The following is a 288,358-nucleotide window of genomic DNA, read 5'->3' on the forward strand; positions in this document are numbered from 1 at the left end:
TGAATTTGCAGCACAGCAATGCATTGTGAGAAGGCACTTCTATTTGTCATTGTAGCTTCCCACAAAAAAATTGAGATTGAGCCTCCTCTTTCCATTCAGTCTGCTGGCAGACATGTCAGAACTACCATTAGCAAAAGCGGGTGAAGATACCTTTGCTTTAGGTTGTGGTTTTTTTAACTGTGCTCTCTGCCAGCCCTGTTTGCAGTTTAGCTTGCATATTTTTTGTGGGTTTCAGTTGTTGAGTATTGGAAGCCTGGTTAACAATTTAATATCTTCCACCTAGGGCCATGCAAACCATACTATTACAGTATGTAAATAAAAGTCTTGGAATTTAGTCATAAATACCATAAAAAGAATGGAATTACAGAATCAGAAAATCTGATAGCAAATAAAAAAAGAGCAAGTCCTGATAATTAGCACAACTTTCCCAAAGTAGTAGTATGTGCCTCTCTCCAAGTCTGCCTCACCTGATCAAAAGGACCAGGGTTGTTTCAAATGCAAGCACCTTGATAATAGTTAAATCACTAAATCCAGATGTCACTTGGCAGAGCTGTCTGTAGGTACTGTGTTTTCACTTTGCTGATATTGTAAATCCTCTTTCAGTTAAAAGTAACTAAATGCACGTGGTGCATATTTGCAGAGGAACCTTCTCTGTCCGTGCTCTGGCCTGGCATGTCACTGTTTTCAAACAGCCCCATGATGACTCCAGGAACCGCCTGACCTAATAAATGGAACAGCCATAAACAAAGGCAGCCTAATCTCCTCACTCAGGCATTTTGCCATGGAAAGTCAGTGTTTGCGGGCTCAACACTGTCAAATAGGAGAGGCGTGGAGAGAGAGGTGACTCATCATGGAAACTCATCTTTCTCTGTCATGGTGAGGGAGCTTTCTGCATTCCCCCCTCTCTGGGCTCTGCAGATCAGGACCCACAGCAGCCTGAGCAGTGGGACCCCATGAGCTGTATTTCCATGGGAGCATCTCCCTGGGTGAGCACACGCCTGTCTCTTCCTGCTGCCTTCTTCCAGAGTTCAGGCTCCCTCCTCCACTGGAAAAAAAAAAGCTTCAGTCTTTTGAGGTAGCTACGGTAGTTCTTTGTTTCAAAGCTGACCTTCAAGGGAATAAATACTGTCAGCCAGATCCTACATTGTGCTGTTTGAAGAAAGGCTGAAGTGAGAGAGATATTTGGAGAAGATACCGATATTTTTTTCTTTATTTTCTATTCTGCTTGTTCTTTATGCCTCAATTAAGATCCTGTCTATCCTGGATGACAGAATGGCTGACCTGGAAACGCAGAAGTATGAACTAACAAGAGCAAAACTTGGGTCTGCTTTAGAGGAGGGTTTTGTGGATTCTTTTTTTCTTCCTTTGGTTATTTTAGAATAATTAATTCATTATGAAGCTTGCAGAAAGGAAGGAACTACTGTTACTGATAAATACTAATATGTATGAAATCCTCACTCTCATAGGTATTAACTTTACTTTTTAGGGAATTTTACCTGTTACTGCAGCCTGAATTTCAGGTTTCTAAATTTCTGAATTTCAGAGTTTCCATGTTGAGAGAGTCTGTGTCTGCAAAGGTGTAAAAGCCTGACCTTGATGATATTGCTACAACTGTTCTGTGTAGAACTGTGGATTTTCTTCTGCCAAAGAAGTGTCCTATCAGATTTGATGCATCATGTTGCCTCCTGAAAAATGTAACTCCTTTCTTGACAAATTTAGTTGAAGATAAAAATACTCTTAAAACTAATAGTGCATTACTTGTACACAAGTTTTAGCAGTAAAGGAAGTTTAATGAACATCCCTCATCTTATCTCCATAAAATTAACTTTCATGCATCTCTACTGTAACTTCTTAATAAAAATATTCTTATTTATTAAGCTTAACAACAGTATCAGCCAGTCCACTTAACTTCTTGAAGATACGTTTTCTACAGTCTGAGAGTAAGGGGATACAAATCTTTCAAGAACTGACTGAAGATAAGCTGAAATAATAGAGAATTACAGCTATAACTTACTTTCCTTTGAATAAATGGAGGAGGAGATTGTAAGGTTTATGGCTACATCAAATTTGCATTTTTTTTTTCAGTCCCCAGATGTAATTGAGGTAGCTGTTTGTTATGGACCTTGATGTAATGCACGGGCTGTGTTTGGTGCCTTTATCTTACATTAAGTTTCTGAGGATATCTGTAATGTAGTTGTAACCTCTGCACAAGAGTGAGAAGCTCAGTGTGAACACTGGGTATCGGTGCTGCTGCTGAATCACGCTGACAGCTCAGCCTGGGCAGCTTTAATCGAGGTTCAAAGTGGAACAGGGCATCTCTGAGCCCTGAGGTAAGGCCAAGGAAGTCCTGCAGGCACTCCTGGTGCTCAGTTTGCTTCTTGCTGAACCTGCTGTGCCAGCCTCTGGGCTGACAGTAAGGGAAAGAACGTGGCTGCTGATCCTCAGGTTTCTGTTACTGCAATTAGGACTTTAGCTTTTCGACTCAGTGCAGAACATCTTCTTAAAGCAATTGGAACAGTTCCTTTGCTGTCAGATGTCACCAAGGGTGTAAAGAAATCTTCATTGGCTTCAAGGATGGTGCTCAAAGTGTGACTTTATATTTTACCTTAGATGTGATTAGGCACTCTTGCAGTGGAGGGTGCCACCGTTCCCAAGGGATGATAGGAATATTTATGAAATACTATTTAAATACTATTTACATGTGAGTTAACTGTGAATAGATTAACTTTCTTCTTATAACCAGTCAGGTGAAAACTCAATCATACACATAGAAAGCCAATGGAAAAGAGAATCATATGACGAGAGTGTTTTCTCCTCCAATCAGTCATTTGTGGTATCTGCCCCAGGGTCTTCTTTTGAAAATGTCTATCTGCCATAGAAAATGGCTCCATGGAAAAGTTGCATAATGACAGATATATTTTGTCATCAGGTGGGTTTATGCCAGGGGCAAGGATGTACTTCCTGTTCTCTGGCTTTATGGACATGCATTTGGTTGGGTAAAAGGATGTTATTTGTATGTGATAGTTCATATCCTGTCACGGACTATTTGTCCTTTCAGTATGAGTCACAGTGGTCTAAGCACTGCATCATGCCAATCAGTTGTTTCATTCTGTTAGTTGTTAAAAATAAGGCTGGCTTGCTCCTTCACCTACCTTGCACTAGTTATCTTGCCTTAGATGATATAAATGAAGATCACTCCTTTTCTCACAACCCCACTTTCTCACAAAGCCCACTTTCAAAGTGCATGTGACTCTTCCAGCTCTGGTTTTCAGCTGCTGTCAGTTATTATTTTGTCAAAGTTCAGGTTTCAAACTCACCTGTCTGCCTGACACTGGGAGGCTTCCCTTTGGGTATATTAATTGGATCTGACTTGAGATTTATTTACCACCAGGCTTGTTTTACTGTTCCAAGTAAGGGCCAGCCCCTTCCTAGAGCAGAACGTGTGGTATTTGTCAGAAAGAGACAGCTTTAAGGCTGCCAGATAACCTGACCAGCCTGCTCCTCGTAAACAATTTTGTGGGCTTTACTGATAACGATGAAGCAACTGCACAGGAGATGATTGGAAGATGCTGGTATCTGTAGGGGAGCAGACCAGTACTGCTCCAGCATACTAATGAAGAAAAGCACTTTCAAGCTTGTGAACATTTATAACCTCTTGTTACTGATGTTGGCACCCATCTGCAGTTTTTCTGCTGTCAGTGTGTCATCAAGCCCCAGATGCTCATCAAACTCCCTGCTTTGGTTCACAGGCCCACAAGAAACTCTCTGTGGCTCTTTGCAACAAACCAAACAATTACAAACCCCTTCCAGCCCAGCCTGGGTGATGCTTATCAATGTGTTACTCATATAGGTCTTGCCTGTATTAGACAAGGTATCTGGCCCTAGAACGAGACAGCTGGATTCACCGAACTGTGGTTAACTCTGTTCAGTCTGTACCTGAAATTGATTTTTAAGCCTTGGAGGATTAGAAGATTTTTCCAACTAGGGAGTATAGACCTATGAGGACAGGTGCCATTTTGCTAGTTATAAATTGTATTGTAGATTAAATTCTAAGGGATTTGAGTATTTTAAGAGTGTCGTTCACCCCTGCACAGGTTGGCCAAATTTATCTGATATTCATCTGTGATGAAAACCCTGAGAAAGAAGAGTGGGTTTGCTACAATGACAGCAGTAGAGAAGTGATGGCTTTAGGTCAAACCTGTCAGGTTTCAGCCCTGCAAGGAGGATAAGGAGAGAAACACCTTTATCCTTCCTGCAAACCATACAAATAAAAAAGCAAAAATTACAAAGCAGAAGAGGGTGAAGGGAGAATCCAGGTTTAAACAGGAGATGGCTCAAAAAGAAGCACTGTGTCTGCTACAAATATTTGCTGTGATCAAGCATAGAAAGGCATAAAAGCAGTCTGAAAATTTGAGTATTTTCATCTGCAGAAAGAGAGGAGGGGAATGAGAGTGCAGATCTTGCTCTTTTTTCTCTGTTGCGAGGGGGCCAAGATAGGTAAGGGTTGCAGATAAAGCTGCTACCTTCCCCTCTCCCCAGGGTATGTGGGCCACCCAGCAGCCTTCCTGCATTGCTTTTATTTTGGTGCAAGTCTGCACCTGGCACCAAATTCTGTTTGGAGATCTGTAGACTGTTGTAGCCTGCCCTTGCCTTTCCACGTGTAAATTCTGCAGCAGAAATAGATCCGTTTTGCTTGATGTGACTTTGCTGTCTGCTGCCTTTAAATCAGCTTGAACTGCTGTGAGACTCAGGTGGTGGCAGCTGGGAGACTGCTTAGCTTCAAGCATGGCTGGAGTTACTCTGTGACCTGAAGAAAAAGGTGACTGCATTTTACACTCTGGGTGGCAGAATGCCATGCATTAAGGGTGATGAAAAATAGGTATGTGGGAGGAAGCCCTTGCTCAGTTAATACACCTTAATGTGAAGGAAGAAAGAGGATTTAGTATCAAAGTACATCTTTTGCTCGTGGTTTGATGCAGACAACATGACATGTATTGATAAACCTTTATTCCAGCTGTCACAGGAACCTAAGTTTCCATGATTTTTCATTGGCTGCTGCTTGTGAAATTTACTGCTTCTGACATAGAGGAAAGTGTGAGTGAGCTTGCAGGATGAAGATGTTGATAGCATGGAGCTGACCATGCTCTGCTGAAAGCTTTAGTCCAGCAGAATTTCAGCTCCTGGTTGCAATGGTAGTTAGAAAGAGGATCAAATTGGATAGCTCTCACCAAGTCCTCCGATTTGTAGTTTCTGAAGAGGTTGTCTTAGTCTATTCTTTTTTGCTATATAAAGGAAAACATAGATATTTTTTCCCTTTGTGTTTAGAGAGCAGGCATGGATTAGGCTTGCTAAGCAATGATCAGCTTTCCCTAGTTTAAAATTAACTAAAACAAAACCAGTCTTTTTTCTCTCAGCTGGTGACAGTAGGGGACAGAAGATGTCTGGAGGAGATGACTCAGGCTTTAGTGGCACTGTAAAGACAGGTGTGACCTGCAGCAAGCTCTTTCTATTGCCAGAGGCATGGTGCCACATTCACCTTGGATGAGTTTTCCTGGCCTATCTTCCTACAGCCAGGATGGCTGTATAAGAAAAGTGAAGTCTGTACTGTGTGGGGAGGTGTTATCCTGGTGGTGATAGGAATGCATGTCCTAGGGCTGGTGGAAAGCCAGCAACAGGAGGTGTTACTATCCTACTGTCCACCACCCTCAACCTGTTCCTCTAAAGAGAATGTCCTCCCCTCTCCTATTCTGTTCTGACAGTGAAATGTTAGAGTTATAACTGAAACAGGTATGTGGGGGGATTTAAACCCCTGCCCCTTGCAGTGGGTAAGGATACAAGAGGCCCTTGCTGTCTTCTCTTTCTCTGCTCTCTCACTGTCACACTGAGAGCTTCAGTGTTCATGGTGGAGGATGCTGTACTGCAGCTAGACTGAGTGTTCCTTGGTCTGTGGGCAGGGATGTCACCCACCTCATCATGGTGGTCCCATCCAGCCTGGCCTTGAATAGGGCTTCCCAGAAATAGGGCATCCACAGCTACTCTGGGCAGCCTGTTCCAGTGCCTCACCACCCTCTCAATAAAGAATTTCTTCCTACTGTCTAATTTAGATCTCTCTTAATTTAGTTTAAAACTGTTCCCCATTTCCTATCATTATATGCCCATGTTCTTGTGAATGACCTGACCCTTTGTCAGTGTGTCCTTCTAGCTCTGTGTAGCCATGTTTGTATCCCTGCCAATGAGGTTCGTGTGCTGGCATAAGGAGGCTGGAGCCTCCATGTTCCCCAGCATAGCTGTTTTGTGGGGCTAGGGATGTTTGGGTTTACTTTATCTTCTCTAGTTAAATTGCTTTATTTTGATTTTGTGTTTAGGTGTGGTTAACATGACCACTCATCTGGAACCACACAGTGTATGTAACTTCAGTGTGTATCTTCAGGCTCACATCATGATGGGTTTTGACTTTTTTTTTTTTTTTTTTTTTTTTTTTTTTTTTTTTTGGCAGAACAGCTAAAGTTTTCCCTTTCTCACTATTGAGCAATTGGGCCAACGACCTCCTCCTGAAATCACAACTGTGATCCATTTTCTGTGCTAAAGCAGCAAAAGTGTAATAGTTCACAGCATAGCACAGAGCTGTGCCTAGCAGGCAACACTTCCTATTTTTGGTTCTTCTGTTGGCCAAGTCATGCTGGGAGATGTAACTTAAGGCTGAAAAACGTCCACAGGGTGTGCAAGGCCTGTCTGTTTGTCAAGCATCTTTCCATTCTTCTTAGCACTGAATTGGAGAAGGCTGTTTCCTCTTCTAGCATTAGGGGGACCATGGCTGTTAAGAGAGAGGCTATATGATTGGAAAAAAAAATAAAAACTCACAAACTGAAAAAACAAGTTCTGAATCTTATGTGTCCAGTTTAAACCCTGTCCCTATATAATGGCCTGTTTATAATCCTTGTGCCACCAGTAATAAAGCTTCTGCAGGCACTGTAGATTGAAGGACTTTACTGTAAGACATCAGGCAAAGAGGAAGAGTAGAAATGGACAGCCTGATAATTTTGCAGTCCCCCAGGCAGAAGCAAATGAAACTGGGTGGGATTAGCAATTGTTGAAACCTTGTTTGGCATTCCAGAGGCCTTGTTAACAACAGTCTTACAATAGCTATTCAGGAATGCTATTATAACACCAGGGCTGTCTCTGAGAAGTTGCATTTTTCTAAACGATAATTCCTTGGTTTAGCTTCCACGGCTGTTATTGCTGATTGTACATGGGGCTTTGGATACAGGGGAGAATATTCTTCTCTTGTTCTAAGCCCTTGGCTCTGCAAATTAGTTTAGTTTTGCACTTTGGTAGAAACATTGCCCAATAAGCTGTGTGGTAAAACCTCTCCACCCCCAGCCAAAATCCCCAAACTCTTACTGCTTTTCTCAGAGCTGAGGTTTCACATGTGGGTTCAAAGTTCACAGACTTATGTAATTCCTCTGCTTCTACCTCTTCTGGCTTGTGCTTGCTTCCTCCACTCATGGAAAAGTACCTTATTGATTGGTTCCCTTTAAACCCTAAGGATACTTCCTGCCAACCCAGTGAGCAAGGCTGGCAGCATCAATGCCTGTCTGCATAAAAGGTACCAGACAATGACATTTAGGCCAAATGTTCTATCAAGGGTACTTTACTTCATATGCTTTTCCTCAATTTAGCACCTCCTTTAATTTCAAGCTACTCCATTCTGCATGCATTCCATTTGCTTCTTTAGGAAAAACACCAGTGTTAGTAATACTGAGAGAATCAAGGACAAGTATTTAAGGAGAGTGATTTCTTCCAAGGGAAAAGTTTGGGATGCCCAAAGCAGGTGTGCCTGGGTGCCAAACAATGGTACTGGTAGCTGCAGGAAGACTATGTAAGGAGGACAAAGTGTAACTGGTACTTGTGGATTCTTCCTCAGTAGTATTACCCAAGAGGAACTTTTAATGAGACCTATGGTGTTTGCAGTGCATCCTGAAGTCAGAGAAGGAGAAGAGGGAGAAAGCTGGAAAGGGTCTAAAGAGGGAAGAATCCTTGAAAGGGCAAGGAAGAAGGCCGGAAAGGAAAAACCATTGTAGGTTGCTCTAAGAAGGGCACAGAAGCAACTCATGTGCCCCAGAGCAACAGTGCCATGAAAGTTACAACAGAAATCACCAATGGGAAAGGACATTCTTCTTTATCCCATTTGTTCTCTTTTTAAAATTTAGTTCAAAAGGATGGCAGGAGCATGAGGCAAAGTGTTATCTGTGCAGCAGGGAAGAGACACATATGAGGACATCTGTTTTAAGGAGCTGCTTCAAAAATAACCACAGGAGCGGAGTGTGTTTGCAGAGCACAGCAGGTAACCTGCATAGTGGAAAGTGAGACAGCAGTGGTGCCCCAAGTGCAGACAGCCCCAAATGTCTCCAGGATTGTGTATATTTGTACTCATCGCCAAACCACCCCAACCTGACCCCAGTGGGTGTTTTACAAATTGAAGGAGGTGCTATTTCCATGTTTTCTGCCCCAAAACATTGATCTTTTCTGTTGCTCTCCTTCTTGACCCCTTTTTCTGAAGTCAGCAACTTTTAAATTCCACTTTCAAGTCTTTAAAAAATAAGCCTGTTTCAATTATCTCTAAAACATATGGCGAAGGAATGCAGATTTGGTTACTACTCCATCCCAGAGATGAGGTCTTTTTCATCAGTAGAAGAAAGGAAAAGCTGACTGTCAGATTTTGGAGCAGGGTGCTCATATCCAGCGTTCTGTCCTAGCTTGTTTACTGCTGACTATAGGAACAGGCAGCAAACTTGGCCACTGATTTACTGAAGTGGTTTAAGAAAGTCCATTACACCTTACTTATTGCCTCAGCTTCCTGGTGGGTAAAAGAGAGAAGTGAGAAGTACAATTTTTATCCTCCTTTTCTTTCTAAAGTCTGTGGTTTCAGACAGCTCTGAAAGTGTTGTGGTGTAGGATTCAATGCAAATACCAGGTGTGATCCGTTAGTGAAATGAAAGTGGCAAAGCCAGATGGCGTGAGACATCCCACTGGAGAACACAATATTTCAGGCACCAGGCAGTTAATTTCTCCTGTTAACCAGATAAGAGAGCATGTTTGGAAAGGCTAAATGAAAACTGAGCATAATTGCTCATTGGGAGAGTCACCCTTTCCATGGCCAAATACTCCTTAGACTAGAACTTTGTCAAAACATGCGTGATGAATTTGCATCTCTGTTTTCTAGTGTTACATTTGAAAATCAATGGCAAGTACCACTTAAAAGTAGCAACCAGATGTTTCCTCCCTGCTTTTTTTAGCTATCCACTGTGAGTAACGGAAACATTTCATGAAGAGAAGTTAAGGTTTGAGATATAGTAGCTGATAACACTCTGGGAGGACACTCTGGGAGGACACAGCTGTATTTCTTTTCTACACTAGTGGCTGTCAGCAAATAACACTAAGCTGACTTTGGCTGTCCCCTACCTCAAGGGAAGCATTATCCTCTGTGCTCTCTCCAGTACTGTGTTTTCTGATAAAGAACAAATGTTTCTGCTGAAATCAGTTCATGCTGCGGTAACTACTTGGAACAAAGCTTTGGTTTCAGTTATAAAAATTCTCACTGCACAAAGTTAACTATTTGGAGTTTCACAGATTATTCCAGATTCACCTGGCTATGCCTAGTATAACCATGATTCCACTTTGGCCAGTGTTTGGAAGCAGAGTACAACCTGCAACGCAGCTTCGTATGTCTGTAAATCAGGAAAGGGTTGTGCTTTGGATAAAATTTGGTATTCCAAAAGTGTTGAGTAGCAGTCAAATTAGCTAGTCAAATGAGTTCACCGATGGTCATTTCATATCCAGACTGCTTACACCATTCCACTGGATGCCTTTCAGTGCCTAAGCAAGCTGCAAACTAGGCCCTGTAGGACTTGGATCTGACTGCTTTCAAGGAGACTTGGTCTTCTAAGCACTGATATCAGTTTTGCAATGGGAGCTTTGGCATATTGGGCTGAACTGAGGCATACAGATTGTTTGGTTTTTAAACTTTCCTTGAAATATTTAATGGTTTACTGTTTTGACGTCTCTTCTGGCTTCACCAAGGTTAAGGTTTTTCTATTACTTTGTAACCACACAGAAGATATAGAACAGTTCACTCTCAAAAAATTTATGGGTGTTTCATTCCAGTTTGGACTCAGCATATGGCTTTCTTTGTGTAGTTGTTTGATTGCATCATCCTTGTTTCAAATGTGACAATTTGTGTTAAACCTTTCTTTTCCATGTGTGAAGTGGGACCTGAATACATTGCACCGTTTGGTTGTGCATATCCACTGAACATGCTGTTCTCTGCTATGCGATTATGGAAAACTGCCCAAATTTTTCTCTGACTGCTGCTGTACAGATGCAGGCAGGGTAGCAAGTACAAGCTCGTTAGGACAAAGTTGTATTCTGAAAGAGAATAAGCACTGTAAGCAGGCATCTGTAAACAGATGTTCTTTATGGTGCAGAACTGACTGAGTGCAGGCTCTTCCTTGTCCACCCAGCCAAAGCTGCCTTTCTGTTTGATGTGGTCACTAATCCTGACACCCTTTCTCCCAGTTTTGCTGGTCCTATGCACCTTGGCTTGCTCCCTAAATGTCTCACTGCTGCCGGGTCCTGAACCAATCAAAATCTGCACAATGTCCCTTTGTTCCTGTCCGGAGCACACTGGGGCCCTAGATGCAGCATCCCTTTGGAAGGCAGACACCAGCAGGCTGCACAGCGGGATAATTTACCACTAGATGGCTGGACCTCCTTTTTGTCCAGCTCTCAGTTTTGTTCCCAGCTCAGTGATCGTGCTTAGCCCAGAACAGTGACGGTTGTAAATTCTCTGCCCACTAAATTTTAACATTTTTAAACAGCTGATGCTTTTAGCAGATTTAGCTTCATAATGAATAGTTCAAACTTTTGAAAAGTACTGAAATAGCTGTGGTAATATCTAAGAAAATCAGCTTTCTGCTTTTTTGCAAGACAAAAAGGAAAAGCTCCCTAGTCCTGTTCTTGATTTTTTTTCCTTTCCATGCATAATACAATTTTTACTGAGTCTTATTTCGTAGGTGTATGCATAAGTGGGACACATTTAACAGTTCATCACTCAGACTAGAACACAGCATCATAGTGTCCTGAATAGTCACAGCCACATGCTTTGATCTGGTGAATTTGCTGATATAAAATCTGTAAAACTTTTAGACACTGACATACATGTCACTGTGATTTGGGGCAGTAATGTCTTTCCTTTAAGAAAAATTATTTTGCCCACAGTCAATAGCTTCAAAAAATTAATATCTCTGGATAAAAAAATATCAACTTTCCTGATGATTGCAGACTAATACATTATACAAGAGCAAGAAGGCCCACTTCAAAAGGAAGAATTTTCCTGCCTGAAAGCAGACAAGAGGAAAATAATCTGTTTCTTGAAGATACCACTTTTTCCCCTTTTCACTCTTTTCACATTTTCAGCTCTGTTACTTGTATTTACTAGGTTCACATCGTGTGTCTATAGATGTATTTGCATCCTGAGTTCAAAACAAGAGAGAGGTATGTTTTAAAATTGAAATTATTTTAGCTGTTTTGCTGTCACAGCACTGGCACTTTGCTTGCCACTTGCAAGAACAAGGAGGAGTCCCTGCTTTCAAGGTAATATAATCTAAAATATCAAACCTAGAAATCATAGGGCACATTAACACCTTTGTGGGAGCCTGAATATGTACCTAAAGATGATGATACATGAAATAGTAAGATGGAGATTAATCTACAAATAGTTCTGGGTTGGTTTTTCTTTGCTAAGTAGCAGTCTCTCACTGTTTAATTTTCTTAAAGCATTATGACAGAGAAAAAAAAAAAGTTGATGGTTTAACTAGTGTGGTGGAAGAGCAGGAAATTAAAATAAACTCCACCCATCAAGACTCACAGAGAAACACAGGTAGTGAAGCATATAGCAAATGATGAGCTCCTGAATAAATAGACTTCAAAAGTAATTGTTCAACCCAACAAGAATATTACTGGCTATTCTGTTCTTGTCTGCAGGAAGGTTTCTGGCTTTGTTAATGCAACAGAAGAGAGTAAGAAAGGCTTGGAAATTTCCATTTACTGGACTTGCAAACAAGTAAATTGTAAATTTTTTTAAGTGCTTTCTTTTTGCAGATGCCTGAAGGGAAACATGTGCAGATTATTTATGAAGAACAACCTCATATTTGGAAGTAGTCCAGAAACAAAGTCCTATTTGATCTTGTCACAAGCAGAATGTTGTTACTGAGCACAGAATGTCAGATATAGCATAATCACAGGCATTGTGTATTCCTCCTATGACACTGTGGGAAGCAAAAAGCCACGGTTTGTAATCACTCTAGTAGTGCTATTTTGTGCCTTTTGGGAATGCTTAAATAAACTTATTTTGTCTTATTCCTAAGCAAGTCCACTGATATAAGTTATACAGAATACTACTGTAAAATATCTGTTCACTGCTGCTGTTACAAGTGCTATGTATGCTGTGGCAGCTCTGCATAACATCTGAGAAATCAGAAGTGTCAATACCAAAGGTAAAGGAAACTGTTATCTTTGATCCAGGTAGGTGGTAGCTGTCACTGGATGTGAATAGAGAAGGCAGGTTTGAAGAACCAGACACAAAATTGTGAGGAAATCAGTTTAAACGTATCACCAACCTTCCTCTGGGATTATCAGCTCACTTGCACAGTCCTAATAAACGGCTAGAGGCCCTGGATGCACCTGTCATGTAGTCTGACAGGAGACACCAATGTCACACCAGAGATGGCAGCATTTTTGTCACTTCTTTCTATAGCTCAGATGAGCAAGCCTGTTCCCAACAGAGGGTAGGAGGTAGCTCCCTGCACCCAAGCTGCACTGCATATCTGAGTCCTCTTCTAGTAGGTGCTGACCTCCTTGTGCAGCTCATTGCTCTCTCCAGAGGGTTTTGGAGCAGCTCTCTGCTGTGAAGGCAAAGACATAGAGTCCCTTCAGATCACAGCATCTCTATAACCATTTGAATCAAAAAGCAATGAGAAAAATGTTGCTTGGATTTGAAATCAGAGTTTTTTGTACAAAAAAACTTTGCACAAAAAAGCTTTTTCAGCTTTTTCCACTCTGCTCTCAGTAAGACAATTAAGCTCCTGCCTGCACAGAGATCTGGGGGCTGAACTCCTGACCAAGCTGGCCAAAAAGGTATTCCAATGCCTTTTACCTCAATTATTGGCTAGGCCGTGGTGGAAAACTCCTCTAGAAGCTGGACTCTGAGATTAATTGCTCTGCTAGCCTCCCTTCCTACCACTCTGGAAGCAACTTAAAGCTTACAACAGCCAGACTTGCAGTCGTGCTCTCTCTCATCCCACCACCTGCTTGCACTCCCTGACCTTCTGACAGGTTTGCAGATGTTCCTGGAAAGAGGTGCCAAAATGATTCCTGAGGGATTGTTCTTGCAGTAAACTCTGATCCAGGCTCCCAGGATAAACAAAAGTTTTCAGGGGGAGGATGGGAGAAGCTCAGGTGATTTAGGCCCAAGTAAAAGAAACCCTTGAAGGGAAACATTCTCTTAGATTATTTAAAATAATGGATTTGCAGAAAATCTTATCGCCATTGAAAACATACTCAGAGGAAATTGTCACTCTCCTGAGTGGTATTACAGAGCAAACACTGTACATTAAACCTCTGAGTTGAGTGTGTCCTGTATTGTCTGATGAAGAATAACTGAAAGCAACTCAGAGGGCCTTGAAAAACCTACTGGACCTTAAGAAAATCATATGGTGTTCTCTTATAGGATAAACACCACTTGTCCTGTTGGACAGAGTATCATCAAGAATTATACCTGAACCTATATGCAAGCAATAGTCCACGTTTGGGAAGTGAGAAGCTCCCAGATTTGCAGAGTTTGTCCAGTGCTTTTAGCAATACGAAGTGAAAAAGATAAATTTGGCACTTACTGGAGTCTAAGTTTATATCCATTTTAATGATCATGGTCCAGTAGTACCAGTAACGGCAGAGGAAGTGACTACCCACACTGATTGCAGTTATCCCTAATTTAGGACTGCAAATCTGTGTCTCTTTTTATAGAATAATGCATATGTTCTATCTCATTAAACCCTGACACTGTCGTGTCCATAAAATGGTTGTAAGAACTACTTCATAATTAATGACCTTTGGAGCGAGTTTGGTTGTATGAGTGCTTGGAGCCACACCTGCAGCCACTGTGTGAGAGTGAGCTATGGACCAGGTATGTTATACTACTCCTGCTTCAGTGCTGTACAGACTTGTCAGGGGATAATCCCTGATAAGAAAGAGCTCTGTTAAAAACTCCAGAGCAGGGGCTTGCTGAGGCACAGCATCCACCCCAGAAACAGAGCTGTGCGTCAGGATGTTTGCCCCAGGCGGTGCAGCCACAGCGCCCGCCGCTCCTTCGCCCCTGCCCGCACAGCCGTGGGCAGGAAGCGTGCCACCACTCCCACCCCTTCCTCTCACAGGGAGCAGACACAGCAGCTCGAGGGGTCTGGCGCAAAAAGAAATAAAGGCTCGGATACACGTTGTCTTGAGAAAATAAAATCAGACAGGATGCAACTGGTTATTGGTTGTTATTTGGTATGCCTTAGCTTCAGTTTCTGGCCTCTAACCCTGTAGATGTATAGACATGCTTCATGCTTTGTGAGTCATCCTAATAACAACGTTGTTGTTATCACATTATAATGATGTTGGGTTGGTCCTGCAAGATGATATTATTATCCAGTACTGAGAGCTAAGTTTCATATGAAAAAGCAGCTCAATACTCACCAGTGTTACCCATAACAGTAATTAGTCAGTACTTGCACTTGTTATTCTTGAGGGAGGCTGAAGTCATGTTCACATCTGGGGCAGAGCATATACTTCCACCAAGGCAAATGCAACTTGTATCACTACTTGAGTTTAGTTCTATAAAATTCTTATCTCAGAATTCCTTCTAAACCTAAACAATGTCCCCTCATCAATGCTTACACTTTTGCTAAGCAGAAAACAAAGTGTTTTTATGGTTGCAAAACTAGAAAATGAACCCAAATGGCATTATCAGCTAGTATGTTATTTAATTTAAAAATATTCTGAGGTAGATAATACCCCTGACTCTACAAATCTTGCCTGTGAGAAAGCTCTATGGTTTCCTCATGGAAAAAGATTGCTATCCTATGAATTCCAACTAAAATGGAATGCCTAGGAAATAACTAGGCTTTGGACACGGACCTTTTCTTAGATCACAGCTCTTTATCTCAGTGCATGGGTATGAGGTGAGATTGGCAATGGGATAACTCACAGAACTACAGCCTTCACTGTGCTGCTCTGCCATTTCTCTTCTTGAGCCACTCCCGCTTGCATTTCTTTTTCCCTGGAAAATGTCAAAGAATTCATAGATCAAAAAACAGGAGCTGACACAAAGACAGAGGTACTGGATCTAAGGAATGATTGATTTGAGGAATTGGGTTGAGGACTCTTTACTCGGTGGGCAGTAAGAATTTCAGAGTCCACAACTATATCTCTTTTAAGACACGAACTTCTCAAACTCACCACACTTATTAATACTAGAGCTAGCCAGTCTTTAGTCAGAAGAAGTCCATTTATATCTGCATCTTAGAGATGGGAAGCAGATTTAGTCATTCAGATGGGACTTTTTCTCAATGTCAGTAGCAAATCAAAGCATTCCTGGTGTTATGAAGCACTGTGCTGCTAGAACCAGCTTTGTCATTGAAATACCGCCCATTAGTACTCCTGTGCCTTGTCAGATGAATTATGAACTGATGGAATTTGAATAACTGTCTTGCCCTTCTGCAAGAAAAGGTAATATTGCTCCTGCTTAGTATCGCCTCAGGCTTTTGTGCCAAAACATCACAGTAGAATTCAGTGTTGACTGGTAACTAACAGTGAATTTAAAGTGCTGTCACAGTCATCTTGCTCAGCTTCCAGGCCTAGATGGCCAAAGCATGTAAGAAGCAATCCACAAGAGATGGCACAAAGCCGAAGGACAGGGATTTTTTTTTATCCCTGTTTGTTTGGGACAGAAGGCAAAATGCGTTTGCAAAGCAGAGAGGCTGCTGCAGGTGCAGAACACTCTGCTACAGCTGGCATTCTGAAAGATCAATTACCTACCCCAAAGCTGTTCTGCTGCCTTTGCTATCTGCTTGCTTATTACACACAAAGTGAATTAAAAAGAGCAGGGTTCTGTGTTCAATACCCTCTTCAAGTGAACAATCTAACCCTTAAAACCAGACATCCTTAAGATGATCAGATGATAGGACAATGTGAAATGTTTTTGGCTCTAAGAGGACACTTGGAAATCATAACACTATGCTCAATTGAGAAAGCAAGTGAACTCATAATATGATGCTATAAATGATGTAGGTTGCACTTCTTTTTGAGTCGTTGGGAATTAATGGATTGAAAGGTAAAACATCTGATATTGTTACTGAATTTATCATAATAAATATTACTCTGCAATATTTTGCTCCTGCCTGTGAAGAATTAAAATGATAAAGGGTTCCAAGATGTGATGTTAGGAGCATGTTATGACAGTAATATTATAAATGTTTGTACAGGTTGTCACCAATATTTGAAGCCACTTGTAAAAACAGCACCTTAATACAATACATTATTATCATACCCCACTGTAAGTGGTGATGTGCCTTTATCCACTGTTACAGAACGTGTACATTACTAATTATTCAACCTTTTCTACCCTCTTCCCACGGATGGTCTTGCAAAGACAGCATTAATAACAGACACAGGGATAACACTCGTGATAAACTATACAGTCATGGTTAAAGTGTATGGATGTGTTGCATTAATTTCTCATTTACCAAAAACATTGCTTATTTGCATGGATCCATTTCAGCAGATGCTTTTTTTCCTCATCATCTACCAGATGCAACAGACAAATATTTCTCTTTGCTCTCAAAAAAGACTCACAACAAGGCCCCATAACTGATATGATGTGATCTTGAATCAAGACTGTCTTCCATAGTTCTACTGGTATCATGCTTCTGAAGTGTGTTGCCTTGCAGTCCTGTAGAGATGGGAAATGCATTTTATTATAAAGAAATTTCCATCTATTGAATCAAAAGTTATACTTGCAGAATCACATAAACACAAAATCAGTTAGGTTGGAAAAGACCTCCAAGACTGAGTCCAACTTTAACCAATCCCAACCTTGCCAACCAGATCGTGGCACTAAGTGCCACATCCAGGCTTTCCTTAAACGCCTCCAGGGGCGGCGACTCCGCCACCTCCCTGGGCAGCCCATTCTAACGTTTAACAACCCTTTTTGGAAAGGAATCCCTCCTAATGTCCAACTTAAATCTCCTGTGGCACAGCTTGAGGCCATTTCCTCTCATCCTGCTCCTTTTCAGGGAGCTGTAGAGAGTGATAAGGTCACCCTTGAGCCCCTTCTTCTCCAGCCTCTCTCTTAGAGCTGGACCAGGAAATTTTGAAGGCTTGATCCATTGAAATGACGACATCCTTTGTTGTCAATAAATAAATAAATATTATTTTAAATAAATAAATGATAAATAAATAATAAAGAAAGATTATTCACTAAATAAAACCTATTAATTATGCTGTTAATGCCAGACCATGTGCATTCTGAATCACAAACAACATATGAATACAACTAAGCCACATAACTTTACAGCTGTCAGGTTCAATATAAACTCAGGAGATGTTAAAATATAAACCCTAGCAATCATTGTAAAATGGTTCTTCCTGCGCGTGTGGCGCATACGAGATTATGTGGGAGGCGATCTGACGGCGCCCATTGAGAACAACCTGCACGGTGCGATTACGGTCTTGCTCCTCCTCATTACCGCAGCCAGCCTGGAACCGGCGCTGCCCTCCCGGCAGCTCTCCCGCTGTGGAGCGGTGTCCTCCGTGCCAGGCGGGGCCAGTCCTCGCTGTCTCGGCTTTCCCCGGCCTGCGTCACCCCTGGGCCGCCGGAGGGGAGGGACGGGTGGCTGCAGGCACCGGGAGCTGAAGCCCCTCAGCCCGGCACACCCGGCCCGGGCGGAGCCTCAGGGCCGCTCCCGCCCCGCCCCCTCGCCGGCAGGCCTCGCGCTGTCGGATTGGCGGGGAGCGGTGCCAATCACCTCCCGGGGCGGGGTGGGGCGCGCGGCGGCCCTTGGCGCTGAGGGGGCGCGCGGCTCCGGCCTCTGCCCGGGCCGATCCTGCCCCAGCGGCTCCTTTCCCGGCGGCTGCCCCGCTCCTTGGCTCTCTCTCCTGCCTCCCGCCGCGAGCAGCCGGGGCCTCCTCCATGCGGGAGAAGAGGAGGAGGAGGAGGAGGTGGGAGCTGCTCGCCGGCCATCCCCGGCGCCCGGCAAGTCGGAGCCGAGCCGCCGCCGCGCCGCTCCTGCCGCATCTCCCCGCGGCGCGGAGCCGGCCCTGAGCTCTGCTCGCCGCGCCGCCCCCGGACCCCTCCTCATACTCTTGCACCCACCCTCCTTCTAGTCTTCCCAGACCCCTCCTCCTAGTCTTCCTCCTTTTTGTTTGTTTGTTTGTTTTTAATTTTTCCCCCTCCCCCCTCCCCATTTGGTTCTCACCCTGGCTGCGAGCAAAGTGTCTTCATGAGCGCAGAGGATGTCCGGAAAGCACTACAAGGGGCCTGAAGTCAGTTGTTGCATCAAATATTTCATCTTCGGCTTCAATGTCATTTTCTGGGTAAGTGGGGCCGGTTTCGTGTCTTCCTTTGCTTCCTCCTCCTCCTCCTCCCCGGCCTTCGACGCTGCCGGGCTGGGCACGGCCAGGAGCGACGTCCCAGGCGCGGAGGATTTTAGATGGGACGCGGGTGCGAGGCCAGGGCTGCCTCCGACCCGACCGCCCTGCTCAGCCCTTCCCCGGACAAGTTGTGGTGCTGCATTCCTCCACCTCCCGAGGGTGCCGGTTCTCTTCCCTTCCGGCTCCCCTAATTGCTTTTGTTGTTAGTACGAAGTGGATTTCGTGCCTTCTTTCCTCCTCCCCGTCTTTTCCTTTTTTCCTCTGCTTTATGGTGGGAGAGCAAGGGAGCAACCAGGCACCCAGGCCTGGAGAACGAATTGATCTGCATGTTTTCACACTGCCATCCCTGTTAGGTGGAAATAATAGAATCGCGGCTCAGGTTCTCTGCACAGTGCTGTTTAATGATTTGACAATGATGAAGTTATGTATCGCATAGATTTATTATGATTAGCTGTTAACACATAGTAGTAGTAGCTATAATAGGATGGAGGTGGGGGGAAACGGTATTTCCACCCATCCCTAAAGTGCAAGCCCGTAGGAGGCCTGTTTGGGCATTTGTTGGGATTCCTGGCTGCGCTTGCTTGATCTGCTTGCACAGTATCTTGTTGCACTATTCCCCACCGGCTGTGGAGTAGGCAGAACTGTACAGTGAAATGTAACCTGCCTGTAACAGTACTTCTAGCATCTTCTCAATGTGTTGGGTTTGAAAGAGAAGCAGCTCTTTTTGGATTTTCATACCAGATTTCATAACCACAGAGGGGGAGGTGGGGAAGGTGTTGAGCATTCTCACACACATGTGAGTGATAAGGTGTTCTCACTGCACAGAATGCTAAAGTCAGGTGAAGGCTCTTACGTGTACAGTTCCCCTTTTACGTGAGATACTCCACAGAGCAATGAGAAACATGCACAAACCCAGATTCACAGAATATTCTGATTTGGAAGGACCCACCAGGATCATCGAGTCCAGCTCTGTATCAAACCCAGATAGTGTGGTTGTGTTTTTGAGGGCCTTTGGAAGCAAGTTGAATACATATCTGGTATAGTTGCTTCTTTGGTCTAGAAAGGAGAATTGGGGAAAAAAGCCCCACCACCACCTTGAAGGTTATGGAGGAAGGTAGGGAAGAACAGAGGAAAGAAACCTTTTAAGCAGTACTGAGCTTCTGATTGTTCCCTTGGGGAGAACTGAGGTTGGTGGTTACATACATAGCAGGTATCCACAGCTCACCTCAGGTCTGTGCTCCTGGAAGATAAACATATCTGAAGAAGATGTTTTGAAAGGATGGGAGTTTTGATGAAGTCCACTTTTATACTGTATTACCTTTTCTTTAACAAGAAGATATGTTCCCAGAGTGAACCTGACTGTGGCTTTATGTCACTGTTTACTTGGCCCCAGACCGACCCCTGCAGATGACTGGTAGCAAGCTTTGTAGTATTCTGACCCTACAGAGCTGTTGTGATTGTACTCTTGGCTCAGTTTTCGGTGGTTGAGTTTGCCATGGTTCTTTGCCCTGGTCTGTTTCTTTGTTTTGATTCTGCTGGGCATATGTTGCTGTGAACACAGATATTTTTTCAGCAGGGAGCAAGTAGTGTGAGGAACACTTGTGTGCTGTGCCCTTGGACTGAGAGAGCGAAATCATGGTGGAATATATATATAAGCATGTTAACTTGCTCGTTCAGACACTGTCAGTGTCTCAGAAGCTCTATATCCTGTAATTTCCTTCATTGTATTATCTGAAGGTGAATGTGTGGATGGTGCAAGTGGGGAAGTGATTATGTTTTAGGTTTTCTGTAACTAGTGTTTTTCTTACTCCTGTGTTCCCGAGGCTGATGCAGTGTAGCTTCTGCATGATGGCAGGTGTGCCTGTGTTGTAACTGAACAAACTGAACTGGGCCAAAGGCCCAGGCTTTGTACTGCTGGAATGCTGATCTGAAGGCCTCGAAAAATATAATTGTGTATCACCCATCTGCCACGTGCTTGATGTGAGGCCCTTGCTTGTTGATTTCCTCTTTTGCAAAACTCTAATTGTCTCATTTGTGTTCCTGGCTAAACTTCTTGAAATGCATGAAGACCAGGGACTTTGAGAGTTTAGTAATTTCTTTAGAATATTGTCATCTCTTTATGAGAAAGCCTGCATTTATTACCATGTCTCTCATGATTTGGAGTGAAAACATAGGCAGATACTCCTGCTGAATGCACATTAATGTTGTTTTTACTGAAGTAATAGAAAGCTCTTCAATAACTGGGCCAGAAAAAGTGTGAATGAAAATTGCTAATCTGGTTGGTTGTTTACAGAAAGTGGTAATCAAAAAAGCCACTAATGTAGTCATTGTAAATAGATTGAAATGATGAAGAGGTCATTATATGAACCCCATGACACTTTCCAGGATCTTGCAAACAGGGAGCAGACCTTATTAGGCTTTCTATCTGAGCATTATTATATAGTGGTTTTAACACAATCTTTTAAAATATTAATGTAAACAAAGAAAATATCTGTATTTTGCACCATAAAACAATGGACTAAAAATAAAAAGAACTGAGTTGGAAGAGTAATGATTTTGACAAGAAAATTGTCAGTGCTTTGAATAGAGGAATATTATAGATCTGCTGAAATTATGCAGGGAATGATTGTACTTGCTAGTTAAACTAAAGTTGCTGCAAAAAATCTGAGGCTTTAAATTCCATAGGTTAGGGGCAAAGTAAATAGGCCTTTTTGTCTTTTTTGTTTTGTGCTGGTCAGGCATTTCATGCCTTAAATACCACAACAAAATTATTAGAATAATGAATATGGGGAAGTTGCACTCCAGTGCTGTGTGTGTAGTTGTGACAGATTGCTTTTCAGGAGGTAGTTCTCAGGCTTGCACCACCCCAGGTAATGTATTCTTGCCTAAATATGTGTTTTATACTGTTGTAGAAGACAATATTATCTGCCAAGTCTATGCATAATTAATGATATATTTGCAGGCTTAATTTATTTTGGCAATTCAGTGTTAAAGTTAGTAAATGCTCTGGAAATGCTTGTTCAGAAAAGCTTATTTTATGAGACTGCTCTGCTGTTGTGGAGAAGGAAAGCTCACTGGGCAGTCACTGCAGTAATATTTAGGAACAGAGAACTAATAGACACAAATGAATCTAAATCTAAAGCAGGAATCCGTAGAGTTTCCCTTTGCCGTGCTGCCGGTTGTGCATCGGGGCGCTCACCTGCGCTTCAGCCCCGCTGCCGTTCTGCCCGTGCTGAAACACCACTTGCTCCGTGTGCCGCCTTTCCCGGCTGGCAGCTGCTGCAATAGAAACTGCTCGCTCATGAGCCGTTCTGCTCTTGTCTCGGTAAAGCTGTAATATGAGGTAACAGAGAGCACTTTTCTGTACTCAAAGCGAGCAAACAAACAATGCCTCCTTCCCCCTTTGGCTTCCATATAGAATGATGTCAAGGTGTGGTGCAAAAGGTCAAAGCAGGCCACCCTGCTTCACCAAAGGCATGGACTATTTCGTCCTCTTTCCCCCTTACTGTGGGAAGACAGTTTTAGGCTGACTTTTAGTTCCAAGAGGTGTTTTTAATTGTTCTCTGTGCTTTTTTATGCTTGATGGAAACGGTGAATGTATACTATTGTTAAGGTCTAAATTTCAATCCACACTTGATTCCACTGGTGCTGGTCTAATTGGAAAGAAGTATAAAAAGCACTGACACCTCAGAAACTTTTGCTTTAGCTGGTGATTCGCTCTAAGTTATGGGCTATGCCGCAATTATGATACATCAGCATATTACGAATCATAACTTGTGTTTTAAATTGCTTGGCATCCGCTGTATTTGATGGCGGCCATATGGGGATCTAGGTAGTCTTCTGAATTACAGAAAGACAGCAGAAAGAAAATAAGGTTATGTAAGTGTGTTACAGGAAAAGTGTTGGACAAGTGTACTGACCTTTAAAGGACAACTGATAGATTGCTTATTAAATTTTGTACGTTGTTGGTAGTTTGTTTTTCAAAGGGGAGAGGATAATTCTTTGATGTCAGCTGGTTTTCAGATATCCACAAGGAAGTTTTGATTTTATAATTTTTCGCTTGCCACAGTGTTTAAAAAAAAACCCAAACAAATCAATGTGAAGCTTCTGTAGCATTTGATCTTTAATAATTTGCATTGGGAGGATGTCCTTGCAGTGGAAGTGGAAGCATTCTGTTAATTTCCTTCCTCTCCCCCTTTTATGATCAAATGACTTTTACTTTACATTTCTTAATAGCATAGATGAAGCATAGCTAAGCATTCCACCAGTGGTCTTGCCAGAAACAGAGCAATGCTTGTTTTGGGCAAGTACTCCTCTGGTTTGTAACTATGAAAGGCAGGGCTGTATATATTGATGAAATAGATGCATTATTGTGAGGTCGGCTTTCTTGAATTCCTCAGTATCTCTTTCAGCAGATGTAGCTTCAGTTTTTCAAATGCATATAAAAATTTAGTAACTGCTGGCTTTGGGGGACTTGCTTCAGATCTGTAGAGGTCATTCTTAGAATAAAAATTTTCCTTGCCTTGTGTTCCCTCACAACTTTGTGGTAGGCTGTATCATTGGTAATATAAAAAGAAATAGTAGAGGAGCATGGGAGAAATTATTTCCTTTCTCATCAATATTTGTTTTGCCAAAATTGGGTGTTTATAAATGTGTTACTTTTTGAGTTATTTGATGTTTTTAGTTTCTAAAAGATAAAAGAAACATAAGGGAACTAGAACTAGAGAAAACCCATTGTGATTGTGTGACTTCTCTTGCTTGATGTCAATGTGCATCCAGAGAGCATTATTGGAACTATCATGTGCAGCTTATATACTTCTGTGTTAAAGATGAATTTGGTAAATATATTTCCCAGTCCAGCACCTTGATTAAATTGTCACAGTACGTTTTTTTGCTGGTGGCACATCTGTACCGAAGTATGAAGAATCAATTTTGACTTTTCAGTGTCCCAATCAGAGAAAAGCTGATCCATGTGCATGGCACCCAGAGCACAGGCAGCCCCAGAAGAATACTTCTGTGAATGAAACATCTTATGGATGTTTGTGTGTGTGAAAAGAAGTTAGCACTGGTCCTAATCCCATTGCCCTTGTTCCATGTTGATAATATTTCCATAATAAAGGCAACAAATTCATGTTCTGCAACACTGAATTTGAAGGTGGACATGCTGCCTTAATTCTAAGAAGGCAGCTTTTGCACTGTGAACTTTTTGGTGTAGGTATTAGGAATGCACATACTCAACTGTAATGTATGATGTAATGGGCATGTAAGGAAGGCATGAGCGGTTCCAGGGAACAAAGGCTTTCTTTTTCCAGATGGGAACCCAGAAGACATGTTCTTGTAAACAAAAAAAATTACATACAAGGCATAGTTGATGTAGGATAATATTCAGATGGAAAATGTGGGAGAGAAAGTTTTTTTTGGAGGGGTTGGAGGGCTTCAGGACTTTTTGGTTTTTTTTGTTGTTGTTTTTGTGTGGAGAGTAGTAAGAAGAAAAATGTAAGGAGCTTCTCTATCCTCTGCACTGGACAGGAGTTTGAAAGTATGTGTGTAATCTGTTATTTAAGTACGCTTTCTAAAGCATAAGTCTATAGATTACAGTAATCCTGCTGTACTTCTTAGTAAACTTTAATTTATTCTTTATTCCTTAAACAACTCTGTAAGATGCAAATTAATGATTAGTAGAAGATGAGAAACTTGAGCTTACAGTTAGTGAAATATCACTTCTTTTTTTTTTTTTTTTTTTTTTTTTAGTCCCGTTCCTACAAACAGACATTTTGGAGTCTATGTTGAAAAATAAATATAAACTGGTTTTGGCACCAGGGCCGCAACAAGTTATAAATTTGGAGCAAGAAGCTGATGTGTTAAGCAGTAATCTGTGAAGGTTTGCTGTGGGCATTTAGAATATAATGTTTTGCTTTCAATTAAAACTGGAGGTGAGAGAAAATATTTTTGAACCAAAAAAATCACTTGATCTAATTCTACCAGTTAGGAAATCCTGGTCTTAAACTATAGTTCTGTAGGGGAGCCTTGTTTTGCCCAAAATATGCAACATGCTTCTCAAATGCATGGCTGGTAGCCTGTCAACAGGACTGTAATTGTTTTATTGACATAGACAGGAGAGCAAGGAGCTGAACAGCTCATGAAGTAACCCTGCTCTGTTAGAGATGACCCGGAAATCACTGTCAGCATGAGCCATGAAAGTATCTTCCAGTATGGTAGTATTTTAAACTTTTTCGTATCTGACTTTTCCATTAGCTTCAATTTTATAGTGACTTTACTCATGTACATTTTGTCTGTTTCTCATTAAAAATTAGCAAATATTATTACAATGCAGTAAAGAATTTTAAACAAAAAAGGTAATCAATTTTTAATGAATGTACTGAATTGCACTTCATTACTGTTTTACAGTGCAAAATCCACCAATACATTAGGCTTTAAATCGGTAGAAAATGATTTGTTTCCATTTCATTGTACTGCCATAGGAATTTGGAAAACATCCCTTTTTTTTTTTTATTGTGGTGCTGCTCCTGCCACAGAATATCCTATCTTGTGGTGTAAGGCCCCAAAAAAAAACTTCGTTGGATGAGACTCTTGAAAGGGTTTATGGTTTTTCACATACTCTGAGTTAGATGCACAGGAGAAATACTGACAAGATGTTTTCAATAGGTCAAGACAACAAAAAAACTTCACTGGCAACTTCATAAAATCAGAGTACTTCAGCAAAAGTTTAGAGCAGCATTCACTCAACATAAAACACTTTGCAAAGCATTGACTTAGCCCATTCAACTTAGCAACTCCAAGCCTGTCGTATTTTAAATTACTCAGAACTCTGAGAAGAGAGAGTTAGAAGAAGAAAGAGGAAGAGTGAAAGAAATTATATAGAAAAGAATACATATAGCTACCCCACATGGTTCCAGCAGTGTTCAGCTGAGAGAAATTCCAAGAGGAGGTAGGGTCAAGACCTATGCTTGCCTCATGCTTCAGTTTAGTAGCCTTTGGCTTCCCTGGGCCCTTCCCCCAGGTTGGACTAAAGGTCACCTGGCCTCTGTGGGGCTACACTGGGGCTCCAAGGCTGGGGTGTGGAACACTGCCTGTGCTATGACAGGCACTGTGGCTGCTGTGTGGGTGTGGCTGGGATACAGGCCCAGAGGGGGGTGTGTGTGTGCAGAGTGGGATATTGCCTCTCCAGAGCTAGGCCTGACCTACCTATTCTCCCACACGTGCATCCAAGATACTTTGAGCCAGCAGTCCTTCCAGTCTCTCACATGTGGTTCTCTGTGGATACAGATTTTCCCTGATTTCAGCAGTATTTTGTGCAGGTGTAAGGATTGGTGTGGGTGGATATCACTGCTGGCACAGTGCTCAGTGTAGCTGCTTCTGTAACGTACACAGAGATCTAGAGCAGTTCAGCCTTCTCCGTATGCTGGCATTTAAAAATGTCACTAGCACAATGAGGCTTGCAGTCAGGGGTGCTTGATTTGGTATCAAACTCTGACTCAGTGTGATCTCATATAACCTCCAGATGGCCTGACTTGCAGAGATGCTGAAAGCAGCCAGATCCTACTCCTTTAGCTTTATAAACTGAATGAGGCTGTAGCAGTATTTATTTTAATACACATCAGTCTCTATATCAGATTCTTCAGCTAATGTTTCAGCTTTCCAGTCACTTTCCTCTGGACACCGTTTAGAATAAGTATTTCATCACACACAGAGGATCTTATGAATGAACTATCAATTTTCCACAGAACTGGGAAAAATCAATATGTCTCTTCAAGGCCTTGAAAATCCCTCTGCTTCTAGTGAAGACTCTGTTACATCAAATCATATTGAAAACCATTTCAAGCAACATTCCTGATGTGTGGTGACAGAAGAGCTTTTTTCCTTTTGCAGCAAAGCAAAGAAATATTATGAAAACACTTTGTGTACCTATTCTGTATCTGTTGCCTCCTGGTTTTCGCAGTAGCAGAACTTACAGGGAAAAAATAACCAAAGAATTATAGGAACTTTTGCTTAAATAGGTTTTCTTTCTCCTCAATAAGCAAGTAATATTATTTCTAAAAGTGTTTAGACCTTCTTTGTGGTATTGAATTCAAAAAAGCATTAAAAGAAGACTTGATGTCTTTAGATATGTGCAATATTTTGGATTCATAGAGACTTCTGTTTTGCTCACTTCTTCAACATGATATTGAGGGGTTGTAACCTGAGTATGTCTGCTGCTATTAGAGGGTGCTGAGTATGGAATAAGTGGTACTGCAAGGATGCTTGCAGTAACTCAGCCTGTGGGGTGTTTCCTAGTGTTAGTAGGTTGTTTGATGAGAGGCCAGCTTAATTTTTGTTGGTTTAGGGGCTAATCTTACATGACATGGAACATTATTTTGTGTTAGGTTTTTCTCTGTGTCAAGGGGGCAGGTTCTCTCAATTGAGCTCCGGTGCCCCAAGCAAAGGTGCAGCAGCACTGTGTGTGGGATGTCAAGCAGATCCACCTAGTGCCTGTCGTTTTGGCCGAGCCTGCACCACAGGTTCTCCCTGTTGGATACCTTTGCTTTGCTTACCCACGTAGGGCACATACTTACCCTTGTAAGGCTGAGTTCTCTGTGCTTCTCTCACTGAGATGCATCTCTTCTGCTACATTCTGTTTTCCAGTGGGCTGTGATTTAAAAATCTTGTGATTTAAAGAGCTTGAAGGGAGTTCCCTCTATGTGCTGTGAATGGTTTTTATATAGGAGCAGAGACACTGAGGAAAAAAGTTCTCAGATAATGTATGGCAAGGGTTTTGTTGCTTCGTGCTGTGCTTTAATTAACTATGTCACCTTGTGAAAGATGTCTCTGCAATGCCATGTGATTGGAGTGTTTCAGACTGGAGCATGGGATTTGGAAATGGTGACATGTCAAAGCAGTGGGTCCTCTCTGGTAACAAGAAAGATTGCCAAGTATCCCGGGCACCTCCCAGCTTAGAGTATACTGGGATTTTGTACCGTGCACAGAGCAAGGGTTTCAGATATTTTAATTTTAATTTTTGCTATTTAATTATAAAAACAGAAAGATTCCCTGTTCCATCTGGGTAAAAGATAGCATTTTGTAGAAATTGTCTTCTTGACTGTGAGTTCACGTGGGTATATGTCTGAATTCAGTCAGTCCAATAATAATTAAATATATAATTGAAATAGTTTAAAAAGAGGTAAGACTTGTAAAATTTAAATTGCTCTTTTCCAAGAAGTTATCCAGTTAATTTCTATGTGAAGATTCATCCATCTGGCTTGTGTAGACTATAAAATATATATAAATATAAAATATGTATGATTGCAGTTAAAAAATAACTAAGGTCCAGTTTTTAATGAATTCTGCTTTATATCACAACCATTCTCTTGTTTATTTTTCATTCTGTGGCCATTAAGGGGGGATGTGAACTGCTGCCTAACTCAATTTTTTTTTTTTTAATTTTTAAATGAATGCCTAGGAGGACCTGTTTCTGTTGCAGGGTTACTTGCCACTTTGGTTATGGGAACCTTTCAGGATTGGTTTTCGTGTGTGGCCTTGCAAATTCTGATATCAAAATGAGAGCAGGAGGCTACAAACAGCTGAGGCTGGCACAAGTCTGCAGAGCCAAATGTGTTAATGCAGCTTCAGTGGACTGACAGCAGTCGGGTACCAGATCTGGCTGAGAACTTTCTCATCTGGGTCAATTTCTATTGATTTGCTGTTTGGTTCCAAGAATGAAGTGTGGGAAGATGGTAGGACCGGTTCCTTCTTTCCCTGCACAGATCAACTTAAAGTGATTGCACAAGCATGGCCTGTTTCAGCTGTAAGTAAAGTGGGTTTTGGAGTATGGAGCACGCAGAGGTGTAAGACACGGTGCTGGGTCAATAGTTAGCTTACTCCAGTGAGCACTGTTACGTAAGTGCTACTCCTCCGGTGAACTTTGTTCTTCACTGGTTTTGGAAGAGTTATGGTGGTTATCTGTTTATTTCTGCTTGCTCAATGATGTTAAAGAAACAAAAAGCAGTGGTTGTCTTCCAAGGTTATTGTAATGTGAACTTAATTTGAACTTAAGTGTACAGCTCCATCATTTACTCTCTGGTTTCTTTTCCTTCCCATAAATGTTATTCCAAACATGTGCCACTCTCTCTAATAGTGCTAAACCTTCGTTGGAGCAGCCTGCTACATGGGATGGCAAATGACCTCTCTGAGGTAGTTTGTCATGATTATCCATTCCCAAGTAGTGTCCTTTCTTGTGGCTTGTTACATACAAAAGATTTGTATGCATTTAGTGCTGGAGATAACATTTATACATATATATAACACCATGCATATTCATATACACACACACACATGTAAATACATAATATGAACACAAAATAATGCAGTACTTAAAAAATTAATTCTGATTTGCTAGAGCAGTTTATTACCTTATGTACCTAAAAGCAGGACTTGAAGGGACTGGAAACCCGTCTAACTGCTGTTGCATGCAGAGAAGGACTTTTGTTTCCTCTGACTGTATTCTACTGCTCTGTTCCTGCTGGGAGCTCTGGTGTGATCGCAAGTAGTGTTCCCACTTCAGCTTTGTGGGGCTGTGTGTGGTTTGAAAACATTGCTTTCTTTTTGTATTCTTTGTTTTGAAGACAGGCGAAACCACTGCCTGGGTAATATGAAAGGTCTGTGGTGATATTTGAATCAATGTTTTATTCTACAGAAACTTTTTCATGCAAATAAGTGTGCGTTTGACTCAGGAACATAAGCCAGTTACATTTTTACATGGTTTATATCCTTGTTGGCTTCTGCTTTCCTACATTTTTCTTAAACCACTCTCATACCTGCGAGAGAGGAAGTAGCTCCTGAGCAGATACAGCTAATAACTTTGCATGTTAAAGAAAATCAATCCAAATCCTGATGAGACTGACACTCAAGGGATTGTGCCACTGTAGCAGGTGAATGAATTGTGACTCCCATCTAACCATTTTAGTTGCTTTGAATACTCTTCCCTGCCCCATGGATTCCATGATCCTATCAGCTGTTCTGCAGTGGGGCTGACATCTGACAGAGGGAAAAGGACAGCTATGAGCTACAGTAGCTTTTGTCTTTAACTTCCCCATCCCAGAAATAGAGGTGTGTGTAGTATTTCTAGTGAACTCTCTATCATCCTGTGTTTCATATATTGTTTTAGATGTCATGCCTGTTAAATGACAGTGATGAAGTACTCCACTTACTTGTGGTTTTCATGTCAATAGCAGCTCACTACTGCCTAGAGAAATTACCATGCCTTTTGTAAATATCCTATTCTTGTTAGTTTTGCCCTCCTTTCAGTTTGTGTTTTACTCCAGCATGCAGAGGCTGTTCCCTCTATTCCATTCTCCAAGGAAGCCCTTTCTGTTGCTCTCCATGTCTGTTCTTACACCTGGAGGAGAAAGCTCACAGGAGCCTCTGCATAATCACTATCATGCTGTGAGAGAAGCAGTTTGTGTGCTCTGTTACTGGAGTCCAGCCGCATGACCACAGGAAAGTGGGAAGGAGAAGTAAAACCCCAACACTGGCTGGCTTTTGTACCATTTTATAAGGTACTTGTTCCTATTTGACAAACAGCTTTGTTCATAAACACGTTTACCCCTTTCAGGGTAATGCGCAGGCATCTCCTTGTGAAACAGCAAGCCTTATATTGGTGCAAGACCTCCCAAATAACACCTGTGGAAGATAATCCTTCTTTAGTTATTGTGTCAAACTGTAAGTCTGGTGAATATCAAAGCTGTGCACGCAGCTCTGGCTCTGATGTGAAGATACTCACTTTTCACAACAATTCATTAAAAATTGCTGCAGAACTGAGCCATGTAGAATCAAGTGAGGTAGAATGGATGAGGCTATTTTAGAGACTGGCATGTTCACAGGTATTTGAGGGATGTGCTGTGTCTTCTGTTTCCACCACATGGAAGGCCTGTTGCTGTTGAAGCACAGGATCTTGGTGATGTTTTGAGGCTGGAGTACAGAACTGAAATTTAAATAGGCTGGTGATGATTGCTGCTGTATGAGTTAGAAACATACTGTAAAGTCCTAAGTACTGTATGCTGAGAGTTGGTGGGACTCTTTTTTGTATCTTTTGTGATGTATCAGAGCTCCAATGAGTATTGCTATTTAAATCTTAGTGTACTAGGGTCAGATTTTCATTTTTGCTAAAAGGCTGCCTTGTTCCTATCTGCCACTGTAACATGTCCTTAAAATGACTGCAGATGATATTTATGGAGCAGGGTAGAACACCTTTGGTGTTATCAAAATTGCTCAAGTGAGCAGAATTAGACTCCTAGCTTGAGGAGTTTGAAGGCCTTTATAGGATGGAATGGTGAACTTTGTATTGTGGATGTGATTGGACTTCTGTATAAATGATGGTGAGAAGAGAAACCTCTGATTTTTCACAGAACAAGGAGGAATGGAATACATGCATTTGTTCATAAAGCAGACGGTGTTTAAGAATGTAATCTTATAAAAGTGAGAAGGTAGTCATATTTTGTCTGAAAAAAGACCACCCTTGTTTTTTTTTTCCATCTTTCTTTCTGGGAAGATACTTTTCTGCAGTTATTGTTATCGGAGGGCCACTCTTGTTGTTTCACTCAGTGTTGTTAGTAGAATTTTAGTTCAAAAACTTTCTACCTTGGAAAAGCAAACACAAAGGCAAACCAAACATCCATAAAGTTGTTTCAGAATTCACAGAAAACAAACTGTGGATCAATTATTCAGTGCCTTCCCTCTCCCCCATCCACTTCCTGATGTGTTATTAATTTTGCATGAGCTCCGTGCTTAGCCCTTCATGCACTTAGAGTATAGAGTGCAAAGGCTTTCAGCACTGTAAATGACTGGGCACTTACTACGATCCTCTGCATAAGAGCAGATCCTGTTGACTTCAGTGGGAATCACTTGTTGGCAGATGCATAATTGTTTTTCAAACAATGTAGGTTTAAAAAAAAAAGGAGCATGTGTGAGAAAGCCCAATGAGGTTCCCCAAATGAAACACTGAAAAGTCATTCAAAGGAGCTGGAGCAATTACTTCAGTTGCCTAAGTAGTAAAGACCTGGCAAAAAGGCTTATAGAGTGGTCTAACCAAAAACTCTGGCAGAGAACAGTCGGCGTATCAGGCAGTGTTCCTGCTCATTTGTGTTTCAGAGTAAGCGTCTTGCTGGGCCATCGATTACACGATACCTTCCCTGCAGCAACAGGAGCTCTGTGAGACTCTAATCCTTGGAGAAGTGAGAGAACTTAGCTGATGAAGGACACAGAGTTCATCCTCAGCAGGCAGTTGTGACTGTATTCTCTCTAATTGCAGAGTAGCGGTGTGCTTGTACAAAATAGCTTTACACGTGCTGAAATACGTGCAGAAAACAGTGGTTTCTGCAGGCTGTGTTACTTGCTGCCAGTCTGGGCAACAAGCTGGTCACTGCTGTCATTTTTTTAATAAGCAGTGATTCCCAGCACTTCATTGAGTGCTGAGTCCTGCTTTTGCCAGGCATCTACAGAATGACAGCAACTTTGTGATACATCTGTGTCTGAGGGAGCTGCTAATGCCCAGCTCTAAAGCACCACACTGATGTACACTACCAGCAGCCACATAAGAAATCTCCACATTTTATTAGTGGCATCTGAACTTTGACAACAGCTTAAGCTAAAAGCTTCTGTATGAAATATTTTCTATTATTGGTAATGCTGTCTTACCAAGTAAGCTAGTGTGTCAGATAGAAGAATTTCTGTAAACAAAGCATAAAAGAAGGTGTGTGTATATAAATCATGCCTGAAAATCAATTTATAGCTGAATGGAGATGGAACATCTAGGTCTAGTTTTGTTTATGCTTTGGTGATTGATAGAGAAAAAGTAAAAACAGTCTCTCTAAGTGCAGAACTTGATGAATATTGCATTTATTTCCTACTATTGGATTGTTTCAGCACTTTGTGGCAAAGCAGTATGAGTAGGTAATTTTAGTTTGTGCTAGTACTGATGGTTTCAATACTGTTAGAAGTAAACATCAAGAGCCACCTTTCTTTTTGCTCTTTAAGGAAGGCTTTAAAGAAATGTGAAGCTGATTCTTATTGATGGTTTAGGGAAAAAAAAAAGTCGAGGTTAACGACCTCTGATTTTTAGATTCACCATACCACCAAGTGAGATGATGAACTTTGGGCTATTGCACAGAATCCTTAGTCTGCTACATTGTCACATACCTAAACATGAAATATTAACCTCCAGAGCCGAAAATTGCTCCAGGGTTTTGGAGGAGAGTGGTGAGCCTTGCCTTTTGGCCAAATTCAATGTGAGGGAGTTCCCTAGGGGGAAGAATCTTGCTCCTAGTTATCCCTCTAGTGTGTGAAGAAACAATATAGCAATGCATATACAGTTCTTAATAAACAAGTTGAAGTGTTAATGACAAAGAAGTGAAAAAGATGTTTCTTTAAAGATCCTGTAATTTTAAATCTTTGTGTGGATTAACAATTTAAATACCTAGAACAGGTTTGTTTTACAGTATGTTTGGTGTGAAAGGTGTGATAAAAGGGCATTTTTGAATAAAATCTTCAATTTCTGCCTGGGGGTATCATACAGTCCAAAGGTAGTTTGGAGTTTTGATGGTTTTGTCCCAGAGGGCATTTGAAGATGGTGTCCTTGCCAGCTAAACCAACTTAAAGCCTGTGTAAGGTACGGCTTCAGGGAGAAGCCAAGGAGGCTGGTGAAGAGTGACATGGGAGGAGAACAGCTTCCCTTGGGGAGGATGTGGCTGAGAGAACCATTTTGCTACTGAAACACCCGACTAGTTTACCTGCCTTCACTTAAAGCCATGTAGGGCATTTTTTGTGAGTGGTGCCTGTGTCAAACACCATCCCTGTAATTAATAATTTCTATGGACAGACCCAATCTGAAAAAAATGCCTATTGTACACTGAGCAATGTCCCTTGGGAATATTTAATCTTAATTAGCTCAAGTCTGTGGACACGTTGTCATTTCCATATTGTTTTCAAAATCTTATACCTTTGATCAACCCCAGGCCGAGTTAGGAAAGCCTAAAGTATGAAAGGAATGTTGAAATCTGTAGAGCTACAGTTACTACAGAAGTTATGGAAACCATTAATATTGGTCTGGTGTGACCCAGTAGGAGTTTGCCTGGAATGGTATTTCTACTGTACTTTGCTGAAGGGTAACAAAAGTGAGGTTTTTGTCCTTCTCCCTTGAACTGTTGGGATGAATGTGTATAGTGAAAATTTTTCTTTTTGGCTTAACCTTAGATAATGCCAGCAGTTTGTATTTCGTGGTCTGTAAACTGTTGCAAAATTTCAAAATGGATTCTCAGTGCTCACGATGAGAGTAGGGTGAGGTTTGCGTGTTTGTTATTTGTACAATGTTCCTAACAAATTATAATCATCAGTAAAGTAACTGGAGCAAAAAGAGTAAATCCTCCTAAGTTTCAAAGTTAGTATTGGAAGTAATTTTGTGAGCTTATTAAAGGTAGCCCTGAAATTTTCAAGAAATTATGTTACTTTAATTAAAATATATATCATTAAAACTGTTTTAAATTCCGACACATTCACTATTGATCAGTTCCCTTAATATGTGTATTTTGCGTTTAAAATAAAAGGGAATGTTCTTAGATGTGGATAGGATGCAAGAATGAAAACTTGAACAGGGCTAGACAGAAAATTGTTTTGAAGCTTTTGTGGGTGATGTGCTGTGAAGTGTTCTAGTATTTTCTCCCTAATATTAGGCTTGGATGAAGCATTTCCTCATATAGAAAATAACTAAAGTGCCACTGCCAAGGAGCACCTCAACCTTTTAAAATATGCAACTAAGAGGGCATACCTGTGATCATGCTGGACCTGGCAGCAGATCTGTTTAAGGTAAGTATCCTCAGAAAGTGGCCAGTGGTATAGAGCTGGTGGGAAGTGTAAGAAAGTGTAAGATAGGTACATAGTGATAAATCTTAGGCAATATGCTCTGAATCCCCAGCCTTTCAGATTCAGAATTAGTATCTTTGTACTTGGTATCACTATATGATTTTTTTTCTTTGTGAATTTATCTGACTGATCGTTGAATCTCTAATTTTCTGAAGTGAGTGGCATCCACTTGTTAGCTGTACCTTTTTTCCATTAATATTGGCTTACTTTGGAAGAGGTGGAGTTCCAACAAGCATTTAATAAAGCATTCTGCAGCTTGGTGTCAATTAACTTTCATGTTCATCTGCTTAGCTTCTGTGAAACCACAATGAAAATCCTGCATCTGAAGAATGTAGCTTGAAACACCTTTTATCTGCTCCCTGCTATACCCTGCCCCTGGCTTTTCCACATACTACCCTTAAGAAACAAATTTTGGACACCTTCCTTTTCAGTGGTTCAGGTGGTTGAATTACAAATGTAGAAGGCGTGTAAAGTGAAGTGAGTGTACCAATCCAAGGCAACTACAGCTGGATGTCACAGATGAAAAAGCTTGCTGCTGGGAAGAGGAGCTTTAAGTTTCCAGATGGTGACCTAGTTGGATCTCTACACAGCTCCTCCAGTTACAGTGAAATAACCATTTTCAGCCCAGGCCATGTTGAACAGTAAGACATACAATTGGTAGCTTTTTATGTAGGATTGCAATTCCTTGCAGTTCTGTCCCTTTTCATCCTCTCTTTGCTGTGCTTCATGAAAGGAAGAAACATGCAAGCCTAATCTCCCAGAATCGTTATTTAATTTTGCCATTGATTGCGGTGCATTCTTATTAAGTAACAAAAGAGTGTAAAAAACCGAGTATTCTGTGATGGGCAGGTTAACCTGGAGGGTTTTTTCAGGCAGGCACCAGACTGTGCCTTCCTTTGATTACTGTTTGGAAGATTGCATTTATTGGCTGTAACATAAAAGGTCAAATGTAGCACTTACCTGTTATTTTGGAAGGAAAGGTGTAGAGTTACTTTCTTGTCTGGGCCCCGAGAAAGCTCCTAAGCAAATGTGTGGCTTATAGGCTGTGCTGCCTAGGCTATCTGTGAAGCAGAGATCAGTGTTATGCTGAGAGTAGAACCCTCAGGGGTTGCAAAAGGTAAATGAGTGGCCAGGCAGGAGAGTTGAGTCGTTGGTGCTGTATGACATCTGGAAGGTTGTGTTGTAGCCCAAGAAAATTTGTTGATTTAAGGCAAGTTTATAAAAGTCATCTTACCTTATACCACAGCATTGGACATCTGATAAATGAAATGTGAGACTTTTCTTGTTTATTTGCATAGTAGTCCTGGGAAGGAAGGAAGAATGTGTTGTGGATGACAACTAGTATTGTCTGGCTGACAAAGGAGAGAGGGGCAGGAGAGCAACATAAACCCGATGACATGATCAGATCTTTTAAAGCTATATGGCTATACAGACTGACTTCAGATTTAAGCTAGTTTAATAGGCTTGAGAATAAGAAAAAAAGTAGCTCACAGAGTTCTAAGACTTTTTGTTTTACTTAAAAATAATAAATGAGTGCTTTGAGTGCTTATAAATGCCTTTGTATATTCTTATTCCCAGGGCTCAGGTCCATGATCTGATCCCCTTGGGAACTGGATTTCCAGGTAAAGAATTTAGTCTTGTTGCTGTAGGAAAGCTTAAAAAAAAAAAAAAAAAAAAAAAGCCCTGAGAAAACAGTTTGGTAGCTATTCATCTTGAAATCTGTTTTATTTGCTGCATGGGGATCTATCTTGGAAGTACTTCAATGAAAAGTTGGACAATGGAACAAAACACTTTAAGGCTTAGCATTTAAATGTGTATTACTTTGGTCGGTTGGTTTGATTTTCTGAAGTTTTTAGGTGTGGGGTTTTTAGGGGGGTGGATGGTTTTGGGGTTTTGTTTGGTTATATATATGTGAAATATTTGGATTAATTCCTGTTTTCTTAGCAGCAACAAAGAGCTATTCCCTCTGCCCTATCCTTGTTGCTCGCTGTATAACTGTGTTCTGTATCATGCCTTGATCTTGCATAGGGTATATTCTACTGAATGAGAAATAAACCCATCTTGCAAATTGAATTAATGCTATAGACCAGCTCTACTTCCAAAAGTGTAATTGCTAGAAAACCATGGATTTTTCTAGCATTAATAAAATCGAGCGTGGGCAGTGTATGTTAGCTTGTTTACTGATATATACATATATATATATATACACAGGTATCCTTGTATGCGTGTATATGTATGTATTTAAACGCTTTTTCCTGGTTCTGTTTTTTCACTTCTGCTCCATACCAATACTGCTGAAGCTCGTGTAAGAGGACAGCTTTTGCTCTTGCCAGCCAGAATCTGTTTTTGCAGTGAGGGGTCCCTGCTGGGGAAGCCTTTCTTTTCCTGCTCTTTCTTCTCTCCTCAGGGTAGCAGGCATAAGGACTGCCCTTCCGTCTGCTCTGCTGACAGCCGCGCCTTCTCTGCTCCGACTGCAGCAGCTGCTGCTCCTCAGCCTGACTGAGAGCATAAATTAAAATACAAAGGTCTCCTGTGGCCACTCTTGGCTGGCAGTGCAAAGGCAGATCAGACCTTCCCACATCATCTTCACTTGACTTTCTTTTTCTCAAGAATTTCCTCTGCATTTGTCTCAGTCACAGTCTTTTGCCACTGAGCTGAATAGAAGCAGCAATCCAGTAACTCTAAATGTTTGATGTACTTGTGTCACTGGAGCAGTTTGCAGAGAAAAGAATCAGCGGGGTGGGTTTCACCAAAAGCTCAAGTCTTTCTGCATTTTCATACTGCCTGGAGGAGATGGACTGTTTGTGTGCTTTTCATGGCTGCTGAAGATCCAGGGCTAATTCCTGTTCTCATCTCCCCACTAAGTCCGTGGGAGTGTTAGAAACAGCAGAACCATTGTGCTGCCATTGTGTGTGTGTGACTGAGGGCACAGCACTAAGCGCGAGTGTTTTCTCCAATGGGTTTTTATTGTTTCGTGACCTGGTGTCTTACAATGCTCGTATTGGGGGTCTCAACCCCAGAGGGTGGAGAGGGAGCTTAGTGCTGGGATGGAATGCCATGCCACAAAACTGGCTATGTGGAATTCCTGACCCAGCTGTGTTGTGGGGTTTTTTTTGTTTTGTCTTTTTTTTTTTAATGAGGTAATTGTTTTGTTTTTGCCCTGTGCTTGTCTGATGTAGCAGATGTTTTTTGGCTCAGTGTGTTTAGATATAAGGACTGTTCCTTGTAGGTGGTGAGTGGTGAGGATGATGATTATTTTTAATTGTTTTATTAAAGTAACTTTGTCTGCTTCCCCTGCTTTTTCTTGCCTTAGACCCTGCAGGCTGGTTTGGCTTATTGGGCATTTGGCTTATGCCTATGGCATTGAATATTCTTTTTATAGCGTGCTCACATTTTTGCTAGTCCTCTTATCTGTCTTATCTATTTCAATTGGAGTCTGAATTCTAACACATTTATGAGAAAAAAGTGAAACCGACTAATATTTTGAGTGTTCGTTTTTTATTTTTTTAACCCTTCTTGAAATGTCTTTTCTTTTTCCTTTTCTTCCCCACCATGGAATGCAATGTTAAAATTGTATCCTCTTGTGTTGTAGCTTTTGTTACGTTGGATTTATCTTCAGGCGTTGTCAGGATTGGAAGGCAGCGCTAAGGAAAAGCATTTCAGTAAATGGTTCATTTTTAGTCTCTGAAAATCATGTAAGAAATGAGAGCCTGCTCTTTTTTATTTCCATTTGTATAATTGTCAGCTACTTCTCAGTGCAAGTTTGTTTGGATCCTCTGCTCATTTTATCCACTGCTCTCTGGACTATGGATGGGAGGTTCTCCATGATTTGTGTAATGACTCAATTGTTTCCCTTTAATGTAGATATGTTTTGGCTTTAAATGCAAGGCTCTGCAATAGTGAATGTTATAGGCTGAATACCATTTTGTTACTTAATAATATTCCACGTTGTGAAAGCATAAAAGCAAAAAATGTCTAAGCTTTAGGACCTTTTTATCCACAGTTGTGTTACATTTAAAATGTCTTGATTTCTATAATTGACTTTATGGATTTGGAGGGAGGGAAGTATCAGGACTTGCTCATGCTGTTCCTTTTATCATGCTGATTAGGCAAGTGAAAGTTACCGTGGTGGTGGGGCAAGACGACAACATTGTGCAAGTGAACTGTTAAATGAAAGCAGAATGCGCAGGTGATGAAAAATGTGTAGTGATGAAAAATGTGTATACCCTTTTTCTTCAATAAGTTCCATGCTAGTAGCAAGTGCAGCTGAGGAGCTGGCATCCTGTATTTCTATGTCACATACAGCAGGATGAGTGGGACAGCAAGTGGCTGTGCAGCATGCACACTGAGGTGCAGTGGCAGAGCACTTCTGTAGCTGTTTGTAACTCTGCCCTGTAACTCTATCCTAGCTGGTACACACAGCAGTGGGTCTGGGATGTGAACATGCCAGCCAGGGCTTGCACTGAGTAAACTGGGCTCTGTTAGCTGCTCTTCTGGAGAGCTGTTGTAACAGCTTGACTCTTCCTTTCTTTTTTTCCTGCCTTTTTATCTTAAACAGTGAGCTTTCTTCAGGGGGAGAATGAGAAGTATTCTCTGCATTGATTTGCTGTGTGCCTGCTTAATTCTGATCAGTTCAAGAATATTTTGAACGAAGAGTTCAGGGTGTAGTGAGCTTACCCAAAAAGTTTGCTAAGGACATGTGAAGTTAATTGCAGGAATTTTACTGTTCCTGTCAACTGATGGTGCTCACTTTTTTTTCCCTTTTGGTTCTGAAACAGTATCATCCTTGAATACATTTTTGTGAATCACTGTCAGTTGACTTGTTTGTGGGTTCAGAAGATCGATTGTGTAAAGCTCCTCCCTGTCCTTTCCTGGCTGATTAAATAAATAACATTTTTCTGAACTTTTGGCATATCTTTGTGTTTGTGTAATCCTTTAAAGGGGAGGAAGAGAACTGAGAAGTGTATCTATATCCTCTTCTTATTTAATCCCATAACTAAAAAACGGACATGAAGAGTTCACAAGGGCATTTTTGATGTCTGTGCTGCTCTCTTCTGCAGGCAGAAAAATAAACAAATGAGAGCAGTAGCTGAAGTACTTGGTGGACTGTAATTGTCTACTATTGCACTGTGATTTGCAGAGATTGTAGAAGCAATATAAGTAGCATTGATGGTGATTTTTTTTTTTCAGGCAATGTTCTTTCCACCCTCAGTTATAACCAGTGCCCTTTAATTACAGCTCCCTCTCTAATATGAGCTGAAGAGGCTCAGTGTCAGAGAGGGGAGGGTGGAGCTACAGTGTAGAATTCATTGGCCTGGCACTGGTGTGATTCAGCTGACAGCTTTTATGCTTGCTGGCATGGCCCTTTCACAACATAAGATACTTTGTTCGTTGTTTAGCATTGTTCTGGGCAATTGCGATGCTTTCAAACAGGCTGATCGTGAGATTTTGAGTTTTTTGACACTTGGTTGGGGTTGACTGCCCATGGGTATGTACTGCTGTGGGTACTGTAATAGTGTAGATAACTGCACTTCTCGTTCTAACCAAGTATATTGAAATGTCCTTGCAAGTGTAACAGTGAGAAGAACACATCAGTAAGAAAGAATGAGGCATGCAGCTGTTGGGTTGTTTTCTTTTTTGACACTGACCTGCCTATTCTTCCCAGGATCTTCCATTTTTTTCATGGAAGCTTGGGAAACAACTGCTGATAGATTACCTTGAGGACATTGAAAAGTATTGTTTGAAAGGGTAGTTTGTTCTGTTCTGTTTCCTCTACTTCCTACAACAGTAAGGCTTGGCCCGGTTTCTGTGTTAAGAAGCCAGTTATTCTGACTGGATCCGCCTTATAGGCTATAGACAAACACAGTGAAAACTTGCCCAGGATTTGGTAAGGTTTTGGACTAAAATAATAGGCTTTGGTTTGGTGTGGCTTGCTGTTGGCAGTGCTTTGGTCAGAACTGGGTAGGCTGTGCAGATAGCTGGCTAGTTACAATACTCTTGCATTAAGAATATTTATTTTGGCATTAAAACAACATGTATATTCATGCTATTAGTAAAGCCCTTTCTTGCAGATCTTATGTTTGTTCCTAAAAGGCACTGTACTTTAGAGGTGCCTGTAGAAAAACAGAGATCATTTCGTTTAGAACAGTTACTGAAAAATTACTCTTATACTCCAGAATATAATGAGTTGTGGATTCTTTGCTCCATTGAGCGACGTATGACTGGTGTGACCTACTGTGTTTGCATATTTAACATACTGGATACTTTTTTTTTTTCTTGTTTCCTAGGAAACAGATGCCCTGGTATACTAGAGAACAGCTATTGTATGGAGACTGCTGCCCGTCTGAGCATTGTTCTTTTGTAGGTGGAAGGCTTTAAAGAGGAAAGAACTGGAGTTTTCAAAAAGATCTTTGCTAACTGAAATAGCACAAGGATGTGTTTCAGACTGCTGTGCAACTCCTCAATGTATTTTTTTTTTCTCAGTAGGAGTACCTGTGTTGTAATGGCTTCTCTAGTAAGAGTGCTGTATATGTTCCCATTGAAGGCAAGCCAGAAGAAACAGAATGAGTAACTAATAAATGGTTGTTCTTGTCATCCTTACTGTGGACACTTCTAAAAGTGTTTTATTTTAAATTACCTGGAATGGAAACAATAATGCAGAATTTGGCATTAGAGTAGATTTCAGGAAGTAGATATTTTTATTGGTTGAGTAGGTAAAGAGAGCAGTGGGAAACCTTTTAAATGTAAAAATTGCTTCAAGTTTGTTTTGCTCCTGACTTTGTTTATTTTTTAGCCCAATGTTTATTGTTGCAATGTTAAAAAAAAGTAGATGTGGTTGTTGCAATGTTAAATTTGGAGCTGTGATGGTGAAATAGTGTTAGGATTAGTAATGCTGAATGTTACTAAGTGGTGACCAAAAACTGGCTCACTGCTTGAATTGTTTGGTGAACTAACGAGTGGTTAGGAGAGTGTTTTTGAGTTTTGACAGTGCTGAGCACATTGGAGGCGAAGGGATAAGGGGGCATATGTGAGCTTTTGGTAGTGTGTGACAAATAAAGCTGAGTTCTTAGCTTTGAAAGTGCTGCACAGTTCTCTTTCGGTCTTTCTACTCTGACTTCAAAAACTCAGGTTTGGACCAATGCTCAGTGGTGCAGGTGACTTACAGCTGCATCTCTGGGCATCTGTGACTTACTCTGCTGCTTCCAGACTGCTTGAACTGACTGTGTAGCATTGCAGTGTCAGTCTCAATACACACAGCACTGGTGCCTGAGCTGTGTGCTGCGAGGGCTTGGTGCTTGCTATTCTGATAACTTTCTCTTCTCTTCGTCCACAGCACGTTGAGAAGGGAACAATGGCAGGAGGAGAGAAATCCAGAAATCCATGTAGCTCTGCAATTCCCTGCCAGGGCTTTATTTTGTGCTGCCTTTATCCAGCCCCTTGCTGAGGGAAGGACAGGTAGCTGGCAGTAGCAGTGTATGATCATAAGCTGCCTAGAAAGGGAAGCAAAATAAGGGGATGTGCTGGGGAGTGGAGCTTGTTTGTTTGCAAGTGCTTGAGGGTTTGAGATTCAACAGGTAATTTTGTCCATATTTGCCAGTAGTACGGATATAATGCATACTTCTTGCGTTGTCTAAGGATTAGAACTTTCAAAAAGCTAAGTATCCTTTAATAATAAACTGCATAATAATAAACTGTGAAGGTCCCTGTTTTAGGGTGGTGTTTTTGTTTTGTAATTTAAAAAATGGAAGTTTTCAAAGTAAGGCTTCAATGCAAGAGCTGGGGGTAAAAGGAGAGTGAAGCGTAGTGAAACCATGTCCCTAAGTGCCACATCTACCTTATACTTTGTGGTCGATTCCTGCAATGGAGCATATTTTGTGAAGGGAAAGAAATTAGTATTTTTCTTATGAGAAAGCTCTTTCTGGGGTTAGAGGGAGGTTCAGATTCTATGTGGTGAGTTCTGCAAATAGATCAGATGGTGATCTCCCCAGGTGGTCCTCATGTGGCTTATCCAGTGGTTTTGCATAGTGGAAAGAAGGTAGGTGATTGACACTGCTCTGGATGTTCAATACCAACATCAGCTGCTGTTCATGAGTACCTGTTCCTAATTGTGCTTGGTCAAAAAGATGATTGACTGCTAGAAATAAAAGATTTTACTGAGTTTTTTCAGATATTTTTTCATTACTTTTTAGTGAAGGTTCAAGTCTTTGAACTCTACACGTGCCAGATTTTCTGACTTGGGAGTACATTATGCATCTCTTCACTACTTACCAGAAAATTTGATCAAAGTAAATCCAAATCTGAAGACACAAGCATTATTTAACAATCTCTCCAAGTAATTGATTCATGTTCTTGTGGAAGCAACTGTACGTGATATGATCTGGACCTCCTGCAAGAGCTGTGTGCCAGTGGAACTGCTGATTTTCTTATCTGACTTTGTGTTCATAATATAAGACTTTCTCAACAGATGGACTCAGTAATAGGCAAACAATTTCAGGTTTCAACACAAAAGAATACTAGTTGTCACACAGTTAAGGTCTAGACATCTAAGGTCTAGAGAGAGGGAGAGAAAAGCAGATCTAGGTGTTGTAGATCTCTTGAAGTAGTAACTGAACTGAGCTGTCCCTTTGTGTGATACTTTATACGTGAATGAATAAACAATTTTATGAGAGGTTGCTGGTTAGCTTGCTCTGTTCCCCCAGTGATGGTGGGAGAATCTTAGGGAGAACTCTGTGCCTGACTATTCAGTTATTTACCCTTATGGATGCAGCAACTAAAACTGCACAAAATGGAGAGGCCAAGCATCTAGGAGAGAAGATCTTGTAATTTCAGCTGGGTTTAAAGCCTGTGAGCAGTGACCGTGGCAAATTTTGAAACATGCCATGTTAATTTAACCGTGAGAATCCCTGTTCTCTGAGTACATTAGTGAACACTGTTACAAGCTGTTTTCTTTGAAAATGGTGAATGCCCTCCCCTTCCCAAATCCAGTGCTTACCACTGTTGCCTTTCTCATGGTCACTTTGAGAGAAGGTGGAAGGACGTTCTGGTGAACAGAGTGGCAATTGCAAATAGGGCTGTAACTTCTGTCTCTGCATTAAGCGTTCCCATCTGTTGGATCTTTAATACTTCTCTCATTTCACTTAGTGTAGTTTTTCTGGATAGTACATGTCATGCACATTTATTACTGCTCTTAGAGCATGTATATGCAAGTATAAAAACTCTGAACTGTGGTGTATTTGAGGTACTTGTGTAAAGCAGTATTTGAGTGTACACAAATGTAAAGTTCTGCTGTGGAGCAATTAAATGTGCCACTTAGGGCAAGATCTCAAGTATTGGAGAAAATACATGTGGAAATGTTTTAAGAGTTCATTACATAAGTAGGGCATCTGATTATTGTTATTCAAGTCTCTTCTCACAATAAAAGCCTAAAACTTGTAGGGGAGTTGTCCTTGTATGTTAGCATCAGCCCACTGTTCCGCAATGCAGTGCAAATCTCAAAGCAACACTGAAGCAGCATTAGGGTACTTCACAGGAAAGTTATTATTTCATTCAGTTTCACTATGCTTTTCATTATATTTAATGATATGAGCATAGGAAATTTTCCTTTTTTTTTCCCTTTTAGTAAAGAAATTCAGATTTAAAAATCTGGGGTGGATGTGTATATAAGGAAGCGATTGCTCCAAATACCATTCTACCTTGTTGGTTATATTGCAGGATGATTTCCCTGGGCTTTTCCTTCTCTTTGTTACTTACCGTACCTTGGTAAGGAGAACCAAAATGGACTTCTGTGGGCTCCTTCCTTGAGCTCTGTTTGTAGTCTGCAACCTCAAGGACCATGAAGACACCAACTGGACACTTAGAAATGTAGGAAAGGATATTGGAACATAATCACACTGAAATTCATGAATCTGCCAAGATTACTCACCACTGCTAAAATTAGCTTTTGCCTAAGGTTTTGGAAGCCAGGTGCTCTGAGGAAATGAAACTGGTGACCAGCTAAAAGAGCAGTGCCAAGCAATGGCTACAGCTGTCCCAGATTGATGTCAGCTGGCACTGGTGATGTGGGAATGTATTCTCACAACAGCTGTAGTGTTACTGGGGTCCCTTGGTGTGGAAAGAATTGCATGTGGCAGCGCCTGCTGGGAAAGATCACTTTCCTTACTGGTTCCTTCTATGGTGTTGAAGGACATAGTGGTGATAGGAGAAGCAGAAGATAAGGACTCTGCTCTAGTGTGCTAGTTCTTTTTGTTTTCTTCAGCACTGGTGTCTCATATGTTGATCAAAAATTTAGTTCTGCTAAGTGCTGTGTGTGCAAAATTAATGCTTAAGTTTTGCATCTAGGTCATTTTCAAATATGTTCTAGTGGCTGCAGAACTTGCAGATCAGCAAGAGAGTAGCAACATATCAAGTACTTTGAATTAACAGTAGATTATTAGGACTCTTTAAGTTCCAAATCTTTGAATAGTAATAATACTGCTTTTTCCTGATGTTTCCAGTTACATTCAGTAACTTCTTGCAGAACAAAATAGAAAATCCTGTCCCCTTTGATCGTGCTTAGTTTGTTTTGAGGAGCATCCTTTCAGAAAATTTTTGGTTCATTTTAGCTCTGTTATATGAAGTGACTGTCTTGGTGGCAGAATCTCCATCTGCTGGCAGGTGACACTGTTAACTGTACTGGTGTCACTGTTGGTTTGACAGCTCTCAGCTGAAATGGTGAAATTATATAGGTTGCAAACATAATTTTCTTATGTCTTATTTTGTTTCCTTTGAAAATTACATAATTCATAGTTCCAGTTTAGAGAACAGCTAAAGTAGTGTCTTGAGGAGGAAGCAACATCTGTGCTGGGGTGGAGGAGGAATGAGAATTGGAGGGAAGATCTGGGGCTTAAGAACTGTTGCTGATAAAAGGTTACTTGCAAAGGCGCAGGCCAAACCCTACCAGAAAGCCCATCAGTATGTGCCCGTATATTCCTGGAAAGGAAATCGGGATCAACCATAAGAGAATGTAGTGGAGGTTCTCTGTGGTGTTGTCAGTTTTCTTCTTGCAGGCTAAATGCGGTGGTGCAGTAAATTTGAAATGGTAGGAACTTAAAAGATTTCTTTTGCTTGCGGATGTGAAACATCAAGCAGTTCTCTCAAGTTTATTGAAGATTGTTTTTAATGGGAGTGTTAAATCTGTTATGCTTTGGTTGCTTTTTAATACCTGTAGTTGAGGCTTGTCCTCACTTTTTTTTCCTCTCCATTTAATGCAAATTGCTCACTGCTGGACTACATAATCATTTCTACTCTCAAGTAAATTGCTGTATATTAGAAGTTATACAGTGAGCTTTACTTTATTCCTTGCTTCATTCCAGTATATCATCAGTTCTTATACAATGTAAACCCCTGCATTTCAGCATTCTTTTATAACCTGCTTTCACCTTTTTTTAGGTGCAACTGGCATTTTTACCTAAAACCTTAGAAATAGAGTTGAGTGATTAACCTGCAGAATAGTAAATGTGATTTGGGTTATTTAGACCTAAAATTTTTGGGGTATCTTTTTTAGGATTGCAGTAGTGTGTGATTTTTCTTCTCTTGCTTGCACAGTGGCTAGGGCATTCATACTGCATGGAATAGGACAGGAACCTTTCCTTACTTTTAGACCAGATTCTCCTCAGCAGAACTGCAGGGAAGAGGGAATTGGTGTTTTGAATTTGCTGCGGTGTAGATGACTTTATTGACGTGTAGCCATGATCATGAATTAAGTGCATGAACATTGCCAAGAGCGAGGTCATGTGGCTGCTGTGCTGCCCTTTTCACTTTTATTGGCTCTTGGTGCCACTCCAACCTACTGGGGGGGGCAGACAATCTTTGTGTTCTACCTCCACTTTGGACCTGGAGTGGTTGATGTTCATCTGTGTTCACTCATTCTCTTCTGGTACTTCCTTAATTAGCTGACAACACTGCATTCCTGCCCTTTTCCTAGGGATATGCTTTTCCTGCAAGGAAGTTAAATGAAATGTAACCCTCTGCTCCTGAAGCAGCAGATGGAAAACTTTTTGTTGCAGAGATTCTTTTGCTGTTAGCTGATCCATGAATTTGAGTTTCTCTTCAGATATAGTTAGGTTTACTCCTGTTGCCCTTGCTAGCCACTTCTAGCTGCTCATGCTTTCAGCAGAGCTCAAGGAAAGAAGCAGCACTGCTGGGAAGAGTGATGTGATTGAACTTGTTTTTTCATATTCAAGAGCAGCAGATCTACCTGCATATGAAAAGGCTTTTACAGTGAATGGGTTCTTCTCATCAGCTGGAGTAAGACTTTATCTTAACATTTTCTCCCAGAAGCTGTACTTCTGAGTTTGCAAGAAGTTGCTTTATTGTGTGAGATGTATTGGCACTGATGATATTGAAAGCCTATTTTTCATATCAGTGTAATAGTAAATTTATGTGAATGCTTTAAAAATCTTTCACAAGAGCTGAGATTCAACACTACAATTTTTTCTTGGGTTGTGTTTCAAAGAAATTATTTTCTACCTTCTTTGTATAATCTGTAGGGAAACAAAGCAATTTAAAGATCAACAAACAGGAGCTCTTCAAAATACATCTGTAGTAGTTAGTGATAAATAATCGTTTTAACAATGGATTTTTTGCTGAATCTAAGTATTGTTCCCTGGTATTCAATTATTTGAGCTGATTTTATTAATAAACTGAAAATATTGCTATGCTCCAGTCCTGTGCTTATTGATCAAGTTGGAGTGTCTGTATCAGCCCTGAGCTGGAGCTTTTAATGCAGAAGTCATGCAGCATCCATTTCCTTATTGTCTTGAGTGGAGCTGCCTCAAGCTGGCAGTCCTCAGGCTTGCAGATGCTTTGCTGTATTGTGCCGACACTGGCTGGGGAGAGGAAGCGGGCAGGGAAATAGGCTTTCCCAAAGGGAGGTTAATTTAAAATACCTAAGAAGTTGCGCATTTCCAGAAAGGGATTAACATGGGGAAACTTAGCAAAGGTGTTTGAAAAAAGTGTGCCAGTTTGCAGATGATGTTGTCTCTGGGTTTTTATGTGTGGAGGTTTTTGGCCTTGAAACTGGGCAGAGCATTAGATGAAATTATATTAGCCCTTAAGTTACAGAACTGTAAAATCTTTGAAATATCTGCTTAGTGCAGTTCTTAAGATGTAACACTGTGCAGCAGTGCTGGATGTGCAGTTATTCCCACTGTCCACTCCCCAGCTTCAATACTATTGATGGAATCATAAACACTTAATATATAATCTGTTTGGATGATGAGACCCTGCCTGGTTAATTTGCCATTAGGTATTTTAAAGAGCTCTAACCAGAAAATGCTGAAGGTTGAGGAGGATTTAAAAAATTCTTTCCTCAACTTTTGCCTTTCACTTTTCTCACTGTTTGTGTGAAGTCAAACATTTACAAGCTTATTTAGATCTGGAAGGACAGAAAGAATTGGTGAAGACTTGCCAGAGGCATTTTTTAACAGAGTAGTTTTTCTGATAGGAAACTGATCAGTTGGTCCAGTCCATGCTGCCCAATGCTCAGAAGTAAATGGTCTCTTGGGGCCAAGTGTCCCAGTGCTGCAGCCAGACTGATTAAATTGGGTGGATACTGGGGGATTGCCATAAGGGAACACATCTGCACAGCCTGGAGTAAGGGAAGGGTAAAAGAGCCACTCTGCGGGTCTGTTTGCCCAGCTTGATTTTTGACACAGCAGGACTTGCTGGACTGAGCAGTAAGTGTGGGGTGAGCACTGTGTGGGCCTGTGCCACATAGTGCCCCAGTCACAGAAACTGCAGTGTTTTGAGTCGATCAGGCTTGGATGGAAAGCACTGCAGGTGGCTTGAGGGGGCCTTGCTCACCCACCTGTGACAGGGTCAGGGCCCAGGCAGCTCCTGCTATGGCCTTGAGCTATGCCCTGCTAATTTCCTTTGGTTCCTGCAGAACAAAAATGGCCTGAGTGCTGTTGCCACACTCTATCCTTCCTTCTCAGCTGAGTGGAGTGCTACTTTTAAAAATACATGTCACAGAATTAGTGAGGTGGAAGGGACCTACTAAGAATGATGGAACTCTGCTCTTAAGTGGATGGCCTACATTGGGATGGAACCCACAAGCTTATCCGACCACCTGTGTGGCTACACAAAGTGCTGTGTGCTCTCAGACCTGAAGCTGGTAACTTGTGACAGTAATTCTCCCCAGTAGTGGCTAGCATGTGTGGATCTGTAGAAAATACCTTTTGTAAGTCTTACCTAAAGGCTTCAGTCTTTGTCTGTCATTTCTTCTCATGTAGATAATTTTGGTGCATTACATATATTTTGTTGAAAGCCTTGTAGCCAATTTTCTGTAAGAGGCTTAAATTTGCAGGACTTATCAGTTCTAACATGTTAATGGTTCAAGTATAGTGCCAAATCAACAGTTTGTTCAATTTCTAATTAGGATTATTTTATATCTGACAGTTTTTTGTAATTGCCACTCATTCTACAGTTTTTTAAAAAATGAAATCAAATTACTTTGGTTGCCTGATTCCTGAGGTAATTGCTCCTTCCATGAGCAGTTGGAAAGAGAGGCAGCCCACTTCAGCTAATTGTGTTGTAACTGTCTTTGTGGCTATGACAAATTGTATTAACTCTTCTGTACTTAAGGGAAAAATGAAATGGAAACACAGATTTGATGCAAAGGGCTGGCTTTATTTGGTAAAATGCATTTTAGTTTAAACTTTCACTTGTTTTCAGCAGCACTGTTAGCTTGAGGTTTTGATGCATAGTTGTTTCTGAGAGTTCTTGAGTTGAGAGCCTTTACAGGTATGGGTAAAGGATTCTGTTTCATGTTTTATATTGTATCTGATCTTCTTGAGAGGTCAGCTGGGTCTTCCGTGCAGTTCCTCGATTCAGCAGCTGACTTTGTTTTATCTTATTTTGAGTTTGTTCGATTTTGTTAGGGTTTTTTTGTTATACTGTTTTTTTGATATCTCTAAATAGCAAGGCTTATTTGCAACTCACTAGCATAATTTGTGACTACTTGGAACTAATTTTTGAGAGGGAGGAGGAATGTACTGAATTTTGCAAAGTCTTGGTCCTGTACCATGGCCTGCCAGCTGACTGAAAGATGGCATTGCTATGTGACAATTCTTATACCACCACTCTTCAAACTGTTGCTGACATTTTGTCAAGAACACAAGGAAAATAAGGTACTAAATGTGTTATCCCCTCCTCCTTCTTCTGTAATAACTCTGAAGCCCTTTGGCCCACATCTGCAATATTTATTGGAAGGAAAATTAATATATACCATTGTTCCTATCCAAAAACCTTATCCAAAAGGAACCTGCTGCAGAGGACCCTGTTTTATTGGCAGGAAGTCTTTAAGCAATTAAAGTTCTGAGTTGTCCTCTTCCTGAACTTGAAAGGGGAGGGAAAAATAAAAAAGCTAACAATAACTTAAATATGCCTTAGTATTCATATCCTAGCTCTGTTGCCAAAGGAAAGCTGCAGCAAAGCAAGAGGCTAAGCTATGCATGATGAGTTAGTGCAACCCTTGAATTACCCTCGAGTTATTAGTTGAGCATGGGAGGAGGAGGCCTGGCTTTCCAAAGGAGCTCCTAGCAGAGCACTACTTGATATTTGGCTCTGACATATTCCCAGTGATATGAATAGACTGCTTATGTTGCAGCATGTAAGCAGGATGAGAATGTGAGTCTACTACAGCAGTTGGTGAAAACAACATATGTTTAATTTTATGAAGACTTAAAGACAGATGGTGTCCCATAGAATAATTATATAACAGCCAAAATTCCCTTAACAAATCTTTTTATAATAGCTATGATAATTACTCATAAATAGCCAATCATTTCAGTATTTTTCTGTTACATAAATAGTGCAGGGATCTAGTTTAGCCCCTCTTAAACTCTTGGGTGAATTTCTTCTTTAGTCTGGGTTATTTTTTCACTTGTCATTTCTAGTCTTCCCTTGTTTTTGACAAAAGGCCCAAGTGATGTGTGCTTCTGTCCAATCAAGTGAAATAAATCTGAAAATGTCGCCTCTCCCTTACATCTCTTTTAGGCTTTTTTCTTTGCCTTCATGGGCTCCCTGTGTTTTGATCCTCCCAATCTCTGTCCAAAGAGATTAAAGTTCCTATAAGAAATTGATTACTGCATGGTCCCCTGTAGTCAGCCTTGGAGAAATGGAGTATAGAATTAAGATCTGTTTTCTGGGAGCTGCTAGATGTCATCCAAGATTTTATACCCATTTCTTCAGCTCTTGTCTTGGATGTTTCCTGCATGACTCTTGAGTGGACTGGGAAGTTGTGTAGATTGCTGGAAAAGAGTTGTTAGAAATGGGTATGAGCTGGATAACTATTTCTGAGGCATTGGTGTAACAGCCTTTGAAGCACTGGTGGCCCTGACTGATCTGACATCAAGATGAACTGCCTGCTAGCCAAGGACAGTTGCCTTTGAAGTTTTTAAGGAATGGATTTAGCAAACAATGTCCTTTCTTATCTCTCTACGTCTAAGCCTTTCAGTATCCAGTAGCTCAAAACCCATCTGCTTTCTGTGTCCAAAGAGCAATTTGCCAATTACTTGTAAGCCACAGGTCACTCCTTGACTGGCATAATCTTGGGGATGGAATAGAGAAAAGCTTTTTTCTAGCCCGTTGCCAGTATCATGTTTGTGCTGATTTCTACTTTTTCTGCCAAAGACAGTACACAGGGCAGAGATTCAGGTACAGGTCACACTAAGTAGGCTGGCCAAGGTTAGGGAGACGTTAAACTTTGAGGGACAGAATTCTGCTAACACAACATTTTAAGTAATGCCAACCAAAAGTAGAAGCATATATGTTTGTCTGCAAAATGTGCTTCTTATTTAAAGGCCTCTTTGTGTGAAGCTATATCCCTGCTTTCCCCAAAGGAAGCCTTCCTTTGCTAGCTATGGACCTTTAGCAATCAAAACTGATGAGGGTTTGAAGAAGTAATTATAGGAAATACAGCAGCAGAGGTACTTCAGTAAATGCCGCTACAGTTTCTCAGCGGGAGAAGTACTAATAGTGATTTCCTTTGGGACACCACGCTTTATTCTCAGTGGTAGATGCAGGTCTGGCCCTTGACAATTCTACTTGAGTAAGTTACAAGAAGTTCCTCATAGCAAGAGCATTTCAGGACTGCAAAGCAGTAGAGGCTGCTTGTGTTAGCCAGGTCATTACTGTGGAAATGAGTGTGCCCTATGTGCCCCTATGCACAGCACTACTTACTTTGATGCTGTTTTACAGCAGCGTCAGCCCTAAACAAATATCCTCCAGCAGTAAGCTGGAAGCTGAGCACACGCTTCTGCTTGCTGGGGCTCTATCTGTCTAGGCAAGGATCCTGGAAACTAGACATTCACCTGTTCAGATGGGGACAGCACAGAGGGAGAAAATATTTGGGAGTTTTGGGGTGTGGGAAAAGAGAGTCTTTGCTAACCTTTGTATGTTACCAAATTAAGCCATTTCTAATAATAATAAATTAAGAAAAAAATATCCCTTTCTAAGGTCGACCAACTTCCTGAGAATCTATAAATACAGAAATACAAATCTGTTAAAATATAACCAAGAAAATGTCTTATTTTTAAACTTTATTTTTAGGGGAAGCATTCTCCTAAGTTTCTTGTTTCAATATGGAATTATTTGTTTGGCTGGTAATGTGATTAATTTCATCTCTGTGTCTTCAGAAGATACTCAAATCAGGTTCAGCCCATGGCTCAGACAAATTGTGAAATTAAACAGGACAATGTCTTCAGCATCCTAAACAAGTTTCCAAGCAGCTAGACTCCCGATTACTCTGTGGAGATAACCTTTATGATTACCCATTCAAAAAATCTGGTGATTTTTTGGTCTGGATGTTGTTAAGACCTTTGCAGAATGGTTAAACGTCTTATTTTCCAGTTCTAATATTGTTTTTGCTTCAAAACGTTTAAAATGTTCTTTCATGTTATGTATTTCCATTATATCGAATATGTCATTTGGTGTGGGATGTCCCTTGGGTCAGTCAGGAAATAACTGTCCCAGCTATTTCCTCTCCCAACTCCGTGTGCACCCCCAGCCTCTTTGCTGGTGGGGTGGGATGAGGAGTAGAAGAGGCCTTGACTGTGCAAGTGCTGCTCAGCAGGAATGAAAATATTGCTGTGTTATCAACACTGTTTCCAGCACAAATCCAAAATATAGTCCATACTAACTACTGTGAAGACAATTAACTCCATCCCAGCCAAAACCAGCATGCTGATGGAAATGGGGACTGCATGCAAAAGAAGGGAGTTAAGGGATAAAGCAGTGAAATGTTGCAAATAAAGTTTATTGCTAATATTGATGTTTCCTATGTGGTCCTTAAAAATGACTATATTCAGTTTATTCTTTTGGGGAGAATGGCTGAAGAGAGTTAGAATTTGATGTTGTTATTATGCTGATGAATGTGACAGTTGCCAGCATTTTGCCCTAGAATATTCTCTCAGATTTCTTTAATTGGTGCAGCTTCTTTGCCCCTTTTTAGCAGTAGGAGTCAGATTTAAAAAAAAATAAAAAAATCTGTACTACTACAAGACAAACTGCATTAATATTTTATCTGTTTTAGGCTGTGGTATTGTGTGGAAGGTACAAGGTTCATGAGAAAAAGCTTATAAGTAGCAGTTAGTTGGTATGTGATTTACACACCATGAAAATCCATCTAACTATTTTAGGCCTTAAGCGCCCATGATTCTAAAATGGATCTATTGTCTGTCACAGTCAGAGGACAGAGGCACTTACATCCTCAGCAAAATGCTAGTTTGGAGAAGTGAATTAGCTCCCTTTCCAACCTGAGAATAAAGAAAGTTAGGATTGTCAGATTTGTCCAAGTGATCATTTGCAGCATGTGTGAAGTCTTTTTTAGTGACCTGTAATATACTTTAACACCGAGAGTGCTGAGGTGTAGAGGATTATTATGCTTAGTGTATACTGCCAGATCTGCAGTCTGTTAGTCTCTTTAGTTTGTAATTCTTGTTTTACTCAAAACCTTTCAATACATTCAACTTGTTCTTGTCCTAGAAGAAAAAGCTTTCAGCTCAAAAGCAAAGAATGTATTCATTAAAGGCGTGGGACATGGGGTGAGACAAGGCAACATAATTACAATGACAGCTTGTAAATTAGTCTGTACTAGCTTCAGTTACATCTTGTTTTTACAAGTTTTTCTTGTTCTTGAAGTACTTGCCTTTCTGGAAATTTTAACACCACCTTGTAACCTGTTTCTTGAATCTCAGGTGAAAAAAAGATTTGAAACCAAATCAGCTTCTCTTATTCATAGTTGACAACCAAAACCTGCTAATAGTTTGTTTTGATTGAGGTCTTTAAGGAAAGCTTATAGAGAGGTTGAGAACGAATCATCGCAGTGTGCAGAGTACCAAGAATGTCAAAAGAAGGGATGTTGAGCTAAGCAAGGAATTTTAATGAATTCAAATGTAAAGAAAAGAGCATAGAAGAAACACAAAGGCAGAGGGTGTGTGCAGACATCCTTGGGCACTGGGGGTGCCACCAGCAGGCCAAAGCGTGGTTGCGGTTCAGACTGTCTTGGGACAATAGAAATTGCTAAGAAAGGTCTCTACAAGTATAGCAGTCACAAAAGAAAGTTCTTTGAAAAGACAAGTGTGTTGTTGAATAGGAAGACAGGTTAATAATGGATCATACAGGGAAAGCTCGAGTACTCAATGTTCTTGGCTCAAGAAAGCAACAGAATAGGGACTTAGTAGAGAAGCTGATGTGTTCTACTGTCCTCCTATTAGAGATTTACTTGATATCTCATCTGACTCATCTTTGATTAAATATCAGCCTATTGCTGTTTCTGTTGTGAACAGAGAGTATAGGTTATTCCTTTTTCTTGTGCAGTGGTTAGTCTATTGCCAGTTTGCTGTCCTTTGTGTTGTAAATATAGATTCTAAGCCTGTTGGGGCTTTTTAGGCCAACAGTTGTTGCTTTGCTTTCTTAGGTACTCTAAGCAGTCCATGTCTTTGTATAAGTTAAGTGCCTAAAACGAGATGAAACATCCAGCTAAGCTTTACAGGGACTAAATAGAACATAGGATTACTGTCTGTATTTTGCAGGATGTATAGCTTCAATTTTAAGCTCCTGTATGGAGCAGGGGTTTTCTGTAGTGTCTTTTTCTTAAAAACTTAGACTTTACCTCAACATAGAATTTACCTTAGCTCTTTAAAACACTGTTTTTAATCTTTAATTTTTAACGATGCCCACTCAATAAGGAAGTAGTGTGTGACTGGATTTGCTAGATAAGCGCATAGTTATGGTGGCTGAAATTACAGCAGTGCTTAGGTGTTGCTGTTGGAGAGAGGAAAAGGATGGGAAGTGGGGGATCATCCTGAGAAGTCTACATGCTATATGTGTATATGTATATATAGCTGGGATCTTGAAGTCTGGGCAGAGTTTACTTGCCCTGAGAGTCTTAACAAGCATCAGCCATTTGAATAATCTTGTATTAGATCCTTTTCTATGAGGAGCTGCCACATGCTTCTCTCTGCACTGCACTTTTGCACTTGGTTGTATTAGCTTTTGAGTAGCTCCTTGTATGTTGCCTCTGCTGAATGGATAGTTGCATTCTTCTAGATCTCTGGACTTGGTTAAAATAAACATGATGTCTCATTCTGACTGCTAGAGGAAGACCTATTAAATATGCTGTTTTCTTTTATCCTGTTGGTAAGAAAAACATTGAATGATACAGGACAGGCACCTGGGAATTACTTTTCATGTCCTTCCATTTTGGTGGGGAGATATTAGTAATTATTTGCTTACTTAGCATATTCTCCCCATTCTCTCTGTCATGTCCTAGTAGATTCACTAAGACTACTTACCCAAACTTGATAGTAAGAGCCTCTTCATTCAAATTCCTTCAAAATGCTCTAGACTAGTTAGTCTTGTTGGAGGTAACAGGGCCCAGAACAGACACCAGAGAACTTGTGGGTGGGTATTGCTGTTAAAATAATGTTTTTACTTTGTATGTTGACATTAATCAAAATAATTTTAACAGCACAATGCAGCTGCAGTCTCACTGTCCCCTGGGAAACATTTTTTTGATCTAAATGTGCTGGGTGTCATTAAGAGCAATTGAAGTGCGCAGGGGAAGTGCAGTCTTGTGGTATGAAATAGTTACAGTCTTCCTAACATAGAATCACAGAATGGTTTGTGTTGGAAGGGATCTTAAAGATCATCGAGTTCCCCATGGTGTCCACCATGGGCAAAGATGCCATTTGTCAGGTTGTTATTTTCTAAAGAATACAATTGCCAGCCTATTTTTTTTTTTGGTAGGTGTTTGTCCTTTTCTGAATGGAGGAAAAGCAACTTCCATTCATTATTTGATTTGCTTCAGAGTCATTATTAATTTTGGAAATTGGTGAATATCTGAGTTAATGATTACTCAGTGGCCTTTCCAAGCAGATCTGGGCTTGGCAGAAGTTTGCCTTGGTACATGGCAAACATAACAAAGCTGGTTATCAGGAGCCTGTGTTTTCATTCTGTAAACTGAAAAGCAGCAGCAGCTTGAAATCCTTTTCCCACTGATTCCTAAAAATATTTTAAAGGATGCTCTCATCCCTGGAGTACTCCACCCAGCTCTGGGGTCCTCAGCACAGGAAGGACATAGAGCTGTTGGAACGAGTCCAGAGGAGGCCACGAATATGGATCAGAGGAATGGAGCTCCTGTGCAGACAGTCTGAGAACTGGGGCTGCTCAGCCTGGGGAAGGGGTGGACTCTGGAGGACTTCCAGCACCTTCCAGTACCTAAAGAGGGCCTACAGGAAAACTGGGGACAAACATTTTAGGAGGTCCTGTTGTGATAGAGCAAAGGGTAACATTGTCAAACTGAAGAGGGTAGATTTGAATTAGATCTAAGGAAGAAGGTTTTTGCAAGACTATGGTGAAACACTGGAACTGATTTAAGGAGATGGTACCTTGTGAAACTTTCAATCTGTTAAGGATTCTGTGTTATTTCATGTCTCTGATACGCTGCTGTGGTTTAACCTCAGCCGCCAACTGAGTGCTGCACAGCTGCTCACTCGCTTTGACTACTCTGCCAATTTTGATGTGGAGTTTACTTTGTCTTGTCATTGCTGACAGTCTGTGGGAAGAAATAAAAGTATTTGAAAGAGCAGACTCAGCATTTTGGAGGAAAACATGAATCTCTTGGAAATCCTTCTATTTGTAAGTGTAACTTACACTTTTGCTTATTAAATCAAACAAAAAACCCAATCCCAAAAACAACAACAACAACAACAACAACAAAAAGCTAAAGCAACCCAGCCTTCAACATAAAGAGTCCAAGAACATTCTAATTTGAAATTAGCCTTTAAACACCTTTGGGACTGCACAGCAAGTATTCAGTTGAAGTTACGTTAAATTAGTAGTAGTCACTTAAATTTGATAATTCATATGAAAAACTCTAAATAAATCTGTTTTGCAGTCTTCATTGTTAATAACAGTGTCAGGAACATTAAAGAATGAACATTTTGTCACAGAACAGTAAACTTATGTTTCAGTTCATAGGATGGTTATTACATGTGGTTTAGATTTTTTTGTTTCTCTGGAGGAGCTGATTAAAGCTGGTTGTTGCCTAAAGGCATGTTGGAACAAATTTCTGTTCTTGTTTCTTAGGGTTTCTGTTTGTTTTTAAAATAATCTAATGCAATGAATGCAATCTGCAGTGCAAATGAAATGGAAGAAATCTGCTCTCCCAAAACAAGGGTTATGTTCCAAATCTCTTCTCATAGGGGGAATTTCTCCTTTTCTGAGAACTGGGTGGACATGCAAAACAGATGAGGAATTTTATAACAGACAAAATAGCAGGTAGTTAGTACTGCCCACAGAGAGAAATATTATCACAATTTTGGTTTCCTTTTATTTTCATATTGTTAGTATATTTTCATTGACTTACCTGGGGTCCATCTGTGATTTTGGCCACTATCAGCTTGGTGTTTCCTGAATTGTATTTGTGATGTCCTAGAGAGGCAAAAAATATCACAAGGGGCGGGTTTCAATCTGGTCAGCAATTCATATTATTCTGGCAAGGGCAAGGACATGCAGCTTGTAGCAAACAAGCTTAGTGCCTTTGCTCTCTTAGGATCCTCTGTGGCATTATTAGACTTAATTATGTTGATCCCAAATGCACTTTAATTAGGACAGGCAAGGAGAAAATGAACTAGACAGCACAAGTCACATGAACCCCATCTATCATGCTTTTTATTTTCTTAGCTTTATTTTTCTTCCTTCTTTGACTCTGAGGCTTTTAGTGGGGGGAAAAAAAATTGTTTGGCTTTCTCACACAAGGTAATTGCATCTTTTAAAGTATAGCTGCCTGCTGTGACTGAAAGGTATCAAAACAGCCTTTAATATCCTGGTGCTGATGAAAGTTTGCCAGGTGGGAATGTTTGATAAAGCTACTCATAGATATCTTTTCTATTGCCGTTAAGGACAGACCCCTAGAAAAGATGGGTGTCTGCATTTCTCTTGTGTCTCCTCTGGGATTTTCCTATATAGTTTTCTCAAATGTCCATAGAGCCATTCCTTTATATCTACATTTATCTCGCTTTTCACTCCCTTCCCTTTCTTTAGGCTTTAAATCTATCAAATAGTGGATTTTTAACCCACTGTAGTAGTGTATGGTCAAAGCCAGTGAGTGTTGGCACTATTGCTAAAATGAAACCTTTGCTAAATGCTTTTTCACACGATGTGTTCTTTCTTGTCTGTTCAGTACGTTAAAGTGGAGGTGAACCAGCAATAATCTGTTAAGATCCCCCAAATTAAACTCGTTTAATTAAACAATAAGAAACCAATATTTCATCAACACTTCACCTTTCCTGAGTCTGAGAAACTACTGGGGTTTTTTGCTTATACAACAAGGATAGCATTGTATTCAACCGTCAGCTTTGAGTCAGGCCTTGTCCTGAAGAATTCAGTCTATTTGGACAAGACAAAAGATGATAGGGAAAACTGAGGCACGGAAGGGACGTGACCTGTGTAGGGTCTTGCTGCAGGTCATTGGCAAAACCATGGTGAGAACTCGGGTGCCTTAGCTGCTGTCTCATTGCTGGGTCAGCCCCTGCTCGCTGTGAGCAGCCACTTCCCAGGCACTCCTGATAATCATCTTGTAACATGTGTACTGCAGGTCAAGATGCTCATTAATTCTGGTGGTGGTGCTGTCGTCTGTTCTTTCAGTTCATAGTCTGATTTATAGCTTCAGGTCTCTCCATCTTGTTTCTAAACTTCTTCATTAATTCCAAGACTAGTTTGGAATGAGAAAATGTTAATTTCTAGAAGTATCTTAGACCAGATTATAATAAGCAGGTCATTAAGCTGTCATGGTCTATCGTGTTTGTGGGACTTGAGAGACCTTTAATCAGCAGATTATTGACACTAAATAGCAAACAGTCTGGTATGTAAATAAAAGTTCATGACCTTAAGAATTGCTAATAAAAGATCTCCATTCAGGTTACTGCTGCTAAAAAAGAAGAAAAGTCTATATATATTTTTGAAGTTGTTTTTATTGTAAGGTTAGTGAAAGGTAAAGAGTTTAGTGCCTTGTAGTTCAGGCCCAAGGCTTTTTATCGGTAACTATAATATTGCACTGCTGCTAATGTTCAATTTTGCTAGGCATGTAACGGTTTCCATGTGTTGTGTTGTAATCCTCTCTTTGGTGATTTTTGTCTTCTGAAGTTATTTCAAATTCCTTTGGCATAATAAGGATTAAAGCAGCATGAGTGTAGTTTTAGGCATTTGTTTATGGCAGTAAGCTCTTGTGCTTTCTTTATGTACAGTATAAACACTGTACAGAAGTTGCTGTTTAACTCCATGTGCCTTTGCACGTGTAAAACTGATTAGCTCTCAGTTTGTAATATCTTGTAATGTCTTTAGATGTCTCAAACAGAAAACAGAGAATCTTCCTCTACACATCAAGACAAAATGGATTTTGCTTGTCAGCCCTCTCCCAATTAAGAGTGTAAGAGCATCTAAACTAGAGACATTTCAGAGCCCTTCTCTAAAAACAGCTGTGTGTTAGATTTCTCAGAAGTTCTACACTCATTAGGTGTTTTTCTATGACTTCTAAAATACAGTAAAAGAGCTCATTGCCCTAACTTTGGGCTGGTTTCTTTTTTCTTTATCTCTGCTGCAATGGTATCAATCTCAGTCTATTGCTCCCAATCACTCTTTTATTTAAAAAAAAACCCCATACTATATAATTTCACTGGTATGTCCTATTTTTTTATAATTTGTTGTAAGAATATACAATATTCACTCAGTAATAATTCAGTGGGGGATTCTCCTTGCTAGTTGAATAAACACTTCTTGATCCTTCTTATTCTCCAAGTTGCAGCTTTGCTTTTGTGGAATGGAATTGAACAATTGGTAGGAAAAGTCAATGGAAATGCATTTATCTGTGATGCAGGACATATGGCTTGTTCAAAGAGGACTCATTGAAAAGTAGATCGGATGTCTTGTGTAAAAACTGCTGCCTTTGAGTTCATACACATGCTTCTAGCAAAGCTCTTACTCTTGTGTAAATGGGGAGGTGATGGGGGCATGGGGTTGTTTCTGTATTAACATTTTTTGGGCAGCTCTTTCGCAGTGGAAGAATACAGGTGATGATGACAGCTCTTGAGGTGAAAAAAATTTTACTTTCACAGAGAGTTTTTTTTACTATGCAAAATCAGTAGTGATGACCTTATGCAAAAGTATTAAAAATAGGTGTCTGCCTACAATTTGACTGATAAAAATGATACAGTTTAGTTAGAAGGTGTTCCTCAGTGCCTTTTCCTGAACGTGTAACAGGGATAGATGAGCGACTACTGGTTAGACTATATCACCTGATAAGGTGCTAATGTTACTGGATTGTTACCTTTTTACAGTGAATCAAATAAGTTTCTGAGGTGCACATTCAGGTTAAGAAATCTAGAGTGAAAATTTTCATGAAAGGATGCATTTAAAACAAAAATATTCTAAATCGGGAGGTGGACTGTTCTGCATTAATTACTTACTCAGACTACTGAAGTGCACAGTCTCTGAAAATGGAGCACAGCTTAGGGAATGGCAGATGTCATGCAGGACTCAGGGCAGATCATTGAGCACAGCTCACCTCCTCAGCTTTTACAAACAGACATTGTATTTTTCTTTATTCACTTTTCAGTTTTATTTTGCAAGTTATGGCAGGGTGGTATGTTAATTTTCATTATGAAATGAGGTTTTTGCAAATGAAGACTTACCTGGATGATTACCACACAGCTCACCATACTGTGCATTGTACGTGCTGAAAATAGCAGAAGTTTTGGTGTAATTCCAAGGGGATTTCTTCACACAGGCAATTTTCAGCATAATTGAACACAGGAATAAAAATCTCAGTTTGTAAGATTAACTGCAGAACAACTATTAGGAGGGACTCAGAACTACACACTCTAAAGAAAAGAATGGAAAAACGGGAAGGGTAGGAGAGTCTGAGGTCCAGGTAGTATTTTAGTTACTGTCTGATCATGTTTTGTCTTTTAATGCTAAAAAATATTCTGATCAATATGAAAAAAATTATTATTATAAAAATGTATCAAAGTTCTGATTTTGCATTTACTAGTATCTCTCATTACCCTAGAAGATCATGCATTGTGGCAGAGATATTTTGTCCAAAATTCTAAATGCTTGCTTGTAGCCAGTGTACACATACGTGTACTTGGGGTGATTTTTATCAGCTGCTTACGCCTGTCTTGTGTGCACCTGGAATACTGGGGTGGCTGCATTACTCGGGAAGCCCTCGGTGACGGGATTTGGAAGAGTGAATTAAGTAGAAAGTATAAGTCAGAGATTAAGCTGAGCTCTTAATTGCACTGCTTCTGTCAGTGGAGATTGACCCACAGAGTAGTTGTCTCCTTACTTTGGTGCAAACCTCCAGTCTTTTCACTCTTGGCTTATGGGAAGGCTGCATAGAAATATAGCGAAGTAGCCAAAAAAGACTCCTGTGCATAGGACACAGTATCAGGCAGCTTAAGGTCTTTGGTTTTGCTCCCAGTTTGCTGATTCATATAGCAGAAATAGGAAGGATCTGTTTGTGTTACACTGATTAGTGAGATTTGCTGAGAAAGAAATTGATGTATTTTGTAAGCATGTATGAATACCTTAGGATTCAAACTGGATGAAGTTATTTAATACTTACTGGGAGCCAAGAATTGAGGGAATACTCCAATTTAAAAGAATGGAATCTGTATTCGTGGAACCTCTCTTTTTTCCTTCTTCTTGTCCAGGGAATCTGTGATTTGTAAATGCCTTAATTTTGCAAGTGGATAACCATTTAAAAAAATAAACTGTGGGAGAATACAAAAATACAGGCAGCTATTCTCAAATGAAGAGGTAAAATAATTTCATTTGTAAAAGTGATTGCATATAATTTTAAGGAACAAAAAATCTGGTAAAGCTCGTGGACACTCATTAAATTTTTTCTTTCTGAAATAAAAATACATTTTAAGAGGAGATGAAGCAGGTGGCTTCAAAGACAGTGGTACTGTTTTTAGCCTTCTAAATCTGTGATGTGAATTAATGACAATAGAATTAAGGGGAGTTCCCATTATGCTTTTTTGGTCCATGCCTCAGTTGTAGCTACAAGTGTGATAATAAATTGTTTCTCTTAAGTCAGGCACTGTAATTATTATGGAGAGAATTTTCAAAAGCTTTCCAGTAGTTCTTAGCTGCTGTTAAAGTCAAAAGGGACACTAGAGGGAATTGTGCACAATTTATGATTATATATCCTGATTGTTGTGCATCTTTTGCCTGGAGAACTTAAAACAGTGCAATTTTTTCAAACGTTAAAAAAAATCAGTTGTATTTCATGCCTTTAGATAGATAATAGATGCAGTGTCTTATGGGGACAGACAGCTCAGCCAGCAGCCAAAATCTAATCTCTCTTAGTCACTGGAACGCTGTGGAGTGTGGGCTTTCTCCTGCTGCCTCTTTCACAGCTCTAGCATCCACATGGTCTCATGGCTGATCAGAAGCTCTTTCTTTGTGCAGAAATGTGATTATGTTGGTTGAGAGTGCAGGGGCTTGTACATTTTACAAATTGGGGCTGGTAAGTTCCTGTAGCAGAGCTTCAAACATCCGTATCTTGTAGGAATTGTGTAGGAGAGGCAGGAGTAGGAGCTCCAAGCAAGTTGGTGATAGACCACGCTAACAGTGTAGAAAACTACGGATGGATTTGTTGTCCTGCATTGTTACATAAAAATCACATATATTGACTATAATGGCAGGCAGGGCAGCAACTCCACTGCTTAATTTGGGATATGTAATTTCAACTCATACAAGGTTTTTCCTTCTGCTCCGCCTGAGGCAAGAGCTGGTAGTGCTAATTACCGGATTAAGTGAAGGAGAGACGAAAAGCAATCGGTGCTGTCTCTGTCTTCACACACTGTTCCCCTTGCTCTCTCTTTTTCATGCCCTAAGGGTGCCTGCTGTAGAATCTAATTGCTTGATTTGGTGCATCGAGAGAGAGGATGTGACATGCCACCCTGCACTTGTTTGTGCTCTGCCCATTTGGCAGTGACAGAAACCAAGCAGAGGTCATGTGAGGGCAGCCAGAGGAGCGCGGCCGTGCCGGGAACTCAGTTCCACTACACTTGGCTCCTTTCATGCCTTCTGTGTGAACAGGGGTCATGCTAAACCAAATGTCATGGAATTAAGTGGTTATTTTATGCAGACACATCTAAATGGGATGGACTGAGGAACCCCACCCCACACTGGAAAGAAACAGTGTGTTGTGCTTTCAGAGTAGGTGGGAAGGGCTGGCCACGGCTGGTTGAATGAATTGAGAGGGTCTTTGGAACAAAGCAATTACCGGCGTGATCCTAGAAAACCCTCTTGCTGTTTGTGTGATACAAGCCTGATGATTTACTAGGGAGACCAGGAGTTTAGCAGTCACAGAAGGAGCTGTTGACGACATGTTCCTTAGTAAAAAAAACCTTCTCACTCTACGGAGTTAGGGAGTGTAATCTTGTATGCTTCTGTTTATGCGTTTACATTCAAGTCTGCACTCTCTGGGCTGCCTTGTCTCCCTAGCATTGTTTAGGTTGAAGTGTAGTTAATGAAGGTGCAGTTTTATACTGACATGCCTAGCGACTTACGAAGTGTTACAGATCCACTTACAAAAATTCTGAGAACCCAGTTTCATTGGTGAATATTGATGGGGTGCAGTGGGGTCTCCTATGGGAGTTGTAATCCATATGCTTTTACTCCTACAGTTGGGCACTGCTAGAAGCAATGTGACACTTGAAAGAAGAGCCCACGAGCATTTAGCAGGCTACAGCTGTACCGATGGTGCTGGCCGTTTTACATCTTTGCAGAGGGAGTCGAAGTGAGGGAAACTTATAGAAAGCAGTTACATTCTTTCTGAGAATGTTGTATTAAATGTCAAGTATTTTCTCTTTCTGTATCCCGTCAACTTGCAAGCTCACAGATTGATGTATGTAATTTCAAAGCTGTCTTCTGTTTTGTTTCCAGGGAATAAATTTTCAGATTATATCAGATATTTTCTTAGTCTTTAAGTATATGATACTGTGTTTGGATTGTTAGATTTTATTCCATCTGTATGTCCCATATGTTCAGCCTTCCAACTGTTCCAACTTGTTTGTAGTCACCTTTCTTCACTATGTGAGGGAAAGGACATGAGTAGCTGGAAAGGATTCTTGCTGACAGCTCCACAATCGTGGTAACAGCTGGTAAAGCTGTGTGTTGTTGAAGACCTCTTATGCTGTCTCTGGGCAGCCCAGTGCAGGGTTAATTACAGTGTTTGTGCAGCAGGGAGGGACCAGATTAACAGGTCTCTTTCTGTTTCCTGATGTTTCAACTCAAATGAAGAAATATTTAAAAGTATGCAAATACAGTTAAAGGAAAACAATTCATGCTTTGAAAGGTTTCTAACGTCCTTGTAGTGGATGAACAACAGCACAGGTTAATGGGAAAATTTTCTAGGCTGAAGTGTTTTGAAATGGAAGAGAAGGCAGGCAGAGCATTCTGAATTTTTCTGAGCATGTTTGTCAGTATACAAATAGTTTCAGTTGCTTCAAAGAGGATCAGTAAATGGAATTATTGAGAAACAGGAAAAATGTGTTTGATTTTGCTTTTCCTTGCTCAGTTAAACTTTATTTTGTTCTGTTTGCATTTACTTCTCAAACTTAGAATCAGCTTCCAAATATACTTGCTCTTAAACAAAAGCAAGGCTGAAAAGCAGGAGAAGCTATCTTAAGAGTGGTTTCCTTTCCAAAAGCTTCTCTGGGAAAACATGCCTTTCAAGTTGAATCCTTTCCTGTTGCTTGTGTTTGTCAGTTAGTGTCTGAAAAGTGAAATTCTGACACTATTAACTTTGGGCGAAACTTAAGCATTATTTTTCACATAAGAGAAAAAAACAAATAAATTGTTTTCTGTGTAGTGTTGTTCTTGCATTTCTGTGTTGCAAAATGTTTATTTTCTCTTCTAGCATGGTATGAAGTTGCTGCGTAGGCAGAGAGAGGTGTCAAGATTGATTTAGCAGTTTGATGCTGTGCATATTCTCCTTTATGCTCAAGTTTTTACCCTTCCTCTGCCAGGGTACCCTCTTGACATTGGTGTTTTTAGCAGGAATTATTTGTCTCCAGTTAGCAGCTGAGATAGACCTTCTTTGGTGCATAAATGCATTGTTAGAATTATCTGTTAGCTAATGTATGGGATTATCTGTAGTGTGGAGTTGTACTTCTTTAGAACATGAAGCCTTTTAAGCAAAGTTGCAGAAATGTCTTGGCTGGTGCTTTTGCCCTTGTTTCTGTCACATGTTTGTTAGAACACACATTTCTTGATCTCTTTATATCCTTGACTGCATTATTGGTGCTGAGAAATCTTCTATTGGGATGGTCAGAAGGCTTTCTGAGCTCCTCAGTCTGATGGAGATCTGCTTGCCCTAACACATTGCTATTGTGTAATGTGTCCAAAGTGCCCAAAGCATCACTATTCCAATAAGATTCCGTGGGATTCTTAAAGGGAGTGTTCTAGAAAATCGTGTTATCTTCCTATTGATCAAGCCAAATCTAGTTGGTTTTGCCTGGAAGGCTGGAGTTGAGAGTCTGTGGATTGCAGATGTCCCTTTTGAGATTGTGTGCAGAGTGACTGTTCCATGGGAAACAGCTGAATTTTTTAAATGAGTTTTACTGCTGGCACTCAATAGTAAAAAATAAATGCTTTCTTTTATTCACTTCTATAACAATGTCCAGCTGGGCATGGAAACTCTCCCAGTATTCATATTTTTATAATTAAATGGCTACTTTGTGCTGCTCATATACCTGGTGCCCAGAAACCCTTCTGGGGCTGAGCAGAAAGAAAGAAACTTTTCCTATGAGGAGTAGCAGTTACTGGACTAAGTTGAAGTGGTGGGTGAGTGCATGAAGTCAAACCAAATCCAGTCCTCTGTGCAGAGTTGTTGGGGATTTTTTTGTTGGGATGTTGTTTTGAAAAAGTGGTAGGCAAAGACTGAGTGAAAGAGCACAGCTTTGCAGCACAAGGGTCTTAGTCACTTGCTTTTTATAGATTTTCTCTTAGGGAGCCATCTGCATGTACTACAATTGCATTTCCAGATCCATCAAAGCCTTTTTCTAGTCCTTGTTTCACTGCTAGGTCTTGGTAGAGGAATTAGCTATTGGGGTTTGTGCAAACAGTAAGTAGGCTGGTGGATTTGTCAGGAACTATAGTTTATGGAAATAATGTAGTTCAAAGTGGGAATGAAATTGAGAATAAAAATTGAACTTGCAAGCAAATGAGCATTTTATATGATGTAGGTGATACTGCTCATACTGTTGGCTAAGCAGAAATTATGTGAGAAGAGTAGGCTCTGTCATAGTGAACTGGAAATCTTCCAGTGTAGTTCTGTTTTTTCAATGCATTTATTCTTAAAGCAAGTTTAACCTTCAAATTAAATTGCAGTGATAGTGTTGTATTTGTATCTTCAGCAGGAGTCCAGCAAAGGTGTTGGCAGCAAAGCCATCCCAGGCTGTTGTGTCAAGTTAAATAGTTGGGATCTGAAGGGGCATCTTAACAGAACTAAAAAGGATTTTGTCTGCATGTTTAGTAAAGCCTCTAACGCCTCAGAATTGAGAATGACAAATAGTAGAGGTGCTTTTGGTGCTGTCTGCAAACCAGACAAAGGGTCAGCAATCTGCTTCATTTAGACAAGCACCTGTTTTATAGCTGCCTTTTTTTTTTGTCCCTACTGCCAAACTGTGGAACTTTTGCCTAGGAACAAACCTCTCAGGTAAACATCACTGTGACCATTTGTTGCCAGTTTATTCCATGTTGCTTGTGTTTGAAAAGAAAAAAGACAAATTGTTGTCAATCCCTGTATATTTTACTTTTATTGGAAAATAGAAAGATATAGTATAAATATAGATACTAAAGCATGGGTTAATGTCGACATAATAAAAAATATAGCTTAATTTGGTAAATAGTCTTGTTTCATCTATGTAACCTTTAGAATAAGTAAGAAGCAAGATGCTGCAAGACAAAATGTGGAGTTGAATTACCTTCTGGAAAAGAATTTTTCAAAGTTCTGGTTACCAGATCTCTTGTGTCTCTGGAAGCTGCATTCAGAAGTCCATAGACCCATTCCTAATACATAATCTGAATTTTTTACTTCTGGGCAGTTAGTGTAACACACGGGAAATGTTGATATTGCTAAAAATACTCCTCTGTTCAAAACACTTCCCTCTCTTGCAAAGACTGTAAAGTGCAAAGTGATGAAGAATTTTGGTCAGTATTTATGCAACTTCTTTTGTTTATGTTGACAGACAGCTGCTGGCCTCTGTACATCTTGGTCTACCTTTGTAAAGTGAAGTGTTGCTAGGCTGTCAACTCTTGATAAACCTACCACAGCACTTCTGGTGTCTTCTTCTCTCCTGCATCACCCCACACTCGGTGTTGTGGCTATTGGAAGTTGATTTGTTTCATATACTAACATATGGCAAATGCCCAAATGTATGGCATAAGAGAATTCATAACTCTGAGTCAGATTTGATCAAGGGAGAAGTGTGATAAGCTGTACAAGCACGTCATATCAGGGCCAGGATTTTGGACACCTGAACTTCGTTTCTGGCATGTTATTAAATTGCATTGACTCACTTCCTACCTTTTCAAGCTGTGATTTCTTCCTATGTGTGGTACCAGTTTCTCTGCAAGTGGTTTTGAACATCTTACTGTGGAGGACTCCAGAAAGAGAATCAAGAATGAGCATTTGGTGGAGGAAAGAACTGTTGAGGAAGTTGCTAGGAAAAGTTCTTTGTGCGTTTGCATTTTTGGGGTGTGTTGACGGTTTGTGTGATGCTCACTCTTTTCTTTGCTGGTTCTTTTTTTTCACTTTTTTTTTCACTTTTTTTTTTTAAGTAGAAGGAGAGCAAAGTTAAATTGTTTGGTTCAAGTTTTTCTGTAAAGCTGGTGATGTTGACTTCCCTCTCTGTCCAGACTACTTCAGTTTTCTCATTCCTCCCTTATCCTCTGCATGTGTTTTGCTTCTCTGCAAAATGAAGAGAACGAATCTCTGACGTTTGAAGCTCCTATGAACCTGGGATGTGGCAGCCTGTGTAGCTGGAATAGAAGATTTTGGGACTCCTCTCTGTAGCATACAAGCACAGCTGGGAGCTGAGACTGCTTTCCCGAAAGAAAATGCTGAGCATTCAGAGTATCCTGCTGCATTGACTGCATTGAAGCCAACTGTTGGTGTTTCCTGACTCTGCACTCTTGATGCTCTCAGCTGTTCAATCAATTGTGTAAGCAATGTAATTGCCCATTTGTTACTAGAGGAAAAGACTAGCTCAGATTGTTTCTGTTTGCCGTATCAAATGCCTGAATTGGATGTTACAGCTTTACTGCTTGCAACTGAAATAAGTGAGCATTTGTGTATCAGTTTCCTAATGAGACTTTAATGTATTCTCTGTTTTTTTGGTGGGTGTGGTGTTATTTTTTGAAATTTTAGTGAAACAGCGGCTTCAGCAAGAAACATGAAGACTCATAGTGGGGATGGACCTAAATAGTCTGAAGCTCAGGTAGAGGGGTTTGGGATGAATAAGACTGTCACAGCAGCAGGAAGAAGACAGAAGAGGTCTAGCTGCCCTCAGGGGTTGGAAGCTGCTAACCCTAAAACAGACCTGGAAAATGACCTGTTTGCAGTTCTGCTTCCAAACCTTTTACCTTCACCCTGACTTGAAGCAAAACTTGTTTTCTTTGCCCTTATACCTCTTCTTATACCTGGCTTTTTTGTCTTTCCATTGTCAAACTGCCTAAGAGAAATGATGAGTGTAATGATAGAGGATGTCAAATTCAGGTTTACGGTTTTTTTCTGAATGATCTTATTTTATTTTACGCTTTTCTTCTGCGTGTGTTTGTATTTTAAGCCCATACTGTTTATATATGCTGCTACAGCACCACTTACATAAGTTTTGGAAAGTTTTGCAAGTAGAAACTGACTTCAGTTGTGGATGCTGCAGTGAAGAGAACTGAGCTAGAGATGGGATGGTATTGATGAAAACAAGTGTAGCACTTACTGTAGTTCAGAAGTGAAGGTAGGGAAGAGGTCCTTGGAAAGGTGTATATACAGCAGAATTTCTCAGTCTTTCTGTAATGTCTTTTGAGCACAGGGAGAGCAGAGAAAGAGTGTGGTGAAACAAATTCCAGTAGAGAGTAGAAAGAAGAGAAAGGATGGGATCTTTGTGAGATGAATATACCAAAGTGACTGTGAATGGAGATGTCTTGTTATTTCAGCTCTGGGCTATTTGAATGTTTGAGTGGTAGTGGTGGGGTATTTACTTTAATGGAAATAAGGAAATAAGCTAGATCTCACAGAAACAAAAATGTTTTAAAAAAAAGCTTTTATTGAAGAATTTTACAAAGTCACTGATATGTTAGTTTTTTATCCTTTAAAATAAATCTGTTCCAAATGAAGTATTTTCTTTAGGCATCAGGATCTGAATTTGAAGAGCCTCAGTGTGTATTTGACAAGAGTTAAATTTATTTTATCTAGTCTTGAGAGGAGTTGTTTAAAAGTTGGAGCAGGGGAAATAGGACATAATTAATTCTTTTTGTGTTTTCCAGAATATCAGTTTCTGTGGACAAGAGGAGAGGGGCTTCAGTCTTAAGGGACTCTTGCTCCAAGCTGATTGGCAGTGCATACAATTGCACCATCAGAAAGCAATAAAATAAATATGTAGAGCAACAGTAACAGAAAGCAGATGTTTTGCTTTTACAATTAAAGAACTGGAAAAGACAGTAAGAAACTGATGGCATTGACTCTGCATTGGGGCAGTATATATATATATATATATATATATATATATATCTTGCTTTCTTGTTACACAAAATGGAAAACCCTGTACTGCTGAAAACAAAACATACATTAACAGCCATAGTGTCTTGCTCTGAAAATTGGGGTCATGTGTGCTTAATTTTTCATTAGAAAACACTATGCAAAGGATCCTGCAGGGTGGAGCAGGCAGCTTTTCAAATTGTGTTCTCAGGTCTGTTTTTCTCCTTTGGGTTATTCTATAAAAATCAATCAAGTCTCTGATTTAGCTGAGAAAAATAATGTGGAAACTGGGAATTATTTTTTTTTAATTCCACATGTGTGGGTTTTGTGTTGGGAGGGAAAAGATTTTACCAAGACATTTATCTGAAATATAGTTTAATGTTTTTTAGAGACTGAACACAAAGTGGAAATAGGTTTGACATCTTGTATTCTATGTCTGAATGTTGCCATGAACTAAAATGGTAATTGTCACCTATGCAGCATCTTCATCATTGGCTTCATCACATCTGCACCTTCATTCACTGGCTGTAGTACCTGGAGTTTTCTTGCTGCTGATCTCAAGGCAAACAAGAAATGGGCTTTAGAAGAAAACACTCTTTGTAAGCATTAGCATAGATGTGTAAATGTATAGGTGTGCTTTGAGCAGTTTGCCTCTCCTTTCATCAGCACACTTTTTCAGCCAAATGAAAATGAAATGCTTTAACAATTTATGTTGAGAATGGAAATATCATTGAAACTGGGGCGTATGGAAAGAGAAATAAGAGCAGACTTCTGGTACTTCCCTTGCATGTGATACTGGTCTAGATGAAAGCTATAGAGTTGAGAGAATGTCCTATCTGTTCTGCTTGAGAGAGTGCTAAGTGACATATTTTAAGCAGAATACACATCAGTGGCATGAAGGAGAGAAGACAACTGTGTGAAACTTCATTTTGATTTCTACTTTGGTACTCTTTCTCTGTCAGAGCTACTTAAAAACAAACAAGTGACAAAACCCACAACTAAGTCATTTTTTGAAACAAACAAAAACTGGCACACACATTAAGCTCATTTTTTGCCCTGGTTTAAAAAGGAAAATAACTTATTTAGCATAAAATACTTTAAAAAAGCAGTGAGTATTGCAGCTAAAATAATTTTGAGTGAGTCTGAGCACAGACTGCTGTAGAGGAAGTTCTTTGGGAAAAATTGTCCATTTTGGGTTTTGGAGTTCAGTTAGGAACTTGTCAGTGCTGCTTTATATATGTGCCAAGCTCAGGAGCCATGTGTTTTCCTGACTGTATTTCAGGATGTGAAATGCTGTATTTCATGTCGTCCTGATCACCACTGTGCTGTTGGTAAAATACTGTACCTTGTGTTCTCTCCTGTGCTGCTTGAATCACAGCAGGAAATCTTGCTCCATGAATAACCTACAGCATACTGGTGTGGAGGAAACACCGAAGTGCCCCTAGGAATCCTGATAATCTCCATGCTAACACCAAGCACAAAATTATTGTGGCACTTCAAGGGAAGGGCAGGGGGGAGTTTTTCACATTTCCAAAATACAGGACTTAAATACACTCACCCCAGCCTCCCCCACCCCAACAAACCAAAAGAGCTCTAGCCAGAAAGCTCTGGTTCTGAACTCTGACAGTTTTGCCAGGCTTTGGCTGTTGTGTTTGTGTTGTCACAAGGAAGGTGAAATTAGGTGCCTGCACAAGACCTCTCACAAGCATTTCATGTAACCACACTTGAAAGTACACTGATTTATGCATGTGGCACATTAACCAACCTCCTACTGCTTGGCCTGCTGCTGTTGTCCTTTGGTTGAAAACTGGTGCCAAGTTATTTAAGAATGTCCACTGAGATTAACAATTCCCTATGTTTAGTAATCTCTGGTCACTCTAAGATTAAGTGCCTCTCAAAGGTTTTCTGGTCTTTTTGTTAGTGTTTGCCCCAATAGCCTTTCAATGCAATGCTGTGTGCTGCTGCATCCCTACCAAAAAAGAATAATTTTCCTCCATGCAGGCAAGACTGAGAATAAAATATGTACAGCTTGAAATACTGGTCAATTCACTTTGGAAAACAGCATGTGAATTTCACAAGCAGAGTAACAGTATAAGTACTGCTACACTTTCTACTTTTAAATACATTTAATTTTTATAGAAGAGGAATGTGAAAACTTTTGGGTTTTGGGTTTGTGTATAGAAAACTTATGGCTGGGAAAATACTGCTGTGCAAGTTTGTTTGGTTTTTTTTGTTTTTTTTTGTAAGGCTAATGCTCCAGAGAATTGTTTTAATATTCTCCGGCAAATTATTGCATAAAAAAGGAAATAAAGATTTTACATGCTCTGCAGCAGTGACTATTTATAGTTAGGCCAGATGGTCTTATTAGATTTCTGTGGAGAATTGAAACTTTTTCTCTGTGAAGTGTTTTGTTGATAATGAGGTAAACTTCCACCTTTTTATTGCTCATTGGAATTGCTTCCAAATAATTTTAGGCTATGCAGGAGTTTCTTTCATAATTGTCAAGAAAATCCAAAGTTAATCCTGATGAGAAGTACAAGTCTCCTCATGAACATCTGTTTTCTGCCAGTGGGGGTTACAGAGAGCGTTCCTGTGTGCTTTATCCCCATAGCAGGCTGTGTTTGTGCAAAGGTGGGCCTTTCCTAGGGCCCTAGGAAAGACTGTAGGGGTTTAGGTCTGCCTACCTCTGTATTTTATCTCAAGTAGAGCAAGTAGTTCCTCTAAGGCAAGACGCATTTAACCAACAAAACGTGCATGAAGCAATCTTCTGATTTCAATCTCCCAATGAGTGTCAGTGTAAACTTCCTGAGCCAGAAGCTGCATCAGAATCACATTTTAATAGCTATGGGCCATCTGTTAATTATCTAATTTTTTTTTCAGAATGCCATTAAGCTTTTGATTTCCACAGCACCATGTGATAGAGTTCATGATTCCATTCCAAATCTTTTTTCTCCTAATGGATCTTGCTCGTTGTTCCTCATCTGCTCTTCTTCATCTGCTCAAAAAAGCATTTCTGGTTTAGGATATGGAGAGGACTGAGCAGCATGTAATTCCCTTTTCCTTTTGAAAACTCTGAGAACTGAGTTTTCTTTTTTTTCCTTGACATGAGCTAGACAACCTTACTTCTGAGATGCTTCAGTTTAGCACAGTGCAGATCACCCAGCCTGTAAATGGGGATGAGCTCGGCCTGGCTTGAGACCTGTGTAGTTTACTCTAAGTCACCTTTTGCAAGTTATGAGGTAATTTTATGCTTAAGTCTCAAGTTCTGGTGAAGGATCAGGACATTTGACTGGATTAAATTCATATAAAGTCAGTAAAGCCGGGCTACACCTGCAGCTGATATGTATGAATGCAAAGTTACATTCATAAAGCACTGATCAAATAGTTCCATTCTAGTTTTCCATGCTTGTTCTGTTCAAAACCATATTAATCTGTTCACAAAACATAATGTTTTGTGCTCCTTTATGAATAGCAATTTCCACTTCCAAATGTAACTTATGAATTTTTATAATATATAGCTTCCCCCCCACACTCCTGTTCTTTCAACTGTAGTGCCTTTGGCTGTGTAAGAAAGAAGGAAAGGAGCCTGTTACTGCAAAAAAAGAGCTCCGTGTGTCTGAGAGAGATTTGGAAACTTGAACAACTTTATCTCAAGTTTCAAATAATCACTGGTGTCAGGAAGAGTACACTCAATCTTTTGGCAGGCTTTATAACTACAAAAAAAGCAGTCAGTCTCGATACAGGTAAGGTGACCTTTTTTGGCTTTTTTGTGATGTATCACAAGAAGCTGTACTGACTTTCTCAAATCCATGTCTTGTACTTTATAAATAATTAAGACTGTTGAGATAAGACTTTCTTGACTGGCAGTCATGCTTTCCATCTAAGAAAAATTTCAATATATCTTCTGTTAAAATACAGCCAAGCTTGCAACAGTTTCCTTTGAAGAATGGTGTCTTCTAGTATTGTTTAAATTTACAGTCATGACTCTTCAAGTCAAAAAGGAAAAGTTTCATTCCCAGTATGCATGGTTCTTTGGCAGTTGGCGCAGCACACTTGGAGGAGAAAGTTACAGAAATGCAAGGAGTGTTTGGGAACTTCAGGTTATTGTAGCAAGCATATTCTGCTTGATAATGGGTAATGCTTTGCAGATACCCTTGTAATACAAAGCTAAAATTGCCCCTTCAAAGAAAGTGCGTGTAAGGAAGGAGAAGTGCTTTATTTAACAGTGTTGAAATAACTTCTGGGAAAGGTTTTAAAGTTTATATTCCTGCCTCCTCCCACTTTTCAACAGAAGAACACTTTGGTTCTGTTTGCAAAAGAGAAATCATTAGAATTCTTCACTGTTTGCACAGATCTTAGGAGAAAGGGTATTTATGTGCCAAAATAAGTCTGTACACTGCAGTGTGGAGAAATGACGAAGAAAACCAGTTTTATGTTTGGGCAGCGTTCTGTTACGTGCCCTGAAACTAACTACAGTGAAAATAATTTTCCTTTTATTTGGCACTTTTAAAATCAGATATGCAAGTTGGACAGATGGACATGTAGAGATGTGCTCATACATCTACTATATGTTTTTTAAACATTTTATCTGATTGATACTGTATCATGCCAAATACGCACTAATGATGCTGGGATATGGAGTGCTTATTCTGCCTGTTTTGCTTGTTGCACTGATCATTAGTGTAACTTTTGTATGGAATCCCTATAGATTTGGAGGGAAATGATGCATTTTAAATTATTAAGTAGAATGGAGAGCACAGGGATATAACAAAAGCAAAAATGGTGCTCCCTTTTCATCATGGGGAGCCTGTCTCTTGTGTTTGGTGCTGTTGAGTCCCTTGGAGGAGAAAGGGAATAGAACTTCCCTTATGAAACAATCAGTATCAGAAAATTTATCAAATGTTAACTGCAGGGCTTTTAAAAATTCATAGTCTTCAGACCAGTATTATTTTTGTTATTTTTTCCTCTCAGAAATTATGGGTTATTTTATGTGGATAACATTGCTAAAACTGATAATAATTGTGTATTTAGGATTTTTTAAAATCATTTTCTCACTGGGGGAGCACTGGGAGGGCAATTGCTTTGTGCAGGCAGTGGTGATGCAATAGTAAAACAGCAAACAAAAATGTTGACTGTGGAGTTTGCTTTGAGTCCTACAAACTCAAAAAGAACCTTGCTTGCTCGGTACTGATAAGGTGGCACCTATTGCACTTACTGTTGCTGTGTGGGACAGCCCTGAATTGTGCAAGTTGTAAATTCTTCAACTTAAAGTAGTTGAATTGTAAAATAAACCAGATATATACTGTATAACTCTCACTGAGCGCCCCTCAGTCCTGATAAAATTATTATCCAACAGAGAGGATGAGTCAATATGTAGCTTTAAAAAACAGACAAAAAACACCGCACATTTCTAATTCTTGCTCTTTTTTTTCCCATTTTCCTTTAGTTCCTTGGCATAGCATTTCTTGGGATTGGATTGTGGGCATGGAATGAAAAGGTAAGTTGAATATAGCACCAAACTTTGTTTTTCCTCTTTATCTCTTTTTCTGGTAAAATGTTGAAACAGTAATATGCTGTATATTTTGTGTTCACACACAGTTTCTACTAAAATAAAATCAGGCCTCTCTGTCAAAGAAAACCTTAGCTTGGGTCATTTAGAGGAACATCGTTGGAATCTTTCCCAAGAATACCTGGGCAAGAAATGGTAGCTGACACTTGCCCATAAAATAACCATTTCAATTCTTTGACCCTCAGTCTGCAACTCAGATAGCAGAACACCCTGCTGGGGCACTATGGGCAGTGTGTCCCCAGGAACAGAGGGGGAGCCTACATGCCCTGGAAGGCAGCTTCCTGAAAAACACCCAACTAGGCTTTGCCTTAACATAGCATGTTAATTGCTGTTGCTCTTAAAAAAACAAATCCGAAAAACTGAAAATCAAAATGAACCCTGAAAACCAATGCAAGCCTGAGGCAGAATAACTGTTGTTTTTTCCTGTGCAAATGAAACTGGCCACTAGAACACCCTTTGTTGCAAGACTCTAAAATCAGCTTTGAAATGGAAAGTATGTGTATGTGGGGTGAGCGGGCAGGGAAAGAGAAAACATTTCTGAACTGGAGCCTAATTTATAGTTTGCTTGCTACAAAATTGGGAGGAAGATAAAATGTCAAGGCATAATTTACAAACAAGTCAGTATGTCTTGGTTTACTAGATGAAGAGTTTGGCTTGCTAGGAGACAACAGCTGAAATTAAAGCCAGTATTTCCTTTTCTTTTTTGTTTAGCAGATTGAAAATAATAAAACTTGGCTGGTAACAATGGTGCTGTGTTGTTCAGTTACATAATTGTTTTTTCTTCTTTTAATGGAAAACACTGAGTAAGTTATAAATTGATCTTCTCTTAAGGTATAATAACTGGTGCTTGCAGCGGAACAATAATACATTTGGAAGCTCTGGAGTTGTGCCTCTAAAAAATTCAGGGCAAATTTTGAGTTCTTGACTTACATTATAATTGCTCTGTGTGTGTGCCTTGGATGTAGATCTTAACAAACAGTAATGGGATGTTAATTACCACACACTGTGTACACCTATATAGATGTATATGTGTATTTACATGCCATATGGTACTGATGTTGGATAGCTCAGATAGGCTTAGAAAGAGGTGTTGTGACTTTTTATTCAGCAAAGATGAAGAAAACATGTTTTATTTAATAGGTCGTATGAGCATGCTCTCAGAGCTTGTAGCTGTGTCTTAGCCTGAGAGAACTGCATTTTTGGGACTGGCTTTGTAGAAGACATTTGAAAATTTTTGTATCATTAGAGTAGATAACACAAATGATTCCTCCTAATTGTGAATGAGCAGGTAAAGGGAAAACACAGTGTTTGAAGTCTGAAGTACTCCAGTCTTAACAGCTAGAAGGTGTTCTGGTGGAATCCTGGTTTGTTAGGGTTTATGTATTTTCTGTATGGGAAAGCATGTACCCTTTCCTAGGGAAAATGCATTCAATTCATAATTGCTAGTAGCCAGAAATCAAAGCTCTTATTTTTACTTAAGATTTGGACATCTGTTATCAAGTCATCTTAAACCATTTTTAATCAGATTCTGAAACTGGGAGAAAATGCCATGTTGTTTTAAGACAAGCAAAAAAAAAGCCACCACAGGTTAATATACATTAACTCAGGCTCCACACAGTAAGTTTTTTAGAATTTTTTTTAAAATTAATGAGTAAAATAAAATACTGTTTATTGCTTGAAAAATGGTCATGTTTCCCAAGTTTTTTGAACTGTTTTATTCTGCAGTGCTCAGTATGGAGTGTTTTAGTTCACGGTTGTAACAATCAAGATGCTGTATAGCTATGGCTGAACTGCAGAGCTCTTGAGCACAGACAAGTTTGAGTTTTGTAGAAGACCTATGAAAAAAATTACTTGTGTCAAACTAATTTGAGTCCTTTATTTCACTTAACTCTTTAGAGGACAGGCAGTGGCCAAAAGTGCTGTCAGCAGGATCAAGTTCTATAGGCCTGTGTTATTTAGTGGGGGACAGATCAGTTAGATCCCAGACAGAGTTGTTCTTACAGCTGATGAGAAGTTGAAGATGAAAGCCAAGGAGGTGAAGCCCAGAGCTTGAGAGATCTAATATAAGTGAAAAGCACTTCTCTAGCTAGGCTGCTGCTTGCCTAAGGCTAGGATGGATATCCCTTAGGCATTATGGGCTGTTGTAATGGTACACTGTATGACAACAAAGAAACTTATCAGAGAAGGACCTGGGGGTCCTGGTGTACATAAAGTCATACCATGAGCCAGCACTGTGTCCTTGTGACAAAGAAGGTGAATGTGTCCTTGGCTGTACTAGGAGTGTTGCCAACAAGTTGAGGAAGGGAATTCTTCCCCTCTGTTGAGCACTGGTGAGGCCACACCTAGCCCGGTTCTGGGCTCCCCAGTCCAAGAGGGATGCTGACATACTGGAGAATTCAGCAAAGAACTGAATAGATCATTAAGGTACTGGAGCTTCTCTCCTACAAGGAAAGGCTGAGAGAGCTAAGACTGTTTAGTCCAGAGAAGAGTAGGCTCAGGGAATCTTAATATATGGAAGTACCTGAAGGAATAATGCAAAGACAATGGAGCCAGGCTGTTTTCAGTGGTGCCCAGTAACAAAGGCAGTGGGCACAAAATGAAACACAGGTGGTGTTTCCCTTGAAAATCAGGGAAACACCTTTTTTTTATAATGTGAGGATGACCAAGTACTGGCACAGTTGGCCAGAGGTGATTTGAATAAAGTCTCTGTCTGTGGAGATTTTTCCAAAGCAATCAGGACATGGTTCTATGCAGCCAGAGCTAGGTGGCCAGGTGACCTCAGCCATTCTGTGAAGACTTGCTGCTGTCCCGATTAACTTGACTTTATCAAACTTGAACTTGACACTGCTGTTGTGTAATGTGTACATTTGTAAGGGGTTTTTAGAGGAGTGGGTCTTCAGGACTCCTACTGTAAACTTCATTTGGTGATGGGCAGAATTTTTATTAACTTCTGTTTTGAATTGTGTGGCTTTATATTAAGCTGTGTGGTTTTATAGCCTGGCCATCAACTTGTATATCCTTTTGTTGCTTCACAGAATCTTTTCAATGTGAAAAGATAGTGTTCCAGCCACATTAAAACTGCAGGATGTAAAAAAATAATCCAGGCTTCACAGGAGTCCTATTGGCTGCTGGTTAAAACCAGTTTGGGACAGATTTGTGGATTTGGTGCCTAGTTTCTCCTTTTTTGCTAAGTTGGCTTGAATTCTCCCCTTTAAACTTTCTTGAGAAGAAGAAAGCACAATATCCAGTCTTGTGGTCTTCCTTATGGCCTTTGCAGGGAGGCTAAAGAGCTCATTTGTCAAGTAGGCAATAGAATTGGCCTGACATTGAGTCAGCCAGCCCTAAACAAAAGCTGGGCAATTAGCATTCTGAGCCATGAACCTGAAAGAGAGCTGGGGGTGGGGGCAATAAGCTCTGGGGATGAATAAAGCTGTCTATACATAGTGGTACTGTATAGCTCACAGTGTTTTCAAGCATGACAGGCTTGAGTTTGTACCATTAAATAGTTCATCCATGGCAGCTGATTTCCACCCTCCTCTTGCAACAGCAACATGAACATTGTTAACAAAGAGTCTGTGCAAAATCTCAGCAATTTACAGCATTTTGCTCAGCAGCAGGAGAAAAATGTTTATATTTCACTGTTTTTCTTAACCACTTCAAGTTATGTCTTCTGTTGACTACAAAATGTCTATTTCCCTCCTTGGTTGTATATATTAGATATTGTGGTCTTAAGGCTGTTTGTGGTGTGATACCAGTAGGTGCTTGGGAAAATAAGCTTCCTGGCTACCTGCAGGAGATTTATGTTCAAGAGTAGTGAGCCTAAGTGATGAATTACTGTTCTGTCTTCTGAGACTCTGTAAGATTGTCCATGGAGAGGGACTTGGAAAGCACTGTGGTTTTGGGGTAAACTCTTGAGTAGGAGGTAGCAAAAGTAAGAGATACTAAAGTAGAGAAGAAATACTTAAAATTTTGTTGGTTACATTTAGTTTGTATATAAAGTTGACTGAAGCGAAGAGGGAGAAGTGGAAGAAGCTGACAATGTGCATGAGTTTGGCTTCTCAGATTTTCCAGTTAAATCAGCATAGCAGTAAGTTACTTCAGCTCAGAAGTCGTATGCAGTTTGGAGTACCGGTGTGGTACCTCATAGTATTCTTAGTGAGCAGGATCTCTAAATCTGGATCTGAAGTTTTATGGTAGACTTTTACTTGTCTAAGGTGATTTAAGTCTGTTTTGGTGTTCTTGGTCAAGCTAAACTCTGTAGATTGAAATAATCACAATTTGTCAGATCGTATCTGTCTCTCCTTGCCCTGAAGTGAAAATTAAAGTTGTTTTCAAGGAAAAAATCTCACTTCTTATTGTCCCAGTGAGTGGCAGACGTCAGGAAGGAGTGATAGACTGGTCACTCCATAATTATTGTGCATACATGGCTATCACACATTTCTTCTAAAAATTATTGCCAACAAGGAAACTGCATATATCCTGTGTTCCTTAGAGGCTGAAGGATACCCAAAGCCTCTATCTTGCCTCTAAGACAGGGCTGTGCGTGGGTTTTATAGGACTGGAGAAGAGAGGATGAGATGCACTATTACACTTGATTTAAATTTCAGTACATAAGGATGCACGGTCTAAACATATAGGCTCTTAAATTATTTACTAGTGTTCCAACACTTTATAGTAATTAATCCTGAAAAGTCTAAAAATCTGTTTCTTGTATGTATTTATGCCAGTTATTTACCTATTGAACTCTGCTTTGTTAGGACAAGAAAGCTAGACTAGTAGTTCTCCTCCATTAGACACTTGAAAAATAAAGTTCTGCTGCTATTACTGTTTGCTGTGGGAAATGCAAACCAACAAAAATCAAAGAAATAAGATTCGTAAACATCCCCCACCTAGCTTCTTGCTTGCTGAGACAAAATTCTGGAGTAGAATTAATTTGGCATGTTTCAATGAGTATTGTTCTGTTCCTTTTGTTCATTCAGATGCGCAGCATGGAGGAATTGCATGGAGTTTATGACTAACAGAGCAGAGAGACATTTTTCTGTTTTAAAATAAATCATTTGAAAATACTTTTATTTATCGCCACCTCACAGATGTTACTGTTTGCCAGTGATACAAAGTCCTACAGATAAGCCTGTGAAAAGGCTAAACCTCTGTTTGCAAAAATAGATGTTTCAGAAGATCTTGTATTGATATATCTTTTTCTGATCTTCTGTGTTTCTTGGGTGTATGGTGGAGGGTTTTTTTGGTTTGTTTATTTGTAGTTTGGTTGGTTTTGTTTGTTTTGCTTTTGTTTTGTCCTTCCAGTAATGAGATATTGAAGCAGAGAAGGTTTATTTTTTTTCCCATCTTGGTGGAAATGGAAAACAAAAAATGGCGGATTAGTCTCATCCTCCTGCATGTTGAGAACTCCCCTTCTTTTATATGCATCCTGTGAGCCAAATTCCATATACACTCATTGTGTCACCTCTTTGTTTCTTAGGCTGATGATTCTTCTAAGTTGTCTCTGGCTCATTATGCCTTGAATTTTCATTACTGGGTCAGCTTTTCAAAATTGCTGCTGCCTGGAGTGGAGCCATTCTATCTTGTCCTGCAGTTTACTACTGTGCCTGTTACAGCAGCAGTTGTTCAGCAACAGCTGATCTGGAAGTGTCACTGGTTTGTTAGTGCACTTGTGACTCCCTTAGGAACCCCGGAATGCGTCAGATTGTGTAGGTGTGACAACACTGGGTCACTGCTCCAGCTGTGTGTCTGGTTTTTGGCTGTGAGGGCTATTACTGCTAAATGCAGGCAGTGGGACCAACAGGAGAGGAAGTAGTGCTGAAGATCCAGCCTACACACTGCAGGTTCTGAAAGGTATGAGTTCTTTTCTACCTTGTTCTAGTATGATCTTGTGGACTGAATGCCTGCTAGTGACTGGAGCTTGAGCTGTGTTCCAGGGGCACATCTCCATTTATAAGTAACCCAGTCGGTGTGCTCTGAGACTGTTCTGGTGTGAACTGAAGCACAGCTTGTGTGTGATCACTTCAAAAGGACTGCTGGATCTGACCTGAAATATTAATGTAGATATGCACCAAAGGCAGGAGGTGGAGTCAGGGATCTGTCTCTGGAAAGTAGCACAAGCTGTTCTAATGATCTTAAAGAGTACAAGATGGCAAAGGGGTGAGGTGTACGCCCTTATTGCTTTTGTATGTAACTGTTGCTTCCTTATTCTTTATTAATGGGATAAAGGCAAGCGATTGTGCAGCTATAACATCAGGAGGGGCATTCATGAGCTCCTGTGTTCAAAACCAGCGTTTTCTCTTTGCCTTCTTCTCCCTTAAGCTATACATGTGATCCTGGTTGTAGTGTGGAGGGCTCTGGCCATGAGGAAAACATGACATGACAACAGAGGCGCTGTCAGACATCTCTCAGGCTTTTTTTCTACCTCTGCTCACATACCAGGAGGAGAAGACTCCAAGACTCTGCAAGAGTTTTTGTTGTGCTTGGCTTGATTGTCTCACATTTCTTGGTGGAATGCACCCATGTGTTGAAGAAAAGAGCCAGGTCCTAACCATTTCATTTGACTTCTCCTGAATTTGGGGTGGGGTAGAAATGTGGGTTCAGTCTTTCCTGTTCCATCCATGCATCGTTGTACCTTAATGATTGAAGTACATTTCACAAATAAAGGAACTTTTTTCACAACTTTACTTATTTTAGTTCACTTATGGATGATATTGTTGTTGTTTCACCTCACCAAATTAAGTTTGGCTTGCGTTGGATTAAAATACTAAATAGTGGCTCATGGACTGTAATGTACAGCAGGCTATGGAGGGTGGAGGAACAGAGCAAACATGAGCTGGAGACCAGCCGGGAACATGTTCTGCTGGCTCTCCTAGTGGGACTACAGTAGAGCCCTGGGTTGTTGCCATAGTGAGATGTAAATTTCTTGAGCATGTAGCTTTGTAAAAACAAAGCATTTCCTGCCAAATACAGATTACACACATGCCATACGTGTGCATGTGCCTCAAAAATAACCATACTTCAAAACAAGAATGCGTCTAGAGGCAAAAAATTGCTCCTCCTTTTAGATGTTAAAGTATCAGAGTACTCACAATGATTTAACAGTCGTGGTTGTAGTGGGCAACTACAGTAGTGTTGCTGAGGAAAAATACCTTGCATTTATAGAAAGCCTTACTTTAAAGTATTTACAGGTGGTTTGTCGACTTCTATTATGCCTCAGTGCAAGACCTAAACAGTCACCATATATCCATGGCTGACTGCTCGGCCTGAGGATTCAGAGCATGTTGTGGAGGGTGCGGTGTTAGAATGAGGTTACTGATCCTGTGCTCAAGCACCTCTGGAAATGTTTCCTTCTGCTTTTGGCTAAAGATGGGTTGAGGACAGAATTGGTCACTACCAGATGTTTGTACATCTGTATCAAACTTTTCCCAGCAGTAGCTGTTGCAGCCAAAAAATAATTGATATTGTGGTAGTAGGTATTATAAGCATTATAGAAACTTGTAGTGGATAGGAAGAATATGTGCCTAGAGGACTGTACATTTAGATCTTCTTAACAATATAAAGTGAGATATTATTCCCCAGTTGTTGCCCTGCTGCTTGAAGCAAAATATGCTTTTCTGTAGGGTATTGCACTGCTGCATCTACAGAGAGAGCATATTTCTAAGTGTCTAGAGTACAAGACTGGAAAACTTTATTCTAAGCAGTAAGCAGTAATCTTCTATTGGACTACTTCTGTGTATCTTGAGCTGTAATCACAGAGCATTGTCTGTGTTTCTCATTCCCACTGCTAGCTATTGTTTTATTGACAAAACCTCTCTGAAGATCGTGTATCCTGAGATGTCTCTCCAGAATACTGATAACTTGCAGTTCATATGCCAAGAGCATACAGAGTACAAGCAAGAATTAAGCAGTATGTGCTTTGCATTGTCAGGATGTGCTATTTGGGATTTATCCAAGCTAGGCTTATGATTGCCATCTGTGGACTAGCAACAGATGCACATGAAGGTGCTTTCCAAGGACAGCAAACAATGGCAGATAAAGCCTGGGTTGTTCTATGCAGTTTGTGTTGGATCACAGCTACCCTGAGGAGTGGCCAGCCAACATGTGGCATTACAGACTTCTAAGAGCCTGGCAGTTCTAAAAAATCAAGTAAAGTGAAAAACGGCAGGATTGGAAAAACAGTATAAAACTGGCTCAATGAATTTTATTGCCATCAAATTTAATGTGACTGTGACAAAATGCAAAGTGGTGTGTTTCTTACTACCACTTTTGTATTATGATTGTTTAACAGTATTGTCCAAAAATGTGAGCTGAATTTTACTTGGATTTCTTTTCATTTGAATTTTACTACTTTCATATGGAAAGAAGTTGATTTAGCGTAGTAACTTGCTTTGAGTTTTTTTGTTGATTTATTTGGTTTTGTTTGCTTTGTTTTTAAAGAAAGACAAAGTGTCTTATGAAGAGTTCATATGTTTTTGATTTTTAAAAGTAAATACGAGTAATAACAAAAGTAACATCCTTTCTCCAGTGGCTAGTTTTTTTCATTCTACTATACCACAGTCCATTGATTCCAAAATTGGCTAATGTTAAAATAGTAGTGCTTGCTTTAGGGCAGAATTCGTTCTTAGGTTGACTATATAAGCACAGAGGAAAGGACTTTAAAACTTTGTGAAGAAATAATTTTCGTAGTTGTTTTTCCCCTTGAAGCAGAGCTCATGCTTCTTGACTTGTGAACGGCCAAGGCCTTGATTTTTTTCAAAGGTTTTGTGTTGTTGGATTATCCTGTTTATTTTGCTTGTTATTCTTAGTCAGAAAGTTGGCTTGGATTTCTTTTCTATGACAAATGTAATGAAACAAAAGTAGTTGAAAAACTTTTGAACCTTAATGACAGGTAAGTGTTCATTTCATCTTGGTGTGTTATCATCTTGCTGAGATGGCACCTGCTCTGTTTTGATTGCAGGCTTTGAGTTATGTTACATTGTTCCTTACATCTCTTTTTACTTTTTGAATGAATGACAGTAAAGCTAGTACTGTATGTGATGTAGGAGGAAAGTGATGAATGTGATTTATTTTTTAAAATTTCTTTTTCATCCTTCTCAGGCAATAGCCTTCTCTAGTAGGAGGGAAAAGAATATATTTAGAGAATGTAATCCATGCTGTTGGATTATCGTTTGTACTTTAGGATTGGGTTGTAGTCAGATTTTTTTTGGGGGGGGTTTTGGCCTTTTCTAAGGCTCCTTGATGTGCATTGGTGAAATTCACATGTATACTTTATGTACTCTGTCCTTGTCTACAGAATTAGAAGCATTGATACTCTATTTACTACCTGCTCAAGTTTTGCTTGGGAAACTATGAAAGTGGTTGCAGATTACAGGAAGCAATGTGTTAAAGATATTGGTTACAATTGATGAGTTTTGAGTGGTCCAAAATGAGTGTGTACATAACCACAGGTCTAAAGCCACAGTTGTGAAGAGTGATCATTAACAATGTTACTTTAAACTTCTGGAAATGAGATGGTGGTAACTTCCCTCTGAAGTGTTGATGTTTTGGGACCATTTCGAAGAAACAAAGGGGTATGATCAGGAAGAAGAAAAAGGAGGTATTGTAGAGTTTTGCAAATAAGGAGCTGTAGGTGTAGACATCTCTGTTGCTGCTTCTCAAGCCACAGCATCATGTAGGAGTTAGAGGAAGCAGTAGTCCAAAGCACTCAGCCTGGATTCAGACTTCTGTGAGGAAACACAGCAGTGTGCTTTGTATTGACCTGCAGCACTGGGGAGGAGAATGAAGAAATAGTGACACTTCAGCATTTTTTTTCTGCCAAAAAGCCTTAGGAAACTGTAGTTGTTCCTGTGCAAACTCACTGGAATAGGATAAACTTTGTACTTGCTTCTTGATACAACCCATCTGTTCAACATCAGCCAAACTCTGCCTAAAATGTGTTCAGAAAATCAAAATAGTTCCTCAAGATCACTCGTGTCGCAACCCCAGCTTTGCTTCCAAGGCAAAAATGGCATCACAAGCAGACTGTGCTGACTGTCATATCTAAAACACAGCATATGTGGTTTAACATATGATAGGTCTACCCTAAGTTAGTGTAAGCCACGTCCCAAGACAAGTTCTTAAATTGTCTTTCATCCTACTAGGAGATTTGGATATTTTCAAATCTTTCCTGCTAACTAATTAGTCAGTAGCCGTATTTTATTTCTAGAGTGAGGTTTTGGCACTGTAGATGCCTGAAATTGACTTGGCCAGATATATAGTTTGTCAAAATTTGTTGAAAAATTTTTTGTTGTAATGTGCTAGGAGCTCACTTCTAATTTCTGACAATTGCTCTAAATACTGAGAATAAACACTAAATTCAAGGTGGCTTTATTATTTTTAACTACTTTTTCTATATAAGATGTAACTGTGTGTTTACATAGATGATGTATATGATATGTAAAATGCATCTCAGCATGAGTGGTAAGAGTGAGTTAAGTTTTGTTCAGATATCTGTTCTGAGTTTCTGGCAGACTACTTCTTATAGTTAAATAAGCAGAAGATGCCCTGTGGGTTTCTCACAGATAATTTTTCAAGAACATTTTGTTACTCGTTCACATGTCGATACAGAAATACTGCACATAATTGCACTTTTTATCTCTTTTGGGATACAAAGATTTTCTTAATTGTGTTTTCTTGCTGTACTGCAGAACATTTATTTTGCTGTAGTCTTCTTTTTTAAGAAGAAAAATGCGGGCAGAATTTGTACAACAGAAAGCTGAACATTCTTTTTATCCCTTGGCATTGTCTCTTTCTCAGGGAGTGCTGTCCAATATCTCCTCCATCACTGACCTGGGAGGTTTTGATCCTGTTTGGCTCTTCCTGGTGGTAGGAGGAGTTATGTTCATTTTGGGATTTGCAGGATGCATTGGAGCTTTACGCGAAAACACGTTTCTTCTCAAATTTGTAAGTAGCTTTTGCATCTGTGATATTCTTCATTCATGTAGCATGCTGTGTTGACTGTTCTGTTTAACTCTGTTAGGTTTTTAAAATGCATTTTGGAGACGAAGGTGTTATCCAGTGTCAGAGTACCAGGAATGCACTTAGCTTTTAACACATTACAGCTCTACAGTCTCTAGTGCTTACTGGCTGTGTTTTTTTAAAGCTCAAAACTATTCGTGTTAAGAACCATATCATGGAAGTACTGTTTTTCGTATGGATATAGCCTAACATTTTGCTTCACTGTCACAAAAAGAAATGTTTTGTGAGAAATCTGTGTGTTGATCTTGGAGTCCATTACAAGCTGCCTATGAAATATGAGGGGTATAGATGCAGCAGTGAATGTGACCCATGTGACTTCTGCTGTGCCTCATGGTGCAGAGGACTTAGCATTGTTACAATATCCTCAGTCTGGCTGATATATTCGGTCTGTGCCATTCAGCTAATTGGGAAAGGCTTCATTGCTTTCAGTGCTGGGGCCTGAGAAGGACAAGGGGAGGAGAATGTGTCCAGGATGTGGAAAGAAAATGGAGGTTTTCTTGAACTCTGGGCTGGATTGTTGGTTAGGGAATGAACTGCTGGTATACAAATGCACCTCAGTATGCAGAACTTCTTTAGGTAAGTAACAGGGTTCAGTATTTTGAAAGACTGTGACTTTTGAAAATGAGGGTAACACTATCATGTTCACTTTTAGATAAATTGATGATTTATAGTAAAGAAGATTCTTTACTCCACCACTCCCATTTCCAGAGGTGGGCACAACCTGTGAACACAGTTGTGTCTTCATAACCATTAACTCTAAATATATACATGAAAAAGCTTGCAGCGAAATAACTGCCTCCAAGTGACACATTTGGCTCCCACAGACATGGTGTATAAGGAGAGGAGGCAATTGAGAGTCACATTTCTCGAGGCATTTATAAAGCTGTTTGTAACACTTTTTTTCTTCTTCCTTGCTTCTCATAGCTTGCCTAAAATGAACCCATCTGCTGTACCAGAAATAGCTTCCCATACAGCAGCTGCAAGAGAAATTAAAAATGTATCTGAACACACACAGAGAGCGTATTAAAATGAAACTCAAAGGCACAGTTGCAAAGGGGATGGACTGCCAGTATACCGGGACCCCTGTGTAGTTCAAAGCAGTGTTGACTCAGTGGAAATGCTTAGGGAAAGTGGCAGATCATTAGTAATTCCTTTGGCATTCATTGCATTTGCATTAATCATAGCAGCCTCATTTAGTTTTAATGTAGATGTGAGTCATTTCATAGACATTCCGCTCAGACTTAGTCATTAATTAATTTCTGCTGTTACCAATTTCTGCTTTGTCTGCTTAGGGGAAGCTTTGCCAGTGAGAGGATCTAAAGCAAAAGTCACATAGAATGCATTTTACTGGCACTATTGGTTGTTTATGCCTTCTAGAATATAAGTGCTTATGTAGAAAATTGAAGATGGGTTTTCAAGGGCACTACATGTAGTGATCACTAGCTGTGTCTTGAAATTTCACTGAGATTTTCAAAGAGATCCAAGAGAATTCACTGTAAATGTCCTAGATTTGTTAGCATTTTTGTTATTTTTTAGAATAGAATTAAGATTTCTGTGCTACAGCTGCAATAGATAGGGTGTGTTTTTAATTTAAAATTTCTTATGTGCCAAAATGGCTTGAACTTGCACTGAACCAGATAAAGCCTTATCACTGGATATAATTGTGAGCTTTAAAGAAGTTTTGGTCATAAAGGAAAGTAATTTTAGCCTTTTTTATTTTCTTCATAGTTCTCTGTATTTCTTGGAATTATTTTCTTCTTGGAGCTCACTGCTGGTGTTCTAGCATTTGTTTTCAAAGACTGGATAAAGGACCAGCTGTATTTCTTTATCAACAACAACATCAGAGCATACCGAGATGACATTGATTTACAAAACCTCATAGACTTCACACAGGAATATGTAAGTTGGACTATGTTTATTTTTTTTTTTAAAGCTTACTTTTAAGAAATACCTGCTCTTACTTTTTACTTTCCGTCTTTTGTCAAGGAGCAACAGAAATATTCTAGCATATAATGCTTTTGAATATATCTACATCTGCTTTTATAGAACTTCAGCAAACACAGCACCTATGTAAAGTGGTTTTATTGATGTATGACTGAGTAAAACAAGATGGAGAGCTGGGGTGACTTTTCTTGAAGACTTAGTGTGTCAAATGCACCAAGTTAAAATATTTTGTTGTAGAAGCTATCACTATTTAAGAAATTACTCCTTTTCTAAGTTTTGTTGGGTCCTAAATGAATGTTGGTGTAGTTTTAGCAACATTAGAATTGCTACACCACATTGCAGAGTGGCAGAGTATTTAGTTGATCCAAATGAAACTACTATGTTATTTCTTCAGAATTAGACTTAATGGAATTAGCCTAATGAAGTGGGTGACTTGAAGAGTTCTTGTAAGACATCTCCAAGTGATGACACATCTACACTTGGGAGGGAAGGGTGAAACCAGTGGTGCACCTGTTTGCGCAGGCTAAGCTCTCTAATTTATCAGTGTATGTAAAGAAGTCTTGCACTGACTTTTGCACACAATATCTGCCAATACTTTCTCTCTCCAGTACACAGTTCTGGCCTGTGTTGATGAAGTCCTCTTTGAATCTGGCACTGTGTGGCTAACATGGCTAAGTGTTGGTTGAATTCATGTTTACTGGTTTTCTTACATTCTGCAATTAAAGTAGTTTCAATGCTTGATTTGCTTCTTTGTGCCTGGGGGAAAAATGGTAAGTAACAGGATGTGGATCCTTGCACTGTTTTGAACCTTTTGCAAGAAGGTCAGAGGTCACTACAAACGGAAAGTAGGGTCCACTTGTATGCAGCCAAAGGCTACAGCCCAATTTTGCAGTGACTTCCTAAAGCTTTCTCTCCTAACTGGATTAGCACTCAGCAGATAAGCCAGAGGCAGCACGAGTTGTGAGAACGAGTTACTTCTTTAAGTAGAGATAGTGCATGAAGACAATGTGTCAGGTATTGCAGAGAACTGCTACATCTAGAAAGAGAGAATGACTATTCTAATGCTTTTAAAAATGTGGTTGGTTTGGTTCTTTTGGATTTTTTTTTAAGTTTGTCTACCTCTTTAGATGCTGTAAGCCATCAGTGCTTTACTGTTCTCTAGTCCATTCTTTATATGTTCTGCAAAAGACATAAATTCCTCATGTGTTCAACATGCTTTGCCAGAGACTAAGCCTGTCTTTGGCAGATTTACTCTTTGAAGGATTCGGTAAAGGTGTTAACTGTGCCACGTATGATGCTTGGGGAACAATGTATTCACACTGTCCAATGTACAGCCAGGCAAAGTTTCCCCAAACTGGCAAAAGCAGTAGCTGTACCAGTGTAGCCAGTATCAGTGTACAGCTTGTTTTATTGAAAATCCAGGGCTCATTAGACTGGACAGAACATTGTACTTTTGGCCCTCAGGCCTGAGCTTGTAGACCTGTGCAACTCTGTGTTATTGTGTAGGCTTATCAGCTCACCCATGGGTTTCTCTCCAGAGACCAGCATAGCAGGGTGTGAATGTAACTTAAGTCACATGATAAAACTTTGGAACAACTTACACATTTGGAATGGTATTTTTAAAAAATGACAAAAATCTCCAACCAAACAAAGAAAAAGCCAGTTTCAATAAAAGCAGTGGGAGTCTCAGGTTTTGTTTTGAAAGCTAGAGGGAAACTGGCAGCACTGATGCATGTTACTAATGCTGAGATTTTCATTCTGAAATTTAAGAAGCTCTTCTTGTTTTTTTTTTTGGTTTTTTTTTTGTTCTAGTGGCAGTGCTGTGGGGCTTTTGGAGCCGATGACTGGAACCTTAATATTTACTTCAATTGTACAGATTCCAATGCGAGTCGAGAGCGCTGTGGTGTGCCATTCTCTTGCTGTACTAAAGACCCTGCTGTAAGTGACAGTCTAGAGGGTAGGATGGGTCTGCTGTTCCAATCATAAATAACTCTTCAAGATTTCCTTTATTATTTCTGGAAATTTAGCCTTATGATTAACTTCTCACCAACCTGTATTTTTTTTGTTCTTGCAGCTCAGCTTAACCACTAACTTTCCTGCAGTGAGCAAAACTCAAAAGATAACTTAAGTCTTCCTTGTTTGTGACTTTTATTAGAGAGAACCATGGGCTTGGCTGAACATACATATCAATTTTAGCAAGTACAAAAAGGAGAAGCCCTTAATGAATTGAAGGATGTGAGCTTTCAATTGAAATTCATCAGAATAGGAACCCTTAAGATCAGACACTTTAAAGGAGGTATTATTCATTATTTAATGCAGTGTCCTGAGGCTGCAGCCAGTTTGACCCAGTTGTGCCAGGTATGGTAAGGAATCAAAGTCTGTGCCCTGAGGAACTGACATGTTTGCATTAGAACCTTGAGTTGGGTATGGGTGCATTTACTTACTCTTTTTTTTACCTTTAAAATTACTGCCTGTCCTACAGTCACCTGAAATCAGATTTGAAAGGTCAGAAATGGTTTGTGGGAGCAGCTTTTTGGTAAATTTTCATGTCTTTTAAAATATTTATAGATCTGGATCATCAAGTGGAAAATGTTGGAGCCATGCAATTGCTAATATGGATATGATAAAGAAGAGTCAAGTATAAAGTGAAAAGTCAAGTGTAGAGAATCAGTTCACTAATAGTGAAAGGTTTGGAACAGGGGATGAGTATGTGCATGGAAGCTGTTACATGCCTAACACTGTATACATTTGACTTTATATAGCTTGAAAGAAGCTGGCTTTGAGTGCTTGTATTATCTAGAAATTCAGCTGTGGCTTTGTCTCCACCTGGAATGATTTAGAGTTCCTTTAATGTATTACTCTAGCACAGACTGAAGTTAGGCAAGTTGCCAAAAGGTACCTCAGGTGCTTCCTGCCTTGCTAATAATGCAATGCAGTCGCTGCTCCTGGCATCCAGTTGCTGCTCTCCCCCTGTCCTGATAAGGCACTGCCTCTTGGCACAAGCTGGTTCTGGTTCCTCTGCAGTGAATGTGTCTTCACAGTAATTTGAATTTTTCTTGCAAACACAGCTGAAAATGTTTTCATGGGATGTTAAAACAAAATAAAACAAAATGTGGGTTAGGCTCAAACATTATCTTATGCTTAGGATTCTCTCTGCTGTTTGCTTATCTGCCCACCTACCCACACAGAGGTCATACAACCCAGTTTTAAAAATATAGTTGTTATAAAACCAAACTAGTGACAGCAGTACAAGGTAATCCTATAAATACATAATCCATTCTAATGTTCTCTCTTTCTCTCTGTTGTTTAAATGGCTCTGCACTTTGGTAGGCTGTGATGCAGCAACCAGAAATTTAAAGATAAATCTCATTCACTGTAAGGAAACAACAACCTTAATGGCCTTTAAAAACCGAAAACATTAGAAGTCATGCATACAAGTAAAATAATTGTGACCAAGCTGTGATTAGTTCAATTGCAGTGCTAAACACAAGTTTATTCTGTGAGAAAGCAAACTTGTCCCTTTTAGAATTGCATTTCAGTGTTGGACTGATGCAGTTATGTGGATGCCTTCTTGTTTTTAGTTTTGCTTGAATCTGGAAGTGATAAGTTTAAGGCAGGCTAAAATAAGTTTCTTGAAACAAATTTTTACTACTATAGTTCATTTTGATGTAGTTATGGAGGTTGAAGTGGTCTAAATTTCTGAACAGGGAAGTCTAGAAAACTTTATTTCCATTGCATTTTTCATACCTCCTTTTGGTTAACAAATTCCAAGGCTAAAAGCAGAATACCTTTATGATTAAACAAGTAGACATTTGGTACAAAGAAGAAAACTTAAAATCCCTCTATCAGAATCTTAGGTGTTTTTATGTCCTTGTAGTCTGTGGCACTTAGGTCCTGGAACAGAAGCATTAATCTCATTAGGAGATACAAGTTGCTCGAATTTTGAAGGTCCATTAAGGGAATTCAGTTTGGGTAGCCAACAGAATGCAACTTATTGGACTTTCTGCAAAGTGAGGAAACAGAGGAGCTTTCCGTGCTGATAGGAGATGCTTTTTTCCCATATGGCTGCTTTTTAAAATCCATTTCTTCACTGCTTGCCTTTCTCCTCGCAATTGGATTAAGTTATGGTATTTGGTACACCTAGCGAAGATTGGCTGATTTTCTCACTTTCTTGAGTAGTCCTTCCACTGTCATATGATAAGTCAGTAACTTAATATTTTGCAGCCATTGTGGCTGATGCCAAAAGTTTCATGCTTCATTTTTTTACAATGAAATAACTGTATACAAAGTAAAACTACAGCTTACAGCTGCCAGTGGGAAGCACTTGTTCAGTAGGGAAAGTTTGCCAAAGCCTATTTTATTACCTGTGCTTTGGGAGTACTAAAGGAAAGGGAGTAGGAAAAAATCCTTCTTTCCCATTGGTATCAAACTCCTATAAGAAAGAACAGACAGTGAGAATACATTACCCCATCTGTTCTTTTTTCTTTCAGGTTTTTGGAAAGGAACTGTACATATTTCTAGATGTATTCTAAGAACTTAAAGCTTCTGCAACAGAACTAACTGCCCCTGTCACCTCTTCATTCTGAACAGACTGAACCCTGAAAATGATAACAGTACTTTTGGCATATTTTTTAGTACAGACAAAATCTTTTCAGCAGAAGGTTCTTTCGCTAACCATAGATGTTCCCCAGTCCCTTTACTTTACTAAATGCTTGTATCTGGAACATGGAGTTCACCCAGGTGGAAGGCTGGTTTTCCCAGCTTGCTGACTTGAGAGATAAATATTTTTTTGACTGTGTGGTCTTGTTTGCTGCAAATAATTAATAGCGCAGAGTGAAGGAGGAAGGTTTTTTTTTATTAAAGCAATATGCTAACCAAAGTTTGGGTGATTTGTCTTATTACATACAGGACCAACTCCAGGGAGTTGGAAGAAGGTGTTTGGGAGACATTTTACTGATTCTCTCTTCTCTCTCTTTCCGGTAGGAAGATGTTATTAATACTCAGTGTGGCTACGATGCAAGGCAAAAGCCAGTAAGCTTTTTTTTTTATTTTCCCCTTCTTAATGTGGTATGTTAAGGATCTGAATCCCTATTGCAAGAGGATATTATTCTACTGATGTAGTTGAACGTAATTATCTCTGTTTTCTTCTGTCTTCTCCTTGGCAGGAAGTTGATCAGCAGATTGTTATCTACACTAAAGGCTGTGTCCCTCAGTTTGAGAAATGGTTGCAGGACAACCTTACCATAGTTGCTGGTATATTCATTGGGATAGCATTACTGCAGGTAAACATCATGTTCCCTGGAATGAGTTGCACAGAAGAATAAGAGATAAAGTGAATATATGAGGGAGGAGACTGTATATGAGAATGGGAAATGCAGTGCCAGTTGCCAGTTTGTGGGTTTTAGCAGTGGGAACTAAATGTACGAGGCTTTCTTTGTGTTAAGGAATATTTAATTTTTATCTACAGGGATGCATTTTTTTCTTTTCATCTCTCAGCAGGTTGAAACTAACGCTCTGTTAGATAAAGCTTATGTAGAGACTTTCGAGCCTGTACAGACCTACTGTTTCCAGTGGTGCTTAAATGAGCAGCAGAGAGCCTTTAGGGTTGTTTTGAAACAAGACTAGAACTGTAAAGTAACTGGAACCTGGTGCCACCATAAAAGTACTGGGGTTCAGGAGTTCTGCAATATTCTTACTTCTTCCAACACTTACTGTTAATTTAATGTCTACCTCTATTGTTTCTTTCATATCTAAGTTCTGTATAAACCTAACGAGTTTGCCTGTGTAAAAAGAGTTGTCCAATGCTCCAAATGAATAAACTGTTGTCTCTTCCAGATATTTGGGATATGCTTAGCCCAGAATTTGGTTAGTGACATTGAGGCTGTCAGAGCCAGCTGGTAAAACTGCTGAAGTAACCACAAGACACTGGACAACTGAAACGCTCTGAAACCTCCAGTGTGTCATTCCGACACCAAGCTGTATGGACATGGGTGACAGGGAAACCTTCTCTCCCAAGTAGTCTCAACCCTAAGTTCCTGATATTGCAGTGAACTTGTGGTTTTTTGGGGTGGGGGAGAGAAGAGTGGGCTATTGAAAATCTGCTGCTCACTGACTTTTTTTTTTTTTCTTCTAAACCACCACTTTGAAAGCTGTTGAGCCGTGAATCTCTACTGTATTCTTGATTTTGAGTAACAAGTGGACACTTTTTAAAATTGGTGTATTCAGTGAGACAGAGGTGCATTGTTGTAGTCTGTGAATATGCTGTTTATTCTTCATGTCATGAGCTGTTTGATAGCTGCCAAATATTCCTGAGATGGTCTATCTCCTCACCACTCTGTAAAGGAACAATCTTCTTGTTTTCACAGCTAAACATAGCTACACGCCTAAACCCATGAAGCAGGAAGCAACTTTCTATGCATCTATTGTACTGTAAAAGAAACTGTTTTTAAAACAAGGGAAATTTTTTTTTATGCAAGCTTCCAATTATCTCCCTGTAGTACTTTGAGGTTGGAATCAGCAGAAGGGAGAATTGTTTAGTTTTGTCAAGATCTTTCTTCCTTCTCCTCCCTTGTATGAAGGGAAAGGAGTTTTATATTTAACAAACAAGGGTTGCTGCCATACCTTTGGATATCAGTCTCTTAAGGCGAGGATGGGATATAACTGTATAAATGTATGAAAGCAGTGTGGATGCTGGGTCCAAGTGAAGAATAATATTCAAAGAATGAATTATATATTAACTTTAAAAAATCAAAACGTATGTATCTGATATGGCAAAATCTTTTGTTTCTCTGAAATTTAGTGTAACCTAATTTATTTAGGGATCTCACTAATATTAATGCTTTGACATACTCATGTGAAGCTTGTTTCTTTGGTCTGTTCCTGGTTGGGGCTTTGGTCTTTATTTCTTTTTCTTTTCTTTAATTCATTTTACTTGCATGAGCTGTGGAATAAGAATCTGTGACACTCCAGTGCTTTAAATATGTGCATATGTTTTAATACAGTCTAATCCAAACTTATTTATTGATAAATGCATGTGATTATGGAAAGATCATATCCCATTCTCTTGGAAGTTGGAGAGAACAGTTTTTGCCAGAGTAAATACTTACCTCCAGTGAACGAATCAATGCTATGGAGAGGTATCTTCCTTTTTTACTCTAAAGGCAACAAAGAGCTTTCTTGAAGCAACAGTATAAAAGTCTTTAAATAGAAGTATTTCTTAGGATCGGCTAAGATAGACTCTTTTGATTTGGAAACAAGAAAGCAGAATGTGGAAAAAAGCACAAATAGTGGAAGAAGACTTAGATCAGGCTCCATCCAGCTTAGCACTTTTGATTTGTTCTTCTTCACTAATAATAGTGAACTTAAGACCTAACCATGGCTTGGGTAGTTTATTGCACTTTGTATAAATTTAGTGTGTTTTATTACCCTTCTCAATATCTCCATACTAGTCCTGAAAGCTGCTTTCGTCAGACAATGGCAAAGGGTGTGTAGCACTTTGTAAGAACATAACATCTTTCCGAGTTGAGTTTCCTAAAACAGGAGGTATATGGAGTAGAAGAGAGGAACACATTGCTTTCAAAGCTTCCTGGTCTGGGGGATAGATAGAAGGCGGATCTGATTACGTGTTAAGGCTCTTTCTGGTTCTGTGACTCTTAAACAAATGTATATATGTACCCTTACACATTTTGCCTTTCTGTGCTTTAGTTGGCCATGGTTTTTCTCTCCTCTGAAGGCTGGTGATGGGCACACTGGTGCTTCACAGATGCCTCAGACAGACCCGTTGTCCTCCCATCTTTGAGCATTACCTCATCCTCTTCTGGTTAACTCCCACTGACTGGCTCTGAATCAGGCAGCCTCCATATCCCTTGGTATCTGCTGTTTAAGGCCAGCCATGACTCAAGAGTATTTTTTAAAGCCTTGCAAAGCAATTATAATTCATTGTCCTTAATAAAGTTGGCTCCACCTCAGCACAGCGTTATGTTTTTCTTAGCCACTCCTCGACTTGAGGAATTACTGGTTCTTTCCCCCCAGAGGGACATAGCATTTTGCCTGATAGTGGCAGGACAGACAGATCACCAGCACCAGTCTTGCTGCGCTGAGACAGAATGGTGCAGGGAGGAATCAGGGAAGTGGGGTTGAGGAAATAACCTCTCCACCAAAGAGCCTTGACTGTGATCCTGGGCTTTGGTTTGGAGGGAAAACAAAAAGCCTAATTACAGAAACATTCCTTGTTGCCACTGATCTTGAATGCTGCTGTTGCTGCTCTGAGTTTCTAAAGATAGCTCCATTCTTCTACTTGAATCTCTGCAGTTGTACTGTATTGGCCTTCTGTCTTGTCACACTGTTCTCAGAGTTCCAGTCTGCTGGCTCTGCTGTTTGCAGTGTCTGTCAGACTAATAGGAGGGTAAATGCTCCAAGCTGAGCAATTCTTGCTCTCACAACTTGCACGTCTACACACAAATGTTCAACACTTCTGCTGAATCCCAGAATGACTTGACTGTTCTTACAAAAACCACTAAATAACTTGCTTTTCTAGAGCTCGTCTTTATTGCTGCAGATGTTGATCCTTCTTCCTCCCTCATTCCCAAGAGATACTTATTTACTCATTTTTGCATTGTTTGATGGATATGCACTGAATGTTTAGGATTAGCTGTCTATGTTACACATTTAAATCCCCATTATTTTTGTCTACAGATCAGGTAAGATGTCCTAGAAATGTCCCATCAATAGCTACTCAGCAGCATAGGTGTCCAGTTTGGAAAGCTTGTGGGAGGCCTTGGAAGTCAATGTATTATTGTCAGAGCCTGCCAAATACAAACAAACTTTCTTCCAGGAAACTTTGAGAAGTTCACGTGAGCTGCAACTAAAGCACAACTGCTGGCTATGTGGGCTCAGTGTCTAAAGCAATAAGATGTCGTAGGCGCTAGGACTCCATAGCAATTTTTAGCCTGCCTGGTGTGGTGGTGGGGTAGATGTGAATTCAGAGATCAGCATAATTAATGTGCACTAGTTGTTCAGAAGTTTGTTGTCAGCCTTACAGAGTGGGAAACAGCTTTGTTTGCTGGGTGATTCCTGTGGAGTAGTGGCATTGCTAATGAGGACTCTGGTAGCTCAGCAGCAGCACTGGCTTTAAAGCTATTTCCATATATCCCATTGAGCCCTGCCAGAGGGACATCACAGTCCTTGCTCGTCTGCTTTCTAAATACTCTCTGTATTCACAGGCCTTTCTGTTGTTTGGGTTTGGGGTTTTTTTGATTAATAGCCCGATGGACAAATGTTTGATTTATCTCTTTGTATCTATTTTGGTAGCAGTAGGACCTCTTTGCTTAAAATCTATAATTTTGATTGTGCCCCTTAGAATTTGAAGCTGTGGGGGTGCTTGCTCAAGTGTACTCTGTCCTGAAAGCCTTCTTCTCTCCCCTTTGAGAGAGATGCTTGTTGTAGTTCTGGTGTGTAAATAGTGTTTGAATTGTAAATAATAGCATGCAGATTAAATGATTCTTGCACATTACTGCTTTTCACCCTGAAAGTGTTTATTATGGAGAGGAAAGGTGTCCACCAGGAGAGTTTGCTTCTGAGTCCTGAGTGGTTGTCAGGGCTGTCCCTCGCCCTGATGGAGCAGCAAGAGCACCTCAGCTGCCTGCACTCGTGTGTCTGCCCAGTGGGTGGGTGATTGCACCTGAGGAAGGTGAAGCCCTGGCCAACCCTTTGGGCCCTGGTTAGTGGCAGGACCTCCCTTGCCTTTTCCCTTTGCTGATTGGTGTTAGAACAGCATTAGACTGTGAAGTGGAGAGTTGGTGGCAGCACCTCTTACCAGTTATGAGAAGTTGCCATCACTTGTGGCAGGACTAAACATGGTGCTATAAGAACTGTCCTGGACATCAATATGTGTTTTTACTACTTTAGAGATGCCCTTGTTAAAATTGGTCTTGGTCAATATGGTTGGTTACGAGAGAAACTGTTGTCTGAAGTTTTGATTCTGTTTCCCTTCTTGCTGTGTATGTCCTTTGGGTGCATTGAAATAGCAGTTCTGCAAATACCTAGGAAGGAGATTAGACCTCAAAAGGCATCAAGCACTGCTGAATGTTCCAGTTCCTCCCATTTTTGTTTTTTCTCTGAATCTTTTTCAGATACCTGTGAGAGGTGATGAAACTGTCTAAAACAAATTAAATAATACTACCTTGATCCATTAGTTACCAAATTTTGGCCCTTGAAAAAAAAGAAATCAAAAAAATCTGTCTCCCTTAACAGGCAGTACATGAAGAAGTGTTGTACTACTAGTGTGCACGAGGCGGCACTGCTAGCTGTCTTTTGTGTTTTGGCAATATAAGTGTGTTAATAAAAAGCTCCACCTGTATGTGTGTTCATGTTCATGCTGTGTACATAGTAGAGATGGACCTTGAGCTCTGGGGAGATTGGGATGTGGGTTTGTGACTCAGAGCCGTTTCTGATACGTATATTCCAGATTAGCTCCAGCTGAATCTTTCTCTCTGGTTCATCTGAAGATGTACAGCAAGGTGTCAATATTTACCCTTTGTGTATCATTCCTTTTTATACGAATGTATTCTCTTGTGTTCCTTTTTTATCAGTTGTAAAATTGATTGTAAAAGCCAACTACACTTACCGATTGAAAGTATTGCTATAACAGAACTGCATGCCCAGTAGAGTTTGACTTGAGCTTTAGTTTTCTGATTTCAGACTGGTTCCCTTCAATTTAGGAGAAAAGCATAGATCAGGTGCATAATATATTACTTGTCATCTTTAGCATTATACTGTGGTATTGTATCACATGCTGATCTCAATGGATGTAACTGGAGTCTACTTAGGAAGTTAATGCAACTTCCTGGTAATTCATTTTAAGCTATTGAAAATGGTCTTGGTCATGCTACTTGTGTTCCTGGGTTTTTGTTTTTTAATAGAGGCATTTTTTAGGAATGTTTTAATACACTTATGATGGACAATACAATAGTTTTAATAGTTGTGCAGTATTCTGTATTTACTTGAAGTAAATCATTTTATATGCAATTTGTTAGATAATTACAATTTTATAAATAAAATTGTGTGAAATATGATGTTGTGAATGTGTATGTACTCTTGATGTAGCACTTAATATTAACAATAGAAAGATACATTCATGGAAAGTTCCTCCAGGAAAAGATCCTTACCTCCTTTCTTCCAAACTAACAAGGGAAATAAATCCTCATCTCTCATATGAATGGTAGAATACTGTGTTCTAATTAAATCACAAAATATGCTTATGCTATCAGTGGCTGCCCTTAGGTGAATAATAAGCAGACATAAAAAACATCTCCACATGAAGATATCCCTTATTTGCTGTCATCTGTTGTTGAAGTCTCTGCCTAATGAACATGCTCTGCTTCTTTCCAATAGGTTGCTGATGTTCCTCAGGCTGCAGTGGCTGTGCTCTCTCTAGAATTATTCTGGTGACTTTGGTGTGTTCAGAAGTTGTTGGTTTGTAAGACTTAGACAAATTCCCACCTCCCTTTTCAAAAGTTTAATTAAGTGCAATGTGTCCTTAAACAGACGTAGTGAGAACTGGCTTACATTATTGTGCAGGTAAAAACGGGTAATGATGTCTTGAGCTACTTTGGATAGAGGAGGAAGCAGACCTTCTTTTTTAAAAAGTATTTCAGAACATTTAGGTTTTGTACACAAGATGGCACTGTGAATTTAGAATCATGTCTATATCCAGATTGAGGTCTAATGCCTTTTGCATATTTCAGGCATTCCACGTTTGTCTGTATGTATGGAAATGATTTGGCAAAATAAGCATCTAAACTCGGGACAGATTGACACACAAACACAGGAATGACCAAAAGTTAACAAAGAAGAAAAGCCAAGGGCATTGCCTAATAGATGTGACAGCCTTGGATAAGCATTTTCCTGATGGAAAGGGAGACTAGGAGTGGCTACCTGCCATCTGTCAAACTCTTAACAGACTTGTATGCTGATTCTTGAAGTTGAGGCTAGTTACCATTTTGAAACAAATGACCTTTTCCAGTGGGTGCTCTGGATGCAAGGCCAGTATTCTTGGGGTTTGTGCCTTACCCAGAGTGAAGCTTCTTGTAATAAGGACACTGAAATGTAAAAACACGTGGCTGTGTTCACTTTCCTGACAGTGAGAGCTGGGCCTTGCAAAGTTTGTACAGGTGCCGATGAGCGTGACACTGAGGGAGATGCTGTCTGCCTTGGGGTGTGGCCATAGGGATTGTTCTGGCTTGGCTGTGGTGGCATTAAGACAAAGAGAAGGCCCCATGTCTGGCATTGCTGTCATAGAAACAGCCTGAGCAGCAGACATCAAGCTTTGCTTAGATGTAATCTAGCTAGTAAACATCTAATTGAAGTTACTGTCAGTGGTTTCACTTCACTTGACTTCAGTCCAGTGAGTAGTGAAATGCATGTGATAGTAATGTCCTTAGATCCCATTTGTTTTTAAAGGTGCGTAGAGGATAACTATATAAAAGTGACCTGGAGGCTGCAGCATGCCTCGGGACAGCACAGCATTTGTGTGGCTAGACAGTCTCCTCAATTACCTTATTCTGTAACATACACCCATTTTTGCCCTTACGAGGGCTTTCCTTCCTAAGCTCAGCACAGATTTTATCTAGGAATGTAAGTCATTTGAGATTCCACCCAGGGAAACCACTGAAAGTAGGGTGCCACCAGTGGCCTGTGTTTATGCTTGTTGTGACAATGGTATTCCTGATATATATTTGGTCATGAGAAAGAGCTAATGCTTAACCACAGCTTGAGTCAGACAACTAAATGGGAATTCTGTCAACACCAGTTTGTGTGAGCACTTAACCAATGTGAAAAGGAATAGTCTCTTTCTAGAACTAGGCAAGGTGTTGATAACTGGCCTTTCAAATGTTATTTTGGGTTCTGTTTAAGTCAATAGAAAGAGTTTCTGTGCACGAGAAAACCTGGGCTTTTGAGGGCCTGTGAGCTATTACTGTAAACATGCTGCACTGCTGTTGCAGCAGTGCAGAGGTTCTCTGTTATTTGGAGCCTGATGTTACGAGCTCCTGGTCTGTGTTGACAGCTTGCACTCTGTCCGTGGCTCTATTGCACTAGTACAAGCAAATGCCTTTTTGAATGTGTTTTGTTGTTTTGGTTTTTTTGCTGTTGTGCAGTGTAGTATTGGAGGCTTTTTCTGCATGTTTCTGGCACTGGATTAAATGGATGTGGAATCTCTGCAGTGTGAAAATTCCTGTAGCATCTGCTGTGTTTTGGTATGCTCTGAGAGCTTGAGCTGACTATTGAAGGCAAGTTTCTTTTCATACCCAGCTTGTGTAAGCAATCTCTTTACCCTCATGACTGGCATCTTCCCACTGCAGTATCTGAGGGATCGGCAGTGGTGTCATGGAGCTTGGGAATTAATTTGTGAAGGTCAGAAGCAATGGTTTGCAATTACCTGGCATGGGATCTCATAAGTGCTTGGACTTTCGGTTTGCTGCCTCTGCTGGTAAGAAAAGGAACTTGAAACTTCTGAGGCTGGCACTTCACTGGGAATGCTGACTTCACTTAAAAATGTTATAAATCTTACGACCTTCATGCATGGTGGGCTTGATGAAGCTAGGCAATGGTATCACACAGTCCAAAATAACATCTGCTGACTTGCTGGAAAGCACTATCCCAACTGCCTCCTTGTTTTGCCCATGTGCTGTCTGCTGGTTTGCTCACTGGCATGTTATGGACCTACAAAAGAGCAGCTGTGAGATAAGATGCTCAGACTGGCAGTTTTCCATCTCCCTTACCTAAGAAAGGAGAAAAAGGAAGTCTCTTGCATCTTCCATTTCTCACTTGCTGGGCTTCTGTTGAAAAGCTGCTGCAAGATATTCCTTTAAAAATCTATCTATAGAACCCCCCCAGGAAACAAAGAAGCAAGCCCAGGAGCACTCATATGCACATGGCTTTACAGAATAAGGATTGTATCATGCATTGCTGCTAAAATGCATGATTGTTACGCCACACAGTGCCTCTGTGTGAGCACACACAGTGAAAGTGGTTGGAATAGCTTCCTTAGTATCTGCTCAGCTGAAAGGCAGTGATTGCGTTGGGCCAGAGCCAGGAACAAAAAGAACTCACCAGCGTGTGGTAGTGCAGTCATGGCTTCTGTGTGGCATTAGAAAAAAGGACAAACCACGGGGTAAAGTGAGAGCACTGAAATTTTTATTTGTTACCTCTAGGTACCACGAGTTTGACATTAATAGGCAAGACCAGTGAATGAGCAGCAGTACATTGCATTCAAACCTGAATCTCCAAAGCACCAAAAATTGAGCAAGATTTACTTCTTAATCCTATAGTCAGCACACTAGTCTGGACTTGCTGCATCTCGTATTGTCCCTAATTTAGTAGTACATTTTTATTCAGTTAGGGGGCATGAGGAAAGAGTCAATTGTGTAGTACCACTTCTACATCATCATAGGACTACAACATGCACATTCTACTACGTGGCCCAAGCAACAAGAATACAAGTAGAACAGTTATGGGTGGAGACAGGTTCATGTTAACACCACCTATGAATTTGTAGAAACCTTTTTGGACGGGTACCTACAGCAGTTCATCAATTTATGTGGGAACATTACACGCATGCACAAGTGATACAGTGGAAAACATAGCAGGAGCGGCAGCAGGACAGAGGACAAAGGTGAAATCTGTGATGGGAAGCACTGGGAACAAGACCTTCCTCAGCTCTCTACAGCAAGTCTCTGCTCTGTTAGCGAGGCCTGCTGGGCAACAGTTTTGTTCTCATGGCTGCGGAGTTTTGATATGACTTCTAGAAACGCCATGCTCTGCACTTCCTTTTGAAGAGGTTCTGGAAAAGGAAATATTAAAAGAAACAGTGCTTTGTATGAGACGGAAGAAAATGGTGAGAAACTTTTCTACTAAACCTTGTACACACAAGCATGCAGCTGTGAGTATGCGTAATCTGGTTATTGTTTATTTTTGGAATTGCTTTTGAAGATGGAGAAACAACTTTTCAGGGCCTCCAGCACATGAAAACTACATGGATTTCAGGTAATGATGAATGATGAAGCTGCTGCACAGCACTTAAGACTATCCAGCTGGATTGCCTTCCATAACCAATGTTTAAGAAGTATTTTTAAGTGAAAACATTTTTTTGGTTTATTCTTTAAACTAGCCTAAGTGAGCTGGCCGTGACAGGCTCATGGCATCGTTTGTGTGTGTCAACTCTTAGCGTTGTGTGGGAGTGTGGGATGGGTTCTTAATGGATGTGGCACCACCTGGTCACTGTTTGCTGTCCCTTTACAGCTCAGCTATGAAGTTAATGCAAACACAACATGCAGAGCATTGCCCATTGCTGTGCATATGGGTGCAGTGTTTATGTGCTACTCAAAACTAGGACACACTGTCTTATGATTCTGATCCTGGATTGCATATTACTTATTTTTTGTATTAATTAAGAGAGGTTGGGAGCAACTCATAAAATTAAGCAATTTGTAAGAAATTTGATGAGTTTTCTCAAAGCCCTGTACTCTGAATATCTCACAGTTTTGATCTAAAATGGTTGGTTTTGTTTCATGCCTCTGTAGTGAAATCCCACTCAGCAACAAATACGAATAATTTTGCTTTCCACATGTTGCTGGGGCCTAATCTCTGAATTTCCCAGGAGAATACTCAACCACCTGTTTCAGATAGCTAAGCTTTATGCTGTGCTATTTACTTTTTTTTTTTTTAAAGCAAGCTTTGGCATTTGTTCCCATCTCTACCTACGAAAGTTCTCTTTCTTATTTCTTATTTTTAGTTCTCATGCAGTTTAACCTCTATCATGTAAGAGCTGGAACCTCTCATGCTGCTGTGCACCTGAACGTGTATGTACAGACTGATGTTAGTGAAGCTGTTGGGGTGTTCATGCTATGTGTGCACTTCCTGCTTTCTCCTGAGGTATCAACATGTTTAAGCAGGCACTTCACTATGCTTTACCATGGCTGGTAACATCCAGTTTCATGGAGGCTCTTGCCTACAGAAGACTGTGCTAACTAAGAATGCTCTGCTTTGGATGATTCTTCCATTTTCCATTGTCCTAATTTTTCTTTCCCTATCCATTCATGCAGTTGCAAATGAACTTTCAGATGGAAAGAATCCCATAAAAATAAGTATCTGTTAACCGCTTAACACCACTTGAAGTTCAGCAAACACAAATGCAGAGTTCTTCACTGGGGAAGAATAACTCCAGGCACCAGCACAGGCTAGGGGCTGACCTGCTGGAAGCAGTTCTGTGGAGAAGGACTTGGGTGTCCTAGTAGACGAAAAGCTGTCCATGAGCCAGCAGTGTCTCTGTGGCCAAGAAGGCCATTGGTATCCTGGGGTGCATTAGGAAGAACATGGACAGCAGGTAAAGAGACTCTCTGCTCAGTCCTGATAAAGCAACATCTGGAGTGCTTTTGTCCAGTTCTGGGCTCCTCAGGACAAGAAAGACATGGAGTTCCTGGAGTGCATCTAGTGGAGGGCAGCAAAGATGATTAAGAGACTGGAGCATCTCTCAGAAGGAAAGGCTGAGGGAGCTGGGCCTGTTCAGCCTTGACAAGAGATGACAGAGAAGGAAACTCATCAATGTCTGTGAGTATCTGAAGGGAGGGTGTGAAGAGGACAGAAACCAGGCTCTGCTCAGTGATGCCAAGCAACAGGACAAGAGGCAACAGGCAGAAGCTGATGCACAGGAAGTTCCACCTGAACATGAGGAAGAACTTTACTGTACAGGTGACTGAACACTAGAACAGATTGCCCAGAGAGGTTCTGGAGTCTCCCTCACTGGAACTTTCTAGATGCAATCCTGTGCCATGTGCTCTAGGATGGCTCTGCTTGAGCAGGGAGGTTGGACCACTGTGGTCCCTTCCAACTCGACCCATTCTGTGATTCTGTGAACACACAGATGTTGACAACTTCAAGTTAAATGTGATGACAGATACCCCATAACAAAGCATAATAACAGCAGTCACTGGAGAATTAAACTAAACCAATAATTAAACCAGTGGAACTGTTTCTAGTCTTTATTGAACTATACTGGGGTCAGTTACTTTAAAAATAACTACATAGGTCTGTTCACAGTAAAATAAGGAAATGTGGCTCATTATGTGGAGACAGTAATGAAAACAGTTTAGAGGCAACAGAACTCTAAGAGGTGTACTTTAGTATTTTCCCATGTAAAGAACAATCAGCTCCTTGATCCTCCTCTCCTTGGTTAAAATAGTAACCCCCCCCAAACTTAGAAATTAATACCAGCGTTGCTCAGTTGTTATTCTTGTGTTCTTACTGATTTTACACAGGTCTGTTCAGCAGGAATCAGGGTCAAATGCTGGGCCTTAACTTCACAACTGCATAATACAGTGATATGCTGTTCTCTGTTCTCTGGAACAGGGTAAGGAGCCTTATGCCTTAGGCAAAGCTTAAGAGTGCACTGCAGACTGAACTCTGCTACTTGAATAACCCTAAAATACCCCCCATAAGATAAGACTAGTTCGTACTCTGGTGTACAAGAGAGAGAAGTCTTTGACTTTAAATACCTCTGTCAGTCTTGGAGATGACAAGATTCAGGAAGGGAAATGAGCCAGATCTTCTGAAGATGATTATTTCAGTTGGAAGCAGTGGAAATCAAGATCAAGACAAGTGAGGCTGACTGAACCTTTGGCAAAACGCTTCTGCTCTAAAATGCATGGATAGTCCCAAGTATGGCATGGCTCAAAAAGGTTGTGAGTGTAACAACTAAGTTTACATTTCTTAATATTGAAGTGAGTGCTTACTGAGAGCTGAGGCTTGAGCACAATCTTTGCACACTGAGATGTGTATACTCTCTAAAATCAAATATTTGTTCCTATAAGATGGCAGGAATAAAACATTCACTTGCATGGATGTATAGGTCTCCAAAATTACACTTGTAGTAGGCATGGTGAACTCTGTTTAATTAAAAAAACATCTTTGTTTACAGACACAGCACACATTTAACTGTGATAACTTTTAATCTAACAATTGAATTGCCATAAACTAATCTCTAGAGAACCTTCATATGTTTCACACTTGGCAAGTTGTGCAGACAGGCTCTGACTTTCCACCTTTCTGTAATTCCAGTTCTTTGTCATCTTAGTTGTCTGTAAATTTCTAAACCCTTATGGAATGAAATTTGTTCTCCCTCCACAGATTCAATCTTTCATAAAGAACTGAATGAAAGAAATGTAGCAACTTTTTGAAATCTTGAATGAAATTTCCCCATAACACCTTGCTCTCTTTTCTTTTGTGGTTTGTTTGCCCGCACAGGTGGGAAGTTGCAATATGAAACCACAGCCTGCTCCAACAACCTGTAAACAGCCTGACCTTTAGCAGAGGGTGAGCTCAGAGATGAGAGTTTACAGTGTCCAGCACTGATGTGTGTTAGTGCACGTTGTGCCTGGTGAGCTGAGCATGTGAGGGCTGTTGAGGGAAGGAGTCTTCTTAGAGACATAAGTGTAAAGATCCTTCCTAAATCACCATCACCTATCAATTACAGGGAACTTGCAGCTAGAAATGAAAATAAAGATCTTGTGATCTGCATATTTGCAAAGACGACTTGGTATTGTACAGTTTTAAATGCTTTTCATTTATTTCCTGTCAAAGTTTGAGCTAGCTGCATCCTATAGAAGCCAGGGTCAAGGTTCTGCAGTTAATATCCAAAACTGAGTTAACAGCTTCATCCTTGACACTACAGATAGACACTGTAGAGTCATAGTAAACTGAACCTCTGTGTCCATATCCATTGTGAACAAACAACCAGTCACAGTGTGTTTGCATATGCTCTTGTGTTCAGCTGTAGGAGAGAACTACATTGCATACATAAATCCTGGGAAACAGCCTTTCCTGAATACTCACCAGATCCTATAAGAGCACAGATCAGTACCATGGAGTTATATTTTATTTCTGGAGCACTCCTGTCGTCTGAGAGCAGTCTGTGTAGAATCTGAACAAGCTGAGCATTTTCAAGATCCTTTTCAGCAGTGACTGAAATACAAGTGAAAATTTTTAAGTCTGTAAGTGCCACTTGCTTTGACGCTTCCATGTGTTACCCCTTTACTGAAACATGATCTCTCACCAGAGTGAAAGTGAGGCTGGGGTACATAACTCAATGGTATAAAACTCAAGCACATATTTGATGGTATGATGACAAGAATCACAGCTCTTGCTATAAACATGTGAAGTTGTCTAAGTGCTTGAAAGGACAGTCACAGAGTTTAAAGATGAAATCCAGTCTTAATGTGCAGTAAACGGATGGAAAAGCCATGAGGCTTTCTAGCCATTTAGGCCAACCTGGAATATTTCAGCTTTCAAGACTTCCACTGCCTGAATTTGCTTTAGGAAATTCTGTCTGGGTAAATACAGATTGCGTAGTTCTTGATTCCATGGTAGAGGGAGCTCAGGGTCCATTATAAAGCCTGTGGAAAACTTTTAAAGATCTCCATTTGAGTTACTGCCTCTGTAGCTTTCTAAGATACATGTATTGAATTCGGACTCAACCTTTAAATGCCTGAAGACAAGACAAAGAGATGATTCATGTGAATAGGAACATCTTTCCTTTTATTGAAAACAATTCCTTGATGTATTGGCAATGATTAGAAAGTTGAACAGAGCATTCCTGTAGTACACAATGGCAAGAGATGAAATCAAGGACAAAAATATATAAGGTTGTGTAGTTCCTTAGTTAAGAAGTAAGCAAATACAATAAACAAAATCTCTGAACATTTACTTTCTTGCTTAAGAAGCTGAGGTACTACAAACGCAGGTCAAGACATGTCATCATGTCTGCCTTCATATGGCAATTCTTACACTTATTTCTGGGTAATTTAATGAAGACATGTTGGGACATTAAGCACCTCTAAAAGCAGATCACCATTCCTGTGTAGGAATGTGGTCAGATCATATAGTCTCTAGTGTGTTCGTTTTGTGGGTTTTACCCCAAATCTGAAAGTTAAGCTGCAGGGCCTTTCTAGATCACACCACACACCATGGAGAGCAGATCCCATATAACCAGCACTCTCTCAGCAGTTTCCTGCATAACATGATGGCTTGCCTGTGTCTGCATGAACTACCACAGAAATACTGGAAGTCAGGTGGAAGGAGGAGGCTAGTCTGCATACTCTCCATTTCCCTCGATGGCTTGGGCACAGACTGGAAAGGAAACAGGTGGAGTGAACTGCTGGGATACTCACCTAACTCTAGAGCCGCTATCAATGCCAGTGCAACGAGAGCTTCGTTTTGCATTATTACGTGTTCGCTGGTCGCCATGGTTACTAAATGCTTGATGCCACCACTCTGTACAATAGTCCTAATTACATCCTAAAATAAACAGCACAGAGATGAAAAACTTCTGCATTGCATACAAACTGTGTTGAATAAGGGAACTGTCAGAGGTGCTCTGTTATCTGTGGGTAAGGGTACTCATTGGCTTTATGCACATCATTAATGTACACACGGCAGGGCTAGGTATGATCTCTTACTGCTCTGCAAGTGTAAGGTACAGGCGTTAAACCAAGGCAGGTAACCCTGTAACTAAGTTAAGACACACATAATGAACTCTTTTCCAGGTTATATGGTGTAACTCAAGTTCTCATGCTGTGCCATCAATCATCAAATAATCAGGGGTTCAAAGTACCCAACAAAATATATACTTAGGGTAAGGAAACACAAACATAATAAAGTTCTATTCATATCTCTCCACAAATTTTCAGAGTTTCTTGAAAATATTCAGAGAGGTGAGATCACAAACCTTACTATGTAACAGAAATGGTGTACTTGAAAAGCTGTTTACACATGGACAGGAAAACAAGCAGTGGTCTCTTATTATGGAATTTTTCTTCAAATACAAAGCAGGTAAGGAAAAGGGAGATATGGGACACCAATGTGTTGGTTTCTGTTCTAAACCCAGCTGTTAAAATGAACTGTTGTGCACTACTGCTGCCCACTATCTAGGAACTTATAATGTCATTTAATGGACTTAAATGTATCTAAAGCAGATAAAAAATATACAGCTGAGATTCTGTTTTCAGGTCCAAAATTTCATCCAACTTACGCCACAAGAGATAAAGATTTTTGGTCTCCACAGGTATTTGTTAGGTATAATTTCAAAAGTGGTTCTGCATCTCATGTTTTCATCATCTTATAGCCCAAAAATACTTGCGAAATGTTTGCCTGAAAAATCAGGTAACTTGGCATGCTGAAAGGAAACTGTTCAAGGAAATACGGAGTGGGTCTTATTATTTTTTATTTGTCCTATGAGTGCACAAAGGTTTGAAGTAGCATTTATTTCTTTAAACAACAGTATGACTTAAATTTTTCTTCTATATCTTAAATTTCCGTTTAAAACACTATCCCCCTTTCTTACACCAGCCATAAGCCAAAATCAATAAACTGACATATATGTTGAGAATTAATTATTTTTTTAGTCTTTGCACAGGCTTTGCAGTGGTGTTGTTTATGCAAGGAACAGACACTAATAATCATAATCCTTGAAAACTAAAGTATTTTTAGATAATCATACTGAAGATACTAGCAGTCCAAATTATAGCCTAATGACCCAAGACTATCACATTTAAAGCCTTTTTTTCTTCCTAAATGACATAATGTCTGCAAGCATTTAAGTATTTTTATATTTTTCTTGAAATTATGTATTTTATTATTTGTGGTTTTCTGCTGGAACTCCAAAGTAGTTTTCAGACTGAGACAATCTGGGAACTGCTACCTTCTATTTGAATTGGTGTGGAATTTTGGCTATATAAGTCTTAGGAACCAATCAGCATCTTTGACATCAAAATGTTTTATATTGTAGGTGAACATCACCCTTTAAAAGGCAGTACCAAACAGATGACAGCCATCAGGTTTGGTGCTAGTGTGGCTGAAATCACAGGTACCTACTCCAGTTTTTTAGAATGACTAAAACTGACTGTTGCCTTTGTAAATATTACTCCAAAGCATTTAAAATTAAAAGCCGAATTCAAACCTGATATTCTTAAGAGCCATACAGCTGTACTCACATTCAAACCTAGAGGGCAGCAAAAGCTTAAAAAAACCCTACCCTCTCAGCTGTTATCATCTTCATGTCAAATTTCTTCTGTGACTACATGCACCCCACAAAAATTAATTCACCTGTGATAATGCTGTTAATTTCTGCCTCAATATCTATTTGATTTCATCAGTAGTATCTCCATATTTAGAACTGAATTCTGTTGTCCTACAGAGGATATTTATTAAGTCTCACATCTGTGGTGGTGTTTGCCATCCATGCTTGCCTGTTGGGGACTGTGGGGAGGGGGCCAGAAAAAGTGAAAAACAGAAAAATGAACCCTGATCAGTTTTAGAGGCTGAACATAAAATGGATAATTGGTATAGACAGAAACAGTGATGTTAGAAATCAGCAAAGATTTAAATCCCTGTAAGGCCTGTTGATTTGTTTTTGGAGACAATCAGTACACATCAGGCCCCTACTATATTTTTCATTTCATAAATGCCATGGATGAATGAAGAGGTCACTGTTACAGTTTGATCTCTCCAATTCACACCTTCTATTTAAGCTCAGTAATGCAGCCAGTGTTCCTACCAGTGAACATACTAAAGGAAGTCTGAGCCTGAAATAGCCTGTCTCCAGAGGAGATGTGTTTGTCCTTTATAAGGCTGCTTTGTCTAATAATCAGCTGAACAAGAATGGTGGGCTTGGACTGCTTAGGTAAAGATATTTGATTGATATGATGGGAAGGGCAGATTATTTTTTCCTAATGTTATACCTTTTGCCATAGATAAGCAAGCTTTTGTTAGAATTTGGAATAAATTATAATTCCTAATGATCAATCAGAATTTTAAAACTCTGAAATATGCTGTGTGAGGAGTAGGGAGACAGACTATTTCTGGATCTCAGTTTTATACAAATATATGTAATAAGATCCTAACAACTGAGTTCACTGATTCTTCATATATAGCATCATTAATACATAGAGAATACATCATGCTGAATACATTAAAAATAAAAATGAGTCAAGGCTTGGGCAGAGGAGATGTAACACATGAATACCCAAGCTGGCTTGCTAGAAGGACTGTAAGCTAGAGGGTTGGTTGCCAACAGCAAGTGCACAGGTAAGTCTTAGTTCTGACAAGCTGACCTTTTTCGCCACTAACTTACTTTTGATTTGCTGTGTCGTATAAGTGCAGAAAGTAGTCTGTTGGACTCTCCCATCACACCTGCATGATCCTTTGCTTCACACCACTCCACCAAGCGTTCCACCAGTTTTACGTTTTTGCCCAGCTGTTCAGCTGCTTCTGCTACATGATGCCGGAGCCAACAACACAACAAAAAGGTTATCACTTTTTTTAAGCAAGTGCTAGAAAAACAAGCTGGAAGTTACTAACTTGGAGGAGTTAGAAGAACTTCACTAGCCTGCCCTACCAGTGGGAAAAGTCTAGGTTGCATTGAAGCAAGTAAAGCCAGTCAAATGAAAATAAAAAAATCCAGAAAAACATTCATTATCCAGTTTATGATACAACTTATCAGCCCAGCTAATGAAGCTTGTGCACTGATTAAGAGCAGAGAAAATACAGGTGATATCACAGCCTCAACTGAGCTGTGAGCCAGCTCAGAATTAAAATCCAGAAGGGACTGCTACTAGAAGGGAGTGTGGTCATTTAGATCAGGTTTGATAGACTGTAAGTCACATAAGTTTCTTCAAAAAAATTCTATTTCACATCCAATAGCTTTGCTAGAACTAGAATGGATCTTTTGAAAAAATCTGTAGGACTGAGTCAAAAATAAATACACAGCTAATTTATCTCATGAACTGGTTTTTAGTAGACTTCTTATTTTTATAAATCCTCCTCCTGGGAACAAGTAAACTAAAAAGGTGGTTTTTCTTTTTGGAATTTCAGTCAATCAATTAAAAGAGTATTATCCTGTTCCAAGGACCGAAGTATACACAGGGAATACAGTAAGTGAACAACGAAACAGGAGTGGTAGCTCAAAACACTTAACACCTCAATACACACTTGTAATGTGACAGTATAAAGAAGTTCTAAAGTAAATAAGCATTCGACACCTATTTGGAAGGTCCCTGGTAGTCAGTTTAGGAGTTCTGAAAAGAAATCAATCCATATTCCTCTCCTTTTGCATATGTATTAGATTTATTCCATGACTTCAGGAATGAAATTTAGAAAAACTCTGCTTCTCTCTTTTAAGAATCTTGGCAGTATATCACAGACTGAACCAAAGAGAATCACTTAACATAGAGAACAGTTTATTTTTACCTTGTGCATCTATTAACATTCTTAATGTTCCCAGCAGCTTAAACTGAACGGGGGGCATCTCCGATCTGAGAAATTTCAATACAGCTTCTGCAACACCAGCTGATAGCATCTTAGCCTTATTTACAACTGCATGAATAAAGAACAGGGATTGATATCAAAAACTTTTCTGGAAGATGCAGTTTATTTCAGAGCTGATCTTGAAGCAAATTTGCAGATGTGGTTTGAAAAAGAGGTTGTGAGCATAGACTTCAGAAACAGAGTGAGCTGGTGATGCTGTGTTGTGGAAAAATGTCACGGTTCCTGTGAAATTACATGCTTTCTCCTGCATGCAAATCTAACTTTCTGTGTTCAGCCGGAGCACCACCTAAGGGGTAGACTCCTCCCTTTGGTATAGGAAAGGCATCTTCCACAAAATGCATCAGGCAAAAGCCCAGGCCAATACTTGCAGCCCCAAATATGAAGAAACTTCTCTGAGTCCCAACCACACTCTTCTATTTCTCACAGACAAAGGAACTAAAGCATCTAATTAACAGAATAACTTCTTACCCAGTTCCAATACTTCTTACAAACAACACTGTGGCCTGACATGTCTATAGTCTTATGTTGCCTTCTTCCCCTCTCCAGCCTCTCTTTCATCCTTTCCACTAGTCTATGTTCTCCACTTTCACAGAGATCTCTGAAATGCATTTAAGGTGCAAACCTTGCCCAGTAGTGTACTTGGAAAAAAAGTACTTATTAGGTATTTGAAATAGTTTTGACACAGAAGCTCATCACTGAGGTCAGTTATTACTTGCTCATTTCTTTCTAAGAATGTACAGGGATGGTTATGTAAGTCTCTGGCAGACACTCTTCAGCATAGGCCACAGGGAAGCTGAATGCTCGAAGTGAAAAGAATGACTCACCTGAGAGAGGTAAGCAAATGGAATACTGCTAAATCTCAGTGGGTCTAGTTATGTATGCATGATCATTTCTAACAGTTATGATTTGTCAAAACTGAAAGTAGTAAAATAAGGTTAAATGGATAAAAGACTTATTTTTGGCTTGGCACAAGTAACCATATACAAACGTTACAGATTTGCTTTGTTGTTTTGTGCACTACCTTTATGCTTGAGTAATCAAAACTCATACAAATTAAGTTACTAAAAATGACAAATAAGCATTCAGCTTACTGCCAACAAACAGTACTAATTGCAATAGGCCAGTTGCAATTGCAATAGGCTAGTCTGTCAGTCTAGCTCCAACTCTAATTCGGCAATTTTCAAAGTCTTAAGTAAGATGCAATGTTTTAACAAAGTGGGCACTGTTCTTTGGTTGGGACCTTCAGCTGTGAGACAGATTGCAAATGAACAAGCAAAAAGAAAAACAAATATGCCGTGCTCTGGACAAAAAGAGTTGAGAAATTATATTCAAGGCCTCCTCAGCTCCTTGCCAATTAGAAGGCTGCCCTTTCTTTGGTGGGGGATACTGTGGGATCAAAGTGGTAAAGGACAGTTACTATGCCTGTGATGTATTCAGAACTGCTTGTCTCAACTGCTGTGCAACAGACACAAAAGCGGTGATGGGCCAGAATGAAAAGCTGCAGTCTGACCTGCAGAGGCAGGAGTGTCAGTCAGAGCTCCCACCCACATTCCCTGGGGGGTACAGTGGGAGAACAGAATTTCACGTTCGGATAGTTAGCAATGCAAAGAAAGGCTTACCAGGAATAGCCAGGTTTCTGAGAGCACTCAGTGCAGCGTGCTGCACAGTTACGTTTCCATCCTCCACATGTCTGTCTAGCAGATCCATCAGCTTTTGAACTATGCCATTATCCACCATATGGATGCAGTTTCCGTCTGTGCAAGATGTAACAAGTCACTTGTGAAGGGAAGATTATTACTAAGATTTTTACAATAGCTTCTTATGAATAGAAGGGTTATTTCCTTGCTCCTTTTTAGATTTTATTGTTGAGAATTTGACCACTATCATCTGTGAGAATTGCAGTGCTCATGACAAACTTACAAGAGTGATAGAAGAAATACTGAAGAAGGCAGAAATCCCCTATACCTCACTACAAATGAGAATAATATTTTAAAAGTGAGCTTAATGCTTTTGAGGATTGTAAAGTTTAAAACTAGTGATGTTGCTGTGTAACTCAACAGCAGCTTTACTGCAACACAGTTCTTTTTTGTAGCTGTACAGACAGAGCATGATAGAAGGACACACATAAATTTACATGAGCTATTATGGCATGTTCTTACCATTTCTGGCAAAATTTGCAATAGCCAGTGCTCCTGCAAGCTGTAGCTGATGACTATTGGAAGGAATCCATGAAAGTACTCTTTGGAACACACTGCCTTTTCCTCCTTCAAATAACTTTTGCATGGATTCATCTGGGGTAAAAAGCATAGAGTCAGCAAACCAAAGTGTTTGTTAGGGAAACTTCTTTTTGTATTTGTGAAGCTCTGCTGCTTCCACTACAATTAATCTAGTCCGGCAATGAGGAACAGAATCTGACCTGTTAAATGTTTGCCTGCTGGATAGCAGGTCATCTAGATTATTTAGAAAATTAACAAAAAGTGAAATTCAGCAGCCAAACAGTGTTACAAGTATATGCTGTTGGTCTAAGGAACACAGTGACAGCCCATACTTACCTCCAAGCAATAACAGCACCATAAGATCAGAAGCTGTTTTAAGCTCTGCAATATCATCCTCTTTGTCACTGTCCACAGTCTTCTGGACAATCTCAAGTAAGCACTCCACCAAACCTGCTTCAACCAGCTGCAGTTTAATAACATCTGGAAAATAGCATGGATAATAGGAGTCAGAATCAGGATTTTAAATGCATCTATCATACACACACATACAAGACAGACTGTAAGAAACAGTGATGTCAGTGTTTTCACTGACAACTTGTGTACATAAAACTGCAACTTCTTTATTATTTGTCTAACAGGCTCTCCCTGGCTCTGGACTGCCTTTAGAGCACAGTCATAAGCTGAAAGTGTATGGAGCTCTTCACTTCTAAAAATGAGGGTATTTCTCTACAGCAAACTTCTGGTACTTCAGTCATGGCACAACAGACTCCTAAGGACTGTGCTGTGTTCACGCTTTCCAAAGACTGACAGTGTATGTGCCATTCGTTGAAAGGGCTGCAGGACGAGTGCAGAAAGGCCAAATCCAAAAGGTTGGGTTGGCAGAGAAGTTTGTTCTGGAAACCGATGAGGCAAACTCATCTCTTAGTTGTCATTCCAAACAAGGCTTGAGAAGGTAATAAGTACTTTTTTTCAGGTGACATAGAATCTGGGAACAATACTTTTTCTCGTTTCTAAAATTACAAAATATTTAACAGATATTTCCCTTAGAATCTCCTTTACATGCATAAACTCCTTTTCTGTTAAGAGGGAATGTCAGACTGTCATGCTATGTTAGGTCTTTTCATACACAGAAGTGATTCTGGTAGTTTTTGCATGCTGATTTTGAAAAATAGTCACTAAACTCTGCAGAAATGTGCAAAAGAAGTGGATTTCTCTCGGCTTTCTAGATGAAATGGTATTTTAACAAAAAGGTGTTTAACCCAAGTTAAAATATTTTTAGGCCAGGGCTTTGGAAATTTTTTTTCATGCAGTTTACAAGCAACACTTGGGAGAGGAAATGTGTTCTACCTCTGGTGAAGGATGTGTCTGACTCTCAGTTTCCTGGTGTCACTAGGCTTTTTGCCTCAGTGAAATTCATTGTTCCTCTACGAGCAGCTGACCTTCTCATGAACTTTGTAAGGAAATGCAAAATCTCCAGTTGGGATTTTTTTTTTTAAATAGGCACTTTTGCACTGAGGTGCTTTAAAGATAGAGAATTCCCTTAGCTATAAAATACTGGGTTGCAGATGTTCTGAGATTTGAAATTGAAATTTCTACAACAGCATGCCTAATCAACACGTAAATTAGAAAAAAGCTTGAAATACTCCAACCACTAAAATCCAGACTGCAAATACTTAATAGAAATATTTTTCCCTTCTGACCTATTGCTAATTATCTACAATCAAAAGCACCTAAACAGTACCAGCAAAGTGAACTCATTTAAGTGTGCCTTGAATCTACAGTGGAAATGTTTTTCTGACTACCTCTGAACATCTGAGCATCTGAGTTGGGGTCAGCAGCAGTGAATTTTTCAAATGTTATTGTAACTAAGGAACATACTCTAAGAAAAGTTAAGCATTTGAACTGACATATGTCAAATACACAAAAAGTTCAACCCTGTTTTGTCAGTCTCTGAGGATGGAATTATCTTAGAGCAACCTGTAAATTATTATGTAATAAATTATGTATTTGGGGAAAAATGTGCATTTTTAGTACTGAAAAAAGGAATCGCTTTCCATGCCACTTAAAATAAAAGACAAAATAACTTTTTAAATTGAAGTAAAAGTTTATCCCAACTTATACTTTGTAAAACAGATGCACACAGAGTGTGTATGCACAACAGAGTAGAATGAAACATAAATCTGAGTTTGCAGTTCTATCTAACAATCTATTCAATTAAAAAAAGCTTTAATGCTGAGATGGTTAAAACAAGGTTAGAGAGCCATCAAATACTGTGATGTCTTCCCTACACAGAACTGCTTCCCATATCAGTCCAGCTCCACCTGTTAACTCATTTCTTCATTTCCATTAAGGACAGATGATACATTGTACAAGCCACCTTGTCTGATCCTTTGTTTCTCTGGGAGGAACATCCCAGAGGGGTGATCAGGGCTGCACATCAATTCCTGCTGTGGCTTGAGCAGTGATTCAAACTCCCAGGGGCTGCCTGGGGCTATGTAAGATACGCCACCAAACACTCAAATTAAATTCATATGATCTCTCAATGAACAGTAAGGGCAGAGTGTCCAGCCCTTAGGTCTGCAATTGACATGTCCCTGGCAAAAATAATGTTACAGGAAATGGAACTGCCAGTGGCTCTGTGATTCCAAGAAATGATGTCTTGGTGCTCCAATGGTCGGTGAACACTTGAGCCACTGTTTGCAGACAAATGTTGTGAAGCTCTCTAAAAAGCAGCTTTTGATATTCCCACTGTGTGCATAGGGCAATAAAAGATAACATATTTGTATACAGAGTGAATCAGCGATGGAATTATCATCAGCAATGTGCTGGCTCTTGTCATATGCTCAACAATTAAGACCTATTCACTTTTCATGAAACTACAATTACAAGGGTCAGCCATGGTGGCTTCAGAACGAGGCAGCCCATTACTCTGCATTTAGTGCCTGAAAAAGATACGGATATACTCAAATAAAAAATACACATAAAAGAATGAGTAAAAGAGTAAAGAAAAAAAAAATCTCACCGTTTTCTGCTAGGGGTGCCAAAACTTCAAAAATCATCTCTTTTTTATCATGCTCTATTTGCTTCTTGAACAGTTTCACAAGCTCTTCAGCAATGTTTGTGTAGGCAAACTGCTCCTTACTTGACTCTGTGAAGCAAAAGGAGAAATTCAGTATAAAGTAACCAAACCACATCAAAAGGTAGAACTACTTTTTCTCTTTGTTACCAGGTTTATTCAGTGGGATGATTAACTGCTCTTCGCAGACAAGAGCAATAGACTCATGCTTGTCACAAAATGAAAAGATAAATGTCTAAAACTTTAAATGTACTTATCTAAATTTGTTATGGTTAAGGCTGTTAAAGATATATAAATATATGATTCAAGGCTGTCGGTCTGGTTTTGCCCAACAAAATGTAAGGTAGCTATAGAAACATTTATAGTACAAAAATAAGTCTTTTATTTCCCTCATCTTAACAGAAAGAAGAGCAGGTTATGTACTGAATTTTCTATGGGAGAGATGAAAATTTGCACTGAATGCTTTAATATTTACTTGGTTTCATGATGGTGACATTTTTTTTGAAATCTGTGTGTGGCTGTTGCTGGGCCATCTCATACTGCACAGATACAGCGTAAAGTAGTTTTACAGATGGGTGAGATTCCTACCATATTAGCCAGCAAATCTTCAAATGTACATTCAACAAAAGCATTTCTTATTCCATTGCCTGTATCATATTCCTCCTCACTGGCAGTATTACAAAGGATGCAGGTGGTAGGGCTGGTATTCTGCATTCTCCAGTTGCCACCTCCTGAGGGCCATCTGTACTTAGAAAACCTTCCAGCACCTTTGCTATTGCTCTGGCAGATGCTTCGGATTACTTTACTGTAGAATTGACCCCAAGGACTTGGGAAAAGAATGAACTGCAGTCCTAGACACTTTGGTGCACATCTCATTGTTTTCTCTCACTATGCATGGTTGCATAGTATATGCTATGTGGATTTATGATCTTTCTAGTATTTTACCAGATCCATCACTGTTTTGTGCCCTGTTTTGACACAGAGTAAGTCAATAAATGCTTTTCAGGGGGTCTGCAATGCTGTTGTCTCATAAGTGCTGAAAAATGACAAATCTCACAAAAAAAATTCCCTGAAGTTACAAGGCAAAAATAAAATATTACATTCACAATGTGATTGACTATTGCTTAAGGGAGAATAAAGTATTAAAAAGTAAATTAATTTTGGCCAGTCTTAAAGAACGAGCACCTTTTCAGTGTGTATGAACTGGAAGGGAAGCAGTTGCTACAAAGTTTCTTTCCCATGGTTCTCATTACTCAACAAGACAGAGCTGGACCTTTCCAAAGAGGGAAAGGAAATTCTCAGTGAGTTCTCAGTGAGGCTAACATTTATTGTATTTAATGTCATTGTGGTTTTGGTTGCATTTAAGCACTAGAACTTTCAGTGCTAGTCAACTCTTACCCTTTCTTCTGTGCAGACACAGTACATAGTGCCCATCTTGAAGACCTCTGATTTGTTAATTTCTTTAGTGCTACCTTGATGGCTTTTTCTGTTGTTGATTTGTTAAGAATTGTCTGCTGTAAATAAATGTATTATGTGTATGATTAGACTAAACTAGGCAACATGATACTTTCTCTGGCCTTGAAATCTATGAACTCAGGCCACCAAATACTACAAACTCAAGAGATATATTTTTCATATTTTGAACTGCTGAATGTTCTTAGATAATATCGTACGTGCTATGTATTATTTACTCCAGTGCAAAAAACTCTCAACTCATAAAACTAGAATTTCACCAAACAGGTTAGCAAAAGAACAACAATATAAACCATAAATGTTAATAAAACACAGGCCTTTACAACCTATTGATTTACACATGGTTGCATTCCAATGAAAACTGATCTGCTTGCAAAGACATTGGATCAAAGCAGAGCCACAAACTTCCATTTAAATGAAGTTGTAACTAAAATTAACATCTATTCATGATTTATACATGAAAGTATTTAGACTAGAAAATGTTACAATTCTGCACCTAAAATAATATGCAATTAAAAAACTGTGCCTGTCTCAGTTTCATTCAGAGATTTTCATGAGCCAAATTTAATCGCGATAAAACACTGGTGGAGTTACACCAGGATACAATATCTATATTATTAATAAATAATTCACATTAAGTAGCAGTGCTATGGAAATACTGCTTAGATGATTTAAAATGTGCTTAGTTGCACTGAAGCACAGTAACATAAAACATAAGGTTGAATTAAGTACCTAAATAAATTTCAGTTACTGAAGAGCGGGGAAAAAAAAGAGACAACTATATATTCTAGAGAAAATATGCAAAATTTTCTTGTCTATTATTGTTGACTGTAACAAAAGGACTTGAACGAGCTTTTGTTAGTCTTGAACTGAGACTTAACATAATGAAAACTGGATGTAAATTTGAGATGAGTATTGTGGACTTACCGAGTTCTGCTAAATTGCCAAATGCAACAAGGCACATTTCTGTCAGAGCTGCATTTTGGCAATGAATGCCCAACAGTTTCACTAACGTAGGAATAACACCCATATTGATAAGCTGTGACTGCAAGGTATCTACATAAAAAGAGAGTACAACAGTGAGTTAGCATTTCTCTTCATAATACTGTTCTTTTAACCAAAAAACCATTTTTCACACAAAGCAACTTCTAGACTAAGCAGCATAAATATGTGTCTCCTCTATTCTTCAGACTAGGATTTGGTCCAGATTTGAGATATTGACTCATAATTCTTGTCCCTGGCAATGTAAGGTATTCCCAGAAATATTCCTTCCTGATCTGGTCATAGGGTATAGTGAATTATGCAGCTACTGACAGTTTTGTGGTTATCAGGTTCCTAATAAATGTCAGGTTTGATTCTGGGCTCACTGAGACTAGCTGACTGAAATTGACCTGAACTATGTCAGTGAAACAATGATTTATCTGAGAGCTTTTTCTATATACTCCTTTTTAAATTAAAGATCAAAACTGGAAAATTAAAATTAGAATGAATATAAACTGGCACTGAAATAAACATGAAAAGTTTTATAAACACAGGAAGTCACAATGTAGATTATGAAGAGCTTGAGAAAAAAGAAAGTTTAATAAAGACAAAAAATGGAAGGTTTAAGAAAAGTTCTTAGAAGCCATTCTGATAATTTCTTGCATAGGATGAAAGTTTATAGTATTTACAAGTAAGAAAAGTATTGCTCCTAGGTGTCTGCAAATAGAAAGATGCTTTGATGGTTAGGCAGAAACATGATTGGTTTAAAGGATTATTTATAACAGTATTTCCTCTTACACATTTTACCTATAATATAGCAAAGAAGAAAAACATTGTTTCACAGTTGAATAGAATAAAGCAGACATAAACACACCAGATGTTGTTTAGTAATTTTCCTAAACATCTTTTTTCCTTTGTTTCTAAAGCACTTCAACTATGTTTAATGTTACAAACTCAAAAAACAAGGATCCAAAGCCCAGTGAAGTCAAGAGAATTGTATTACTTCATTTAGCTTTTGGTCAAGCCCTATTGGGGAATTCTGGAGTGAGTTTGTTTCTTCATTTGTTTGTTTATTATTTTTTAGTGCGGTTTTCTTGTTAAGGAATTAATTCTAGGCAACTGAAATCAGTTGGAGTTCTTATATCTGTGGCATCAGAGCCATAAAAAATAGCAGATTTTTACAGGGAGATAAAAACATATGACATCTGAAGTTTAGCAAATTTAGAATCATCTCATGCTCTCGAAAAACTCTTTGCCCTCAAAATTCTGGCAAGCATGTTTGAAATTTTCATATAATGAAAATTATGATACGATTCCATAATGTTTAGCTCATTTGTATTCAGTATATAATACTTCGATAATAATTATGAATTTGGTATATCAAGTAAGTAAATGGTTATGGTTATTAGAGGTTATTGGGGATGAGCAGGAATCCTTATGGCTTGACATCTTTAATAAAACTGTATTACTTACCAGTAACTGAATTTCCTTTTTTGGGGGGGAGGGATTACCTCTTCCACAGATTCATGGTCTTTAGTGAAATTTATGAGAACACCATGTCAGACACCAAAGAGCTGTTGAAGTTGTCAAATTTCAGGTAAGTAAAATTGTACTAGCGCATGCATTGAATGCCATTTTACCTCTGGCGGATGTGTGAGTCACTACTACACCCTCCTACTTCATTCCAAACTGACTGGAAAAATCTGTCTTTCAATAGGAAAACGGGAGAGAGGGAGATGGAATGGTTCTACAGAGAAAATTGTTGTGTAGGAGAACTCAAGTTACTGGTAAATAATCTGGTTTTGTCCTTGGTTTGTAATTGTCTCCTACAAACACTTAAAAATTCTGAAGGAAAACTGGTCGTCATGGAGAGTGGGAGAACAAAGACACAAACCACAAATGCCATAGAAAATTATTTGGAAAGAAATTGCTTTGTTACTAGACTTCACCTTTAGTCACTCTAAAAATCACTTTATCCAACTGTAATGGATAAAGAGACAATCTCTGTGTACTTCATTCCAACATTAAAAGCATAAACTCTCCATTTTGAGTAGGTTTTTTTTTCTGCTGTCTCTTTCTTCATACAAAATATATAAAAAGCCTGGAGGGAAACTACATAATCTTTGAAAGGAAATAGGAATCTTAAGAGCCAGAAAGAAAGATATATTGTTGGTCAAGAGAGCCCGGAGTGCACTAAAGGACCTCTAGAATTCCCAAGTTAAACAAAAAATGAAAAAAACCTACATACTAAGAAAGAACAATTGTATTGGGTCAAAAGTCAGGTTGTATACCAGACTACATACCAGTCTGATTTTCCCAGAGTAGAAGGATGGCACCTGAGTACAGGAAATATCTACAGTAATAAGTGGTAAGAATGGCATAACAAAAATTGACAATAAGGTAAACATTGCCTTATAAGTGTTAATTTAAAATTTATAAATTTTCTCATTTGACAAAGACAGGGCAACCCCGTGAGTCACAAAGCTGCACAGGAAGTTAGATCTTTGAAAATAAAAGGCTGCCAGCAGCTATTTGCTATGGTTATACTTAAGCCTGGGCTTGCCATACAAATTCTGGACCTGACATTTACATCTGTCATTATCACCAACAGGAGGCTCCTTCTCTAGCAAAGTCTATTAAGGATTTCAAGAGAAAAGTATAGGCATCTCACTGGTATGGAGACCTACAGTTCTTTTTAGTTCAAATAAATTAAAAGTATCTAAGTGGTTCAGTCTCAGCTGGAGGGACTGCCAGCAGTTCTCTCTCTGTCCTAGGAAAACAGACTGTGTAACTTGGACTAACTGTGTATCTTGGCCTTTCTATGCAGGAAGTGTCAAGTGCCCTACTAGAGCAGGAGACAATTTTGGGGAAACAAGCATCCCTCCTACAATCAGTTGCCTGGCACAGGACCAAAGCAAGCTGTGATGCCAGGCAACGCTGTGTTTCAGGATGCAACAGCACTTCTGTCCGTTTCCTAAGCAGAACTTTATACATAGAGAGAAAGAAGCATGAAAAACTGAATGCCTCTTCTGAATTTATGACTTAAAACCACCATTTACACTGCTATCACATGTTGCAGTATGCCTGTGTGTTCTTTTGGGGTGAAAAGCACTGACAGTGATGCTGTACAGATGCATATACAGGTAGATAAAAGGCAATCAATACATGCGCCAGCACAAAGAATTACCTACCTAAAACTTGAATTTCAATGGCTCCATGTCCTTCGGTGACACACATGGAAACTCCAAAGAGTAAGATCTGAGGAGAATATCCCAAATTAAGAACTTTACTGGGGACATTTTAGTTAAAAATGTTGATTTAGGCTAATTCATGATTTTGAAAAGAATTTCAGAAAACAACTCATCATTTGTGTCCCATCAATAACTGTGACTATAATGCTGAAGGAAAAGTACAGACTGATGGCATAATTTCATACGCTAGAGAAACCTGCTTGCAATCCCCACAGGTATGTTAAATCATGACGGAATATAAAAGTGATTGTACTGATTGTCTCACTATGGTAAAGAACATACTTTTTATCTGCTCTTACACACTTTAGGTTACTTTGCAATTAAGTATATTTAGGTCTTGAAAGCATGCTAGGCATCTCTAGCTGTGATGTAAATGAAACAAAATCCATGACAAGCATGAAAATTAGCGAAGGTAAGTCTTAGGAGGAAGCATTACTGCAATATTGCTGTCAGACCATAATAATGGTGCAATAAATCTCCCTTTCATTTCTTCTATATTTACATAGCTTCTGCAGATGGTCAACAGTGCACATCAGACCCCAACATTCATTCCAGTTGCTAAGAGTTTTGTGAGAATAAGAAAGGCTCAGCAGTTGTATGATTTAACATCAGGATATTTTCATGAAGGTGCTGAAGGAAAGACAATCTTGACAGACTGAAGTTTGCTATGAAATGAAAGGAGGCAGCAATCTATAAACGTAATTTTTATCTACATATATACGCTCATATTTATAAATACTTTCACACATGCATACTGTATCCAGTTAACTTCTGATCTCCAATTTGACTACCTAATAAGCCAATTGGCTTAGTTCTTCCATAATTTCTGCATTTATTTAAAAAGCCTCCATAGTTTGTTTTACAGATCTCGAGAGACAATTACTTTACCTTATGGACTGATCCCATTAGCTTGCAAATAGTCTTGGCTTACAGGATTATGGGATCTGCAGAATAACCACTCATATTTCTAACTCTTTTACGTGAGCGTTTGCAAATGATTGTTAGTTTTATTTGATTAGTTATTAGTTTTCCCCTCTTTATCCAAGCCTGCTTTGCTTCTTGCTCTCAAGCAGATTAATAGCTACACAGAAGCTAATGACTGAAAGCAGGGATGAGCTATTTGTGTCTGATTGAACTTGGGTAGTAAAATACAATTATGACAAGAGGTCTGAGATAACCTGGGCTGAAGGCAAAGGGATGTTTTCCATCAGAAAAAACCCCTCACTTCTAGCAGTGCAATTAAATATCAACACTTTTTTTAAAAGCTTAAAAGAACTGCAAGAAATGCCGAAATTTGAGTTTGTTGTCTTAACAATTGTAGTTACTAATGAAATGATATCAAGGAAGCAAAGGAAGAACTGAGAGACAGTAAGCAAAAATAATTCCTGAACACAAGCAGATGACACAAGAGCCTTGTAAAAGGAATCCTATTTTTAAAGCTTAGATAACATTGTTATGACTGGAGTTAAAATTGCAAGCTGAGTGTCCAGAATCAGGATGAGATACAAGAATGCTCCATTAATTTGCTCTGTTTAGGAAAAGGAAGTCTTACTTGTAGCTGCTCCTTATTTGCCTTTTTTGTAAAACTCATGTGTGATAAAGCCCTAAAGTACTCAAGACTGAGTCTCTCATTGTTAAAAAAACAAGGCAGTTGATAGTTACTAATAACAAAGTAGTAGTTATTGGAAGAAGAGGGCAATTAACTGACTGGGAATGACAAACTAGAATCAAATAAAACAATACATATACTCTTTTGTTCATAAAATGCTGATGATTAGAAAATATTAGGGTGTTCACAGATAATCAGATGCAACTAAGAACTATCTCCGCCTTAATGGTCCTTATCTGGACAGCTAGTACAAATTAGAAGAGTGCAAGTCATTAAGAGCAGTTAAAGAAATCCTCCAAGTCTCCACCTGTAACTTTTTAACACAACATGCCAAGCTAGAAAAGATTATAGAAACATGAAAAGAGAATGCAGAAGTGGTATTTCAAAGACTGAAACACTTCTTCCTTACCTAATATTTTTTTTTTATTTTTGTCCAATTGGTTCCATAACTAGAGATAAAGAAATCTGTGACTCTAGGCTGCAATCCCATACTGCTCATCCTTCAGCAAAACCAATGCAGTGTTTATCTTCTTTGTAAGTAGCTGGGATCAAACCTTTGTTAGTAAATCCCAAAAATGGTATTCACTAAGCTGTGAGCACAATTAACTGTCAGGGCTATCTCAGCTTTGATGTTTAACAGGCCAGCAAAGAACTGCATTTACTCAGAATATTATTTACCTGCTGCTGCAATGCATGGAAATAAGTGGTTGTCTTGGGCTCCTAGCTGACATTGACTGCTGTCCTGAAAATTAACGATGGCCCACAGGTGATATTTTTAGATCAGCTCATAATTACAGTCCAGTTGTACTAGTGACTCTTAAAACTGGCAACACAGGTCAACTACTCGTTTCTCCATTCACATGCTACAGGTATGGTCACTGAATTTTCTTCTAAAATTTTAGTCCGTTTAATCACTTTTTTTTAGATATTGATTTGGCCTATTATTTGGGGTTTAATTCAATGGTTGCCCCAGTCAGTGAGAAAATTCACAATGGAACTAGAGGACACAAATCTTACACAGCCTGCCCATGAATGCTAGGCTAAATATGAGCTGGGTTCCTACAAAGGGGACCCTTCCTCATGGAGACAACCAAGTACGCAGGGTAAAGTGGATGTTTGGTAAACCCCCAGCACTCCTCCCTGATGTGATGGTAGAACACAGAGCTGGTGAGCACCCTGATCCAAGAGCTTAGAATACTCCTGTATTTCTCACTTCTGACACTGCTTCAGTGGCTCCTGTGAACAGAGTGTGTGAGATGAAAAACGTCCTTTAACAGAGAGGAGAGCACCTAGTGATTCCTCCTGGCTGTCACTGAACCACAGAACTGCTTTATTGATTGCCTCAGAATAAGCTATCTTACTAGATGGAATGAGTCATTTATTCAATGTTCCTAAGAGTTAAGCTGTTCAGAAGCTGCTTGTTTGGGAGATTTATCTCATAATTAGTTTTCCTAGAGAAGATCTGCTGGGAGCTCAGTCACTGAAGCAAAACTGGTAACAGTATCTCTACACATTGCTTTTGGATTTATCTGTCTTGAGCTACCAAGTATACTGCATGCTCATTAGTCTTAATTAATGCAGAGCATTCTGGTAGCTTAGAGGTGAGAATATCTATTTGCTCCAAACATTGTAACAAAGGAAAGTACTGAGTTAACACTATGAAATATAATAAATATGATACTCGTGCAAAGTGGTCAAGCAAAACAGTCCCTGGAAACAATATGAAATGAAGGAACTAGAAAGTTGCTATTTAGAGAAGATGGAAGAAGTACTGTAAACAAGAATTCTTAGATAATACAGAGAAAAGAGGAGGAAAAAACCCAATGTAAGAACAAGCAAAAGAGATGAGACACATACAACAGTTATATTTGGAGCTGGATGAATAACACAAAGAGCTGAGATCTCCAGAGAGATGGCACAGAAAACACACATGGAAACTATGCTAGAAGAGATGATAAAGCAGATTAAAAATGTATACAATAAAGCCCATGGACCATCCTGAAAAGTAGAACAGTTTTGGGGACATAAGATTGGAAAGTGAGTTACAGCAAGTGCTATCTTTCAGGAAATAGTGAGTAACTAATAAAGAAGATATTTCTTCCTAAGATGGAATACTGGAATTCAGGAAATGGGCATTAATGTAATTACTAACTATATTTGCAATTTGTGCCATAGCAAGTCAGGAGAGCAGCCTCTCTAGCCTTCCTAATGTATTCCAATTTTCTTCACATTTTGAAAACTTGAAAATCTGCGAATGCTGTAAATATATTTTGGCATATTAAAACACTTGTGTGTAGAAGCAAGCTAGGTACTAGTTTGTACAACTAATGTAGAATGCTATTGTGTTACTCTCAGTGGTCCAGGGTTTCTTATTTAATGTACTCTCATGTTTTTGTCCCAGTCTCTAAACATCTTCAATTAATGGTATAATGAACATAAACTTATAATTTTTAGACACAGAACGGTGTTGAACATACCTATAAATGATTCCCCATTTATCTTAGAACAATGTAACATATGGTTTTATATACATTCCACAGGAGAAAAAATACTAACTGTTTGGCATACATACCCTTAAATAATTAACAATACTGCATGTTTGCAACGAATTAGTCTTATGATGTTATTTGATACTAAGGAGAAAGAAAGGACTTAATGTAGACTTCTAATTACCTTCTGTAAATCTGTATGATACATCTTTATGCTTTGCTTTTAGACAAAGAAGTAAATTAAATTCCAGATGCTGATCTTAAAACTTTACATAATTTATGTTATATAGAATTGTGTCAGGAATATATCTAGTATTTTTGGGAACATAATTTTACTGAAACAGAAAATTATATGTCTGAATTGAAGTCCCTGATCTCTTCAGAATAACTCAGTGTTAAGCATCCACAATGTAAACCTACAGATGATTTTAACTTTTTATCTTTTTTTGTTGGGGTTGTTCTCCTGGTAGACATAAAGCAAATTTTCGGTGTTGTTTACCATTCTCATTGCTATAGTTCATCAGCATGCCACAAAAGACAGTCAAGAGCTTCTCACTGGCTGGATCTGTTTTACTGCACAGTGACCTTAAATGGTCTACTACAATATGTGCACCACCTGCATGGTCAACTGCGTTCCTGCCCTCATCTGTAAAACAAAGAGTTACATTAAAAAAAAAATGAAACCAAACCCCACCGTCGAATCCCAAATGTAACAGAAATCATACAAAATGAAGCTTTTAAACAGAGTGAAGTCATTCCTCCAGTGTTGTCAAATTCATCTAGAGAGATGCTTGAGGGCCAACTTTTAGTGCAACAAAGCTAGGAAAGTAAAAATACCTACAACAAAAAGGATTAACCAGCTGGCACTAATACCTTTGTAAAGAAGTTGAGTGTTTGAGGCAGAGCTGCTGGAGCTGATAAATAATATTCTGAAGATGCACTGAGTTTTGCCAGAGGGAGTTTCTGAGCACTTGACACAGCTTAGTCCATATACAGGTAATTTACTCTTGCTGTTACACAGATCAAGAAATTGAGATACAGAAAATAAATTGCTTTGATTACTTAAAAACAAAAAGAGGGAAAATGGATAAAACAGACAGAGGTGCTAGTTCCCAGTGGCAATTGTTCATGCACTCACTCTGCCACACAGCATGTTCTCTGCACTTCTATAGCTGAAATTTAATACCACTATCAGATACTTTTTGTACGGATAAAAGAAAAATTTAGTCTGCACCTATAAAAGACTAAAACACGCTGAAGGGTTGTAAATAACACATCATAATCTTTGTATGGAACTCTTCCTATATAACAAATCAGATTTGATGTAACAGTGTAGGAATAAAGGACAAATAGGCCTTCTACTACAGTAATCATCAATACTGCTTCCTTCCCCAGCAGCAAGTAATAAGCAATAGACAACAGTCAATAAACTAAATTTGAGGGCTTCTAAATGGAGAGATTTCCATGTAAGCTACCGCTGGAACCACCTCGAAAATCTGGATGAAAACAAAACCTCGAGGGGGAAGGAGGAGGGAATCACTAAAGTTTTGCAGTGTAAGAAGAAAACCCAAAACCTCTCAATTTCTTCATGGCCCCAAAACAAATCTCCTCTTTTCTTTATTATTCATCACTCTACCATCCCTCCTCTCTCTCCCCATCGTATGTGCAGGTCAAGCTACCAAGTTTTTGTCATTCTGCAACGTATTCAGCATGAAACCCAAGACTGTACACATTTATAATATCATCTTCCACTGTAAAGTGTTCCAGAGTTCTGCAAAAAGAAGCTTCTAAATCTTCCAATTCTTGTTAATACTATTCATGAACTATATATACCCCTTATACTACATATAACAAACAGGATTCTAAGTACTGCATATAGGGACTTCAGAAAATTTGCCGAATGGAACTGAAGGAAGGGTAATTCTTGGCAAGACTTATAATTATTAAGTCTTGAACCAAAGTTGTAAGAATTTTGCAGAATAAATTCATTGCCATGACTGTTTTCATCTTGGACAGGATCAGGATATCAGAAAACTGTTTTGCTGCAGGCATGTCTATTTCATTTTGGAAAAGGAGAAATTGTAATCTATTAAACAATTAAATTCAGGGCAGGACTCTGTGTCAAGGAACAACTATTTTAAATAAGACAAACAGAAAAGAAATTTCTCAGATCCTTAATGTCATAACAAACATAGCTCTAATGCTGAAACAAACGGAAGTCCTACATCAAAATACAGTGAAACAAAATAGGCAGGTGTTTAGACTTAGTGCTTACATCTACCAAATCAGCAGAGAATAAAAAGTATTTTGGTTTGGAATATTCCAGCATTCTGCTTTGTATATCCTCTTCTGGTATTTTTTTACTAGTAAATTTATGCAAATACATGATTTTGCATTTAACTCATCTGTTCTGTGAGTTAAAACAGGTGCAAAAAATGAAACTGAATCACTGATTCTGGACTGTGGTCCTCAAATTACTATTAATGCAATTTAAATCAACAAACAAAGATGATAAATTCAGATAAGAATCACATGTCAAGCTCAACCCTGTGTCTTAATGAACTACATGTAAAATATGTAAACAAAGTATAATAGGAAAGTAGAGTTGGGTGAGTGTTTGGAAGCAAGTGTTAAAACAGCAAAAAAAAAATAGTTACAAGCTAAGTTCCTTACCTGGACAGAATTTGGCAGAACTCTACTGAAAATTACTGTGTAATAATATTTTAAAATGTATTTGAATAGTTCACATATTTGAAGTCTCTCACTTCAAATACATGACAAAACTCTTATCTACACAATGTTTTTGTCAGGTAAATAGATTACCAGCTTCTGCTGTACAGACAGTGAAAGTAAAGCAGGAAAGTTCAGAAACAAATCTCACTCCAAGAAATGTCTGTCTTTATGGTATACTCAAAAAGTTATGTACAAATGAACCTCAAAAGGTGGCTGTAAGAGCCAGCCTTTGACAGGACTACATATGCTGGTAGACTTGTAGAGGAGATGCCAGAACTCTGTTGCTCTCCCTCTTTCCCATGCTGGAGCTCACCCTGCGTGGCTGCTTCTCTGCCCCAGGCAGCTGAGTAATAACAGATCTCAGTGAGTGCTATAATCAGGATCTCCTGGTGCTGCCTTCTTTGCCCAAGAGGATTAACTCAGCTCATTAGTGCAGGGCCACAAAAAATCCTGTGCCAGATGTAGGAGGAAAACCCTGAAGGTCCTGCCTACCCACTGCCAGCACTGCTGTGATGCTCCACTGCACCCCCAAACAGAAAGCATAGCCGTGACTCAGAACGCTCTGTGTGAGTTTCACCAAATCGGTTCTCACTACTCCTCTGTCGCTAAGGAACAGATTTTGCACACAAGAATACTCATCCAACTCCAAATCATTTACAGTCAAACAAGCCCACAGCATGTTGCTGCATCTTGTTCTCAGTCCAACTATTACCTTGCAGCTCAGCAGCTCTATGAACTCCCACACTTAATGTGCTTCCAAGCCTCCCAGAAAGCTGTGTTGATTTTTTTTCCTGTGACCTTTTTTAATAAACATTTGCTATTCCTAATGGAACAGTGATTGAATAGTTTAATGAGAGCATTCATATTTCTGCTTAAGAATGCTTCACTGCAGCTCACAAAAGGCAATGCTGTTGTATAGCTTTTTTTTAAGTACATGTAATACCGTCTAAAGATCCAGAATGAGAACCTAAGAAACCAGATGAATTTTTTTCCCTGTAAAATGTACAGTACGATTTATTACAGAATGAGTTATTACTTCACAATGTTCTTTAGCCCAATTCGACACAACTGTCTCTAAGAATTAGCACAGTCCCTTTTTCTATCCTGAGTTGCTCACAGGAATTTTATGCAAAAAAGGGTTTTAAGTGGATTAACAAATTACTGTGACTGTTCACATTCTGACTATGAGCAGTCTTGTCAAATCTTCCTGTTTATCAACCATGCCAAAGTCAACAACCAAACTTTTTTTTAATGTGCAGGATAATTAGACCTTTACAATGTAGCACTTAGAGTCGTTTCAATTTGCTTTTCCCAAGCCATTTGCGTCACTTTCCCTTGAGTTTTTGTCTCTAACTCACCCAGCCCCAAAACAATTCATTAAGTCACAAAATGTTAGTAAGAAAAGAAATCTTAAGTCAGGAAAAAAGGGCTGTGGGGCTGTGCCATAATAGAAAGAGATACTGGAAAATATTTACGCTTAGAACATACACCCATTTCTCAGATGATCAGCTAGAAAACAATTTGATGGCATTTCTTAAAAATAAGCTTTTGGGAATTAAGTATCAGATTTATACTTTGAAATGTTCTAATTTTGTCTTGCAACTAGATACCTGAATTATCCTTTCCCCAATTCATGTTTTGCAAAATTTTATTGGTGTAAATAGTTGCATTGGTATAAATGGTGCAAGTCAGTGAGGGAAAGGACCATCTGCATGATCAAGGTCCCTGATTTGCATAAACCAAATTACCAAGACACCAAATTTGGGTGACATGGGAAAAATATTGTATTTATTTTTAAATTATTTGATTAAATCATTACACAAGTAACGACTTAAATGACATACTGCCATTTTAGTTTAATTACTTCATCGTTATTGCATTTGGCTACAATCCTGCATTTTTTTGACCAAAATATTGCTTAGATTAGACAGTGCTTTACAGATAACTCTTTATTGTTTTTCTTAATTAAAAAGAGATGAACTAATCTACATTAGCCCAAGTTGGGGGTGGGAGGAACTGTTCTTTCTACATGTTCTATTTCTATTTTTCCCCATTTTTTTTAAATTAGTCCCTCTTTGCAAGACTTTTGTGATGAGGCACTCATTTGCTCCTGCTGTTTTTTCTTTCCCCTGAAACTGTAATGGTCTGAGATAGCAAACTGGCTGCTGCAAGGAAATGATGATATGACAGACTATTGCAAACATGTGTAAGGAAAAAAAATTGCAGGAGTAGAACTCCAAAGGAAAAAATATCATGGCCACATGTGGAAAAAAAAGAAAGAAAATATTCAAAAAGCAATGACAAACCCTAAGCTAGTGTAAATGACACTATCTATACAGACACTAGGAAAAGTACTACCACTTACATTAATTGGGACTTCACCTTCTATTTTCCTGTCTGAACACTATAAGATTAAATATTTTCATGCAATGTTGTCATTCAGTTTTAACATTTGACTCTACTTTTTATCCTCAGTCTCGTTTGTGTAATCTTTTTAGTCACTGCCCCGTCAGGTCTCTGACTGCATGACTACAGACTATAACCCTGTTACAGAACACATAGTAGCATTTCATTAATTTTATTTTTCAAGGAAAGTAGGCTTCATGTAATTATACTGCACTATTATTGTTTGCTGCTTCTTCCATGTCTTCTGTGCATTTGTCTAAAAGGTACATTACACAGCAATACTATATTTTGAGATTCATGTTTTCATAATTTGAAAGATAATATTTGGGATTGCTCTGTCTTGTATTGAAACTTCCCTTTCCTTTATTAATTTTTAAGGAATTATAAGGCTGATTACCAGAAGAACAGTTTTGTTTCATTTGTTTACTGGTTAAAATCAATTAATATAATCTTAAAAGTTTTGCTTTATAAAGAAAAAAACAATCTTGAATTAGTTATGCTTTCTTCAGAGGCAAACAGAATTGTCCTATAGTCAGTTCATCTTAAAATGCCGGCAGCTATCCTTAGCCCTAAGGGTAAGCATTGAGGGTATTGTTTCATAGTTATTCCTTTAGAATAATTTCTAAAATTATAACTACGTAAACAGTAAACTAGGAGAATACTATCTTCTAGTACAGTCCCTTCAAGGACTGAAAATAGGTAGAGTTAATCTTTTTGGATAAAACTGTTGCCAACAATTTTTTTGGCTAATGACAACTGATGCAGCAGTGTACTGGCCATCTTATGCAACTAGTTTATTCTAACAAACAAATACAATTCTAAATGTATCCAAGTAGAGACCTAGGGATATTTTTGGTAGACTCATCATAATATGTTCAATGTGTGGACTACAGGATATCAATGCCAATAAGCCCTAATCTCTTTCAAGATTTTTTTTGTCTACAGAGTCAGGAGCTTGGCAGAATATTCAAAAGGAAAGGAAAGTGTGCAGGTATTGCAACCTCTCTAATGATATGCTGAGGTAGGAGTCAAATGCAAGCCAGGTTCAAGACCACAATTATTAAATTGTATATTCAACAGTATCTGCTTATTATTCATATTCCTCTTATGTCATATTAATACAAGAAAAATCACGTGTTTCTGATTTCAGACAAAAGAACAGGGATGAATTTACTGCTCAAGACTTCAATACTTCACTTCCAGATTCTAATACAGCAGTAGAAATGGTTTTATCAGTAACAAGACATGCAACACTACTAGATTGGCAAGTAAATTGTTCTGGATTCCAAGGATACTTCAGTATGTAATTAAAATGTAGTAATTACTGCTACCAAGTTCTGTTTGAAATTAAAGCAACTTAGAGAAGAAGAGAATGTTGTACTTAGACATACTAAAGTCAGATAAAGGTCCTTAAAGCTGAATGTAGCTTTGCCTTCCTTTTCATATGCAATATGCTTACAGCACACTCTCAGTTGATTTTATAACTCTATGAAACTCCTTAGTAATTCCATTGCAGTCAAACAAATTACTCTAGGTTTATGAAAGTGTAAGTCAGAGCTGAAGCTGGCTTAGTATTTCATATAGCATGAAATAAATCATGGAACTCAATTACACAGTAAAACAGCAGGCAGTTTTTCTACACTGGTAAACAGGCATTTATAGCATCTCATGCTAATAACAGGATAGACCTGCACACCACAATTAGTTTAGAATTCCTGCTCCAAGGCCTGCAGTGCAATGTTGTCTCTCAGCTTCAAACTCTCCAAGAGGAGGGGTGTGAAGTGAGCATGGCATGGTCAGAGTCTGGTGTAGAACAGGGGTGTGCTGCTGGCTGCTGCTGAAAGGAGCCTTGAAGAGCTGTGGGTCTCCACCAAAGCAGTCAGAGGATCAGTCCCAGAAAGTGTGACAGCCATAAGGATTTGGAGTAGGTAGGGAAATGCCCAAGAAGGAAAAAGTAAAACAAAACCAAAAGGAATCCACCATAAAGCATATTTGTGGATTCTACCAGGGTACTTTTCTTTCCCTGTTAGAAAGACAATTATTCCAAGAATTGAAAAAGCAGTAAGTGGATCTGGGATTTAGAAACAGCTGAGGCAAGTCCTGGGCTTGCCCCAAATCATGAAGCCTAGGAGGAACCTAGCCTGAGAGCTCCTGGGTTTTGCATCACCTCTCAAATGTCTTTTTTCTGGTGATCTAGAAAGAGTTCCTCATCATTCTGATTCCATTTTTAGGCCAGCTGCAAAATAAAAAGTTAGAATAATAATGTTTAACAGCTTCGTAAGAACATTCATGATTAATTGCTAGTAAGAACGCAGTATTACTGAGGAAGTATATGTTGGCATACATACACTAGTTTCTAGCTGATGCAATACTTATATGCAGAGCCTTGGAGGAAAACCTGCACTATCAAGGACTTCTAAAGTAAAAATAATTTTCTAAGACTGTGGCATGCCTCAGAGAGGACAGATCTAAAGGTAAAACACTATTCTTGTACAATCAAAACCTTGAATCTGAATTCTCTGCAAGCAAAACAGTCAGTTTTCAAGCAAACAATTTAAGGACTCTGGTCTCTATTTCATGGTATTTCTTGGGAAACAGCTTAGTAGGTGGCATTTGCATTTGGTAGGATGTCGTACAATGATAAGTGAAAACCTGTGGTAAGATGCTGCCTAGCTGTATGAATCAGGCTGACCTTCACAAAAATGATTAGCCAGTAGTGTGCCATTATCAACATCAGTTGTGTTCTAGGATTCTGCTGATTTTACATATGGTAATGAAAAAGGTTATGTTGTTTTTTGAAGAAAACTGATTTTAACTTCTTTCCAGTATGTTTTATTTTAAAGTGTCTGATTTTCTTCTATAGATCTGAAATTAATTGTGAAAGAACATAACTGTACAATTTATAGGTGTTTCTTATTTTTTTGATTAGCCTTTCATAGCAGATCCCTGCAAGAGATCTGCACATTCTTATAAGATAGGGAGCTGAACTTACAGAATTTATAGCATGTATAAGATCTTTTTAACAAAAAGTGATAAAATGTTCATGTTCTAGAGTTGAGGCTGAGATGAAGAGGGATCTGGTTTTATGTGAAAGGCCACATAGCTGAAATTCAGCGAGGAGACTTGCCATCAATACAAGTAAGACTGCATAGATAACAAAGAAATGTACAGCTCGGGAAATGAGAAAAGGACACAATAAATCTCCTGCTGAGAAAGGTAGATAAGCAGCTGTCAGAGGAGAGCCTTTATAGAATGAGCTGGTATTTTTAGCTTTTTTCCAGCTCTATAAGATGCTTATATACCAACTATGGTTGCTAAGAACATGTACTCAAGCTGGTGGTTTCATGAAGAAACAGGGCTGTGTTACAAAAAGAAATAACTTCTGGATTACACAAGGAGGTCTCTAAGCATTGCCATTAATATGTATATTATGGAAGAGGAGAATGGGAAATTTTTCATTTTCACTACAAGATATATGGAGAGCTCACTTCCCTTTGCTAGCTTTCAGAATATGTGAATGCTCTAAACAGCAAGAAGGAATTATTTTCTAATGGGTAAGAGCCTAATCTAAACTCAATTTAAGTCAATCAGAATGCCTCCCTCTAGTTTGTATGGCTTCTGAATCAGGCTCTAAATATCCCAGCCTTTCACTTCCTCTTAGAATTATCACTTTTATAGCATAAGTATGGCAGCCTCTATCATGTGCACAATACTATATAAAAACATAGGAAAGTAGTTTGTCAATCAGTTCAGAACTGAAGTATTTAACAAGTTACCTGTGGAAAGATTACTGAGATTAAGATAGCATATGTATCACAAACTTAATGATAAAAAATACTGTGTCTAGACAAACTGTGCTAGTGTAGGGGGTGTCAGAGTAGGAGAGAAACCTGGCTACAGACAGGTTTTATCTTTCTCCCACATTGTCTCGTTGGTCTTGCAAGAAAGTAGGCCTAAGTAGAAAACTGTAGTATCAGTTTCCTGTCCCCCATGCACTTGATCTGTCTACTGTCTACTGTGAAAAAAGTCACGAGTACAAGGGGTGTACTAATCACCAGGATATTCACTATGTGAACACGAGGTGCAATTTGGATAATGTGTTTTTTTAATTTAATACTCCAATGGCCAGAGCTGATGGCAGCAAATAATTCTTAGGCTTTATCTACAGCAGAATTAACCATTCTGTACTGATTTAAGACATTACTTTTTGCAGCAAGAACCATATGAAGCATAACCTTTTCCAAAAAAAACGGATATGAGATCTTTACATTGCTTGTGGAGCCAAGCTGCAGGGAGAACTTAGAAGAGTTTGGGAGATATCTCTGATTTGTAACATCCGCACCTCTGTAATACTCCTTAAAGAGAAAACTTACTAAAGAAATAGCACAGGGAAGAAGGACAGGAGGGGATGGACAGACAGACAGTAGAAAGGTACCTACAGTTTGACTCATGGATAAAGAGTGGTGAAGCACGTAGGATAGCTGTTATGCTCTGACTGGACAATTTCTAAGAACTGAACTTTGATTACAGGCAAAACCACATAACTGGTAGTCAAAAGGTAAAAATGGGCTAGGAGATTTGCACCTAATAATATAGTTCTGATAAAATTCTGCCCATGAGTGAGACCAAGGACTCGGGGGATTTGGAAGTACAAGCAGCTGTACTTAGTACAGGCTACAGATACATATTTATGTATTTGTATCTATATACCTACAGATACATACATAAGTAGATACAGATACTGTATCTACAGTACAGATGCAGTGAGGGTGAAAGTAGGAGGGAGGAGAGATTATGTCTCCATTTCTTTACTGTGTGCTTTCTGCTTTGATGAAAATTTGGCGGCTGAGGTCTGTGTGGCATTTACTAGATGAAGTGTGTAGAACAATGACAGGCTGTACAGGAACATGCAGTAGTGTATCTGTTCTTAAACTGTAGGGCTGCACTGAACAATCTGCATACAGTTGCTTCTGAGAGTCTGCAATTCATTACTTCTGACTTAAAATCTTTTTATCTACCTCAATTGTTTCTTCCATCTCTGCATACAAGAGGAAGGCTGGGAGACCAGATACCTCATCAACACTAACAAAGCTTCCTTCTACCCTGCTTTGAAATTATATTTGCCTGTATTCTTGATGTTCAGAGATTCACATAACACAGATTTCTTCAAAACAAATACTTTAAAAAGGATGCTCTCAAGGCTGCTTGGTATAAGTTTGACCTATTTTTTCCTCTTTAACTGTTTATGTAATGCATTTAATTCCCTGTATTTTCCTCCCTGTTCAAATAGGTAATTAAGTAGTGTTTTCGAGGGCTAACACAGATGAGCACCCAGACAATAACATATCTACCTCAAACATAATAGACAAGAAAATCAGTCAGTAAGTCAACAGGTTTCATTTCATGCTTTCTGTGAGGAAATGAATCTGTTCAGTGAGGTCTTCGGCCAGGTGTAATTCCCCTTTAACTTGTGGAAGGTACTAAATCTCTTTCAGCATTGGGACTTAGTAATTAATTATCTTTCCATAGTAGCTGTGTTCCAGGAGTAGCCACTCCTGAACTTATGGGGAAATGGTCTTGCCTTCATGCAGCAACTCTGGGATCTGTGAACACTGAGGAACCACTGCCATTTTCCTTTAGAAAAACAATTCAGGCAATCCTTCTCCTCTTCAAAGCCAGTTTTAAGGGGCTTTCCCTGCAGAAGCAGCTGTTTGTCCCACAGCTTTCATCCTGCACCACACCAACTTCTCTCAGAAACAGACCTGATTAACTCATTTTGGCACAAGCTGTCACTAAACAAAGTGATACATGCTTGCTGGGATGAAATACAGGACAACTGGGCTTTCAATATAAAGAAATATTGCTATGAGCCATCCAATATGGGTTTTATTGCATAGGCTCAGCTTAACACTGATTTAGGACTTAGAGACATTCCTCACTGCTGCATGTTATAGTTACATGGGCAGTAGAAGCGGAAAAAAAGCTCAGGGATTTGGAAAAACTTAATTGCTGATGTATTTCAAGTTATTATACAAACCACAATTACCAGAAGGGTAACAGATGTTTTTGTCTCAATTGGAAAAAAAAATACTATCGATACGTAACATTTTTAATTAGAACTACTGGCTTCCACATCTTGTCTTTGTTATACTTTATATCTCCTTGGTTAGGGAAAACCAATAATATAAAACTGAAATATATTACATTTTCTAGTGAAAGTATTTGTCCTAAATAAGAATTTAGGATAGAGTGCATAACTATTTAATAATTACACATTATGTTAACAGAAAATGTCAGATAGGGTGGTTGTGACAACTAAGCACTGTAAATAGCCTCTTCCACTCATTCCAATATGCTAGCCTTGATTTTTGTCACATTTTCTTACACTTTACTCAATAATATTATTCAAATACAGAGAGAAGGTAGTGACTGTCCTCCCACAGGAGCACGACAAAACATGGTACACAGAACACATCACTGCCTACTGTAGATTTTATCAGTGCCAGCTTTGCTCCACAGAAGGACAACACAAGGTGAGAAATACAGTTTTCTGTACTAAATTCTGCACCATAAAAGCCAGTAGTCCTTAAAACTTCACACTACAAAACCGTTTCTGTGTGTCCTTATTGTATTTCATGAAAAAATGTGGGATGAACAATTATGACATGAACAGTTACATAGATTTTACTTATATGAAATAAACCAGTGCACTTGAGAGTGACCTTGATCTCATACATAATCCTGAAAGAGAATATAGTATATAAATTATGTTTTAGGAAGCTTAACAGCTTCTATGTGAAGTTTCCATGGGCAAGCAGCTGTTCAGTTGATTGGTCACCTTAAAGAAAATCCTAAATGAAAGAATTATACATTTACATCCTCAAGCAGTAGCTGTCTGTAACTGGAAATGCCAATATATGATTAAATTCCTTGAGGTCAAAGGCAAGGTAATTTAAAACAACATAAAATGTAAATTTTTGAACTCAGAGGAAAAAAAGTAGCAAGGAGAAAGGCTACAGTCAGTATTCATACAGCAGAACTTTTGGTAAATGCAACATAGTATGCAGAGAAATTCTCACCTTATAAAATAAGTCACTAACTCTCAATAACAAAATGATTTTACAATTTCATCTCACTTCTTATCTGCAGACATCCATAATTCCTTCATGTGCAACATGTTCCTGGCATCTCTGCTTCTGCACCATATTTATTGTGCACAGGCTTTTTTCCAAATTTTGAAGTAAGGGATAATGAGGGTGCATTTTCAAAACATTGCAACCGCTGGTTTGTTTTGCAGATGACACACCCATGCGTGTAATCAGCACATACAGTCACAATTGCATTTCAAAACCCAATTGCTTCTCATTGTAAAAATTTATTGTAGCCTTAGAAAGCTAAAAAACCTCACCAACATCCCACCACCACCACCCTTGACTACCAAAAATACAAATATGTAGTCCTGGAGCAATTGATTGGCCACATAAGAATTTTGAAAATCAGCAACATAACTCAGGCATCATTTCAGCCACATATGCAGCTCTGCACAGTTTGAGACTGGTTAGAATAATAGTGTTTCCTTCTGACTCTGTTCCATTCCAACACATTCTGTTTGAGGAAAAATTAACTCCTCAGGGCCTCTGCATACGTAGCATCTGCTCCTTGAAACATTCATTATGTTTGAAACATCCTCCCCCACAAAAAAAACCCCAGGATCAGAAAACCTTTCTATTTTTATATCCAGTTGTATCGCAATATTGAAAATGTGTTTGAATCTTTCTGTCACAAAAACATTATGCAAGTGTGATGTTCAATTTTCTCATCCAATCAGAAGAATCGTGCGGTAAATAAAAACCAAGAAAAGAGGAAAATGACCCCGCAGCACACAATGTACAGAACCCCAAAACACTCCCCTCCCTTCTACAAGGGCAAGTAGAGAATGCAGCAGATTTCAACACTCACGGCTATCATAGCATATATTGCCCAGGGCACGTCCTGTTTGAAGCAATACTTCCTGGTCTTTGCAGTTTAACAGCTGCACCAAGGGAGGGATCAAGCCAGCATCCACACAGGGGTTCCGCATGAATTCTGCAAATAAAGCACAGCCTGTTAACGCCAGGCCAGCTATTCCCAGTTTCATCAATTCCAGTTACACTGGCCTGGCAACCAGGCCTTTTGTATGCCCTAAACATGTGCACAGACAAACAGTGTAAATTCTCATTCGAGTTTCTAGAGAACAAGCCCAAGTCAGGACTTAATTCTTTCCATTATTTGCTAATTTAGAAGGAATTAAGGGTATTTAATTGACTTCCATGGAAACTAATTTAACATAGTTCAGACTAAGCATATTTTTAGCATCACAAAGAAGTACTGAAAAGACCAGTGAATGCACAACAAATTCAACATAAACTAGAATTACTAAATAACACAAAAGATTACTTAAAACTAGTATTCTAGAGCAGCATTTTTTACTCTCTATTGACTTAATTAGAATTCTGGAAAAGCTTTAGCATTAAGAGGATTTAAAAAAAAATAAAGCTCAGTAACAGGTTTTTATTTGGAAGGTGAAGAAAAGAACAGAAGAGAACGAGAAATACAAGAGTTTATATGAGCTCAAAGGCCTGTAGCTTTCCACAATCTAACTGATGCCCACCATGGGTGGAAAGGTAGAGGACCCATCCACTGGGAAGCTCTCTGCCCTTTCTTCCTGCTATACCACAAAAAAGCAAAGAATTATTTTGCATCTGTGCAAGTCATAGAGAACTATCCTGGTGTCAGAGACACAAAGGGCTGTTCTCCAGAAGGAGATACATCTAGGCAGGCACCGTGCTGCACATTTTAAAAATGTGGTTTTAGAAGGAACCACTTGATAACACCAGTGCTGTTTCACAGTTTACTACAGAGCACCCTTTAGAGATGTAGCATTGTAAAGTAAACCGTCAGTATGTTTTTGATTTGTTCTGAACTGCAAATTATCACAGAATCACAGAGTGGGTAAGACTGGAAGGGACTGCAATGGCTTATCTGGTCCAACCTTCCTGTTTAAGTGCAGTCACCCAAGAGCACAGGGCACAGGATTGCCTCCAGATGATTCTTGGGTATCTGCAGTGAAAGAGACTCCATAACCCCTCTGGGCAATTGTTGCAGTGCTCGGTCACCCAATAAAGTTGTTCCTCATACACTAGTAAGGTTCCCTCTCTGTCATCTCTTCTCAAGGCTGAACAGGCCCAGCTCCCTCAGCTTTTCCTTGTAAGAGGTGCTCCAGTTCCCTCTTACCCTTGTGGCCTCTGCTGGACCTGCTCCAGGAGCTCCACATCTCCCTTGTACAGAGGAGCCCAGAACGGGACACAGGAATCAGCATGCATCCTCACCAGGGCTGAGTGGAGGGGTAAGTTATGTTTCTTCCTAATCCTAAACAATATTGGATCTTTCAGTCAGTTTACCTTTCTGTTACTTAATCATTTATGAGCCAGAATGAACCAGGGTGTACAACCCCCTAAAAACGGATGAGAAAATTCATCTGATTCTGGATCAACAGAACTCCTCATGCCAGTAACTCAAAAGATTTCATACCGTGCTTGAAGTACAAATACATCCTCTCAAATACTCCCTTTGTTGAACCTATTACAATGTTCTTTGATGTTTTGGTGGCTACAAAATCTAGTCTCTTTTGTATTTAATCCTGCAGTGTTATTTTAGCTAAAGAATTGTCAGAGGTAAGCAATTCTCATGTGATGACGTAACTCTGATACATCAACATGCAGATTAAGAAGAATCAGCAATATCTATACACTTGCACAGGTCCAAGAGAAGATAGTTGTGAGCACAATTAACCCACCTTCCTAGGCTACTGTAACATTTTACAACTGTGGCTAGATGTTATTATAGTGTGATAAATGGTGATAGTATCCAATGTAATGAATGTAACAAATACGAGATACATCTGGTCTTTAAAACTGGTCTTGACATGTCCTTGTAACATGGAGTATATTTCTTTATCACCCATTTTCAACTTCATTGCAATGTTTATTTATTAGATGTATTTAGTTTCTTCCTCTGTCTTCTCTGTCCTCTCAACTGCCTGTAAAAACTCTTCCCTGTTACTCAGCTACCCCTGCATCACTTTCCTTTACACCCACTAACTTAACATAGTCTCTACATCAACAAAGTCAGGTGTTTTTCTTCTTCTCATAGTCTGTATCAGAAAATGAAACTTATCCTCTCCTAAAAGACTGAGAGGTCTCAGTCTGTTCTGTGGTTTGCTTAGGTTCCTCCTCACGTAGTGAAAAAGAGTAAGAAACCCTTCCTCCACCCTCCCTCCATCTGGAGTGAGCAGAAGCTTTTTCAGCAAAAAAATCATTGGTCAATAAGCTGAGCAAACTTGTATTTATCAAGGTTATGTAAGAGCAAGAAGTAAAAGAAATGGTGCCATTTGTACCAAAATAGATCTGTGAAACAGGAACCAAAATGTGGTAACTGCAAATACTTTTGCAGCTGATACTACACAGAAGTAATAGAAGTATGAGAAAATAATTGAGAACAGTCTTTAAAAGGTTTCCACTAGCCCAGGAGAGAAATGAAGGAGATCCTTTGAAGGAAAGAGTGAAGAATCACTTAAGAAGTAGGAGGAGAACCATTGAGGACAGAGCAACATAAACAAAAATAAGGACAAGATTTTGAAAGTGAAGTGTAATTACGTTGTTGTATTACAGACTGTGAAGATGATTTTTCTCTCATTCCTGCACCTGGCAAAGGAGACAAGACTAAAAACCTTGGAAGAGGGTTTAAAAGGTCCACAGTGGAGAGAGAAACTTCATGTAACAAGTCCATCTGAGCCTTCATGATGCTCAGAGTTGAAATGCAAATGGCTGCAGCTGGAGAGACGTGAGTAACTAAAGGGAGTTTCGTATGTTCAGGTATTTAAAATAGGAGAAACAAATATGAGCTCAAACTGGGAGGAGGAAGAGTCATGTGAGCAGAAGAGGTGAAGCAGCAAGAGCAGGAAGAAGTGAAAAGACAAAACATGACAAAGCCACCAAGGCAAGTAGAGAGATTTGATGTGACCAGATGTGTGTGGGCATATGATCAGATGAGGGGAATATAAGAGGAAAACAAGAAGTGGGGAAGAAAAAGAAGCTCTTGTATTAGTAACACCCAAAATCGCAGTCTCTGCTCCCAGCTCTGGCACTACTGCATGGCACAACCACTCAGGGAATGGGTTTAATGCCTACTATCCACTGAATGTTGATAACACAAATTTCTTGAAGTGCCTTGAAGTTTGTTGAAAACAGGTACAACATAAGCATTAAACTCTCGTATTTTTATGCAATAAAACAAAGAAAACAACAGAATTCAAATGAGGTATTCCCCAGCTATCCTGCTTAAGCAACTACTTCAATAAAGTTAGAATCCAATGAGAAATACCTAGATTATCTCAGTTTTGAAAGCACTGGGACCTTAAATAATTTCTGAGTACCTTCATTTTAACCTTGGCTGACAGAGATCCCAGTTACACCTGCTAATAACTCTAAGGAAAAGACAAAAGCAATTTTGTATGATGAACCAGGTAAAATGCCAGCTTTCCTGAAAGTGTACATAAAGCACCAGTTTAGAAGCTGTCAGGAAAAAGGACACATTAGAAACTATTCAGACATTTCATGTGTGACTTCAGATACTGGCTAAAAGACTCTTTTTAAGTAAGGGAATCTTCGAGGAAACAATACATAGTAATGTTTGCCTATTGTGAACATTGATTTTATTCTTAACTTTTCCCTCCTAGGATAAGAGCTAAAAGGACTAACTGTGTGGACACACAGTTGACAGTGCTGTTCTAAAAATACTTACTATGAATTCATTAAGTACAGAAGAAAACCCATTATATATTTGCCTAAATCTCTATCATTCTGAAACACTTCCAAATTTTAATTTCTACGTACACATATTTCATTGGCTCTTTATCTAAATAAGTCTAACACTTAAAAACTAAACATACGTATTTTCTTTTCTTGTTAGTGTTGTTTCCGAATAACCATATGTAGCTCTGTTTTAAAACCAGTAAATTGGGTGAGGTCACCATGGGGGGTTATCAGTAAGAAGCTGTAATTTGTGATTCCTCAGAAAAGGTGGAAATGGAACGTGAAAGGAGTCAGCAAGAATGTAGCTCTTTCCCTGAAGAGGCATCAGCATGAGTTTACAAGGGGAGAGGGATAAGGCTGCCAGGACAGCAGTTAAGAAACATTCTACTTTTCTCTGTCTGGCCTGTGCAGAAGCAAAGTCCAAAACGGAATCTGTGCCTCTTCAGCTGTGATAGCAGCAAGTCCAGGAGTGAGAAAGTCAGCCACAAATCTCCTCTACCCTCATCACGAGGTCTGCCCGTAGTGTATGCTTGCAGGTATGAGGCCATTCTTCTGGGCTCAAGATATGCAGGTACTGGATGAGCTTTGAGATAATCCTGTCTAAAGAAAAATTTAAATCGCTTTTTGATTACCTCCGATGTTATATTATATACTGTATGCATATAATACATACCAAAATGGACGTGAATCTTACTCGGGACTTTGGGCTCTAATACATATAATGCTCTTTAAGTAGGACTAATTGATTTTAGTCTGGTATCAAAGGACTCACAATGGTTATAATCTTAGGGCAAATCTCAGACCAAAGAAATGATCTACTATCCCCTTGACAACCTGTATAGATGCTACTTCTGTAACTATGGGCACTATGCATAACTGGCTGCACACATTGTGCATGTCTCTTTTTCTACAAGCTTTTCATATAGAAATTAATTTCATCAGTGGTGGGCCATTTCTGCCTAATAAATTACACTGCTGTCTTAAAAACTAAATAGAATGAAAGTAAAAGAAATTCCAGCAGCCAACTGCTTTTTTGATTGTATTAAAAAGTGCAAAAAAATAAACTAGACAAAACAAAAAGAGTGAAAGGGAGGGACATGAAAGGAGTCTATCTATAAAATGAAAACATAAATGAAGTAAAACATACTGACAAGTGAGGTGAAAAACTGAAGATGTTCCAGCAGAAAAGTTCTTGTAGAAAACCTCACCATTTCTGGCTACTTCTGCTATGATGTTAGCTACTTTTGCTGTGCAGGAAGATTGCGGCGTCAACAGACTCGCGAACACCTGAAGAACTCCACTTTTCTGAATTTTTTCACTTGTCTCCATATCTGAAAAACATATCACACAAAAATGACTTGTGCATCAAATTACTTTGGGAAAGAACAGAAAGAATAGCAGAAAGGAAGACTTCTCAAAAGTAATTATGATAGTCATTATTTCCCATATTAGAGGCCAACTGTTAGTTCAGTAACCATACTTACTTTATCTGATATACTCACAGAACTTAATACTTTGCCACTTCAATTGATCTTTATAAGGTGACTGTTATACAAGTATATACAGATATATACTCATGCTTACATGAGGAAAATATTGGAGAGACTGTAAGACTAAAGGTCATGAAGTGATATGCAGCAGATAAAGGTATTATGTAAAAATCAAGGAATGACACTTGGAAGAGATGAATTATCGGAAATGTTCAAGGAATGATGGGGAAAGTGCTTACAGTTTAGGTACAGCTTAATGCAGTGTAGGAATCAGAAACTGGAGAAGAGGGAGAGCTAAGATGATTCTGGTTGTAGACTTCTCTTACACTCAAATATCTTCTATGTTACTGTTACTGAGTAGCTCCAATATAGACTCAATAGAAAGGAAAGGGAAAAACACCGAGTTTCCTGCAGTAGATATCAAAGATTTGTGACAAAAGCTTTCCTCTTTCCGTATGTAGTAACAGGAATTGTGCAGCTGGTCCCTAACAGGGCCCCACCTAACATTGCTGGCCAGCAGCAATGCTCTGTAACAAAGTGAAAACCAACATTGATTCAACTGCAGTTAAAGACAAGGTACTAGATGCTACGACATATTTTGCTAACGCTTTTAAAAATGGCACATGTGAGATGAGTATTAGTGTGACACACAGTACAACAAGATGGCAGCTATCATTTTAGAAAGCAGCATCTTCTTAAGACATTTATATGGGAAGTTATTTGCATTCTTCAGAGTTTACTAAGAGATGCTCCAACTGATGACTTTTGCAAAGCAAAACAAATTATGTGAATGCAGTTTGCAACCACCCTTTGGTTGTGCTTCACTTGTAAATTGATAATAACATACCACCCTCTCTGTTCTCTTCCTCCTTCCTTTCCCCACTCTCAGGGCTGCAATTGAATTATCTGTGGCAGCCCCAGGACCACTCAGCTGAGTCCGAGTGGGAGAGATCCACTCAAGCTGCTCCTGAACAGAAGCCAGCACAAGCCTGGCAGAGCTGACTCCCATGGGTTTTGTGGCTCATGCAGAGTATGTACATGCTTCAGTGTCTGGGAGCTGGTTATGTCTACATGACAGAAAAAGATTGAAAACAGAGAACTTCAAGTCTGGATTGCAGTTATGCCTCCCATTTCTGTATACAATTCCAACTTGGGATGTTGATGTTCGGCTGGGACCATCAGCTCCAGTATGTCAGTGATGACATCTGATTACAAACAGATTAGGGATCAATAATCTCAACGTCTCATGCATAATGTAAGTGCTAATTATTATTAATCTGTTTGCAAACTAGTTAACTGCAGTTTTTGAAATACACTGCAAAAAGCTCTGAAAAGATAAAATGTAATGGAGCTTATGGCTTATTTGAAAGCTTTTATAAACTCTGACATATAGCACATACTTAGTAGCAATATTTTCCAGTGGATATAGACATGTAAAATAAAGTCTTAATTTAGTGAAAATCATATCAGGACTAAAGACTAGTCCAGACATCTTAGATGTCTGTTAAGGAAGAGCTTCTCTCTCCCTTAAGTTCAAAACTCAAAGTACAGAATTCAAAATGAAAAATATGGATATGTGTGAACCTGTGTTAATAGGCAGGAGACATTAATGCATTTTCTCCTGTCACACTGCTGAGATATACAGTATCCAGTATTTTTTCAGTCTGTAGTTTGATGGACTCATTACTGTGCAAAGCATAAATTACATAAGTAGAAGTACTAAATATATCCTGCAAGAAGTGGGAAAATAAAATTAAATGCTTCTCCAGGGAAGTTGTGCGCAGCAGATACACCCTGATTCATTTATTTAAAAAAGCAAGTGAGCACCAATAAAAGCACAGCCCTAACAGACCTTTCACAAAGTGGGAAATCAAGTACCCGGGATCACACAGGTGAAAACTAACCAGTGACTCTTCCTACTCTGAAGCAGTAGACGAGGCACTACTGCATATTCTCATCCCTTCAAACCAAAATCCTAATGTTTTTTGTTAGCCAGTTGGGTATCAATGTCAAACTTTTGCTAGTCATAAAAGAGGGAAGACGGATAAATTTGACTAGCAGTGAGTGCAGAACGCCCCTAGGTTGAGTGCTCAAGCATCATTATTTTGGGGAAAAACACATTACTCTGGCTGAATTACTCTGAATTACTACTATCAGAGAGCCCACAGTGCTCTCTTGAGGCATTTTTGCTAGGAATTGTCTTAGGTGTAAGAAATGCCACAGGGTGCTTCAGCTTCTCTACTCCAAGTCTAAGTAAGTACTGCTCTTCCTCTGCAGAACACATACAATTTACACTTGGTGTAATATACAGATTAATTCAGTTTCAAAATAGAGACATGACAGTATGACACTAAATCTTTGCAAGTAGTTTATAGTAGATCATCCATATAAGGCATCCTAAGAGAATGTGCCAGGAAAATTACTCTTCTATCCTCATGTACATTACTCTGTTTCATATCTGAAAAAAAAAAAAAAATCTGTTTTTTCAGGGATTCTGTGTTCATCACATTAAAGTTCTAATAAAGAAAGTGGGGGAAAAAAAAAGAATGTTCTGTAATACACAAATTAATTTCCTAAGTCACATGTATTTAGGAGATATTTTTGTTATAGGAAACCAATCTTTCTGGAGTTTTGAAATGCTTAAACAAGGTATTTTAATTGGAACAAGATGCTTTACTTATAAACCTAAAACTGCCTTGCTAAATATAGCATTTTTACTCAGTATTTTTTATATTCTTTCAAAGGAGGAAGACTTAACGGGCAAATGATGCAGAGGCTGCCCTGCAAGAAGATCCAGAGATCTACCATCCTTTAGTTGTCTGCAGAGTCAGCTGTATGCTCAGTTGAGGTACTAAGTTTTAAAATGCATATCTGTAAGAAGAGAATACCAAACTGGAGGTCTTAAAGATGATTTCGGCACAGCTGTAGGTATATAAGCATTTCTTACAGAGCCCAAATGGGACAATTGCTTCACTTACAAAACATGAGCAAACAAACCTGTGCATGACTCACCTTTGTGCTCAGCTTCACATAACACATGTCCTGTATAAGTACATAAAACATACAGTGACATAGGAACAGAAATGAAGGAAAGTGTGTGTGGTGTCCAATCTTTGGATTGGATAGTAGATTGTCATGTTTATGTAGCAGTGATTGTAAAAACCATCAGTTGTTTTTGATTCTCTAGAACCTGAGACTGGGAGACCACACACCAACGCTGCCAAAAGGCTGGTGCCCCTTACCACTGCATGGCTCTAGGAGAAATAACGTAGGGTTTGCTGAGAATTAGAAACTGCTAAAACTGCTAGTGGCTTTAGCATAGGCAATCCTCAACTCCTGCCTTTATTTGTTCTCTTCAGAGGCTGGAGAAAGCCTGCCTGGCTTCCTGTCTCTCTGTGTGTATGCACTAAAGAGGTATTATTTATTAAGGCTATCAATCTCCTGCATGCTAGTTTCATTCAGGGCTTCCTAGTAAATTGTTAGAGGGTAAATTATTTTAAAAACTTATTTCAGTTGTTATATTTTAAGATTGCTATTTCAATTCTAGTTGGAGCATGTAAACTCGAAAATCTCTAGGAGCAAGAAAGACCTAGGCAAATCTCTACCACATATTCTCCTCCTGTGCTTTCTACACCGGCCAAAAAGGAAATCACAGCCAACATTCCTTTAGCAGAATTGCATCCCCTTTAAAATCCCTTAAATTTGTGTATGAAAGAAACCCAGCAATGTAGCTAGTCTGACATTAGGGTGCCACACTTCACAATCCTTTTGCTATCTGTGATTTCAAATGCTTCCTTTTAAAGGCTGATTTTCAGTCTGCTTACACCAGCCCACTCGTAGAGCTGTCCTGTCTGAAAGCAAAGAAACTGTAGGACTGTAATAATGCCGCATTAAAAGCAGCCCTTTCACACACCGTCTAATACAGCATAATTGGAGGGAAAAACCCTCTAAGGCTAAGCCTGCTGCTTTAGATGCCTCCTTGCATCATTCGATATCAAGACAAAGGGTATGTCAGATCATATAGTGTCAAAATCTTATTTATGTCATAGCTGAGTGATTAAAATGTCAATATGCTTGCTTTTTGTGGTTTTTGCAGTGCCTGAAGTCGGAATAGTTAAAGGTGTGGGCAGGAAAATCTTTAATGCCACAGATCAGAGCTGGAGAGCTGAGTACCATGGCTATCAGACTAGTTAAGTAGCAGAAATCATAGGAAAAAAAAATCGAATGTGTTTTGAATTAAAATTCTACACTCTCTTCCCTCTCAGGTCTCTTTCCTCTGAAATTTCACTCTTCTCTATTCACTTTTTTTCCTCTCTGTATTATTTTGTACACCTTTAAGTGAAATAAAAGGCAGAAAGGGGGAAGGGAAAGGCAAGGCATACCTCTCACCAGTGCCTTGCTAGCAGAAGAAAGCTGTAGACTCACCATTCATTATCCCCTATGAACAATGAGTTTAAGTTGCACTATTACTAGCAACCCTACAGTCGTGGTGGCTAGCACTGCAATAATTCCCATGTTGTGGAGCTTCACACCACAGAACTATAAATAAACAGCTTTGTGAGGGCCCTCTTTATTAAGCAAACCCTGTTTGCCATGTACTCTTTTGACAAATGCATGCCTTTCTAGCTGCAAAGATGTTTTATAAAACTACTGGAAATACTGCAGAAAGTTACCTTGGATTGATAATGTTCCTCCCACATGTACTCTCATCAGAAAGATGAACACATGGATAAATAATGATGAATCACATATATCATGAAAGGAAACTTCCATCTGCTGTTTCAGAAGGCAGAAGGGAAGAGAATGAAGGGAACAAGAGATATCTTTCGAACTGGCACATGCTCCTAACCACCACAGTCAGAAGGTTCCTGTGACCAAGCATAAGCACTGATGCGTTCTCCTTATACAGCATCCCTCAAGAAACATTGTCCCTCTCTCCACAGCCTCCCACTGTATTTTTCAAACCATAATATTAAGATTTTAGTCTAGCTACAAAAGCACAAAAAGTGAGTTGTAAAGAACCTCAGAAAAACAAATTATATGTTCTCATGAAACAAAGAATGAACCGCTGATAAGGAGGTTTTGCTTAACAAACCTTAACCAAAGAGTCTGTTCCAATCATCGAGAGTTATTTTAACAGAGGAAAAAAAGTCCTTTAATAATAATAATGTATAAAAATAACTGTAGACATTTGATTTCTTTTTGGCATGCTCCTCCTCACATGAGGAAATCTCAAAAATCCGTCTGTTTGCTTATCCTTGAAATCAGACACCTATCAGGCAAGGACAGAAGATTCTCCCTTAGCTGTACAAGTGTTTCCATCATGGTGTTTACTCTGTTTTGTCTCTTTCAGCAGCTACAGGGCAACTTCAATTCCTATTTTTAATGAAGAAAGAGACAGTACACAGATGTTTGTAATTAAAATCTCAGCTCTAACAAGGAAGGAAGGACAGATGGAGAGACAGATTTATCAATCAACTAGCTGCATGAGTCCCAATGATTAAATTCTCCAAAAGCTACATCCAAAGTATAAAAGTGAATTTCAGGATGAGATTCTACCCACTGAATAGCCTGTTGCAGGTACGAACGAAGTAAAAAATACATGACATCTTCACCTTCAATGAAGGAAAATACACATATACTTCCATGAATAGGTCATAACACAAGGCAGAATATGAAAGTTAAGCAGCTTGGCACCCCTGAGTTCCTGGATCCAGCACCGAGTCCTGGCACATAGCTGGTGGATTTATCCGAGCTGTTCCCCCTTTCTGACTCACCCTCTCCAGGATGTAACCACTTCAGTAGCAAGGTTGCTGAAAGAGTTTGATGTCAGTGCCTCAGCTGCCAATTTTGTTGTCTGGCATCTCAGTACAAATGTCATGCACTCACAGCTTCGTGTTTTGTATTCAGCCTCTGTGGACATTTTCCCCTGCCTCCTCTCTTACTGTACTGACTGAACTCTTAGTACAGGTCCCAGGGTAAAGGGTATTCTCATGCTTCAGTTCTTCAAAATTTATAACAAATGCTAGTCCTATCGAGTAAAATCCTTTCTCCAAATTTGATTTAGTTTATTAACATCAAAGCAAATTTGAAAGCTGATCATTTTATATGCAGGAAGTGTTTCATGCTCCTTTAAGCAATCTCTTAAGAGTGCTCTTAAGTGAGCTGAAATGCCTGCTGTGAAATTCCACCCTTTGCTTATTGAAAGAGTATGTCTACATATAACAGAATTTTTTAATCTGCTGGTATTTTTAGTGAGCTGTGCTATCAGAGTAGCTTAAGAAAATCTAAAAGAGATCACATTTTTAAATTATAAGGGACTGGGGCAAAGCTAAGAATGAAATTGCAGACCTGAAATTGTGAATTACATGATCTCTAAACATAATTTTTTTCTAAAGGGTAGGCGTTTTCCTTTGCATTTCTGAAATGCAATACAGAAGGAACATTAAAGGTCTGCCTTTTGAAAATGCAATATACAGAGGCAATCTAAAAAAAAGATGTGTCAATTCTATTATCTGGAACTGCTATTCACTGATGCCTTCTGCAAAGAAAAAAAATATAATAGTTAATCTTTATTTGGCACATTGTGTATTCAATGAATAGCACTTGGAATTTAACACTCGGATAAACATTTAACTATCTGGCACTAACTAAATATATCACTATTAAGGGGAATTTATATAAAATATAATCCCACTAAGCAGCAGTGATTACCATTCAGTATCATTAGGGTAAGCCAGTTTACTGGGAGGCAGTCCAATAAAAAGCAGTCACTTTGATTTAGTATAGTTATACTGTAAAAATATATTATATACAGTTCTTAATGACGAAACATTTCTGGATTATGTGTGTACAATATCACAATAAGGCAACAGCCCATGAGCTAAAATGCAACAAACATCCTCCTTCAGCAAAAAGAAGGAACACTTTATAGCACAGTATTTGAACCAGAATTCCCTCTTAAAAAATATTCATCAGGATCCCCAACTTTTAGCAGGGCATTTGACTAGAGATCTTTGCAGGTAAGCTTAATGGCTTGGTTGGCTGAGCTGGCCCAATTAAATTGGAACCCCCACCTCTGTTGCAAGAGATTATCTGTGTCAGAAGCAGACTAGAAATTCTTGCTGGTCTGAGATGTGGGGTTTTGGTTTGACTCAGGTATGTGCATTTAGCTTGGCTTTTTTCTGCCAAAATTTTATCTTTATATCTGTTTCTGTCTTTTGCCATTTCTCTTCTTCCTCTAAAATAAAAATCTTATGTTTCACTGTGTTCCTTGTTACTCATCCTTTTGGTTTAATTTCTTCCTTTCTAATTTCTACTCCCTCTCCCTCCCTTGGTTTGAATAGACATTAAATGCATTATGCCCAATCCACTTTGGATTCCAAAGATGCTGAATCAAGGTTCAGTAGTAGCTAAACAGACACTAGTTCATGTCTTCAATACATGAAGAAAACAAGTCCTACAAGGTACTATGATGCCTTAGTGCTACTCCAGTATTTTTGTAGTTTCCAAGGCAAACCAGGAAAAATTATAAAGTCCTAAAATCTTTGTCATAGGCTAAGGACACCATCTACCTAAAGAATACTTTAAACTCAGAAGTTAACTATAAATTTCAGTAGACAGTTAGCAATGACACTGTTTATTTTTTATCCTATTAGAGGAGGACGTTGTAGCTTTCATGTGTGTACTTCCTCTTCATGGATAACACCACAGATGTCTTTTGCTTGTTTGAATGTCCAGGCTGAGACATTTACATGTCAGGACTAACATGCAGGTCCCTGCTGGGTCTGAGTATATATCCATGGGTGGCCTCCTTCTTCCAAGATCACAGGTGGGAGACATATGTCAGGGATCACTGGAGGGCACACCCAAGGAGGATCAAAAGTCCTCCTGGAAGGGAGACTGCTGCTAAGAAGAAAGGGAGATGCTAAAGATCAAAGAGAAATAAGAAAGCATTTCCCTGCTATTTGTCAGTGAACTTAATTCTACTAGTTACCAGTTGTTTTAATAGGCCACTAATCCAATTAGTACCATTGCCTACTGCCTTGGTTATGCTAAGCTCTCTTGATGTGCTTATGCACTGCCTTGTCACAGCTTTCATGTTTGTAAAGTGTGCTAAATCTGTAGGGATGCTGAAAGCTCCTTTTTTATTTATACAAAACAACTGTGGTCAGAAGTTAGAGGGTCTGAATAGTGCCTATAGATAGTTATTGTTTTAAGCTTTAATACTGTGCAAGCATTAACAATCAGGAGAGGATCATTTTACTGTTATTCTGCTTATACAGTTTTTTCAAAACAGATAAAGGTTAGTGTGCTGATATTTAAGAATATGTTTGCTTGAGCAAGCTCTGAAATATAGAGCTTTTTCTCCATACTCTGTTCCATGAAAGGGAAGGAGAAAGCTTAAGATGTCTAGCCAATAGGAAAAAAATGAAAGTGATTTCAGTTGTTTGTGCTTTAAAATAATTCTGCTATGACAAAAGGTTCTACAACCATATTTTTTCTATGTTTGAGGCAGGAGGACAGATATTTTCATGCTAATGTGAGAGGGCTGCAAAAACAAAAGATGAAATGACTGTTTCCTAATGCTCTGTGTACTAAAGAGGTACAAGGCTTCACTGAAATCAGATGGCAAGTGGCACAAGTTAAGCAGACAGCTGCTTCCCTGACTCTGCAGTGAATAAATGAGTACGTACACAGAGCTATCATGAATGCCCCCCCAAAATAGGTAAATAGATAAAAATAGGTAAATCTTGTTTTTTTCTTTTACAAATCAAAGGTACCAAGAGCAACAATAATACATTTTAAAACTTCAGTGGTTTTTTTGTTGAGCCCTGAATTACAGAATTATAAAATTCTCAATTCTTCATGATTTTTCTGCTCCAGGAGAGGAATGGTTCCATCTTTTATGGACAGTGAAGATCAGAAAAAGGAACATCAAGTATAGGAAGCACAAGTACAAACTAAATTCAACAATATATGGAAGCTATGGCTATGAAGAAGAGAATAAAATGAATTTCCAACTGAAATATAACCTCTGTGTAAACATATGGTTGTGAGAACTGGAAATGCTCCAAAATAATTAAAGAGAGAAAAATAAATGCCTGTTAAAGCAAGTGCCTACCAAAGTTTTAGGGCATTCAGTGAAAAGTCTCAACACTGACAAAGGAATGTGAGAAATATGCTGTGTCTTAGATATCCAAGATTTTCTTAAGCACTCCAGATGCTAACACATCCTCCTCTGGGATGCCATCAAATAGGAACAAACACATTTCAGAAAACTCACTGGTGATTCCCAAGAGAAAACCTGAATAAGAAGCTTTAGGAAGGAGGGATGAGCCCATGGTCCCTACACCAGAACTCTGGAACAGCAGGAGGAAGTTATGGCAAAAGCTTACTAGAAACTGCCCAGGTAACTTGTAACAATGTTATTTTCCCTGATACAACACAGCCAGCATATTGTAAAGAAAATATGGTTCCAGCATATACATTCTGGGGCAAAGCAAAACACTATTGCAAAACTGTGTGCATTATGGGAAGAAAAACAGCACTCTAAACTAGCCATTGAATAATGCTGAGATTTCCAGTTCCATGCATGAATTTCAAATTTTCATGTGTAATGTAATAGTTCTTAAGTTACTAGGTATCAGCAAATCACACCAAGTAGAAAATAGGGCATCTTAGCCAGCCACATCTTTAAGGTCAAATGCATTATTTCAAATATTTCCAATGTTTCTAAATCCTTTTCAAAACTGGGGCCTTGCCCTCTCACGTAAGTTTATCTTTATTGCTGTGATTTTGCTAAACCATTTTTTTCACACAAACATGTAAACTCATAATCTTAAGTCTCCTGAAAAGTGTATGTATGAAAATATTCCAAATGCATGTGCCAGCATTTGCACTTCAGCTACATGTCAGACATTTTCAGAGCCAGGTGCTGAAATATGGGATTAGTGGGCATTTTCAGCCTCTTATGCTGAGTACTGCCAAGCCAAAAATAACATTCTCAGCAGATTTTTCAGATTTCTCATTTATCAAAACTGGGTTATTTATGTCTGCTGTAACTTCTATCTGAAACACAGCATGTCTGGACTAGCAGTAACTTTTTTTTTTGTTGTTACTACAATAATTATGTCCCAGAGAACCTGCTGTTTAAACGAAAACCTCTATTTCCTTTTTGGTTTCTTTTTGTCAGGTAGTCCTTTCTTGTGGACATTTATTTAGAGATCTTAAGATAAATGCACTTTTTTGATAGGCATAGTATTTATGAAATGGCTCTTAACAAGTACAAATTTGTATGTGTTGATTGAAAATAATGGCCAATATAGTTTTCTCTTGTAATTCCTTATACAAGACAATTAACCGATTGTTCCCAATATCCAATAGTAGTACATACCCATATTTTTCTTTGGGTGCGAGATACAAAATAAAGCAGTTATACTCCACTCACTTCATTCCAGAAACGGAAGCATATGATCTTTCAAATTACTTTTCTTCAGTAAGTGTCTTACTCATACTTTTGAGAAGGCTTGTGCCTTTTCTGATTGTTATGATCGTTCTACACTCCATGTCACTGCTTCCAGATCAGCAAGATGTTTTCTAGATAATAACACGTCTGTATAAAACTAATCTGGATTATATGGAGCAGACAATGGAGTAACTTGTTTTAATGTATAGCTGTTAAAAGACTTTCACCTCTTGATTGAATATAAGCCAGTAATTCATTTAGTACATAGCTGGCTCTGTTATTTTGCTGCTAATAATGCTTATGGCTCATGTGCCCCAGCCTTTCCTTAAAAATGTGAATTAGGGGACGTTTAGCAGATGGAGAGTGCTTGCAGGTAGACAGAGATCAAATATTTGTGTTTTTCTTTCAGAAGCAAGGTGGACAGAATCTCAGCTTATGTGAATGAGGTAAATCCACAGAGGTAAAAGGAGCTCTTACATTACCTGTGAATCTCAACTAATATTACTGCAACTTTATGGCTGCGAAGTCCCCAGATAGGCTAGTTAACTTCACTGGGAATGCAAAAGGAACTCCTCACAAAATGAGGTATGTCATTATTCTAAAGCATTTCTAATGCATGTTTATGTCTTATTCTTCTGTCATTGTTGCCTCTTTCATCTTAACCTCCTCAGTTTTCTCTAGTGCCACAAGCTAGATCATGTATGACTGGCCTCAGACAGAAGAGCTGGTGACAGAAAAGAACTAAAATACCTGCATAAATAGGAATATATATATATATATTTCCAGACAGTGTCTCCTAAGGAATCCCTCTGTGCAGGATTTTCAGACTCAGGTCTCAGATGTGAAGAGCTAAGCAAGTTTCTCCTAGACAAACTGTAGTTAAAACAATTTGAATTTGGCTTGCCAAATATTTACCAGCAGTTATCACATTCAGCTGAGTATCTGACTCACCCTTCTGTAGTATAGCATATGTGTGTGTGTGTGCACCTTAATTTGACTGGTGTGACAAATGGCAGATAGCTCCTAAAGTCAGGCAGGAGGTATCATGTTCCAGGGTATTACACCTGTCTAGGATTATCAACAGATCAGTTTTGAGAAGAAGAGTGAAAGACAAAAGAAAACACAGATTACATAGAAAGAAATGAGAAGTTACGATATTCATCATAACTTTGTTATCTCTTTCTATATAGTAAATATATATATATTTCTATATAGAAAATATGACAAGAAAGTAATGTTTTAGCATAATGAAAACATAAAGATTGTATGCAAAATAAATGAACTATAGTTTTCCCTGTGCTCTTAGAAACTAGGGAATTTAATATTCTGCAGCAGCCACAAACCTATGCTGCATGTAGATACCAATTAAAAGCAGTGTAATAGTCACTAAAATATTCATGTCTACATGCACTATGCAAAACTGAAGTTGTCCTTTACTGAAAATCTCCATTTGTTGTAGTATCATTTGGTTTAACTACTGGTTTTGGCTGGCAGTAGGTGGGAGTGGGTAGTATTAGCATATTAGTAATGTACTACATTTTATATAAGATTATATTTTTATGTCCAGGTCTTAAAGCAGTGAATAAAACTTTAACTTTTGTGATTTACAATACTACCATGAGCTCCCAACAAAATCAGTCCTATAAAATTCTCTTAAAATAAACTATTCCTTGCATGTTTTTTTTCCTCTCACATTAATATGATGATTTACTGAACTATAATATAAATGTATACTTCATTAAATTAATCATACACATGGAAATATACTAAAAGAGAGCAGAATAACTATTTGTGAAGTATTATTTACATAATTTTTGCATTACAATTAACATGTACTTTTATACAAACAATTTGATTTCTCATTACTGTGTAATAATTTATACACAGACACAAAGGTATGGTGTGTCTCTAATAACTAGGTATCACATATATGATAATATATGCACTACAATTATAATATGATAATATTTACACTATAATTAAAAATCAATCAGTCAAATCCATATTAAGATGTTAACTGGATGGATGAGAGCTATGAGAGTGTGTTTAGAAAGCTGATTCTGTATCTATTTTTTGAATCAATCTATTATATGCAATTTACCTCAGTCTCTGAAGTCTTTTGAACGTACTGCTGTTTTCATCAAATTATCTCAAGCCAGAAGTCTGTTCCTCAAATCATCAGATGACCTTGAGAACTAAAGCCCATTGTCCAAAGAGACTTGGCAGAACTTAGGTATGGAAGTGTCCAGTTCCCTCAAAACAGACTTGATATACTGGTTCCTAAATTACCAGCAGGCTGTTTAAAAAACCTGTCCTATCTGACCCATCTAATTTTCAGTGCATTATTTCTGTTGCCCTCAGTCTTGGGAAAATGTAAATATGTGGAGATATATATCATAGGGCAGCTCAGCAGGGCTATATCCATGTCACTGACATATACAAACAGCTTAGGAAATTGTGGAGAGAATAAATTTTCTAGAACTACCCCAAAGTGAGAGGTCAAAATCCTAACAATCAGTTAAACAATCTGATCTGGCAGCTAAAAATCTAGAAGATAAAAGATTTTGGAACGAAGAGCAAAGCCCTAGACTGAGACAGAAGACAGCCAACTGTGGTTGGAAGGAAGCATCAGTAAGTTTGCTGTGCATTAGTAAAATTATTTTGCATCTGCCAGACTTGTTCTCTGACACAGCTATGTGACCTTCATAGGCAAAATAGCAGACTGCTATTTGCACAAATAAGTTGTCACTTTTCACATGATCTTCTTTTAAGTACTTATTGTTTAAGTACTAAGCTTAAAAGTAATGAAAAGAAATCCAACTGGAGGTTGGATTAAAGTATTGGATATACCCTATAAATAAATAAATCCAGCACCTTCAAAAAATGGTTGATCTAAACCTTAAAGTTTTTATTACTTTCTGGCTGATAATCTCCTTCTAAAAGAGTGAGAATTAGAAACAAACTACTATTAAATGCAGATGCTGTTATAATCCATTTTTTACTTGACCTGGATGGTGCTTATATTCAGCTGTGAAAAACCTCATCAGGTATTTTACACCAATCCAAAAGGCCTTGATTTGTAGAATACCATCATGTGAAAAAAACCAAGACTTATTAATAGCTTGTATTTTTGAGTGTATTGGTATTTCCATAGGACTAACTCTTTTTTTGAATAAAAAAATTTAATCATGACTTGTACCTATCCCTGAGAAGTTTTTCAACCTGAAATTGTACACATATTTTTCTTCTGCCACCATCTGGAGCACTAAGAAAGTTAAACTCAGAAAAGTCTTATAAACTGTCATCTTCATTAACCTTACCTTTCTACTGGGAGTGGGGACGAGCATTCTAAAGCTTTTAGTGAAAATGACATCTTGTTCCATTCTGATGTCATTTTTGTTACACACTACATATCAAACTTGGACCATCTTTGGATATCCAGCCTAGTTCTGGTAATTGAAACTCCTGGAATTAAGAAATCTCTGATTGGAAGTGTGAGGAGAAATACATTACTGTTGGAGGTTGAATTATTCCCTTTTCTTTCAGTGGAATTTTCTCCCATTGTTATGCTAAGTAATTGTGGCTACACCTTAAAACGACAGATAATGTTCTCTCGTAGGGGGGTGGCTGGAGGGGGAGGGGGGGGAACCGGAAAAGGAAAGGTGGGACGCTGGGGTCTGGAGCTGGGCTCTCTCTCTCTCGCTTGGCTCGTGGAGTGGGAAGACAACCTGGGCTCTGCTCTGGCATCTTCCCCTGCCATCCCAGCGCTGAGATCCACGCTCCCTGCCTTTGGACATCGCTCTGCTGCTCTCCTAGCTCACCCTACTACCTCCGGACACTCTGCTGAGCACCACGACCGACACCGTGAGGGGGGAGTCACTTTCCCATCCCCGCTCACCCCTGGGCCGCGGCCGCCATCACCCAGCCCTCTTCAACTGCGCGGGACCTGCCCTGCCCCCACAGCACCGGTAACAGCACAGGGAGACGGCCTGCGGCCAAAAGGGACTGGAGCGGAGCTAGACTGTTTCTGTTGCCAATTTTTATAGCTGTTGTTGTTTTTGTTCTCTGCCTTGTTGGATATCAGTAAAGAACTGTTACCCTTATCCCCAAACCTCCTGCCTGAAGGCTTCTGAATTGGACCTAAACTAATTAACAGGGAGGGGGTTGCATTCCGCATCTCAGGAAAGGGGCTCTTGCCTTTCCTTAGCAGATACCTGTCTTTCAAACCGAGACAATTACAAATGAGAAACTATGCTCTTTCAACGAGAATTAGCAAGCAGCTCCCTTATCCTTTTCCCCATCTTATCAAGCTTATTTCTCCATCTCTGTTCTTTTTTTTTTTTTTCTTGAATGATCAATAAAGCAAGTGTCCTACTTCATCTTGGAAAAAGGAATGGACTACAGCTGTTCCAAATATTCAGGTCTTTACCTGTCACTGTCTTTGTTGCTACTGGAATGTTACAGACATATGGATTAAAAACCTCCAAAACTCAATAGAGCCAATCAAGCAGCCTACTGCTTGAGTCAGTCTTTCTGCCACATTTTAATTCACTGACCTCATATGATTTAAGATTTGAAAGGTCCGTACAACTTACTGTTTTGTGCCAGAGCTTGAAGCAGACAGTCCAAGCATCCCTCCAAGCTATCTGCTGTGCTGTCAGTGGATGTTATCTTCAGCTTTTTCAGGGCTTCACTTAAATTATCTGCTTGATAAACACAAAGGAAAAAGCAATCAGTGTCCTCACCAATTTGGTAACAGCACTATAGTCTTGAACGTAAATAGTTAGTGTAAAGTAAACAGTTCCTGTATCAATGAAGAACACATGCATGGTCTGTGTTCTGAGGATACAAAAAGCCAGGAGTCAAAGGCTACAGATGAAATGAAACTTCTCAAATTTATATACACATTTATCATTTTGCATCTGAGAACAGGATGTCACAGCAGGTGCTTTATGAATGCCACTGAACAGCAATTCACCCATCAGTATTTTCTCAGCCTTGCTGGTATAGAAAACCAGCAGCCGTTGCTTTGTTTCTCCCCTTGCGTGTAGGAATAAAATAGAACAGAAATAAGCATATCTTGATCTTCTTCATAACAGAGGCAAAGTAATTGAAAATGCCAATTTCTACATGCTGTGTAGGCTTCCATCTTGACTATTCACAGATGCCTGTGCTAAGCTTAGAGCCTTTTAAGAATTATCCCACTTTCCACCACAATGTTACAAGCATCATTGTTTATATGAACTGTGTTAACTCTTTAAATTCAACTGATCCATAAAAACAGATGGCATCTTCTTGAAATAAGAAAGTTCTGTTGTTGATTTCAGATAATTAAGTCTTCCCTCTCTAAAAAAAACCCACCACCACCCAAATGTAAATGAGATGACATCATTCTCAAAAGACACCTATTTGCCCAGTAGAGGTTGGGATAGTATGACCATTACCATTTTGAGGATTCTATCCTTTCATCAGCAAGGTTTAAGTGCTGGCAGCTGCAGCCTGAGCCTCTGGTAAGCCCAGTGATGACTAACCTCACTCTGAATGGACTATTCTTTTAAAAATGAGGGCTGATTCAGTTTCCATGCCAACTCTGACAGCAAGCAGAAAGTGTTACTCAAAACAAATAGTGTTAAATAGTGTCTCACTGTCTCTTGTTCCCAGTGGCTGATCAAGAGCCTTGACCCAAGCCCGACACAGCCATAGGTGCAGTTTATTTTCAGTGCATCACTGGTGTCTTCTGAGCCTGACTAGCAGCCAGTGCTGCATTAGAGCTTCACACCAGCGTGGGAAGGAAGCCTCCTTGACAGGTGAGCTGGCACCTGCTGTGCTTTGCCTCCTCTTCACTTGCCTACTTATGGGATGGTGCAAAGGAAAAAAGTGGAGACACAGCAGGGATCCCATGAAGAGGGTGGAATCTCACTCCTGGAGCTGCTTTGCTTCTCAGCCAAAGCTATGGCTTTTGTTCCACCTCCAATTTTTATTAGCATATGCCTTTGTAGTTCAATATACTACACAGATAAAGGTGAGATACTTAACTTTAAAAAGTACTCAGTATTTTTATATGAAATTGCTTATATGTTTCTATGATCAGGCAGTTATTTTGTCTATTCAGTAATGAACACATTCTTAGCAACACTATACCAGGAGTGCCAGTACTCCTAAACGTAGACAGCCAATGGCAGCTGGCAACTCTGCAAAAGCCTTTTGGTTGTGGCTCCTCGAGATCTTAAAAAACCTCTCTCTACTACCTGCTCACTATGCTGAACTGTTACCTTCTGGAGCAAACTACCAGGGAAAAAAACCCTACATTTTATTTCCCTCATATTCCCTCTCTAGCAGGCTCACTGCAGCGCTTTTCTTTGAATCACATTTAACCAATAGTAAAGTTGAACATGCACTGCAAGGTCTCATTGCTTCAATACATTATTCAGGATATACCATTAGAATTTGTCAAAAAACACAGGTATAAGGTACTCAGTGACCAGCCCCAGTACTACAATTTGACATTGTGCACTCCACCTTCTCTTCTACCTTCTTCATCTGCCGCCTTCTCATATTCTTCTCTTCAGTTTTCTGCTAACATAGCACTAATTCTCTTCTTTCCTTACAGGCATCTCATCTCCTTCTACATTCACACACTTAACTTTCAAGCTGTAGCAACATCTACAGTAAGAAGACTCAAACTCCTATATATATGAAGAGCAAGAGTTTCTGTAATCTGGGAAGAAGAAAATGCAAAGATAAGCAATTCACCATCACAAAAGATTTTGCAGACTATTGTCAGAGAGCACACCCAGATTTTATTTCTCTCTTACAGCCTCTTCTACTTGACTTGTGCTCAATAAATCACAAGATTCCACTTATTATTTCACTTTTCTGTGCAGAGATGAGTGTTTTATATAAAATACTTGTTATTTCTTTCACTCCACACCACATCAGAACCTGCAATAGAGTTAGAAGTCTCCCCAGTTTATCTTCCTACCACCCCTTACTGCTCAGTACCACTTAAAGTTTTTCTAGGGAAAGTCCACTATTCTAATACTACACAATTACAGATTATATGCAAAATCATGCATTTTGGGCAAAATTGTTCAAATGTGACTATCCAAATATTTAATTCCCTAGGACAAACAACTCAATTTTTCATGGTACCAAGTATGTGCACATCCCACTGAAATACATGGACATTCAACTGCAACTTTAGACACACTTCAAGTATCTACGAGCCCTTGTACTTGTGGCCATACTACTTTTAAAGTATTTTATGAAATAATGTTTCACTGTGTGCCCAGTTGCCCTTCCACTAGGTCAAGAGCACAGAGGGAAGATACCATCCTTCAAGAAAGAACTTACTTGTTTACTTTGGATCTTTCTGTACTAGTCCGTCTCCTTTCTAAACTGAGTTGATATCTTGAAAGAGACATCTACTTTTGAAACCCAAGATATGTGCAAACAGATCTTCAACAGAGTCAGAGGTTTTGTCATCTTTCTAATTTTTTTTTAGTTTGTTGTTCTGAAAAGAACAAACCCTTATAGTCTGAGATAACATTCACAAGGATATTCAGAGAGAAGTACTGTAATGTTCCAGAGGGCTCTCACCATATAATCACACAAGGCTTCCTGACTCCTGCTGTTTCACAGTTGCGTTGTTTAGGGACGAAGCTGCAAATGCTTCTTTTCCAAGTACAAAACCCCTGTTGTTTTCTTGTGAACTTCTCCTGTTTACTTTTGTGTCTCCTCCTCTCCTTCCATAGAAGCTGTTTCTAATAGGCTTGTTGTTGCATAGGCCGATCAGATTCTCAGCAATAAAACCCCATCAAATAGAAGCAGTATAAGGAATCTCTTTGTCTCTGTATCAGAGAAATGTGAGGTGGTCCATTGTGTCAACATGCAAGTCACGTGAAACTCACATTAGGAAGAAGAAAGGGCGCAAGATTAGGACAGTAGAGGTAAAAATTGGCTAGGAATGTTTCCTGTGGTACAGCTGGTCAGCAATGTGGTATCATGTTGTGAACAGTATTAGCTATTTTGTTTATGACCTTAAGCACAGGGAGTCTCTCATATCTGGCTTACTATATTGCTTTCAGAAAAATTAGTTATCTTATCTGGACAAAAAGTTCTGAATCCCACACACCTACATCCTATATATCCTAATGTTACAAACTGATAAGTTAGCAAGTGGAGTCTGCCAAGAGCTGTCAGACCTGTCTGGCCCATTCCACCTATGGTTATATTTTGTTTTCCCCAAAAACTACTCCTTCACAAACACTCAAAAAATGAGGTGGTTTAAATACTTTGCCCACACTGCTTTTTGGTAGAACATTATTACTACAACCACTTGCAACCTTTTACTATCTCTCGTGCAGGCATTTTTACAGAGAAAATTAGTCAGAAACTAACATTAGTGAATGTTTTAATATTCCATTTCACTTCACTGTACTCTTTTTTCTAAGAGCTTTTCTGTGACTCATTCCTATTTGCAGTCAGTGACTTGTTTTATACAAAAGAACTGTTCTTTCATCTAGTGAAAATTTGGTAGTTGATCAACTTTGTTTAGAGTCAGGGCAACAAAGTGGGCTGGTTAGACTGCAAAAAGTTTGAAAAGGTACCCAATAGTCCTTTTAGTACTGCAGCTTCTGATGGTGAGAACCAGCTTGCCAATTTTGCTCTGAATCCACAGCATTTTCACTCAAATCACAGGAAAAGCCCTATTCCAAGACTGATTTAGAATGTCTTAGCTGAATACTTAGATGGTCAGCTTTTGTCTGGACTGTTTGTTTTACACATATCTTCTAACATTTTATCCAGTATAGATGTTTTCTTTACAAAATGAGGATTTTGAACATATCATTAATGTTGGCAGTATCTTTTGATTAACACTTCACAGATGTAGACGTGCTGTTATTAAACAGACCATTGCATAATACGTGCAACTCAACAGATAAGGAATTCAAAATTAATAGATATTGAAATGGGACATACTGAAACATTCTAATCAGATAAAAAAAGAAGTTTGAGCAGTTCTGCTATTACAGGGATGGTGGCTGTATTAACATCAGAGCCTTTTGAGTCTGTTCCACTGCCTCTCAGAAACAATGAGACATCCAACTGAGCAGAAGGAATGGTGCCATTTTATGGGTCTCCTTGTGTTATAATAGCATAAATATCTTAAAAATATGTGTGTACATGCACATGGGCTAGACCGCAGAAACTTCATTTTCTTGTGCAGACTTGAACTTACTAGAATTTCAGTCCAAACTAACCCATAGGGGCAATCTACCCCAGGCTCACCACAGCTATTTCTGACGGAAAGTGTATTTTGATGTGATATTATTTGAGAGCATGACACAAAGATCAGCCACATAATCTGCTTGGGTGAGACTTACAGATTTGGCCTGAATTACTTTTTGCAGCAGAAAGCTCAGCAGCTGGTGAGATCTGTAGCACAACTTTGGTCTTTAATGACCCCAGATGCCACTTCCCCAAAGAAAACAGAAGACTAGTGCAAAATTATGAGAGCCCTTTAGCTCCCAGACCATTGAATACGCTAGCAGAAATGTATAGCATAGGTCCTTTTTGAACGTTTACAAACTGGGACACATTGTCTTGGATAATTTTTCAAAGATACCTAGTCCCATACAAATGTTCATATGCAAAATACTCCAAGTACATTGAGGACAGAAGAATCTTGTTCTCACATTTAGCCCATTACCAAAAAATACTCCATCCCCTTCTTTCTTTGTAGCAGGTGCCTTAAAGCATTCTCAAGTGTGCAATATTTTCTGCCAAACCACCCAAATCTATCATTAGAGACAACTCTTTACTCCTAGCCCATCTGGAAATTTCTAAACCTGGTATCTAATCAGGAGGTACCTATATACTGTCACAGGGCAGTAGTGAAGAATTAGTTTTTGATTAGCAATGCCAGAGGACCTGGTACAGACAGACAAGACCAACATCTTAATCAGGAAAGAACTTTTTTTAAAAAAAACAGAAGCCCTGTGTGTTTCTGTCCTACCATGTTCATTGATGTGGGTTAACACTTTTTTTCCCAACAAATTTTCTAGTTCCAGGGATATAATGATGGATCATTAACTGCAGGGCTCCTTCTGCAACCTGTTTTTTACTTAGGTACATTTGCTCTACTTTTCTAGCATAGTAACTAATTTTAATGAGAGTGTCTATTTTTGACAGCAGTTCAGCTGCTTCATTCTTAAACACTTTCTGAATCTTAGATATATGCCATCTGGTCTTAGAGACTCGTTACTCTTTCATTTATCCACTTGCTTCTGCATCTGTGCTTCTGACATAGGCCTTCATTACCTGAAAATACTGACACACTGTGACTCACTGCCACCTGAGCACTAAGCTACCTAATTAGTTTTTACAATTATCAGGTCGGCCTATACACACTAACAGCTACTTAGTCAATCTATATTCAAAATCAGGATAGAAACCTAAAAAAAGTGGCCTCAACCAGCAGTCAGTACACTTGGAATCTCTTGACAATGCAAATTTTGTTTGCTTTCCCCCTTCACCTTGCAGGACATTTGATATCTTTGAAAATAATTTCATGTATTATTTTTACTATTATTATTATTTTTTGTAGTCACAGATAAACAATAGATTCTAATATAAAAAACATTTACACTATGCCAAGGTATATGGATCTGTAGCTGCTGTAATTGGGTTCTGCCCATTAATGATCCTCTGTTACTTAAATCATGACTTGCAAAGGCTAGACTATAAGAATGACATGTCAGAAGATTTTGCAGAACCTTGAAAGATTTTTTTCTCTTATCTAAATCTCTACCGCGTTTTCCTAGGAATCTTTTTATTTCATAATTAAACACTGCAGATCTGGAATTATCTTAAGGTCTAAAGAAATCGATCAATATTCAGTGAAATCAACATAACTCTCCTGCTTTACAAAAAACGCTGAAAGATTTTGCTTAAAATCAGTCCTAGAAGAAGAATGAAATAGATTTTTTCCTTTAATAGAAAATTGCTTGATAAAGGGAGTTTGTAGTGGATAAATTTCATTTAAAAATCAACTAATGATAGAAAAAGTAATTATTTCAAATAATTTGATTCTCAATTTATGGAAAGATCTTTTCTGGTTCTCTATTACTAGCAGTAGTTGAAAAAACCATCAAGATGGCTACCAATTTGTAAAGAATTACAATTTAATTGACAAGACTACATTTGCACATTGTATTTTTGTATAGCTTTTTTCTCCAGATCTTCACTGAGTCATATTATCAAAATGGTTGTAAACACAAAAAGTTCCAGAATTAAATCAACCCATATATATTTCACCATGTAAAATATTTACCACGCAATACAATGCATGCAAAGATGTGTACACATGAAGAATACTGTTTGATCCAAGGGACACTTCTCTCTTTCAGGACAAATGTTCTGTTGAAGAACAGCTGAATGTCTTTTCATACTGTCCTTCTTGGCAAGTGGTTCTCCTTTTATTTAGTAGTACCAGGTACTACTAAACAATGAAGGATCATTTCCTTTCTCATTGGCAATTATAAAGTTACTATCATTGCATTATGTCATCATGCTTCAAAGATATGAACATGTTTGCTTTCAGAAGGTAATTATAAAGTATGAGGGAAGCAATGAATTGTGTAAGTGAATGGGAGAACTGGAAATTTAGGGTTAAAAGCATCTGTGTGGGCAGTGGGGTTCTGAAAATGAGATTTTCAGGTTCCAGTATTACTGCACACTCTGGATTCCACAGGAGTCTTCAGATGCAGGTACAGAAGATACTCAGTACTTCTATAAAGCAGGCCACAACACATCATGGGCAGGTATCAGGTATCACATCATGGGCAGAAGGGTTCTTTGTGGGAACATTGAACTGTAAATGCTTCTCTACACATGCCCACCCCTCCTCAGTTTATGACATAGTACATATTACATAGACATTCATACATACATACATACATAGACATTCATAGTACTGCAACATAAAAGGCAAGAGAAGATCTCCTCCACCAGATTATTCCACATGATTGTCCACCCTATGCACAGAATGAAAAAAATTTAGCAGGGGAAAAAAACAACAGGAACAAAACAGTATTTTAAATTACTACTATTACTTCAGACAATAGTCTAAACCAGTTTCTTGCTCATGCTAAAGCAAAAACTCATCAAGAAAATTAAAATGGACAGCCTAAAGCAGACAGCTGGAATAGAATATAGTTCTTCCTGAAGAGTCAGTAAATGACTGACTGAATGGGATCTTGGAAAAAAAGGAATAACCTTAATACTGATCAAATCTATCATTCCCTACAATGCTGTATTACATATAACCATATGGAGCACTCTAGAAGAGACAAGCCACATATGTCTATTCACATGCATACATGCAGCTAGCACGGCCTGCATCTCTCTACTGGCTATTTACTTTAGGTGTTTTATTACGTTCTTTTGTCTTCTTTCTTTTCCTTTTCTGCTCCTCCAGATAATTTCTGCCTGAAGCACTTTTAATCTAGCAAGGAAGAGTCACTTTGTCAAGTCACGACAGGAAGAACATAGAACAGTGCTAGAAAACAACAGAAGAAAATTAAACTACCCAAACAGTACAGTCTAGAAACAGCACATTTAAAACTAAATGTATCAAGCTTTTTCAGCTTTATCTTTTCTTTGAGATGATCTTTGCCTACACTACTGTGTCTAAACTTTTCTGACTGTACCTGCTCTAAAAGTCTTGATCCTAATGTGACCCAAGTTAGCTGACTACAAATGCCAACCTAGACATTACACAAACAAATAAAACACTTTCCTAAAGAACTTTTTAATTTTTCAATAAATTATTTCCCTTAGTATATTAAAACACTGATTTCTTTTGTGGCATAATTTAACGAGGCTGCCAATCCTCTGTACTTTTTCCAAGTTCTATACAAAATACGACTTATTAGCCAACAAAATAACACATATGTAATGCAACAAGTTGGTCTGAGTGGATTTTTGTAGGATGTTACAATGCGGGACAACACTTTAGACTTGAAGTACACATTCCTAATAAATTTAACCAGCTTACTCTACTGATAGCTTTTTTGATGAACAAGTTAAAATTACTTTTTCTTCTTACTGAGCCTAAAAATAAAACAAACCAATAAATAAATAAATACAAACCAGGTAATACAAAGCTAAGGATACAAAGAAAAATTCTCTTTGACTTCAACAAGCTCTGGTTCTAGTTTTTGGCCTAGCCTCTGCAAGTAAGTCCGTATCAATTGTACAAGCACATGGTGCAATATCTGTCCTAACTATACTTACACAAGCTTGAGTTACTGAACAAATACAGGATTTGATTCTGTATAAAGCCCTCAGGCACATCTTTCACCAGCAACAGTGAGAATTTTGTCTGGGTAAGATACCCAGGTTCAAAATCGGTACTGCTAGCTCTAACTGTATGTCACATCAGTGCTCTTCTGTCAGATGTCATGAAATACTAATCTCTGACTACACAGCTGTTTTCTAGCTATCATGAGTTCCCTGAAAACCTTAAATATGGAAAGGAAGCACCTGAAAGGAACAGGGTTAACCATGAGTCCACAGAGTGTTACAGACTTTGTTTCTTTTCTTTTAAGCTGTCTGGTCTGAAGGTCATAGAATCATGGGCTCTTTAATACTGGAGAAGGCCTCTAACATCATTGACTCTACCCTTTGACTGAACACCACCATGCCCACTAGACCATACTGAAAAAGTGCCACATCCGCTCATTTTTTGAACACTTCCAGGGCTGGTGACTTTACCACTTCTTTGGGGAGTCTTTTCCTGCTTTTAGAGAAGAAACTTTTCCTAATATCCAACCTGAGCCTCCCCAGCACAACTTGAGGTAATTTCTTTCCTCCTGTCCCAGTTACCTGGGAGACCAATGCCCACCTTGCTAAAATTTCCTTTCAGGGAGTTGTAGAGAGTGATATGGTCTCCTCTTACCATTCTTTTCTCCAGACTGAACAACCTCAGGTCCCTCAGCTACTCCCCGTAGGACTAATTGTCATCCTCTGATTTACTGGAGACAATGGAGATTCTCAGTTTTCAGGCATTTCTTACTGACAATAAAGAAGTCCGTGATGATGCCAGAAAAGGAGGCGTCACACAAATTCACATGGTCTTAATATGTTTACCAGAATCTTTAAATGGAAATCTGACATCACTATTATCAGTGGTTACTGATATCAGAAATCAAATTTCTTTTAATACTCGAGTATGTTTTTGTTCTTTTTTATAAAACACATTATTTGAGTCTATTTACTAGAAAGCCTAAGTTCTGCTTTTAATATGAACATAAATTGTGTATATAAAAAACACCTTTGTGAAATTCACTAAAAAGTAGTGATACCTAAATTACCATACATCTCATAACTCTCTTATCTACCTTACAGAAATGACAACCTCTGAAGCAGTTTTCATCCTTGCATTAAGGGAAGGTATATGTGTAATTTTGCGTAGTATGAAAGTACATCAAGCTTTCTGACACATCCTCTACAAGCGTTTCAAAAATAGTAAGTTAAGAAACAAAATCTCAGCCCTTGTCCTGTTGGCTGGTAATAAAATTCCATCTGGTCACTTAGGAGCTGTGCCAACATTACCACAGAAAGAGCTTTTAAGCTCTTTGAATGTTCAAGAGTCATTTGACAGCTTTTTTATTTACCTTTTTTTTGTCAAATATGCACCTAATAGTATACAGATGGCTAGATTCTAACAAGTTTACTTGTGTGCAATCTTGAAACTAACCTTGAAAGTAAACTGCTGAGGTTTTGCTTTGGGGTGTTGCTTGGGTTATACGTTTTTTTCTAACATTTAGGATTGTTCAGTCTACTGCTGCTCCAAGTTCCTTATTAGGAAAATTCAAAGCGAAAGTGAAAACTTGGTGCCTGGTTTTTCTAAAACTGCAAACATAGTAAGAATCTGCTCAAAGCCAACAGAATGGAAGTAGGGGACAGGGAGCTGAAGTCTCAGTAGACAGCAAGTTAAAGAAATGTTCACTGACAAAAATCTTCAAAGGGAAAGAGATCCCAAGAACCACTCTGGGCAACGAGAGAGGCTTCAGCAGCAGATGGAGACTATTCTCAGTGTATATTATCCCTATATCTTTTAGTGCCAAAATCAGTTCCAGATTTATTCTCTCAATATTGTGATAAAAGATGTGTATTTAACACAGAAAAATAAATTTCACACTGTAATTTATATTCAAATTTGTATTGCAAGTCTTGAAGGGGTAATGTTCTGCATAATACTGAGCCAAAAGGGACAGGTGAAACAACACTGAATGATCCACCAGACTCTCAGCTCAAGGATCAATTGTCTGGGATGCAAGAAATCCAGTTAGACAAGAATGATACTTCAGTTACAAGAAATGGTTTAGAAACGCTTTTTCCTCAATCCTATCCCTCAACATCTTTTAACTGAATCAAGTATAAAATCTTTACGTTAAGGATATCAATTTGTATCTTAAATCTCTGTAGGATAAGCACTCACTATACAGGTAAGGGTCTGATTCTGTCACTATTTATTGATGGCAACTGAGCAGTCTTACACATCTGCATAAACTCTAAGGTTCCGACATACAATGAGATAATAAAGGGAATAAACGTGTAAAAATATAGAGTATTTTTACTGTTGTTTTAATTAAATTGTGAGCAATTCAACCAAATGAAGTTTTGGAAAGGATCTCGGTAGAAAGATCTTGACATTCTCTTTGAATTATTTACTTTGGACTTAATTTAAACTTGCTACTCCAATCATTAAAGTTATAACATATGATTAGAACCCAAAGAGTAATCTACTACAGAAAATAAAATGGATCTGAGCAGTGGAAAATAGAGAGTAATCTAGGAAAAGCTGTGAAGATTTAAGGAAAGACTATTATAGATCAAAGAACATAACCATGTTTCTACACATATTCTAGGTGCTATAGTTTTGTTTTGTTTAGTGCTATGTTTTTAAAGGTATCTTGGCACCTTAAATGAAGATGTCATTGAAATAAATAACTTATAAAAATGTAATATCTCAGGCCAGGAGTACAAAATCAGATTCCATAAATTAATAATTTGAATTTCCCAGTCTTATTCCAAGCAAAGAAACTGTCTTACTTGTTGGGTCTCCAAGCAGCTCATTTTAAATTCAAGGTTGATCAGAACACACTAGGAAACCATTTTCTCCTGGTCCAGCTATCAACTTGAGTTTCTCTGTGGCAGTGTCGGGTGCTGAAAGAGTCCCCTTTGCCTGTGAGAAACTTCTCTGACATCCGACACAGAACAGAGACCAGATACTGAAAAGCCTGGGGGCTCACATAACACAGTTCAATGAAATCTCAGCAAGGAAAGTATTTACCCTGATATAATTATAAAGGTCATGATTCTATTCTTTTACATGTACCATAGAAATATATATATAAAATGAAACAAATTTTAAAAGGGAGCAATTAAATCAACTTAGCAGCTCCTAACTAAAAAGACACAAGGCATTCTGTTATGCAACAAACTCAGGCAAGTTCCATTTTCGTTCTTGACAAGATACATATCCTAAACTAGCTGATCTACTACACTCATCCCCCCAGCTCTCTTTTAATGGAAACATACAGTTTTCCTCCAGTTCTCTATCCCAGCAGAAGGCTGAATTGCAGCCTCTGCATCTTGTCAGACTGGGGGACTTCACAATGATGTTCCAAAGGGTAGATATTCCTTAGATATGAAGTCTTAATGGTGATTTATGCTGTTCTCAGAGGACTTCAAAATTTGTGCTTGTTTATTTTTCCTCAAAATTACCCAGAAAGTCCCTGCTTTTAATTACAAGCTTCATAATTACAAACCATGCATGAAAGCTTTTAACCCTGAAGATACACTGCTTGAATTTGGTGAGTGTCTACAAAATAAGTTCCTAATGGAAGTGACCTGCCATTTGTGTTATAGTTTTCAGTGAAAGTTTCTTAGAAACAGGTCAGTTGCAAATCTAATAAGTGCCTCTAAACCTTTTTATTTACAAATGTCATACAATCAAACACTCTTATGGCAGTAAGTACTTGTTTGCCTGTATTATCCTACCTAACATTACTTTCATCAAAGCATTTTTGTCCCAGGTAGAAAATCTGTGCAGGGAAGACTATCAAATAAAGATGCACCTTTCCACCTAAAGACACAACTGTTAAGACCTGTAATAAAAAAACCCCCTTTGACCATGGAAGAGCCAATAGACATGTGACAGTCATCTCATGCCTTGGAGAAAAAGGCTTATAGTAGTCTCTAACGTCAGTGAAGTATACAGAGGAAATTAAATCAGTTTTGGAAATCCCTGCTTCTTGGCTGGTGAAATGCCACTAATGCTTCAATTTAGCAGTTTCGCAAAAATTACTGAAACTGCTCACAATGAACAATATGCACTTTGGAGGCAGACTGTGGTGCCCACATATCACAAATTGAAGGCTACATTGTCAGCATCATTCATCTATAAGCTTTTAGGGCCAAAATGCACCCTAGAGTTTTTAGTTTGCTTTTATAGGTATCATGTATGGCTTTAAACCTGTATTATTAAGATTAGCAGTCATCTGTGGTTAATCCCTCTAGTGATAAATAGTTGCCCATTAATGCACTTATTTATTTTCACCTAGGAATGTATAGGATGCAAAGCATCAATAAAAAACACTGCAGTGGTAGGATCAGCCCAGATCCTCTCTAATGGAAAAGGATTCAACTGAGTCTTCATGTAAGACTGACATAAAACTGCAGAATCAGACGGCAAAATTAAAATGGTGCACAAACTGCTCAATATAATCCTATTTTAAATAAAGATTTCCACAAAACCCACTAGCATTATGCATGACTGCTATAGTTACAAGTGATCATTAACCTCTGCACAGCCTTTAAGAGCTTTTGTTAGTAAAATTCATACAAGAGTGACAATGCAGTAAACATGATTCTGATGTTGAGGCAGCACATTAAAATACATAGGCACAGCTGGGTAAACCACACTCCAAATATTACAGTCCTCAAGTATTACTTCAAAAAACTGTGATAAACATTTAAATGAGTGAGATGATGCAATAAGTATGCACTGAAAATATGGTTTTGGATAGAGAAAATCTGACAGCAGAAATGAGAGGGGAAAATAACCAAAAGAAAAGGCCACTTCTGTGTCTTATATCTCAGGACTCTTAATTAAACTATTAATCCCCCATTCAATCAACTTGTTTGGGCAACATCCCAAAAACAAGTGAAATGCTCCCAAGAGATACATATTTACAGGAAGCTCAATAAAAAAGGCAAGCAAGGCTTCTCTTCTTTTCAAAAAGAAATATATCTTTCAAATACTAAAAATATTCTGCAAAATGCCACTCACTAGATTAACTTGCAAGTCATTTGCTTCCCCCACAAGCAGGATCTGACTGTGTGCAAAGCGGAGGAGTGCTTTGCTTTCACTGCTTAATAACCATCTCTCAGACTAGGTAAAGAGTCATATTGACAGAAACTGAAAGGGTCAGGTTCTGCACACAATCTGCAGGTCTCAAGGATGAAGGGCAGATGGGAAGTACAAACAAGTCCTTAAGATACATTTCACAAGCAATGCAAGGAGCTGTATCAACTCAATACAGTTGCACATTCTATATGCCCAAATCAAGAATGTCCATTGTACACTGAGAGATGCTTATCCCTCTGATGACCATGAAGATCTTGACTGATCCTTAAATCATAGGGGAGGAAAAAATCAAGTTTATATGCAGAGATGACTGTAGGAAGCATAACTCCCTTTTACCAGATACCAGATCCTGGAAAAAATATTACATTTTTTTCATTTAAAGTTCCACATGCATTTAGTTTAAGCCCAAATCCAGAACTCTCAGCTCTCTCAGGCAGCTCCTTAACCAAATTCATGTATTACTCTTATTGGTATTTCTGAGGGTATGGCTCTTCTACACCCTGCTTCCAATGTGCCCTGTACACACAGGCAATGGAGGAATTCTTGGGACAAAGAATCCAATACAAAGCACATGGCAAAAATGTGAAAGTGCCTTTTGCACATTAGTGTGAACATGAAAACAAACCAAATGTTATCCTGAAAGGATTTAAACAAAATTTCTCCAAAACATACTCAAATCAGATTTTTGTATTTTCATGTGAGGACTGAAACACCTCTTCTTGTGTTGAGACATATTTTACATTGGATGGGGCTTGAGCAACTTGTTCTAGCGTTAAGTGTCTCTGCCCATAGCAGAATGCTTGGAACTAGATGACCTTTGATGTCTCTTCCAACCCAAACAATTCTATAATTCTATATTAAACAGTCATTGCATAAAACAAATGAGTAGTCACAGGAAAAAGTGCTGGAACTAAAACCCTTCACCTTTAAAGAATATGCCTTATCTAACACACTATGAACACATATCACTATTGGATCTTACATTCTGATTGGTTTGAGCGTACTGCTTCAATTTCAGACAGAAGAAAAGCTTCAGCTTTTGGAGCTCTTTCCTCCATAAACATGTGCCTGTCCCAAGGAAAGCAAAGTTGGTAACTCACTTGTGCTTCTTCCCCCATTTGCATTTGAAAAGAAAAAGATTTCGAACTTTCTTAGAAAACATGCAGGCATCCAGCTCTAAGAAAAAATTTTGAGCCGTGGACTTAAGGCAGAAATCATGCTGATCAGAAAACGGCATGCATATTAATTAAGGGTGATTTCCTGCTGAGCTTGGTGGTTCATCCTACTCTGGACTCTCCAAGCACTTTTTATTTACACAGCCAGAACTCTTGGCTCAGGTTTCTGAATGCCACGTTTGAAACCAGCACCTAAAATTCAGAGCATATGTGAAATGCAGTCTGCCCCTAACCAGGCATCTGTAGAGAAACTGCCACTGCAGTATTCCAGGATATTCATGGTATTTATTTTATACAGACTCCTAGGAGGACTGAGCTACTGATCAGCTGCAGGTCCTTTTGCCAATAGGAACGAAAGAAGCAGTGATACTTCAGATGGAAGACACAAAGAACAGAAGTCAAAACCCAGCATGATTTTTGAGGCAATTCCTGACCAGCTCCTGCATGTAATAAGGACGTTGCAGCTTTTAGCATAACTGAGTGCACTTATTTATGGACTGGTAAAGGGTCAAGAGGCACTAAAAATCTTTGCAATGGTTTCTCAATAGCCTGAAAAACTTCAACAACATGCCCTAAGCCATCCTCCACTTGCATCTTGCACCAGCATTAAGGAACAGCACAGTCCTTTCTATATCCTTTGTTTATAGTGTTTACACCAAAGAAATCCCTCTGTTCAGCATATATAACTCCCACAGATACCAAACACAAAGGGACCACAGTTGAGGAAAGAATCTCTCTCCTCTTAAGTTATGTGGTTGTTTTCTTTCTCCTGAAACTTTTTGTTCACTATTATAATTCCTTTGAAAGTGGAAGAAAGGGGAAGCAGAGAAAACAATAGTTCAAAAGTGATCACACTTTATAGGGTAAAGCTTATTGACATTTTATAGAGCAAACGTGTGGATTATGCAAACCAAAACCTGTTGTCAATTTTAACTACTATAGATATGCTGATATTTTAATGAAATTAATAAAAGGATGTTTCTGTATCAGCAGCCACACAGCAAAACAGCTTTTTCACTGGCCATATCCTATGTCTCCCAGAAGCTGCACAGAAGAATAAAAATTTATATCATAAATTTTTTATATTTCACCTGTATTTTATTATATTATATATATAATATATATTATTATTATATTTTGCCTATAATCAGGTGAAATATTCTTCCTCTCCATTTCATTAACATATAAAAGCATCATATGGAATGTTACTGAATGCTGTTAATTAATGCAGTAAGCAATCCTTAAAGCAGTACTTATCAGGAAAATTGATAATTCAGCTATAAGAACAAGATATGAAAAGTCCTCCTTCCTCAGGTGCCTTTGAACCAAGCAGCAGGGCACAATGAATAGTAGTTTGGTTACTGCTGAGAATTTGAAATCTGCTATAAATCCAGCACAAGGACACTCTTAGCTCCTTCTGTATCTCATCCAGGTATCAGACCTTGTCAGACTAAGCACTCCCCCACTCCAGGTCAGCACTTTCACACGTGTAACCAGAGCCTGACTCCTCCACAGAAAAGGGTACAGGAAAGTCCAGACAAAGGGAACCAAAAACTACCAGTGCTGAAAAATCTAAAATACCTCAGGAGACACATTTGGTCACCACCACCCTTTTGTACTGAAGTTTGTCCTCTGTTATAATGTCCTGCAAAACAGTCCAGTTATGTCCCACTAGAGAAGTATCAAATGCCTCTGTCAAAAGGAACTATCCTCTGATTTAGTTGAGTGGAACTTTTGATTGTCCTATGGATCAACACCACAGGTGCTCTAGAAGGATAAAAACTGGAAGATGCTACCAAGTAACTTTGCAAGAATAGATTCATCTATCTCTGAAAAGCTTCCTTTTCCTCTAGGTTGCCAAAAATTTATTACCAAAGCAAAAAAAATAAATTAGTAATATTACACAAGTAAAACCACAATGTGTTGGGATAAATGAACCTAATTTGGGTAGAGGCTTTCACCTCTCTAATTGATACAGATAGGCCCAGGGCAGACAGACTGTGGATATAACTAAAGTGTGGGACTCGGGAGTAAGTCCCACACGTACATGTTCTGGCTCATCATATTTCACATCAGAGAAGGCTCAAGGTATGCACTCTCCCTTGCTTAGCTGGAAAGGAACATGGTCATGTCACAGAATCATAGACACAGCACTGCAAGCTGTACTAAAATCCAAAACGATTACATCAACAACGTGTAGACAGGGCGAGAGCTCAGCAGGGCTTTCATGACAATGACTGAGAGATCTGGACCCATCAGTTTCCCATTAATTACTGCTGCAAATCAATCTGAATGCATTTCTCATCAGCTAAATAAGTAATGAAGCACAGAAAGAGCGGAAATCTTACTTAGGCTAGACCTGATAATCCACCTTTCATCCCCAGTGTGATTCTGGAGAATTAACTCTGTTGGGTGTCTAACAAAGGTTTGCCATCCTCTATCCACTTGCAGTAAATTGTGTTTACTTGTAACTGTGATCAGTGCAAAGCACAGTTACTTTTAGTAACCAACCAACACTCCTAGGCAATTTTTCAAGCATACAGACTTTAACCATCCTTAATAAAGAAATGTTTTTTATATTTTATAGACAATAAATAAATAACCAAACTTTAATTTTCCTGGAGTCACAGATATGAAGGGCTCATCATTGCTTTATATATTATCAAGAAGCCAAATATACATCTGCCAGCCCTATTCAGACTGGCTGAGCAGCAGATTTCGAGTATGCAGTTTGTGCTTGAAACCACTATAGCCTAAAGGCAGATACACATTTGCAATCTTTGCAAACAATACTGAATTTGGAGGAACAGCTGGCATACCAAAGAGGAATCCAGAGGCACTGTTCAGTAACCTGGGGACTGGATCAACAAAAGTTTCCTGAAGTTCAACAGGGGAAAGCATCAAGTTCCGCAGCTACGGCAGAATAAGCCCAGGCACCAGTGAAGGCTGGGAACACACTGATAGAAAGACCCAGAGGTTACAGGGGAGGCCAAGTAAAACATCAGGCAGCAGCATGTTCCCAAAGTAAACAAAGCAAACTGTACAATGGTGGCATTAGGAGCATGACCAGCACATGGAGGCTCTGCCTGATGCCGGCAAGGATTTGTGTCTCCCACAATTCTAAGTCTGGTTCTGCATGTCCCAGATCAAGGACACTGCAAAACTGGGCAGAACTATCAAAATGGTCATGTTCCCATGAAGAAATGGGAGAAGAAACGTTCCCATGTGTAAGAGCTTGGGAGCCTCTTTAGTCTGGCAAAGAGGAGGCTAAGGGGGAAGCCTGGAATTACAAGGGATGTTACAGAAACTACACAGGCTTCAAGCAGTAGCTGCACAAAGTCACAGCTGACCTGGTTCAACCACGTAAAATCTTTCAAAATTATGTATTTCTTCTATGATTCCATTAAGATGTTTCAAATTTCATCTCAACACACTTTCAGTTTTTACCGCAGTGTCTCTAAGTAGGACGTGCAGGTAAGTCTGCCTAAGTCTTGCTGTGTCACAAATGCCACTTCTTGGTCCTTCTAAAAATTAGCAAAGCACAGATGGGAAAATTTCTGCCCTCTAACTTTGATTTAATAAATCTTTTTCTTTTCTTTCCAAACAGGTTAAGTATTCTTTTGCTGTATGAGACAGGTAGCAGCTTGGGGCTCAGGAAGAAAATGTCTCAAACACAAGTAAAAAAATACACCTTTTACACCTAAAATTGTTTCATTTCACTTGCTAAGAGTGTGTCAATTTTTAGTAAAAGATTTTTATTATGATTCATTTATTGTGATATTTACTCAATAGTGTATGCAGTTTTGGTGCTGCTTGAACTTCCATATATACAAAGATAGACTTTGATTGTGAAATACCATATAAGCTAAGTCTTACTACTTGATTTCTGTTACAATATTTTAATATTGAGGAAAGGTTATTAATAATTTATATCTTTGAAGAGAAAAAGAACGCATTAAAGATGTCAATTCGGATTTTAAAGAAAACCCTTAGAATTTGTGAGATGACAGTACACATGACACAAATGGAACATAAGTACCACAGAGGCTATTTTGTGAACTGTTTACTAGTAGAGCTGCAAAAGTATATTAACTCTCCATAGTCCTATTAAAGCAAGCAGTTAGGAATCTCACAGCTTATTAATTGTTAGGAGGTGATGCATATATAATAAAATAATACCTAGAAACTTTATATTTTGAAGTGAATAAAGAGTTTTGGTCTGAACACAGGCCTTCGAAAATGCTGAGTTAACCTCAAAATGTGACACATTTTGCACCTTGAAATCTCTATTAATGACACAATGTCACATTAGAAAATCACATTTTAGGAGCAAATGTTTTCACATGTATCAAACCAGTATTTCTTTTACATGGCCAGCCTCTCATTTGTTATGTTACTTATTTACTTTCACATTTCAGAGGTCAAGGTAAAAACTATTTTTCACTTAATTTCTATTTCCCCATCAGGGTCAATCACAACCTTTTGCAATATGCTAACTTTAAATCCTGCACAAGAATGGGAGTAGAAAGGAAGACAGCTTTTTATAATCCACTATCTTGGTCTTGTTGTTTCCCCTTTTTAAAAGAAACAGATGGGAGGGGGCTAAATTTAAGCATTGTTCTATTCACCTGTTTCACTTCTTATGTGATTAAACAATATCTTCATGCTTGCAATTAGAAGGTTATTTAGATGAATTAATGTTTATAGATACCTCATCAGAGGACATTCTTTTAAAGACAGAGCTGAGTTGTCTTATATTTTCAGCAACTGTTTGTCACCCTTTGCTAGCATGTCTACATTTTCTCTCTAATACAAGAGAAGTCAGATTTTCTCATCTTTATCTGACAACATGATATGCTGAACTGACTCGTCATTTGAGAATACAACTAATTCCCCTGTGCCACAAATTCACCAGTGTACTAAACATCTGCAACTTTTTCTGGCTTCCACAGATGTGAGTCACTACAAAAAAAGCTCCTCTGTCTGTAGATCATAAAGATCATTCTACTAAACACTGATGAGTATTTAAAGATGAAATTTCGACAAGTCATCTCCAATATGTAGGCACTATGTGCATAATTTTATTATGCATCACTTAATTACCCATTATTCTATGGTCATATATGCTCAGGCAGAATATAAAAGCTACAATTTGGGCCCAAATACCATCTTAAATCAAATCTGTGGTCTCTTTATGCATAATGCAGGGCAATGGGGAACTGAGGCTATAATCTGACTAGACTGAGGCTTCAGCAGTAAAGCTGGTTTCAACAGATTACCTTTTCTAAATGCTCAGCATCGAGGTCATTTAAGGCATTGCAATACAGCGTCACTTAAGCCTCCAATACACATGTAAACCTGTCATTTGATAGCGTTTTCTGTATTCAATTTAAAGAAGTCATGTCTCAGCACTGAATATAAGTTTTACTTTCATTAAATTAATGCTTCAATGCCTCTTTATAAGTTGTGTTGAGCATGCAGATTTTTCATGTCAAAGCAACCACACTTTTTTGTCTGATGGTTTTACATTACCCTTAGATTATATTAGATGAAGCAGCAGAAACATCTAGAATGAAAATATTCAGATGATATGCTGAATTCTGGGAACAAATTAGTTCCTCAGATACAGAGCAAAATAATGTGCTGACCTAAACAAGCAGAACTGGGCTTAAAAACTTGAAGGGAGTCTTGGAAAGTTAGAACTAACTAAAGTCCAACACCAACAGGTGCTACATGATCAAAGCCCCAGTGGTGCAAACTTCGTTACATGAAAACAACACCACAGAGACATCAAAGTCCCATTTTGGTTGTTCTTTGAGATTCCGACAAGTGACTTTTAAAACAAATATTGTTAAAACAAATATTTTCATTCCAAATTGCAACCAAACTCAGAAGAGGCCTTTTTGCTATAAAGCTGTTTTTGCAAGAAGTTAGGGAGCTAAAAGAAATTTAAAAATCAGAGGCTTGCAAGAATTTTTGAGTTTTCAAGTTTGATATCTACTCCTTGATCTCAGATTCACATCTCTGTCCTAAGAGAGTCTAATCTTAACCTGGAAGCAGGGTCCTCAGCATATTCCAGATTGCAAAAATAAACTTCTGGTGATGGGAAAAAAATAATAGGCATATCTATATACTTTTTTTAGAAAATAAAAAGGGTCAAGCAGAAAAATCTTGTGTTTCAAAAGACCTGCCAAAACGAAGTCATTTTTAAAATGTGCTTATTGACCAGCTTTCAAAAATCCAGCAAGTTCTTTATGTACAACCAAAGATGCTGTTTTGTTGATAAAAACTTCTGATTTAAGAAATTAAGCAGTTTAAATAGTTGCTGCTATTCATACAGCATGCTCACTTCCTAGAGATACGTCACTGTTGTGATCACTGAAGTACAGAAAACTGTTCAGAAGTGGAAGAGCTAAAAGTAGACTAAAAACAACCCAGTAGTCCACAGCTGTTGCTTTTTATCAGAAAGCCTATTTAATATCAATTTAAAGAAAAAAAAGGGAAACGTAAAACAGGCCTCCCCTTGCTTAACTGAAGTGCTGCATTATCTAGGGCATTTCTCTCTCCAGCCATCTGTTTTGAGCTGGGTGCATGCACTGAACTTAAATCTCATGTTCATGAGAGACCTCTACCAGTTTCTTCCAGAGACTGAATGAAAAGTCTCAAATTCTACCTTGTTCTCAACAGCAGAAAAAAGAACTGTGATGCCTTGAAAAGGGAGAAGTTCTGACCTTCATAAAGACAAGCAGGCACTTCAGATCATGTCTGGGATGAAGCTACATTCCAAAGAAATGTACTGAATTGCTTTTTGTTTGTTTCCACCATTCTGGCCTTTGGAGAAGTAGGCATCCAGACTAATGCATGTGTGATTGGAAGCATAATGTGCAAAAGTCCTGCAAAGAGAAAATGCTAACATTTTCTGGGAATATCAGAAAGCATCAAAAGCCATCACCTAATGGCTACAAAGTGAAATTCGTTCTGAAAATGCAGTATTTCCTTTTTCTCTATGTTGCTACAAGATAGAACAAAGGTCACTGTATGTAAATTAATAGCTTATGGCACGGTGCTTAGTGTTCCTTTTACAGGAGGATGTTCTAACATGATGATCTCTATGTTAAATTGGTTTCTTCTTTGATATAACAAATTATATAAACTACATAATTCCATCAATTTGAAAGAAAAATCAAGTTTACTAAATCGTTTTCTCCTTTATCAAATATGGCTCTGTCTTCATTTAGCAAGTTCCTTCAGAGGCTATGTATTATTACAGCACCACATCTAGGAATAGAATACATGCTAAAAGTGCTTCTGATGGTCAAAATCAGTCCAGTGTCTGCATTCCTCCCCCAGCTGCATAAACTGGGGAGCCAATATTACTATGCCATGAAAGGGTGAGAGTCACCCATGCCATTTTACCTGCTTTCACTAAAACAGGACAGTTTGAGCTGTAGCACAGCCAAGTCAAAAAAGCAGGAGCCCAATTACTTCAGTTATTCAGTACTCAGTGTGGGCTTTGTGGGGGTACAAGAATGCTGTATAAATAGCATTTACACAAATAGGGCACAATTCTGTACAACTTCTTTCCTACAAGATACATTCTTTCATACATTGTCACCTATTGTACATTAGGCAGAACTGATCCAGGATTTTAAGCTGGTTGCAAATAACTTGATATTTAACCAAAGAGAAGAATATTACAAAAAAACCCCCAAACAATTCAAAGCTCTTGAAATTACATGCTGAGGACCAGTTTTCCAATTTTTTCATTAAGATGGTGAGAAGGGTATATGGCAAAAGAAACTGTCATGTATTTAACTAATAAAGCAAGAACCTGAGGAGAGAAAGTGAGATGAGAGGGAAGACAGAAAAGAATAGATAACTGGAAGTAGACAATGTAGAAAACTGGGCAATAAAATAAAGAAGTCTGAAAGAATAAGAAAGCTGTGAAAAGAGAGGACAAAGAGTAATAAAAGAGTATTAGGCAAACTAGAAAAGAATTCTATAAACTATATAAATACCTTGTAACATCAGATAGAGATACGTGGGCTTTGCCTGGAAAGTGTACGCTGTATTTTGGGCACTACTGCACATAAATGTATTGATGATCATCTTTGATTCAACTGAGGCACTATCTTGCTGTAAATGGGTGATGAGACTTTCATTGCAAAGGCATAAAAAAAAAGACAGCCAACCCTCTTGCCCCCCAAACCTGCTTGATTCCTGCCAGCAACTCCTTACATATGTGTTCCTCCTCTTTCTCGCAATCACCAATGCTTCCCTGCTTCTCCTGTAATTCCATATGGCAGCAGTCAGCATGTCTATATATTCTCCCTGAGCTTCGCAGAGAAAAGGGTAAGAAAACCTGACAAGCTTTGCAGGATGACAGCAAATTTGTATTTGTATGAAGCGTATCAGTGAATTTCTAAATTAATTTGATTGTACCAGACATTTTTACAACAAATGTGTTCACAGACTAGTTTTCTGTTCTGGTTGTCCTTTTTTTCCTCCCACAGAACAACACCCTAATCCTAAAATCAATTCAACACAAGCAAGGAAGAGGAAGGAGGAAAAATTGTGGCTTCCACTTGAGGGAGAAAGAAAAAAGAGAGAACAGCAAGTATGAAAATGCCTCATAACTGTTACACTGCTGCTGCCACTCCTTTTGATAGTCACATTCACTCACTGCATTTCCTCTTAACTTGCTCACTGCAGTTCAGGCAGGGTGTCTCAGGGATTTAAACAACAGAGTTCTACCACGACCAGCGATCCAGTGGTGTCCAGAGGGCACACTGAGGGACTGCTGAAGGAAGTGGTCAGATACAGAAGATGTTATGACCAATACAGCAGACTCAGAAGACTCACTTCAGTCAGATCCTCCAAAGGCCCAGGAGGGGTAAGTTAAACATTCTGTGGACAGGGAAGATTTAGATAAGAAAGACGTGTACAATCCTGCTTTGGTTTTAAAACCCTTTTCTCTTCCCATGCTTTATTCCTGCTGTCAAGATAAAACAACATTTTGATTTAAGGAATCATTCCAAAGCCTTCATGTAGCAAAAGTAGCTATTTGGCAGTACTGAACTCAAGCTTTGCCTGCAGGGTACTGGGTGCTATTGACAGTGAACATGATGGGATTTCTCCATGGGAAAGGGATAGGGGAATGAACTTAGCGAGGCTAAAGCAAGGAGAATGCATGCTACTGGTCCTGTAAATAGTGGCACATACTTGTAAGGTTGTATTTAAGGCTAGGAAAGTTAAAATAGTCTAATTAAAGTCACTGGACTGTCGTACCCAACATCAAAGACGGGAAGCATTTCTAAATATGCTTCCAAGAGCAGTTCCCAACTTCTGGAGAGCAAGGCACCCTCAGTAACAGGCAGAGCTCCCCAGGCAAACACTTTACTCACCCCAGAGACTACAAAGGCTTGCAGCTGTTCACGTTGTCTGACTTTGATATTTAGGTAAAAGATCTAGGCTATCAACATTTTCAGTTTCCATTCACAGAATTAATCCATATGGTACAATTTTAGTTCCCAGTCTGAGTACAATTAAGGGCAAAAGGGGTAGAACAGAGTTTATCAAGTGCTGAGTATGAGAGCTCTCTTCCAAGTGTAGACCTCTAATGTATAGAAGAATGGATGAGAGAAAGATGAGTACTCTGTTGTACATGGTGTTCTTTCTGGACTGATGTACTCTAGAGGTAAAGGCAATTACTGAAAGGTAAAGAAGGCAATAAGGACAGGGTTTTCAATTGTGAGTTTTGTGCCCTGATGCTCCATGCTAGTACATCATGAAGGCCATAAATGTACAGGCAGCTGACAGTGGAAATAAGAACTCAAGACTACTACGAGATGCTGAGCTGTCAGATCCCCAGGTCTCCCAAGCACAGGTCTGTTCCCCACAGGCTCACTGGCAGCCCTGACAAATTTATAAAGGGTTTTGTTCAATCCTCATCACATCATCCATCCTATAACACTTAGCTGTTTTCCTCCTTCAATCCCAGTCTCCTCAGTCTCCATCTCTCTGTCCAGTCTTACTCCCAAGACATTTGCAGATCACAGACAGGAAATCTGAAAGAAAGGCTGCTATTCACCATGTGAATTTAAGTACTTGATTAACTGGATTAAATCAGATACTGAAAAGATTGATCAAACCTGAGTCAACTGATAGGAAGGGTCAACAAAAAATTTAAATTATACATTAATTTTGTATATGTCTTCAAAATCATTGTGTCCATCAAGCTGCTAAGCATCAACGGATGGAACCAACTGATGAATTCAAACATTGATTAACTTTCATGAATCTCCCTGAGTTATCACTAACACAATGAGTAGCTCAGTGTTGTGATAAAGGTCAGAACTGAAAAATGCCTCAGATGTTCCTTTAATACACAACTAGGAGGCAGTAAGTTTGTACAAGCTGGTAAATATGAAGGAAATGGGACCAACTGTTGAAGTGGATCACTAAAAAAATTTCCTTTGCAAGAGTATGATTTTAAAAAAATTTACTTCCTTTGATTTTTAAATGTGTAAATATGATTTTTATAATACATTTGTCTGACCTGGAAATAGAAATCATGAAAGCGTTTCATTTATTTTAAACTGCAAAGTTTAACACAACTTTATACGTGCATCCACGGTCTCAATTTATGCATACTTTTACTTTCAACTACTCCAGACGTACATCCATTTCTTTCCCTGACATTTCTTATCATAATTTGTGGAGCTGTATCTGAAAGTGCTTCAGGTCAGAGATATTTCTAAGACACATGCCTTGCCTCTGCACACTTACACTAGTACAGTGAAGGCATGCTGTAATTATTTCCAAGTCCCAAAGCATCATGCACTAAATTCTGTCCTCTACCTGGAGATAAAATGAACAGCAGTTATCTGGTTTATAGATTTGACAAATTCTCCTGGGCATCTGCCAACTTTGTAATCTACTTGAACTATAGCTTAAGAACCATGTGAGATCACCAGGGTTTCTGCACAACTTCAAAGCTCCCTAAGCCAGAGCTGTACAGTTCTCAGGCTGAACAAACGCTGCCAGGCTCTGTGCACAGCTTTGAGGCTCCTTGAACCACAGCCACTTATTCCAGAGGGTTTACAAATTCTATTAGGCATATCTGGAGCACACATAAATTCTAATATACATCAGCTATGTTTTTGCACTAAAAGGAGCTTCAACATTCAGAAATACATGGCTTTTAACTACTATTTTACTCTACCAAAACAAATTTCATTTGGTTGCCATTATAATAAAAATCTGTAAATAGAAACGATTTTCTATACCAAATGTAACAAAAAGATGCCCTGGGAGATTGTCCTTGAAAGATGCTACATATAAAATCCCTTCGAAGGAAAAGCTCCTTATCTAATTAAAGTTCAAACCACTATTAGAAAAAGTTCTCCATTAGCTGGAAAACACATTAACATTTCAAGACACCTAATTTCCAGAAGCTTAGATGCAGTTCCTAATCTATTTTAATCTGGAAACAAGTTAGCATCTGAAATTAATGCCTTCAACATTATCAAGACAGCAGAAATACTAATTTTCTCGAGCATAGCATGTGAACAGACCCAGGTGGACCAGTCAGCAGTGAAAAGCGGGTTTTCTCTTACATAAGTAACTAGGTCACTATCTAATGTCTCTTTGTTATCCTGAAACATGAACTTCATCCTGTGACAGAGTTAAGAAGGGATAACAACCAACCTCCTTGAGAGATGCCACAGAAGAATCTCCATAGCCTTCTCTCCTGTTAAACAGTAATGACATTATTTTCCCTTTTTTTGAACACATACTTGTTTATGCTAATCTTTTCTTTTTGTTTTACATATTTATATAAAATTAAATTCTGGGAACTTACAGAAATATTTCAGCTTTACTTGAGAAAGATGGAAAACTACAATGAGTCTTCTCAAGGACTGTCAGCAGCATACAACTGGTACTATGAAAAAACTGAAGGTAATAACCTGATTTTATTTACATTATCCTAGCTATTTTCTTTATATTTTGGGGAGGGAAATAGAGTAGAACTCCTTCTTTCTTCCTCCTATTTCTGTCCTCTGTTGTTCTATTCATCCATCTTTAGTTCTAGTATTTCTCTCCCTTCATGCATTCCCTTAAGAGATTTTTGTTCCCTTCTATTCTTGTCTTGGTAGCTTTCTCATTTCCATTATTACTGCTTTTGTTTCCTTCAGGTTTTAGCTGTTCTGCCCTTTCCTCTTTCAGTTTGATGCTACAGAAAGCCAGACGCTCCTCAAAGACTTCTCAAACTAACTCTGAATCTTCTGTTCTCAGGAAATATACTTGTGAATGAAGCCTTTAACCTAAAGCTGGTTGGTTTAAGCCTCACACAGTAACATAAGATCACAAACATTGGCCCGATCACAGGAACAATTATTCAATGACGAAGGTCAGTCAGAAGTAACTTAACCTTTCTGGCTGCTTTAAAAGCACACTTGAAGGAACATTACTGAAGCAAGAAATGCACTCTAAAAGCAGTTTCTTCTCTGTTTGTTTTAAAGAGAAGACTTTTACCAATAGCAGCAGCCTCATTTTTTAAAAAATGGTAACAACCCTTTATACTGGCTTAAACTGGTGTATTCTGGCTGGCTAGAACTAATATAATGGTGGTATTAAAAGTCTCATTGTTCTAGCAAAAACTTTAATGGAATTACAAATTATCTTTTTGTGCAATTGACATAACTCTTGTCAGACTTCATTTCATGTAAGAAAACTAGCAAAAGAGCTCAAAATGGAAGACCTTCTCCCATTAATTTTCATTTCTATCATCTGAAGCTACTGACTACATTTTTTTTGATCAAAAGCAGGTTGGTCTTCTCTATCTTCCCAAAAGCAATATTGAACACAGGCATGACTGAAGCTTTACATCCTCCTGCCTCCTCTACTTCATGAACCATCATCCTGAAGATATTGTTACATCCTGCTCTGTGGTTCAGTTTGAATTCAGTGTTTCACAACCACCAGGCTGGTAGCACATGCTAATTCTTCAGGGAAAGTGGGAGCGAAAATTGAGTATATCTGGGAGAAGAGCAGTAATATAAATCTTTGTTCTGACAACTAAATGGACAGTACTAAAACAAATCCATCTACATTACAGACTTTGAATCTTACATATTTTGTCACTGAGCCTTTAATGCTAAGTACTGTAAAGAGAGCCTAGCAGGCTGCTTATGCAGTTTGTTGCCCAACTAAACACCTAGCAGAGGTTGCCTTCCATTTCCTGCTAACAAGACCACGACTCTCAAAATGGAAGAATATTTTTATGAGCTTTCACTATTACAGACTGTAACAGACACTTCAAACAACGTGATAATTACCATGAAAACAACTGTATCCTGTATTTGTATTCTGCATACAAACTCTCATTCGTGGTGTTTTTCAATCTTACTGGCTCAATGAATTACTGCCGAGTGGTTACATTTTAACAGAGTTCCTAATTTTTATTTCATTAATTTACATCGGAGGAATAACTGTAGCTTGCTTACAATAACCACCATAGGTCAGTGCTGTAAAATGGAAAGATTTTCTTGGATACAGTGTGATTGCACGAGTTTACCAGTTGTGTTTTTCGAGGTGAAAAACAAGAATTGACTGAGGAAAGGGACCTTTCATTGTGAAACTGAAGCATTACATTAGAAACTGAAAAGTAAAAGCCTTGTAAGTGTTTTTATAAGAACAGAAATAAAGTAGTGATGCACATGTCACCTTAAGTACTGAAAGTTCTCTGCTGCCAGCTCTGCTTAAGGCCGCCTACCTATCAAAGCCAGAAGTTATATAGTGTTCAAAGTCTACTCAGACACAGCTTTACGAACTACAAATGCAAGCAACAGAAGTTACAATTTTGGAAAGAACTTGTGTCAGTGCGAGGAGAGAGCAACCCTTCAGGAGGAAACAACTGCCATGGTAATGTCTTCACTGGAACACACATACAGAAACAGTGTAGCAGAAGACATATTTCTATACGGTAAAGATAAGGCAGATCCATGTATGCACAACAAGTATTTTTAACTACAGAAATCCTTTGATTTGACTTAGAATATATCTGCTTGGGCTTCCATGTTAGATCTTCAGAATACAAACCAGTTAATACTACACCAGCCTTCATAAATACTGAAAAGACCATATGTTTCAATATAAGATATCACTGCACTCTCTGCCATAAACACTTGTTTGTTGAGCATGATTTCTGGAAAGATATAAAAACCATTGGAAGAACAAATTCATCCTTGATTTAACTCTAAGGATTTTCAGTTTTTATGCTACGTGTTACCAAAAAGAAAGCTATAACCTGAATAAGGGAATTTACTGCATTGAACGTATAAGCAATAACATAGATCTTAGACATGAAAAGTCATTACAGTTCTCAGCCAAGGTGAAACTGATTTCAATCTTTGCCACTCACAAGAGCTGCTGCAGAGGCTACTTATAGTTTGCTTTGATTTTAGAGACAGTGGAATCAGACCCTCAAATGTGAAGAATAGAAAAAGCCCAAAAAACCCCCTTCCTCGGCATTTTCACAAGCAATCTCTCCAAGCAATTATGGACAGATGCTGACAGAGTCTACAGGCAAGTTACTTCAATCTTCCTGAAAATAATTATAACCATTCTTACTTTAGCAGCAGGATTTTGTAGCAGATTCTCAAGCTGTTTACAAACTTGCCTGCAACTGAAGGGTAGTTTCCTCTAAAACGGAGTGATGTGTACATTCTGCACCAGCTTTTCTGAGCAGGTTTTAGCTGATGCCCTGAAGTTACTATTTCTGGAAGCCAAAATAGCTAGACTTTGACCAGAATGATGAGATTAATAGTCTTACTTTGTGAATCGAGACAGCAAGCATAGGCAAGCTAAGTTTTGGTATTTTGCCTTTTCAACCCTCACGAAAAAGAGATCTTCACTACATTGTTAGAGTTTAACCTAACTCTGATGAAGTCTGACAGTTATTCCTCATGTCTGACCCTGGCAGATTCTAGTTTGAGCGATTCTCCAAAGGTTTTCCACTGCTTTAAAGGAGTTAAGTACGTGTTCAATGTCATTTCACAACCAGAAAAACTGAAGCACGGCAACAGCTTCCTGCCATGGAAACTTCTAGTTAAAAGTCAAAGATGCATGTGATCTGCAAAGAAACTACTGATATACCTAAGGCCGCAGGAAGTGCTTATATCAAATCTCCGAGCCGAATTCAGGAGCTGCCACCTCCTTAGCCTGGTTGTGAACCATAGTTCCTCACCCTCTGGACCTGCAACCTTGATCCCACCATCACGTTTGGAAGACTGGCAGGGGATTTGGCAGCTCAACGTGGGCACCTCCTACCCATCCCTAGAATCTACGTTACAGCCAGATTTCTGGAAAATCTGTTTTATGGTGGATGTTTCATACCGAGAGAGCTGAAGCTTTGCGCAAGAAGATGAGGTGGAGAAGGCAAGAGAAATTCACCAGCAGCTCTGTTAAGAAAACCCAAATACCACGCTTCCTGGTCTCGTGTGGCATTTGTTGGGCACGCCATACAAGTGTCAATCAGCGTGAAACTACTTAATTTATAACCGTAAGACAAAAAAGGGAGAGTTAACATGGCTGCGTTTCTAGGCACGATTAACGCTCTAAAAGACCGAGAAATACAAGGACCCTTGTCTTCCTCAAACAATGAGCAGAGATTATAAAACAATCTAAACGCGCTACCCCAACTTATCTCCATTATGCAAAGAGGAACTAGGAAAGCGTCCTGGGGGTGCCTTACATAACTCCTTGCTCTGAGCCCCCCTTGGCGCCTGGGGAGTTGATCTTTCCTCCGAGCCCGAGCGCAGCCCCGGCTCCGGCGGTGCCGTGCGGGAGCTCCCCGGGCTGGGCGCGGGCGGCGGCAGCGCAGCGGCAGCCGCGGAAACTTTGCGCCGCAGGGGCCGCGGCAGCGCCGGGGGGGGCTCGGCAGAGCGCCGAGCCTCCTCCCCGGGAAAGTTGCACTAGCCACCTCCTCCCGCCCGCCGGAGACCTGCGGGCGGCGGCCTCCGGGGGCAGAGAGGCGGCGGCAGGGGCTGCACAGAGCGGGGCTGGGGCGACTTACCCATGGTGCCGCCGCGGCCTCCTCCTCCTCCGCCTCCTGCTGCTGCTGTTGCTCCTGCAGCCGCCGCCTCTCCGCCGGCGCGGAGGGAGGCGCGGGACGCGTGTGCGCGGAGCGGGCGCGGCGCGGAGCCTGCGTGCGGCGGGCTATGAGTCAGGGCAGCACATCCGGGCACGGCCGGGAGACACCCCGCCCGACAGCCCGCCCGGCCGCACCGCCGCCGCCGCCAGGGAAGGGCAGGAGCCGCACAGGGAGGCAGAGAGGAGGCGGCGCGGGGCCGGCGGCAGCGCCCCCGGCTGGGGAGGAGACGGTGGCGGGGCGGGGCCGGGCCGCTCACAGCCGCGGCTGCCGCCCCTCGGGCCTCCTTTGTTACAGAGGCTGGGCTAGGCTGGGCTGGGCTGGGGCCCCCGCCGGAGCCTGAGTGCGGCTGCTGGGGACGGAGGGAGAGCGGGAGACGTGTGGCGCTCCCCGCCCCATCCCCGCCGTGCGCCGTGCGCCGTGCGCGAGGACCGTGCGGTAGTTTAAACACGGCGCTCGCTGTTTTAAAGTTCATTTTTAATGATACGGACTCAAAGGAGGAGCGTTTTCCAAAGGGGAGAGGATTACGCTATATGTATAAGGGTTTGCGGTTTTTTTGACTTGGTCTGTGTGAGAAAAAGCATCAGTGGAGGAAGCGGCAGGTGATGCGCGTTTTGCTGCACCGACAATGGCAGGTTTTACGCCCGAAACTGAAAGGCACGAGGTAGCTCTGTGTGGAAGGCATTTTTAACAAAAAAAAGAATGTCTGTGTTCAGAGGTCGCGATTCCTTTCTCCCCTCGAGTTCAGTATCTGTCAAGAAACAATAAGGAACTGTTTGCTGTTACAGTTCTCGTAGCGTTTTCAACGGGGAACAGTTGAGGGGGAAGGAGATGTTGAATTGAGTGGCTTTTGTGGCATTTTCCAAATTTTCCCATGGTTCCCATGGTTTTACCTGAGTAAATCCGAAAGTGTGGTTAAACAGAGTAAGACCACAGAGCGTGATAAGAGGGATTTGCTTGCTGTGTAGAAATGGACAGGCCAGGGACAATTCTGATGAGTGATGCAAAAAAAAGTTTTAGTTGAATCATCCCCCACAGTGGCTTCACAAGTGACACCAGCAGTCCCTCTCCCCAGCAGTCAGCAGCTGCCAGGGATTTCCTCTCTGGAACACATCCCAGGAGCTTTCATGCCTGTAAAAGGGCAGTGTGATGTGTGACAAGCAAAGAATAATTCATCAGTCTTTCTGCAGAGTCCAGACTGAACGTGCTGGGGTTTATCCGTTTACTTTGGTGTAGCCCTATGATTCACCACCTCTTTCCTTAGGACATAGCGGATTTTTGTAGTTGACTTCAGCAGGGTTAACCTCTGTCCCAGTACACAGAACTTGACACTGAAAATATGTAATTTTATGATCAACTGATGCCGAAAATTAGTGTGTTTTATAATGCTAGACAACATAACCAGTTTTGTTACTGTTTTCATTGCACTGAGACTGCAGAAAATTTAAACCAGAACAGGTTGGGTTTTTAACTGCAGGGTTTATCTAATTCAGTACTTTAAAAAAACATAGAGTTTCTTAAAAGAGTCTAAGTGGTGAAAAGCTGGTGGGTTTTTTTTCTGCTTTCGTCTATTTTCAAACCCTGTCTGAAATTCATCTTTATCCTATTTTTTACCTCCTTATTTCTTTCACTCAGCAATAAATTTTGCTTTGGCTTTATAACTTTGTCCCAAATGTCTCCTCTACTTGTCTGGGGAAAAAGTCAGTGAAGTTCAGTTCCTACTGATCTGTCTTGAGGGATCATGGAAGACATATTCCACATATTATTTCATGTGAGATAAATCCCACCTAGCATAAATAGCAGAAACTGTAAAATGCTCAGGTTTCTCCAGTTTACTTACATGTCCTAACTGAAATACACACGTATACCTTTGCAAGATCCCAAAAGGTAGAACCATTATCTGCTCCAAGAAAGGATTTTGAGGGCAGTGACTTCTAAAGAGTTCTGCTTTCCACAAAACTGACAAAGAGTCTAAAGAATGTCTTTGATTATAATTAGTTTCAGGGGGTGGAAAAGAACCATGCAAAACTTTTGACTGAATACTTATTAATTCTAGAACAGAAAGAGAAAGCTCCAAACAAGCTGACGACTCGATTTTTGTCCATCCCTTAATTAGTACAAGATTGCAACGGTAAGAAGGTGTGCTGTTAAAAACTCCAAATCAAGTCCTGCCATTGTTACAGTTGAATGCAAGATCCTGCTTGTATGGCTACACATGGAATAGTTCAAAAGGGAGAGGAATCTTCATGAGAGGAATACCCAACCCAAAGAGACTATATAGAAGAGTTTTGGGCCCTTAGGCTTAGATAACATATATATAGAAGATAATACACAAAATCAGTGTGCTGATTTTTTTTAAAGTGGTCAACACCTGCAATGTGTGGTCCAGTGATACCTGTGTGGTCCAGTGATACCTGTGAGAATATCTCATTAAAAACAATGAAATTAGGATGCTCCTTATGTATTCATGAAGGAAAAAAATTAATTTAAACCCAGGTTTTTGAGAAAGACAGGCAAATAGAAGCAATGCATTGGGTTACTGGTGAGGTTTGCAGTAGAATTTGGGAAGGAACCTGTACAAGTGTATTCTGTGGATTTCAGAAGATGTTTAATTTCAGCAGTGGGGGAAAGACTGAAAAATTCATTCATAAAAATATCCCTTAGAACAGCTTATCACTGCTTTTTTTCTGCACTTCTAACACAGCTGTGAAAATTGAGTTGTAGACTACAGAAATTAGGAGTTATTAATAAGTGCTTTCTCTGCTCTCCCAAGCGTTGACTGTGTCTGATTTTCCATTTCTGCAAGGAAATGGAAAGTTTTCTTTGACCAAGTGACCTTCCAGTGCTTACCACTTCATGAATTTTCTTTCTCAGATCTTGCACCAATTTCAGATTCTCAGCACATCTCCTTGAAAACCTTCTTGCATACGTTATATCATTTAATTTGGCATAAAGGCGCATGTGAGGAATATATTTTAAATTGCCTCTATACAGATGCTAGAAGGCTACATGAGCATGGGATACTCAAATACGAAAGGAAATATGATATGGTACTGTATTTTAGTGGAAGTCACATCATCTGATGGGAATGGGCTGTCACAACTTGTTCAGTAATGGAAAAGAAAACAAAAGTATGGGTGCTGCTTTACCCCTGTTAGAGGTACAGGCAACCTTTTGGATCCTGGCACCTTGAGAAACCTCAGTTCATGTAAAACTAGAGGTGGAAATGGTGCAGGGCTATCTATGAGCTTTCACATGATAACTTTTCTATGATAACTTGTTCACATTCCCATATCTGATGTGTAAGTATTCATGATAAAGCCTTTCTGGTAAATTGAAATTAGGAAAAGATGCCAACCTAAGGTACCCTTTCTGTCTATGAGTGCAATTTAAATACAAAATGAAGTCTGAGAAACTAATTGTTTTTTTAATCCCAAACTTTCAAAAAACAAAGTTTAAATCTGTCTGAAGAAAAAAAAATCAGAGTGTGAGTTTGTATGTACTGTGTATCATGCTGCAAAGCTGCACTAACCCTTTCTGGCCTAAAAATTTGGGGTTTTTTCAATGACCAGTCTCCATGTTTATTGAGGACAGTAAAAATGGCATATGATGTTTGGTACATTCATAGCACATGAAGTTACAGTAGGTGTAGGCTTGTCTCACATTTTAGAGGTGAAAGAGATTTCCTGCATAGTCAAAAAGGAGTTTCTTCCTTCTTGCCCTCAAATTTAACTGGACAATTGTATTATGTTTTGTTTTCTTGCTAGGGTTTTGTATTTGTTATGGCTTTTTCTACGGACCTCCAGAAGAGATACTAGAGCAATTGGAGGGGAAAATTGTTCTAAGACTATTTTGTCTGTTTGAAATTTCTTTGAATGACCTAGTCATAACTTCTGGGCTTGGGAAGGACTTTGCTTCCAGGTGAGATTGGTAGGGACCTTGCCAATATTTGCCTTCACTGTGGAGGTGGTTTGCCAGCTGGACTCCTGTCTGTGAATCCCACCTAACCAGCATCCAGGATGCAGCTGTCTTGGGTAGGAGAATTTGAATAGGTGGCTGCTGCTCCTCCAGTGATAGCACACAGCTGGATTTGACTAAATCCCAATAGGGATTAAAAAAAAAAAAAAAAAAAACAAAAAAACTTGAGAGCAAGCAGCTCAGACCAGAACTCAACATCTATCTGAAAATTCAGTCTTCTCAGATTTGCCAAACTGCACGATTTCAGGTGAGTAAAGTCTGACTAATCATGAAACATCTAGGTTAAATTGGCCTCTGATGTCATTGTGCTTATGGAAGTTATTCACAACAGCTGTGAGACAAAAAGTTGAAAAGGAAGAAGGAGAGTTCTGGAGAGTTTATACTCTCCCTCAAGGTTAGTAAGAACTCAAATTCCCTCAGCAAATTTAAATACCATAAAATGAAAGGGGTTAAAATATTCACCAAAAATGGGGTTTGTCCATAAGTTTCTCCATAAGTATATTCTTCCCTATATGGGTTGACTATCATCTCCTAATTTTAATAATTTTTCTCCTTAAATCGGAGACATGCAAGATAAATTGGATAAATCCCTTTTATTGATTCACACTGCTCTTTCTGAGTAAGTGTTAGAACATAATCATATTCTCGTGTAATGGCTTATTTGAGGGTTGCTAGATGTACAAAGCAATTATACAGTATTCTTTATTTTTAATTGTATACTTATAGTACTTCTTCACTTGTAAGTAAATAATTTTGAACTTAACCTAGTGAAGGGAATACATCTGTAGCAGAGTTTGCTATGCTGAGGTTTATTTTAGTAGTATGAAGCATCTTATACTTAAATGTTATTTAGTATGGCGTGAGTAATACTGCTTCATTAGGATCACCATGCTCTATTTGTTTCTCTGCTTTCATTAATTTCTCTAGTTTAAGGCAATTAAAAGTAAGCTCTGTAAGTAACTTCTAACTTGTGAAAACTACTTTGAACACGATAACCAGTGGAAATAACTTGAATTTCACCTGAGCAATAATAATTATAATAGCAAAGTTGTTGTAATGCTACTGGTTCAACCCTGTGTTCAAGATTGCATACAAGGAAAAGCACATTTTAAAGTGGAGTTGCAAAAAAATCTGGTTTGAAATATCATCTTTGTACTTCCTAGATGGTATAGGCAAGTTACTTTGGTCTATGATTGTATGATCATGAGTGTGCCCATCCAATAATTGATGGGTATCAAGTGATCTGTTGTTTACTGTCTGTATTTTGCTAGAACCAAATAGCCAAAACCCTCAAAAGTCTAAGAAAAATCTCACTATCCCTCAGTGCCAGACAAAATACTGCAGTGCTTTAATAACATCAATAAGCTTTCAGAATTTAAGACATTACAGAGATTTATATGTCAACCTTTTTTATTTAAATCTTTCTGTTATTTTTCAGCTCTGCTATTCAGTGAGCTTGGGCTTCCTTGGTGCTCTTTCTTTATTTTGACTCCGTTTGCTTTGTCCCCGTCAGGAAATAATTTTGCCACATGTGATGACTGAACTAATTCTGATTCAATTTAGGAAATGAATAATGTATTTGTCAAATTACTCTCTTCAGAGGAATTTGCCATTCTGAGGCAGTGACCTGCCTTGTTACTGCCCACAGTATTGGTAGTGTTAATCTGGAGAAAGGAAGATCCAACTGCCTGGACTGTGTCCTTTTAAAGCTAGTCTTCAAGTGAGATAAAATATGAACTCTGTAGTTTATTTCACTTTTGGTTCCTTAGTATAGGAGTTCAGGCTGTATCTTAAAGTAGCAAAAATTGTTTAGTATATTTACATGTGAAGAACCCTGTATGTTTTATGGCTCATTAACTGTAGAACTGGCTACAGATTTCATTGAATTTCATAAAAATAACTTTCACTCAATATATATATCTATCTACCAACCTATCTTCACATATATTTAATGTATATGTCTATATACATGCACACAAATATGCATTCACACATAGCTATTTCTGGGATATCTTAAAAGTATGAATTGCATATGAATGGAAAAAAAGAGGTTTTTTTCATTTGTATGAGCCTGAAATAATAACTTTGAATACCACGGACAAAATCCTTAGGCTTACATTTTTCTATGCTACAGAATTATTCATTTTCCCAAATGAGTTACAATCTTTACATTCCTGTAGAAGACAGCATTTTTCTGCAGCTGCATGCTTTCCTCCTTTCTGTTTTTTTGTGGGATCTTTCGGGTTTTTTTTGTTTGTTTTTCTATGCCCTGAGCTGCTGCAAGTCATTTCTTTGAAGGAATTCCAGAAATAATTAGTTGCGTCTTGTTCGTTCTGGGTCTCAGAGGTAGACCTCCCTCTACAACCAGGGAATTCTGGGTACAACCTGATCATTGAAGTAACTTTTTAAGTTTTCATTTTTCCTGGGCAAGTTCTCAAAATTCATAATGTAATTGAGGTTCTGCAGGAAACTTAGTTTGCCATAACATCTGTCATTTCTATAGCTGAATCGTGCAGTTGGGCAAATCTGAGAAGACTGAATTTTCAGATAGGTGACGAGTTCTGGTCTGAGCTGCTTGCTCTCAAATTTCTTTTTTTTTTTTTTTAATTTCCTTAGACAATACAGCTGAAGAAGTTGGGGTGGGAAAGCACCTTATGCTGTGAAAGTGATTAATGTGTATCAGCAAAGGCAGAGTGTGTGTAAAATGGGCAGGATGGAGCTATAACTGTAAAGTGCTGCTTTAGGTGATGAAGATGCTGGTCTCCATCAAGGGTTGGGCAAGTGCCTCAGATTGTTGGTACATAGATTTCAATATTAAAAAATAAAATAAAAATTCACAGTGATATTACCAATAAACCCACAACCATTATAGCATTAAGAATAAACTGCAGCATTTCTAAAGAAAGACAGAGTCTTCCAAAAGTAGAATTAGGGAAAATCTGCACCTCGGCACCAGCAGCGAGGCCATTATCTCCTCCTCTGAATATTTTAGCAAGTGCTTAGCAAGCTTGCCTGTGCACTGAGGCTGAGAATTTCAGAAAGGCAGTTGTGAGACACTCAAATGCCCACAAGAGCTACTCTCAAGATGTTGAAGTATTTCATTCTGTCACTGCTTGAAAAGTTAAATCTGGATGTTTGATTCTGCAGATTTCTTGGGATTTGCATTCACAGAGGCCTTTGTATCTCAAAACATTGGTATCAGTTTCTTCTTCCTCAATGCCCTTTGATTTTCCTCAATGAGGGAAATTAATCTACATATACATATATAGTAGTAGGACATCTCAAAAGTTTTCAAATGTGCTAAACTGACTTCCCTGAGCCAGATTTATTACTTCTTGTTTGCCTTTCTAAGGTTTAGTCCATGTTAAAAACTAAACATAAGGATATTCCAGTGTCAAAAAATATTTTTACTTTCCTTAGTGGGACTAGAAATAATAAAACAGTATTGATAAAAATGGTGCCTATGGGAACAGGTTCACTTGCCTCGAAATTCCTTGGGTTGTATATAAGACTTTTGTCTTACTTGGGAAAGATGGAAATTTCAATACAACAACAGAAGAATAATACAGGGCATCAGGATTGCTGATGAATGTGAAAGGTGTTGCTTAGTCTAGAATCTTTAAGATGATACTTGAAAGGGCTTTGAGGATGGTTGGGCTTGATGATGATTCCAAGTATAGAGTGGCTTGATAGCTGATGCAGCAGTTGGACTATGACTGGATTAGAGAGTAACACAGACCATGAAGGGCTTACAATTATTGTGTAAACTTAGACTTGAGATCAAGAAAAAAGATTATTATCTATTATACTCCCAAATTGTGGGAGAAAGCTGATCTGGTGCATCAGGAGAAAAGAATGCAATAGAGAGACTAAAAGAATCTGACATTTACAAAGCAAGATGGGAAAGGATTTGCAGTCAGCAGTAGTGTTCTAACATGTAGGGAAAGCTGCTAATCTAGAAGACATCCAGGCTATAACAGGATTAAGAGAGGATCAGATTATCAGAGGCAGAGGTGAATGCTAGTGCAATTAGAAACACAGAGACTCTTTTCCATTCATTCCTTCATTGTCTCCTGGACAAGCTACCAGAATAAAAAAAAAATTACATTTAATTCAAATCCATGTTGTTGAATCATTTAAAGAGTATTTTCAATGTTGTAGGCCAAAGTCTGGGTTACTCACATGGAAGCCTTAAAATTGACATACTATAAGAAGGTACAAGAATAAAAATTTCATTGTGTTTGTTGTTACTGAGGAGAATATTGTTGAACAGATGTGAGACTGTGATAGATTTGTGTTCTGACTCCATGTGAAGGATCTTTGACCTTGTTTTCCAGGAATTGTTGCAAGTGTGCTTGGGATTACTCTAGGTGAGCAAGATAGTGTAGATGTAGGATATGCATTGTACAGATACATTTGTCTTCGTAGCCACAGCTTTATTTCTAAAACCTACTAGAGATACATACTTTTCCTAATAAGAGGTATAGATATACTGGTTTTATTCATCAGGCTTTCTAATTTTAAAGCTTGGAGCTGATTCAAAGCTGCCCTATTTTAGTGCTATGTATCTCTGATAGCATATTTTGCCCACCACCAGTGTGAATTTAGCCTGTCAGGCAGTGTGACACACTGCAAGACTGTGCAGGTGCTCTTCATGCCTGAAAACTTTATCCCGAGCAGTGCAGGTGTGGATGGAAGATGCAGCAAAGGTAATTACCACGTATCTCCATCTTCAGGCAATGGAGATTGTGGTTAGGAGTGATTTCTCTCGGGGGAGAAGTGGGAGTCAGCAGTGCTGACTCGGTGCACTCTGGATGGTTTTTGGCATGGTGAGGAGAGCTGCAGCAGGACCTGCAGTCTGTAAGAGCAAACACAGCCCATCAGCAGCAGCAGCACAGGGGGGACACACTGATGCTGCAGGGGAGGGAGAGTGCATAAAGAAGGAGATTTAAAAACCAAAGTTTTGTAAGAGATGTGTTATATTTTAGCCTTAAAAAGAAAATTTTTATTTAAATGGTAGTTTCCCAGTGCTATCCACGATCAGCTTTCCTAGCTCTGTGTTACAGCCCTGAGCCTCCAATCACCTCAAATGCTGCTGTGATTTGCCTGTTGGTTGTTACTGTATAAAAAAGTCTCTCAGTTGATCTTGGCCTGCATTCAGGGACACCCATATATGTACCCAAATCTTAGTATTTTTAGTTATAAGGACCTATGGACTTGAAAAAAAACACTGTTGTCAACAACAAACTGAGAAGCCTTTGAAAAATTACCTTTGAAGTCTTAAACTTATTGCTGCAGGGCTGACTACAGCTGCTCCTCCTGCACTTCCTGATGGCAAGAACTGCAAGAATGTTTAAGTGAAAGAAGGAGTTTCAAGTGATTTAGCTGCTTTGTATTGCGGAATTTGGAAATTTTTGATGTTATGTTTGAGGCATGTCCTTTTTCTTTGTGTATGAAGCTAGTCACTACACAAGCTTTAAATTTTAATTTAGCTTAAGATCACTTAATTAACAGCCTCTAAAAGTATTTTTTTTCCACAGACCTAGATAATTAAAAAAATGAGCAGGAAAAAAAATTTAAAATAATAAAAAGTCACAAACCAGTGTAGTTAAAATGGCTATTTGGTTCTCTGTTTACTTTGATGCATTTGTCCTATATGAGTCTTTACTGACTGTTTTATTAGAGAAAGTTTTTTCTAAGCTCCTGTGAATGTTATCATAAATGGAGGCCCCAGTGAGCCTGCTGCTTAGTGAAAGCATATTTCCCTCCTTTCTCGGGTTTGCATTAGTGATGATGAGTTTCTGGAGCTTTCAGAGCTCTTGCCAGAAAGATAAGGCTATCGTGTCTTTGCTGTTGTCGTTCATTAGAGTCACTGCTGTCGGTGATGTACCAGGAATAGTTCAGGGATTAGCTGGTGCTGGGCCTGTGGGTACACGTGTGTGTTATGCTAATATTGTGAAAAGAAAAGAGTGGACCTGGATGTGTAATTCACAAGTACATTCAAGTGAAGTATGTGCAAATAAAACGTGCAAATCTCACCTACAAATTACATGGAGATGTAGGTCTGAAAACACTGAAAACTCCTCTGTTGCAAAACGCTTAAAATTGCATAGTTGGAGAGCTGTGCCTACCTCATTGTGTAGAGACACAACCTCATCTTTTAGTTCCCTTTTCTTCTCCTGCCCACCTGGCCCCTTGTGCTGTCTTGTCTACATTGTAGTTTTTCTAGCTCGCCTCCTCTGCAGAGGCCGTAGGGCTGTGTTTGGCAGGGAAGCCTCTTTTCTTCTTTGTGCTTGTCTGATTCCAGGTGACCTCTGTGTCTCTTCCAGGACTAACAATGAGACCTGAGCCTCAAGGGAAGCAGCTGTGTGCTCTGACAACATCAGTGCTCATCCAAGTCTAAGCTGAGCCTCCTGGAGCCCACACAGGCTCAGGCTCAGACTCCTGTGGGATCCAAGGCTATCAAAATTGAGCATTACAAGCGGCTTATCTACATAAAGTATCTGGAAGTGAGAGCAAACAATAACCAGTGAATGGCATAGCCGTAGCTTATTACCCTGATAAATTGGAAGGCTTGCAAGTAAAAAGTCCTTGGGTAATTTTACAGGAGGGAACAAACATAAATAACTGGAGCCTTCAATAACTGTAACTTCTGCCGCAGAGTTTCAATGGAATATTTCATCCACTTTCCCCTGATATCTTACTCTACCAAATTAGAAGCATTATTTATTAAGATGGTTGTCAGAGAGTCTAAAATAAGGGAATAATGTACTGCGGTTTCTTGTAGTCTTTTGGACCCCCTAGGTCTTTATTCTGACTGAAAAATTCTACTGTTTCTGAGATTGCTTATTTTAATAGAATATTTTTTTCCTGAGGTTGTTTATTTTAATGGATTTTTTTGTCCGTTTTTTGTTCTCGTTGTGCAGGGCAGATAGGATACAATCACTTCAAAATGAACAGCAAAAAAAGTCATAGATAATATTTTAGCAGAAGTTAAGCATTTCCAAAGCTTCAAACTTTGGGGAGCTGAAACTGCCTCTCCAACAGCCCAGCTCTTTTCCTCAGGGTCAGGCTTTTGTTCTCAAAGAAGATGTGTCAAACCCTGCTAACTGGCTTTATAGAACTCTGAGCTCTAGGAATTCTGCTGTCGTGGACTTTTTTGCAGAACTTTTTATTTCCCAGGCAAAAACTCATTTGCATTATGGTATTGTTATGTGTTTTCCTTTGATCTCCTACTTTGGATTTCTAAGATTGAGTGCTATTTTTTTACTTGCAAATTTGCATTGCCCCAGGATATGAGGTTTGTTTGAACTCATTTAATTGGCCAGTGATGTGAAAAATGATTGTTTACTAAACTGAAAATGAGCTCAAATAACCTCTTCCGAGTCCTTATAACCTACTCTAACCGTCTATGCATTTTTACTGATTCAGATTTATCTTGTCTGGAAGGAGAATGAACTCTTCTAATCTTTTCTATGTTTGTAGCCATGATTTTTGGGTTTAAAAGACATCATCATAAAAATATAGAAAAATCAAAAGATAATTAACCGTTCTTTCCAGTGTTCTTAATTCAGTGAAAAAGATACCATTCCAATTAAATCAAAGGAGATAACCTGAATTGATATGATGTGCCCAAGAATAAAATGGAGTTTGCTTTTTAAGCTTGCTTTAATGCTGATTTATATCGTAATTTTGAAGAGATTACATTTTATTTACACTGAGGCTATATTTTATACGGTGCTTTTGGAGAAGAAGAAAAAAAATCCTTGGAAGTGAGAATCTAACCTGTAGTGTATAAAACCTCCATGATTCATCTTAAAAAAGAAGATGCTTTATTAAGATATTTTTGTTAGCATTCATGGCATCTTAAAATTGCTTGTTGATTTTTTTTTTTTAGACTCTTAGGCAGAAACTAGAAGTATATAAATTAAACTTGACGTTTTATACTAAAATTATAAATACATTGATAGAAGACACAGTCCATAGTTCAACTTTTTCAACACTTGTAGGTTCCCCTACCTTCTCTTTTGTATTGCCTCACTGCAGAATCCTTCCCTGTGACTTTTTACTCTGTTCACAATTGCCAAGCCCTGCAGCCAGAGGTTGCCCATGACCTTTGAGTCCTATTTAAGAGGAACTTGTGTCTGCCTTGCAGGTGAGAGGGTGTTGTCTTGCGATTGAGGAAAAGATGGCAATTTACTTGGCTGCCATGCTGTTCAGAATCATTAGCTTCAGCTTTTCATTTTCTTCCCATTCTTTCTCCACCCCGAACTTTGACCATGTACCAGAAATAAACTTGGGTGTATGTATATATATATTTTTTTTAAATAATCTTCAGGTATCATCTTCAGCTGGTCTGTATGATCCTAAGTTCCCAAAGTGGTAACCAATGTACTCAGGGAAGGCTGAATGCATAGATTTGCTGCTGGATTTTGTAGCAGTTCTTTAAATGGAGTTACTGCAGATTGAAACTTGTAATTGTTAAGTGAGAGGAACATTATAATGACACAGGCAGCTATGAGCATTATCTTGTGTTTCGTGACTGCCATGCCTTTGAGGTTGTGTTCTGTTGTTGAAAATAATAGTTAATCTTACTTTCTACTCTTCAGTGCAGTTGCTGAATTATAGTAGTTTTGTTCAGTTGGGTAAGAACTGTGATAATCTTTCATCATGTAGGCTTAAATTTCTGTAAGAGGTGTTAAATGAGCAAAATGGTGATGAACAAGTCTGAGGAAAACTTATTCTTAACTCCTGAAATATGTAGGGAACTTATGCTATTTCACAGTGTAGTGTAGAGCTAAATTAAGAAGGATGGCCAATGTTTATTTTTCTAATTTTTGCCTTCTAAAACTTATCAAAGTAATGCCTGTGTATGTATTTGGACAGTTGTAGGGCTCTTGGTGGTCTTGGCTGTTTTCAGCTAGCAAGGTGTGGTTGCTGCCTGGCTGCCCTGCCAAGGCACATATCAAAGGTGTTATTTTGGAGGGGTTTGCAAAGCATTCAGCAGACATTCTGTATAGCAGAATTAACTTGTCATGCTTGGGCTTTCTAAAGTGAAATTCCAGATTGAAACTGAGACTGTCACTTGCATCTCATCACAGATAGTGCAAGAAAATAATTACAAAGAGAAAAGAGCAGACAGACTGCGTTTCAGGCATTTTATGCTGTCTGCCTCTATTTTAGGGTGAACGTGCACCACAGATAGAAGTATCCAGTCTGGGAGGGATGTATGCAATGCCCTGTCTCCTTTTAATTTTCTTTGGAGGAAGAAAATCCAAGCCTATAGATTCAGGTTATCGAATTACCATCTTTCATGTTCCACTTCTCAGAGTTTATTGAAGAAGAAATACTCCAGAAAGCAAGCACAAGAATTGTTGTGATTTTTTTTCTCTACATGATTTATATTTGAAAAAATTTAAAATAAATGGTTGTAAAAGATATATTGGAAGTTAGTCCTCAAGCTGTTCTAAGGATGATCTCCTTGCTAATACTTGCAGCCTGTGAGCTATCCTATATATCCAGAAACAGATTCAGCAAACTTTTGGCATGTAATCCCAAGTAAAACTTCTCAGTCTTTCATTTTAATAAGAGATTTCTGTACTGCAGCAAGCATGTTTAACACAATAAGTAGTATGTTTCAGTTAAATGTATCTGTTTTCTCCCTTCCTTTGGTGTTCTGAATCTGTTGAGTCTTAATCTGAACATATTATTTTATTTTTTTCTTTTTATGTAAGTACTGTATTTTTCCTCAATGTACCACATTAAGTACCCTATTAAAATCTAGAGCTCGACATAAATAAGACATAAAATATGACTTAAAATTGATAAAACCCAGCAAGATACTGATTGCTTTCATATTTGTCCTTTGTTAAAGGGGAAAAAGAATAAAAGAGCTACCACAGGATTCCAGTTCAATGCAAGCTCCTGGTGTGGACAGGCTACATTCACACCCTTGTGAGTTCTGGGATAGCTTCTCTTTGCCAGCAAACCCTCAGATCAGTTGACACGAATGATGTCTCATCAATGTATGTGTGTGTATCTTGATTAAGGGTAGACGTTGTTGGAGCTGACAGGAATGTCAGGCTCTTTAGATTCCCAGAAATTCTCTAAACCTGACAGATATGAGGCTGGTGTTGGTTGAATACATTGAGAATTTTTCACAAAAGATGAGTCATTCTTCCTATATGAATTAGTACCTCTTCCAGAATTTACCATTCCTCCGTGAGATGATTTTTTTTAATGATTTACAATTCAGAGACAGAGCTGTATATATTATACTACCTAACAAACACTTAAAGTGGAGAGTATGCCATAATTTTGAGATACACAGAGAATTTTTTCATTTAGAAAAACCCACTAAAGTGTTACCAAGGTCATATATTGAGATGCAAATATATCTATTGGAAGAAAGTCTGTTATTTTCTGGACAGAGACAGAATAACTATCAAAGCACGACTAAACCTTGGAAAATGTTAAGTGTTCTGTAGCTGAGGGAAAGGGTGTTTGTCCTGGTCTTTCTAGTTGCTTCATTTCATTTATATCTTACCCAAACCTTTAAAGAGCAGATGCAAATATTGTGTGGTGCTATGAGTTTAGTAAATAAAGATATGGGTTTTTTTCCCCCTTTAAATATAAAAATGGTATACTGATAAAATCTTGAGTATGGAAGCAATTTTATAAGGAAGAGATACTTTAAACATATCTAACTAGCAGTAGCTGTCACCTTTATGCAGATATCAGTATGTAAGTAAAATAGGCTTGCTTAACTATATTAATTGTATGTCAGGTTGTAAACCCACTTTTCTTCCTCAAACTTGGTTCAAGTAGTCATTTAGGTCAGATTTGCACTACAAAGTTTTGCTGGCATAGCTGTTACTCTTATTGAATGGTTGATAGCCACTGATTTCCTTTAATCTTTTATTTATAATAATCCTTTTCTTTGTATACAGTTGTCAATAAAACAGCCTTTCAAGTAAAAGTCCGTGGAAGTCTGAGATCTACCTGCTGGAATGGGAATAGGTACTAATGAGCTTGGTGAGGGGAACAGACTTGTGCCTAATGCAAGATTGTCAGGGAAATTAAATGGACTGGGCAAGAGGTTTTAGGCATAGGCTGAGCATAAATATGGCCCTCAGACAACACGGAGGAAATGCTTCGACTACTTCATTTTGAACTGAGGAGGAAAGGGATCTAAAAGATATCAAGCACTCTGGTACTGATAATAATGGAGAAAATTTTCAAAATACTTGGACTGCAATTGCTGAAATTCCTACCAGTATTTTGGTAGGAACAATGGTTGTGAGCTAAAGAGTGGTGTAACAGTTAAGTTGTGTCAGTACCAAGTACAGCTTAATATTTACTAGTTCAGTGTAAATTTTCTGCCAACATTAATTTTGATTACAGGCATTAGAACTGGATGTTGCCCTGGCATAGAGAGAATCCTTCTGTATGTGTATTTTTATATCTCTTTTGCTGCATCTGGTCCTTAGTTAAAGCAGCACAAAAATCTGTGTGGACAAGCCAGAAATTAAAAATAAGTATAAATAAACATCAACAAAAAAAATTATTATAAAATGCAACTTGTTCTTCCTGAGCCTACTTGCATTAACCTGGTCCATGAGCAGCAGAGGGTTAAACAAGCAGAAAGTGGCAAAACTGAACTATTTCAGTCTTTCTACTTTAGTGAAAAAAGGGAATAAAAATGGGCTACATTTTGCACTTCTTTCCATCTAGCCTCTAATCAAGGATCTGCTTTTTTCTTTTGCAATGGATAACATGGGGCTTAAGAAACCTCAGTTAGGAGGGACATGTGCATTAATCCAGGGCTTTATCTCCTCTTAGGTTGTCAAATATACAGATCCTTAATAATACCTCCTCTTTAGCATCTCACTGATGTCTTGATCTGTGTCCAGCATGAAAATTCAAGCTGTAAGTTGTCTCTTGATGGTTAGATCTTATTTAGAATCTCTATGTAACTAGGATTGCCCATGTTTAGGAAAGGCAAATTCAAATTTGCTTTATAGGAAAATGGGGTCTCCGTCTGAAAAGTGGAGTATAACCTGTGCTACTGCAAATAGATGGCAATTGGTCAACACATTTTTTATCAACATCAGAAAGGTGAGGTACTCAGTATTTGAGTGCTTTGGAGTCTGTAGCATTATAGGAATCATAAGGAATTAGAATTCAATTAGTTCCTTTCAATGTCTGATATCTTGTGGCACTGATCCAGACAAGAGCTAGTCCTTAGACTGATGCAATTTTTCTTTGTCTGGGCATTCATAGTTCGATGTTGTGTGGTTGTGGTGTGTGTGGTTTTGTTATTGTTCGTTTTAAGATTTATCTGACACCAAACACAAATGCTGCCCTGCAGATGAGCAGTCTCTGCTTTGTTCCAGACAGGAGGCAGCCCTACAGGTGCTTTAGCAGCATCACAGCCCAGGAAGGATGCAGAGCTTATGGAATGATTTCCACATTCTCCAGCTACCAGCAAAGAGGGAATTGGCAGGTGAGGAAGGTGTGGATGCATCCCAGTAACTCTGGGCTGCTGGCTTTGCATGCTGATGCCCTCCACAGGCAGCCACCTGCTCGGGTGCTGCGTTAGTGACATGCAGAAGGCAGGTACTTGTCCACTTGGACAGCAGTGAGCCTTGCTAATCCTGTCCCTGCTCTTCAGAAACTTCTAAGGGCCGTAACATATGAAACAATCAAAGTGCTACCCAAGGTGTTCAACCTACACAGAGACCCTATAATTGTCTCCACTAGTTGAAGGCTAAATTTAGGTGTACTGGTGTCAAAGTAAGAGAGTTTCCAGAAAGAAAGTTCCTGAGGTGATATTCTCAGTAAACCTAAAAAAGAGTTCAAGAAATGAGATAGGAAACCAGAGATTTTGAAAAATTAATTAAAATATTCTTTCCTAGTCTCTTTTGGGATACCTCCAATGCTTTGTCAGGGGAGATAAAAACTCTGTTGACCCTGCAATTTAAAGTGTCTGAGTGAATGTGGAAGCCAAATCACAGTAATGTCTGGCTGTAACAGCAAGACAGATTGATGAGGTGCTCAGTGACCTGGCTGTCATGGCCTAGAAAGTTTCCCAGGAGATGAAGGAGACATGGAAGCTGCTGGTTGGCTTGGAATATGCAGAGATAAGATGTAGTAAGTAATGCAGGAACTAAATAATTAGCTTGCAAACAAAGAAAAAGGTTTTGCACTGCCTTCTGCATAAAATGTGCTGAACATCCAGAGGGCTTAGGTAAGCAAGAGTGTAAAATAAGAGCAGGCTGGGAAAATATCCTGTGTGCAGAAGGCAGAGCCAAGAAATTGAATTGCCTCAGTTTAAATTACTTTATCTTTGAAGAGAGAACTCCTTGTGATGATTATTTTACTGTAATGGACGAAAAGAGGAATTTTGGTAGACAACTTAAGTGACCCACCTCTGAGGATGCTGCAGAGTTTACCCGCAGGAAAAGACATCTCGTTATCCAAAGCTCAAACAAGTCTGTAATATGCACCTTAGAACTACTCATCCATCACTGTTGGCCAAGAGACAGTTGAGAACTAGAAAGGAAAAAGAAATTTCATTTGAACTGTTAAAGATATGAAATGGTATTTGCTCCTTACCTAGCCAAAAACCCTGTGAGGCATTCTAGAGTAAATTAGTAGCATGCCAATTTCTTGTTCATTGGAATTTAAGGCTAAAGATGAAAAGCCCCAGCATAAGACAAAGCAAATGCTAGTTAGAATACTAAAGAAGAGTGTTTTGTCTGTATGAATACTGATGTGATATGGCCTTGCTTGAGAAAGTCTGAAAGTCAATGCTCTCTAATATCTGAGCTAGAAGAGTATTTTATAAAAGAATTGGAAATTCTGCCATAAGGAATCAAAAATATTGTAACACTGCCTCAGGTGTTCTGTTGTTTAAATTCACCATTGCACTTGAGATTCTGATTTACAAATATTTAATTCTAAGTAGGTTAAAAAAAAAATCGGCCATCCTAGCTCTTTCCTCAGGTCAGCAGAGAAAAAAAAAGTGAATATATTCATTACTTTTTCTGTTGATGACATCTCAACTGTCAGTAGTGTGCCAGACTATAATCTCTTGCACTGTCTGCTCTCAACTTCTGAGAGCAGCAAAGAAGTAGTGTAATTTTACAAATAAAAAAAGCCCTGGTTAATTCAGGTATTGAGTGCTGAAACATAGAGACTGAAGAGTGTAGCAAAGTTGGCCAAGAGCCAAAGCTTGAAACCTTCCCCAGGTTTCCTCTGGTCTCTCACCAGGTAACTGAGGTGCATGAATACGACTTCCCTATTAATCAGATTTTTTAAAAGACCTGATTAACTTGGTTGCAGTGATGGGTCCAAGGTGACTGCAGGCTTTTGCACTGCACTGCACCTAGTATGTGAAGCCTTTGATACAGTATAGAGTCCCAAAGTACATGCCACTTAAGCACATGGTAAGAAATTAGCTTGGAAAGAGCCAGACGTATGAGCTTTCATTCCATAATTGTTCTGCTGAATGCATGCCAACCCAGCAAAACACCTTCTCTAGAGTTCAGTTTCCATTTGGGAGCAGGCTGAAGACTACTTTCAGTTCTCTGATGAGCTGGTGGTGTTAGCATGCACAAGGAAGTGCTGGAAGCTTGGTCTGTACTGATGATTTGGAGACAGAAGGATCCGTGTGGGGGAGGAAGCTGGAAGGTGTTTCAGAGCATGAAAACTCCCTGATTCATTGTGTGTAATGTCAAAGCTGAAATAGCCTTTGGGTGCTTGAGACAATTCAGCAGCTGAAACTACACATGCAAGTTCTGGGTTGATATCATTAACACAGACATTGAACACTGCTGATGAGGGGTCTGTCAGCTTCTGTGGTTTTAGGGCAAGCAGTAACATTTGATGAATTGTGACGCAATAAGCATGGTTTATACACTAACCTTTCAATTTCCAGAGGTCTTGCAAAAGGCCCAGTGAATCTAAGGAGAATGTACTTCTCTAACTGAATTAGTTGTGAGCTCGAATTGCAAAGCAGGGGATGAAACTGCATTATGTGGGAGCAGGCACTAGGAAGCAGTTGTGGAACTTCATTTGAGATGAATTCAAGTGCATGGACATCCTTCCTAAAAGCTAAATGGAAGAGACAGTCAGATCACATTCTTGAATAAAATGGCTAAAACCTCAAAAGTCTTAGCCTGGGATCCTCTGTCGTGAATGTTTATGTGGGAGGAACGGAAACTGAGTTTGAGAAGAAGAAAAGATACTCTAGGATAGGTTGGCTGCAGCTGTAGTTGTCCATGGTAAGTTAGGTAGAGAAGGTAACCAGAATGCAGAAAAAAATGAAAAAGAAATAGAGAAGAACTAAACATCAATGTATATTTAATCACTGGGACACTCATCTCCTTCATGTGTTTAAAATTGCTCTATTTTATGCTTGAATTTGAAAAGTTTTTATAGGTTTGGTTTTTTAAAAATATATATAATGAAGTGGAACTAAGTTGGATATGTTTCTAAAGATGTCTAAGAAATCCATACATTTTGCTGAAACCTAAGTAAGTGAAACAAATCCAAGAGCTGAAGGATGATGATCTGAGATCAAAACTGAAAGTACCCAGGAAAGCTTTTATCATATGAAGTCAGCCAGCTGGCATAACATTTGTGTATTGTAAAAAGCATCAATAATTCAGAAAATATTTGTAAAAGTTTGATCTCATGTTAGAGGAAACCTTTGCATAATATAATTTTCCAAGTATAACAGTAGAAGTGCACAATGTTGCTTAGCATTTTGGGAATGATCTTTACTTCTGTAAAGTGCTGATTGGACTTCTCAGTCACTACTTAGATTTTATACTTGAACTGTCTTTCTAAGTTTAAAACAAAAGAAATATTTCTTTCCCCTCTCATCAGTACCCTTCAGGCATGGATCTTAAATTCTGTGCCACTCTGTGTCTTTTTCTTTGTTTACAAATAAGGTATTTTAGCAGTCTATATAGGTCTTAGCTGAGGTCTTTCACTCCTCGAAAAATTTACATTTTTAGAGGTGTTAATATGGTTTCTCCTCTTTTCTACATTTTTTTTGGTACCTATATTAATGGAATATCAGCGTATACTATTTGGCAAGTGTTCTGTTAGATGTACAGTGCATTACTTTTGTTTCTATATTTATTAATACTAATCTCGGATTGGCTTGGGAGAGATCTGACTTAAACTGAAAGACAAAAGGAGGGTTTGCACTTTATTTTCCAGAGGAAGGAAAGGGATGGAAGTAAATAAATGCAGACAGGGTAAAACCTAGGAGCTCAGAAGGACAAAATCAGCCTTTTGCCATTCCACTGGGTTCACCCTAAAGCTGTTTCTACTTTCCTGCCAGATTTAACAGACTCTTTGCCATTAGATGTGCGTGTGGCTGCCCGCTGGAGCACTCGGAAAGATTTTTGAGCCTCACAAGCCCCCGTCCACAGTGATCCGGCGAGTTGTGCTGACTTGCTGTTTCTTTCCTGTTACTTTTCCAGAAAAGTAATTGCTAATGTAACTTTTGCCTGCACTTACGGACTGAATTGCCAAGTGGTGTTACACATTCACAAATGGGAATGAGAAGCTCATTTGCAAATGAGGTGGAGGGGGGCTCATGCACAGCAGAAGGAGTCTCCTACAGTGCTGTTTGGGTACTGGGGGGAGGGAGAGGAAAGTTACGGAATGCAGCTGTAGAGCCTATAGTGCCTGATGTGTAAAATGACTACATTGCTTGCCTCTGAGCTCACAATACAGCTGGCATGCTATCAAATATCCCAAAGGGGATTAGCAGTGGGATTTTAGTAAAAGCGTCTCTGTAAAATAACTCGAACTTTTTTAAAAGTAAAAATGTCTGAAACTAAGTAGAGGGGGAGAGCTGAACAAAATCCCAGTTGTGCAAGTCCTATTTCAGTTATGTACATGTCTTTGTAGAACAAAGAACAAATATTGGGTTTTGCTGATGCCAGTGTTGCTTCTAGAGATGGGTCACAGCTCTCCACCTTATACTCCAATTAGTTTTTCACTTTTGTGGTCTTAGTTTTCAGGTTTTTTTCCTTCATTTTTTTGTCTTGTAATCACTTTTTGCTTAGTTTTGGACCCTCTCTTTTCCCTTCACCCCTGACACGTTGATCTAACTTCTAAAGGCTTTGGGAAACATATGTCCATGGTGTCCTTTCACCTTGACCCCTTGCTGCCTGCTGCTGGAAGTGCATTTCCACAAGGCACTTGTACATTGGCATCTGTACATTCCACCTGGCTTTGTGGTAACCATGGAAACAGTCTACAGGCTGCATAAAGCCACTGACAGACAAGGAAGAAGGGATAAGTCTTTTAGTTCTTAAAATAGAATAATAAGTGTAGGACTGAGAACAAATGTCACTCTAATAGTCCAGGACACACACAGAGCCAAGTGTGAATTCTGGTGGTGCTGTAAAGTAGAGTTTGATGGTATTTTAGTAGGGGAAAGTCTTGGTCTCTTTTGCAGTCGTGCAGGTTTGTGCAAGGGTCTCTTTTGATTGATTGAATTCAGCTTGCTTCAGTTCTGAGACAAAATCCAATTTTTCCTTTGAAAGTAGGTGATCCTAAGTATCCTGCAGCTTTAGAGTGTGGGTGATTGTTTTCAGCTGGGTTGATGGGAATGCTGAGCACAGCTATTCTGCACTGGTGCAATTTATAGAGGTGGTGTGAGTGATCACACAAGGTGTGAATTGAAGACACAGGCTGAGGAAAGCTGCAGCTGGGGAATGTAACAGCAACTCAGACATCCCAGCTCAGGCTCAGCTATCCATGCTGCTTCTGAATGTGGGTGGGATCTTGGGTGGCACTGAAGCGATGCCTCTGCGTGCCCAGAACACTGAGGAGCTGGAAGCTTGAGTCATTTTCCTTCTGTTTCTTGTCTTGCTCTCGGGTTCGTGTTTCTCCAGTGGTTAGAAGTTACTGGGAAAAGGCCCACTTTGGATTTATTAAAGGCTCAGTTTGGTAAGTTCAAGATGTAGCAGGAGGCAGATTTAGTTAGTTATTTAACTTGTTTAGTCCAGGATTTTGTGGATGCCCATTTAGCAGAAGGTTTAAGGAAGGAAATGCTCTACTGATGGAAGGTGATAAAGGGTGTCCTGGGTGACATGCACCATATACACTCACAGGGTGTGTTACAGGCAGCCATGGGTAAGCACAGCTTGCTCTTAAAGCCAACCAGAAGTTATGTGACAGCACCACTATGGTCCTGAGCTAAGACTGACTCTGAAATTTTAGGAGGGCTGGTTAGTTCAGGGCTGTTATGAGCTTTACTGCAGCCCACATGGCTTTGGCCACTGCAAAATAAGGACAGAACTGCTGAGTCTGCTGATTTAGCTCACTGACAGTGTGTGGTGCTGCTTTTTTTCCAAGCCAGGCAGCTGTTCACTGGCAACTGGAGTAAGAACACTCTGCTCTCGGTTCCCACCAGCTGCTGAGTAGTTGTCAAGGGGAAGCTGACTTCTATTAAGGCTCCTGACTGCATCTGAATCAGGAGTGGCTTTGGATCCCATTACCTGTTCTCTGTAACTGCTGGTGCTAGATCCTGATCTCATTCATAGTTATGAGTATGAAATTGTGCATTGATTTCATCTCATGGCATTATCAACGAGACAAGACTGATTTCTCCCTCCTCCCTATACTATTCAACGTTACTAAAGCCTTCAATATCATATTTGTGTAGCCTCAATGGTATACTTTAGTGGCACTACTACCACTTACTTTAGAGTACTTTCTTACTCAACCTAATAAAACTCATTAGTAGTTGTATTTTCCAGAATAGTTTTATTTTTCTTTTGGAATTACTATGGTTCTAACATAATAAATTCAGCATCCTGAATACAGTGATTATTAAAACTGACCATTTTAATATATTTTATCTATTTTGTAAGGCTACGGAGCCTGAAAGAAGTTTCTCAGCTTTCAGGTGAAAAAAATGCCACCAAGTTATTAACAAAGGAAAGTTTACAGTTGAGATGAGATTACTCTGGTGGTACATTTATATTGTCAGTGTTTGCTTTCCTGGTTCCTAATGAAAACAATAGAGTGTACTAAATTCAACTAGCTGTGTAGACTATGCTGCTTAAACAGCTTCATTTGAGAAGGGTGGGCTTGTGACAGCCTTGGATGCCAATAAACATTTTTTTTCTCTACCTAATTTGAATCCGTTTTCAGTAGTCCTTTTGAGAGACTCCATTGCTTATAGTAATAGATTTTTATTTCTAATAATGCTCATGTGATAAGAGAACAGCAAAACCCCCTGCAATTCTTTTTGACATGTGTGGTTGAATACAAAGGGCATAAATATATAGATGCACACATTAAATGTGTTAATGGAAACTACTAAGTGGTCAAAGGCAACCTCCAAAGCATTTTATATGTAATAATCACTGCTTTGGAGAGTATTACAATATGTAATGTGTTTGTATTCCATGGTGTGAAAACTGGGAACATCCCCTGAACCACAGCTGCAAGATTATATAATGCTTTTTGTTTATAAAATCTTTTTCTTTCATAGAATCATTGATTGGGAAAACAACCTTTAAAACAAACCATGAAAACTCAAACCCCACTTCTTTAGCTTTTTCCCCTATTCTAGAAATTTAATGTTCAGCTTCAGCAAATAACACAGTACAGTACCTTTCACACCCTCCAGAGCGTGTCTTAGATGTTGTGCAATTGTTATTAACATATTGTGGCAGGATGAAGTGCAAATCTGGGACTGCACTCATCAAAGCAACTTGCTTATTTTTAAAAATTGTTCTGGTGATGGCATTGGCATTTCTACATCTGTAGAAGTCTGTATTTTTCATGTGTATGAGCAGTACTTAACTGCATGGAGAATTTAATCCTGAGTCTTGATTTTTTGGATGCAACTAAAATATATACATAAATAACAATAAATAGAAAAGATGCATGAAAAATTAGAAGACAGTATTGTAACTAGGGAAAACAATTGGAACAAGTATGTCTTTATACCAGACCTCTACCAGACTAGCATCTCCTTTTCTCCAGACAACACTATGCATGCAATTTATCCATTCAGTAACCCAAATGGTAACATTAGTTTCAGCTGCAATGGGAAAATAAAATGAATCAAAAATATCACAGGAGATTGGAAGAAGATAATGTGAGCAGAGTGAAGTCTGAGCTGCAGAAAGAATTCTGGTGGAAAGCTATGGCTAGATATTTTCACATGACAAGCTTGAAAAATGAAACAGATGCCGAATTTGCAGCAGCTTGTAAAAAGAAATGCTAGGGTAAGGAGAATCATCTCTTGGGAATATTCCCAACAAAAAAAAATCTGGCCTGGGATTAGAAATCTGGACTATTTCATCTGCATTATGTTAAAGCATTTTTATTTTATTCTCATGGTGATTTGATGATCTTCAGCTTTCCTGATCACTGTTGTTTTTGTAATAAGCCATTTTTCCTGTCTCCCTCCTCCCTTTTTTTTTGTTTTTTATTTTTTTTTTTAACTTTAAATGTACTCATCTCTCACTGCTACATTGTCTTTAACCAGCATCTTTGTATAGTGCAATTCAGAGCAGATGAAATTCAGAGTCTATGTGATCTTAGCTGCATCAGAGTAATACAACATTACTAAAACACTTTTTCACGCTGCTTGGGCACCTCTTTTAAATATATTTAGTGCTTTATTTTTAAATAGTTATTTTCAAAGTATCTATTTACATTATTTTATTTCTACAAATTTCATAAAACACTCTTAACTAGGAAATTTTCCTTCATGTCTAATGGCTCTATCTCTGATGTTGAATTTGAAGCCTGGGACTTCTCATGTAAACCAGCCAAAATACAACTATTTTTTATTTCTTTATTCTGGTATTTTGGCAAACTTTATATCCGTTATTTTCTTGCTGTGAAATCAGTTTCCTATGGGGATGTCTGTGTGAGTTGTGTAAATTTTCACTGGAGACAAAGAATGCTTTTATTTTTATTGGCTTACTGTCTTTGCTGTGATATAAAAATCTCATAGTTTCTTTCCAGCCTCAGGTAGATATATATGGCTACATCCAACTCAAATAAGGGTGATACCAGAAAAAGAGAGGAGCAGAAGTCTGCAGTTTGTGTTGCACAAAGCCTTCTCCAGAAATGATGAGAGCAGCAGAGGCTTCCATGCCCCGAATGCAGCTCCTGGCACAGCAATGTCTGGCTGTCCTGGGTTAGAAGCTCATACTGGGTGAACTCTGATCCACATTTGAGACATTTCTCTCATTTTCTCTCCATTAGCAATTCACAGATGTAACCCGAATAAAAATCATGAATACTTCAACTAAACGGGAAGGATATCACTTGTGAGGGAAGAGTTTCATTATTGATTTCCACTTGTAGCATGTTTTTAGAGTGATCCATACTGCGTGTAATTCTGGAACAGGTGTTGATAGAGCGTGATTTCGTCGTGTGGGTGCAGCGTGGATGTGCTTATTCTTGGAGTTGCAGTACCCTGAAGATACTATTTATAAATACTTTTTCCTTTTTTTTTTTTTTTTCCTGAAAGCATTGGAAAGGGCAAGGCTTTCTGCCGCATCGTGTTTGCGGCGGTGAAGTGGGCAGAATTCAGTTTACCCAGGTAGCCTGAAAAAATTGGGGAAATGCGCCATCTATAGCCACCTCTGGAGCTCTTCTCCTGCGGTTGTGTGTCCCTTTCTACAAATCTGTTGTTGTAAACTTTAGCAAGAATGTACCAATGAAGGACAGTGAATACTTTTAACTTCTGTATGTTACTTTTTTTTAATACAAAAAGACTCCAGCCTAATGGCAAGGAAAAATAATTCTATGGAGAATGAAATCCTTCTGAGTTTAAATTTAGTGTTAAAGGAGAAAATGTGTTCCTTTGTTTATCTTCCCGTATTTCTCCGTGGTTTGAAAAGATCTCCCAGGATGTGGTATCAAGTGTCTTTAGGAAATAATCTGTGCTCTTTAATGGCAGACCTTGTGCAAAGAAACAGCTCACCCAGCTGTTCCTGGGCTGCCATCGGGAGGAGAACATGTTTGAATAGAGCTCTGTATTTTGAGAGCAAACACTGAGGCAGATGTCAGCAGCCTGGACATCAGCGCTGTGCACACCTAGACGTGTCCATGTAGCTCAGCCACTGTATGTGGGAGCAGAATATGTGAAGTGGTCAGCATTTGTCATTTCAGACTTTTTGGGAAACAAAGATGGAAATAGCACGTGTAATAATAATAATTTATAACCATTAGCAATAATCCTTCCAGGTGATAGTTTAGCTTCTTTTGAGCCTTGTTGAATAGTGATGATTATTATAGCAACGTATTATTTTCTTGATCTCTTTCAGTTTTACTGCTGTTTAGAAATAAAATGACAAATAAATTGAAACTACTGCAGTAATTCTCACTGCTACCCCAGACAGTTACATGACCAAAAGAAAATCTCATCTGAAAATAAATTTGTAGTTAGGGATTGCTTTATTCACAGAGAAAGAGATTCAATCTTAAAATTATTCTCAATATTTTTGTTGATCTAACACTTTCTACTTACGGTACCATATGTGATCATAGTGATCCTTGTTTAACCTGTTTTAGTTCCCTGGCAACTTTAGGGGTAAACAATAGTGAGGAGTCAGAGATTTAAAGTTTGTAACCTTGTACTTAGGATGCCAACAGTCATCAGCACTCTTATAACAGGTTTGATTAAAATATCCTCTTCTTTCAAGTTGGCCAACAATGGAAAAAATGTAGGAAGAACCATTTGCTACAATTATTATTTATCTCACGTATCCTGTTTCCCTTAGCTTCTTCTTTTATTTTTCTGTAGTAAGAGTCTTATAATGTAGCCCCTGAAGGTGAATGTTATCTGATGTTTAAAAATCAGTTTTGCATTTATTGTTTTTGATGGCTGTCATATTTCCTAAATTATTTTGTTGCTACTTACCTGAAGTTAAAGATTTTGCTGCAGCTAAAAATTTCCTTGTAGCCCAATGAACTAAGAAGAGAACAATTTCTGAACTAAGAAATTGTGTGTTAATTTTAATAAATCCTTGTCTCTGAAACAGAAGTGAACTCAAGTGATGATGAGAGACCTTCCCAAGGTACACAGGTTTTTACCACTTTATTTTAAAAAATATTAACAATATAAAAAATAACTTATAACCTAATTATTTGAATGAAACTCGCTTATGAAACTACTGACCTGAGTAACTGTGGTACACAAATTATTATAATTTGGTTAGTAACAGCAGAATAGATGAGGATGTGCATAACACATCTGAAGATTTTTCTAACAGAAATAAGATGTAATTTTGATTTAATTCATCTATTCTATAAACATTTGGAGAGACTTTGGTGTCACTAAGTGAGTTTAAAGAAATTAAATATCTATGTGTCAAGGTTTAGTAATCATCAACAAAATAGAGAACAATATGAGAAAATCCTGACTTTACTGTGTAAAAGAGTCTCAAGGAATTTATTCCAGGTTCACTGATATTTAATAATCCCATAAATGATCTGGAAAAAGGGGATGACCGAGATTGTCAAGTTTGCGCTCTGCGCTGCTTTGTTCAAAGTAGCAAAAATGAAATGTAGTTGCAAAGAGCTGTACAAAGCCTTCATGATATAATGCATGATGGAGTGATAAAATGGCATGTGAGATTTAGTGCAGATAGATGCACTTGGGAACCAATCTTAATTTTCTGCATTAAAACCAGTGACACTGAATTAAATTTTGCTCAAGAACTTAAAATTTTAACACTTTGTTCTAAACAAATGCTAGCTCAAAGCACAGTAGCAGTTTAAAAAAAAGACAACTAGATTATTAAGTATTAGAAAAGGAAGGGAAAACAGACCATAAAACTTTAATGCCCTTGTATAAATGCCATAATTTGCCTGTGGGTTCATTGTTACCTGAAGTTTTGGTTACTCATATTCTGAAAGTGTATTTTAAATATGTATGAAGAGGGACATCAAGGATGATTACACATCTGAAAGGATATTTTTTTAGGGATCATTGCATATATTAGGTTTACTCATCTTGAAAAAATTACAGCTAAGATGGAAGTTTATGTAGTTTTGAGTTCCATAGAACAGACTAATGGTTTGTGATTTATTTTTTCTTCTCAATGCAAAAAACAAGAGCTGTTATGAAATTATCCAGTGAAATGGTCAGAGCAAAAGGGTGCACAGCTATGTGATCAAAGATCAGAGAGAGGGGCCAACGCAGAAATTCTGGCTGCTCCATGAGATTTTCCTCTCTCCTGTCTTGGAGCCTGACCTGCCCAAGGCAATTTGGTGAGGTCTCAAGGCTGAAGGTTCCAGACTAGTGCCACGTGGACAGAGGGTATTTTGACTGGGAAGCATGAAGTGGGGATCAGGTGAAAAAAATAGAACAGGAAGTGACTCTTGTGTAATCTATGAAAAGAGGTGCACTTTAAGTTTCTCCCTCCTTCATCCTTGCAAATTTGCAAGCACCAAATGCTGCAATTGCAGTCCTGTTCCTGGAAAACCAGGATCATTTATGTTGGAAAAGACCTTTAAGGTCACTGAGTCCAATCCCTAAGCCCACACTGCCAAGTCCACCACTAACCATGTCCCTAAGTGCCACATCTACATGTCTTTTAAGTACCTCTAGGGATGGTGCAGAAGTCTGATCTTCCTCATGCTTTCTTGAGTACTTCTAAGCATTGTATGGAGGTTTTTTGACTCTCTTTTTTCCCCTAGCTGCTAGTAAAGATAAATGTACAGGAGCAGTGTCTTTCTACTGGGAGCTGAGCAGGGATGCTGTTTGTCTTAGGCTGTATGTCTTATTATTCTCAAAGAAGAGTGATGCTTATAACTTGAAATGGAACCCATTTTAGATGCATAATTAAGTCCTTCTGACAAGAAAAAAATTGTAAATTCAGCTTTTGGAACTTCAATATGTAGGGTAAACATTACAGAACAAAAGCATAGTGTGACTCTGAAGGAACATCAGTGCCCACAGCTACAAAATACATAAAGCAATGCAACTACGGAAAGAGTTAGACTGTCTAAAGCATGGAGCTAAGTGGCAATGAAAAAATCCATGTTACAGTTGTGTATTTCATGTATTTTCTTACTATACAGTCATTTAAGACAAGCTCACTGCTATCCACATTCCCAAGTGGGAAAAGGTGATAAAGCTGTTTATATTACATTTTGTGCTAGAATGATAGAATCAGTCATAACATTTGCTAAACAATGATGAACAATGAAGATATTTTATCTTTTTTCTCTGAATCCTCTTCAGCCTTAAATTACAATGGGAAAAGAACAAATAACTCATTAGTTATTGAGGTTTTTTCCTCCCTTTAATCTCTTCATTAGAAAGGGAGTAATAGATACAAAAATATGTATGTAAAAGAGATTTTGTGTTTCATGACTGTAATAAAGTCATGTAGTATGTTGACTTTTGATGCTGCTTTCTAAGTACAGGAGGGCTGTTGAGAAAAACTCTTGGAGTTCTAGCACTTCATGTAAGATTTCAGTATGTGACACCTGTTGAACCACAGACATTCTTGAATTAGTTAAATAATTTTTTCCATGATTTGATTATTTTAAGGAAGTAATGACTTACTTATAAAATAATGAGCTTTGACAGTTCTGTTGTATTTTCAGGATATTAATATATTGTAATAATGGTTATTATTATCAAAGTGACACTACACTAATGCTTGGAAACACCAATATTAAAAATGCAAGTTCCAAATCTAAAGCATCTTGCAAAGAAATCTGCTTGCAGAATTGTCAATACCACAATTAAAAACCTATCAGTGATTTCTTTCCTGTTTAAAACCTTTATCTCCTCATAAGTCTTGACATTTTCATCTTTAGTTAAAGTGTAGTGTCTTTTCTAAAAGGTATTGGAGTTTGAATGTGTGACTCTTGCTAGTAGCAGGACTCTGTGGCAAAAAAAAAGCTAATTTTCAAATGATGTCATGTTATTTTTACTCTGAAGTTTGTACTGTCTATATTTTCTTAGTTCTAGCTTAACTTACTGCTTGCTCAAAGAATTTATTGTATTTTAAAAGCTTTAGGTTGTGAATCACTTTTAAAGCTGGTATGCTGTAAGTCTGCAGTCAAATCTACACTGGAAAAAAAAAGGTGTTCTTATATGGAGGGAACTTTTACAGCTCAGCAGTTCTACTTTAAAACCAATTTGAGACATGACAGATTGAAAACTCCACATTATAACACTTGAGTTCTGTTGTAAGATGGATTTTTACAATAGTGTAATAAACCATGTTCTTTAGTGTTTTTGTCACATCTTCCCAAACAAATTCCGGATTAAGGGTGCCTTCCCTTTCAAGGGCCTCAACAGGAACTGTTCACTGTCCCTCATTACAAATGATTCTGAAGCAGCTGCATCAGCTGTCGATTGTCATAAGTGCTAAGGGGATGCTTGGGTAGCAGTAATTGCATACAGTGAATTATGGTTCAAAATTAAACAAAATATAGGAGAGAAAAATGAATTCCTCCTTTTTGCTCTTTTCCCCTGTAACTATTCTTCCGAGAAATGCGTTAGGGGGCAGCAGAGCCACGTGGAGACCCAGGTCACAAATAAATTCTGGTTTTTTTGTTTGGAATTGTGTTTTCTGCCGATGCTGTTGCCCAAATACAAGGCATCATGTTTTCTCAACACTGAATAAGCAAAATGAGTAGTCTTTGAGTAACAAAACGTATAATCAGAGAAATTCTCGTTATTGCTGAGCAGAGCTTGCACCGTGTCCAGGCCTTTCCTGACTCACTTACCACTGTGCTGGAGAGGAGGCTGGGGGGCACAAGGAGTTGGGAAGGGACACAGCTGGAACAGCTGACCGAGGGGATATCCCATCCCATGTGGCAGCCTGGGGACATCTGGGCTGGTGGCATTTGTCTTCCCAAGTCCCTGCCACACGGGATAGGGCCTGCTGTCCCAGGGATGGCCGAACACCTGCCCACCCATGGGAAGCAGCAAATGGATTCTATGTTTTGCTTTGCTCATGTGAGTGAATTTTGCTTTCGCTACTAAACTGTCTTCATCTCAACCCACGGGTTTTCTCACTTTCCAAATTCTCTCCCCAGTCCTGCTGGTGGGGGAGTTGGTGAGTGGCTCTGTGGTACTTGGGTGATGCTGGGGTTAAAGCAATGGAATACTGGAAATGTGGATGGGAATGTGAGAATTTCCATCTGTAGTAAGCTTTCCATTTCTAGATTAGGACTCTTTGAGGTAGTATTTTATCTACCTGTATGCTTCTTCTCTTAGGAAAGGAGACATGAAATGTATAGGAAGCTCATAGAATGTGCAACTGATATTTTTATTACAAATTAGTGTTTCTTTTGCATAATTATTCAAAAAAGTTTTTTTTTTTTAAATCTAGATTTAGCTGGTGATGTTGAAAGACAGCTTGTGACGAGAATTAAAGCAGCAATATTGACAATTCCATCACTGTTAAAAATCTAAGAACTGGAGTATTTTCTTCTGTATTCTGGTGTATATGAGTATGCAATAATTTCAGAACTCTTTGGTGGAGAATTCTGTATGAATGCAAATTACCTTTTAAATATTATTAATGTTATGAAAGAAACATTGCCCAACATTGGTACAGTGCAGCTGAAAAAACTGTAAGAAGAGCAGGAATCTTTTGTTGGATCTGTGGTCCTAGGGATTGTAAAATATCTCAGTCTTGATCTTTCACCATGACAGCTTTCAGTCATTTTATTTTCTAGAATGGTGATATTTAAAGGAATTTGGCTACTTCTGAGGTATTTATTCTGCATAAAAGGATTAAAAAATGAGGCTTTTAAGGGATTTAATTTTAATTTGCCTACAATATTTATGTCTTGATTTTTTTTTTTTTTTTTTTTTTAATAAGCCTTTTGAGGACAAAGAGGAGTTCTGTTTCTGTCTCTCTAGGGAAATAATGAACACCTTCATGGGATAAGATGGTCATTTTTCAAGACTCTATAAGTTTCTATTTATGGAACTGACTCATAACCAGATCAAAGTGTTTAAGTGGACCACTACTTTTCTAAGTAAAGTCCTTACTGTAGATTATGTCAGCAGTCATTGTCCATTCTCTAACTACTGTTCTTCCTTATGAATAAGTTATAGAAATTTTACAGCATAGTTTTGATTCACCTGTGTTTCTTGCTCAGTTCCTCTTTGTTTCTGTTTGTGTATTTTATAATTTTTTGGGCATTTCAGATTCATTACCCTGTTTTCGTCAGATTTCAGCTAGAAATGCTGGTCTAGTTTAAGATTTTACTTTAAAGAGGCATAACTAAGGGTAGAAGGGAAAACATTTAAATGATTCATTGAAGTCTATTAATATGTTCAACCTTTTGTTCTGTATCTGTTGGTTTTAATAATGTATTTTATTTTCTTGATATATTTCTGATTCTACTGTGGGAACAGCTAATCATGCCCGAGTCTTGTCATCTTCCTGTTTCTCTTAGAATTAGACAATTTTTCATTATTTTTAAGGACTTGTTTGCAAAGTTATATTTATCAGCAGAAAACAGCTGCAGATGCATGTTTTTCTTAGAAATTATTATAGAATCAGTGGGCTCAGTTAATATTCTTTGTGAAAATGTTTATGAGCAATAATAGCCGTGAAGTCTATCAGAACATACAGAAGTGTTATGATCCTAAGGACAGAAAGAGCTTTCAAATAGTCTGAAACCAATTCTGTTTTCTGGGTGCTTTCTTGTAAGCTAAACACCCTATTTTATATTTTTGTTTACTATAAATTCACTTAAATAAAAGGAGTTAAGCAAACTTTAATAATTTATGGAATTTTCACAGTTAAACTATAATAGAACAACAAGAAACAACATGAAAAGTAGGTGCAATAAATAGGCTCATAAGTGGATCATAAACTATTTTGAGTGTTTTTATAGCTCTTGCAACAGCTGTTTTGGCCTTATCTTCGACCTGGAGAGGTGACATTATCTGATGTTGGGTTGAATCTTTACTTTTATTTTGCATAACTATTATTTTTAGGCCAGAGCTCCTTCATAGTGCCTTCAAAGCTTAATCTATGTAAGAGTCCCCAAGTTGCTGCTTTTTTTCTCTCTGTGAATACTTATTTTTGATAAATCATGTATTCCCAAAGCACATTTTTACTGTCAAACAAATGTAGGCTTAAGTCCAGCAAAGCACTTAGATGTTAATATTAAATACTTAGTTAGCTGTTGCATTTGACTGCACTGGGATTCTGTACATATTTTAAGCTGTGGACATACAGAAGTGCTCTAGTGGACCGGTGCCCACATGGAACACCAAGGAAGAGCAAAAAATTTGCATTATGTTACTGAGCTAGGGCCTCTGGTACAGAGAAATATATGCAAAGCCTTCACTTAGAAAAAAATAAAACTAAATTCCTATTTTTAAATAGGCAAAGTATTTGCGTTACAACATATGCACTCTATAAATATCACAAAATTAGTTTTTAAAAAACCCCAACAAAACAACTGTTCATTTTCACTTGCTCTTATGGGAACATCACTGTGCTTTGATAAGATTGGCAGTTGCTTTGAAAATGTGGAAGGACTGATGTGTCAGGCTGAGACCAGGGAGCTCTGCAGATCTAGGGCTGCTTGCCCATAAAATCTGGTTTGGAAGGAGAGCTGGAGAGAGAGTGAATAATTCTGTGGCATAATGTGAGAAAATAGAGTGTGTGTACAAAGCAGAAGCATTAAAATGTCTGTGCTGAGAGGCACTGCCTTAGTTCGAGTGTTATAACCCTCAATGGCATGATTGTGTTAGGGAGTTTGTGATATATTGTGCTGAGAAAGATGAACAACATGCAAATGAGGTTATTTTGATTGGTGTTTTATTAAAAGAAGTATTAAAACCCAAACCAGTGGCAATTGTTATGCTAGAGGTTATTTAGGTGGCTGTAGAGGCTATGTAATCACTGCACATCTGTAATACATCTGCACACATCTTCAGGCAATGGGATCTCAAGTCTTGCTCCAGCTGTTTCATCAATAAACTTAAAGTTCCAGGTAGTATTCAAGAATGTGAAAAATACATCCTTTTAAAACAGCATGTGCAATCAGCCCCAATCTACTTTACAAGGTTGGGTATTGAAACTAAAAGGTGCTGCTGGAGTCTGACACTGATACATCGGCTAATGCTGGCAACATGCTGGGAGCTACCTGTGTGCTGTAACACTGCAAGGTAGCCCATTAGTGCCTGAATTAATGCACTCAGGGACTTTTAATTCTTCACAGAATCTATTTCCATATTTAATTACGGGAAAGTCAGAGAAAAAACGTTACAAAGCACCTTCTTCATCCATTTCATTGTCAACGGGAGTGGCGATTAGTAATTCTTCTTCAAGTTATATTGCAGGGTTCACTTAAAATAATGCAGCTCCTTGCTGAGTTTGCTCCAATTAAACCATATTTTATTTGCTAATGACTTACCGAGTTGACAATGACCTTGAAGTTGGTATTGTCAACACTTCTTGGCATAAAGAGCTGGATGATTTAGAGTTATTAAAAGTGCATCTATATATTCTTCAGACTTTGTCAGTATTTTTAGAAAGATTTTTAATTCCATTACATGTAGGATACTTTACCTGAATAATGTACAGGTTAGTAAGTTAAGTAACAGTCAATTTATATTGTTTTTGCTGAAGATTTTAAAGATGTGTGTATATATATATACATAGATATAAAAAACAGCACTTCTATTGTTTTTGAGTTTACAAAGGTGTACTGAACTCGATCATCTTTAAAACTGAGTAGTTTTAGTAACTAGAAATGCAATTTATCACTATCATATTTCTGTTGGCCATAACTCACATATATATATAAATTTACAGATATTTAGATTCTGAATTTCACTGTTTCAGAAGTTGCACTTTATCGTGGTCAAATTTATTTTGCTGTGGTATGGTTGTACTGGTAGTAACATCACTAGTACTGTGTCAGTGTAGTATTATCACGAGTATTTCACTGCTAGTGTCATTGAACAGAGTAAGATATTATTTGTGAATGCTTCTTAGCAATTTGAAATGAAGGTGAATAGTAAAATTACATTTATTCATTATATATTTTAGAAATGCTTAGAGCATCATAGTTACAATTAAGTAATGGGTGTGCCTTTAGAAGGGATTTCCAGTGGACTAGCTTCAACGTTTGAGATCAATCAGAATTTTGCACAAATGATTACACTAATTAATTGTTTTGTCACTAAAAGTATCGCTGAACTTACCAGTTTCCTAGTTTTTGTCATGTTTGTCCTTTTGGAAGCTGATGTTGCTTGTTCTCTAAATCCAGATGCATACATAATCACTCTACCAATTCATGAGCATTATTTGCAGGGAACTATCATTAGTTCTTCACGTTTTCATATTGCAATCTGTCTTCAAGGGGGGGGGGAGAACCCTAATGACTTTAGAAAGAAGTTGATGTCATTACTTCAAAAAATACTCTATCATAAATTTTGTGTTCTGATTTGATGCATTTAAATTGGATGACGTTTTACTTGTTAAGAACATTGTTTAACATGCAAAAATATGATTTACTGTATGCCATTTAAAAAGAAGTGCTCAAACTGCTCAAGCGGGTGGTTTAAAATATACGTTTTGTTTTACTTTCAAGAATTGAGTTACTACACCGTAAAACTTTACTTTAATGGAATCATCATTATGTGCAAAAATGTAACTGAGCAATCACATGATCTAGTTGTTGTAACCTGTTTCTTTCTTAACTCTGAAACTGCTCTCAGTTTCTGCATCCTGCCTAATAAAATATCATAGAGGCTTTGGACTGTTCAGTCTAGAGATTGTAAGGTGTCTAGGATCTTTTAAATAGTTAAATGTTTAATAATAGCTGTACATACATACATAAATATGTATGTATATATATATATATATATGGTTTCCTAGGGACTAGCAATCACAGATTTCAGTTTAAGTCACTCAATTATGCACATAAACTTAAGTATACAAATGATGATTATCTCTTTCTCTTAAAAATGCCTATTAACTATTTTTTTCAATTATACACGTTGAGAATGTGCTGAGCATCATTCTGTAGATGCTAGAATATGGCTGGAAATGCCTGAATGAATGACATATTTATATGGCAAGGTTTTCTTTAGCAGTATTTTAATTTGGAAACATGCTCATTTGAATCAACAAGGGATTCAAATAAATTATTTTCATTAAGAATATATAGTGTGACTAGTGTTTAAAAAGCAGATATGACTTCTAATGTTCAGCATTTCAGTTTTTAATCAGAAAAATCTTGATTCTTCAGTGCAGTCAGCTGTGATGTTTGAAATTGCTCCTAATTTCCAATTCTTTTTTTCAGTCATGTGAGGTTTACATATATAAAAAATGAGCACATGCATAAAATGAGAGAATGACTGGGGTTTTTTCCTATTATTTTTTAAAATTTAGTTTTGCAAAACATAGAAGGCTTTATACCTTGTGAAAATATATACTTTTCATTATAATGGAAACAAATAGTATAGAAATGTTTAATGTTAATAGTTAGAAATGTTTAATGTATTTAAGGTATGTTTCTAAATGAAATACTCTTGTTCTGTGTAAAATTCATTCACTTTTCAAGGACTGCCCCCAGAAGAGAGAAGCAGAAAGTTTAGATACAGTGGGTACAGAGACAAATCTCATACTAAAATGGCAATCTGCACGTTTTAATCTCCATAGCAGGGCTCTATTTTTTTTACAGTTCATTATTAATAATTTAATCTCATTCCTTCAGACACACAAATGACTTCTCTTTTTTCAGAGCTGATGCCACTCTGGGTGGGATTCAGGTTGGTGTTCATTTCCCATTTTTAGCTGCCAGAGCAATTAGGTCTAACCGATGTGAGGCTGCTCTTTGCACAGCATTTTCGCTGGTCATAGAGGAGGTGCTGGAAATCAGGCCAAGCCTTGGAGACCCCCACCAGTGTGGTTGGAATGTACAAGGCTTTTCCTGCAGCGAGAGAGGTTCTGTTCCATTAAGAATAATAATAATATTGTGTTTTATTAGTGCTGTAATCAAATGAAAGTAATTCATCAGAATTAACCATATAAAAAATTCAATATGCTTATCCTTATTAGAGACTTCAAAATAAATTATATTTCTACAAGATCTCATCTGTCACAATTAAAACTAGTTTTAAAAAGAACATTTTGTACATAGCTGAATAATGATATTTTTTGTTTTACCATGCATTAAACCAGTAATAAATAGTGCCTTCCAGAACCACTTGATGGTGCTGTCACCCTTTTACTCTGGAAATTCAGTTTAGCTCTTACTCTTCTTCTATAATAATAATGATATCTTAAATTTCTTTAAATGGTGAAGGAGGAGGAATTGTATAAGCAAGGAAAGTGTTTTTGGTTTTCTTTCTTTTTTTCTTTCTTACAAGGAAAAGGTGACATGTTAAGAAAGAGATATGTAAGCCTGTGTGGTTTTTCTTGTATTGTGAGGTTCTGAGAATGCATACACTGGAAATAGAGATGCTTCATATCTATAAAAAAGGAATCTAAACTGATGTAGATGCTGTTATTTTCAGGATCCTGAAGTCATTTATGCATAATGAAGGAAAAATATGACAGAGTTGTTTTTCTGAAATGGGACTGACTTCAATACTAAAATTATTGAATTATTGAAATGTGCATGCTGATCCAGGGTGCACATTCTGATACTGCTAGCAAAGTGTTTTTGGCCTCCCTCTCCCCCCCAAAAAACCCAGAAAGATGATATTCTTTGACAGCCAGTGTTATTCCCAGCATGTAACTGAGAATGTTCTCTCTGTAGTCAATGTATCACGTTTGCTAGAAATCATCTAAAACTTGCTGTGAATTTTTTGAATGGATTTAGAATTAGTGAGTGAAATTTTAGATACATATTGAATTTACTGAACTAGTTGTTTTCTGATGTTTAAAGAAACACTCTGTCTATAGGCCACTGAATTTCAAGTCCATCTGTAGAGTTGAACATGGAGCTGAAAAGCTCATAATGAAGGGAAGGGAGATATTTGTACAGATCTTTGTGATTGATTCAAGGTAGATACATTCTACCCAACTTAGTGCACTTTATTCAGCTATTTCCAACCCATGAATACTATTAAATGTATTCATGTTGGAAACCAGAAATTTAAGCTCCAACTTGGGGAGGGGAAAGTATGACACAAGTACACAGGAGAAGAAAATTACACTACATGAACATAAAATCTGTAAGTTTTTTATGTGCCTCACACTAAAAAGAACTGTTTCTGCTGCTCTAACTTCCATAGCATCTGTTGAGGGAAGAACCACAGCTGGATGTGTGTTTGACAGCTGGAAAGACCACAATGCAGATGTTGTGCAAAGTGTAATTGGACAAATGAATGGTCTATTGGGCAGGTTTGCAGTGCTGAAATCTAACTGCTTGATATGGACAATGATAACCTGAATTTTGTTACTCTTGCCATCTTTATTCATTCTGATCCACATAGTTTGAAGCTAAATTATTAGTCAGTACTGACTTTTCTATAACAATCACCATTTCATCTCTGGGAAGAGATATCTGTGCTCTACTTTATGTGTTGTATATGACTTAAGAAGTAGCTCTGAATAAGGATTAAAATGAGAAATCTAACTTGATTAAATAAGAAAACATTTTTAGAAAGTTTTGTTTCTAAAGTGAAATATGCTGTCTAGAATCACAAGCGCTTCCCTGCTGGAGAGCCACTGTAGTCATAAATCTTCAAAGCCCTCTTAGCTAATAACTGGAGTTACTATTCTCTGTGGTTTCAGCATTATCCATCACAACACTGTTAGTGAAATAAACTTGTTAATATTAGAGAATTATTAGCTTAACCGTTGTTACTTGTTTGCAGAGAACACTGAGACTGAGGGTGGAGATTCATGAGCGAGAAAATTGGGGGAAAACCTGCTTGAAGACCTTTGGAAGGGAATAAAATTAAACTACAATGTGGTTTATATTATAATTATGGTATAACTAGCAAAGAAATGCCCTAACAAACAGCTCTATGAGTAAGATTCACTACAAGCATCTAAGTGATATTTATTCAATAATTTTGGCTGGAAGCTATTATGTATTTTTGCTGTGCTTTGTAGATAGGGTGCAAACATGGCGATTTCGCTCTGTTACTTATTCTGCCCTGAAATATAAGGGATGTATTTCAATTTAACTGGAAAAAGGTGTGCATTTAAGCCTCAATATGGGCCAGGTCTGGACAATATAATGTAACTTAGTAAATAACAATAAGCCAGGATATTTTATTTTTAATATGTTTATTTAAAAATTAGGTATTTATTCTTTAGAATTATTTTTTTATTTGTTTATTTGCATTGTGCTGATATACGCTGATTGTCTTCTACTTTTTAGCCTTTCAGTTTGCAGCAGTCAGGCTCATTTTGCTCTTCCTTAGCTCTTATACTTCATGAAGACTTTCTTTTCATATGTGCAGACATTTCTCCTTATTTCACTGGAAATCTAATCCTTACAGTTATTAATTTTGCTGTGGTTTCAGAGCACTGAACACATTTTTAAAGGTTTCCTTTACTGAAAGCCAATTTACTTTATACTTGATGGCTTGTAAAAAATATGGTCTTCTTTCAGTAACTTAGTTGAGCTTTTGACTCATCTAGGTTGGTCTTCTGCCACACTTGATAGCCTTTTTGCACATTAGAATGTACTCTGAGGAGAGTGTTCCTCAATATCAATCATCTCAGCTCTCCCTTCAGCCCTATGGGACAGAGTCAAACTGATCTCTGAGTGAGTCAGAGCTGGGAGGGATGCCCTGCTGGGCTTGTTACTGATGAAAAAGGACAAATTCTTAAGGGATGTGAAGGTCAAAGTGATGGTGGAATTTAAGACCCTGAGAGAAGCAGGGAAGGCAAATAGTAAAATTAATCCTCATTTAACTAATCCTTAATTTAGCCCCTTCTCTTGACTGCCAAGTGGGTAATTGTTAAATAGGATGTAAGGAAGTATTTTTCCTCATTGAGCTTATAACCCTGTGTTAAGAGGAAGGCATCTCATTTATGTCTGTAACTTCCTGTAGAGGTGCTCATTAAGGTACTCCAGACTATTTATTTCTGCTGCTGTATGAGTGGTCATTAAGAAACTAGAAAATGTGTGTATGACCATTGCTTCCTCCTCTGTGTGTCTTACAAGTACAAACGGCCAGCTCGAGTTTCTGCTAAAAGCAACAACGGCAGAAAAAGATTTCCAGTTCCAGGTTGTTCATCCTATTCTCAAACTAGAAGTTAAAAAGGAAGTTAGTGTGAAAAGTTTGGGACAAGCAAGATTTTAGAATCTTATTTAGTGACCCTGCTGGTTGCTTTAAGCAGTGCAATGACAGTTTGCTGCCTGGTTGTGTTTGCAGGCAAGCAGTGCTCCTGTGTTTATTATAAATGGCACTTTGGCATAAACCCCAAGCATTGCCAGATTTCATTCTGACCTTCAATGCCTAAATTGTCTATTCCTCTGATAGGGTCTTATACCTTATTGGTGTTTTTAAAAAATATTATATTAATTAAATGTTGATGTTTGTGCCCGACTAGTTTCTACACATATTTCAGAGGCCTGTGTCTGTGGAACCTTAGAATAAAATTAAAAAGAAAGATTACTTATATCTGTATATTTAACTAAGCAGCTGACTTGGCATAAGTTTTCAGGCTGTAACTCTAAATTCATTAGAAGTTGGAAATAGAAATTTTAAAAATAAGCTTTAGTTTGCATTATCTGTAGGCTGATTGGTCTTAATTTGCTGTGCAAGCATCTGTCATGGTTTAAATCCTTTCCAGTGTCTTGACCAGATTTATTTGAATGTCATTTGAAGTGGTCATAAAAACTACTTGAGTATTTAAAGTGATTTTCTTTGAAGATTTTTCCCCTAAAATTAGTAATAGAAGAGCTCTCTAGAGAATTGCTTCTACCAAGAGAGTTTTAAAAATTTGTGATGTAGCTAGCCCTGTTTTAGCTAATTACAGTGCTAAATCTCATAATTAGAGTTAGAGAATCATAACTGACTTAAAGCTTTGTTTGACATGTGTTAGGATGACAGCTGAGGAATTGTATGTTTTCTTTTCTTTAAGCTTTATTTTTCTCCGTTGAATGGTCGTTAGAATCATCCTGTGGCAATACCTACACTATTTTGCCATTTTTAGAACAAGGCTTGTGTTGCTTCTTTGGGTTTGCTGCATAATTGTACAACAATATTGTGGGGCCCCTCCCTTTAGTGAGTAATCTTGGCTTTCATTAGTTATTGCAAAGAGCAGCTGTTTGTAATAGAATAGGCTTCCACTAAATGTATTTAGGTAAGCATTTAAAAATGAAGACCCATAAATCTTTCCTTTAACTTTCTAAAGGGAAGCTACACTGCATTATGGAAAGTCAACAGCAAGAAAAAATGAGGCAAGAAAAAATATGACCTCTTCATCCCACAGTAATAGAATTACAGGAAGAAAAGGAGGCAATGGCACTTCAGCTTTTTCCTACTATTTGAAAACTAATTTATGCCCAGATTCCAGGTGTAAGGCTTTTATAAGAGGATGAAAAAAACCCTTTAATTTATATTGAAAATGAAAAAACCTCCAACTAGTTAAGAATGAAAATCCATAAGCTTCCTCCCCACCCCCTTTCCTACTTTGGTATAAATCCTATGAAATTATTTAAGAGCATGAGCTTTTCATACTTAGAAATGGCGGGGCTGGAACAGAAAGTCCAGAGAGGTTGTGACGTCTCCAGGATATCCAAGAACTCTCTGGATGCAGTCATGTGCAATGTGCTCTAGGATGACCCTGCCTGAGCAGGGAGGTTGGAGCAGGTGACCTGACATCATCCACCCACTGTGGTCCCTTTCAACCTTACCCATTCTGTGATTCTGTATTTTCCCACGCTTTTGGAATATGTCAAAATTGTAATCAAATGACTCATGACTCCTCTCAGAACTCATCAAGATTTGATAAATATACCTGAAAAATATATTCAGAATAAATCACCTGGGCTGTTGTTTTGCTTTGTTTTAAAGTGAACAAATGAAATATTTGAGAGGGTTTACCTTGCTTGGCAGAATTTTGGAGCCTTTAGGCATGCATATGGGAAGACTTGAGCTACAGGCAACTGCTTTAGTGTCTCTATACTCTTTTTCTTATGTAAAATGTATTATAAGATTTTCTTTATATATTTATAGTTTTAGAGATTGCAGTGAGAAAAATTAAAAAAATTAATACTTCACTACATCTACCTGTATTTTGTCTTTTGACCGAATTTTCCATGTCTCCAGCAAAATGTGTTTTAGGTATAAAATTTCTTGTCATTGTACATTCTTAGTTTTTCTACTTTCACCTAATGTGAATGTAAAGAATTGTAAGGTAAATTGGACAGATACTACTAGCTTAAGGTGAGAAGTGATGGAACACCAAGCATTGTTTTTGAAAGTTGAGCACTAGAAGTAACCAACAGGGTTTCATTAAACAGGTAACAGGTATAACAGGTGCAAAGGACAGAAATGTTGATGGTATTGAGAAAAACCTGAAAATAAGTTTTCACATGCATAAAATTAATTGAATTTTAAGAAAATTAACTTAAGTATATCTATGGGACTTGGAAATTTTGAAAATCTGTGTATGTGGATGCAAAACTGAGGAACAATCACTATTTCTGGCACACAAACCTTGCAACTGAAGGCTACTCTAACTAAGATCGTTGCTATATAGAGAATCCTGGAAGTACTTGTATTAATAGGACATGAACTTGCAAATGTTTTCTGAGATCTCTTGAAATGACAAGGATGTCTTTCAAATATACACTGTGACCCGTGGTTTCTTATTTGGAATATTCTCAGGTGATAACGAATGAGGAATTTACTACCTTGTCTCATTAAACAAACAAACAAAAGCCTGGAGGATTGAAGAGTGATGTAAATGGGGGGAGCTGCACTGGTGGGAGGCAGCTGTTCTCTTGGCATGTGATCAGGTGTGTGCCATGCTAAGGTTTTAAGGGTAATCTTTAAGTGTAAGATTTTACCTTCTTGTTTCTTTTATGCTGCGTTCATTAATTCCAAGTAAAGTAGTTCAGTCTTCCTTGGGTGTGTAAATCTGTCTGTGACATAAGGAAAACAAGGAATGATGTGAAGGGATACACAGAGAGATGAGATAGCCTAGAACTCATTTACTAAGGAAGAAACAAAGCAAAAACCTAGATAGTGTAGGGAAGAGAGGGGAAAACTGATCTTTGTAGGTAGGAATTGATAAAAAACAAAGTGTCTTTTACTGCATGTTAGGAGAGGAAGAGAATATGGGGTTTTTTTCCTATCTTGCTTTAAAGTTCAATAAAGAATTGATGAATAAATGTTGCCTCATGTTTTCAAATTACATAGAATGTCTGATTACAATATTATTTTCAGGTTTCTGTTACGTGCTATGGCATACACATTTATTATAAAAAACGATGAGGAAAAGACATGTTAAAGTGAGAATTAAAGCCAAGAGTACATCCCAGTAATTGAAGCTAATGAACAGAGTCTTGTAATTGCATTAAAGAGATCTCAGTTCTTCACGATATGGAAAGCACAACTGACCAGGTAAAAACCAGATTTTTTAATGTCCTTAGCTGGAATGAGACCCACAGCTCAAATGAACGTGTGGGAAATAGTCGTGGGAACACTTGGCTGAAATCAACCATGTGCTTTGGGAGTGAATGCAGGAACTGGAAACCTCATCCTTGGAACCAAACTTAGCTCTGAGCTTTGGGATTGGATTTGCTGGTGCCCAGGAAAGATTGCATGCCAATGGAGTCTTTTTGTATTCTAAAGGCATTCATAGCACTTTGCTGCAGATTCACAGATTTATGCTGAGACTTGAGCTTACAGTGCAGCCCATTAATCAGAGCAATATCTTCTCACAGGCTTTCTTTTCTCAAAACTTTAATGTCAACAAGTCTGCAAGTTCTCAGTCGAATTTGGTTAATAATAATAGGTTAAAAATTACGGAGAAAGGATGAATTGAGTCCTGAACCTGAAAGCATATCCATTTTGTCCTCTAAAGACCAGGCTGCAAATTTTAATCATCAGTTCATTTTAATTTGGATTAACAAATATTTAAATGTAACTGTCTATTTATCATAGTGTCTGGAAAAGACAAGGATTTTCCAAATTACCTTATTGAGGTTTTGATGTCTTAAAATATTTGGATTTGCTTTTTTTCTTTAAATAGGTCTTGAATTAGGATTTCCAGAGGTTAATGTCTAGTTTTGCTGTAATGTCTATATAAGGAGTTTTAGGTACTGTTTTGTTGTTTTTTTTTTTTAATATGGTCAAGATAAATTTTGCCCTTGTTATTTTTTATGACTAAATTTCTAAAAATATCTTAATGAGTAAAAAAAAAAAGGAGGCAGTGTGTTTTACAGGATTTCCCTGATTTTAGAATGTGATTTCTGCAAGTTATGACTTTGCATAACAACTTTGTCTGCTTCTCTCCCCCTGTTCCCCTGCTCCTGAAGGTTTCTTTCCTGAAGGGAAAAAAAAATGATAAAATTTTATAAGAAACTGTATCTTTTAGATAAAGCAGATGAAAAATAAAGTAGTACGGCTGGGGAGGTACAACAGTCTTGCTGAAAGAGCTGGGGAAAAAAAAATCTTTCAAGGTGTTGATGGACCTGAAAATTTAATTTTGTTTGTATTTAAAGTGACAGCATAATAAAAATCAGGCAAACACAGGCTAAAGAACATTTTACAGTGGCTTCTGTCCATTCATTTTCTTTCTTTGTCTACCTCTCTGTGCTCACAATAACATCCTGAAAAGCAGATGTATTTAAAAAGAGCAGACAAGAGATACTTTCTCTAATACATCTACAATACAAAAAAAACCCCACTTTTTTAAAAAGTAAAAAGATTTTGAATTTTTACAGAATGGCTTATGCATGTACAGTATATTATGTATATTTTGTATATTCTAAATCAAACTTCAATAGATAACTAATGTTGGCATTTTATGAGGTATAATTGATTCCTTTGCATTACAAAAAAGTAATCACTATGCAATGAGAAAGTTATGTACATGTTTATTGTGAGGACTTAAATCAGTCTATAAATAGTTTGTTGGTCCTAATGTGTTTATAGCCATTTTTCTGTATTGTTAAATATGTGCTAAATAAAAAGTACTATCTCCTTGGAATTAATGAAATGGCTTATAGATGAAAAAGCCTATGTAGGCTGTTTTCCTACTAAGAAGTAGGAAAGAAAGCAAGGGGCTTATACCATCTCAGAAAAAAGAGGAGTTGAACTAAAAGGTGAAGCACTCACCTGGATACTTTAAAAACTTTGACACTATCCCATTTTGTGGTGAAAAGTTCATAGAACTGGGTCCTTTTTTTATTTATAATAGTATCAGTATGATACTTTATCTTAAGGAAATCAGGCTTTTAAAGACACTTCTTGTAATAACTTTCACTGAGTAAACACAAAATAATATTTTCTTGAATAATTTCAGAGAGAATGACTGGAGACCCAGATTTCAGTTGATAGTGCTATTGTTACAGTCAAAAGAAAAATGCATAAAGCTTGGAGAAATGCTGCCAGTATCTCATTTCTTCCTTAATACGGATGACTTTAGGTAGCTCTGTTCCAAATACCTTGAAGAATGCCAAGGAACAACAATGCCTAAACTGTGTGTAAAAATTGTGGCGTTGTTGTGGAAAAAGGAAAATGGCCAGATGCTGTATCAGGATGTGTACAAAGAAGTTTGGCCTGCAATGAATGTGGAATAATTCTTGTGATATGTGCTACAAAGAGTAAACTTTACCTCCTGTGTGGTGTCACCTCTGGCAAGTATTAAATGTGGAGCCAATCAGAGCCACTTTAGAGGAAAATTATGAGAGTAATGAGACACTTAGAGAAGGTTCCTAGACAGAAAAAATGAACGAGCTGTATTCATTGCTGTAAAGAATAAAGGGGGACTTCTTAGTAATAATCTTACCTTAGTAATCTTCACCTACACGTAAGTTTTCTGAAAAGAGGCGGAAAATAATAATGTGATTTCTAAATCCACCTATAATCAAGATTAGAAGAGAAAAGCTTTGGCCTAGCACAGATTTGTGCACCTTTTGAAAGAGTTCTTACCGAAGACTTGTAAATTTAATCAACTTCCTTTCTCCATGCAGATTTTGGCTGGATGTTTTTTAGACTCGAATTGTTGAAAGGTTGTAGAATAGATTCTGTTATTCTTTGAGAAAAGGCAGGTGGGATATAATAAAAACTTGTCAGTTTAGTTGCTGTTTCATTTCTGTGTTTCAGCCATGTAGGAATGTCTTCTCTGTATGGACTGTAAGTTTTTAAAGCTGTTGTATACTTTGTCAATTGTAATTCTACACTTGAAAGAAGGTGGATATAATGGAGAAAAATACACCACAGGTTAATGTGCACCTAACAACCAGATTTTACTGGAATTTTAAGTTTTTCTGATTAATAAATTACAGGCTCTTATATGGCAAGTGAGCCAAGTGACAAACATAGCAGTTCTCTTCAGAATATTCTGCACACATGCAATCATGATATTACACTTGGGTTTCTTTTTAAATGTTAAAGAGCATTTTTCTAGACTGTGGTAGCTTTTATTTGACAGTGAAATTGTGAATAAGACCATGAATACATAATTACTAGTTTTGTAATACTTCACCCTCATTCCCAGAGGTTTCTTTTGTTTTGGTGGGTTTTTCCCCATTTATCTGACTACTTTTAATTTGGTTTCATAGGATAAATCAGTGAAATCACCTGTCATAAAGGAACTCACCATATATAGTTAATTTTATCTGGTATGTAACATTAGTAGCTTCTTGCAAAATAGACTTCTCAGGTTTGTGTATATTGGAGTTACTGGATCTTGAAGAGTTTCTGTTGCCTCAGGCAAAATTCTGAAGCCGCTTAATCATTTCCCTTCTGGGAACAACAGTAAATCATCTGTGAATTTAAATCTGTTTGAAAAGGTAACTTACACTGGAGTCACCCTTGGCATATATTAGGCAAAACTGTAATTTATACCCTCATAGAGTTGGCATAAATTTCCTTATATTTACTGGAAATCATTGCTTACATGCAAGGTAAGTTTTTGAGTTCCACCAACTCATTATTCTTATATGAATGGAAAAGCAAGTTCAACACACAGACCAGATATACAACTATGTCCAATTCTGTTAAAAAATTGAAAAGGCTGTCTTTTGTCTTTATTCTAGGAGTCAAAAGTTATTCAGTATTAGCTTTTGTTTATCAAAACTGAGAACTTTTACTACATTATGACCTAGGTAAGCATTACATGACTCCTATCAAGCCAAACTTCAATATTCTTTACTTCTCAAATACATTTTTTCCTAGAATGCCAGAATCTCCCCTCCCCTTAAGAATATATTGAGCCATGTAAAATGAAAATGCTGGGATCTTGATGTTCAATTCACAGTTAAGAGTGTGGGTGTCTACTGAGGTTGCTGGGTGTATTAAAGATTATTCAACAGATGAGCATGGTGTTATGAATGATGTTCTATTTTTTCCAATTTATCAAGCAACAAGATTAAATTTAATAGTAAGTTTTTAATAGTAACAAAATGAATACAATCAAAGTATTGGAGATGACAATTAAAGTATTGGAGATGAAACAATCAAAGTGCATATATTTAAGAATATACAAAATTTGGCAGTAAGTAATTTAGTATAATTGAGGTTCGTATAAAGCATAAGCAAAACCGACCGGGGAGGGGCCCCCCTCCGACCGGGGATACGGGGAGTGGTTCGCCATTCCTCACGTACCAAAGCATCCAGGCTAACAATCCCACTTATATACTGTAGGCTACAAAAGTTTCTAGAAAGCTCCTCCTAGTTTCTATTCCTAAGATCTACGTAACTATACTGCACGGCGCATGCTCTACTAATGGGTTAGGGGGTCTCTCATCCTTTTGAGGGTCTAATTTCTGATGAAGGCTCATCATCTTCATCAGTGACCGAGGTGTGACCTGCAGGTAGCGCAGGCGCCCTGTGTGACTGAGTAGATGTTTTCCATAACATGACTCTAATTAAGTCCCATGCTTGGAATCATTCCATTTTTGACAGCTTCAAGGTTGAAGCTGTATTTCTAGATGCTGCTTATCAGACCTACGTCTTTCTACTATTCTTATTTGACTTTCTTCCAACCTCCTTCTTCGACTCCCAACATCTGGAAGATGTCTTTTATCCTGTCTCACCCATCTCCCCCCTCACTCTGTAACAATTGTCTTCTATTGATCTAAATACAATTTTGTTAATATAGTTACAACTTAATTAGCACGAATCACATTTATCACAATGGCAAGAAATAAAATGTTGTTTTCTACTAATGATGTCTCCTGCCTTTTTATAAGATCAGCTATTGATGCAATGTATTATTTGGTTTAATGTTACTGTGGGATTGTATTTTAATATACCATTAGCTGGTACAGCTGGTAAGAAATCTTCCCCAGTGGATGATTTTAGGCTCTTGGTAAATTTGTATTTCCTATCTACTGTTAGTAGAGTTACATCAAAAATTAAATTGGTAGGTTCCTGTGTGGTGTTTTGAAAAGAAATTAATTGGTGTTGAAAGCAAGAGAGCTACTTCTCCTAAAAAGCTCTTACATAAAAATATTTCTTTCTAGTTTTAACATTGGGAATAATTTCTATTACTTTTCTGTATTTCCTGGTAGTACTGTGACTTTGCTTTGTTGTGGCTGCTTATTAACAAAATCCTGGTGAATCCTGGCAGATGGCAATGTGCTCTGCAGGTTCCACCCCACACCAGCTCAAAGTCATAACATTTTTCACTATAGGCTGGTTTTAGTGTGGTCTGTGGTTTTTGTTTGTTTTGTGGGGTTTTTTTTCCTTCCCCCACCTCCGCTTTCCTTTTTCTCTAGAGAACTTCACTTCCTGGGATTTCCCCATTGTAACTCTTCCTGACATTTGCTCACTACTTGAATTATTGGATCTCCAGCAGTATTTTGTCAGAAGTATCTGTTTTTTGTAGTGCCATCACCCTCATGTAGAAATTCACAGAATGAGTCAAATGAGTACTTGCTTCTGTGGTAACTGTTATTTAAAAAAAAAAAAAAATTAAAAATCCATTAGCTTGAGGTCTGTGTGAGTAGAGTTCAGTGTAAAAAGTTCTTCCATATACTGCTGTCAGATTGTAGTGTTTAGAAAGGATGAATGTAGGGTTTTATAACAAGTAGCTATTTCCATTAAGATTTTTGGTTTTACTGTTAGTGTCAAATGTCATATTTATAAATTCTTATGAATATTGGAAACTTTTATTTCTCTGGGTAATAACAGCAGTGAATCTTTCATGAGATCTTTTATTGAGCTTTTCAGGTTGTTTAATGTTGTCTAAAATAAAATAATAGGAGCTTTTTTTTTTAATGGAAGAAGACAACATTAAAGTTTGTGTTTGTGTATTAAGCAGTGTGACAGAGATATCCTAGTAAGACTAATGATAACCTGAAATACTTCTCTGTGATTTTGAAGCTTAACCCTTTTGCTCATCAATCAGTCAGCAGAGGCAGGTAGTGACCATTAGGTGGATTCATTAGCACCCTGCAGCCTTCTTGTACAGGGTGACCCACATCTGTCTTCATTAGAAGTTTGCCACTTGCCAGTAGTGAACAGATGGGTCATTATAGCCTACATTGCCCTCTGGGCATACCTGGAGGACAGACAAAGTCGTCCAGTACAGGACACACAGTCATGTTTTCTTCATAGAAACAGGGCAAGGTTATTTGTGATAAATCTAATAACATTAGCCTTTTTCTTTAGACAAGTTAGCTTAGACTTTGTGGAGTTATTTGTATTATTATTTATTTGTCTGATAAGAGCTTTGAGAACATGAAAGGGCTAAAACAGACTTGAATTATTCATTAACATTTCTTAAAAAATATTATGGAGTATAACATATAGAGATGCTGAACTGTTAATCAGTATTTTCAGTTGAACTCCAGGTGTGTTTTCAGCATCTCATTTTCTTTTACTAGAACTGGAATATTTTCTGTACAGAATAAATGGGGTGGATTTTTTTAGGAATTCTATGAGCTAAGGCTGAAGATAAAATACATTCATAATCCTATTGCCAGGAAAGGAAAGTAAGAGCCTTGTTTCCTTATTGCTTCATGCTGTTTACACTGCATGAACTTAAATCCCATTTTAACGCCATGGTTAAAGAAGTTTTTGAAAGAAATCTGCATTCTGTGTGTCAATTATTTACTGTGGGTTGCCTTCTTTCAAAATTTTGGCGCAATTAAACATGTATTTTCAATGTTAGTAACATTATAATTGACATTCCACTTCAATGTATTTTGGAGAAGATTCTTTATGTCACTATGTTCAAGTAAAACACTCTTAAATGTGAGGCAAACTGATTACAGCTGGAAGCCTGATCATGCCACCAGCTTTTCTCCTGGAATATTTTCCCAAATGAAACAGGAGCTACCTTTACTGGTGAAGAAAGTCTCCTTTCCCACTTTAAGACAGTGCTGGTGTATTAAAAGAAATACCCATGGTGTTGTGCTCTCTACTGTACAAACCTTATCCTGCACTTAATCATATTTGCTATAAAGGGACTTTAAGTGTTATTATAGCATTTTTGTTTCTTTAGCTTTTTGTAATAAGTTGTCTTCTAGTGGCAGATGTTTGCTGCATTTCAATAATAAGTATATTGTTTCTCTCTTTGTAGTTTAGAATAGATACTACTTTTGCACAGTTTGTTCCTGTGTCAAAAAATATTCTTCTATAAACAATATTTCTCTTATTAAACTTTTGTGAAAAACTGTTTCTGTAAGAGAAGGTTCATTCCATGTTGCTATATGTGAATTTCTACTTTCTTTTAGTGGCACTCAGAATTTAAAGGTAAAAGTATTTTTGGAGCTTGTGCCTGTTGTAACAGAGACAATTCCCTTTAGGAAGGTATTGTCCTACAGTTAAATTTCTTGCAAGAATAATAATTGACTATTTTGTTTGCATTAAGCAAAAATAAAAATCATGTGGTCGTCTTCTTTGGTTAAAAACTAGAAACCATTTTTGTTGAATAGATTTTAAAATAAAATACATGCTATATATTTAGTGAAAAACACCATTAGTGAGGTTGTCATAAGAAATGCACTTGAATGAAAAAACGGTATTTGAAGATTGATGTATTACAGATGAATTGGACACCAAAGACATGCTTTCTACTTGCAGAAGAAATGATTAATTCCTCTTGGTGCATGGAAGGGAGTATTAATAGCTTCTTGTGAGAAGTGCAATATCTTGCTGCTGTATCTGTTTTCTATGAAGTTTATTTCATGTGTATGTTATGCACAATAAAGCAAAAGCTGGTTGCTGTAACTTAAGGAAAGTACTAAAATTTATTAATCCTTTCAGATTTTGAGAAATAGCATCCTGTGTTAGCATGTTCTATGTATTTATGGTCTCTGATTACCCAGCAGTAAAGATGACATTCAGCATCCATGTAGAATATTTGCATGTATTTACTCTGTTTGCAAAGCCATTAAAATGGTCTGAGAGGCTCTGATTTAAGATGATGCAGGTAACCTCAATATGGCCATGTTGTACGTATAGTTGGTGATACAATCTTTAATTACATGATGACACTATGTTTTCCAGAGAATCTTGCCTTAGGGTATACAGAATAGATAGTGTTCATTGAGTGAAGTGCTTTTGCTTTATTTCCTTTTCATCTTCCTTGCTCTGTGTGAACCCCATGCTATATATGGCACATCCTCTTTACTGTGTTCTGAAATGGAGGTGATTAATTTCCTTTCTAGTATTCCTCTGCTGCTTGTTGTAGAGGTTTTTTAACCTCCTTTACAAGCATAAAATGTGCCATCATTCAATGACTCCTAGTCATGTTAATTTTCATTGCTTCTGTCCTCTGTTCTTTTTTTGGTAAACTAGCATCAGATCTTTCATTCTTACACCCATTCGTTGTTCATCTTGGATTCTCTGTTCCATCATTAAAAACTAGTTTTTCACCCCTCTAACAGCCAGCTTTCCTGATAATAGTCAGAAATTGCATGAATAATTTAAATTCTGCTGTTTAATTTTGAATACATGAAAAGGGATATAGTCTCTTGAAATTTTGTCATGATTAAAACCGCTGACTCTGTTATGATGTGTTAATACTGCTGGAAAGAATGGCAGTGTTTTACTACTGTGTTGACAACATGAACACTTTTATATTTTGAATGGCAATTCATAGTTAGGGAATAGTGGAATGATATATATATATTTCAGTGGCTTCATAATTGGTGCACCAATGCAGAGTTACCTTTCAGTGTTTAAGAAACTGAAGAATTACACATTCTGTATAGCTATCTGTATTTGACAAACATACCACTGATTTAAAATAATGCTGCTTTGCAGATCATTCATTATAGTTGCTTCATCTTTTTTCCAACGGGTTATCTTTAACAATTTCAACAGGTAGTGGAGTGTCTTGCTAAGGCAGCTATTTATTTGAAGTGGAGGCATGTGAGCTAGCACTCATAAATTCTAGAGCATGTTAGTTCATTATAAGAATTAGTATTTGGCAATTACTGCTGCTGATCTGTGCAGTGTGAGATGGCTAGATTGTGGGAACATTATTTATAATGGCATAAAGTTACATATTAATAAAAATATTTCTAAGATGTGAGGAAGCAACTTGATGTTAACAGTTTTAAAGCTGTGCTCTGTTGTGTGCCTACATAGATCCTGATGGAGAGATAGAAACTTCTCTGAAACTCCAGGGAAGAAAATGGGGGGTTCTGCTCAGAGCAATAGGAAGAGAGGTACAGCACTGCAATTCAGTTTTAATTCTCTGCTGGGTGGCTTGATTAAACATTAGAAAAATTGTGGAAGGAAATAATTTTCTTAAGTGGGACCTTTCAAAATTAGTGTTACTTCAAAACCAATTCATTTTCATGCCTGATGTTTATAGCTTAAATGCAGATCGACAAATTCGACCCTTTTAAAAAGATTGCTGTAATTTAGCATCATTAACTATTTTCAGCATGATATTAATTAGAATATGCAAGTTAGTTGAGCTTTCTGGAGATTAAATTAATTTAATGGAGACAGTATTGATACAAGGTAATACTTGTATAATATTATTTGATGTCATTTCTCAAGAAAAAGATCTTTTTTTTGTAAAGAGAAATCTTAATAGCTTTTTATATCTATAGCTATGTTGCAATTTGTGACAAGGCATCTCAAAAAAAATGGAATATTAGAGGCTGAGAAATTTTGGTTATGTAATGCTAATATAGGAAATTTTTGTCACTTCTAAACATTTAGTCTGATTTGAGAGGCAGGGAGATTTTGACCAATTTGTCTTTAAGTGTTATGTTTTTTAGTACTTCGCAGCTGCTGGAGTGACACTCCAAAGAACATAGACATAACTAGTTGTTCTTGGGCAGGTCAAATAGCTGAGAGAAATGACACTTTTAGCTCTAAAAGTATTTTAGTGTTGTGATGGTTTCACTGGCATTAATATGGCAAAAGCATGGGAAGTTCTCAAGAGAGTAAAGTTTGGCAGTGTGTTTTTTAAGGTCCTGAGAAACTGCTCAGATGTTTAGAACTTGGGATTCATACAGGTAATCTAAATACTTCATCCATCCTAATTGACTCAGTAGGAAGAATTTAATCACTTAATGGAATTTAGACTACTTTGTCTTTACCAAAGTAATAACGTGTGTCCTGACCACAGACAGAACAAATCACTTGAATATTCTAACAGTGTAAGACTTTCAAAGTGCATTTGTAAAGATATGGTTTATAGAGATTAGTATACTACCTGGAAGAAAAATACATTCAAAGAGAAATACAGATTGAATGAGAGAAAGCTCTGGGAGAATGCCCTGTTTTCGGTTCTGGAAAACGCATTGAGTAAAGACACTCTGAACTTGAGCTTTTCCCTATTCAGTGCATAAAATAAATGTAAGGGGATAAGGATTTGCAAAAATTTATTGTTTGTGTGTGTTGTGTGCAGTGAAGTATCCAGGATCTAGAAAATGCTGGGACTTTTAAACATAAAACTGCTGTCACATTTGGATTCTGTGCTTTATTGTATCAGGCAGTAAATGAAAAACAACAAAAAATTAGATTGTGATAAAGGCTGCTCAATCCATGTGTTTTATGCTCATGGATGCTGTGCAGGTTCACTTCATCCTGTGCACAGTGAATCTCCTTTTAGCCAGCACCAATGGATGTGTGTGAATCTATAGTAGTTCACACAGCTAAAGTGGGTTTTGGATCAGGATTTTGTTTTAGTGTATTTCCTAATACTTAAGGATAATTAATACCATAGTACTTTAGCCCTTCAAAAACACTCTTACAGTCAGCAGAGCTCCAACAGACTTTTTGAAGTAAGTTTAAGGTAGTTCCCTTTTGTCTACATTTGCATTTATACCCTTTTCAGCAATGCTTCAGCTCAATGTGGCAATGACATTGTCTTGAGCTGATCTACATTTCCTAGTATGAAAAATATCAAAAGATCAAAGAGTATTGCAAAATCCATTAATACCAAAACTGACATCTGGCAGGTCTTACAGCAAATTTTCAAATTCTAGTTCTGTTCTCTCATGTTGGGAACTATCAATTTGGAGAGACTTTAAACTTTGAAAAGTTATACGACAACAAAATGCTACTGATGTACAAAAAAAGAAAGATTAACGTAATAATAAAGTAGAATATGATTTTTACAGTAGGTAGTATTTTCGCATGAGGGAAAAGTAATTTTCAAAATATAGTATGACATTTGTAACAATTTACATCTCAAGAGATGTTCTGTTTTAAATGACTGCCTCTTGTTAAAACTGCAGATGTAAAAATAGGTGCTTTAGTTGCCAGAATAAAGACTTCTGCGTCATAAAAATAAAAATAATGTATTAAAATCTCCATGGCTGCTGAGAATTTCTTTTTCTCCCTGAAATCTCAGCATGTGTTTTTATAGCTTTGGAAATCATCATTCTATCTTTACCTTCATCTTTTTTCATCTGATTTTTACAAAACTGTTATTCCATTTTCTCTGTAACAAGCATTTCAGGAAATACTATCTACTTGACTATACAACTTCCTGCTGTAATACTCTATGGACTGCTTGACCTAAAACGCTTGAATTTGTTTATACTGATAAAGTGAATTGTTATCCTGAAAATTCTCATTTATATATGATATGATCCATTAGCATTCTGAGGTTACTTTGTTGTTTCTATTTCAGTATCTTTCAGCTTAACTTTTGAAAGAAACGTATTGAGACTAAATAAATTTGGATTTGTGTGACTGCAGTTTTTATATAATTTGAATTTTTTAAACTTATTGTTTGGCTGAAATTTTGCATTCTTAGTTTCTACCCACAGCTGCAAGAAGGTTTTTGAAAAAATTGACAAAAGTCGTCATGGTTTGTTGTGTGGTTTTGGTTTTTTGCATATTTTTTGTTGCTGTTCTTTTGGTATTTCTTTTGGTTCGTTTGAGTTTTTTTGGTAGGTTTTTTTCTTTTTTGTTTGTTTTTTAAGTCCTTATTCCACAGCATGGCTTTTTAAGCATTGCTAAGTCCAAGATTGGTAGTCAGGAGTCAGTTCTTGAGTAGCAACTTACTAATCTATGTGACAATAGAAAAAGTCTGATTGAAAAAATTAGTTTCACTAAGAAATCTCACAAATGATTGTAGCCTCCCAGCTCATACCTGGACTCTGAGTTTCATAGAACCGATATCCTCTGTTGCATTCTGATTTTTAATCCCCATTATTTACACCATCTATTCTTTTTAAATATATGCTTCTGTCTTACTCAGATTGGCAGCTGATTTTTGCCCAGTAGGTAAATTCCTGTGGGAGATTTAATGTCCCTGTATTTCTGTTAATTGATTCTTGTATTGGGTTGTCAGGGATTGTCCTCTGCTGGGCACAGCCTCTTTCAGTCAGCCCTGCAATGGACCCACCACACACAGAGCTGAGCCCATCAGAGGAGTTGGTACCTCTGTGAAAATATATTCAGGAAAATGCAAAAAAAAAATCAGACAGACAAAGGAAATATAAAGAATGAGTAACAGCAGAGGAGGAAGAGGTGCTCCAGGCATCAGGGCACATTTTTTCCCTGTGGCACGTGGAGAATCCATGCCTGAGCAGGTATTCCAGATGGAATTCAGCCAATGCAGAGTCCATGCTGAAGCAGCTTTTCCTTGACAGGAATTCAAGACTGTGGAGAGCCCATGCTGGAGAAAATTTCCCTAAGGATTGCAGCCTATGGGGCACCCATGCTGGATTGAACTGTGAGAAGGAAGGAGTGTGTACAGTACATTTTGTACAATGTGTACTAACTGCAACTCCCATCCCCTTGTGCCACACTGGGATGGGGAGAGGAGTCTGGAATGACAGAGTGAAATTGAGCCTGGGGAATGCAGGGAGTAAAAGTGTTGTTTTAACATTTGTCTTCTTGTTTCTCGAAAGTGGAGTTAACTTTCCTTGAGATGAGTCTGCTTTGTCCATGGTAGTAATTGCTAAGTAATCTCCGTGTTTTTATCTTGGTCTAAAAGCTTTTTCTTTGTGTTCTTCTCCTGTCCCTTTAAACAAAAAATAAAAGTTCAGCTTATGAAAATCAATAGTTTTCTTGATTTAGTTGAAAATTATGCATATAAAGAATACTGAACCAGAAAATTGAGTTAATGGAAAGAATGGTGCTCTTCAATTTAATTCTGTGCTGTTTCCTGCTAAAAAGTCTTTCTTCCATGCAGATCCTCAGTGGGATATTGCCTCTGTTCCCTATAAATGGTTACTGACAAATACACTGAAGCTCAGGATATTTTAGATCAAAGAAGCCAAAAATGGTCACTATGTTGTCTTGCTTAGGATGTAGCTGTATGCTAATCTATTAGGGTTCCTGTTTCTTCGGTCAAATAGAGATGAAAAGGCTTTCCAGTATAAGGGAAATTGTTAATATCCAAGTGCAGTATTCCATATTTTTATATTCAAGATGGTATAAATATAAAATAGATTTTTCTGCTAGACAAAATAAATATATTTTAATTCATGGTTGGAGTAGTTCAGTATTTTTATACTTCTGAAATACTCAACGACCCTTTTTGTCAGGGGAAAGAAAATATCATTCAAGTTAAATCACTAATGTCACTCTGATTTATATTTCCACCACTGGCTGTAATTCTGTTCATAGTTATGTGTGAATCACAAGCAAAAGTTGCAGTTTTTCACGTTTTACTTGTTCTACAGCATAGAAGTAGTTTCTGAACTCTCACAAAGTTTGTAGCTGATAACAAGTGTAATTGTGTGCTTAAATAGCCTTAAATTTGTTTGTCTGATAGGTGTTCCCACTTCCTCTTGGCTCCAGAATAATCTGATTTTAGTGTAAGTATTCTCTTTCATCATAAATGATTCAATAGGACAGCTTGGAGTGATAGCAGTTTAATGAAAGGGTAAACATGGCTGATTTTAATCATCGAAATTAATTCTACTATCTTTTTATAGCAGAATTATTCAGAACAAAATTAATTATTGCTTACTATTGTGATTAACTTGTACCCAGCAGTTTTTCTGTATTCTTTGTAAAAAACCCTATTGTAACATAAACAGATCTTACTGAATTGAGTAAAAGAATTTTTACCATGTACTCTTGCAATTTATAGAACTGTTGTGATTTAGTTTTGCTCTGAAGGGTCTTTTTTAACTCTTTAATCCAGGTACATAATTTTAAGGACAGCATCTTTCATTTCACTCTCTCAGGGCAATTATTTTTCTATATTCGATATATATTTTATATTCTCTATATTCTTTAGCCATATGATATCTTTATACTTGACTTGCTTGAGCTAAAGCTGTCCGATTTTAAAAAACAGGCTGTGTTTTGACCATGTAGGACAGGCTTTTCCGAAAAGCAAAGTCCATGGTAACTCATGTTAATGTAATTTATGTTGCAATTGCATGAAGAAGTTCTGCAGATGTAAAATCCTTGCAGTTGTGTAAGTTGAAAAGAGTATACTATGAATTAGGCAATCAATCACCAGTTACAGGTCACAAAAACCCATTAGAGTGTTGTATTCTAGCAGAAATAGTTCCTATTATTAAACTTACAATACTCTAGTAATTTAGGAAAATGTTGAGTTCATATAAGATGCATACCAGAAATAATTTAAACAATCAAGATTTCCCTAAAACTGTACTTAAAGAAAATAGGTTGTACTTTTCTTACGAGAAGAAACATTCTTATGAGGGGAAACACCTCTGAGAAAGAAATTAAGGTCTCAGTAAACTCAAGAAGTAGAGATGATAGCAGCAGTGTTTCAAGAATGTCTTAATGTGCCAATACTTTTACAGTGTGCAAGACAGACACTGGTGTTAAATGTGAAATAATTTTGGATTAATTTATTCTATCTGCACTGTACATACATTTTTTTTTTGCCTGTAAATTACCTCACAATATAGAACTTGGAATGGCAGGACTTTGTGATATCATGTAGCATGAGGTGTTTAGAAAAATCATCCTTTTATGTAAGGATGTATGTATGTTTCAAATACAGAGCTCTATTGTTAATTTATTTTCTTTCATTTATATTCTAACAAAACAAGCAGTGTTCTTCTGAAGGGCTGCCTTGTGTCACAGGTTTGGACCTACTTTTTTCCAATGTAAAACAGATTCAAATGACTTATATGTAGGCTTTGATACAAATCTCGAATGTGCAAAAATTTTCAGTTAGAATTGTACATTAGAATTGTGAAATTATTTCAATTAGAATTGTACAAGCAATGTAATAAATTTCAGTGTTTTGAACTATATACACCCTTAGAACTTTCCACTAAACCTTGGTTTTGGAGTAAAGTGTTCAAGCAGGGGAGTCTAACCACAAACTGAAAAACTGTAATAAGTAAAAGTTTAATTGTGGTTTTGTGGTTATAGCTGTAATTAATGAAATACAAAAGGGGTTTACTCAGTAACACATTTAAAGCCTTTTGGGTGTTGTGGATGTGGTTGTTGTCCATGGCAAAGGTACTGATCCCCTTTAGGGAATGGCATTGTCACAGAATATGCTTTTGCTTAAGTAAATACATGAGTATGAATTATACTTTCACTCTACTGACCAGTTTGTTTCTCACACCAACTTAGTAGTGGCATGTAGATGGGAGAGCAAGCGGTTGAATGATTCTCTGAAACAAATATATATAAAACACTATTTTTTTGCCAATGCCTTTGACAGTGATTGTTCGCTCAGCCCAATCATTCCCTTGTGATGGTACCCTAATTATGAAATCCCTATAGTATTGAAAATGAAAGTTCTAAAAAGCTATATTTGGTATATGTCAGGACAGCAGTATTTGGATCTTAATATTCTCAATGTTTGCCTTTTATTGAAAAGCAAGATTTTTCTACTCCTGATTCAGCTGATTATCAAAGAGCTTTAAAAAATATGTCTTTGAAAAGAAAGTAAAAAGACAAAATATGTGTGAGAATTTTGAAGGGGATTTTTTTTGAAATGAGCAGCATGGTTTTAAGATTTGTTTGTATTAGTGAAAAAAGAGAACTAACCAATGAGAGGAGAGCTAGGTACTGACTCAGTAAAACATGTCTACACTTTTATTCACAAAAGTGTATTTTTGCTGTTTTGTAAAATTGATGAGTTTAAAGGCAGAACCAATCAGTTTTGATACTTCTTGTCATTTAAAGCAAAACATATTTTACTCACAATGGTGTGAAATCTAGGCTCTTCTGTGAAGTTTAAAGGACAACTTATAAAGTTGTGTAATGCTAGGGAAGAAATGACAAAAGTATGGTGATTAATCAGATGTTATTTGTTCTTTTTGGAATATCATGTTCTTAGACTCTTCAGATTTCCCGCCTTTATGCTTTTGCTGTGTACTCTTTTTATTCTTTGTCACAACTTCCCTTCTACTTCAAAATTACGATACTTTAAAAATATATTCTTCCCTACTTGCATCAGGTGTCAAAGAATTTTATAACATACTGCAGCCTGTTACTTTATAAATCATCTTCTACTGAAGGGAAGCATTTAAGAACATGATTAGTTTTAAGATTTTTAACATTCTATTACTATGTTTATGTTGCTGAGAGCAAATTATCTTCTGTCTATACTCAAAGATAATTAGCCTATTGTTTTTTAGATATACAAACTAAAATTGGTACTTCTTCTGCCTTAAGAGAATCATGCTTGTTCACCATTGTTGCTATTTTTATACTTAAATCTAATTTGATTCAAATATAAAATACAAAGACAGGCCAAAATATGAGTATGTGTTAGTACTTCTCATTGATACATAATTATTTATTACATTATTTTGTGGAGCGATGGGTACACAAAGAATGAGCAATTATATTTCAGAATGCTATTTCACTCTCTCATTATTAGTATGCATATACAAGAAGAAATTATTAAAAGATAATTGTTGATCTTTTGAATTGTCAATGGAACAAATACTGCCAAATGTGCTTTAAATAATATGGAAAATTGCTTTGTGATATATCAAAATATTTCTTAAATCTCCTTTTTAATTCAGCATATCTACTTCAGCCATGAAACTTGTGTTTTGTTAAAAAACTTCTAAAATCAGACTATCTTCTACATTACTCATTCTTATATAATTATCAAACTATTTAACCCTCTGTATGCTGATTGCCTTTGGGGGATGACACTTGGTTCTGTTCTTTCTCATTTTCAACTAAAATATTTAGTAAATTGCAAGAATGAGTGTTTAAGTTTTAGGATTTGTGTTGCAGGGCCTTGCTCAGTAAATAGCATCTGTATTGTAGTAGTTATGCTCATCTGACATTACACATGAGACCATGCCTATTGGAAGAGGAAAATTATATTTGTTAGAACAGTGGGTATAAAGTAGGTACATGTGTGAGGAGATATGAGAGAAGGAACAAATCGTTCTGGGAGCTTGAGTGCTTCTTCAGGTGATTAGAGAAATAATTTTCCAAGACGGTCATATTGGGAAGGACTTCTGTAAAATCACCTCAGTTCTCCAGTGAAAGGGGAACTTCGTGTGAATTTTGTGGCCTCAACAGGATGCTGAGCCAGTTGAGCACATGGGCCATTGAAATGAATTGGATTAGTTGTAAAGCAAAGCACAACAGGGCCTCCTTGGGCCAGGACTGCAGAATGTGTATGTTTATGTCTGTCAGTACTCTGCTTCTAACTTTTATCAATCACAATTTTTTTTTTTTTTTTTTTTTGGTGAATGATTTTGCCTTTTGAAACAGAATCACATCGTTCCTGGTTGTGTCAGGGGTGTATTTGCATCCACTATTTGATGAGGATGAGTTAGATAGTTCTAGTCTGGTTTAGAACTGGAGATAACCAGTAGGAAAAGAATGGATTTGGGACTGTTTAATGTATAGCATATACCTGTGTCCATGGCAACCCATGTAATTATTTTTTCTGTGTCCATTTTGGAACTGTTTAGTAGAAGGGACATTTCTCTTCACAATGCTTTCAGCAAACTAAAAATTAATCCAGTTATTGAAATCTACCATGGAAAAGAAGAAAGTCTCTGTAAAGTAGCAACTATAAAAAGAAGTTGGTAGGTTTAATCCTCTCTGAAGCTGTAATCTTGCAAACTGCTGGTAGGCTTCCATTAAGCTATTCGTAGTCTGCAGCACTCCTAAAGAGTACTTAATTAAATATAGTCTTTTATGGCCAACAATACACCAGTACAGTGTACTGCTGGTTCAGTCCTTTACCTGTTCTTTCAATTTCCATGCACCTGAAATGCACTGAGATTTGTTAACATAATTTGATTGAATTAGAAAAGAAGTAATATAAATTCTTCAGAAAGTGTTTAAAGATGACCTCCATAAAGTTATTTTTGTTTCGTTGACAGGGATAAATTTTATTGTTCATGTATCTAAATGTCTATGTCAAGTCTAGAAAACACTAATACATACATACGTAATAGTATGAGTATTAATAGTCTGAAGATATGTGTTTACATTTTTTGTGTTTTTTAAGTAGCTGATGCTTTAGGAGCTATTAATATTTCCAGAAGATGGGGAACATGTGTCTCACTCATCTTTTACAGTATTCTCCATGATTCTTTTTCTTTGAAAACAACAACAAAAAATATTCAAGCTCAAACACATCCTCTCTGTCCTGATAGTCTAGAACCTAGAGGAAATAAGAGAAGTAATAGTGACTTTTTGTATATGTTTTAGATAGTAACATTTGTAAATACGAAAATCATTCATAAGCTGTTATACCTGGTTAAAAACTGTTTTCATATTTCTTAATTTTTAGAATGCCCTATAAACTGAATGATAGAATCTGCTTTGTGTATTGTACCTTAAAAAGAAATAACTTGCATGATAATCATACTTTAATACCACACAATTTTATTTCTTCATCAACACTGAAAACTTTATCTTATTGTATTCAAGTGTTGCACCTCTCAGTGCTGGACATCAGCCTTCAGGGAACTGTGAAATAAACATCCAAATGATCTAAATGCAGGTGGTATGGTTAGATTGATCACAATCAGATGTGTACATCAGTCCTAAAACAGCTTTCCTTTAATGCTATGATCTTTTCCAGAGAGAGCCAACTATAAATCCAGATAATTGAAGCTGGGATTGCAGCCGCTCAGAAGTGTCTTGAAGTTTTGTTTTCTCTTTTTGAGAAATTATTTTGTAAGAATTCTGGCATCTTTATCTTAGAATTACTTTAGTTAGAAACGTCAACAAGATTAGTTATGAAAATGAATGTAACTAAAAACTCAATCAGTATTTGAACGTATTGTCAACACATTTTTTTAAGGCAGTGGAAAAATAACTTTCTGGATACCCCTTTCTGAAGATAGCAAAGCTATTTAATTAGGTGACAGTAGAAACAGAAGTGCTCTAGAGAATATTCTCTGAAATACTAGCATACATAAGTCCATGAAAATGTAAAATATAGATCTGCAGTACTCTAATTTTAGCATGATTCTTGATTCAATCAAGCACTCTAAATCCTGGGGCAGATAAATAAGGGACTAAAAAAGTCAAATTACCTGAAGGGAGGCAAAGGCTGACTAAGGGTTTTGAAGGAGAAGTTTCTTCAGTGGGCAAATATTCTAGATGTGTAGACAGCTTCATATGAGTCTCAGTTTTAGAGGGACAGGGTAGGAAATAGGTGATAGTGATGAAGTGAGATTGGAAGAAAAGACACAAAAAAAGTCAGGAAAAAAATTGGACTTGATTTACTGGAAAACAGGAAGAAAATGAGGGATGAAAAACCCAAACAAAAAGTTAAGTGGTTTAAGTAGCAGCTTTATTTTTAATCATGAGTGTAGAGATGTGCTAATAATGATATTCTCTACAATTAGCTGGAATCTAAAGGATTGTTCAACTTTTTTTGCCATTTGGAATTTCCGCTTTGTTACTAATGGAGAAATAGAATACCTAACACTGGTTTGGGTTTTTTTTGTGCCTATATGGGAAGACTTCAGCCATTCTGAGTGTGAAACTTGCAAAATGGTATTAAGTACAGATCTCAAAAGACTAAGTCTTTTTAATGTTATTACTAATTTTTTTTTCAAATTAGTAATATCCCTGTTTTATTAAAAATAACAGTTTAGTAACCTGATCTTTATAAAATAACAGGTTGTGAATGTGAGTAAAAAGCTGAAGTACTATATCCAGAGAGAACAGAAAATATGTAGCATTTTGTGTGATTTAGTAATTGAATTGCTTCTAGCTCTGTTCTCTCTGTAAACATAACTTTCCCAAGCAGTTAAGTGGCTTTTATTCAAAAGCTACAACAATTTAAATATATTGTCAGAATTATAGCTTTCAGACTTAACCACTGATAGAACCACTCTAGGAGCCATGCTAAAACCTGTGCACACTATGTGCCCCAGTTAATGGGAGAGCCAAGACTTCGTGAGTTATTGTGTGTAATTCTGGGTTGCTGACAAAAATTATTAATTTAGACTGTAGATCCATAATACAGAGACCCTACTCAGTCTTTTCTATGACGTGTCTACTTCGAATGCCTTCAAAGGTTATGGACGTTTTCATTTCTTAAAGTAGCCTGTTATACTGTGTAAAGTTTCTTATCGTTAACAGTAACAAATTTCCCATTTTTACTTCTTTAAGCCTTTTCTTAGTGTATATTGAATTTGCAGTCTATTTCCTGTTTTTACAGAACAGTTTTTTAATTAAAAAACACACAACACAGCACTTTGGCTTAATAGATAAGAAACTGAATAAATCTATGATTATTAAAGTACTGGTTTGAAAAGCAGCAATTATAATGCATGTTTCAAAATCAATATACAGAGTAAATGTTTGCTCATTTTTATAAACATTTAATGTGTGCATACTTTCTACCAATTTAATAGTAAGGATTGAAATTTCAAGGGTGGTTATTAAGAAAAGAGGTGGCACAATGGGTAAAAAAAATTGTTTTAAGGCAACTAGTTTATTGGTAGTTGAAATAGGTATAACATAATGAAGAGTTGAGGTGTCATACCCTATCTATGGAATGCTGCTCTTGGACTTTTTTCTGGAATGTACAAAGGAGGAGTGCTTTTTCTCTCTGATCCAGAGAAATTTGTAGGAGATCTATTGTAGTAAATTAGGGAACTCAGAGAAGAGAGAGCCTGCTAAGGAAAAGCAGTCATCTGATTTCCTCTGAAAGTCACAAGTGCAGAGAAACTAGAGATGCTGAATGAAATATCTGTTATTTAAAGAAAACAAAGTTGGAGATGGACAGGAGTTCAGGCCTGACAGATGAGAAAATTTGCTTGGACATGTCTGCTCACACAGAAAATTTAAATATTAATGCCAACAGCCAAAGCAACTTGGAAGTACAGCTAGAATGGAAAAGAACCCCCTAGCTGAAGTATGACCCTGGGGCTGTAACAGGGGATTTGTTCAGGGAAAATATCGGGCTAAAACGGACCTGCATCATGAGATGTGCTAAAAGTGGTGCAAGTGTTTATCACCTAAACATGGAGCAGGGACTGAAAAGCAGCATCTTTGTCAGGCAAAATATATTCAGGAATTTTCTCAGTTTTCCTCCCCTCTGTTTCTGAAGAGACGAGTTTCCAGGAAAGAAAAATCTCCAGTTCAGACTGAATTATGCATGTAGGTTACTTTTTTTCTTTCTTCTGCTCTTCTTAGATATCACTTTTCACTTGAGAGCAAGGCTGGGGTGCTGTGCCTTGGAGAATGTTCTGGGTTCACAGCCATGTGCTTTGCAGCCACAGGAGTGCACAGTTCAACTTCATTATCTATTCTACCTCTCTTATTTTGTATTTAGAGCTATATCTCTGCCCCCTTCAAAGGAAGCAGTCACATTTAAACATTTAAACTGACTGTTTGAAGTTTAAAATTTTGTTAGGTAGGATTAATAAAAAAATTTCATGGTCTAGCGTTTATGATACTGGTAATTTCTTGAGACCATGGTGCTTTGAAAACACATGGTGTATAAAAGCTAAAACAACACTAAAGCCAAGTGCAATGGAGGTTTTCTGCTTACTAAGGTATTCAGCTACAGCAGATTTTTGCATGATTTCATGTGGGATTTTAAAATTCATTTTATGAGATAAATTACTCCATTAACTTTACAATAGGTAGCTATTATTTTATGCTCATCTAATGCTGTGAAACCATATGGCAGTGGAGATCTGTGAGCTTCTAAATGCTTTACATTTATTTTTGTCATTTTGTAGTAAATTGTATTTCTGGAAAGGATTGTTTTTATGTAGCTACTATGATGGTATTAAGATATTGCCATTACTTTCCAAGCTTCATTTCTGAAAAAGCAGTGCTCAGTTTGTGTTGGGGAAATCATGTATGTTAACCATGCAATGCAAAAATAGTGTCTGTTCTCCCAGGCAGCCAGTGTTTAATGAACAAGGAATGTCCTTAGGGCTATTAGTGACTTAATTTTTTATATATGCTAATTTCAGAGTAGAAATGATAGACATTGCTTTTTATTTTGTCTTCATTCTTACAGTAGCATCTTTGGTGATAGTCCTCTGCAAAAATGCCATTTTTATATGCTTTTATAGACGAGCTCTGCACTTGAGTTGTTATATGAAATTAATTCATGTCCAAGGTCCTTTTTAGTTAAATTTGTGTTTAAGACAAATTTTGTTTTACAAAGTTGACTTATGAGGTATAGAAGTTAACTTGTCAGATTTGGAATGTGTTTTTTTGTTTGTTTTTTTTTTTTTTTTTTTACTTGAAAGGATAATTCTTATTGAAACATGGGTTTTTAAACCTTCTGCATTGTTTTAGTAATAAATATAATTTATTGTGACTGGCACATTCCATCAGGAGTGTCCCAAAAGACCCTTGCTGTCTTTACAGTGAAACCCTCAGAAAATTAACCTGTCTTGATGGCCAGCCATGAATGCCAGCTTTATGATTCTCAGATATACCTGCTGTTTAAAGGTTAACTTTAGTAGCATAAAATGTTTTGTGTCACACTGATTAATTAAAAGATAACAACTGAAGAAGTCATTACACTGAAGTCAGAAATTCCACACCTTCTGTATTGCCTGACAAAAAATTCTTAAGAAATAATATGATACAGCAGCTTTCTACTGGCCAATTATTCTTGTATGCACAAAAAATTGGATGGATTTTTTTAAAAATTTAGGTGGTTGTAATCTAATTAAGTATATGAGAAAATAAAACAGCAATTTTCATTATTACAATAATAACAACACTAAAAAGCCCCACCCCATATTTTGTGCTCATATCAGTGATCATATGTGTGTCAACTGCTAGCTTTAAACCATCTTTTTTCCATATCAAGCTGAGAAGCCAAGTCCTGGCAGCATGGACTTACTGAGGGCTATGAGGAAGAAATGTTCATTACTGGCTATGGTAGCTGTGAAAACTGGGGTCATTCTTTAGAAATGGACTGCAATAAAAAAATTAATAATCAACTACATTACCATTTTTTCAGTGTATTTAAAATGTTCAGGCATCATATTTTTGTTTTTGGACAATACTCACTCTTAGATCTTATTTTTCTCTCTATGTCCTTATAAAAAACCTTTCGTTTTGAATATCAGTACATGAAGAGGAAGTGAAAAATAATGATCTATTTCTGTACTTAAACACATGTCAGTCTTTCTGAAAAAATCTGCTTCAACAATATAGCATTGAGATTTTGGCATGTGCCTCTAGCATCCAGCTGCTTAAGTCTTCACATCTTGCTGTTTAGGAAGTCAATTTATTTTTTACAGAACTTATGTTATACAGATAAATTTGAGACTATCATGAAATAAGACATAATAATCAATTTCAACTCAGCAGTTGCCTGCTATTAATTGCCATTTACACACATTTAAATGCAAAGCTCATGATAGCACCGATTCATAAAATGTTAAAGATATTTTTAATATGGAGAAAAGTTTTGAACTCTGTATGTGGCAACAAGAATTTGCATTCCTGCTCAGGTAGGCATCTTAGAGTCCTTTAAAGATTTCCTCTCAACATAGGCTCATTATTGTGTTTTTGTAATCTGACTGAGAAGATATTTCTGTATTTGTAGATAGTGTGCATATTTAACACAAAATATAGAGCAATAAGTTGTAATAAAATAAGGTAATTTTACCAAGACATGATCTTTTATGTGTTTTCAATTATGTTTATCCTTTGATAACATTAGTTGATAATATTAATGATAGCTTTTTTTTTTGAGTTCTTGCTTTGTGCTACCATCATCCACAGAAGATCCATCAAGTTTCTACCTGCATAATCTCATATTTGGAGATGTCACTGAGACATACTCGTATATTTCTGCAGTTAACACCTATTCTGGAATTAGTGTATGGAATACTTGTGCATTTTGTTAGCACCAAGAAATTTCAGAGAATGTGATAAACGGAAACCCCCAGCTCTTTAACTGCCTGTTATCAAGTTTAAGACATTATCTATATGAATATATATGTATGATCCCATACAGATAATTAACAAATAATAAACTTGCCAAGGTAAAAGCATTGTAGGATAAAGCCTTTGCAGACAAGACAGTCTGAGAGAAGTTGTTACCTCTTCATATGATTGATCCAAGGATAAGTGCAATTGCAGGTGGAATCAGGAAAATTATTTTGATCAAAGAAGCAAAATTCTAGCCCTTAGACTCTATAATCTGCTTCTTGACAGTAGATCAGTAGAGAGCAAGGATTCAGAACAAATTCATGGTATCAGCTAGTATTTGCTTTAGTTACCTCACTTTGTATAAGTGGAATTTTTCAGTTTGTAAGTTTGTTTTTACTGTGACCTAACAAAACTTTTCCCTTTTTTTTTTTTCTTTTTGTCTCTTGACTGTCTTTTCTCTCAATTGTAGCAGGTGCTGTAGGAAGAAATGAGATGTTACCTCTTTCTAAAAATCTTTCATCATCTCTTTCAACCACTAGAGCATAACTTCTATGGTTTTGTTTTTAGTATTTAAATAGGTTTGAAGGAAAAATTAGGGAAAATCTTCAAAAGCAAATCCTTGGCGAAATATGAAAGATCTGAATCCCTGTGGAATGCTTTCTGCCTCTTGTTCATATCACTTCAAAGCCTGCTGCACTCCTCAGCCTGTGTGTGAACATGTGAACACCTGGATGAGTGTTTAGTTCAGTGCTGGGCTGGAGCTCAAGAAATGAGTCTGTGTCAATCTCTTGAGGTTCCACAAAGCCAAGTTCAAGGTGCTGCCCCTGGGTGGGGTAAATCAAAAGAATATATCCAAAAACTCAGGTACAATATATGTTCCAGGTGGTTGCATATAGCTTTTGAATTTAATCAATTTAATTTTTTTTTTTTTTTAGGTGAACAAGGTCTATAGTGAGCGTAAATTGATGTATTTCTATTATCCTCTGTATATGCAAATCTAATTAGCATCTTCATAAGCCTCCTGTAAATTTTTTTGTTGTTTGCAAGTTGCATCTTGAGGAAAATTTGTTACTTATTAATCCTCCCTTGTTACTACATGCTGCAATGAGTTAAACAAGTATGCCTAATCTTGAATTATTTTCAAAAAGCTTCTAAACAATGGGTTGCCTAAAACTTACTGTAAAATGTATTTTTATTATTTGAATTTTGAGAGTTTGTCTTTATCAACTGCTTTGCAGCAAGGGCATGCAAAGGCTTCAATGGTTTTATATCTGCTTTTTAAAAAATGAATTTTGGTAATTTGTAACTTGAAGCCTCAGAAATCCCATCCAATTTTGATCTCTAAATATCAAAAGACAACAATTTCTCAAACTGAGTTACATTCATGCTCAAATGACTTTAAGAATTTGAATTAAGCAAAAAGTTGGGATGATTATCAGTGACCAAAGGTGTTGTCTAGATACTGCATGTACCAATGAAATTAAGCTTTACTTAGGCTGGGTTCAGTTCCCTGAGTATTGTTAGGACTAAAAAAATCACGATGGCTGCTCCTGCATAGTCACAATTCAAATCTGATGAAAGACTCATCACACAAATTTCTAGTGTTTTTAATTATTAAAATGCATTTCAGCAGATTAGATGAACAATGCTGGGTATTCAGGTATGTTTCTACCATGAAATTAAGAAAGAAGTTCTAGAATCATTCTTTGGATGCTTTCATGCTCTGAAAATTATTTGTAGTTGTCTGTTCTTTAGATACGTCCAGCCTCTACCATCCTCTGCCAGTTTTTAATGATCTTGGGGATCTTGGACTTTCAACATCCTTCTCATAAAAGCATCTTTTTTCTTCCCTTTGCTAGGGCTATTTTTCTTTATAATGTGATGTATCTCAACATCTGAAGTAGCTCAGATGGATCTGTAGGGCCTGCTGATAAGTCAATTTTTCTTTATAAGCACAGACCAATTTTTAAGTATTTCAAGTAGGAATCTTTTAATGAGGCAAAGCCGTATTTTGAATGTGTAGGTGATCAAAGAAAAGGGACTAAAATGCTGATGATTTATCTGACTTTGTAGATTGAAGGCTATATAAAAGTAACCACTGGTATTCTAAATTATGTCAATAATGCCTTGAATGAAGTAGAAGACAACTGTAGGTCCTCGTAAGAGGATGAAATTTGTTATGTGGCTTTAAACTTTGGGTGATTCTAAAACCCTGGGTATTTTCAAAACTATTTTCACACTGCAGATGCTCTGACAATAGGAGTGTGTTTGGTGTTGTGATGTTTTGCCTTGTCACTCAGACTTTTTTGCATATTTTAAATTGCTACAGCAGTGCTTCCTTTTCCAATTAGAGCCCCAATCACAGCAGCTTCCCTATCACCTAAATACATGCATGAAGGGATTTTTGTAATAAAAACTGTGATGTCTGGCTTTCATTTTTACCATTAAATTCACTGAAAAAGAAACATTTTTCTTTATAAATATTTTCAATAAGCACATCATTTTACTATTTACACATACATAAAAATACTTAAAAATACTTTCTTATATAAGTGTGTATATGTATAAATTAAGGATGCATCTAGTTTATATATAAATTACTGTTCTATAAATTTGCTATTGAAAAAACATTTTTGTTTCTAAGTCACTAAAAAAGCAAAGATAATTTTGAGACTTGTAAGTTCATGACAATAGTGTTAGATCTTTAGATATAATCAGAAGACAAGGCTTACTAGGTATCTTTATATTAGGTTTAAAAAAAAAATTCCTAAATACCTTTTTTGCTAATTTTAAAGGAAGATTGGTGATAAAATAAACTATGTAGAACACTGAAAAAATTGTGGTTTTGAGGAAAGCCTGACAGAACCTTAAATATAGCAGGAACTAGCAGGTATCACCATAAAAAAATAGTGATTGAGAAGAATGGCTATAAATAGATGAGCCATTTTAGTCATTTGCCTTTGAAAGCAGTTTAATAATTCCATGCTGAGTCCCCTTTCAACAAATTTAATGAAAATCAGCATGATGTTGTGGCAGTTCCTATTGGATTCTTTTACCATCTTCTTGTGTTTCATGGTGTGAGAGATTAAAATAGCATCTAATAAACTACATTAGCAGCTCTACATTCCTCATCTGAGGCACACTTGCATACAATTCCTCCTCCTCTGGAGGGTGCCCCTGCGTTTCAGTTCATTGTCACTATGCCTAGGAACTAAGAATTGCTAAATAGCAATTTTGTGGCTTTATTCCCTATTCATTATGGTTGTCAGTGTGGGGTTATTCTGAGGCATTCTGAGCAGGAAGTAATGATTTGATTTGCAGCCTACTGTGAAAATTTATTGATTTGAATGGACCTTTCTGGAATTGTACTCAATGAGCAGGAGAAAAATAGATGCCTTTATCAATGTTGCTGTCTATTGGTTTCCATAGATATAAGACAAAGCAATATTTTAGATTTAGAAAACATTCTTAACCAAATATGAATCACTTAGAAGTATTTTTCCTCTTTTTTTTTTTTTATTTTGGTCTTTGCATTTAGGATCAAGAATCCTAAAAGTGTTTATTATACTGCTTAAGGAACTATGCAATTTCAAGGGAGTTCAATATAGGTTCAGCTGCTGGGGACTTTCTAAAGCTTAATTATTTTTTATACATTTTGGTTTCCAGTAAGCTTGCAGAATATAATAGAAAAAAGCACGAAGAACCGTGACTGCATTTTTTTTTAAACTATTTTAGAGGTGCTGTTTGTGGTTTCTTTTGAAGTCTCAGTATCCTGTGAGAGACTTCAATTCTTCTTGGACTCAATGCACAGTGTCTGTACAGTGCTCTCATGTTTTCAGTACTTTTAAGTTTGGGAACTCGTGTAGCTGGTTAAAAAAATACAAATATTAGCTGTGGAGAAAGGTGATTTAGTTCAATATTTAAAATATCTGTGTATAAAGCACATAGACAATATATATTTATATTAGATGCTCCTTGTCTAGCAAATAATTGAAGTTTTTAACTATCTATCTGGAATCTTCTACCCCTCAGACCTTGACTAGGAGAGATGTCTGGAAGGAACATAGACTTGTTGCCTTCCAACAACAATATCGACAATTTAAAAAGTAATTCAATAGTGTTTACTTCTTAAATACAGGAAGTCCAGTTTCTTGATTTATATATTTTACATTTCCGTTCATGATTCCTGCTCAGCAATATTTTGGTCATATTTTCCAGCAGGTCTCAAAGTTTTCCTTAAACTGAGACTCTGATTTCTCAAAAATCCTGTCCTGCGCTTTCAACCAGATCTCCAAAATGTTCTCAATCCTGCAGACCTCTGCATTAACTGCTCTGTTAATTTTGCTGGGTTTGGGACTGACCTAGAATAAATGTTTCATGGCAGTCTTGCAACCAATGGGTCTTTACAGAGTCTTCAGCTGTAAAATTAATCCAGCTAGAGGTTTTCCTTAGGTACATAAAATAACATTAATTAACCATATTTCCCTTACTTTTCTACATTGTATCAGTCTCCAGTTCCTTTCTCTTCTCCTCTGTCCCAGCACCCCTCTGACTTTCTCATCTGTGGTGTAGTTACCATTAATTTTTGCAAGCATGAAGGGCTATGGGAAAGACTGGACATGAATAATTTTTTTTAATAAGCTCATTAATTCCAGTTTACTTTCATAAAACATAGATTTTTGGGAGCTGATGCTGCTTTGTAAAATATATATATATAAATTTTTTAAAATTGCAAATTCAGTGAAATAAAGACCTGTTAGTTGGTGCTATAGTGCAGGATTTGCAAGTGCATTTACTACAGTAACAATCCATGAATGGCCACTGCTTTTATGTTATTTTGCTCTAATATCCAATCAAAATAGAAGCTTTGTTTGTGGAAAAAAATTGCCTTTAATTTCTTTGCCCCTTAGACACTAGAGAAAATGATTAATACTTCTTCATATATGCCCGTTGTCACATATTTGAGAAATACTGTCTCGAATTTGAAACGAATGTGAAAATGTATTGAACTAGGCAAAAAACTATAAACAAATATTTCATGAAACTGAATCATAGTGTTATGGAGGAAAATTATTTGAACTTGTAAACAAAATAAACCAGCCTTTCCCCCCTCCCCAAGAATTGTAGAGGGTAAGAAGGAGGATTGAGGGATAGCAAAGATCTTAAAAAGCGAAATGCAGCATGCTATAGCTGTCCTTGTTTTTTTCAGTATATGCAGATGGTTTTATTTTCTGATATAGTCTTGTTGGGGTTTTATCCTTTGCTTGATTGGGTTATTTTTTTGCTTAGTAAGAGTTTACATGTCCGTTGTTGAAATCAGATGTATTTTTTAGTTCAAGTAAGGAGTTTGCTAGCATTAGCGTGGAATGACTGTGTTTTCAGTGAACAGTGACCATGTGCTAGACAAGTGATGTGATTTAATGGTTGCCAAGTATATGCTGAACAAAACAAAATGGCAAAGATGGTGATGCTGACAACAAATTTTATTGGCAGTCGTAATTATTAACTGTTTTTTGTATTAGGGTAATGGTGAAACTTCTACTGACTTCAGAAGGTACTAAGGATTTTATTTTTTTTAAACAAAACCATCAACCTTTCTGAGGATTTTACATTTCTTTCTAATCCAGCTAAAAGTATATTTATTTCATCTTCTAAATAGCTTTGAAATATTGCAGAGGCACATTTACTCTGAAATGGGTGTTTATATAACACAGTTTGAGAGGGAAGGTGCCAAGGACTCACTGCAGCCCCTCAGTTCCCATCACCCTTCACTGGTTGGGATGGGGAGACTGGAGAACATGGGAGTGAAGGATTGAAGCTGAACCTGGGATAAAAAGGAGTCAAGGGAGAGAATTGTTGTAATTTGGTCTGTGTTTCTCACTACCAAGGTGTATTTTCATTGGCAATATGTTAAATTAATTTTCTACATATCAAACCTACTTTGCTTGTGACAGTAATTGGCAAATGATTTCTCCCTGACTTTATCTCAACCCATGAGTTTTTTCTTGTTTCTTATTTTTTTTTTAATCTTATTTTCTCCCTCAGTCCTGTTGAGGAATGTGGGAGCAGCTGGGTGGGTGTCTGGGAGCTGGCCAACATCATGAAGTTACTACTGAAGGTAATCCTTATCTGCAGAGAGCTTCATTCTGTTGTCTCTAAACTTAAGATGAATAGTAATTCATCAAATAATCAGACCTTAAAATATTATCACTTTTTCCAGAATCTTTTTTGTAGTATCTGAGAAACTTGCTAACGAGTTGCTGGTGCCTGTATACTTTAACATTTTTTGAGTGTCAAGATTCTGAATTTTGACTAGTATAGATCCTGTATGGCTTAAAATTGTATTTTAAAATCTGTTTAATCAATGGAAGTCATTGCATTGATTTGAATAATTTTTATGTCAGAGTCTGAGATATTTACTTGGTGTTGCATAAGTGTTTCAAACACATTATTTGCTACGATTCCCTGAATAATTAATTTGTATTTATAAAAGAGTTTTGGTTTTTGGATCAGTATCATAGTAAAGTTATTGTATATAATTATTAATTCTCAGTAATTATCTATTATTGATAAATAATGAATGCACTTGTTATTAATAATAATAATTACTTTGACCTAAGGAAATTAATTATAGCCTTTTAAATTTTTACAGAAATTAATGTTTTTTTTCTTGGAAACTGAAATTAGCAACCAAGGTTTTTCAGTATCTTAAACCTGCTGATATTGGTACATTTTTATCTTGTTATACACCCATAAACCAGTTATATTTTCTTTTACCTGAACCTGCATCTAAATCCTGATTTTTCGACTGATTACTAAATCAGATTACTTTATAATATGTTTTGCCTAAGAAAAAAAAGGCTATAATACTATGATATACTCTTCAGTTGAAAAGGTCCCAGTGCAAGTGAGTAATTCTTTTAGTTTTTGCATTTGCTTTGCTGCAGAAGAAAGGAATAACTTAAGAGTTAACGCAATGTACTATCAATAAAGAAAAATAAAAATAAAATCTTTGCACTTAGATAACTAAAAAAAAAGATAAAGTAGGGTAAAAAAAGACCTGTTTTGCAATAATTATATTAAAAATAAGATTATGTATTTGAATCAGAAATGTCAGTTTTTCAATGAAGTCATAACATTTGAATAAAAGTACATATATATGTGTATTTATATTTCTAATCTCTCTATATAATATATATACTATGTATAATAGAGTGTATACATATAGAGTTATAAAACATGATAGAACTGCTTTTATAGGACCATGCAAAGTAAAATAATATTTTTTTATTTTTCTTGCATGAAAAAGATTGAGTCCTTCTTATAAGTTTACTTTTGGCCTTTGCATTTTCACTGTGTATGTTATGACTCAAAATATTCTAAAGTAGCTTCTTTCTGAGTATATTTTTCATAACTACTTTTCGTAGTTTGCATTTTCTAATTAATTAATTTTTTCTTTGTTTCAATTTAATGCATTTTGAACAGTAAAGTTTACCAAGACTGTAACAATTGCAACACTTCTCCCTGTTCACGGCCCCATGCCCAGGTATTGGTGCTGATTCCTTCTAAAAATAGAGCTGCCCAATATCTAATGATTTAGAAGAAATAAATAATAGCAAATAACATTTTGTCAAGCTCAAGAAAATCTTTCTTTCCTTTCAAAAATGTTCTTAAACCTTGTGAAGCAGTAGAGTACGTTAATGGAAAAGTCTAAATGCATCTCTGTGATATGATGTTTGAGGATTTTAGCAGAATAGCATTAAGAATAAGGGTAAATGTGTATTTTGATGATATATGGCTTACATAAAGAGTTTTCAAAGACTAGCATAAGCTATTTATTAAATTAAAGAACCCAAACTGTACTGAAAACTTTCACATTTTTTAAAAGTGAATGTATCAACTGCCTACCCATGTGTACGAGTACTTTAATCTGTATAATGACATTCAGAATTATGTTAAATTATGTTATGGTTCTATAACTTACATAGGAATTGAGCCACTGAGATATAACATTTTCTTGTACCTTTGAAATATCAAAATATTACTTTTATAGATTTTGAAATTAAGTAGCCATTCTTTTATGGACTCTGAATGGTTGATAGAATTGACAATATTTGTACTTTTCACTTACATGTCCTAAATATTATACCCATTTTTTTTCCCATTTCTTTTTGATATATGAAGCTATAGATTCACAATGAGTGTTATAGAGATGTTCAAAAATTATGCAATAAATAATGCAAAAGACAATTTAGTTTCATCCCTCAAAAGGCATGGCAAAATTCAGAAGTAACTTTTTTGTAAGACAGTTCCTCAATAATATTAATGAATGGTACATTCCTGTATATGATACCTCATCTTTTTACGTCTTTTACAGACATTAGTAAAATTGCATTATATTCTGAATCAAATTGAATTACAATTACATGATATTCCTTATGCATTTAAATATTTTAAATTGATTTGAAAACTACATGGGAATATAATTATATTTCTAAAGGATCTTTGACTGAAGAATTTCTGTCCCTTAATAATTATTGCATGTCATGAATATTCCAATCAACCTATTGTGACTATTGCCCAGTGGAAATGGACAGCAAAATCAAAATATGGAAGATAACTAGTGACTATCAGCCACCTCTGGCATAAACAGAAAATCTCTTTTTTGTGATACAAATAATGAAATATGAGGTGCTTGGTGTTGAGATGAATAAAGATGATAGCATCTATTGGATTTGTCAACTTGCAGCTCTGCTGCGTATGAAGTAAAAAATGAGAATAAAATGTAGAAACATATGGGACTGAGATAAAAGAGCCATTTAACTTATGTGCTTTGATGCTTTCTTGACTTGGTCCTCCTGGCATGTGGTGTGTTTACAGATGGTTCAAAGCCAGTGCACCAAAAGGCAGGGCATAGGGACTAAAGATGCTTCATTTTTTACTGTAATGTAGTCACTTAGGAGCTCATCACATCATCTGTATGGTCTATGCACAGAGTCCTCCGTGGGGGGCATTCCATTTCCATTGTCAAAAACTGTTAGTTGTCTTGCTTCTCAGGCTCTAGGGAAATGGGGAGTGTTGTGTTAGTGTACAACCTTTATTTAAGGACTGTGGAGGTTGCAAAAATGGCAGACTCTGAGAACAGTGTGATTCTGAGCTGAAGTCATAGGGCTTGATCAGCCCTTTAACCTCATTTTACAGCCTTTAACCTCATTTTACAAAGCATTGTTTGGCCATATACAGTAATTGTAAATGTGCACCTCTGAAGCTTTCCTATGTAAAAGCATTAAAGTTGTCTTCATTTATGTAATCTTAGTTCCAGCTCAACTACAGAGAAACAAATTAACTGCTTTACATGAGGTTGGGTGTCTCTTGTACTTATTTATCCCCCATTTATTTATTTATGGTGTCAATATTGCTGCTTCATACTGATTTTGATGTCACATTCACTATGCCATTTCAAAAACTTACACTGTTAGCACTTTTCCCAAGACACTGTTTTGCTTATTTTTTTATTGGAAGTGAACAAGTCTGTCCACTGGAGTGGGGATTGGCACCTGTGTGTCCCAATCTCCAAAGCTGGTGCTGTAATTTCCAGGCTTAACGTGCATCCATTAATGGAAGAGAGAGAAACTCTGCAGCTTCTCTGCATGGGTCAGGAGGGATGAGTGTGACATACCCCAGGCTGGCTGTGTAGTTATGAAAAGCAGAACTCTGTGACCCAGAAAGGCCCAACAGAAGCTCAGCATTGCCTCCCCAAAGCTATAAGGGCAGCAACTGGCACAAACACTGGAATTTGTTGAAGCCGAAGTTTACAGGCCCTGCCTTAAAAAGTCTCTAATCCCAAAGGACCACTCAGCCAGCAGATCACCTGGGACTTGTGTAGATAGGGAGAAGGTACTTTGCATAAAACCTAAATCAACTGTACCTTCTTGTACCTGAATGGTCACTAATAACCATATTTTAAACACTGTAGAACAGTGTTGAGAAGTAACACGAGATCAGCTCCTTACCAGAATAATTTATAGTTTATGACTTGCAGCAGAATGCAACCTCAGATTCTTCTCTGGCAACCAGTAATTTCCTAAGCACAGAATGTTGAGTAAAAAGGAAAGGTGATGGACAGTGAGAATTGTATGAATTTATCAGTTTATCTCTTAATTTGTTTTTATTTTGTTAAAGCTTTTAAAAACACAAAACAGAACACATCAAGTAGGATAAAACACCTTCCTATAGAAGCATTGCTCTGGTACTAACATTTTCAAACTTGCTGTATACGAACTCAAGACAGAAAGAATTGCTTGGTTGCTTCTTCTGGAGCACAGAAATACCTGCCTGAATAGTAAATGTGGGTTCAAGAATGATTTACACTTGATGGGAAAACTCAAACTACAATTCTGAAATTGGTGACATTAGTTGAAAATGTGCTTTCTAAATGTTCTCTGTGGATTATTGTGTACTTGTCGTGACACTGAGAGATGCTTTTTAAAATTTTTTGCAATATTTATTTTCCCCTGGAAGGAAGTCTGAATGGATGTCCAAAATTCTACTGAAGAATGGATCCCCAGTTTGCAGCAGCTGCCTTTCTTCTGCTCCTCAGGAATTTTTCAGGCTGTCATTTTCCTGCACTGCCTGTGGAGAGAGAGCATGGGCAGTATGAACTCCAAGTGATGACAATTACTTTGGCAGCATCACACAGGAAGGAAGATCTAAGTGCTTCTGGCTCCATTCATTCGAAGTTGGGAGCTTTTATATTAGCAGAACCTCCAGATGGCACATTCACAGATAAAAGAATATCTTTAACATTAGAAGTTTTACTGGGACAAAAGCATTTATACTTGCTTGAAGAGATGAAAATCAGTTCTGCCAAAGCTCAGTACATCATCTAATACTAAGCATTATGTGCCATTAGTTTGAGTGGGCAGAAGTACTTCTGCTTCTTATTTCAGTAAAAAAGACTGACTTGTTTGCTATTTCTGTTTTCTGTGTTTTGTTGCACCTCTGTAATTAACGCACAAATAGAATTTCAAAGACTTAAAAATTAACAAACAGTTACCTAATGTGTATAGCAGACATTTCTGTACGATGCTTTGTAGATGTGTTGAATGTCTCCTTGAGGTAAGATTGTTGGATGGGTAGGTGGAATACCCAGTTTAACAAAGCCCTTTTGTTACAGTTCTCATCAGAGAAGGAATTTTCTCATAAGCTGGGTAGAGTTTTTGAAGAAAAAATTATGGTAAGACAGTTGCAGTTGAGATTGTTAATGACTTTCAATCAAGTGATTGTTTTTGTCTCATTGTCAGTTGTGTTAAGAAGGAAGCATTGTTCAGACAATTTCTCTTCTCCTGTTCTCCCTCACTTTATTTCAAACAATATACAATTTTGAATAATGATGGGGTAAAAAAAAACACTTCAAGATAAGAGAGCTTCCAAGCTTTTCTTTTGTTATTTCTAGGTTTGGATTTGTTGTTGTTGTTGTGTTTGTGTTTTGTTTTGGTTTATTTTTTTTGTTTGTTTGTTTGTTTTAGCCTTGAAAAATCTCATACCGTCATTGAGAAAAATTCCTATGCAGGAAAAAAAATCACCGGATCACAGGTGCAAACCAGATTTGTTCAAATATTAGAATTCTTGCTTTCAGTAGGGGAAATACACATCATGCTTATCCTATGTAATTTTTTTTTGTTTTCCTTTTTTCCCTTTAAAGCAAATGAAGTGTTACATGTGTGATAGAGTTTCCAACTCTGAATGGAAGTCAGAAAAGTGAAGATTTTTAGATACTTATGACTTCGTAAATAGGGTGATGAATAAAGCGTTAATTCCACCACTAGTTGTATTTTAAAAACTATTTTGTCCAGTTTGGCCCAGCACAATATTTCTAGTTGGTTTAAAGGCAATTTTCAAGTGACAGGTTAAGAAAAGGAAACTTAGGGTATAGTTTATTAAGTGACTGCTATGCAAAATAACTTATAGTAATTTAATGATAATTATTATTTTCAGATTCTTGTTCCCTGGAGAAGTGAAAAACTAAGCACAAGTCTAGCAGCCTTTATGAATAGGCTTTTGTACACCCAATATGACATAATCCTGAGGGACACGTGGTTTCAGCTTTTATGGTTATTTCCTCCCATATCTGTGGTGTTTCACTTAGTGAAATGTGAACGATGCAAATGACAAAGGATTTAAAGCCATTGACTTTCCAATACGCCAGCAACATAATGGCAATTCCTTTGCTTTATTTGTGTAACAGGCATTTTCATTTAACACAGATGAGATTGTGACTTAAGATCTCATCTGCCTGGAAACGAGTTGGATACATAAAGAATTATTTACGTAGCAAATGAGGGGAGAAGTTGCAAAGATTGAAAGGGATGAAAGGCTGTGTAGTCCTCTCTTTTCTCTGTATTTCATCTTATGTACAACTTTGCGAAATTTATGAAAGAAGCTTCTGAAACAAGTGTCTCTGAGAATGAGCAAACCAACTCAAAAAAACCCCCAAACAAATAAGCAAGCAAACAAACAAACAAACCTCCTGGGAAATAAAAACCACAGAAAAAAATACTTTTTGAAATGCCCAAAGCTGTGCTTACATATCCTATTTCACTGTGATGGTAATATTTAAGGAAAAACTCATGGAGAAGATTTGATTAGATCTGTTATAAACTGAAAGTACAGAAATTTCCAGAAGCAAAACTGATTATATTCTTAAAAATGCACACGGTCTGGGTAACTTTCAAATTTAATATGTTCTGTCAGTTGCTGCGCTTAAAATGCAAGGCGTAAAATTTACACTCCATGAGAAGTGAACTCGGTTTTGCATACATAGGATATATGTAATTTACCTTTAACATTTTTTAAATGTGATATTGATTAATATTTTTTTTAACCTTCTCTATTGAACTTGTAAATGGTAGCAAAAAACCGCAAATTAAAAACCCTCCCACAATTTTGTCTAAGGTAACAGTGGTGAAATATCTTGCTGGAGCACAGCAATTAATGGGCTTTTTTTTGAGTTATGATGTTGGCTGATGTATTCTGAACTAACAAATTTTAAGTTCTCATACATAGAGATTAAAATGGAAATTTAGAGGAGATAGTGAAAATATTTCATTTCTACATTTATAGAAAATAATGATTTCCCTCTTTTTGCCAACCTCCTGCAGCCGGTGTTTGTTTGCAGGGAATTAGTATTTCCCAAACCAGGCTTCTATGCCTGTTGCATTTGCTAAGCATCTGTGCTCTGGGATGAAGGCCTTGGTTATATTATATGGCATCCAACTGGGAATCTGTTTACTCTCCTCCATTGCTTGGTGCATATTGCAATGCTTGGCAGGAAAAGAGGCTGTACTTTGTGGAGAGTGAAATTGTGTGGAGCAGTCGGCACATGGGAATCAGGAGTGCCATTAACAGGAACTCTTAATGAGACCTGCTAAGAGTCCAGGTAAATGTGTGTCAGACCAGGCAGTAAATTACCTTTTCTCTAAAGTTCTAATCTTGGAACTAATCAAGGAAATGGCCATTTACACCTCTAGATATAAGTCATATTTGCAGCTTAAAACACACGTATATATAGACTTTGTAAAAGCTGGCAAACTCATTATGTTTTGCTTTGAGCAGGAAAAGCAATATAAATCAGGGTGTTGAAATCATAGATATTTTTAGCACGTATTTTATTATATATTTTGCATCTGCATATTCTTTGGTTTCTCTAGAGGCTTCCTTTCCCATATATTTTTTTTATCAGAAATGGAGAATATTTCTTTTTGCTGCAGTTATTTTTTCAGCTGAAATTTCTCCTTCTCCTTTTGATTTTTCTTTAGTAGTCTTTTTGAATTGGTTATGGCATTCTGTCCTGCTTTTGAGAGTGTAGTTTGTAAATTTGTCTAGGGTGATACTGAAAAAGTTTAAGCTGATAATGGTCTTTTAGTTTATTAGAGATTGTGTATTATGTAGTTGGCTGCATCAACTGAAAATTCAGTTGGTTTCATGTTTTTGTTTCTATCTGTTTAATTTCCCATTTATCAGACTCTCCATGGCCTCATGATTGCTAGCACTAGCAAAAAGCTAGAAACAAGCACAATCAGGGAGCAATGTGAGGGAAAAACAACTTTCTTCATACCAGTAATGTAGGCAGCCTCCACCATGGATAATGCTCAAGGAATAGTTCACTGCAAAATGTGATCAGTGCTGCTTTTCTCATGGAAGGATGTTTTATGTAGCTGCTCTTTTGCAGGAGCACTGAGGAAGGAAAAAACCTCTGGAGATCATCCAGTGCCACCCTCCTCTGCTCAAACTTGGGTCAACTGCATCAGGTTGTGCAGGGCCATCTACAGTTCTGTGTTAAATCTGTCCAAGGATGGAGACTTTTCAAACTCTTTGGGTAGCAGCCTCTGTTTGACCACCCTCACACTAAGGAAAAAGACAACCCAAAGTGGAAAGCAAAGCAACCAAGCAAAAACAGCCCTGAAAAACCAAATGCCTCTTCCCCCGCCCCTTTCTTCTATTTAAACAGAATTTCATGTATTTTAACATAGGCCTATTACCTCCTTTCTGTCTCTCTATATCACTGAAAAGGGTCTGGAGCTATTTCTTTACTCTCCCACATCAGATATTTACACACAATGAGAAGTTCCCCTAGAGTCTTTTATTCCCTAGGCTGAACAACCCCAGCTCTCAGCCTCTCCTTGGACAGTGCCAGTCAGTTTGCACTGGCCCCATGAGCAGGACTTTGCATTTCTTGTTGTTGAACTTCAATTGGCTCTTGTCAGAACTTTTCCCCAGCCAGTCCAGGTTTATCTGAGTGGCAGCATGGCTGTGACATATACATCAGCTGCTCCTATGATTGTGTTATCTGCAGATTTGCTGAAGGTGCACTCTATCCCATCCTCTGTGTTGTTAATGAAAGATGTTAAATGCTGTTGGCCCTGTATTTATCCTGAGGAATCCCACTGATGTCTGTCCTCCAGTCAGTCTTCAGGCTGCTGATCACAGCCCTTTGAGCCTGGCACTTCAGGCAGCTTTCAGTCTTTGGTGATTGATGTATTGACAGATGTGAGAGCACTACATCCTGTCTTACTGTAAGTAAGGAGGCCTGGCAGTGCACAGGTGTGTAAAGAACATTTGGCAAGTGCCTCACGGGGATCCATTTACTGATGGTAACATTGCACATTTCATGTGAAAATATTGATGGGAATTTCCTTTGCCTTGCAGGTTTTTTGAGGAGTAGTGCAATTGGCGTGCCCTTTAGCTTTTGTATTCTTTTATTATGTCTCTGGTCTCTGTCATTAAGTGCTCAGATGCTGAAATATCTGAATTGTGGGACAACTGTCTTGTAGTCAGAGAAGGATTATGTCATTTCAATGAACATCTGCTCTCAGAAAGGAGACCTATAGACAGAGAATTATTGTAGGCACAGAGTAAATTTCTGACTTGTTTCTGTAGATTTTGTAAAAATACATAGTTTCCTTTGTGAGAGTACATTAGGCTTATAACTGTGATATAGCTTCTGTGACACACAGGCTGGAGAAGGATAGACAGCTTTTCCTCCTTGAAGCTGCAAAGTGTTTCTGTAGCTGAAGAGTCCAGATTAAACTTATTTAATGTGTTTGTTGAGTCCCTTTTTTGTTGCTCAAAATTGTTTTCTTCAAGATCATAGCAGTGGTTGTTGTGGAAGATGCAATGTCAGAAATATGGAATTATGCCTTTGTGTGGAGTAAGGGTCAATGCAAACTTAAAGCAGGGGGCAAGTTCATCTTGTCAAATAAACACAACTCTCAAAGAAGAGTGAAATTAACTGTTTAACTAAATGCTATTAAATAAGTAGAGAAAGTATATTTACTTTTGAATTGTATGGAAGTTTTGCAGCTTTTAAAAAGGCAGACTTAGAAAAGTAAGGATGATCCTAATGCCCGTCTTTCACAACATGCCTGTGCTGGCTGTGCCAGGAGAAAGAGCATGAGGCCATTGTGACTAGCCCAGACACTCTTGGAAGATTCCTCTTTACAAGTGTGTGTGTGTGTGTGTGTGTGTGTGTACCTTCCTGCCCTGTGCACAGGTGTGTTTCAGGAAGCATGTGAGTTGCTGCTTTGCTACTTCAGGCTGGGTGATTAATCTGAAGAATGAATGTGTTGGCCCTTATAATCTTGTCAGCAGCAGCACTTAAATCTGGCATATTTTTAATAGACACTGCATGCAGAGTAGGAAGATGTTGCCGCCTGCCAGTATTACAAGGTTATTCTGACACCAGGTAGAAGGATGTCAAAATGGTCAAGCTTTCTTTATTTCAACAGTGTACATCAAGGCATATACTCTGTTGTGACTGTGTATGTGCAGATCTCACTATACTAACTCATTCTGCTTTATTAGGCACAAGAGAAGAGACACACTCATCAGGTCTATGGCTCTTTGTCTCCTCTGTCAAACCTTATTGTCTTCTAGGCCACTGCAAAATGTATTTTCTGTCATAGGCTTGTCCTTCACCATGGTTCAAGATGTACAATTCTGTTGCATTCCTAGGAATTTCCTTTTGCTTGTAATTAACTACTTTGAACACTGTCTCAAGGGAGAAATTTACAAAATTGCCTCATCTCTTAGTGTTTAGAGTGTGCTTCACCACACTTCTAAAATAAGGTGAGACTAGAGTGGCCTGTAAAAAGCCTCTGGCTTTTCTCCATTATTTAGTCATATCACTTGACAGAGACGTCCTCTTAAATGGAAGTCAGTGGCTCTCAAGACTCGTCCTTGAAAATGGTCCTCCATGCTTTTCCTCCCATCTTGCCTGTTAATATTTGAAAACTGTTTTGACAAGCCTATATAAATCAAATGTTGATTTGGCTTATAAGACTCAGAGCCAGGAAATAGATGGTAAGAACCAAATATTGGTCTAGAGTGTTATTTTTGCTCACACCTTTCCTAGTATCACAAAGGAACTTGGAACTATTCTAATGATGGGTCTCTCCTGACGGTTTATTGATACTAGTTAGGCCAAGTTTAGTTTATTCTAGGATAATGAGCATTTTATATTTGTCTACTTCTCTGCAAAGATCTTCCTTTTTATGCTTGTTACAGTAACTGTTTAGGAAAATGGGAGTGTGCACTTAGCAGATTTCATTATGAAAAGTGATATCAAGTAAGTCTAGTGAATTTTCCATCATAGCTTTAAAAATGATTTTACATCAATGATTTGAAAGTCATTGCATTATTAATCTCTTATGAGATTTTTTTATCTTTTGCTCTGTACATGTCTTGTACAGCACAGAATATGTGCAGATACAGAGTGGAACGGACAAAAAGAAGTACTGCACCACACCAAAGTCTCCCTTTGTTACAGAGAAAAAAATATTGACTCTTCAGCAAAATATGTTTGAGGCAGTCCTAGAATAAATTACTTTGGGTAGCAGAATTTATCTTTAAAATTAATTGAACATATCACACGGAGGTAGTTTTGTCCACTTTTTTTTTTCAATGACTACAAGCAGCAACTTTGATATAAAAGTCAGTATTCTGTGAAAACTAATTATTTTTTCTTGTTACTGGTTGGATTGTAATAGTGTTCACCCAGAAACATAGAAAAGTTTTTAAAACAGTTCAGTTCTTTGATTATTACATTGTGTGTATCCAGAGGTTTTTACTAGGATTTTCAGTGAGCTAATTAGAATTGGCTTTTTGTTAAGGAAAATTCCTTTTGTACTAAAGTATAGTCTTATTTTAAATCACATTGGTTTCCTTTTTCTGCTATTCTGTATTTATAGTACTGGAAAGAAAAAAAAAGCCCCAATCAGTTGGGGTGGTTTTAACCCCAGCCATTGATTAAGTGCCACACAGCTGCTCCCTCACTCCCCTGCAGTGGGATGGGGAAACAAACTGGAAGAAGTAAAAGTGGATAAAGTCGTGGGTTGAAATATAGACAGTTTGATAGATAAAGCAAAACCACATGCACAAAGCAAACAAGGCAAAGAATTAATTCCCCACTTTTCATGGGCAGGCAGGTGTTCACCCATTCCCAGGAAAGCAGGGCTCCATCATGTGTGACAATTGCTTCGGAAGACAAAATGCTATTTCTCTGAATATGCCCCCTTCTTTCTTCTTCCTCCCTCTTTATATGTTGACCTTGACATTCTATGGTATGGAATATCCCTTATATCCTTAGAATATATCTGTATAAAACAACTGTTATGTTCCCTGTAACACAAACCCACTTGTAATGGCTGTTGATTTGATATTTCTGTAGGGTTGGTGCTAAGAGAGAGAAACCAATGTAAAACTAAGAAGTATTCAAATGTTTAAAAAAACGTTTACTCTTTAAAAAGCAGGTTTTAGTGCAAAATTTATTAAGGGAGTATGAATCATACAAAAAGAAACGAGAGAGAATACATGATTTAATTTTTCAGATTGTGATATTTTTGATATGAAATGAAACTCTTGAAAAATCTGTGATGTCAATTGCAACAAAAAGAGACTAGGGGTGTCAACAGAAAAGCTTTACCTCTGTAACTTGCACTTACTCTAAAATGTTGTACTAAAATTTCTAGAAATAATAACACTTTCCAGATAAAATATTTTTTTTCTTTAACATAGCTTAAGGGCTTTGGTTTAGTTTGTGTGTGTTCTGTGTCAACATGCTCCCTCTACTCCCTTCATATGTTTTGTTCAACTTTAAGAAGTGTTATACTCAAAATACTTTGTTACTGTGAATATTGGCAGCCAGGTAGACAAAGGCTCCTAGTCCCTCACTGTAGCACAGGACGCAGTGCAAATTCACTTATTTCTAGAGGAAAAATCAACAAAGCAGAGACATTTTATGAATTCCTAGGCACAGAAATAACTTCCATGGGAGTGCTTATTAGACATCAAATAAGTCAACCGTGAAACAGGAAGCTATAGGAAACAGAGTATCATTAGTTCTCTTGCTTATGGAACAATTTGTCTTTATAATATATTGAAATAATTTGTTCATGAAGTATTAAAATATGAAATTGAAGAATATAAATTAGGGAAAATGGAAGAGAAAGAAAATTAGTCAAAATCATATGCAAACAGAACATATATGTAAGAATTATGTTTACTTTCAAAAAGTTTTATTTGTTTTTGAATTATTACTTATTTCTATCTTACGTTATAAAAATACGGCAATGAAAATGAATCTCAGGTTATGGGTCTGTTCTCCAAGAGCATGAAGTCCATAAAGATTTTATTTTAAGTTGGGTGTATTTAGGTATTCTCAACATTTCCTTTTGATATAGAATGATGATCTGCTCCCATTTTCAGTAGCATCACATCTACTGAATGCCCTCAACACTTATTGTTGCACTGCAGTTTGGAAATATTTCAACAATATTTGGAAATATTTTCAACAATATTTGGAAATATTTTCAACAACATTTTGAGGTGAATCTGCTGACCATCCCTAGTTTCTTCACTTTGATTCAGACCACAGAGTATGGTCAGAGTGCTGGAATATATTGTGTGCTTTATAAAAGAAACCCTGAACTGCAAGTGTTCTCCAGGCAAAAATGAACAATCTGTTCATAGTCCTGGGCTAGAACAAGTTAAATAATTGTGCTAAGTCTTAAAAAGAAAGTCCTTGTTTGTGGCACTTCAGCAATTTCTTTTCCTTTTGGAAAGGTCTCAGAAACATTTTTACATTCTTAAGTGAGCATCAAAGTTGGTCTATTATTTTATCTGTGCTTGAGCAGTTTTATAAGAAAAGTTGTGGAGCTTTTTTTTTTCTGAGGCTGTAAAAAATAGCAGAAAATATTTTGTGTAGCTTAATTGTTCAATAACTGATAGAAAAAGATTGCTTTAACATTTTTCCTAGCAGTGGATTGAAAATAGAGAGAGATGAACAGTTTTTATTGCACTCTGAAATAATTTTATAGATTTTCACTGTGGACATGGGGACAGGTTCCATGTCTTGCTGCTTTTAATAGGAACAGTGACTTTTTAGACATAATTAGGAGTCTGCTCAGTAAAAGTCATGGGAACTCAACCCAGGTAAATGATTTTGGAAGTTCCTTGAGTTGAGGATATAATAGGAAGTCATGACCTTTCTATCTTGAGTTCTAGGCTGATACAGAGAGGCTTGGCTGCATAGAGAAGGTGTTAGTGGCTGGTTTGAAGGAGCAGATGGTGTGGGGTATGTGGGCCAAGTACAGGGCTGGATGTGGACTTTAGGAAAGGCAGTGAATTACTGTGAAGTTACCTAAAGAGGAAAGGGGCTTTAGAAGCTTGGGGGTGTGTGTCAGGCAACTGTTGGGCTCCTTAAGCTGTGAGAAGATAGGGATGAGAAAGAGACAGGGAATTATCAGTTCAAGGAGGATCTAGTTCTCTGGGCTCAGTTCACCAGCTGTGCTGTTTGGGTGGAGGACAAACACAGTTTTCTCTGCTGAGTCCCAGGCTCTAGCAGAATTTTAATGGATTGGGATCTACACATGCAAGTCTACTGCTGAAGCAAACTGCAGTGAAGGAAGAAGAGCTTTTAAATTCAGCCCGATGCTCTGTCTTCCAGCTGTTGACTGAGAAGATAAAGCTACAGAATTACCAGTAACTAAAGAGTACAGAAATATTCCTGAACTGTTAATGTTAGGTCAGATTGTTGACAGTGGCTCAGAAGGCAGATTTGCATGTAAAACATGACAGAACTGTCACTGCAGATGCTCTTGTTCATTGGAAATCCTGCATTCAAATATTGACTCAGTCCTTTTCTATTTACTTGCTAAAGTCTAATTAGAACACAGCATGGAGTGATACAGCTGTAGTGTACTCTGTCCTTTGTTTGTACATTGTTTAAAGCATGTCCAAACGAAGTTAAGTAGCACATTAAGAATGAAAAGGAAAATAAACCTTTATATTTGGAAAGATACTTTACCACATGTAGTACTTCGTCTGTTTCTTTCAGATAAGGAAGCTTTTATCTACGTCTCCCAAATGTCTAGATTTTAGGATTCTGTAGAGTTAAGTAAACAAAATATAGTTAAGGAGTGTGATGCTAATCTTGCAAGAACAGGCTTATGGAATTGTCCCCAAAGTAATCTAAAAGCGATCAGTTGACGATGAAACATTTTGAAATAATGAGGCTTTTGGGTGTAGTAATGTAATCAGGAATTCTAAGAGTCTCTGCCTGTTAGAGCAAAGTGCCAGCAATGTATTGTAGAATGAACCATTTCAACAGGACAAATAAAGCTGGAGTTTCATCACAAGATTATTATTGTAGTCTATTGTCTAATATTTATGAAGGTAATTCTGTGCTTACTTAAGCTCTTCAAAGTGCATTAGGACTTCTAAAATAGCTGCAATGTAAACTATCTGCTTAAAAATGTTCAATTTTTCCAATACTATGGAAATGGCAAGGTAGTGTTATTTACCTAGTACACATACAGAGCACATTTTAGGCTGTAAAAGGATTGTGTTTTGTCTCTATGGTATTACGGAAATCACCACAATTTTCAGATCATAAACTGCCATATAGACTCTTAAGAGCTGTTGTCTCGAGTTTTAGAAAATATGTTTTGCTAGATTCTTGGATTTTGTTTTCACTTAGAATCTGCTTGAAGGACTTAAAAATGTGGCTGACCGTTGCCTTTGTGTGAAACTAAGTAGTGCTGAGAAAGGTTTATTCTTGACCATGGGTGCTGTCAGAAATGTAATGGAGCAGAGTTCCTCCCACAGTGCTCCAAATATCTCAGCAGTCGTCATCTTCTTCCTTTTGCATCATATTAGTTCTGAGAAGAGTTTTAAGGTTTTTCCAAGGCATGTAGGAAAAATGTAAAGAAGGACTAAAGGCTTCCAGAAATATTATTATAGAAAAATTAAAGTTGGAAGGGACCTCCTATTCCCACCTCTGACTCCAAACAGAGCTGCCTTCACAGTTGCACAGTCCTTTTCCTGGTGCTGAATATACAGTTAACCCTTGCTCTTGATACTCTTGATGAAAAGTACTTTATTTTCTATCCACCTTGCCAAGTCCACTGCCAGGGTGAGAGTCCCTGATTTTAGTCATTCACACAGATGCTGTGAATCTGACTTTAAGATGTGACTCTAAGAATTCTCTAAGAAAGATATAATTGTAGAGAGGAGTGAAGAAATGTTTAGCAAATAAAAATGGGAGGGCTCCAGTTAGACAGAGAGGTGTTAGGAAATACACAAGGGTTTGTGGGTATAATCGAGGTAAATTCTCTAAGGGGAAACAAAGTCAAAATTATGAGGGTTTTGTTAAAGTGAGAGGTATAACATCACAGGAATAATTTTTTGTAATGAAATAATGCATTTTTCAGTAAGCTTTGCCATATTATCCCATTCTTTAAAAAGCAGTGGCTGTTAAGGTGTCCATTAAAATACAGTATCACTTTAAAATTAGATTACAGGGTATCATCTAAAACATACAAGATTTATTTGTGTAAATGAAAAAAATACAGGTAAAAATCAAATATGATTTCAGGGTAAATGCAGATTACAGAGATTTTACATACAATCAGGTAAGTATTTTAAATGAGTCATGTTATAAGGGATACTTTTTATTTGATGGTAGTATTGTGCAAATATTCTATATTCATTTTACATTAAACACATCACTGTTTCCAGGTTTTCTGCTTATTAATGAAATAGTTTTACAGCCATTAGGATGGCACTGATTTGGCATAGCTACTACAGGTGTTCACTTATGCATTAAAATGCATGTGCTGTGCAATATCATGTAGACTTTCAGCAGGCATTTTATGTTTCTCTAGCATTTTTCTGTACATTTTCATCTGTAGCATTTTTCTTTTGAAGCGTTCTGCAGAAATAACAGGGATGGAAAATCTGAATTTAACTGCTGGAAGTTTTAAATTTTACATCTGGTGCAAGGTGATCTAATCCTATTTAAATCTGCTGTAAAAGAAATAAAAAGAATAGCATCACCAGAAAAAAGTTAACACACTCTCAGCACAACAATATTTTGGTCTTGCTTGGTTTTTTTGCCCCTTTTATATAAAGCACTAGCAGTTTCCTCAGCATGGCTATTACATGCTTATGTAGTTTTTTTTCCTTGTCTTTCCTTTCATTGTTTACATATGAGTCTTTTTTCCTCCTCATTTTACATACTCTGCAGTAACCTTTTACTGGATAAGTATGCCTTGCTGTTCTTTTAGGCTGGTCTTGAGTTTATCATCCCTAAATGTCAAACTCCACCACAGTTTTTTGGGAAAATGTCTACTGTGACAATATTTGAAAGACAAAGAAATGAAAAAGCAGTGCATCAAAAGGCAGCTGCTTCCACTAATTCAGGGCAGCTCTTTTGTAGGTCTTTTTTTTAAAGCTGCTGCTTGGTGTTGCTGCTCCTGCTGTCTTTGCCACTGCAGTCACCAGCAAGCAAAGCTCTAGTTGCTTTTGCTGTTGCTGGGCTGGAACGTTCCAAAATGTCATGGGATGCAGTCTCGGTATGTCTGAGCAGCTTTAAGACTGATACTGACCTGTAGCTGGGATCTAGATATTAATTCTAGCCATATCAATTTTAAGTAGATATTTTTGGGTTTTGTTGATAATTTTCTGTAGGGGGATGTTATTAAATGAAGTAAATTGCAGACTTAGAACTGACAGATACTTCTGGTGTTTACAGCTGCTGCTGTGGCCCCTGCCAAAGTACTTTTGAAATCTCCTACCTTTAGTAATGATAACTTGGCACATTTGTTGGCAATTAATTCCCTCCGTGTTCCCCAGTGAAATATAATTCATGGCATTAAGGATGTTGGTCGAGCTTGAGTCAAATACTAATTTCAAGTCTTGAGTGTGTAATGCAATAATGGGAATGGATATGACATTCTTTGAGTTTCTGGAATCTGGGAGAGAGTTTTTTTGAGTACCACTTTAAAAGAAGGCTGCACCATAGCTCATGAAAAGTCTCACTGATGAGGGGACACTAATTATTGCCTCTACAGAAATTTCAGTTAGTAACCATGATATTTGTAACAATTCCATCTGGAAAGTAAAGATTGTTTTCCAGTTATAAATGTAGTAATAACTTGTGAAAATATAATTTTGAAATGTAGTCAACAGCAAAGACCCAAATAATGAAAAAAAATTGTATTCATATAATACAAAATGATGTGAGATTCGTTTTTCTATTGAATTTGTTAGTTCTTTCTATACTTCTGTATGCCATTCAAAAGTAATTCTCATAAAAAATAATTCACATGAAAGGAAATTTAAAAACTTCACATTTTCTGTAATATAGGAATTGAAGGGAAGCAGTGCTTGCAAGGCATTCCTGTTTAGTTTTTTTATATGGTTGGATAATAACGATCATAACAGTTATCATTAAGTGTATTAAAAAGACACCATAAAGCCTAAATATTAGATTTCATCTCTAACAGCTTTTGTGCTATACTGAAGTTGTAAATGTTTTTCCTTAAGGCTTCGAACGTGTCAGGGGAAATAATTTATTTTTTAAATTAAAAGGAGCAGAGAAGGGGATAATTAAGGAGTCCAGGAAAGGAAATTAAGATCCTGCATTTCACTGAACTGAAGCCAAATAATAGCTATTACAGAGCAGGTTTGGGAGCCTCAACTAATCTTATTCAATCAACTTAAAATTATCCATGGGATGGTTTTCAAAATTGCTGAAGAGACTTTAAAAACAGCATCAGAATGGGACAGACCATGGAATGCCATAGTGTGAATGTGCAGTACCTGTTTCTGCAGTGGGAATCTTCAAAGTGTTACCACTTATCAGTAAATCTAACTTTAATACCTTCTCAAATATTCCTAAAGTAATAGGGCAGTCATTCTTAAGAACATAAAAATATTTTCTAATGCATTAATAATGAGGGTTAAACAAGAGGAAATTGTTCCAAGTTACTGTGCCTGACATTAAAATACTGACATTTACCTGCAATTATTGTTACTGCAGTACTTATGGCCCAACTCATATTCAGCAGCAGGATCTCAGCAGCAATATTAGTTTCTTGTATATGGCAAGGATCAATATCTGAATGCTGCACTTTATGATTTAATTTCATTTTTAAAGGTAGAAAGTGGAAAATATTTCCCTGGTTTATCCTGATCTTAGAAAGATATTAAAATAGTTCTACTGATATTCCCAGAGAGAGAGACACTGCAGAAATATGTATTACATGTGCATAATACAAATTAGAAACACAAATTGCTAAAATAGGCAAATAAAAACTCCTGTCCTTTTTTGCTGAATCTGAAGGATTGTGATTATTTTTGGAATAATCTTCCAAAATTTACAGCTCAGGTTTTCCCCCTATACCCCTTTTCCTCAGATATTTTTCTTTTAGTATTTTTTTCTCCAAGAATACTTTCATTTCCCTTCTGGCAGTATGGGGATGATGCCAGTTCAAAAGTTGCATCTTGTAGTTTTTAGCTGCTAAGAACTCAATTTAAACTGCTGTTCAGCAGTAGCTGTTAGCACAAAATCCTTCATACTGAAATATCTGGCCAGTGTTACTCCTTTTGTAATAGTTGTGGTAAAAGAAAAAGTGCTGTGATTGTGGTTCTAATTTAAATAGCTTAAGAATTTATACTTCTATTGCACATCCCTTAGGTTTATTCTGATATCAGTACTTTTTTTGAAGTTTGATGGCTGGCTACTCTTCCATCAACTTCAAAGTTTTTCAGACACCTTGGTCGCATTAAGAAATTTTCAATAACATTGTAGTTTGAAAAATTCGAACTTGCAATAGATGTCCCATTTGAATCAAACAAAATGAATGCTGAAGGGCCTATGCTGTATGATACTTCTTACCAAATTTTTTCTGCATATCTCAATATATAGTCAATTCTGTGTGAGGTGATATCTGGAGACCTAAACAATAAGACCAGTGTTGATCAACTGTTGCTTATTGATGTTTATAAATGTGTTACAAAGATATAAAAAAATTAAGGGGGAAGAAATATGGAAGTGACAAGTGTTATTTAAATTCTTGAGTCATTTTTTTCATGTGTATCACGTTTCTCCTCATGGCTCTATTGAAAGGAATAATCTCATTCCTTAACATGCATCCTGAATTTTAGAGTGCTTGCTCTATTTCTAAAGTACAGCCCTGTTATTTAGTCTTCTAAAAATGCAATTACTATCAGTCTATACAAATAGCTGTATTTTGTATGCTGTGTTGTGAATGTAAGCTATGCCAGTAGATCTTTAGATGTAAATCCTTTTATTCCAGGAAACAGAACTCATGTTTTCCCATTTGGAGCTGTTGGCTTGGAGCTACTCAGTGCTACTGCTGCACTGAGAGGGAAGGGATGGGTCTAGGAGAGGCTGTGCATCCACAGCCTGGCTCTCCAGGTGTGCATCCTGACCCCAGCCTAGAACCAGGCAGGAGAGCTAAACACACCAGTTCTCTTTATTGTTCGTGTAGTGGGAAAGCCCATATACCTTTGTTATAATATTTGTTGTTATCTAGGTGGTTCTAAAGAAAGCATCCAAAACAAGTGAAGGGGAAAAAGTAAGATTTTCTGTATTTTCAGCAAAAATTCTTTCAGACTTAAACTGCCCTACAGCCAGAGACCCCATCTAAAGCTTTTCCTACATTTTACAACTATTGGTTAGTACATTGAAGGTTAGATATTTAATTGCACTGTGTTTCATTTGTGGTACAATTCTAACCTAAGACTGTGATTTATTTTTTTACTCAAATTATAAGTAATGGGGCAAAGCAGATATGAAAAGACATTATCCAGCTCCAGTGGCTTAAAAAATTAGTTTTTCTCCAACATATTACAAAGCAATTGTGAAATATAGGTATGCAGGTTCACATATTAGTAATGGACATATGCATGTGCTTATTTTTAATTTGCTTTCCTATTTCAGTGCATTCTTTATGAAAGGAGAAAATTCTAAATGTGCATCATTAACAGCTTGCCAATCAGTGTCCTTACAGGGTTTTGTAGTTATGCTAAGCAGGATTTGTTTATGCTAAAAGACCACAGAAATCTAATCTTGATGCAGTGATTATTGCTGAAGGGTTTTCTCAAGTTTACATCTCACAACTACTTATTCAAATATTTCCAAACACTGCATTTTTCTGGCACCTATATTAGAGCTGTCTTATTGAAAGAATTGGCTTAACTTCTACCTTTTCATTAATATTGGGCATTTAAGCCAGATTTTAAAAATGCTATAGAAGGGAACTGAGAACAATTTTAAAATTTGGAGCAGAAACTGCACAAGTATTACTTAAATGTTTTTAAAAAATACAGTGCTGCTGTTCTAACTGCCACCCAAAACCTTTCTGAGTTCAATGATTTCTGAAAATATTCAACCCTTAATGAATTTTTGTCTTGATGCACAATGGCAACTCCAGCTGTATAACAGAAAAATTCTATTCTGCAAATGAAATTATTTGACCTGGAGAGGAATAAATATCTTTGAATAAATGAGCCAGAGTTTTTGAATGTGTCATCTCAATTTACAGACCATGCAACCTAAAAGTATAAATATTGGGAGGACAGATCAAGGAATCGGAATATACAAGTAATGTGATTAGGATAATTATTAATGTCTATCTGTTAGTAAATTATAAGTACATATTATTACCATTATTTTATAAAAAAAATAGTAGTAATTTTTTAAAAAATAATTCCCCCTTTGCATTTTAACAAGGATTTCCATTGTTAGAAGGCACTTTGGAACTGTTGGTGCTGCAGAGATTAAATTTTTATCCTAACTCCCCCTAATATGCATTCAAAAGATGATTAGTGTAGATGTTATAAGTGTAATAAGCATTGCTGAAGATTAGTCTATTCTAAACTATTAAAGCTCTTAGAAAGCCTAATTACCTTAGTAACCTTAAAGGTGCAAGAAGTGTCATTATGTTAAGATAATTCTTGTGATAATTTCCTTTGTGCAACATCTTCAA

The 288,358-nt window shown here is 37.9% G+C and overlaps 3 protein-coding genes and 1 long non-coding RNA gene across 13 annotated transcripts; 2 read left to right on the forward strand and 2 right to left on the reverse strand.

Annotated features, from left to right (window-relative positions):
• Positions 1-12,088: 12,088 nt before the first annotated feature.
• Positions 12,089-18,043, reverse strand: LOC106852555 (uncharacterized). The gene is made up of 4 exons (XM_088163927.1): positions 17,841-18,043; positions 16,839-17,044; positions 15,302-15,373; positions 12,089-12,962 (listed from the first exon to the last, which is right to left on the reverse strand). The coding sequence occupies exons 2-4, from the start codon at positions 17,015-17,017 to the stop codon at positions 12,809-12,811; spliced, it is 405 nt and encodes a 134-aa protein (XP_088020053.1). The 5' UTR covers positions 17,018-17,044; positions 17,841-18,043; the 3' UTR covers positions 12,089-12,808.
• Positions 18,044-18,146: 103 nt separating this feature from the next.
• On the forward strand, positions 18,147-99,571 carry TSPAN5 (tetraspanin 5). Its single transcript, XM_014875254.2, has 8 exons — positions 18,147-18,687; positions 75,414-75,464; positions 86,334-86,480; positions 88,284-88,454; positions 90,312-90,437; positions 93,483-93,530; positions 93,665-93,781; positions 94,335-99,571. The coding sequence occupies exons 1-8, from the start codon at positions 18,607-18,609 to the stop codon at positions 94,398-94,400; spliced, it is 807 nt and encodes a 268-aa protein (XP_014730740.1). The 5' UTR covers positions 18,147-18,606; the 3' UTR covers positions 94,401-99,571.
• A 3,099-nt stretch (positions 99,572-102,670) lies between these two features.
• On the reverse strand, positions 102,671-192,912 carry RAP1GDS1 (Rap1 GTPase-GDP dissociation stimulator 1). 10 transcript variants are annotated; one of them, XM_088163918.1, is made up of 15 exons: positions 192,611-192,909; positions 161,511-161,618; positions 146,166-146,288; positions 141,065-141,190; positions 128,466-128,612; positions 120,564-120,692; positions 118,110-118,235; positions 115,424-115,567; positions 115,031-115,162; positions 114,491-114,625; positions 112,794-112,919; positions 111,679-111,818; positions 108,719-108,845; positions 107,385-107,513; positions 102,671-103,338 (listed from the first exon to the last, which is right to left on the reverse strand). In XM_088163918.1, exons 1-15 carry the CDS (start codon positions 192,612-192,614, stop codon positions 103,211-103,213), a joined length of 1,824 nt encoding a protein of 607 aa, XP_088020044.1. In that variant the 5' UTR covers positions 192,615-192,909; the 3' UTR covers positions 102,671-103,210. The 10 variants fall into 10 exon arrangements, with proteins under 10 accessions (XP_088020044.1, XP_088020051.1, XP_014730734.1 ...); XM_088163925.1 differs by having other exon boundaries at positions 161,511-161,621; positions 192,611-192,767; XM_014875248.2 differs by lacking the exon at positions 192,611-192,909 and adding an exon at positions 192,290-192,485 and having other exon boundaries at positions 146,105-146,288.
• Positions 155,338-163,774, forward strand: LOC148224027 (uncharacterized). Its single transcript, XR_015803320.1, has 4 exons — positions 155,338-155,859; positions 157,325-157,500; positions 162,577-162,722; positions 163,526-163,774. It is a non-coding gene; the product is annotated as an uncharacterized LOC148224027 (long non-coding RNA).
• Positions 192,913-288,358: the final 95,446 nt, after the last annotated feature.

Source organism: Sturnus vulgaris, chromosome 4 (genome assembly GCF_052056855.1).
Source record: "Sturnus vulgaris isolate bStuVul1 chromosome 4, bStuVul1.hap1, whole genome shotgun sequence".
Lineage (NCBI taxonomy): Eukaryota > Metazoa > Chordata > Aves > Passeriformes > Sturnidae > Sturnus > Sturnus vulgaris.

Excerpts from the sequence above, each read along its gene's own strand:
- LOC106852555 (XM_088163927.1), bottom strand. The coding sequence starts at position 17,017 with ATGATACCAGTAGAACTATGGAAGACAGTCTTGATTCAAGATCACATC. Across the intron at positions 15,374-16,838 it reads GCAAATAAGCAATGTTTTTG|GGAAAAAGAAATGCAAGCGG; the intron begins GTAAATGAGAAA and ends GACATTTTCCAG. Across the intron at positions 12,963-15,301 it reads ACAGTGAAGGCTGTAGTTCT|CAGAGAGCTGCTCCAAAACC; the intron begins GTGAGTTATCCC and ends TTGCCTTCACAG.
- TSPAN5 (XM_014875254.2), top strand. The coding sequence starts at position 18,607 with ATGTCCGGAAAGCACTACAAGGGGCCTGAAGTCAGTTGTTGCATCAAA. Across the intron at positions 18,688-75,413 it reads GCTTCAATGTCATTTTCTGG|TTCCTTGGCATAGCATTTCT; the intron begins GTAAGTGGGGCC and ends ATTTTCCTTTAG. Across the intron at positions 90,438-93,482 it reads GCTGTACTAAAGACCCTGCT|GAAGATGTTATTAATACTCA; the intron begins GTAAGTGACAGT and ends TCTTTCCGGTAG.
- RAP1GDS1 (XM_088163925.1), bottom strand. Across the intron at positions 141,191-146,165 it reads AGCAGAAGTAGCCAGAAATG|AATTCATGCGGAACCCCTGT; the intron begins GTGAGGTTTTCT and ends CTTTATTTGCAG. Across the intron at positions 128,613-141,064 it reads CAATATATGCTATGATAGCC|ATGAGGGCAGGAACGCAGTT; the intron begins GTGAGTGTTGAA and ends TTTGTTTTACAG.